Raw genomic sequence first — 288,358 nt, 5'->3', positions numbered from 1 at the left:
CGGGGTGCACCCTTCACAAAGGGGCACAAAGTCCCTTCTCTGCCTATTCCACCCATCCTCAGGGTCCCCTAAAGGGCTGGCATCTGTCTGGGGAATGCTGGGATCCACAGTGATGCTGGATGACCCTCCTTGTGACACAGGTGCTTCCCTGACCCATGTTTGGGTGCCAAGGCCACCATGAGGAAATGCCACTGCTGCCATCCATCCCTGTTATGTCTCTCATTGTTCCCCTGAATCCCTGATGATTCCCATGTCCCTGCAGCCCCCTCAGGAACAGGCCCAGAACCACTCCAAACCCATGTGTCTCTGTCCCCACAATCTTGTCATGCATATGAAAATACCCTTTGGTTAATCTAATAATCACGGTAGGTTTTTATTCTCTTAGGACCTTTCTACTTGCTTTGTTTTCATCAAGGAATGTAGGGAGGAATCAGCTCCTCTTGAATATGAGATGTCAGGGTAGGCTATCCTATGGAAAGCCTTCAAAGCTGAGCAGTGCCTGTTGTTGTGGGAGAGGAAAGGCTGAAAAAGCAAAGCTGAGGCAGCTGATAACGGGCCGAACCTGTCCCTCTTAACTCTTATTTCTTAGCGTAAATTAAATAAGACAGCAATTTGTCTGTGTGCAAAGATGGAAAATTTTAACTTAATAAGGAAAAAACATTTACAAATCCTAGTTCAGGAAGGAAAAGATCTGGAGAAGAAGTGCTGGGAAGCACCTCCCGCTCTCTGGGGCTGATGGTGCCATGCACAAAAATGGCGGCCAGGGCTGAGGGTGCCTCACACAAAATGGTGGCCAGGACTGAGGGCGTGTCACACAAAATGGCAGCCAGAGCTTAGGGTGCCATGCACAAAATGGTGGCCAGGCCTGAGGGTGCCATGCACAAAATGGCAGCCGGGACTGAGGGTGCCTCGCACAAAATGGCAGCGGGGGTTGAGGGTGCCTCACACAAAATGCTGGCCAGGGCTCAGGGTGCCTCACACAAAATGGCAGCTGGGGTTGAGAGTGCCATGCACAAAATGGCAGCTGGGGTTGAGGGTGCCATGCACAAAATGGCGGCCAGGGCTCAGGGTGCCTCACACAAAATGGTGGCCAGTGCTGAGGGCGCCTCACACAAAATGGCAGCAGGGCCGAGGTCACACCTTCCAGCGCGCTCGGCTGCCCCTCTGGCCGCGGACAGACTGAACCCCACTTTCAGCCACCCCTTGTGAGGGACATTAGCAGACACCCAGCTGATTCACCCTGCGTAGCACCTGTGTTCTGTGCATACAGAGACAAACCAGTTTATAATCTTGGCTGGCTGTATTTTAATCTTGTGAGAAAATCACGCTGTGTAAGACCAATGTCCACAAGGTAGATGGAGTCCTGCCAGAACCAAGTTTACTTACAATAACCTGCTGAAGCTCACCAGCCCATAGCGCTGCCATACCCTCTGAAGTTTCTGGAGGATGCAGTCTCCTTTTACCCTAAACTGCTGGCTGCATGTTGCCCTCCTCTTTTTCCCATTGGCTGAGGGAGAAGAAAGGGACAGTCTTCCTGAACTACCTACTACATAATCTTTTTTTAACATGTATTCTCTTCCCCACCATACATTGTACAACCATTAAAGTTAGCTCTAAGTGCACCCTGGTGTCATGGGTTGACCCTGGCACAATGCCAGCACCCCCATGAAAGGTGGATTTCCAAAATGGTTACCGTGAGATGTGACCCAGGAACAGAACAAAACAGGCTCCAACTTGGGAATGGAGGGAAAAAAAAACCAACATTTTATTAATCTACATAGACACAAAAGGGAAAAGGAAAAAAAACTACACACAACAATCCACAATGGAACATCTTCAAAAAAACACTTCTCCTCCCCCCCCACCTCTCCAACAAAGAAATCCCCTCTAACACATCAATTCTCAGTCCAATACCCTCCTTCACACACACTCTCCCCAGTTCATCAGGAGAGAGGAGTCTTCCTCTCACACCATGGGCCTCCCCAGGAAAACACTGCAAAGTCCCCAGTGCTTCCATGTCACACACTGCAGCTGCCCGAAGAAAATCTGTAGTGGTGACCATCTTCCTTCCATGTCCAGCGCTCTCACCACTGTCCATGGATCCAAACTGCTCCTTAGGTCCTTTTAAGAATGCTTTGCCCAGTTCCAAGAGGTGGCCGCCTCTCACCATTTGGGACACCTGTCCCCCCCATATTCTCTCCCCTGGGGCCTGGGGCTCTCAGGAACAGAGATCCTTCGCTGGAGGCAGAGGGCTCCACCACACCCTCCCCCTCAGTCTCTGTTCTCTCCGCTTCTCCTCGCGGCCTTGTCACTCCTGGCTTCTAGCCAACCGCCTCCCCCAAGGAGCAGTCTCTGTATTATCAGAAGAACTTGGTTTCGCCCGTGGCTGTGTAAGAGAAAAGTCCAGCCAAAGCCACTCCAATCATCTCCTCCACCTAGGGCACTCTCATCTGCAAACATTTCTTCACCTAGTCAAACTACTTCTTCTTTCCCATCCTCTTTCCCCTCTCACTCCTCAGCTGGGGAGGATCCGTGTTTTTACAGCTTCCAAAAAATTCAAAAAAGGTTAAAAGCTCGGCCCAGTCTGCTGGCGGCTGGGCACCTTGCCCCCCCCCCACTTTCTCCTCCTGGCTGTGCTCCCAGCACAAGATAACAAATTTCCAGCCTGCACAGTCTCTATCATTCTCTCTCCCAGGGGGGGCTGCCCAAACCATCCCAGGACTCCTCCACCCCTGCACCTTGCCGGGGCTCCGGCCTCCCTTCTCAGGCCGCATGGCCTCCCCTCCCCCACCCAGACGCAGCTGGGCAGGGGAGAGGTCCGAGCAACTCACCGGCCGGACTCCAAAGAGGAAGGCCTTCTCTGAACCCTCTGCTTTTAACCCCTGAGTGTGTTCTTGGAGGCGTACCCAAATCCTCAGTGGCCACACCAAATGCCAATTTCACATCTGGCCACTGATTGGTTTGACCATAACTTTCCAAAAAAAACCTCACTTCCGGGTCAAACCATGACACCTGGGCAGACAAGTTAATATTCATAAATCTATTAAGCCTGCACATTTTCCCCTGAAGTGAAGTTCCAGCTGTACTTGGTCCTGCAACAAAGGGGCTTGATGTTTGTAAAGACCCACACGCCTGTTCTTCCAGAACCTGATTGTTTCTTTCAGATCTAGTGCTTTGTGAAGAAATTAACACCTGTTTCTTCTGTCAATCAGATGCTTCTTAATGAGATTCTTCTGACTTCCTATTCAAGCAACAGGCAAACATGCAGGCAGGGACTTCTTGGGCTGCTGCTCCTGGATCCATGGAAGGATTGCAGGAAAAAGACAAAAATTCCATAAACAATTGTAGAAAAAGTCACTGAGAAGAACTAGTGGATGAAAAGAGGCAGAAAATGAGAGTGGAAAACTGAAGGAAGCACAAGGGGATATTGGGATTGACTCGGCGGAAGATGAAGAAGACGAGCTGGGAATCTGTTGGGATTCCAGCTGGGAATTTCCATGGCTGGGAGGTCATGGGAAAACCCCTCAGAGTCACAGGGAGTCAAGAAGGCCAGTCCCAGAATCCCCCCAGTTGTTCTATGCAGATTTGTGCTAGAAGGTTTTCTCTTCTCCCCCAGTTGATTTGCTCCCAGTTACCTTATTACCCTCGATTGGTCAATGTACCCCTGCATTGTTTTTTACATCCTTTCCTCTTGGACCTCTCTCAGATCCTGCCTTTACTCTGCACTAAAGCCTAACTTATATGTACCCCTGCTTTACTTGGGACCCTAGGCTTCGGCTAGTCTCTTCTGGTTTGCTCCCATGCAGTTTGTTCACCTTCCAGTTTGTTATTTTCCAGTTATTAGTGCTCAGTTCCTGAGCCACTAGTTTGGACATGTATCTCTCTCCCCAGAGCTGCTTTGGACCTGTAGCAACTACGATGTAGTTCAGGTCCAAAGCTGTCCAGGCCCGGACTGGATTGCAACATCTGGCACCCGAACAGGGACCCCTGACATTCAGGAGACCTCAGGAACCTGCCCTGCCTCCAGGAGTGGGTGATACGACCTCGCCCTTCTCATGTGTGCTGGCAAGAGGGCTGGGAGAACTTTGCCAGATAAGGAGCAAGGAGGATGCTGCCTTATCACCTACCTTCGAGGAGAAGATGAGGGTGGACATCTGTGCCATTAATTTCCTGTCAGTTGGCATTCTAGGTTAAGTTTTTAATATGGGTATGAGGATTTCAACCATTAAGTTAAAATTGGTAAACCAGGGCAAAAAATGTGAGAAGAACTTAAAGAATTAATTCAGTGGATCACCACCCCTTTGCTATTGAGAAGGAACTCTGGGGAAAGGGATTAGGGGAGAGAGACCATGGGAGAGGGGAAAGGGAGGTAGGAATTTGTGGGAACATAGAAAAAGGGTAATAGGACAATGGAAAGGAAAAGGGAACAGGGGGAGGGGAGGCAGGGAGACCACAGGAATTGAGGGAGGGTATTAGAAGAAGCGGGACTTATCTGAGGGGAAGGTTCTGTCATTATGGAGGTGGACTTTCAGATGTAGGACAGCTCATGTGTTCTTCTGTGCTCTTTTTGTTTTTAGGCTGTTGCTGGGATTTTTAGGCTGTTTGTTGTGGGTTCTATTTCTTGGTAGGTGTGTGGAGGACTTCTATGAGGTGGATAATGTTTTGCAGGTTTGCAGTTTGGTGCACCTTAACATTGGAACTCTATCTGGTCCTGTTACATTAGCTGCTTGGGGCCCTTTTCTTCCTTGTATTATACTAAATTCCACAATTTCACCATCTCCTAAACAGTGGAGGTACTTCCTGGGGTTATTCATTTTTATAACAGTTTGTTGAAGAAATACACCTTTTTTGTTATCATTCAGGCTTATGAAACCGCATCTGTTTTTCACACTATTTCACTGTCCCCAAAATGTTCATGGCAAGGACTTTTTCACCTTTTACAGTGGGGTTGTGTTTGTGTTGCTGGTGCTGGACTTGGTGGTGCTGCTGCCGTGCAGGGTTCGTCTCGCTCCCGGCGTGTAGCCTGCTGTGTGGCCACGGCAGCTGGACAAATGCTGGCTAGCGGCTCCCAGAGTGTGGCCGGAGGTGGCCACAAGATCTGTCACTTCTCCTCGGGAACCCCTGGGTAGTGGTACCGTCTGTGGCGTGGGTGGCACAGGTGAGAGCGTGGCTACCAAGTCCTGAGGTGAAGGAAGGAGAGAGCGGACACTTGTGTAGATGACAAGGAGCTTTATTTCCCAGGCAGGACCAGGGACGGGTGTCAAAGGAGGAGAGCTTGGGGAGGCACTGATAAAGGGAGTGAGTGTGAAAGGAGGAGACAGGAGGTGACCAACAAACTAGGATCAGGGAGGAGCGCGGGACATAGCTGGACCAATGAGGATCAGAAAGGGGAGGGAAGAGGCTCCGGAGGCAAATCATACATCGAGTAAGGGTGATTGAGAATTCTCAAAAAAAGGGGGGGCTGGTTACAATGATAGGCACGGGAAGTGGACAGCACCAGGAGGGAGGAAATAAACTTATAAGGGCATAAAGGGAAGGATCAAGGGATCAGTCATGTTTGGGGACAGGCCATTGGCGGGAAGACAATGGGTAAACAACTTAGGGAGAAACCATTGTGAGGGGAGTACATGGGGGGAACCGAGGACCAAACCATACTTTTAACTTATAAAAGGGATAACCAACTTTACAACTGAACTAATATAAACATTTTTAAAACACACAATACCACACCAGTGCTGGCGGCTGTGCTGGGGCCGAGCCCCTTCCCGGGGCTCTGTCTCTGTTGGTGCCCACGGGCAGCCGGTGACAACAGCACCCCAGGACCAGCAGCCTCGCCTGCCCTCAGCCCCAGTGCTGCGGGCTGCTGCAGCCTGGGCTCTGCTGCAACCCGATGAGTGAGCTGCATCGGCCAGCTCACTCCGGCCATACGGGGGAATGTTGTAGTCTGGTTTTTATTTGGCATGTTTGTTGTTCGATTTTGTGGTTTTGTAGTCCCTTTGTGTTTTGCTCCCCGTTTTTCGAGTGACACAGACTTGCTTTTATGCATTTGGGCTAGGTGTTGGGTTATCTGTTTGTTACCTAGCTACTTCCCTGCCAAGTTTCAAACCCCTTCCCCCTATCCAGTTGTTAACCCCTCCTATCCCGAGCTCTTCTCCTCTCTTGAAATCTTTCATTGGTTTGCGTGTTGTATTCCCTGCCTTGTGCTTCACCCGCAGCTCTCCTGATCAGCTAGAGATTGTATCCTCCCCTGAGACCTCCCCCAGTTCATAAACTGATGTATGTCCCTCCCCAGTTCGGGTCCTGGGTTACCATCAAATAAAGTTACCCATTTCCAACTTGGGCCCGTGCTGCTGCATTTGTTTCTGCACCAAACCACCACTGGTAGCTGGGAGTTTGCAGAGCTCAGAAAAGGGGTCCCTGTCGTGCTCCCCTTTGTCTGTGTCCCTGTGGGAGCCTCTCAGGAGCCCCTGGCCAGGCCCGAGTCGGCAGACAGTGGGAGACACTCTCTGTGCTGAGGGAGGGCAGCCAGGCCAGTGGCCTTTGCAGCAGGAGAGACACTAGAGACATCAGTGCAAGATAAGGGGCTGACTCTGAGCAGGGGTTAATTCAAGGTTTTATTCAGGAGCTCTAAGGATCTCCTGTACCTCAGGGGACATTTAGGACAGCGTATAGGGCAAGTCTCAGAGGGCTGACCCCTGGCCTCTGGCTAATCACTCAACATCTTGGACCAAAGCTTCTAGATGGAGGGGATGGGATGCTGAGTGATTGACAGAGAGCCAGGGTGGGGATTTGGGGATGATGGAGGGATTACATAGGTAAAGGGAAAGGGGGTACAGTCTGGGATGAACTATTCCGGGCAAAAATACAGGGATACAAAAACCAGACTACTTCAAAGTATTACAAAGTATAAAAACACACTACAGCACCCTTTGTCATCTAGCCAGGACTTACTGCAACAGGGGAGAGCCGCGGCAGAGCGTAGCAGAAGCGGCTCTTGCCATCCACTCCACATCCCTTGGTGCTGTAGCAGCCGAGGCACACACCGCCATTCTTCTGTGTGCCGTCCATTCCCACGCTGCAAGGCGGATTCCGCTGTGCCTTTGGAAAAGGCTTGCATGTGGGGTTTATTTCCCCTTGATTGTTAAGAAACTGTAATTTGCCAGTTAGGGGCTGCGCCTCTGACCCCACCACCCTCACTCCTGGGACCATGGGTACTGTGGGAGGAGGACTGAGGACCAGAGGGCAGAAAGGGGGACCCATTGCCCCAGCCACGCAGTCTCTGCCATCTTGAGCACGTGAAAGCAACCATGCAGCGTGGTGTTTTCTTGTACAAGCTTACAACTGTGCAAATGGTTTGTCTCCGAGTTGTATCCTCCCACTCCCCTTGTCCATCTCCCCAAAGACCTGTCCTTCGTTCCAGGCCCTTCCATGTCCATCTCTGACACCCCACCCACCTCCCTTGTCTGTCATTGTAACCCCGCCTTTACTTTCAAAACCCTCTTGTAGCCCCTGAGACCCCACCGGTTTATTCAAAATGTTCTCCTCCCCTATTGGTTTAAACATTGTATTCCCCGCCCTGTGCTCCTTCCCAGCTTCCTTGCAACTGGTCAAAGTTTGTCACCTCCCCTTGTTCCCTCCCCTGCCTATAAGTTGCTGAACACCTTTGTTCTTTGTCCTTTCGTCCCACTGATGACCCCAGCAGCCTAAAAGTTAGCTGTTTGTTGGAGAAGCCCATCTGGGTTGATCAGTGGCCCTTCCAGAAAACAAATTAGCTGCGATACAGACTCTTATTCAAGAACAGTTAGGCCAAGGACACATTACCCCCACAAACAGCCCCTGTAATACTCCAATATTTGTTACCAAAAGTCCTATAGCGAAAAGCAGAGGCTGTTGCAAGATTCAAGAAAAGTAATGAAGTTATCAAAGAAATGGGATTGTTACAGCAGGGGTTATCATCACCCAACATGATTCCAATGGACGGTTACTGATGATTATTGATCTCAAAGATGGTTTTTTTAGTATCCCACTCTGCCCAGAGGACACACCAGTGTTTGCTTTTTTGGTTCCTTCAATTAACAGTCATCTTTGAAAAGATTCCGTTGGACTGTGCTCCCACAAGGCATGAGGAATTCCCCAACTATGTGCCAATGGTATGTGGCCAAAATCTTATCATCTATTTGCAGGAAGTTCCCTCAATCCAGCATACTTAATTACATGGATGATATTTTCATAGCCACCAAAGACAATACAGCTTTACAAGTTGGTTACTGCTGGAGCAATTGATGGGATATCTGGACTATCTATGGCTGAGGAGAAAATGCAGCAATCCCCTCCTTGGAAATATTTAGGGTACAAACTAATGGAGTGCACCGTTGTCCCACAGACCATCCAACTGCAGAAAGACCTGACGACACAGCATGAGCTTCAAAACTCATTTGATCTGTCAGTTAGATTTGGACTCTCCTTGGAATAGCCAGTCAGGACTTGACTCCCCTGTTTGGTTTGTTGAGAGGCGATGCGGACCCAAACTCCCCCAGGAAATGAAGTCAAAAAGCAAGAGCAGCCCTAAATAGAGTCCACACAGATGTAACCCAGATATACCCTGTTTGTTTGCTTTGGTAGGGGAAAGTCCACACCTTCATGGCTTAATTTTCCTGTGGGACCAAAAGTTATCAGATCCTTTCTTATCAAGTGATTAAAACTATTGCTACAGGCCCTGAAGTTAAGTCACAGTGGATAATGAAAGCCAGATTCCCTTCTGGGAAAAGATTTTTCTGTTATATCTGTTACCTCTGTTTATTTAGAATAGTGAATTCAACAATCTGAAGTTTTTCAATATGGGTTAATAAATTTTTCAGGGCGAATTTCTGTTCATTATCCAGAGTATAAATTATTGCATTCCTCTTTAAAAGTAATTCGAAAGCCTGTAAGAAGCCATACTCCCCTCAATGCTCTCACTGTTTTTACAGATGGGTCCAGGAAATGCTGTAAATCAGTAATAACACGGAAAAATCCTAACAGCAGTGACTGGGAGTCAGACATAGAGATTGTTGAAGGATCACCACAAATGGTGGAGCTTGCTGCAGCTGTTTGTGCCTTTTCTAAGTTTTCATTTTCTTCTAATTTAGTTACAGATTCATTTTATATTGTAGCTATCATTGGAAGAGCAGAAGGTTTTTTAATTATTGCTAATAAAAAGTTGTATAACTTGCTTTAAAAGTTAATCTTTCCTCTCTCTTTAAGAACGCAGCCCTACTTGGTGACATATTCATTCACACATCACCTTACCAGGATTCCTGACTGAAGGGAACACCCGCACAGCAATGCCAGTCCAAACCTACCAAACTTCTTTTACCAAGCTCTTTTAAGTCATTCATTTTTCCATCAAAATGCTCCTTCATTAATGAGATCATTCAATCTAAATAAAGATCAAGCTCACGTGATTGTTAGCTCCTATCCTAATAGGTGCAGTTAGTCCTATCAGTGGGAAGCGAGGTCAATCCCTAAAGAATAGAATAAATAGTTTGCAAATCTGGCAGTCAGACGTAACGCACTATCAGTCCTTTGGAAAGTTTAAATATACACATATCTCAATTGGCACCTTTTTTGCAGTGATATTTGCCACTGCACACAATGGTGAAAAATCTAGAGATAGCATTAAACACTTCCTGCAGGCCTTTTTATCCTTAGGTATCCCCCAGAAAGTAAAAAGAGATAAGGGATGTGGGTATGTATCTCAGAAAGTACAGCAATTCTTAAATCTGTGGGCTGTGAAACACATTATAGGTATCCCCCAATCCCACTCTCCACCAATCAATCCATTATTGAAAGAGTGCATAGATCCCTAAAAGATCTGTTAGAAAAAAACAAAAAAGGGGGATGGAGACTCTGTCAACAGTAGAAAGATAATCTAAAGCTATGTATGTTTTGGATGCTCTTAACAACTCTTTTGTGGAACCCCTCCCACCAGTTTGCAGGCACTTCACTAAAACAACACAGTCGAAATTGAAGGAGAGACTTCCTGTGCTAATTTAGCTTTCTGGGCCCTTCCCACTAATTATATGGGGCAAGCGGTATTCCCACAGGTGCTGGACCCTGGTGGATACCAGTGAGGAACATCAAACCTTATCTCCAGCCCCTGCCAGAGAATACCCCACCAACAGAAGCCCAACAAGGCAGGAAAAGAAAGAAAAAGAAGACAAAGACATTTCCACAAAGAAACCGTCCTAAGACAGGCATGAAGTTGACCCAGATATCCTTGCTCACTTGCTACTGTTTTTTTGGCTTCCTCCTTCCATGTACCACATGGGTAGTCCCCCAGCTGAAAGAAGATGTGTGGATAACTTCAGCTAACATCACCAAGCAAAAGCAATGAGTGTGTTGGTGGCCAGCCCTAACAACCCCTTTTCTACCTGCTTAGTGGGGTTGCCACAGATGTGTGAGGATTTTGGCAGTGAGTGAAGGCGACTGGGGGAAAATATTCAAGCAAACCCAGCAGATCCCTGAGTTCCAGTAAAGCTGGGCAATGAAACCACAGATTTTTGATGGCCCAACCCACTGTGTAAATCCTAAAATCCAGAACATGTTCCCTGTGGGAGAAGTCAAAAGAGGAACCAGCTCCAGGGCATTGCTGACTTATGGATGTCTCTGAGTCACCCAGCTGTGAATGTGCCAGGCATGTGCTGCTTCCAGCAGATGTGTTTGCAGGACATTGGTTGGGCATGCCCTTGGGTCCCCACAAAGCTCTCGGTACTTCTGTAACACCACAGAGATGCAGAGCTGCTGGAAAACCCTGCAGGCTGGAAAACCCTGCGAGGCTGAATTAGCCTGGCAGAACTTCACCCTGTCCCAGCACAGAATGGGCTTCACCTGCTCCTGCAGTTCCCTCTGCCTGTGCTGAGAGAGAGCAGGGAAACAAATTCATTCCTATTAACAATTAGAGTTTGCAAACCATGGCTGTCAGTGTTTCTGTGTTTGTCTTAATGAGAAGGGTAGAGAGCAACTTTGTGGTTTAATGGAGGGTGAAGCAGTGTCAGAATTCACCTGATTTCTGCTTTTCTCTTTGATGGCATTTTTCCTGTCATATCTCTGACAACCATGGACATCTTCTTGGGAATGCTCTGAATCCAGGATCTTGTGACTCAGCAGTAGCCCAGTGTCCCCTGTGAACCTGTTTGCCTCAAAGTAAGCAAAGTACAAGGCAAGGGTATGTTCAGAGCAATGGTGTAAGCTCTTGGCTGCTTTTACAGACAGGAAACATGCCACACTCAAACCTGCTTGCTGAATTCTCTGGAAGATCTGACTTACTCAAGGAAGTAACATTTTGGGATACTTGTGATGTCAGAATGTGCAAGTTTTCTGTGGTCATTCATTCAGACACTCGGTAGGCCAGACCAATAAATAAAATAATTTCAATTTTGTCTTCAATCTGCAACAGTGTTTTGAATATGAGAATATTCATTTGACAGAGGAACAGATTGCGTTTGCACAGTTGTGGTTTTTGTTCAGCACACAGATTCTCTCATTTTCTCTTCTGTAGCTGTAAGCATTAAAGTAAACCATGTGCTTTGGAAATGCAGCTCAAATGTACCTGTTTATATATTGCTTAATGTATTTTTTGCATGAGCTGAAAGTACTCAGTTGTCATTTGCTTTATAGCATTCTTTGTAATTGTGAGACTGGAAAAAGACCACAGGAATTTCTCCTATCAACATAAAGTACACAGGAAAGCGTTACAAAGAGTCTTTGGCAATATTCATGTTTAGATTTACATATAATTTTATTAAATGTATAGTTTGAAGTAAATGTTACCAAGCAGTCTTTCAGTTCACTTACAGCAATATTGCTTTTCAGTCGGCTGACCAAGAGAAGTATTCGCACACACATCTGCAATAAGCTCCTTGTCTGTTACTCCATCTGAGTGAACTCCTTGCAGTTCCAGAGTTGCAGTGTAATGTAAGAAAATAATCAGGTGCTGCATGAGAGTTTAAAAGGTCGGGTGGTCCCTGCTGCGGATGCTGCCCTGGGCACAGGGACCTGTCCCTCGCTGGCTCCTCCGGGGCTGCTCCCGCTCTGCGGGGTTGGGCACAGGCTGGGGACACCTGTGGCCCCTCTGGAGGCCGGTCTGTGATGTTCCAGCTTCCTCCTGCACGCTGGAGCCTGGGGGGACACTGGCAGGAGACCTCTCCCGGGAGCTGGAGCTGCTGGAGCTGCTAGCACTGCTGGAGCTGCTGGAGCTGCTGGAGCTGCTGGAGCTGCTGGAGCTGCTAGCACTGCTGGAGCTGCTGGAGCTGGCACTGTTGTCCTGTCTGGTGTTGTGGGAGCGCAGCTGTCTCTTGGCCTCCTTGCTGCACCAGCCCACAATGACATTGATGAGGCCACGAACCAGGGGGGCTGTGTGTTCCTCCAGGAAGTTCTGCAGCCTCAGGACCAGGATTGCTGCATCCAGACCGTGGAGGCAGAGCTCATGCAGGATGGAGCTCTCTGCAACCTCTGCCTGCCACCACCGGTCCCGGAATATTCTCTGCAGCCTCTGGCGCAGCCAGGGCCGCATGCGCTCCAGGACGCACCGTTGTTGACGGAAAATTCCTGCCCACATCTCGGGCAGGAGGCCACCCACAGTCTCTGGCCCTGAAGGCACCTGCTCAGCTGGGGACAGCATCCCCTGTGGAGAAGGTGCAGGGGACACTGCAGGGCCATGGGGGCTGTTCTCGTCCAGGTGATTGGGAGCTCTCCCTGGCTGGCTGTGGGTCTCTGCTGACTCTGCAGGGGAGGTGATGACAAACTGGACATAGTCCTGTTCGCCCCGCTCGGAAAACCTGACAGTCTCTATCGGTGTCCTGCAGAGCGGGCACGAGGGATTTGTTGTGGCCCACCGCAGGATGCAGCCCAGGCAGAACTGGTGGCAACAGGGCACAGCTGAAGCCGCGTCATCCCAAGTGTCCTGGCAGATGGGGCAGTTGCTGTCTGTCCCTGTGGCCATTCCTGTGCCCTGCAGCACATTGGGGACGGCTCAAGACCAGGAGGTGCTCTCCCTCACTGGCATCACACACTGCAGGAGGGAGAGGCCATGGTCACTGGCTGTGCTAGGGAAAGGAATAAAAGGTAGGAAATGCCTGGCCTCTGGGGAAGGACACCTTCCTGTCTTCCTGAGCCCTGCCACCTGCCCCACAGGCACCGCAGGGACAACAGAGGTGTCACCCTCCGTGCTGCACCTGCTGTGCCTGGCTGCCCCAAACAGGCACCACAGGAGCAATGGCTCTGGGATGGGCACTGGGAGCTGCTGAATTCTCTGACAGCAGCCCCCAGCACACCACCCAGCACTGGGAAAGGCCTGGCTTCACCCTCCAGACCTTGCAGTCTTGGTTGGTAGAAGCCAGGGTTTGGGCCAGACTGTCCCGGGCTCTGCTGGTGCCCAAGTGTCATCAGCAATGGAGGTGATGTCACAATCTGCCAGTTGTGATGTCACCCTCCACCACGCCATGATGTCACAATGGGATGGTCCCCCCTGCAGGTGCATATTGTCAGGAGCAAAATGAAAATACTCTTTCTTATTTTCAATTTTTACATCTCCCTGTTACTCTCCTTTGGTTAGCTGTGTCACTGACCATGACTGTGTGTCTCATCCCTGCTCCTGACACATGGCTGAGCTGTCCCACGAGCAGGACTGTGGTGGTAGCAGTCAGCATGGACTGGATGACATGTAACTGTCTTTCCCTGTGCAGTGCCAGGATTTAGAGGATTTGGGTGGTTGGTGGCCAGCCCTGGGTGAGAGGAGGGATTGCCTCAGGCTGTAGGCATTCAACCCCCTGGTCCCAGTTGTGAAAGGAAGTCCCTGCCAGGCCCTTTGGGCACCCCCAGGGTGGGGGGACTTCTCACCATGGTCTCCATGCTGACACCCTGATATGGTGTCCAGGGCTTTCTGGAGGGCCTTCATGGCACTGGGACCAGGTGAGGCAACTGGAACTGCCAGCAGAAGCCAGGAATGATGTTGAGTTGATTCCCCATTGGAATTGTGAGAAGTTGTCCTTCCCGCCCATTCTACCTGTGGCATGTGCTTCAGGTGTGTGACTGCAGCAGGATTTCCTGTGGGAAGAGGCATGGCTGACATGGCCCTGGGGCTCTGGGGGACACAGCTGAGGCCCCCAGCACAGGGGTGACACCCACAGTGGGAAGGGGAGACGCCCCAGAAAGGGGGGAAGATGATAAACCATGTGAGGAAAGTGACAATGCATTTCCTTGTCTTTCCTGACCAAAGGGCTGCAGGACCCCTGCAGCTGCTGCCATGGGGGGAGTCTCTTGCTGGAAGGAGAAGACTCCTGGTGCCAGGACCACCCAGGCAAGCAGTTCCTGCTCTGTCCAGGAGGCGAGGAACTGTGGATGCTGCCCTGGGCACATCCTGGGCACAGGGAACTGCTGCCAGTGGCTGCTGCAGCTCCTCCTGGGGCTGGTCCCACTCTGCAGGGTTGGACACAGGTCAGGGACAGCTGGTACCCCCAGGGGAGACTGTTCTCCAATGTACCAGCTTCACCCTCCACACAGGAACCTGCAGGGCTGGTTTCTCCCAGAAACTGCTGGTTTCAGAGCTGCTAGAGCTGCCAGAGCTGAGGCTGGCTCTGGCCACAGGGCTGTTGTTCTTGTCCCTGACTTGGCCAGGGCACAGCAGCCTCTCAGCCTTCTACTACTCTGGGCAACCCCAACACTGCTGATGCTGTGAGTCAGGGGTGCTGTGTCCTCATCCATGTGAGGCTGCAGTACCTGGAGGAAGACAACCAGACGACAGAGGCAGAGAGGAACAGGATGCAGCTCCCTGTCCTCTGCCAGCCACCACCAATCACATTCCCTCCAACCACTGGCACAGGTAGGACTGCATGGGGTCCAGGAGAAAAAAGGAACTACCACTTTCTTGTTTCAAACCCCTGCATTATGCAGTACCTGTCTTGCTGTACCTTGGTCACCTTTGTCACATATCCATGGCCCTGTGTCTCATCCCTCCTCCTGAAATATTGCCAAGGTGTCCCGGGAGCAGGAGTATCTGGGAGCAGTGAGCATGGGCTGCCTGCAGCGGGATGACCCTTCTGCCCCTCACTGCCCTTGCCTGGGAAATGCTGGCATTCAGAGGACGTGGGGAATGTGTGGCCAGTCCTCCCTGCCCTCTGCCAGCAACCCCCAGTCCCAGTACAACTGTCCCAAATCCCTTCTTGCCTCGGGCTGTTGTCATCATTTGGAGTCCTCAGCACTTCAGGTGCCTCTTTTTCCCTGGGGAGAGCACTCTCAGCCTGAGGGCTGGCTGCTGGGAGCCCAGGCTGCTCTGTGCATCCCCCACTGGCTCTGCCCAGGAACTTCTCCACAGGTGACAGTCCCTGGTGTCTATTCTGGGGCTTCTGCTCTGCCTCGATGGGAGAGGCCATCACCTCCAGGCATTTCAGGCCAGTCCCTGCACGAGATATTCCCCTTTTCTGTTTTAAACTCAGAGTTTGTTCTCTCTGCAGCCCCACTGCATTCAGGGCACAAGGGCCCTTTGCACCAGTTTTTGGGGCTGTGTGACCATTCTGCCTTGCTTGCCCAGTGAAATGGCTCCCCTTGGTGCTGTCCAGCAGAAGTGGGCTCCAAACCCAGGGAAGAATTCCCTTCCTATTTCTTTTGGCATCCGGGTTTTCACTGGCACAGTGACAAGGCCGGGCACCCACCCTGGAACGACAAGGACACATCTCACACGACAGCATCCTGCTCCCTGCTGGCCATCGCCCAGGCGTGGGAGATGCTGGAGCTGTGGCTGTCCCTGTGGCCCCTGTGACCTCACTGTGGCATCAGCTCTGGGAAGCTCTGGTGTTACACGGCGCTTCCCGGCCAACTGTGACCTCTCTCGTGATTTTGGTCCTTCCAAACTCTGATGTCACAAAGGGCCAATTGCATTGTACCTGGTGACAGCAGCCCGCAAACCTCTGCCATCACAAGGGATCCCATCCCGGCCAATTGTGACCTCACCGGTGACGTTGGCCCTTTGAAGCTGTGGCGTCACAAAGGCCAGCTGTGCTGTCAGTGCTGCTGCCGGCTCTACAAAGCTCTGGCACCCCGAGGGGTTCCACCGATACCCGCTGTGTCCCCGCCGGCGACACCGGCTCTGCACCGATCGGGTGTAACAAGGGCTGCCCCGGGGGCATTGTGACCTCACGGCCGCTGCCGCTGCCTCGCTGCCCCGCTCCGCTATAAAAGCGGCCGCGCCGCGCCCGCCCCCGCGGCAGCATGGCCCGCTACCGCCGGCGCTCCGCCAGGAGCCGCAGCCGCAGCCGGAGCCGCAGCCGCAGCCGGCGCCGCCGCTCCCGCCGCCGCGGCGTGCGCAGGAGCCGGGCCTCCCGCCGCTCCCGGTACCGCCGGAGCCGCCGCTCCAGCCGCAGACGCCGCCGCCGCCGCTGAGCCGGGGCGGGGCTCGGCCGCGCCCGGCCCGAGGAGCGCGCAGAGCGCGGCTGTGGCGCGGGGCTGCGATGCCAATAAAGGCCAGCAATGTTTACGAGGGTGTGCGAGTCCCTGGCTGTGCCTGGCTGCCCCTGCGTGTCACACCCCAGCCGTCCTTTCATGTCCGTGGGTGCCCGTGTGTGCCCCTGCTTGTCCCTGTGTGTCCGTGGGTACGCGTGTGCGTCCCCAAGTGGAAGCTTGTCCCGACTCGCTGTCGGTGCCAAACCCGAACGTTAACCCAAAATTACCAATCCCACCACTTAGTCATGTCTCAGGTGCATGGTGACACCACCGCAGCCCTGGGCAGTCTGTTCCAATGTTCCAATGTTTGACCACACTTCTTGGTGAAGAATCCTTCCCAAACAGCCAACTAAAGCCTTCCCGGTGCATCTCTCAGCACTGCTGCCTCATCAAGTCCAAACGTTAACCCAAATCTGCCAATCCCATCACTTAGCCATGTCCCAGGTGCCAGATTTACACCCTCTGCCACAAACAGCCCCTGGAGAGCTCTGCTCCACAATGAGCCACGCACGTGTCACTGCAAAGTCACTGGGAAATAAAAAGACACTTCAGGGCTTTGTGAGGATTGCAGGGGCATCAGGAGCCCAGGTGCTGATTTCCTCAATTCTTCCCAAAACACCAAATTATGGCAATAGGAGAAAGCACATCCATCAGGCCGACGCCTGGCTCTGAGGTTGGTGCCAATGGAAAAATGTGGGGTTTGTTCACCACAGAATGATCCACTGACACCTGATCCTCTGACACCTGATGGGAGGCCCCTTTGTCCCTGAGGAAAACGAGTTCCAGCACAGGAGCCAGTCGGGGCTCACTGACAGAGCTTTAAACTGCCTTGGAAGGGGGAAAGGGTCAAAACGTGCCTTGCCAACTATAACACATGGCATGGTGTGCCAAAAATGGAACAAACAAGCGGGAACAGATCCCTCAATCTGCTTCAGGGGATGTCGGCTACAATGTACCACACCTGAAATGTTTCTACATCCATGTGCTCAGCCTGAGGCATAAACCAGAGGAGCTCGAGGCTTTGGCCCAGTCCCAGAGATTTGACATCCTCGGCAGGAGTGGCAGCCCGAGTTGCTGGGATGAGTCCTGTGGATGCAGAGCCCCGGTGGACACTGCCAGGCTCCTCGGGAGGGATGGGCAGGGCAGGAGAGGCAGAGGGGAGGGTCTCTATGGAACAGCAGAGTTACAGTGCCTGGAGCTCCCATCTGGCAGTGGAGCAGCTCAGGGCCTCTGGACAAGAGCACAGGAACAAAGAGATGATGTGGATGTCACCGTGGGAGTCCCCTCCCCAAAGGACAGCTCAGCTGGCCAGGTGAGCCCGGTGACCGCCACGAGGGTGACTGAGGGCTTGAGCCGCCTCTCGGACAAACTGGACAATCCCAAGAGGTGCCCGAGCCTCTGCTGACCCTGGGGTTCCGTGGATCTGCACCTCATCTGCATCTCACACGGGACAGGGCAGAGAGATGCTTCTGAGCAAAAGCAGCACAAAGAAAAACACGGAATGTGAGAACGGAACTGGCAAATATCCCTGCACTTGATTATGCCATCATTTAGGTGTGTTTCCTTGGCTTCATTTCTGTTCCGATAATTCTTAGATCAAGATCTTATCCACTGAAAAGGGGAGGAAAAAATTGCAAAATTATCTCTTTAAGCTCCCAAACCCCCTAAACATTAAGGAAATATATACTGCATGCTAATTGTCTGAAGTGGTACAAGATCACTGCAGCTTGAAAGGTGTTTCTCTGAAAGGTCCATTAGGGATCATACTTTCCACAATGAAAAATCTGAATTTCAGAACCAGTTAGGGACACTTTTCATTGTTCTCTTACTCCACCTCAGACCTGTTGTGCACTCGCCAGCTGCTCAGGGATGTTGGCAGGAGCTGGGCAGGGTTTTCTCTTCATTGATTATTATTGCCCTCCCCAGCAACCAGTGCCTGCAGCCTCTGCAGAAACGCTGCAAACTTCCCTCTGCAAACACCAACACCTACACAGAGCAATAACTATGGAGGGACCAGCCGCTGCAGGAAATTCCCATTTTTCCATGTGACTTTTCCATGTAGCTTTCTCCCCACAATCCAACTGTGTCAGGCACTGAGGGACAAGTGTTCCTCCTGTCCCCAAAGCTCCCCAAAGTGTTTAGTCCAGCACAGCTACAACCTGTGCCCCAGAACTCTGGCCTGCCCTGATTTAGAACTTCCCTGAACACGAATTTGTTGCCACAGGGCGTGTCCTTGAAGCTGCATTTGGCTTTGAAGTCGGCCCTGCTTTGTCTGGTGGTGTTGGACAAGAACCTTTAGCAATCAGTGCCAGCAGCGCTTGTCCTTTGTTTCTGTGGTTGCAGAGCTGCATTTGCCAGGGACTCCAGTGGCACCAAGGCCAGCTGAGCCCTTGCAGTTTTAGCCACCAGACCCTTCTTCAGCATCCACTCTCAAAATGCTCAGTAGTGGTCTGGTCTTTCTGTAGCAGAAGCAGAAATAAAAGGTCCTCTGCCAGTTTCTGGTGACTCGACTCCTGTTCTTGCAAAAATGCACAGATGGAATTTGGTCACTTCCTAAAAGATGATGGAAAATATCAAAGGGTCATCCCTGGTGTCCTAAACACCAGTTTAGGAGACACAGTGCAGACAATGGGAAAAAATAATTATGGATCTGGAGGTTGACACTTCTCCAACATAGACATTTTTAAAAGGTAAACTAAAACTTGCATTTTCTCCTTTTAGAGTAGTAAGCAAAGACAATACAATAGAGTTGGCCATTTCTTGCCATGCACAGCGAGGACATGACTGCTAATTGAATACCTGGCACCCAGCAGGGTCAGCTCCCTATTGAGCACCCTGTAGGTGCTGGAACCACACAGGGAATGAAAGCGGCAGCCAAGAGAAGGGATGGGGAGGCTGGAGGTCAGGAACACCTGAGGATCCACAGGATGCCTGGGGCTCTACTTTTATCACAGGAACCTCACCAGCAGGGCCCGTTGCTCCAAAGCAGAAGAGTGAACACTGCACAAACTGTGCTGGTCTCGGTGTCTGAGCAGCCGGCACTGATGGGTGTTCCTGAGTGCCAGTTCCACGTGGGATATGCCATTCCAGCATCCTTCCCAGCTGCAGCACTGCATCTCCAGACACTACTCGTTTGCTTTCCTGTTTCTGGAGTGATCCAACACACCTTTGCTCCTGACAGCTGGAGGCACCTGACAGATAAACTTCAGCAGTACCAGGAGATCCCTGTGTAACAAATGGCTGCATTCCATTTCCACAATCACCATTACAGCATGTATGCTTAACCTGCCCTATGTAAGACAGATGACAAAACTAAATTACTCGGTTTTTCCTTTTCCTTGTCAAGGCTGCTGCTATTAGAGGAGAGTCAGAGAAAACAAGCTCTCAGTAATTCGGGATTTCATTGAGGGACTGGAAGTCTCCCACGGAAGTGAGGGTGCGGCGGAGCCCTTTGTGATGCCAGAGCATCGCAGAGGCGACGTCCCCGCTGAGGTCACGGCGGGGCTGCCCCGCTCCGCTATAAAAGCGGCCGCGCCGCGCCCGCCCCCGCGGCAGCATGGCCCGCTACCGCCGGCGCTCCGCCAGGAGCCGCAGCCGCAGCCGGAGTCGCAGCCGCAGCCGGCGCCGCCGCTCCCGCCGCCGCGGCGTGCGCAGGAGGCGCCGGGCCTCCCGCCGCTCCCGGTACCGCCGGAGCCGCCGCTCCAGCCGCAGACGCCGCCGCCGCCGCTGAGCCGGGGCGGGGCTCGGCCTCGCCCGGCCCGAGGAGCGCGCAGAGCGCGGCTGTGGCGCGGGGCTGCGATGCCAATAAAGGCCAGCAGAACTTAGGCGGGTGTGCGAGTCCCTGGCTGTGCCTGGCTGCCCCTGCTCGTCCGTGCGTGCCCGTGCGCGTCTCCAAGTAAGAGCCTGTCCCGAGTCCCTGACAGTGACAAATCTCTCTTGTGCAGGCACCGGGGACCTGAATCAAGGTCTGCAGAGAGCTCTCGAGTCATCAGATCCAAACGTTAACCAAAAAGTATTATTCCTACCACTTAGCCATGTCCCCAAGTGCCACATTTGCATCCTCTGCCCGCTGTGGTAAAAAATGGGCTGGGGTCGGGGGTGAGAGAGGCATCTTGACCCGAGTCCCTGTCAGTGACAAATCTCTCTTCTGGAAGTGACGGGGCCCTGAATCCCCAAGTGAAGGGAACACAGAGTGAGGTCTGCACAGAGCTCTCAGGTCACCAAATCCAAGCATTAACCCAAAACTACCAATCCCACCACTAAGTCATGTCCCAAGTACCATTTTAACTCCTTTTTTATATCTCTCCAGGAATGGTAACACCACCACGGCCCTGGGCACTCTGTTCCAATGTTTGACAACGCTTTTTGGTGAGAAAGCCATTCAAATTAAGCCTTCCCATGTGCAACTCTAGGCACTTTTCTCTCTTGTGCTTTGTCCCTGGCTGAAGCGCCTGATGCCAGGCTGATCAGCAGGAATCACTGTCTCGTTCAGCACCCTCCTCTCGCAGTGTTCCCTGTGAGATGCGATGGCACCTCCTTAGCGGCACCGGCCCTTCCTCCTCATTTCCTCCCTTTTCCCCCAGCTACAGCCCAGGGATCCCCCCCTGCCGGGTGCCCCGGAGGTGCCGCTGTGGCCGCTCCCAGGCCGGGCCGCGCCGAGCTGCAGCTGCAGCCGCGGCCGGAGCTGCCGCGGGCTCCGAGGCTGAGCGGGACGGCGGGGCCGGAGGCAGCGGGGAGCCCGTGCAGAGCCCCTGAGGCTGAGCAGCCCCTGCGGGCGCTGCGGCGGCCGGGAGGAAGAGGCGGCACTGAGGGCTCCGGCGGGGAGCTGAGGGGCACGGCGGGACTGAGGGGACTGAGCCATGGCGGGGGCTGGCAGGGCCGGGGGGCTGAGGGCAGTGGAGGCGCTGGGGACGCTGAGGGCAGCGGTGGGGCTGAGCGGGACAGAGCGATGAGAGCGCCGAGGGCAGCATGGAGAGGTGTGGGCAATGGCAGCACTGAGGGGCTAAGGGCAGCATGGAGAGGTGAGGGCAATGGCGGCACTGAGGGCAGCATGGAGAGGTGAGGGCGATGGCGGCGCTGAGGGCAGCATCGAGAGGTGAGGGCGATTGCAGCACTGATGGGGTGAGGGCAGCATGGAGAGCTGAGGGCAATGGCAGCACTGAGGGCTGGGCGGGTGAGGGTGATGGTGGCACTGAGGGGCTGTGAGCAGCATGGAGAGCTGAGGGCAATGGCTGCACTGAGGGGCTGAGGGCAGCATGGAGAGGTGAGGGCGATGGCGGCACTGAGGGGCTGAGGGCAGCATGGAGAGGTGAGAGCAATGGCGGCACTGAGGGCAGCATGGAGAGGTGAGAGCTCTGAGGGGCTGAGGGCAGCATGGAGAGGTGAGGGCGATGGCGGAGCTGAGGGCAGCATGGAGAGGTGAGAGCGATGGCAGCACTGAGGGCAGCATGGAGAGGTGAGAGCTCTGAGGGGCTGAGGGCAGCATGGAGAGGTGAGGGCGATGGCGGAGCTGAGGGCAGCATGGAGAGGTGAGAGCGATGGCAGCACTGAGGGCAGCATGGAGAGGTGAGAGCAATGGCGGCACTGAGGGCAGCATGGAGAGGTGAGAGCGATGGCAGCACTGAGGGCAGCATGGAGAGGTGAGGGCAATGGCGGCACTGAGAGCAGCATGGAGAGGTGAGAGCGATGGCGGCACTGAGGGCAGCATCGAGAGGTGAGAGCTCTGAGGGGCTGAGGGCAGCATGGAGAGGTGAGAGCGATGGCGGCACTGAGGGCAGCATGGAGAGGTGCAAGCTCTGAGGGGCTGAGGGCAGCATGGAGAGGTGAGGGCAATGGCAGCACTGAGGCTGATGGCAGCACTGCCGCTCTGAGGGCAATGGCAGTTCTGGGGACATGAAGGGCAGTGGTGCTGCTGCAGATGTGAGGGCCGTGGTGGCACTGAGGCCGATGGCAGCTCGGGAGGGCACTGGGGGCTCTTTGCAGCTGCCGCACCGAGGGAGCCAGCCCAACCCGCAGCCTTCAGCCCCAGGTCAGCAGCTGTTGAAGGGCTGGCAGATTCTTTGAGGAGAAGCTTTCAGTGCTCAAGCCTGAAACAGCCTGCTTTCTGGAGATAAGTCTGCTTGATGGCAGTGCTAGGGTCTAGACTTTCTTGCAGGCTGGAGCCAGATCTGCCCTTGCTCAGCCGTGGAGGGAACAAGAACAGCACCTGGATTTCTGGTGGCTGATTCCTTACAGCTCGTGGGATAGACCAGGGTCAGAGTGCGAAGGCATGAACCCTCATTTGGTGTATTCTGGTTATCTGAGTTCATGCCTTGCCCAGGAGGTCATTTTTTGACAGCTTGGGCTTCTCATTGGCAACTTTAATTTGCAGTTTAAAACACTTGTCATGTGACCCACCAGAGCAGTGCTCCCCTCGTGTTCCACATCCCTTGGAAGTGGAGAAGAACAGCTACTGGGTGCCTGAAGCAACTCCAAGAAAATACTGAGTGATCTTTGGTTAACTTGTTTTTGTTTCTCTTCTAAGGAGGAGGTCAACGCTGTCTGTAGTGTTCAGGAGAGCAGCCTGTGAACAGGGCTGCAGCTGAGGCAGCCGTGCCTGGCAGCACAAGCAGTGGGAACAGCTCCCTGCGGTCTGAGGAGCCTGGTTAGAGGAGAGGCCACATTCCTGGAGAGAGCTCTGAAAGGGCTGCTCTGAGCTGGGCACACAGAAAGGGAGATCAGGAGAGTCCAGTCCCTGTCTGCAGTGTCAGTGCCGCCCTTGCCTTTGGTTCAAGTCCTGCCCTGGCACCACCGACACCGTGTGGCAACAGAGCCGTGAATGAGCCGTACCTGTGGGAGCTGTGTCACCAACCCCAATGTCCCCATTGCCAGCTGAGCTCCATGGATCAGCGGGCTGCAGGGTGACAGTGATACAGGCAGCACTGAGAGGGGTGACTCTTGCAGCAACAGGAAAAACCCTATCAAAATTATGAAGCCAGTGCAAAAGTCCAAACCTGTTGCCTCAAATCGCCACCTAAATTTGGTGTCCGTCTGCTGATCCCTTTCCTGAGACACAGGAGAACAAGCAGCAGAACATCTGGGGCCAAACAATTCTCCAATCCAGTAACTAAAGGAAACGCCCGAAGGTCCCCAGCTTAGCAGGGCTTCAGAGGACAGAGGGAGCCCTTTGCTTCTGCATTCCAGGTCAAAGCTGGTGCTGCCTGCAGCCTCACAGGGAGCTCTTTCCCTCGCGGAGCTGGTGGCAAGGCTGGAGGAGCTGTGGCTCGCTGCAGAGCCTCAGCGCCAGGGAATGGAGCTGGTTCACGACTCAGCTCACAGCACCCTTCAGTTTCAGCCCTTTCAGCGAGGACTGAGGGCTCTGTCAGCACGGGGAAAGAGCAGGGCTGGGGTTCTTTGTATGAGCTGGGACTGATTGAACCTCTCCTGGGTGCTGTGACTTTATGGGCATGCTTCAAAACTTTAGAGTCTGGGAAACTCTCGAAGGATTGCTGCTCTCTACCGAGCAGCCTCAAATTCCCAATGAGACTCTGCCTTTGTGGCCATCTTTCCCAGTTCCCGGTAGATACACAGCTGCTGGTGCAGGGAAACGTGCCCGAGGGCGCTGCTGACTCCGTGCTCCCGGTGCTTTTCCAGAGCCCCACCTGGTGTCCCTCGCCAGGAGGGCTGCCCTGCGCAAGAGGAGCTGCCCGAGCTCCCACTCTCGGCCGGCCCTGCTGGGGGACGATGGCGGCAGCGCTGCGGGCCCGCAGCTCCGAGTGCAGAGCCCCGAGTGCTGCCCCGAGCACCCCGAGGTCCCTGCAGACCCCAAGAGACTGAATAGGGACCACAAAGAGAACCTGCCAGGCGGCCTGGAGGTGTCCAGCCCTGCTCCCAGCCACTGCCGGCAGCACCGGGACTCAGCCCCGATCAGGGACCTGCTGCTGCCACCCTCAAGGCAGCTGAGTCGTGAGACCGGGGGAACATGGGCGGTTTGGGTGGTGCAGGGTTTGAAAATCCTGGGGTCCGTGTAGATGTGGCGTCAGTCGTATGCAGAGACAGCTGCAACTTCTGTCACCTTGTGCACAGAGGGGAAAGCACCTGGCAGTGAGACTTCTGGCAGTGCTTTCCTGCCAAAAATTGCAAGGGAGTCTGGTTTTGAGGAGGGAATGGGGATATGAGAGCTAAATAGACAAGTTATTTTTTAGTAGAAAGCCCCAGAACCTGTTTTCTTTCTAAGCCTGCTTGGGAGGATCTGGGATTTTCTAGTCCTTGAGAGAAGTACAGTTGCTGCCAAGGAAATGTGCACACAGCTCATACTGACTCAAGTCTCCCCTTCTTTTGGCTTTCTCCAGACCCCTCCAGGACAACTGAAGCTGCTTGTGGATTGCTCCCAGGTAAGGAGGCTTCCCCAGCTCCTCCACAGAAAGTGGTCACCAGGAATTTAGAGACTTTTTACTGAGGCCGCAGACCTGTCTGCATGCACAGCCCTGTCTTCTATTTGTTTTTTATCATATTAGTTACAATAACCTGAAAAAATAATTTAAACTGATATTGATATTTACATATATTAGCAGTGTAATTGCAGCAATTTCCAATAAATTAAAGTTTTACTTGAAATGGGTGTTGATGTGTATTACACAAAGCAATTAGCAGATGTAAACATTATGATGCTGAGGATTTTGGCAGTGAGTGAAGGTGACTGGGGGAAAATATCCAGGAGATCCCTGAGTTCCAGTAAAGCTGGGCAATGAAACCACAGATTTTTGATGGCCCAACCCACTGTGTAAATCCTAAAATCCAGAACAAATTCCCTGTGGGAGGAGTCAAAAGAGGAACAGCTCCAGGGCACTGTTGGCTGATGGATGTCTCTGAGTCACCCAGCTGTGGTTGTGCCAGGCATGTGCTGCTTCCAGCAGATGCATTTGCAAGATGTCTTTCCAAAACAAAAGAGCTCAGAAGTTGTGTGTAGCCCTCATGACTAGGACCTGAAAAACCCATATGTTCACTGCTCCAAAATCCAGAGGCTTTCTGGAGTGACACAGATTGTCAGAAAATGGCCTGTAGATAGAATTTCCAAGGATTCTGTCCTCTCCCCTTTCCCTTCCCTCTCCCTTTCTCTCTTATTTTCACATACAGAGTTTTTTACCACCTGACCCTTCAGAAGTCATTTACCACCCCTTCATTACTTTTGTCAGATGCTGTTTGAAGGTGTTCTCTGTTCTCTGAGAGGCATCTCTGCACCATGCCACCCTTGCAAATGCTCTTGCTTGGTGGCAGAGGCTGTCACAGCACTGCCAGCAGCACCTGTGAAGTCACAGGTGCAGAATTTGTGCTGGCCCAAGGCACTTCCCTTGGAGGGGAAATACCAGTAGGAGCTCCTGCTCTGCCTCCCCATGCTCCTGAGTCTCTGGAATCCCTCTGGGCACCACTAGCAGAGGTTACAGAAGCTGTTCTTATACTTGTCTTGTTTCCAGCTGTCCAAATGAAGAAAAAATTAAATTGATTTTCATCATGCTGGGAGTTTTGGAAGAGAATGTCATTCCAGCAGAACTACATTAAAATATATGGCTGATAATCTTATCTATATGTGGCAAACATCTACAAAACATTACATTTTATTTATGGTAAGGCAATGACCTCTGCTCCTTTACTGCGTGAATAATTCAGTAAATATGTTCTGGAAAATTACGTGGTTCTTATAGCTGGGAGGATGCTGTTATGTAGAACACAGCTATCAGGACTGAGCAATCCTCACCCAAGGCTACAGCAGAGCATTTTCTGGTGAACACACCGTTTTCTGACAGTTTAGGAACTTAAATCCTCACCTCATTCTCACTTCTCTTACTTCTCCATTTTCAGAGGTTTCTGGAAAAAACACTACTTGATTTGTCCCTCAAAATTACAGTCTTATTTAAAAATAAAACACAATACAAACTATCCATATCAAACCAAAACAAAATCAAAGAAAAAAAATCAAACAAAAAAACCCAACTAACCCCCAAAGCACAACACCCTCTGATTGAATGGCAGAATTACAAACAAGTTAGACATCAGAGTTATTCCCCCTACTCTGGTCAAGTAACGGATCCCTGCTCTTTAATGCTGCACTGGTGGAAAGGAGTTTATTTTACTGATCTTCAGGAACAACCTGACTCAGACCAGATGAACTAAACCAGCTGATCTTCTTGGGCCAGTTTTGCCATACTGTACTGGTGTAAGCTTCTGCATTTATACAAATTTTCTTGCATGGAAAATTCACTGAGCTTTTCCTTGCTTAACTCCTGCCCCGAGCCCAGCACATACCAACGCAGACACAACTCACACCCTTTAGGGCACTTTTTCTATAAAGAAGTGTTTTCTCATGACAGATCTCTTGTCACAAGGAGTCCAAAAGTGCATTCAAAGGGTTGCATTTCATCTCCAAACCTGCTCCGCCTTCAGCTCCTTCAGCTGTTAGAGTGGCTCACAGCTCAGAGGGTGCGTGGGGCTGCCGTGCCCAGGAGGCAGAGATGTGGCACCCGAACTGGAGACCGAACTGCAGAGAAGCTCTGCCAGCACTGACAGCTCTCACAGAAATGAGGGGACAGGCATGGACAGCTTGGCCTTTCCGTTTCTGTGTAACCACCGCTGTCAGTGTTTCTGTGTTTGTATTAATGAGAAGGGTACAGAGCAGCTTTTTGCTTTAATGGAGGGTGAAGCAGAGTCTGAGTTCAGCTGATTTCCTTTTTTAGTTTGATGACATTTTTTCTGTCCTTCGTCTGACAACCAAGGACATCACTTAGACAGTGCTCAGAACCCAGGATCTGCGACCTCAGCAGTACCCAAGTGTCCCCTGTCAACCTGCTTGAATTGAACAGAGCAGCAAAACTGTGGTTTCTTGTAGAGAGAGAAAAAATACTCAACTCAAACCTTGTTTGTTGAATTATCCAGAAAATCTGGCTTACCCAAAGAAGTAAGATTTTGGGGTATTTGTGATGTCAGAATGCAAATTTTCTGTTGATCATTCATTCAGACACTTGGTAAGCCAGACCAATAATGCTCTTATTAATGTTTTAACACAGCTGATTGAAATAAAATCGCTTCAAATTTTGGCTTCAACTGTCTCAAAAATGCAAATATTCATTTGAGGGAGGAACAGAATGCTTAGATTTACATATAACTTTATAAAACCTATACTTTGAAATAAATTTTACCAAGCAGACTTTCAGTTTAATTACAGCAATATTGCTTTTCAGTCAGCTGGACAAGAGAAGTATTTACATACACCTCTGCAATGCCCCCCTTTGTCTGTTACTCCATGAGTGAACTCTTCCTGTCCAACCTCCTTTGTCAAATCCAAGAGCAGGTGACTGAGGTCTTGAATATTTGTGCTTTGTCTTTGGATATTCTGTATTCACTCAGTCCCAGGAAATTTAACAATGCCACAGTCTGAACCCAGCATTGCTGTTGAGTTTCAGTGCCTCTCTGAATGTTCTCTCCATACTGGAACAAGACTCCAAGAGGTTTCTGATTCTTCTATTCCGCCAGTTCTTTTGACAATTGATTCCAAACATTGTGGGCCTGTTTTTAAATCCTTGCAGTAGAGCTGTCCAAGCCTGTTGTGTTCTTCTTCCCTGTGTTTGGATTTTCCCATTCAAAAGCAAAAAGTACTCAAAGGGATACAGAAAGAGGCATCTTTCAGATACAATACTGTGAAGCATTTTCATTTTTCAGTCAATGTTGTTAGCAGGGTGTAAGGATTTATTACTACCAGGTGTATATCTTATACTATCTCATTTATGGTTTTGAGATCCTGTACCAGCTGGTAAACCTTTCCATTTTCCTTCTTCGTTGGCAAAACAGGGGTATTTAATTTGGATTCACATTCCTTCAATAGACCATATTTTATCAAGTTTTCCACAAGGAGTAATAACCTCTTACCACTTTTTGTTTTCAAAGGGTAAAGTTTTTTACTTTACCAGTCCTGCTCCAGGTATCAATTTAATTCTTACAGGCTCTGCTCTTTGGGTTCTCCTAGGTATCTTTGGGTCTCTACAACCTAGACTATCAGAATCACATCATCCCCAAATAATACTGGCACATGGATCACTTCTCATTTTAGTAACTGCAGTGCAAAAATAGCAACTTCCATATAATTAGAGTCTAGAATAATCACCTGTATTTTGCCATTTTAAAATTTGTAATAAATAAGGAGAAGCTTTGGCAAATTGGGTAGATACAAAAACTGGTGAGACATTAATCCATGGTTTTCCTAATTTAAAATAAATAGGCTCCAAAAATGGCTAAATTACATGATTCCCTGTTGCACCAACAATTATCATAGAACCATTACTCAAATTTCCTTTTACTGGGAAATCTGGTGGTGCACCCACCTTGCATACCCTGCCACATTTCTGCTTAGCTCTAGTTCTAGTTCTCCCTAAAACTCTTTGCTCCTTGAGACATCCCCTCTGTCCTCTCTATCTTCTCCTCTGCCCCCCAGCGTTTCTTATCTCTTTTATCTTCTCCTCTCCTTCTTGATACATCCTCTGTATCTCCTTTTCCTCTTCTGTTCTTTGATGCATCCTCCATATCCTCTCTGCCTTCTCTTCTAGATGTGCGAAATCTGCCTCTTTTTGTGCCAATTCCCTCACAGGATGAGCCTCAGCATCCCAGTTATCTGTTCCCCCATCCAGTCTGCAGTTACTGACCCTAAGATCTGAATCATCCTCCTTTTTAGGGAGGTGTTTACAACAAATTTGTCCTATGCTGCTTGTAGAACAGTGTTTTGTGTCTTCTCCTTGGTTCTCCTCTTCAGGAGGCAGCACCAAAGGGTCTGAGGGTGCTGGATTCAAACCACAATCTTTCTGCCATTCCAGATGATTCCACAAAGTGACAAACATACCAGCATACATCGCCTCATCCCATTTCTGCTCCCGCCTTAAAAACACCAGTAACTGTAACAATGTGTTGTAATTCAAGGTTCCATTTTGTGGCCACTGTTCTCCAGAGTCCAATCTGTACAATGGCCACCACTGATAACAGTAGTTAATCAAATTCTCCCTGGTCACTGTTCCCCCAGAGAAGGCCCCAGTCTTGCTCCAACATCCAAAATGTAACCAGGTGGGGATTTTTTCAGAGTGCCCCCTTTGGACTGTTCACTGCCCATCTCCAAATAAATGACAGAGAATGTTACAATATAGATACAAATACAAATACAAATACAAATACAAATACAAACCAATTATCAGTCAGTCAAATACCAAATTCTGGACTACCAAATAACCCACCCACTGTGCTGGAAGATCCACACGTCTTATGTGGGCAGGATTCCCAAATAAATGATTTATTTATTGAATGGGGTCTTACCTGTGTCCCAGACTGATCCGAGGGTCTGTGGTCTTCTCCAGGAAAGTCCTGGTGCTGGCATGAAGATGCAGAGATCCCTGAGATCCATGGGAGATCAGGCAGAATGTCACATCTGGAGCTGCCAAAAAATGACAGTGAAAATGGCCAAACAGAAACTTTCTAACACAATTTGTGTAGTAGAAAGCAGCCATTCTTCATTGCAGCACTGGGCACTAGGGGGATCCTTCCTCCAATTGAGTGCTGTGAGTGCTGGGTGAACGGAGATTTATCTCACACACTGACTATACATCCATCAGCTATCCCTACTTCTTTAACTTTCTTTGACATGGTCATGGACCTTATTAGAAATCCTTGTATGGTTCTTTGAGGTCTGACTTCAATATCTGGTGTCCTTTTTAGGTGCTGTTCCTTGATGTCTTCCTTGACCCCCGCTTTTGAGTATGCACAATATCATTGATTTGCCTAAACTGTGCCTTGTCAGCCTTGCAGAGCTGAGCTGGTGTCCTGCTTGTGTTTGGCATGGCTTCTGTTTGCCTAAGTTACATCTTTTATCTACATATACAGGCTATGCTGTTTGGTTCAACTGTCCTTATCAAAACTTCCAACTCCCATTGACTGCCCAGAATAGAGACCCAAAGTGCTAGGGACAGCACCCACCAAGGATGAACCTCTCCAGGGCAGCAGACACAGCTGTACCCAGCTGGCACCAGGCTTGTTACTCTTACCTCAGTAAAAAGGGAACAAGAAAAAGGATGAAACTGCTGAGAGTTGCACCTGGGAAGGTTTAGTTGGCTGCTTGGAAAGATTTCTTCTCCAAGAAGTGTTGTCAAACATTGAAACAGACTGCCCAGGGTTGTGGTGGTCTCACCATGCCTGGAGGGGTTTTTAAAGAGGGTAAATTTGGCATCTGGGACATGACTTAGTGGCGAGATTGGTAGGTTTGGGTTAACGTTTGGATTTGATGACCTGAGAGCTTTCTGTTGACCTCACTCCGTGTTCACATCACTTGGGAATTCAGGACCCCACTACATGCACAAGAGATTTGTCACTGGCAGGGACTGGGGCCAGGGTCCCGCTTAGGGACGGACACCCACGGACACGCAGGTACAGCCAGGGTGTGACACACAGTACGGCCATGCACAGCCACCCCAAGCAGGCGCAGCCAGGCACAGCCAGGGACTCGCACACCCGCCTAAGTTCTGCTGGCCTTTATTGGCATCGCAGCCCCGCGCCACAGCCGCGCTCTGCGCGCTCCTCGGGCCGGGCGCGGCCGAGCCCCGCCCCGGCTCAGCGGCGGCGGCGGCGTCTGCGGCTGGAGCGGCGGCTCCGGCGGTACCGGGAGCGGCGGGAGGCCCGGCTCCTTCTGCGCACGCCGCGGCGGCGGGAGCGGCGGCGCCGGCTGCGGCTGCGGCTCCGGCTGCGGCTGCGGCTCCTGGCGGAGCGCCGGCGGTAGCGGGCCATGCTGCCGCGGGGGCGGGCGCGGCGCGGCCGCTTTTATAGCGGAGCGGGGCAGCGAGGCAGCGGCAGCGGCCGTGAGGTCACAATGCCCCCGGGGCAGCCCTTGTTACACCCGATCGGTGCAGAGCCGGTGTCGCCGGCGGGGACACAGCGGGTATCGGTGGAACCCCTCGGGGTGCCAGAGCTTTGTAGAGCCGGCAGCAGCACTGACGGCACAGCTGGCCTTTGTGACGCCACAGCTTCAAAGGGCCAACGTCACCGGTGAGGTCACAATTGGCCGGGATGGGATCCCTTGTGATGGCAGAGGTTTGCGGGCTGCTGTCACCAGGTACAATGCAATTGGCCCTTTGTGACATCAGAGTTTGGAAGGACCAAAATGACGAGAGAGGTCACAGTTGGCCGGGAAGCGCCTTGTAACACCAGAGCTTCCCAGAGCCGATGTCACAGTGAGGTCACAGGGGCCACAGCTCCAGCATCTCCCTGGGCAATGGCCAGCAGGGAGCAGGATGCTGTCGTGTGAGATGTGTCCTTGTCATTCCAGGGTGGGTGCCCGGCCTTGTCACTGTGCCAGTGAAAACCCGGATGCCAAAAGAAATAGGAAGGGAATTCTTTCCTGGGTTTGGAGCCCACTTCTGCTGGACAGCATCAAGGGGAGCCATTTCACTGGGCAAGCAAGGCAGAACGGTCACACAGCCCCAAAAACTGGTGCAAAGGGCCCTTGTGCCCTGAATGCAGTGGGGCTGCAGAGAGAACAAACTCTGAGTTTAAAACAGAAAAGGGGAATATCTCGTGCAGGGACTGGCCTGAAATGCCTGGAGGTGATGGCCTCTCCCAGCGAGGCAGAGCAGAAGCCCCATGAATAGAGACCAGGGACTGTCACCTGTGGAGAAGTTCCTGGGCAGAGCCAGTGGGGGATGCACAGAGCAGCCTGGGCTCCCAGCAGCCAGCCCTCAGGCTGAGAGTGCTCTCCCCAGGGAAAAAGAGGCACCTGAAGTGCTGAGGACTCCAAATGATGACAACAGCCCGAGGCAAGAAGGGATTTGGGACAGTTGTACTGGGACTGGGGGTTGCTGGCAGAGGGCAGGGAGCTGCATCCTGAGCAACCTCTGCTTCTACAGCTTGGATGTCTTTGTGCAGACCCGACCTTTCAAGCTCTGATGCAGCACCTGATTATTTTCTTACATTACACTGCAACTCTGGAACTGCAAGGAGTTCACTCATGGAGTAACAGACAAAGGAGGGCATTGCAGACGTGTGTGTAAATACTTCTCTTGTCCAGCTGACTGAAAAGCAATATTGCTGTAATTAAACTGAAAGTCTGCTTGGTAAAATTTATTTCAAAGTATAGGTTTTATAAAGTTATATGTAAATCTAAGCATTCTGTTCCTCCCTCAAATGAATATTTGCATTTTTGAGACAGTGTTGCAGGTTGCAGCCAAAATTTCAAGCGATTTTATTTCAGCTGTGTTAAAACATTAATAAGAGCATTACTGGTCTGGCTTACCAAGTGTCTGAATGATCAACGGAAAATTTGCATTCTGACATCACAAATACCCCAAAATCTTACTTCTTTGGGTAAGTCAGATTTTCTGGATAATTCAACAAACAAGGTTTGAGTGAGTATTTTTTCTCTCGCTACAAGAAACCAAAAGCACTCACAGTTTTGCTGCTCTGTTCAAGTCAAGCAGGTTGACAGGGGACACAGGGGTACTGCTGAGGTCGCAGATCCTGGGTTCTGAGCACTGTCTAAGTGATGTCCTTGGTTGTCAGACGAAGGACAGAAAAAATGTCATCAAACTAAAAAAGGAAATCAGCTGAACTCAGACTCTGCTTCACCCTCCATTAAAGCACAAAGCTGCTCTGTACCCTTCTCATTAATACAAACACAGAAACACTGACAGCGGTGGTTACACAGAAACGGAAAGGCCAAGCTGTCCATGCCTGTCCCCTCATAGCTGTGAGAGCTGTCAGTGCTGGCAGAGCTTCTCTGCAGTTCAGTCTCCAGTTTGGGTGCCACATCTCTGCCTCCTGGGCAAGGCAGCCCCACGCACCCTCTGAGCTGTGAGCCACTCTAACAGCTGAAGGAGCTGAAGGCGGAGCAGGTTTAGAGACAAAATGCAACCCTTTGAATGCACTTTTGGACTCCTTGCCACAAGAGATCTGTCATGAGAAAACACTTCTTTATAGAAAAAGTGCCCTAAAGGGTGTGAGTTGTGTCTGCGTTGGTATGTGCTGGGCTCGGGGCAGGAGTTAAGCAAGGAAAAGCTCAGTGAATTTTCCATGCAAGAAAATTTGTATAAATGCAGAAGCTTACACCAGTACAGTATGGCAAAACTGGCCCAAGAAGATCAGCTGGTTTAGTTCATCTGGTCTGAGTCAGGTTGTTCCTGAAGATCAGTAAAATAAACTCCTTTCCACCAGTGCAGCATTAAAGAGCAGGGATCCGTTACTTGACCAGAGTATGGGGAATAACTCTGATGTCTAACTTGTTTGTAATTCTGCCATTCAATCAGAGGGTGTTGTGCTTAGGGGGTTAGTTGGGTTTTTTTGTTTGATTTTTTTTCTTTGATTTTGTGTTGGTTTGATATGGATAGTTTGTATTGTGTTGTGATTTATTTTTAAATAAGACTGTAATTTTGAGGGACAAATCAAGTAGTGTTTTTTCCAGAAACCTCTGAAAATGGAGAAGTAATTAAGAGAAGTGAGAATGAGGTGAGGATTTAAGTTCCTAAACTGTCAGAAAACGGTGTGTTCACCAGAAAATGCTCTGCTGTAGCCTTGGGTGAGGATGGCTCGGTCCTGATAGCTGTGTTCTACATAACAGCATCCTCCCAGCCATAAGAACCACGTAATTTTCCAGAACATATTTACTGAATTATTCACGCAGTAAAGGAGCAGAGGTCATTGCCTTACCATAAATAAAATGTAATGTTTTGTAGATGTTTGCCACACATAGATAAGATTATCAGCCATATATTTTAATGTAGTTCTGCTGGAATGACATTCTCTTCCAAAACTGTCCCAGCATGCTTGTGCCAGGCATGTACTGCTTCCAGCAGATGCATTTGCAGGATGTCTTTCCAAAACAAAAGAGCTGAGAAGTTGTGTGTGGCCCTCATGACTAGGACCTGAAAAACCCATATTTTCACTGCTCTAAAATCCAGAGGCTTTCTGGAGTGACACAGATTGTCAGAAAACGGCCTGTAGATAGACTTTCCAAGGATTCTATCCTCTCCCCTTTCCATTTCCTTCTCCCTTTCTCCCTTATTTTCATATACAGAGTTTTTTACCACCTCTCCATGCTGCCCACAGCCCCTCAGCGCCGCCATTGCCCTCACCTCTCCATGCTGCCCTCAGCGCCGCCATTGCCCTCACCTCTTCATGCTGCCCTCAGTTCCACCATTGCCTTCAACTCTCCATGCTGCCCTCAGCCCCTCAGTGCCGCCATCGCCTTCACCCCTCAGTGCTGCCCTCAGCGCCGCCATTGCCCTCACCTCTCCATGCTGCCCTCAGCCCCTCAGTGCCACCATCGCTCTCACCTCTCCATGCTGCCCTCGGCGCTCTCATCGCTCCGTCCCCCACCCCCCTCAGTCCCACCGCTGCCCTCAGCGTCCCCAGCGCCGCCACTGCCCTCGGCCCCACGGCCCTGCCAGCCCCCGCCATGGCTCAAGTCCCCTCAGTCCCGCCGTGCCCCTCAGCTCCCCGCCGGAGCCCTCAGTGCCGCCTCTTCCTCCCGGCCGCCGCAGCGCCCTCAGGGGCTGCTCAGCCTCAGGGGCTCTGCACGGGCTCCCCGCTGCCTCCGGCCCCGCCGTCCCGCTCAGCCTCGGAGCCCGCGGCAGCTCCGGCCGCGGCTGCAGCTGCAGCTCGGCGCGGCCCGGCCTGGGAGCGGCCACAGCGGCACCTCCGGGGCACCCGGCAGGGGGGGATCCCTGGGCTGTAGCTGGGGGAAAAGGGAGGAAATGAGGAGTGGGAAGGGCCGGTGCCGCTAAGGAGGTGCCATCGCATCTCACAGGGAACACTGCGAGAGGAGGGTGCTGAACGAGACAGTGATTCCTGCTGATCAGCCTGGCATCAGGCGCTTCTGCCAGGGACAAAGCACAAGAGAGAAAAGTGCCTAGAATTGCACATGGGAAGGCTTAATTTGAATGGCTTTCTCACCAAAAAGCGTTGTCAAACATTGGAACAGACTGCCCAGGGCCGTGGTGGTGTTACCATTCCTGGAGGGATTTAAAAAAGGAGTTAAAATGGTACTTGGGACATGACTTAGTGGTGGGATTGGTAGTTTTGGGTTAACGTTTGGATTTGGTGACCTGAGAGCTCGGTGCAGACCTCACTCTGTGTTCCCTTCACTTGGGGATTCAGGGCCCCGTCACTTCCAGAAGAGAGATTTGTCACTGACAGGGACTCGGGTCAAGATGCCTCTCTCACCCCCGACCCCAGCCCATTTTTTACTACAGCGGGCAGAGGATGCAAATGTGGCACTTGGGGACATGGCTAAGTGGTAGGAATAGTACTTTTTGGTTAACGTTTGGATCTGATGACTCGAGAGCTCTCTGCAGACCTTGATTCAGGACCCCGCTGCCTGCACAAGAGAGATTTGTCACTGACAGGGACTCGGGACAGGCTCTTACTTGGAGACGCGCACGGGCACGCACGGACGAGCAGGGGCAGCCGGGCACAGCCAGGGACTCGCACACCCGCCTAAGTTCTGCTGGCCTTTATTGGCATCGCAGCCCCGCGCCACAGCCGCGCTCTGCGCGCTCCTCGGGCCGGGCGAGGCCGAGCCCCGCCCCGGCTCAGCGGCGGCGGCGGCGTCTGCGGCTGGAGCGGCGGCTCCGGCGGTACCGGGAGCGGCGGGAGGCCCGGCGCCTCCTGCGCACGCCGCGGCGGCGGGAGCGGCGGCGCCGGCTGCGGCTGCGGCTCCGGCTGCGGCTGCGGCTCCTGGCGGAGCGCCGGCGGTAGCGGGCCATGCTGCCGCGGGGGCGGGCGCGGCGCGGCCGCTTTTATAGCGGAGCGGGGCAGCCCCGCCGTGACCTCAGCGGGGACGTCGCCTCTGCGATGCTCTGGCATCACAAAGGGCTCCGCCGCACCCTCACTTCCGTGGGAGACTTCCAGTCCCTCAATAAAATCCCGAATTACTGAGAGCTTGTTTTCTATGACTCTCCTCTAATAGCAGCAGTCTTTACAAGGAAAAGGAAAAAACGAGTAATTTAGTTTTGTCATCTGTCTTACATAGGGCAGGTTAAGCATACATGCCTAATGGTGATTGTGGAAATGGAATGCAGCCATTTGTTACACAGGGATCTCCTGGTACTGCTGAAGTTCATCTGTCAGGTGCCTCCAGCTGTCAGGAGCAAAGGTGTGTTGGATCACTCCAGAAACAGGAAAGCAAACGAGTATTGTCTGGAGATGCAGTGCTGCAACTGGGAAGGATGCTGGAATGGCTCTATGGAAAATGCATATTTTATGATTGGCTTTTCGCAAATATTAAAATGAATATTATATATGTGGTGTTAGAAAGTAATCCTGCATTAATTCTGTTAAGGAGTGTGTTAAAAATAGTTTTAGGTTCGAACAAAATGTTAAAATAGAAACTATGCTATGTAGGATACTTTTTTAAGAAAGGACTTGCAGCGAGCTAGCAGCCACAGGACACCTAAATCTTTCAGAGAAAAAGAATTTATTGCCCTCTTATCAGAATAAATGAACTTCTTCCCACCTCCACGGCGCTGTTAGGAATAGGAAGAAGTTGAGGATGACCAGACCGAATCCTTTATTTGAATGGAATTTATGCATCATGTATAAAGTGTATGAATATGCAACAGGCTGTTGTTTTTAAGGGTTAATCCTCTGTTAACGTGGGTCCTTTTTCGGGCTTGTGCTGCCCAGAAAAAGGTACCCGGACTGTCCGTAACTCTTTGTTTCTGTTGTCTCATATTGTCCTAATTCAAATTGTCCAAATTATTATTACTCTAACTGTATTACTATTTCTATAACCATTTTATTACTATTAAACCCTTAAAATTTTAAAAACAAGTGATTGGCGTTTTTCACAGCTCATCCCACGTGGAACTGGCACTCAGGAACACCCAGCAGTGCCGGGTGCTCAGACACCGAGACCAGCACAGTTTGTGCAGTTTTCACTCTTCTGCTTTGGAGCAACTGGCCCTGCTGGTGAGGTTCCTGTGATAAACGTAGAGCCCCAGGCATCCAATGGATCCTCAGTTGTTCCTGACCTCCAGCCTCCCCATCCCTTCTCTTGGCTGCCGCTTTCATTCCCTGTGTGGTTCCAGCACCTACAGGGTGCTCAATAGGGAGCTGGCACTGCTGGGTGCCAGGTATTCAATTAGCAGTCATGTTCTTGCTGTGCATGGCAAGAAATGGCCAACTCTATTGTATTGTCTTTGCTCACTACTCTAAAAGGAGAAAATGCAAGTTTTAGTTTACCTTTTAAAAATGTCTATGTTGGAGAAGTGTCAACCTCCAGATCCATAATTATTTTTTCCCATTGTCTGCACTGTGTCTCCTAAACTGGTGTTTAGGACACCAGGGATGACCCTTTGATATTTTCCATCATCTTTTATGAAGTGACCAAATTCCATCTGTGCATTTTTGCAAGAACAGGAGTCAAGTCACCAGAAACTGGCAGAGGACCTTTTATTTCTGCTTCTGCTACAGAAAGACCAGACCACTACTGAGCATTTTGAGAGTGGATGCTGAAGAAGGGTCTGGTGGCTAAACCTGCAAGGGCTCAGCTGGCCTTGGTGCCACTGGAGTCCCTGGCAAATGCAGCTCTGCAACCGCAGAAACAAAGGACAAGCGCTGCTGGCACTGATTGCTAAAGGTTCTTGTCCAACACCACCAGACAAAGCAGGGCTGACTTCAAAGCCAAATGCAGCTTCAAGGACACGCCCTGTGGCAACAAATTCGTGTTCAGGGAAGTTCTAAATCAGGGCAGGGGCCAGAGTTCTGGGGCAGAGGTTGTAGCTGTGCTGGACTAAACACTTTGGGGAGCTTTGGGGACAGGAGGAACACTTGTCCCTCAGTGCCTGACACAGTTGGATTGTGGGGAGAAAGCTACATGGAAAAGTCACATGGAAAAATGGGAATTTCCTGCAGCGGCTGGTCCCTCCATAGTTATTGCTCTGTGTAGGTGTTGGTGTTTGCAGAGGGAAGTTTGCAGCGTTCCTGCAGAGGCTGCAGGCACTGGTTGCTGGGGAGGGCAATAATAATCAATGAAGAGAAAACCCTGCCCAGCTCCTGCCAACATCCCTGAGCAGCTGGCAAGTGCACAACAGGTCTGAGGTGGAGTAAGAGAACAATGAAAAGTGTCCCTAATTAAATGGGGGAAAAACTGGTTCTGAAATTCAGATTTTTCATTGTGGAAAGTGTGATCCCTAATGGACCTTTCAGAGAAACACCTTTCAAGCTGCAGTGATCCTGTACCACTTTTAGCATGCAGTATATATTTTATATTTCCTTAATGTTTAGGGAGTTTTTGGGCTTAAAGAGATAATTTTGCAATTTTTTCCTCCCTTTTTCAGTGGATAAGATCTTGACCTAAGAATTATCGGAACAGAAATGAAGCCAAGGAAACACACCTAAATGATGGCATAATGCAAGTGCAGGGATATTTGCCAGGTCAGTTCTCACATTCCGTGTTTTTCTTTGTGCTGCTTTTGCTCAGAAGCATCTCTCTGCCCTGTCCCGTGTGAGATGCAGATGAGGTGCAGATCCACGGAACCCCAGGGTCAGCAGAGGCTCGGGCACCTCTTGGGATTGTCCAGTTTGTTCGAGAGGCGGCTCAAGCCCTCAGTCACCCTCGTGGCGGTCACCGGGCTCACCTGGCAAGGTGAGCTGTCCTTTGGGGAGGGGACTCCCACGGTGACATCCACATCATCTCTTTGTTCCTGTGCTCTTGTCCAGAGGCCCTGAGCTGCTCCACTGCCAGCTGGGAGCTCCAGGCACTGTAACCCTGCTGTTCCATAGAGGCCCTCCCCTCTGCCTCTCCTGCCCTGCCCATCCTTCCCGAGGAGCCTGGCAGTGTCCACCGGGGCTCTGCATTCACAGGACTCATCCCAGCAGCTTTGGCTGCCACTCCTGCCGAGGATGTCAAATCTCTGGGACTGGGCCAAAGCCTCGAGCTCCTCTGGTTTATGCCTCAGGCTGAGCACATGGATGTAGAAACATTTCAGGTGTGGTACATTGTAGCCAACATCCCCTGAAGCAGATTGAGGGATCTGTTCCCGCTTGTTTGTTCCATTTTTGGCACACCATGCCATGTGTTATAGTTGGCAAGGCAGGTTTTGACCCTTTCCCCCTTCCAAGGCAGTTTAAAGCTCTGTCAGTGAGCCCCGACTGGCTGGAACTCGTTTTCCTCAGGGACAAAGGGGCCTCCCATCAGGTGTCAGAGGATCAGGTGTCAGTGGATAATTCTGTGGTGAACAAACCCCACATTTTTCCATTGGCACCAACCTCAGAGCCAGGCGTTGGCCTGATGGATGTGCCTTCTCCTATTGCCGTAATTTGGTATTTTGGGAAGAATTGAGGAAATCAGCACCTGGGCTCCTGATGCCCCTGCAATCCTCACAAAGCCCTGAAGTGTCTTTTTATTTCCCGGTGACTTTGCAGTGACACGTGCGTGGCTCATTGTGGAGCACAGCTCTCCAGGGGGTGTTTTTGGCAGAGGGTGTAAATCTGGCACCTGGGACATGGCTAAGTGATGGGATTGGCAGCTTTGGGTTAACGTTTGGACTTGATGAGGCAGCAGTGCTGAGAGATGCACCGGGGAGGCTTTAGTTGGTTGTTTGGGAAGGCTTCTTCACCAAGAAGTGTAGTCAAACATTGGAACATTGGAACAGACGGCCCAGGGCTGCGGTGGTGTCACCATGCACCTGAGACATGACTAAGTGGTGGGATTGGTAATTTTGGGTTAACGTTCGGGTTTGGCACTGACAGCGAGTCGGGACAAGCTTCCACTTGGGGACGCACACGCGTACCCACGGACACACAGGGACAAGCAGGGGCACACACGGGCACTTGGGGACATGAAAGGACGGCTGGGGTGTGACACGCAGGGGCAGCCAGGCACAGCCAGGGACTCGCACACCCGCCTAAGTTCTGCTGGCCTTTATTGGCATCGCAGCCCCGCGCCACAGCCGCGCTCTGCGCGCTCCTCGGGCCGGGCGCGGCCGAGCCCCGCCCCGGCTCAGCGGCGGCGGCGGCGTCTGCGGCTGGAGCGGCGGCTCCGGCGGTACCGGGAGCGGCGGGAGGCCCGGCTCCTCCTGCGCACGCCGCGGCGGCGGGAGCGGCGGCGCCGGCTGCGGCTGCGGCTCCGGCTGCGGCTGCGGCTCCTGGCGGAGCGCCGGCGGTAGCGGGCCATGCTGCCGCGGGGGCGGGCGCGGCGCGGCCGCTTTTATAGCGGAGCGGGGCAGCGAGGCAGCGGCAGCGGCCGTGAGGTCACAATGCCCCCGGGGCAGCCCTTGTGGGGACAGAGACTCCGTCAGCGGTGAGGTCACAGTGGCCACCTGATTAGTATGCACGCTTCTATGATTTCGGCATACACAGTCCACAACTTCAGTATGAGAATTCTTTATGTCCTTATGAACGTTGAGGCATGTTGGCCAGCGTTTGGTTAGTTTTTGGTTTGATTGCTATTGTATTTGTAATTCCCTGGCATTGTGCCAGGAGACAAAGAACACTCATGAGGAATTCCCTGATGCTCAGACTCGAGGTGTGCTGACACTGATTTTTGCAAAATGTTAAAAACACCAATCACTTGTTTTTAAAATTTTAAAGGTTTAGTGGTAATAAAATGGTTATAAGAATAATAATACATTTAGAGTAATAATAATTTGGACAATTTGAATTAGGACAATATGAGACAATAGAAACAAAGAGTTACGGACAGTCCGGGTACCTTTTTCTGGGCAGCACAAGCCCGAAAAAGGACACCCGTTAATAAAGGATTAACCCTTAAAAACAACAGCCTGTGTCATATTCATACACTTGATACATGATGCATAAATTCCATTCAAATACAGGATTCTGTCTGGTCATCCTCAACTTCTTCCTCTGGACCCTAATGGCATCATCCTGGCTGAGCAAGCCGGGAAGAAGTTCGTTTCTTCTGATAAGAGGGCAATAAATTCTTTTTCTCTGAAAGATTTAGGTGTCCTGTGGCTGCTAGCTCCCTGCGAGTCCCTTCTGTAGGAAAAAAGTATCCTACATAGCATAGTTTCTATTTTACCATTTTGTTATAACCCAAAACTATATTTAACACACTACTTAAGAGAATTAATACAGCGTTACTTTCTAACACAACACATATAATATTCATTTTAGTATTAGTGAAAAGCCAGTCATAAACCACGCATTTTTCACAAAAACGAAGCCAAAGGATTTGTTCAGCCCTCAGACTCCACCCATTTGAGCTGTCTTTGGTGCTGCTTTAAACGGAAGAACATGAGTTTCCAAACTCCGCAGAAATTTTTACATGCCTTAATCCTCTTTTTATCTTTCATTCTTAGTATAGCCCTGGCTACTGTGAAGTGAAGAATGGATGCCAATCTGCACAACAATGTGTCTTGAATTAAGAGACTAATACAGAAATTTGGCAACAGCGAGCAGAGTCCTGGAACCCGTTGTCAGCTTCAGCCAGGACACGTCTATTAAGTGTACTTTATTTATTTAAACATTTAGGTTAATGCCTGTAAGATTACGTATGTCATTACTTAATCCTGTAGTTTATTTATTGACGATAATGTAAGCTAGCATCAAACTTTTGTATTAAAGTTTGTAACTTTGTAAATCGCTAACTGCTTCTGTTGTTGCTTATTATCATATTTGAAACTGATTTTTTTTCCTGTTATTTTCTTTTCTTCAAGGCTTTTTATAATACATTTGTGAAAAATGCATGTTTTATGGTTGGCTTTTTGCAAATATTAAAATGAATATTTTATGTGTGGTGTTAGAAACTAACACTGTATTAATTATCTTAAGTAGTCTGTTAAATATAGTTTTGGGTTATAAAAAAAATTGCTAAAATAGAAACTATGGTATGTGGGATACTTTTTTTAAGAAAGTACTTGCAGATATAACAGCCACAGGACACCTAAATCTTTCAGAGAAAAAGAATTTATTGCCCTCTTATTAGAAGAAACTAACTTCTCTTCCCACCTCCAAGGCACGGTTAAGATTCAGAAGAAAAAGTTGAGGATGAGCAGACAGAATCCTGTATTTGAATGGAATTTATTCATCATGTATGAAGTGTATGAATATGCAACAGGCTGTTGTTTTTAAGGGTTAATCCTCTGTTAACGTGGGTCCTTTTTCGGGCTTGTGCTGCCCAGAAAAAGGTACCTGGACTGTCTGTAACTCTTTGTTTCTATTATCTCATAATGTCCTAATTCAAATTGTCCAAATTATGATTACTCTAAATGTATTACTATTCTTATAACCATTTTATTACTATTAAACCTTTAAAATTTTAAAAACAAGTGATTGGCGTTTTCCACACATTTATCAGTAGATCCTCGAGATCCAGTACCTTTACTATGCGGCTGTGCAGATTTTAAGAAAAATACTGTAGGGCAATGCTCTCAGGCGCATGGGATAGTGGGGAAGTCATGTGCAAGGCCACTAGTTGGACTTCAGCATGTTACGTGATTTTGTAATTGGTGGAACAATTTCGGAATTGTTCGGTGATTAAGAGAAGAATAAAACTGAACATACGGGAGAATTGGCATACGAGGAACGAGAGAATCTTTTAACGGTAGCAGCGCCGCCCGCCTCAGCCGCCCGCCTCAGCCGCCCGCCTCAGCCGCCCGCCTCAGCCGCCCGCCTCAGCCGCCCGCCTCAGCCGCCCGCCTCAGCCGCCCGCCTCAGCCGCCCGCCTCAGCCGCCCGCCTCAGCCGCCCGCCTCAGCCGCCCGCCCTTTGCCCGCTCCGACCCGCCCCGCCCCGTCCCGTCCCGCCCCTGCTCGGCCCGTACCGTCCCGCCCCTGCTCGACGCGTCCGTTCCCTCCCTTGCCCGCCCGGTTCCGCCCCATCCCTTCCCCGGCCGTTGCCGCCATGGAGGACGCGCTGAAGGAAGCGCTCGGCGCAACGGTGCTGCGGCCGACCGGGCACGTAGGGAGCGGCTGCATCAGCCAGGGTCGGAGCTACGACACGGACCACGGCCGGGTGTTCGTGAAGAGCAACTTTCAGTCGGAGGTGTGGCGGGGTAGGGATCGGGGGCTGCCGGGGGTGGGCAGGCCCGCGATGGGGGCACCGGGCCTGGTGTGGCAGCAGGAGCGGGGCAGGGCCCGTCCCTGGGCCGGCCCTGCTGAGGCCGCACCGCGAGGGCTGAGGCACCTCCGGGCCCTCACAGCGGGAATGGAGGGGCTGCGGCGGGGCCGCGGCAGGGAACGGAGCCGGGAAGGGAACGGAGCCCCAGCAGGGGCTGAGGGAGCTGGGAAGGGGCTCAGCCTGCAGAAAAGGAGGCTCGGGGGGCCCTTGTGGCTCTGCACAGCTCCTGCCAGGAGGGCACAGCCGGGGGTCGGGCTGTGCTCCAGGGAACAGGGACAGGAGCAGAGGGAACGGCCCCAGGCTGGGCCAGGGCAGGCTCAGGGTGGACAGCAGCCTTTGGACACTGCCAGGGATCCAGGGGCAGCCACAGCTTCGCTGGGAAACCTGTGTCAGGGCCTCACCACTCTCACAGTCAGGAATTGCTTCCTAATATCTAACCTAAACCTACTCTCAGCAGGAATTTCTTCCTGGAAGAGGTTGTTAAGCATTGGAAGGGGCTGTCCGGGTAGGTGGTGGAGTCCCCATCCCTGCAGGTGTCCAAGGAACACCTGGACGTGGCACTTAGTGCTGTGGTGGGGTGGGTGACAAGGTGCAGGTGGGTCAGAGGTTGGATGGTCTGGGAGGTCTTTTCCAGCCTGACTGATTCTGAGACAGGATGGTGTTGTGATATTGGTGTTGCTTGTCCAGGACATACAAAATTTTGTTAGAGGTATACCATGACATGCTGTTGTCACCTCCAAGGGTAGCAGTGGTGTAACAGTGTCTCCAAGTGCTGTGACAGGGGCTAAGGCAACCCAGCAGGTACAAAATTGCCTGCTGAGGGTGTGTGTGCCTTCTGTGGTTTGAACTAAAACTTTTAATTCCTTGTGCACAAGAAAGAGTCAGTGATACTTTTCCATAATTGTTCAAGCATTTCTGCTTTGTCCTTTCAATATCTGGAACATAGTGTTGAAGGTAGATACCTGCATTTGGTAGAGATAAGTACAATGCAACTTATTTCTTCAGCATCCTTTGCAGAAGCAGAGATCAGGTGGAATTTACTTTAAAGACGCTCCATACTTGTGTTTATCACATAAATAGCTTCAGTGGCAGAACAGGAGTTTGCCCTTCATAGCAAGCAAATGTGTTTGAAAGTATGCATGCAACTATACCTATTCCAAATTTCTCAACAATTTCTGATCAAGTTGGGGAGCTGAACAGGGGTGGTAACACGGGATAATACAGGAAGGTTATCTTGCCTCACAGAAGAGAGTTTGAATTGGTGCAGCCCTTCCTTAGGCCTTTGCAAATTCTGTATTTAGCTGTACAGTCCAACTAGCTACAAAATGAGGCTTGGGGGGGAGAAAAAGATCTGGATGGATTTTCTGTTCAGCAGTTTCATTTTGTGTGCTTCTGCCTGTGTGTGGATCCTGAGCGCTGATTAAAGCAAACTTTGTGGAAGTGCTGTAAATGCTGTGCTGTCTGAGCAGAGGCTGCTGTGCATCAGCAGTTCATGGCCCAGTGTGGTGCTTTAGACAGAGACACAGTATTGCCTGGTTTCCTGTGGACACTCTTGGGGCAAAAGGACAGCCAGAGATGTCTCCCAGATCTCGGGGTCTCTAGCTGGTCAGAGTGACCCAGAGAAATGTTTAAAAGTCCCTTTTCCCAGCCTGGTGCTCGAAGAAGGAATCAGGGCTCTTCATTTCTCAGTCTCAAGGTTGTTTATTGTATCTTATCTGTAAAATTATTTCTCCTGTCCTGCCGAGGTCCGCTCAGCAAGACAGCCCAGGACACTCTGCCTGCTCCCAGGGCAGAGTTATGTCTTTATATTAAAAACTATGTTTACAATGTTTACAATTACTTTCCAGTACCTATCACCTATGTAGACAGTGAGCTTCTACTCTAAACCAATCTAAAAGTGCCAACATCGCAGCAGAAGATGGAGGCCAAGAAGAAGAAGGAGAAAGGCAGGACACGGCCAAATTCCTCCATCTTGCCTCCTGAACCCCCATTCTAGAAACCCCAAAATCTACTTTTTTCACCCCATGATAAATTCACTGTCATTCTACTGAAACTGTCATGGCTTGTAATCCTTCATATAAACGTTGGTTATTGTTTGTTCTGAGGGCTAAATCAAAGGCACAGGGGCCTTGCAGGGATCTCTGCCAAGGTGTCTGAACCCCCTGGGCAGGGTCTTGAGGTCTCCAGGGTAGCCAGAGGAATTTCCTGGGCTCCCACACCCAGAGATGGTCAGAGGCATGGAGCACCACGAGGAAAGTCTGGGAGAGCTGGGATTATTCAGCCTGCAGAAGAGAGGGCTCTGTGGAGGAGACGCCTTCCAATGCCAGAGGGGAGCCCACAGGAAAGATGGGGAGAGACTTTTTACAAGGACACGGAGTGACAGGGAAAGAGGGAATGGCTTCAAAGTGACAGAGAGTAGGTTTAGGTCAGACATTAGGAAGCAATTCCTGACTATGGGAGTGGTAAGGCCCTGACACAGGGTGCCCAGAGAAGCTGTGGCTGCCCCTGGATCCCTGGCAGTCTCTAAGGCCAGGTTGGACAGGGCTTGGAGATAGTGGAAGGTGTCCCTGCCCATGGCAGGGGATGGGATAAGGTAGTGATTTTGGATGTCTTAAGGTCCTTTCCAGCACAAACCATTCTGTGATTGCCTCTTAATTGATGTCTGCTGCAAATTGTCCTGTGACTGTGTTGCATTGGAACATTACTAAAGGGCTAGCATTCTCTTTCTGTTTCATTCATTCTACTTCCCTGCTTTTGCTTTTGCCAGATATGTTGAATTTCCCACGTGCTCTTTCTATAACCCCTGCCTGACACTTGTAGGGAAACATTTCTTCATCTGAGTGTCACTGATCTCTGGAGAGTAGATTTTCCTTGCTGTGGGTAGCAGGTGCAGAAACTGGTCCCAAATTCAGAATGTCTTCCAAGCAAATGCAGTTGGTGGTGGCTTGGGTTGTGCAAGTGTGATAAGGGGCATTTGGCTGCTACAGCTGATTGCCACCCATGCCCTTCCCCCACGAGGTAAAAGAAAGCACCATGGAAAACCATTCTGGTGAAAGCTTCAGCTCCTTGGCTGAAGGAGCACATACTTTATCTCTAAGCAGTTTGCACTCCTTCAGTTGCAAACAGACTTTCTAAAAGGTAGAGAATTCTAGAACCTAAGTAATTTTCACTCACTTGTTTCATGAACTGAAATCACTGTATTTGTAAAACTACTGTCATGTCTGATGATCTGGTTCTGTCTGTATCTTGTGTGTGAATAAATATTTCCTCCAACCTTTCTATGTAAGTTTTACAAAATTAGTTGATTTTGTGGAAGTGCTTTGTTTACCTGTGACTGATGCTTGTAGACACTAATAGTTTCCCTTAATATCTGGCAGGCCAGAAGAATGTTTGAGGGAGAAATGGCAAGTCTGGAAGCCATCCAGAAAACACAGGCAGTAAAAGTGCCTAAACCCATCAAAATCGTTGACCTGCCTGGGGGCATTACTGCATTTGTGATGGAACATTTGGAAATGAGGAACTTGAACAGGTAACAGGTGTTGTGTTTGCCTCCTTTAACCAGAAATTTTGCCTGTTATGAAAGTTAAATCACTTGTTTTCATAGGGGGAACTTGTTCAATTTTTTTCTAAAGCAAGTCAAGACAGTATGGGAAATCACACAGCAGAGAGTTGTATAAAATACTTAATAATGCCTCACCTAGCAAATGGATCATACATCCCAAACTGAGTCTGGGTTTTGGTTCGTTTTGGGTTTGTTTGCTTAGGTAATTAGTGATTTTTACAGTAAGGTCTCTTTTCACAGAGAGGAAAATGACCAGCCTCATCACCTGTTTTGTGTACTTGCCCTCTGATTGTGCAGAGGCACTTCCCCAAATCAATTAATCTTGATTTCAGTATTTTCAGCTCTTATCTTCATTTTGATAGTTACAAGTTTCTGTGAGGCCCTTCTCTGTGATGAGCACTTAACATGACGAATTCGTCTGTCTGATTCCATTAGGGAGGTGATCATGACCAATTTTTCACCTCTCTCTCAGAACTGCTGCAGCCAGTTTAAAGTCTTGTCCCTCATCCTGCTTGTTGACAGAGTTTCTGATTCATGAAGAGCTCTCAGTGAGTCCCAAGAGAAAGGGCAGAGATGTTGCTGTTTTGGGGTCAAAAATGGTACCTTTGGCATGCAGATTTCCTGTGTTAACAGGAACAAATTGAAGAAATAACTGTGCCTTTAAGGACAGTGACTGGAGAACAGGGGAAGTTGAGGAAGGTCAAAGGCATAAAAGGAACATAATTTTGTTAACATGGGAGGCAACTGGTTGTAATATCTGTTTGTAGTTGCTACAGGACTCTTCTGAACTATGTAGAGGATGAGGTTTTATTAAAAATAGGTAATAAACTAGGCCCCTGTTACTCTCATCATCTAGGCATGTTAGAGAAAAGCCGCTGGAAGCAGCAGCAGAAAGAAAAGGATCAGCCTTTTGGTTCTGTTTCCCAAACACAGTTCACCAGAGTTAGAAAAAAAAATGCACAACGTGTTGTGCATTCTTTCATACACATATCTTACTAAGAGTCCTTACAGAAGTGATGTCACACAGAAATTAGAATTGGTATTTCTCATTGTTAGCAAATTTATGCTTTTCACTTTCAGTAGTGGTGTCAGAAACAGCCAAGTACATTTTGTGTTAATATGCAGTCTTTGTAGGGAGACAAGGTGTTTATAACTTGAATACACTGAAAAAATATTTTGTTAGAGGTGTAGAACTGCTTTTACTAACTTGATCTGTTCAGGTAACTCCTAGAATATCAGGACCTGGTTCTGTTCATGTGTCAGTGGTACTCATGTTACTTTTTGGTTTCTTAGACATTCAGAACTGCTTGGAACTCAGTTGGCTGATCTTCACCTTCATAACCAGAGATTTGGAGAGAAGCTGAAGAAAGAAGCAAACATAATTGGTACAGTACACAGCTGTTTGCAAATTTAACCCAGTTGATAATAATCTACAAAGCAGTTTAAATGACTTTTGCTACTTCAGGGCAAGTCCATCTTTCCCTGAAGATAGCATGAGACTGGGTGTGGATGAAATAGACCCAGGCAGGGATTCTTTTTGCTTTTATTTGCACTCATTGGGTCTGTGTAAGCAAAGCACATACTCAGTTTTGGACATAAAGAACCTCAAAATACAGTTTTGAAGAGCACAATACAGCTGCCTAACATCAAACTTTAAATTTAAAAAACAACCACATTGTAACCTTAAAAAAACATTAAAGTGCAATTTTTTAACGAATTCTCAGTAGAAGCAGCATTTTACTCTTGTGTAGTTTTAAAGGTTCATTTGTGTCATAGATGCTCAGTATTATGTCACTGTTGTTGAATTTTTGTCTTTGGTTTGAAAGGTAAAGGGCAGTCAGAAGTCCAGTTTGTGGATCAGTTTGGCTTTCATACAGTTACCTGCTGTGGTTATCTTCCACAGGTAGGTTGTACTTTCTCAGACTGATAGAATTTTAAATTTATCTTGTTTTCCCTTCAGTGATACAGAAGGTTGAAGTTATCATAGTGGGAATAAATGAATTTTTGTGGAGCCATGAAAATAAAAAAAAAAAAGTGGTTCTGCCTGCTAAGTGCTGTCTTGGACAGCGCTTAAAAATGCTTTGGATACTGATAGCTCTTCAAATTCCTGCGCTTTAATCACTGAGAGAAAATTATTCCCCTAATTTAACATTTAAATATAACATTAGATTAAGTTATGGTAGCATTTACTGTCCTGGATGGTGCCAGCACAAAGACTGTGGGATTCTCAAAAATCTTATTGGAAAAGGAAGATGTGCCTTTTGTCTAGTGTGGAACTGACATCTGCAGGTCTGTTCCTTCAGGTGAACGAGTGGCAGAGTGACTGGGTGACCTTCTTTGCTAGACAGAGGATCCAGCCCCAGATGGACATGATTGAAAAGAAATCAGGTGACAAAGAAGCAAGAGAACTTTGGGCACAGCTTCAGGTAGGAGCAATTCCCTTAGTCCTCATTATTGGGAGAGCTCAGCATACTCAAATTTTATTTTCTTAAACCAAAGTTTCTGTTTTAGGTTTGCATCAGGTTCTGTTGATAAGAGACTCCAGTTTTTAGGGATCAAAATGCCCTTCTTCTAAGGTATAATGGCATTTGCCACATCTCCCTATGCTAACATTCCAAAGTGCCAGATAGCACTTTTCCTGACTGTTTGGGAAATACTGGATGGAGTTCATATTCTCAATCCCTGTAACACGCTCATGATGAGAAATGTACATAAGCAGTTCTGTCCTGCATGCTGTCTGTTCATTTACTGTTTGCACCTGATTAAGTGACTGCACTATTGGCTCTTTGGGTCCTACATTTTGGAAATTTGGTGAGACATCCTTGAGCTTTCTAATGATGAAGTGTTGGTGGCTGTTGTTACTAACCCTGGTCAATAGCTGAGTTTCAAGGTTTTTATTTCCTTGCTAAAAAAAGATTTAGATGACGATTCTGCTGCTGCATTTTTTGAGCAGTAAGAGTCCTTTGGATGTACTCAGCATCTCTGCTGACCAGGTCCTATGTGTTTTAAATGATGGGTTTTTGGACACTTCAAGTATGCAGATAAACCTCTAAATTTTAAAGTGAATGATTGTGTAATTTACACATCTTTCTTTTCTCCCCCTGCAGCTGAAGATACCCAGTTTTTTCAGTGGTATAGAAATTGTTCCTGCTCTCCTGCATGGGGATCTCTGGGGAGGAAATGTAGCTGAGAATGAGTCTGGTCCAATTATCTTCGATCCAGCTTCTTTCTACGGCCATTCAGAGTACGAGCTTGCAATAGCTGGGATGTTTGGTGGCTTCAGCAGTTCTTTTTATTCTGCTTATCACAGTAAAATCCCCAGAGCTGCAGGGTTTGAGAAGCGCCTGAAGCTTTATCAGCTGTTCCACTACATGAACCACTGGAACCATTTTGGTTCAGGGTACAGGGGGTCTTCTCTAAACATTATGAGAAACCTTGTTAAGTAACTTGCTGCTTAAGCCAAATACTTCCTGTGTTGTTTGGAGAGCCCCATACTTGGTGGTGCAGCTGCAGGAGTAGTAATGTTAAAAACAACCTGTGAGACCCTTGACCTTGTTAAAGACCTAGAACCAGTGTCTCCTGCTGAATGAAAAAAGTGTAAAATAGTCATCCCTTTTTAGGATAGTTGGGGATAACTCCACGAGGGAAAAAACTAAGGAAGGAGTGAATTTGCACAGTGAATAAAGGTCTCAGTGTCCAGAAAGCATGTGAGACTGTGCAGGGTAGTGCAATTTTAGATGCCTAAAAGAAGTTGCTCACTGCATTTTGCTGTGTCTTCCTCCCTCTTTCAGCTCCTCATGTCCAGTTGCGTGCATGAGAGCAACATTAACAACAAAGCTTGAAAGTACAGGAGATTTATGTAACAGGAACTGTGAGAAGGGATTTGGACTTGCTATTAATTTTCAGAGTCAGAGTAGGTGAGGGGGGGATCACAGAATGTCATCCAGCCCAACTTCCTGCCTAAGCAGATCACTTAGGATTGGGTCCAGAGGCTTTTGAAGACCTCCAGGGTTTTGCTGATTGATTCCATTGGGTGCAGACTGTGGGTGCCTCCTGGAGTGGTTGTAGGCTGTTCTGTGCTTTCTGGTCAGTGGGCTTTTATCCACAGGACTTCTGCTTCCACCAGAACTAGTTCTCTTCCTTTTTTGGATTATGCTTTTGTTCAGTAGTGGGCATTCTTAGAGAATTTTCCAGGTAAGACACTTTCCATGTACACACCTTGTGGAGGTGTACTCTCTAATGAAATAAAACCTGCACATGCTTCACATGTATGACTAAAGTCAGTCAAAATCCACCTAGTAATGAAACGATGTCAGCTGGCACTTTGTGTTTTCCACACCCACAAAGAAAACTATAAAAAAATAAAGGGGGAAGGAGGTCAGGGGAGACTCCTGGGATGTCTCACAAGCTGTAACCCTCTGCTTCTCCACAGGAATGCCAACCAGCTAATTTTATTCCAAGGGGATACTACTGCTTGTGCTTTTTGATACCAGTGTGTTTATCCACAATAGTTTATCAACCTTATTCTGGCACAAGGATCAGTAAACCACAGCATTTGTGTCACTGGGACCATGAATGTGCCCAGTGTCAAGGCTGCACTGTTTGTACACCTGTGCTCGTGAGAGTTCCAATGCAGGCTTAGAGTGCTGCATTGCTCACTCTGAAATATTCTGTGTAAAGGACTCCCAGGGCCTCAGACACACCAGGAAGGGGAAGGTGTAGACACCTCTGGGCTCAGTACTTGTCTGGATAACCTGGAAAGCAAGGGAATCTTCTTTTCCTAAGCTATGACCTGACAGTCCCCACTAAGTGCATGCTGTGGCTGTTGTGGTGAGAGACATGAAACCAAAGGAAGGTAACATGTAACTCACAGAACAGCACTTCACCCTGTCAGAAGTCCTTGGTGATAGTTCCACAGAGTTTGGCTTTAATTCTGAATTTGTACTCTTTTGATGTAGGCTGGTAGTGGTGATTCTGTGCAAGCCTCCCAGGTAGGTGAGAGATGCATGATTCTAACGTGCACTTTGAGTGTTGGGGAATGGCTTGTGTTAATTCAAACTGCTTTGCACTGGGTATTGGCAGATTACTGAGAGTTTTCTAGTTGATAGTTTGGGAGTTACTTACACAAATTGGAAACATGTTTGGAGAAGACTGGTATTTGTTACTACTTACTTTAATTCTACTACTTTTCTCACTGGCTGTTTGACTTTTGCTGCAAAAAATCTGTTTGGTAGAATAGGTTTTACTTTTACCTTGTTGCCCGATTAAAAGGTTTCCCAGTTGATTATTGTCGTCTCTGTTTTCTGAATTAAAACCTTACATCTTGGTTTATTTTTGGGGAATATCCTGTTAAAGAATCTTAGTTTGTTGGATAAATTATGATCATTGGAGATGTTTTTGGGAATGTGGTCATGAATTGGTATGGAGCACTGTGATGATAAAGAAAATTTACATGCTCATTACAGAGCAAGTCAAGATGTTAATTTTCCTAAAATACATTTAACTCTTTAACTCTTCATTTTAGCAGGGGAAAATGAATATGGGAGTGGATTTTCTATCAGTTGTAGTTCTAAGATAAATTTACTGAGAAACAGCAACCCTTCAGAGATGACCTTTTCCTAACAGAACTGAATCCAAACATTTTTGTGATTGAAGAAAAGTTGTGTTTATGCAAGTTATGCAGGTAGAAACATTAAAACAAATTTAGAGTTTTAATGTAAGAATATTATGCTCAATTTTTCAAGGCTGTTTTTTGCTGTCAGTAAGATCTGAAGAGTGTAGAGAGGCAGAGAAGTGGAATGTGACAGGAATTTCTCCTGTACCATGGATCCCTTGGCTCTGAGCCCTTCTCGGGCTGCAGAAACTGCCTGCAGATGCAAATGTTGCACTCCAGTGCTGGTTTTCCTCCTGCTTCCCATCTTCTGTGCTCTTCCAAAATAGATCTGGTGATTAAAACTGCTGCTGGGCTCTTCAGCAGAAGTCAGAGCAGGTGGGAAGTGTCACATTAGAATGTGACAAAAAGCTTTAGGGGGAAAACATTTTTCTGGTAACTAAGCCACACCACAATCACAACAGCTTGATTATTTTTTATTTGTAAATATTCAGTTACTTTTGTTTTTATTTGAGGTTTTGTTTGTTTGAGAGTTTGTTTTGTTTTTCCTTTAACAACTAAAGAGAAAAATGAATTAGGGTTTCTTTCATTATGCAGATGTAGATTTTGCTCTACTTCTTTTCATTATTTTTTTGCCAAACCACTTCATTCCTTTCCCCTCGTGCTCCACTGCAACCCAGGGTATGATTCTTTCCTTTCAGCAGCTGGAGAGCAATCTAGCCAAGAATCTTATTTTTACAGAGACATTGGAAGAACAAGTATTACAGGATCTGGGTTACAGTAACAGGTTTTAAAGGCTCAAAACTTTATACCTGAGAGTGCCAGTTCACTTTGCAAGTGTATCACATGGGTTGATCCTCTTTTCAAATTCAGCATCATTGCAAAAATGGGTTTAAATTTTTTCCTTCTTTTTCTCTTTAAGAGCAATCCTCTACACAACACAGTAGGACTCCTGTACAGTGAAATACTGTTAAAAGTTACTGTTCTGATCTTCAGTACCACTGATAGAATGTAAATTACAGTTAATGGTTCTGAGTAGAAACACAAAACAATCTCCCAGCCAAAATCACAGGAAGGAGAATGAGGTTTATTGGTTTCCAGAAAAACACCTGGTTTGCATTGAAGAGATTGCTCCTTTATTTAAAAGGCAAATCAGCATAATCCTTTCTATAGATTTCTGTACAGTTCTATACATTAGTCGTGTTCCACAGGAGCTTTAATAAATTGTTCCCAGAAACTGGCTGCATCCAAGCTTGGCTAAATGTTTTGCATGTATTCTGCTCGTTTTTGGTGTAAATATTTGCCTCCCTTTTTTGCAGTCATTGCCTCAGACCTTTGCTGCTGGGTCAGTAGTCACTTTATCTTCTGTTTCACCAGCTCCTACAGACAAATAAATCAGATCAGAACCTTTTGAGGTGATTTAGCTCTTAAGGATACACAGGCAGTGCTTTTTCAGGACCAACATGAACATTCAGGATGTTCACCTTGACTGTAGAAATTATAAAAAGGGTTGTTTCCTTGTAAGAAATAATAAGAAAGGGATATATTCTGCTCTGGATGAGGTCTGCATGGAGTGCTGTGTTTGTCGGTGCTACACCCTCAGGACTCAGAGCACCTGGAGAGGTGTGGGGTTATCTGTGCCACTGTCTTTTGATGCTCCAAGCTCTAATAAACAGCATTTTAAGTCCCACTTTCTAGTTCAAGTGTGTTTCCTGCAGGGATGACAAAGAACCAGCAGTTCTGGGTGCGTGCAAAACACACATCTTCCACAAAAATGTAAAAGCTCGTAATATGGTAGAACATTTCAGGTCCAGCAGTAATTCTTTGGTTTGTGCCGATTTTATTTTTTTTTTCTTTTTGCACCTTGGTTTTTCCACAGTTAAGATTACAAAAATTTGAGTGATTTTAAACAACTACTTAACATGAGTGTAGCTAAGACAGATGGGAAGTCATCTATTTCATCAGGGTGGAGTCATACCTTGTTGGAAGCATGCTAGAAGAAATTTTGCAACTCTGACATGTAATCTAATGCAAATTCATCAAAATCTATTGCTCAGCCAGAATACCTGGTGGAAAGACTCATTGGGCTTTCCACCATTGCACCTTAAATGAGAGCAAATACTGAGAAATGCTTCAGAGTAAGCAGATGTGCATTTTGTTATTTAATTGTTGATCATTCCCTTTGTTTCCTCTGAGTGAGTTACATGAATGTGTGTCAAGATCCGTACAAGTACAAAAAGATGCTTTACTTCATTTGAAATAGCTGATTTTACAAAATTCACGATGCTTTCTTTTCCTGGCATAGTCTGCAAGTTATGACTGCACCTATTTCCAGTACTGCCACTGTTTGTAGCCACAAAGCCTGCAAGCATTTGCTTTTGTGATTAATTTAATAATCTTTTTATGTTTTAACGTGTTTCCTCCACTGACAGAAAGAAAGCTGCAACAAGATAAATGCTTGCAGCAGTATCAGCTCTAAGCAGCCCAGTGCCTCTTACAGCAGTGCCATTATTGTGCTTTTTTAGTTCTGTCATTATTTTCCCATGTTACAAATAGCCTGTTGTACATAGTTTTACTTTAGCTCTAACACTAAAAGGTTCAGAAGGGGGCAGAAAGATAATTTTGCTCAGCCTAAAAGCATGAAAGTGGAAGCATTGTGAAACATAAATTAGTGAAGAACAAAGTTTTATATGTGGGTTAATTACTCGAAAGCTCTTCTGCTAAGTGCTTTTATATTTCTTTTGAACAGAAAATTAGGTACCTACATGTACCTTACATATTGTTGTGTATTTAAAATACCTTAAAAAAAGGAAGGAATCCAGGTCAGAAAGGCCAAATGAATCCTTGACTGAAGCATCCACACTCAATGGATTTTCAGAGGATGTGGTATTTTACAGCTGGAGTCTGGTGTGAAATAATCCATAAGGAGGTTACCACCAAAATAGTCCAACTGGTCAGAGAAGTGGCTCAACATGTACATATTTCCCTATAATCTTATTTTTGAATCTTTTTATGCTTGTAGGTCTGCAAAATGCTTTAACTTAAGTGGACCAGTGTCCCACTCATATTGTGCAATTAGAGAAATAATAAAAATAATTGAAAATGCCAGAAATTAGTCAGTGATATTAACCAGTGAAAAAATATTTAGGAGAAGTCATCAAACACAGGCATGTGATATTTGCAGCACGCTCACAATTTGAGCCGTTTGCAGCTCAGTTGGGTATTTGTATTTGACAGGTCTCCAGTGCACTTGCTTTTCTGGGGCTTGGATTGTTTTTTGGACACTGAAAAAGCTTCATGTGCACAAAACTGGACAAGCAAGAAGTTCTATGCCTAAAGCAAGGGGAAGTGCTTTAATTAGGTGTGCTTTAATTAGTCCATCTGCTGCTTGCATTACACACCACACCACAAAATTACCCCCAAATACACAAGTGCAGTGCAAGCTGCTTTTAGTCAGGCTCCACATATTTCCTACTTTGATGTGGGACATTATTTGCCACACAGAAATTATGGAAGTTCCTTACCACATTCCCTGCAGAGGGGGTTCCTCCACCTGCCAAGACCTCTTTTTAACCCATTTTAGTCTTTTCCTAAAATCTCTTCTTCCATTGCAAGTGCAGCTACTTCTAAGATCAAATTTAATCAGAAGAGGGCAGCATTTCATTTATTTTGACAAAAATTTTTGTGGGGCTGTCAGAACATTCCCTCTTTAGCTTCCAGAACATGAAATAATCAGTTTTACAATATTGAACATATTTTCCCTTTAGCTTACTAAAAAAATAACTTCACCCACATCACCATGAATTGAAGGAAAAGATAATATCCTGGAGGATTTTTACTGGGTAAAATTCTGGGGAATTGTACAAGACTACTTTCTGTGTGCACTTAAAATTGCCTGAGGTGGCATAATTTTATGCAATTGCATAGAAATACATCTCATTTAAAGCCTTGCATCTTTAGGGCTGTAAGATAGGTGGAGATAAGAGTTTAATTTGGAAAAGCTATAGTGCTCTGCTTATTTTTTTCCTCACTTGTTTCATCTTTATGTCCCTTTATATATATATATATATATATATATATATATATATATATATATATATATATGTATGTATGTATATAACTGAAAAGTTGCCTTTAAAGTCTCTCATTACTGATAATTTATCACCTTTTCTGAAGGAATGTGCCCTTGGCAAAGGAAAATAAAGAAGGTAGAAGAGCCTTGCAGTAACTATTTCACACAGCAGGTTTAAATGGAAGGTGTAGGTGAGGTTTACCCCAAACCTTCTTTTATGATGGACAGGTTTCTGAAACTGACATTTCATAGGGGAACATGTTGGGGGAGCTACCAAAAGGAGGGATTTTGACTTGCTGAGATGAAAGTGTTGTTAATTAACTAAATACACAAAGGGGCACTTGGGTTATAAAGAGATGGTAATTTTTTTAATATAGTGAAACTCTTTCAGTTGGGAAAGAGGTATCACAAATGCTGAGAGATTAGTCAGCATCTTACACTAAGATTACCCAGGAAATCTTTCTGTCCCTTAACAAATAATTTAGGGAGCATTCATCTCTACAAGGATTTTCATTAAAGTACTGATTAACGAGATCTAGGGAAATTTCATGTTGAGTATTCTGGCTTCTGATGACATTTTTAAGGGAAATTTGAATACTGAAGTACATAACCCTGCCCTAAGGAGTCAGGGAGGAGGAGATGCAGAGAGGAGGAGAGGCTGTGCTCTGATAAGGTCTGAGGTTTTTCTGGCCTGGTGGCTGGGGTGAGGAGTTGAATTTTGTCATTAGATTTTCCTTTATCAAAAGAGGAGCTCTCCACACTTGTTTGTTTGGGCTTTTTTTTTCCTTCTTTTTCCCTTTGATCTGCAGTTTCTGTGTTAATAAGTGCTCTTTCAGCATCTATTTCAGCCTATTTGTATCTGTGCTCTACAGAAAGGACACTCAGAGAAATCAAAGGAAACTATTTCACCTCAAGCATCATGACAAGCAAATAGACAGTGAGGTAGAGCTAAAAAAGGCACAATGAGGTACAGAGAGAATTAATTACTTCACTGTGCTCTCCAGAGGAGATATTCACCTGATCAGATTGCTGACCCTATATAGCCTGCAGTAGGTGAGTCCAAAAAAAAGTGGGATGCTTAACAACTCCTAAAAGAAGCCCAGTTGTAATTTCTGACAAGATATTTTGTAGCAAAAGAGCTGTAGACAGATCTTTGTAGAGATATATTCTATATCTGTATGTTGAACAAAATGCCCCTTCTGCTTTGTGATCACTTTCAAAACACTGCAGCTGCTGTTGCATGCACAGGCTACTACGTGTCCAAACAAAGGGTGTGCTTAGGGTTTTTGTGTTCAAAGTTATGTAATGGTTCTTTCTGAAAGAAAGAAACCAACATGGAAAAAAACCCAAGAATTAAGCAATGAAAAAATTTATCTCATTTCCAGGGAGTCCAAAGTGAACAACAACAAAGACAACACAAAACCCACAATAAGAGAATTGCAGAAATGTGTGAGCCCTACTGACAGCAGATGTTCCAGATGAGCTTTGTCTGATTTAATCTGAATTCTTTATCAATTTCTTTGCCTCAAATCAAGGCCAGTGTCTCTCACACCTGTATTGTTCACTACTCCAAAGCAAGAAAAATAATCTCCTGGAGTTCACAGCCTTGGGGCCAGTTAGCAGATGGAGTGAATCTCACTGTCTTTGAACCAAGATGCCCAAACTCTGAAGTGCCTTTTATTGATGATTAGAGTGCTCCTAATAAACTGAGACATGGGTTTATGAAATTCTTTCAAGATACAGCATTTTAGAAACTGGAAAAAATAGGTGCTGGAGTCCCTAGGGCAAAGACTGTAAAATATAATCCTGAAATACAGAGCCATTACTGTAACTTCCCAGTGACTTGAAGACACACAAGAACTGGTATGCTCATAAACAAAACCATTTTTACAGCCCCTTCTCTGACTGTAACAATAATAGAAGATCAACTGTATAAAAATGCACTGGGACGTTAATTTTTCACTGATGTGAAGTGTAATAACTGAAATATTCCTCATATAAATACACATGTGTAAAATAAACAGATGGACTAACAGACCCCAGCAGCATATTCCTAATTTTTACACAAGAATGTATACACATGTACATTAAGCACATTAAAATGCTGTGAGGAATATCTTGGGGATGAAAAAAAAAACCCAATTCTGTGGTCTGATGACTGTTTGTACTCACTAAATGAATAAGCCAATTAAACTACTTTCTAATAAAAAAGGACAGATTTTTCACATGGTGTATTTTTTCTTACTAATAAACTTTATTTCAAAGAGGGATTGCAGCATTGGGTTTATTGTTTTGGTTTCAGTAATGATTAGTTTAAAGGGTCTAAGTTTTAACAAAATTCAGTAACTACTTTATACTGTCCCCATTAAAACTGCTTCACCTAATTTTCCAACAAAGTCCAGCCATGAAAGAGAACTATTTGGTTCAGTTAAGCTGTAATGAATGTAGAGATGGAGAAAGGATAAGTACAAACACACTGGTAGCTTAACAATTAGCTAATTTAGAAGGCAGATAAACCTTGGAGTGAGGCTGAAAATCACTCGAGAAAATTTTGGCTTTTCTAAATTACTTTTGTCTGCTTTCTTACTATTGCTTCCTGGTAATAATTTTCAGTCATACTACCTGCTGTGTAAACAGACACCAGGTGTATGGGACTCCAACTGGTAGCTCTTGTAATCACTGAAATATAATTATCCAAACACAAATTTAGTTGCAGCAGTCCTTTTCTGCTTCATGCGGTTTTGAAAACACAGAATATGAAAAGAGAAAAAAACCGCTAGATTTGCTTCCTTCAACAGCAGGAAAAAAAGGAGAAATTTTAAAATGTATTCCTTTTAACATTAAAATTAATTATCAGCTGATGCAGTGAGTCCTGTATGAGCATTACCTGGTTTTGAGTGGTTTTTTGAGCCTCACAGGGAGGTAGCATTTGCTCTGAATCATTACATATTTCACCTGCTCCTGATTCAGCTACTACTGTTTTACTTTATATTTAAGATTACTCCCATAGTCAGAAAATACTGCATTACTCAGGAAAGCACTTTATGTGTGAGAGGTTCTGTTAGAAATCAGAAAATAAAAGCAGGGGGTGTTTTTTTTGAAGGATAACCCCGTGATGCCAACGAATGTAAACACAAATCCAGATGTTTCGGCAGGCCAATATGAAGAAAAAGCTCTTTGGTCTTCATTTACATTTTAAAGCAAATATTTTACTAGGAGAAAGTAAAGAATGTTGACACTCCACCACTTAGACCCTAGTCAAAGCCATGTTCTCCATGCCAAAATGTCAACATTTGTTGCAGTTTGCTTCACATTAACATGCTAGAAACACATCTGGCATATTTCTTTCTCTTTTTTCCCCCCTTTCCCCCTCCTCCCCACTGTCTGTTGTAGATAGGAAAAAGGGAAGGCAAGATAATTGTAATTTCTCTCAGACAGCCATCTGCACTCAGCTGTTTTGAAAAAAGAATAAAACCCAAACAAAACAACCCAAAAAGAGAAGGCAGCCATCTCAGGTGCACATCTTGTGCACAGAGATTAATATTTATTATCTGTAATCTACAATACTTACATCCCTTTTAGAATATATATTTACTTATTATCATTTCCATTCTTTATATTAGGGTTTGTAAATTACCTATAGTAATTGTTACAGATTACAAGCAAAATTAATTTTATCTGTCTGTTTTCATCAGCTGTCAGTTGAGTTTATTTCCTGGCTGAACTGCATCCTCCAAGGCTCTCAGGGAAACACTTTGATTTTGGTCCAATTCCTCTTCAACCATTCCCCTCTTTCAGACACATCCAGGAGCAAATTAAGACTCTTTTCTCCACCCACATCTTTTCTGTTTTGAGGCGCATTTGGCTTTCCTGCCTTGCTCTGATTCTGCACCTATTTTCTGGGCAAAAGATTTTGTCACTGATTCTTCCTCCTGGTCAGAAGGGGAAAAAAGAAATTTCCAGGTCCAGACACAAGGCTTGGTGTCCTTGTCCAGCTTGTCATTATGAATTTATTATGAATTTCATAATTTCATTATCAATTTGTCCATATTGTCCCTTATAATCTGACTGCCTGAAGAACCACTTAATAATACCTGTGTGCCTGATATTTCATCCTTCCATTTGCCAAGAGAAGTAGAAAAAGTCCCAAAGAATCCACAATTGTGTTTATATTAATTATTCATAATAATTGGCTTTTGTCTTTTTCCAACTGCTTGGAATCTCCAGGAAGGAGATCCAGCTGTGACAGTCAGACTTATTTATAGCATTCTAGATATAGAAAATGCTGTGGGAAATACTTAAATTTTTCTCCTTCAAAATTTCATTAGCACTTGTTTTGCTTTGTGTGTCTGTGCTTTTGAAAAAAATTACAACATAAGCTATTCTCTCATGTGCAGGAATTTCTGTGTGAACTAAAAAAAAAACAAAAACAAAAGCCCACAACCAAAAAAAAAACAACCTAAACCAAACAAAAAACCCAAAAAACAAAGCAGAAAACAAAATACAACAACAAAAACCAAAACCAAACACCAAACCATTAAAAAAAAAAAAATCATTAAAAATAGCCACACCATACCAAGGTAGCATTTTGATTTTCATTTTCTGATGTGGCCTAAAAGACAATTGTGTCAATGATGAGTGATAAAAGCAGACAGAGAATCTCCAGTGAAAATAATTAAATAGTTGGTTTTTTTTTTTTCTAAATACAAACTGTCTGGATGCTGAAGGAGGATGTGTCCCATCCACCAAATTCCCAGTTTACTTGGGCCACACTCTACTGGAATTATGCAGTGATTGGGTGTTTTCAAGTGGATGTAAATTTCCATAGAAGTATTTATGAATCTTTGTTACTTGAGGACTCCTAAGCTACAACCACAGCACCTGAGAAGGTCATAGGCTTATTTAAAAAGGCTGAAATGTGAATTATCAGACATGTGAATTATCAGAAAAGGACTCTTGAGAGCTACTAAATCCAGCCACAAGTCCTGGAGAAAGCCCAGAGTGCAGAAAGCACAGCACAAATTTGCACAGTGCAACATGCAAGCCGAGTCACCATCTCCAAAATTATCACTGGATTCATTAAGATTTCACAAACAAATTGAAATTCAACTGCAATTCCTTCTTTTTTTTATTTTCTTTTTCTATCCTCCCCTTTTTCACATTCCCTTTGTTTGCCATAACTAGCAGAAGGAGAGGAAATTTTGACAGCTTTTTTTAAGCTTGTATTTGATATAACTATTGCTGTTTTCTCATTCCATTGGTAATGCTCACAAAGTATTTTTTATTTGCAGGATTTTATTAAGGTCTTAGCAAACTGGACATTTAAAAGCTCAAGGACCTGCTTCAAACCTTGAGCTCTGCTTACTTTGTCTTCTAGAAGAAAGCAAAGTCAGGCTTCCCCCACTTGCCTAAAAATGTTTTTCCAAAATTCAAGTGTGATTCCTTTTATTAAAGGCAAATACAGAACGTGCCTTTAATTCCCATCTTGTGGATAAATAAACCAGTTTCCACATTTTCATAGACTCAGCTAATTAAAGCATCCCACTGCCATGTCTGGTCAGGTGTGCATGCCTTGGCCAGTCATTCCACTGTGGGCTGCACACCAGATTGTCAGGATTGTTATTAATAATGTACTATTAATATGCTATTTCATCATTATCAAGGCTGTTTCCTTGATTTTATGGACTCTGAAATCTTATTCTGTGTAATTCTCATTGCCTGAGATCCCCTAAACTGAAGATACGACATGAAATTCCTACCTCAAAACCAGGATATAATTCATGCCAAATTTTATGTTTCTATTGAACCCTTTATGCCATAACAAATGGAGCTCTAGTCTTGAAAAGAAACTTTCAGAAATGAAAAATAAAAAACAAAACCAGAAGAAAGATCTTCACACATTTCCAAGAAAAATTCTCAACTTGCCCAATTTCCAGAGGCCTTTTTTCTCACAATGGCACTTCAAATGGCTCTGAATTTGTTTCCTGCAAATGCAAGAACAGTGATTTTTAAAAAAAGTGTCCTCCCTGAAGCTGAATTTATAGTCTTTTAACATTGGATGAGTCCTGGAATACGAACTGGATTTCCCACCTGAAAAAAACAATGCATTTTTAATTATGTAGAAGTAGCTGGAGATTTTGAAACCTTTGTTTTAGTCTGCTAAATGTTGAAAAGCTTGATTTTTAGATTTCATTAGTGGAGAGTGCTAGGTAGAGGCTCTCAGATCTATTCTGCTAAAGAAAGTTCACTTTTCTGCTAGCTGACAGGCATGAATTATGCTGCCATTTATATTTCAAGCAAATGCTGATAAACTTTAATCAGAAATAGGTGAGGAGGAGATCTGTAATTTCAATTTTAGTGCACTAAATTTTATACCAGGTTCACTCTGAAGCAGAAATGGCTGCATGTGAAGAATAATGCTAACAGTCCTAAATTTATGACTATTGATGACAACATTGGTGACAATTTCGTGATTTTGTAAGTGATAAAAATTTGGTGGGAGGTGGTGACATGAATCCTGAAAATTGCCCCCCACCTTAGCCTGGCACCACTAACACTGACAGCCTGTAAAATATAAATTTCTCCTGACTAATAAGAGATGCCTTTTAACAAGATAACACTCCTGGGCATGAGTGATCACCCCCCAAATTATTTTGCCTATTTTAATTGAAATATTTTAATAATTTGGCTGCTACATGCAAAAACAAGGGTAAAATATTGTCTGTCCTCAAGAAATCACCTGTTCAGGATCTCCTGTCAAATGAACTGTGAATCAACAATTCTGGCAGATGTCTGGCACCTTTTTCCTGACTTCCCAAAAGTCAGCCTGGGTAGGGAAAGCCTCTGCATATATTTGAGAGCTATAAATTAATTTTACATGTGTCTATAAATGCAAAATGTGTAAACAGAGCAGGTCAGCAAAGCCAGCACAAGACACCAGTGTAAGTTGAGTGTGAGTGACAATTGTGGGGTACAAAATCAGATTCTGACAGCTTTCACAGATGTTTTTATGCCAACAGCTGGATTTGGCAGCCAGGTTGAAGTACTGGCACTTAAAGTTTACAATAATCAAGTTTCTAGAAGTGCCAGTTGTGGTGAAGGTGCTACCCACATAAACTGCCTTTCCAGCCTTATAGTCATTAACAATATACAGGAAAATCCTCATATCTAAAGCTCCCTATAGGATAAGTTGGTATTTAATTGCCTTAACACATCCAGTATTAAAAGACAATAAATTCAGTTTGAGGAAGGACATTAAAAAAAAAAAAATCACTATTCCTACCTTTGCAGGAAACAAGTTCAGAGCCACTTAAAGAATTTAAGGAATTTCCTGAAGTTTATTTCAATTCACATTTCTCTGCTTCAGCCTGCTACATCATTAGTGCACACAACTTCCACATTCAACATCCAATTATGTGCAGAGGGGATAAAGTCATGTACCCAAACACCACCACTGCCCACCTGTTTTGGTCATTTATTTTCTTCAGGTTGGTCATAAACAAGACACTGTTTTCTTCAGATTTCCACAGCAAGATCAGTTCCCATGAAGAAACTGAGATTCAGCCTGTGGTTTATTGGAGAATTACAGTGTAGGCTTCACTTTTTGTTGCTTTCAAGTTTTGAATAATTATTCCAGCCTTTTCTTGGTAGAAAGAAAGAAAATTACAATTAATTATTATTTTTTTAACAGATGAAACCGTATATTTTCAGTAGTATTAATTTACATACATAAATATATATAAAAATAACATGTTTCAATTCTGGGCTTGTTTATTTTATTAATTCCAGGTGTATTTATTCAATCCTGGAATATTTTATCAAAAGGAATATGGATTTACAGAACAGTTAGTGATGGAATTTGTTGCTTGTGAGATAACAGAAGGAATGGGTAGTGCTGTTTTATGCAGTTTAATACATTTGCTATAGCATGTCTCAACTAGGCAGTTTAAATTACATTTTTATCAGGGGCCTGATTTATATCACAGGGGTTTAAACTTTTAAAGACACAGTTTGCATTTCAAATTCTATTTTAACTTCAGGAGAATGCAGGTAAGTAAACAAATAAATAATGAAATAAATTGTAAGCTTATGGTAAACTCCTTTCAGCAGCAAACTGAGAGCTCTACCAGTCCTTATCACTCTGCTGTTTGAGTAATCTGAATGCCAGAATCAACTTGCTCACAAAGACAGACTAAATGCCATGAATAATTTATTTATTTGCTTCTGACAAAACTGTTTTCCTCATTCCACACCCTATATTATATAAAATACAGGTAATGTGACCCTGCTTTGTAAGAATCTTGCAGTCCCCCCTCTTGGGATGTAGAGACTCCCTTTTGCTGGACTGTGGAACCAAACCTCACAGACAAGGACGTGTAAAAACTTTATATATCTCTGCCTTCTTCTTTTTCCTCTTTTGGAAAATACCTGAAAAATATCTTTTTTCCTCCCCTCATCCACATAGCTCTAGAATTTTAAGTAGCTATGCATAAAGTGCATAATGAACCCACCTGCCAAGCTTACCAGCATCTCTTCTGTGCTGTCCCTGATAGACAATTCCTTCCTCTTTTATATTGAGCATAATATTTTGTGATCAGGAAATTCAGTGTTCATCCCATGCTGGCAGAAAACAGCCCCAATGCAGGAACAGCCCCCTAGGTGTCAGTACAATAACACAAAAAAAGAGCAGCAGCCACAAACAGCAGCAGAATTGTTTTAAAGTTAAGATGGTCTTGAATGACACTCAAGGAACTTGATAAACAGACTTCAATCTGTGGTTTAGGGAGAAAAAGAAAATATTTTTTCTTCACATTCACATGTATTTTCTACTAGGTTCTGTGCCAGTGGAAGCCAGTGGAGAACGTGGCTTGGTTTTAGCTACTGCTCTGGAAGGCTCCAGCATGGAAGTTTTATTTTGTGCAAAGAACCTTCTGGGCTATGTAAGAATAGCCACATTTTTTATGTCAGGTTTGGGTTTTTTAGTTCTCCTGGGCCAAGTCCTTCTGAAAAATATTCACATGTTACATATATAGAACCATATTTGTTCACTTGCACACCTACAAAAATACAAATATATGCTCTTTTTCTAAGCAAATGGAGACATCTAAGAGAACAAAAATATTTCTATTTTTTGTGTTTGCATGTTGGGGAAAAAACCCATCTTAGTCCCAAAGGCTAGGGCTTTTTAATTGTGGGGGGAAAAAAATCAATATATATAAGAGATAATTAAAGAAATAGGTATGAAATCTATGAAAATATCTCTGTATGAAATAAATATGATGCTTGAATTAGCAGAGACCTGTTTTTCTCTGCATGCAAGACACATGCAATCTGTGAATCATTCTACCATAGGTTGAAGAGGAAAGGGGTGTAACCAGTATTTCCTTTACAGTCTGAAAATTTACAGGAATGCAGCAGGACATCTGTATGGAATTAGCATGGCTTCTGCCCCTCAAACACTGAGATTCATGTGCCTGCAAACTAAGACTTCATAATCTTGACTCCAGATTTCTTTTGCCTAATAAAAACATCAGGACTGGTGGCACCTTAGGGTGTAATATTTAAAAAGGGTGAAATTAAGTTTTTAAGGAAGTAAAAAGAAAAGCAGGCAGTTTCATGTTGTTTTAAAGTCTTTGAATCTTTAGATATCTTTAGATGTGTGTAAGGGGTTGTGTGCAGCAGCCTGCACACCAAACCTCATCCCTATATTTGCAGGCAATATTTGGGAGCTGAATTTGGAAGCTTCAAAAAAAATCCTTCTTTCTGGAAAGCCACATGCCAAATATTTCTGCCAGTTTTCTTATGGAATTTGCACTGGTGCATGACCTATTATTTTTCCTTCCTACAGTCTACAGGAAGGGCATGCAGGACACAACATTTCATAATTACAACATGCTGGCCTACAGCTGCTGAAATACATTAATGCAAACTTTGAATTGTTCTTAGTGTATGTAGTTCCATCAGAGATGCTTTAAACATTCCATAATGATATTATGACATTTTATACACGAGAATTTTATACAAGATACAGAAGAGATTTTATTTCTCTGCTTGAACAGTGGGATGGGACCAACTGTGGTCCCTTGCCTGGACCGTTCTGGGATTCTGGGATTCCATGAACTCAGCATTTGCACAGCTCTTACAGCATGAAATGAATCAAAGTCTACCTTCACTTACATTCCACAAACCTATTTTAATTTGGCAAAAAAAATGAAGTTTTGCTCTAGGATGCAAAACCAGTCGTGGAATCATAAAGTTGTGAAGGTTGGAAAACGCCCCTAAGATCAATGGGTTCATTGGGCAGGAAAAACACAAAGTAACCACCACAGAAAACTGCTACTACTTCTTTTATATTTATTATTTATATAATACATAATTTATTATATTTATTATTTATATAATACATAAAAAACCACATATATAGATGTATCAGGATAATTATATTGCTTAATTCAGGGGTTATCAGAGAACATGTCATCTCAGTGAGTTTTAGGACAGCTGAATCCTGTCTGTCTAAATATGTTGTTCAAGAGAAGCTGAGTCAGAAAATGATGCTTAGAGGAACGTATGAAATGACTGCTACATCCAGCTATAAAATTATTAATGTGTTTAAACAACTTAAAACATGTTGCCTGAATCTGGAGCCAGATGAAGTTTCTCCTGAGTAATTGAGCCCTTTTATCTGCTTCACCTACAGACTCCCCAGGGTAGAGCTTCCTAATAAGATAATTGAAATTAATTATTAATTATATACATATTCTTAACCTTAACATATTGCAGCTATGTTGAGGTTTTCTTTCCAAAAATGAAACCACAATATCCAATAATTTCTACTGGGGTTTTTATCTTGTTTAAGTGGAATCATTTTAAAATAGACACTGAAGTGTTTGAGGTCTACGTTCAATCTCCTGTTTAATTTTATTTCTTATTTCTATTACTAATTTTGCAAATAAAATTTGGTTAACTTTCTCTAGAAGAAAAGAGAATGTTTTTTTAAATTTTTTAACTCTTTCAACTCCTTAATTTTGAAGACAGATTTCAGACCTTAAAGTAGGATTTGCTTGGCGGTAGTTAAGATTAGGAACATAGAAGTCTAAATTAGGAACATTTCACTTCTGTTTGCTATCACTTAAAAAAAAATGAAAAAAATCAGTAGAGTGGTCCACCCTACTTCTCCTATGCAAAAAAAAAAAATTTCCAAATTATAATGAGGTCTTACAGGCAGAACACTGGAATGTTGTGCTTACAGGCAGAATCACTTCTGGAATGACGTGTTAAATATCTTACCTTGTTTACATTTTTATTTGTGTCACAAAAGTAAAGAATCAGACATTCCAAGCTGGCTAGTCCTTCTGTAGATGAAGCTTTGCATCATTGAGAGATCTTTTGTTTAACTGCATGGAACAGTTCCCTCATGACAACTTTCAACACTTTTTTTCCTTCTTTCAAATTGTCTTGTGTCTTAAGTACCTTTCTCTTCTGCTTTTTAATCCCCACTTTTGTTCCTTTTCAATATGCCTCAGGCAACATATACATTTTTTTTCCTTCTGCAGTGAAAGCATTGCTTTGAAACCACTATTAAAATACTTTTTAATTTCATAAATTATAAAACAAAAACTGTGGAATAATTGATCTTTTTTTTTTGCATATGCAAGGGACTTTATGTTGAATAATATATTCACTTATATAGATATGTAAGTGAATTAATAAAAAATGTGAATCAAAATTGCTTCTTAAAGGGCTGTAATACCCTTCATATGCATTGAAGTTTTGCAAATAAGCACACAGAGAGGGAAGATCATAACTGTTTACTTATTCATTTTTTATTGAGAATAAACTTAGAGTGGGAGCAAATTAGTTTGATCTCTTCTTTCTTACTAGTTTTTTATTTTTTCTTTGCTGAATTATGGGCATATACCAAATCAGTGCCTATATTTAAAAGGTGGGAGTTAGACCAACTAATCTCATTTCCTGGCCTGAAATAATGCTGAAAATTGAAATAAGTCAAGTTTCTATGTGAAAACAAGAACATAAAACCTAATCAAAAGATACTCATCCAAAGCAAGGAAGGCACATGCAGAGAATGAAGCAGACAGGCTGAATAATAAAAAAATAAAAAAATATGTTGATTACCTAATCTCAGCAATGCTTTTGAAACAGTATCAAACAACATCTTCTAAGTAAGAAAAAAAATCACAGTCTAGAGTAAAGTATTGACTTTTATACTATTTATTCTATTTTTAGATTAATGATGATCTGGAGATAGCACAATTACATTGGAGGACAGGATTAGAAATAAAAATGACTGGTCAGATATATGGTCAGAAGTACTATACAAATGGTAGAAAGAAAATAAGGCACTCACTGACCATGCAGAGGGGTGAATTCAGTCCAGTGAGGAAAAGGGAACAGCTGAAAAGGAATTTTTAGTTCTGACATTGTCTTGTCACTTCTACTTTCAATACCTGCACTGGCCTAGACATCCACCACTGGGTGTTCTTGGTGATTCAAGTAATGAAGGGCTGAGAATGCTTTTACTTGTCAAATCAATGTGGCCATTGAGAAATATAATTTTCAGCACTGTAAGAAATTATTTACACCCACTGAGTCTAATTTAATTAGATCCTACATTAGCAAAATGATGGCCTATGTTTTTACTCTCTTTCAAAGTGTCAAAATAATATGACTGGCTTTACTTAAAATTATCTCCCACCCTTGTTTGGGAAGAAATTTAATCACTTAGGAAAAGTTCAGACCAAAAAATAATCTCATAAAGCATTATGAGCTTTTCCCTGGAAAATTTTTATTTATGCAGATGTACACTTGCTTCCCAAATATTCACTATTTATAACATTTTGAACAACTTTTATTGGAATTGGCCAGACTTGAAGTGGAAGTTCAAGTAGAGCAAAAGAGGCATCACTCATCCTTCTGCATTAGATGCCAATATATAATGGCATCCTCTGTGAAAGAAGCTTTTTTATTTTATAACACTCAGGGAATAGAATTTGGATCAGCAGATCCAAATGTGTCCTAGGTTGATAAGAAGTGAGTTTTTTGGGAGGTTGTGGTCAGACTAATCAGTGCTCAGATTTGAATATTAGCACCTGGTGTGGCCACTGAAGACATGGATAGGTGTAAGAGCCAAAATGAGGGCTGTGGGACTCCAGACAGCTCTCCAAAATGCAGTTTATTCCATCCACGAGGTTACAGCAGTCCAGGATCGTGGGGGACACAGCTGTGCCTACAGCTGTCAGCTCCAGCTGCAGGCAGGCCTGGAGACCCTTTGGTTTTGGTTACATTGCATTATTTACTCTTCTTTGCTGAGCGTCTTCATATAGTAGAACCAATCCATCCCTTAACTATTATCTATAGCTTATCATGACTACTATAATTGCCAAAATCATGTTAGTGTTCTCCAATCACTAAAAGTTAGTACCTCACAGTTTAAGCTAGAAGTTGTTTTCCAGTTTTCTTGGCAGTGGAAAATTCTGAGATCTTTTTTCTACTTGCCACATGGGCAGGCTTGTTTGCCTGTGCTCTCTTTCTGCTTGGTAAAGACATCTTCTTCTTTGGGGTGGATTTATCCTTTGCTCTAAGTCATAAAAACCCCTTCTAACTAACACACCTTTTGCCTCCTTAGTTACCCAGTGAGACTGGCTCAGCAATTCTTTTCTTCCGTATCAAAACTTGCTTCCAACTCTATTCCTTCATCAGACTCCACATTTAGCAATCTTTCTGCTAAGCACACATATCTGTGAGACTTTCTTGTCAAACTTCCATCCTTCCCAATAGATAGGCCTCTGGGAACACAGGGGGTTAAAAAGCAGAGGACTCCCAGGGGAATGCTCTCTTCGTTCCAGTCTGTGAAAGAGGCCAAGCCAGCTGCAGGATGGAAGGGTGGAGGAACACTGAGAGGCATCAGGCAGCCCTCCCAGCCCACGTGGCAGAGAGAGAGGGGGAGAGCTGTGCCCGTGCCTGGCTTGTGTTTGTGCTGCCTTGAAATGTGATGCCATGTGCTGGCAGCACTGGGGGTTTGGTGAGAACGTGCCCGGCCGCGTGGCGGGCAGAGCCCGAGATTTTTACCCATTTTCTTGGACAGTGAAAACTTTACAAAACACAAGTCCTCCTTGATTTGAACGACAAGAGAGACAGACATGAAATAGAAGGAAATGGGCAAGTGTGGTGAAAGTCAGAGCAAGTGAAGGATGTCAGAAGAAGATGAGGAAGAATCCTAGGTTGAAGGAGATGATGGAGTGGCTTTTGGCTGGACTTTTCTTGCATAGCCATAGACTGAACCAATTTTCCTGTAACACAGAGACTGCATTTAGGGGGATGCAATGGCTTGAGCTAAAAGAGTGACCCGCTGCAGTGACTGCCAGTGCAGGAGTGAAGAGAGCAGAGAAAGATGAGGGTGTGGTGGTGCTCTCTGGCTTCAGGGAAAAAGAAAATCTCTGTTCTCAAGACCCTCGGCCCTAGGGGAGATGAAAATGGGCGGACTGTTGTCCCAAAAGTGAGAAAAGGTTGTTATTTGGTACTTGGCAAAACATCCTTAAAAGGAACCCTACAAGGAGTCTTGGTCCATGGACGGTGGTGAGAGCACTGTATCATGGAAGGAGGATGTCAGGATGGCAAATGCTCTCCAGGCAGTGCCACGTGTGACTTGGAAACACAAGAGGTTTCAACTGCATTTCCTGGGGAACCCATGGTACGAGAGAGACTGCTCTCTTCCCTTGATGAACTGAGAATTGATTATCTGAGGGGTGGTAAATGGATTGAGAATCTAAGATTCTGTTTCGTGTGGTGGTGGAAATTGGGGGGAGCAGGAGGAATGTTTTTGGAAGGTTTTCATTCTGAGTTCCGTGCGCTCCTTTTTTCATACTGTAGGTTAATAAAGCTCTTTCCTTTATTCCAAAGCGGGAGCCTGCTTTGCTCTATTTTTGGTCACAGCTCACAGCAACCACTGGGGAGAACATATTTTCATGGCATTCTGGAAGCATCAAACCATAATAAAATGCTTTCCAAAAGCTGTGGGAGACAGCCATGATGGAAGCAGGGCTGGGATGCCTTAGGAAAACACCCTTCTTTAATTCAGGGTGAAGAAGTGAATCACTTTCCCAGGGCTCCCTGCACCACCATGAAATTCCGCCTTTTACTCTTGATCACTCTCCAGTTCTGGCAAGTTCTATGTTCCAAGCTTCCCCATTGGCTGTCTCCAGTGGAGGACCACTCCCTCCCTTCTTTCTCATTGGTCCAGCCTGTATCACCCCAGTCCAGCTCCTCCCCCAGACTCTCTCCCCATTGGACTGCTTATACCCTGACTCCTCCTCCTTCCCCTTTATAATACCCTAGCCCCTCACTTGCCTGCTGCTCTTCAGCCTTGGATCCCTTTGCTAGTGGTTGTGGTCCTGCTTTGTGTGGTCCTGTTCTGACCTTCAGAAATCCTAGTGGATTGTGCCACGTGGAGATGTTGAGAGTTTTTTTGCAGATTGAGGAATTTTTGCCATATTCAGCCGACACACAATCCAGCCTGCATGGTGTAATGGACAATGGGCACGTTCACAAACAATGAATAATGGACATATTCAGAAATGAGGTCGGTATATCCTTGAAAAAGACACGAGAAGAAGAAACATTACCACTCAGCAGGTTTGTCAGTGAGCTTGGGAAAGTAAGAAAAAAGAGAAGTCATGGGTGGGCCAGATGACCACAGCAAGATGCGTGAAAAATTAGATGATCGCATCAGCATCCTATTTTAGACACATGAACAGCTAGGATTAACTAGCATGTATTAGCTAGAGATGCGTGGACAGTAGAGAATTATTATAAATATAGTCTTTTTAGGGATGATAAATTTGGTTTCACTGGATTGTATTGGTTATGGTGTGATGTCCCTGAACCTCTGCACACCGCATGGAGAATCCTCTCATCTCTGGTGAGGCAACATCATCCAGGCTGGGGCTGAGGGCACTGTCAGTGCAGCCTGGAGCAGGAGTGCTCTCAGGTCAGCAGGCACCCCAACAGCACCTGCCCGGGGAAAGCACCCTTCAGTGTGGGAAGGGAAGACACCCACAGCAGATGTACAATATTTTTCCTAAAGAAATCTAATTTCGTCCCACAAGTACTATTAGTCTTAGGTTCTACTCTTTCAAATGCAGAGCTGTGTTCCTGTCTTATCCAAGCAAGTCTTAATTGTAGTTCTGATTTAATTTATCAGGTTGCACATTTTATTCTATGAATTTTCTTACATATTTTTAAGAGAGATGCTGCTAGCTAAAGAAACCAAGCCTTCTGGCAGTGATTTTCTCTCCCTTATCGCAGCAATGGCTTTTGTGGGCAGCTATTGGAAATTTAACATGTGTAGTTCTAAGATGAATGATCAAAACATAATCATTTTTTTTAATCATGTCTGGTTTATGTCTTTTACCCGTAGAGTATTTATGATGCCCATTCTAACAAAGACAGCTTTCTTGGGAAGCATTAATTTCTATTCATATTTACAAAGACCAGACTTATCAAAACTGAGACATCTTGCCCAATCTTGCCTACTGAATGTTTTATAGTTTTGTGTGCTAGTGCCTTCTTGAGTGCAAGAAGCTCTCATGAGTCTTACAACCACTTTACAAATTACTGGTAGCTGCTGACTTTGCTTTTGATACTCTACAGAGTATTTCCAGTTTGAAATTATGTCTCTCTTGGCTTTAAATTGTAACTTTCCTATGCTCCAATTTCTACCCCACCCTTGCTGTGTAATTGCCAAACTTTTTTGGGTTTTGGTTGTTTGTTTCATTGTTTGGGTTTTTGCCCCTTCAAGATTTTTTAGGGTTGTCTTTTTCCAGATGTGCTGTGTTTAACTTCTGAATTGCTTCTTTATCGCTGTGTTTCCTGATATCCAAGACCCTGAGCTTATCTCAAATCAGTTCTTTCCTTTTGATTCCTTGTGTCCTATCTATTTATTCCTTGTGTTTTCTGGAGATAGTTATTCACATGAAGCGGTATGGAATCCTTCTCTTTCCCTGAATCTTAGCTGCATTTCATTCATGACAGGTTTAACAGCTTCTGTTTGAAAGAAATTCCAAATCTCACCCACAATCAGGAGGTTGCTGAACTCTCCTACCCAGTTTCTTCATAAATACTTTTAGTTTCTTAAGGTCTTTAAAGAATGAGGTTCTCTCATGCAAAAATTGCTTCTGCTAAATTTAAAAATTTAAACAAAATCGGCTTCTGTTCTGTCAGAACATGGGTCAGTAAATGGAGCTTCTGTCAGAGCCACTGATGGTCTGTCAGGTCCATCACAGCAGGGCAGTAAATGGAACAAGAGAGTGGCTCCGTGACCTCTTGGCTGCTTGGGTTTTATTTCAGAGATAACAAAATGTGGCTCCTGCTTCTCACCCCTAGAAGTGACAGATAATATGCACGTGGAGCTAAATGAAGTTGTGACATGTTACAGTTTTGTTTCAAAAGACAATAAAGTTTCCTGGTTGCCGCTGCATGTCATGGGCTGTAGCATGAGGTAGCGCAGCTCAAAGAGATAAACATCTCAAATGACAAAACCAGATTGTGCTGTGTTATCGCAATGACAAGCACCCAGCAGGGCCAAGTTCTTGTTCTCACTTTTTTTATTTGTTCCTCACCCGTGGCTAACTATTCGGCACATCTAGATAAATGCATCCTCTCAGCCTCAAAAAGCAAGCAGGAAATTTAGTAAGTGTTATGAACAAAGAAAAGGGTTATCCATTTTTTTTTAATTGCAAAGCTCACAACTGAAACCAATCACTGTCAGGTGGGAGTTCTAACTATGGTTTATAGTTTCATGTTGTAATGTTCTGTTAACAGTATACTTTTAACTACCTGTTCTCAGCGGCTGCTGGGCTGCCCGGGAGTGGTGGGGCCCGAGCCCGGGATGACCCGGGAACGGCGGGCAGAACCCCCCACTCAAGCACGGGTCCCAACTGAGCCGGGCAGGGGGCACCCCGGGGATGGCACAGGGGGACGGGGACCAGCCCGAGCCCCTCTCCTGCAGGGGCATAGCCTGCTGGGCATAGCCTGCTGTTTCCCGGGTGATGGCACCCCGACAGATTGGTATGTGGTTATTGACACTGTATTGTATCAGTGTCACCCTGCCTGGGACAGGGAAATGACTGTTTCTCCGACGGTGGAGGGAAGGGGATCAGGAGTTGATATGCAGATTAAGTAGAACCAAGGCGCACCAGGAGCAAAATGCAAGCTAATAAACCCCTAAACCGGCGAGCCAATATGGAATTTAGAAGTCAAAGTAGGGTCTGGACATCGGGGCAAAGTCTGGAACAGGCAGAGATTCTGAAAACCTTAATGGTCCCTCACACAACTTAAGATAACGTTAGTAGGAGCCGGGAGTCAGGACCTGGAAAAATGGATCCAGGGGTGTGCACTCGGTTCTTATCTCGTGAGGATAGAATCCCCAGTTTCCCCCTTGGTAGAAAAGTTGCATTTGCTTTCTTCATTTCTGAGTGAACCCTGGGAGCAATGACAGCCATTTCGCAGACCGTGAAGAGTGTCAACTTGCTTTTCCTCCTAGTGGAATTTAAAGCTGCTTTGCCCAACTTATTTTCTGAGCCAATTTATGCTGCTGTTATAAATGATTGACTCCGCAGCCCAATTAAAAAAAAAAAAAAATTACAAAGATTTATTAATTACAAATTGGAAAAAAATCCGCCACAGCCAAGACAGCGTCAATTCCGGAATTTGATGCTGGGTGAACCTGGATCCGACTGACAGAGCGCCAGCGTTTCCCCGGAGGTTCACCCCGATTGCTTCCTACTGCCCGCTTATATACCCTATATTGTCCCCGAGGGCTGCATAATACAGGATGTCCCTTGTGTTTGTTCTATGTAGTGTTAGAACATAGGGATGCAAAAAAGAAAAGTCGGTCCCAGTGCTTCTACAGTCCTCTCGGTCCTTCCTGGATGTTCTTTTCACATGGATGGCCGAGTCCATACAGATGCAAAAGGCGTGCCTCGATGTCTGTACGGCTGTCTTTCACATGGGTGTTTTGGGAAGCCCGATGTGATCAGCTCCAGGTGTTGTTTTCGTGAATAGTCGAGAGAGAGTCGACGTGCCATAAGCTAAAGACTTGATGTAAGACTTGATGTTATCTTTCGCGTGTTCCGGGACCTGCTTGAATAGGAATGAGATTATGCTTCCTGCCGGAGCGGTCAAAGACACGTGGTGGATCAATGTAATATTTTATACATACATGTATTTACTAACAGCATGAATTAATCTCACGCATATAACACTGTGAATCATGTCTGGAAGGGACGACGGCGGAGTCGCTTTGTCCCCTGGTAAACAAAGCTGTTCACCTTCTCTGAGTCATGTCCTGTGATCTCCTTTTAATAAGACCTTTAAAAGGAGAAAGATCGGCACATTTATTTCACTAAGGCAGAGGCATTTTTTTGGGATGGTTATATAGGGAGAAACAGCAAGCAGAAAACAACCAAAATTGTGCTAGTTCCTGGAGGGAACTGCTCCTGAAGGGAAGCGCCAACTCTTCCAGCACCACACGTCCCTGTTCCTGACGGCAGAAGCACCCACCCTGGATGCTGAGGTGATACGAACGGGGAAGGAGCTCTCGCAGGAGCCCAGCGCTCCTGTGCCAGACCCATCTGGCGGGGCAGGTGTCGGGTTCCGTGTCCCTCCCCTCCGGGCTCATCCTTGCGACCAGAACCTTTAGGAGCCCCGTGCGCTGTCACAGGGAGGGCTCTTGCGTCCATCCCACGGCGCAATTCCCAGAAGTTGTGGAGAACCGAAGGAATGCGCTTTGGGACCAGCTCTACCCGCACGGCTGACTCTCCCGGAGCCCCGTTCCCCAAAGCAGCCGCCTCCCTTCACGCCGTCCTCCCCCCCTCCCCCCTTCCCTCCTCTCTTCCCGGCCCCCTCCCTCCTTTCCTCTCCCCCTCCCCAGCCCCTCACCGGCCCGGCGGCACCGGCTCCTCCTCCGGCTCCCTTCACTGTAAATCCGCCCCTGGCGCTGGGCAGGGGCTTTTCGCTCCCCTCTTGCTCTGTCCCTCTGTCCCAGCACGTTTACTTAGCCGCGGATAATTATCGTCCTTTTTTTTTTTTTTTTTTTTTTTTTTTTTTTTTTTTTTTTTTTTTTTTTTTTTATTTAAACGGGAAATTCAGCGGCGGAGGCGGCACCAATTTGGAGCCCGGGCTTTGATGGCACAGGCTGGGAAGTACACACGGCGCATTTCCTGCGGCTGAAGTTTTTTGCCCCCGGCCGCGAGAGCCGTCCGTGCCCGCTCCCGCTGAGGGCGGTGCTTGATCGCGCTCCCTGCCGCGGTTCCCGGCTCGCTTCCCGCCGGAATAGCCGCAGCATGGGCAGGCGGCGGCGGCTCTGGGCGCAGCGCTGGTGCTTGTTGTCGCTGTGTCTGGGCTGCCTGGTGCTGTGTGCGCAGGGAGCGGCCGGCAGACAGCAGCGACAGCCGCAGCTGCAGCAGCAGCACCGGCCGGCGCTCCGCGCTCCCTCAGGAGCGGGCGGCCCCTTGGCCGCCGCCGCGCACCGGAAAGACGGGGCCGGGGTCGCCGCCGGCTGGGTCCGCAGGCGAGGACAGCACGACGCGCTCCGAGGGTAAGGGACAAGGCTGAAAGCCCCTTCCCCGCCGCCGGCTTGCTCCCCAGGGCATCTCCCCAGCCGGAGCCCCTTGCCGGTGGTCTCCGTGTGGGCCCCCGGTGCCGCTCCCCCTCCCGGCTCTCTGAGGCAGAGGGCTAGCGGTTCGCTAAGCTGGGAGTTTGGTTCTTGCCTGTGGAATCTGGCTTCGGAATTAGCGCTGTTTAATTAAAAGCAGACTTTGTCGGGGATCTACCTTACAGCTAATGAATTGACCCCGTTAGGCTCCTTGGACCAGCGTCTTCCAATACTGAGATACTTCGACGCTCACTTTTTTGGGGGGTTACAAAGATATGATGCAGAGACTTTGGTTTTATTCTTCTGATGTTTCAGGGATTTCTTGGTATTTTGAGTTAGTTTACCCTTATGAGCAGGCATCCCTTCTGTCTAGTATCAGATGACAGCAAGAAGCTCGTTTTTTGACAACGCTTCCCCGACTTTGAATGAAAGCAGAATCGAACTCATCCCTTCCATATCCTCAGTTGTTGCAAGGAGGATTAATGTGGCCTGCCCTTGCCTCATCTACCTCTCCTCTTTCCTACTAATCAGTTGAGCTAACCCAAAATAAAATCTCTCGGAGGAAGACTTGTCTTTCCTTTGGGGAGGATATTTTTGTAGAAAACTTTGCTATGCAGGTTTTGTTCGTTTTATGCAGCTGGATTCTTTCCGTGTGTGTGTGTATGTAAAACATTTAACTTCTCTTTAGAGTGCTTCGTATTTTCCTGTGCTCATTTATTGATTTGTCTGTGTTGCAGGCCAAATGTGTGTGGTTCTAGATTTCGCTCCTACTGCTGCCCTGGATGGAAGACACTTCCTGGAGGGAATCAGTGCATTGTTCGTAAGTGTCTGGCTGCTTCTACTGCTCAAGGGGTAACAGTGAAAGTAAATATTCTTCCACGAGTCACTATTTCTTCAGCATGAGAAAAGCTAGTTCAGTTCTGTGTTTCATGTTCTTTTTAGATAGTAGACAATGCTTCCTTCAGACCTTCAATTTTTAATCTGTTGCCATTTAGTGTAGCCTGTCGCTGTCTGTTTTGTTAATAAGTATGGTCAACCTCAGAATTCATGTTCAGGAACGTACTGCTCTTCATGTAAGCAGTGGAGGTCTTTGTCATTCTCCATCTGAATAACTGCAGGCATGCAGGATGAAACTGGGCAAGGGAAGGGTGATAAGCCAAGGTCTGCCAAAATTTTGACCTTTGTTGGCTTTTTTTTATGATTCGAGGCCTCCCTCACCTGTTCACATCTATTGGTGAAAATTGACTGGCTAATATTGGGGATAACTGTGCCATGCAACACTTATTTTCACCTCAAGCTGACCCAGAATTTCCCAGCAAAGGATTATGGTGCCATCCAGTGGAAGATCTTTTTATTAATGTTGCTATGGAATAAAAGGAGTTCCTCAGAATGTTCTTTTCACATTTATCAACTCTTTCAGTACTGGCTACTTTACTTTGATGTAAAGTAGAGATTTTCAGAAGGATTTGGGCTGCCTGTTATGCTGTTGATAGGCTTTTCACATTCAGCTGTGTGTCTGGCTCAAATGTGTTTAGGGGCTTTCAACAATCCTTACAAGATACCCTATAAATTGTGTCTCTCAGAGCCTCTTAAAGGCCTTGGTCTCAGGTCTGCCCCCATTGTGAATAATCAGATTTATTTTTAATTTATGTGCACAAGGGACATCTTTTAGCTCCTGCCTGCTTACTGCACTCTAAGTGCAGTAAACAATTGAAAAGAAAATTGCACTTTCTAACATGTTTAGAGGGTAAGTGATTTTGGCAGACCAGTATTGTCTGTGACACTTCTGTTCCTGCTTTTAGTGAAGGTTTAAGTGTACAGATTTCTATGCTGACATTTAATGTCTGTGGAGATGACATTCCATTTAATGGCTAAAGTTTTTCACCTAGAAAAAGCCTCCTGGACAGGATGCTGGACAAGCTATCAAACTTCTTATTGCAGATGTGCTGATTATAATGGATGCATGTTTTAACTGGTGGTTTTAAAGTGGTATTTCAATGAGGAGAAATCTATGAGCCAGTGGTAGGTGAAAAAGAAACCATTCTGACCTGACAGGGTTCCAAGCTGATGGTGTGGTGGTGGTTGTTGGTGGTCTGTGGCACATTTATGATTAAAAGTGATCTTTTATCTGAAAACCAAAGGTTTGGTTACTTTTACTCTTTTGTTATACCGAGTAAACTGTTCTGATGAAAGCATATTTAGGCTATGCCTTAAGGTCTAGGGCTTTCAGTTGGTAAGAAAATTACTCCTAAATGGATAATAAATTAACAAATGGACTAAATCTAAACCTTGCTTTATCAAGAGATTGTCCTTATGGTGTATGAAGATGGACTGAACAGGAATAAAAAAAACAACCCCGTTTCTAGTGCTTGTCAAGTGCTCTAAATCCAAGTTCTGGCTCATGGAATAATATTTTAAGTCAGTCCATGGCATGTCTCTAATTCCAGCTAAATAGAAAAATCCCACAAACTCTTTGACTTCTCATGCCTTTACATTTGAGACATTATTGTAGCAGAATTTGATGATAAATATAGACATTTTGCATCTTCTTGATGCCCAAAGAGTGCTGTGGCACGTGATCTCATCAAGGTATTTGTTTTGTTGTAGCCCTTCAGTGAAGATGGACTGCCAGATTATTTGGTTCTCACTAAACTCCAGGCCTATTTACAAAGCAATTGTGATTCTTAGAGTATTTTTGGTGGTGGTGTTTGTTTTTGAGGATTTTTTGCTATACAAGTTGTCTGCTGCACAGTATATGTCTTCTTGACAGTATATGTCTTTTTGAAGTCCTCATTTGTGCTCTAGTGACTCTGCTTCAGGCTGTCTTTTGATTCATTTTGCTACTTGAGCAGATTAATTTCATGTATTAATTTAGATCTGCTTTAGAATAATTTAGACTATTAGCTCCTTTTTTTTTTTTTTTTGATTCTGTCACGGTTTCCTTCATTGGAGCTGCTGGATGGTGAGTGAGAAGGGAGGGCAGGACTTTGGGTCATCATGGGGATGGCACAAGGTCAAGCATGTGACACAGATGTGGGGTGGACAGGCTTTGCTGGGCTTTTAATGGTTAGTTTTTAAATAAAAGTGTGGGAGCTGCCTGAGTACAGGAAACTATATTTAGGGAAACACCACAAAATCTGCAAAGTCCAGCATTTGCACATTGACTTCCTGCAAAACTGCTTTGGGTAAAGGATGGATAATCTTGGGAATAGAAAAAAGAAGACCCAAAAATGCCTTTAAAATGGTGATCATAAGAGTGAAGCCCATAGTGCAAAAACTGTCTTTCTGTGTTCCTCCTCAGCAATTTGCAGAAATAGCTGTGGTGATGGATTTTGTTCCCGTCCCAACATGTGCACTTGTGCTAGTGGGGAGATATCACCCACGTGTGGATCAAGACCTGGTAAGGACTTATTGTGTTTTCATTAGAGATTTTGTTGAAAGTCATTCTCTTCAAGTTTCAGTGACAAAAATGCCAACTTCCTTTAAAACAACTTCTCACTACTGCATACGCAAATGTAAGTTACGCTTAGGTAAGACACCTCAAGTTCTTGATCAAGTTTGTTATTCCACACGTGCCTGTTTATTCTGTGTGACAAATTTAAGTAAAGTATGCTTAAAGAGAGAAGGAAGTTTACAAATGAGTGTGTGTGGTATTCACATTTTCATTGAGTGCATTTTGGTGAGAAATCAAAATCGTTCCGTTTCCAATGCAATTAAAAGTTCTGAGATGCAACATAATCGTGGAAAACTTGAGAAAACCTCTCCACCAGTATACACTTCAAATATGTAGCATAGGTGGTACAAAGCCCATCATTCAGACCCTGTTTTAAAGACTGTGAAAGGCCATTCCTTTGAGGTGTTTTTGGCTCATTTTGGGTCTCCCTCTGCAGCACAGCAGTGCAGCATCAGCTGCAGGAACGGCGGGACGTGCGTGGATGAACGGTGCCAGTGCCAGAAGGGCTTCTCTGGTGCCCACTGTGAGCAGCGTAAGTCACAGCCAGTTTGCTTGAAGTGCAGTGAAACCCCTGAAAGAAATGCTTGTTTTGGGGTATGGTGTTTGGCTGGCAGTCATTTCCTGCATGAAGTGCTTTTGTGTTCTCTAAAATTCAAGTTACAGATCGGATTCACCGAACGGTTTTGGGAAACCCTTGGGCAGCAACGTCCCTGTGCATCCCCCTCCTCATACCAGATGTTCACTAGTTTTTCATTCTCTTTTAACAAAGTTTTCTCTGCCTCAGAACAATAGTCTCACTGCTGGGTTGAAGAATGTTCTTCTGTTTTCTACATAGTCTAAGGAAAAAAGGATTAAATCCAGTTCAAGCTATTGGATACCGATTTGGGTTGGCAGACAAACTAGAAAGTGAATTATTTGCCCAGCTTTACCTATAACAGCACAGTGTTTACAAGCTGCAGCAATTTAGCAAACAATAAAAATCCCTGAAGGCTGCAGGGATGAAGAAAGACTCAAAGTGTATTCTGAGGCCAGCTGACTACTAATTTGGAAAGGCTAGAGACAGAGGACAGCTCTGCAAAAACCAGATGGGCTGAATACTGTGGAAGATAATTTTTTTTTGCACTAGTCATTTTTATAAATGCTGGAAAAACAGTCTTGTTCCTGCTTTAACTGGATAAAAGTCTCTAAAATTTTAGCAAATAGTTGTAATCCTGACCTGTGACCCCAGTGAAATTTTGTATTCAGGGTTGCTGGTCCCTCCCTGCTTTTGTTAAAATATATTCAAATATATTGTTGATATATTCAACGCCTGAATGCTCTCAGGCAAGAGATTTCCAGTGAATAAATGAAAAGATGATTGAATTTTCAAGTGGTGACCCTGAAGCAGTCCAGAAAATCTGAACAAACTCTGGAGATTGGTTTAACTGTACCATGTAGTTAAAATTTCAAGCAGGATTATGAATATGTGTCTTCTAGACAGTCCTAAAAATGTCAATAAGTTTTTATTTCTATTTCGAAAAATTTAATTGTATGTAATCAAGTTAATTGTCTTGCTAGTCGTCTTGAAGTGTCGTCCATTAGTTCAGTAATGTAACACGTGCAACAAAATATCTTCATTTTATGTGTGCATTTTCAGGACGAGGTAATGCCGTTTGGTGGTTGTTGGTAAGAAGTAAGGCTGTATCCCATTTCCACACAGCAGTATATTTTATTCTCTCCACTATGATACAGGAGTAATGTGTATATTTTTCAGTTTAAAATGATTACCTTCCCTAGATTTCTGAGGTTCTTTTGCCCTGGATACTCAAATTTGTTACAAATGTCACATCCAAACTGAGGAGACACATTTATGAAAACAGCCTAATGACTTTGAGACTGAAAATGTGAAGTTTTAAAAAATTTTGTGACTCCTGTCAGCTGAAATGTTTTGATTTGGAGCACGTGCTAATTTTGGACCATTTTGATGAAATGACCTGAAGCAATGAGTCAGAAAGTAGCTAAAGTAAATTAGTTAAGGCACTCTTTTGATGGTGTTTTTCAGCCTCTCTGAAGAACCATCTTTCTTTTGAACTGAGAAAATTCAGTGGTCTGGCAGGAAGCTTTGTTCTTGAATCAGACCATTGGTAAAGAGTATGAGTGGGTGCTCTGAAGTCCCATGACAGTGAAATATCTTTCTCATCTAAATGTACTTTGGATTTATAACCCTTCACCCCACCCTGCTTCCTCCTTCACCACAGAAAAATTATATTTTTCAGGATCTTTTAAGAAACATAGGTTTTTTTCAGATAAAAAATGAGTTAAATAAGGAATTCTTTACCTTTGCTTCTAAACATCACTCCTCCTTCCAGAAGCATCAACTTTGAGAGATGATTATCTCTCTCTTGGACTCCTTTCTCTTCTCAAAAGGTTTGTTGCAGTTGTGACTGAACAACACAATTTAATATTTGAGGTTTGACAGACAGGTAACTTCAGTGAGGGATAGTAATTTCTTATATAATTCTTATGAGTGACTCAAGCTGCACAGCTGATTAAAACACACTGAAGTTGAACGTGTGCTGTTAAATCTGTGCTGTCTGTGCTGAGCAGCTGTTTGCAATTAATATCAGCAGGTGCTGGTGGAATTTGGTTTGCACAGTCACTGCTGATGGAGGTGATGGCAGGGAGATCAGCTCCACCCTCAGACCTAGAAAGGCTTAGAGCAGTGGGAGAAAAATGAGTATTTTTTAAAGTATGACTCATATTAAAAGATGACTCATATGTTAATCGTAATTGTCATTGCCATGACATTATTTCCTTTTTTCCCTGTTTGTTTTGTGAATTGAAGCTGTCTGTGAGGGTGGCTGTCAGAATGGAGGAAGGTGTGTTGGACCCAACCGCTGTGCTTGTGTCTACGGCTTCACTGGCCCTCAGTGCCAAAGAGGTAAAAGAAATTTAAGGAAGGAAACTGTGAGTAGTTGTATACAAAACAATGCTCTGTGTGCATGTTTTATGCTGTGTATTTTCAACCAGTAAAACCACTTATTATTTTTAATTTTAGAAAGTGTCTTCTTTTTTTTTTTTTTTTTTTTAGTTTGGCAGACACATTAAAAATTGACACATACAAAGCCTAATTGGTAGGAAGTTCAGCTCATTTAGGGTGCGTATTTTGTTCACATAATAGTTAAAAGATTAGATGTCTTTTGCTCTCTGCTACATGAAATAACAATCCAGCAGAATTGGTGGTGGTGTTGGGATTGTGTAAGTCAAGATAATTAACGAATTTTTTTTTCTGTATAACACCTCTTTCATAAGAGAAACTTGGGAAGTAATTTGCTCTGGTTAGTTGGGAAGAAGTCAGAGAAGGACTGAAAAAATAAGCAATTACCATAGTACAGGGATCAGTTTCTAAACCCATTCTTATTCTAGAGTGCATCTCAGAGATGCCTTCTTTAGGGAGTCCTGTGGAAATCCCGTTTTCAAATTCAGCTGTGAAATGCTCAGCTGTGTATATATTTGGAGAAATATCTTGCACCTTTTTATGCTTGTAAAATTTTTTTAGCATTTTTTACTCTGACATGGAAATAATTTCCATGGAGGTAAAGGAACTAAAAAGCCACACACTGAAAAAGCAGGAGTTTCCATTTGCTACTCCAGGCTGTTTTATGTACCCACTAGGTATCACAAGAGTAAGAGGAATGCGAAGGATCAGTTTGTTTGTCACTAGCTTGAGTGTTGTTGTTTTCATTCTTAAAATCTGATTTGCAGTTTTGTATTTATCCCATTTCCTGTAGTTGCTTTTTCTGAAGCAAGCACAAGGACTCAAATCTTACGCAGTTTGATTACTGGAGAAATAGGAAACAGTATTTTGTTTAAAAACTGTTAATACTTACAGCTGTTTTGTAGCCATTCTGAGGTATGTCTGTACACAATGTATACCTGTCTAAAATAAGAAGTTACCAAGTCTTTTTGTTTGGAATTGATTTTCAAGGGATTGGGCAAGGTTAGGATAATTTGTAGTTTGAGCCTTGCTTCTAATGGATCTTAAGACTGCAAATTGTGAAGTCTGGGCTATGTCTCTAAGTTGTATTGTACTTCTAGCTGAATATGGCATAATAGAATTGCAATATTCAATTTTCATTTTTTTTAAATTTAGTTGAGTGCATTCAGAAGTGCTTTTTATTTATTGCCAGACAACTTGGTAAGCTTGCTTTTTATCCTAGATAAAAGAAATCATTCCTAGTTAAGATTTGCTTCTGTTCTCTGATTACACACAGGGCTGTGGAATCATATTGATGCGTATGACAGACTCCAGCTGTGAGGATGGCTCAGAGTTTTTAGTAATGATATTTATACTTTACATTGTTTGACCTTCAAAGCTTAAAAGTTTCTACACTTGAGTGTTGCAGCCTAACTTTTGTGATGTTGAAAGGGTTTAGGTTTGCTTTCTTCCCATTCATTGTGAAATCTTTAGCTGCAGAATTCAAGCCCTCTACAGGAATTTGAACATCAGTGTTTTGGCATCTGTATTTCAGAGCTCTCTTTGAAAGTCCTAGGTTTTCAATTTGGTGTGGAGTGCTCTTGTTCTGCAAGAGTTCATCTGCCATTTGTGGGTACTTGAAAATCAAGTTATTTCAATTAGAAGTTTGCATTTTCTTGCTTGAAATTGGAGGTAGTAAGTCAAATTTCCTCTGTCACTGTCAATAAAATATAGCATCTATAATTGCATATATAATAACTATCTAATATATCTCATCTAATATAGCATGCTTTTACAGCTTTGACAGGGCTAAGTAAAATTTCCCTAATCTTGGTGTTGCATAGACCTTCTCATACTCAAATAAAGAAGTTACTGATTTATTTTGCTATTATTCAGTTAAAGAGAGGTGACCCCTATAGTATATCTTGATAATAACTATAAAAAGTATCTAAGTTGTCATTTTGCTTATGCTGTACATGAGGTGGAGTACGTGAAAGTACTGTGAAAGATGCCTTAAATGCCTGTTTAGTTCAACAGTAATTTGTAATTTATGCTTTTAATGTAATTCTTTATGCTTTCCAGTAAATAGCAGTATGCAGTGATTTCTTCATCTGTCTGGGTTGCCAGAGTTGCCTGTAATATTTTACAGCAAAAAGTGTCTCAGTGGTTTAATTTTAAACTGAATTTAGCAGCAGTTCATAACTCTTTGAGTAAAATTTTATAGTTTAAGGATATGTGAACTTCCCTTGCAAATCACCTCAAAGTTATAAGAGACGTTGTTTGTAACTTTTATTTACATCATTGTGTTTTAAATGCGTGCTTTTTATGGTTCTGTAGATTAAGTTCTTTAAAATTAGGTATTTTCTTCCTAATACAGAACATGTGTGTGTTTCCTTCAGCTTGGCCTCCCAGTCTAAGCTGTAGATAAAATGTGGTTGGTTTTTCAGCTATCTGGGCTCTGAGCAGACTGATTTCCGGGCTGGAGACAGGAGGCTGAGCAGTAACTGATGACTGGCATGATCAGAGTACTTAACTTGAGGCTTTCTGCTGGGTTAAATAGAGAGAAAAACCTGTTTGGGAGTTCCTGCTTTTTCTGATATGTACACTGACCTCTTACATTTCCTGTCAAATCTGGTTTTTGGTCAGCTGCTTGTCTTTGGTTTGCAAGCACACAAGATCCAAGTTTTTTGTGTGGTGTTTTAAAGGGAAAAAAAAAAAAAGTTGAAATTTCTACAGTTGAAAAAGAAAAGTGAAAAGAATGGAAAAAAGAAAGAGCAGCAGAAAAAGAGCCTCATTCTCAGTTGTTCATGTAAGGAAAAATTTTTCCTAGCATGACCAATTCCTTTGGTTTCTCAACACTGTAAATGATAGTTGTGTCACTGCTTGTGGTCTGTGCATGTTTTAAAATTGATAATCTTCAGAGATACGAAGCTGTGAAAAAGCAAGGATGTTTTCTTCCTTGTTTATTATGGGATGAGGGGTAGAAGAAGTGAGAAAGGCAAATTTTGTCACTGATGTAACTTTGCCTTCATCCCATACAGAGGGAGGAAGAACAGTTCTTGTTTACTCCATATTAAATGGCTCATAATTGGAAGCAAAAGGGTTTGGAGTGAGTAGAAATGCATAGCTTGGGAAGAGCATCCTTTTGAAGAGGGAGGAGAATTTCAGGTAAAGTTATCAAGCTTTGACAGGTAAGTAATAGGGAACAATAAACAAGTACAGTATTTGAATAGCAGCTTTCCAGTAGCTAAAGGAGGCCTAAAACAGATCTGGAGAGGGATTTTTTACAAGGGCAGGTGGGATTAAGACGAGGTGATGGCTTTAAACTGCCAGAGGGCAGGGTTAGATGGGACATTGGGCAGGAATTGTCCTCTGGCAGGGTGGGCAGGCCCTGGGAAGGGGTGCCCAGAGCAGCTGGGGCTCCCTGTGCCCAAGACCAGGTTGGACACTGGGGCTTGGAACAGCCTGGGATGGTGGAAGGTGTCCCTGCCCATGGCAGGGGGTGGAACAGATTGATCTTTAAGGCCCTTTATGACCCAAGCTGTTCTGGGAGACTAAAATTCTCTGTCTATAACATGAGACAAAAAGCTTTGCTTTAAGCTGGGCATTGGATGGAAAAGCTTGTCAACAGCCCAGAGAAGCAAGTAGGACAAAGCAAAAAGCATCCTCAGTTAAAGTGTTGCTAGTGTATAATAACTGAGGCAAGAGAGTAAAGAATGATACAGAACTGTAGTGGACATCCACCAAGGCAGCTGATGGGCACAGGGGTTATAGAGAAGCTGGGGATAACACGTGTTTAAAATTAAGTTAGCATAGCAACCTGACGGAGATTTGTATAGGAGTCAATACTTCTCAACTTCAATTCTAATTATAAAGAAGAACTACAATATATATTTAGTCTGTAGTGGTGCTGAAGGTGCTTGTGTGTGCTTAAGTGACAGTGTTCAGGTCTAAATGGAACACCAGAAAATGTAATTCCTTAAGAAAAAACTTCTTCTGACAGGTTATTTGAAGACCTCTTAACTTCACACAGCTTTTCCTGGCTGTTGATGCTAGCAGTGCCATGAGGTGGTTAACAACAAAAATGTTTTTTGATCAGCAATCTCTAGCTCTTCTCTTTTTGTGGGAGTCTTGGGAAGATAGCTTTTTAATTTTGCTGTGAGTTTGTTGGGTTTTTTTTCCCCTTTATTAATGGCTGCTATCATCCTGAGCCAGAGTAGAGGTTTTTTATGGTCTTCCTACTTATTTTCTTTCAGTGTAGAGTAAATGAAAGACTGACCTGCTAAACATCAGTTTAATTCATCTTCAGTCCAATTTTAGCCTTTGGGAAGTGCAGCATGTGGTCTTGGGTTATTTTCTACAGGTTCATAAAGAAGTTGTGCGAGGCCTGTTGAGTGAAGAAAAAAGCAATTCGTTTACTGTGGCATGCTCAAAACTACATGGCCCAGGTCACAGGGGATGTTCATGGTCACTGAGGGAAATACAAGTGTTAAATCATCAACTTGAAGCATAATTTAACTAAAATAAATTAAAATCCGTGTAATAAAATTAGCTAAAAATAAGTCAGCCGTAGTTTAAAACTATAGAATGTGAATCTTCCTAAAATTTGCAACTTTCACCATTGTTGTCTACTTTTATCTCTTTAATATTTTTTTTGAATGCATTTCTGTCAGCTTTTTCAACACTTAGCTGAAGGCTGATTGCAAGCAAAATGCTGCAATGGTCATGTTTTTTTTGTAGCAAAAGAAGCTGCAGTTTAGACTTAAAAAAAAGCATGCTTCTATTCCTCTTGGAAATAGTAGAGATAAGAATTGCAAATACCTGCAGCAGTAAGAGGCAAAGCTTCATCTGACAGGTAAGTGCCTGAGTCAAGACATACAATGAAATACATCTGTGCTGGAAGAACCTGTTAGATATTTTGGAGGGGTTTTTTGAGGCTGGAGGTGTCGTCAGGTGTTAATAACAAACACATTTAAGTGCGATCCCTGCTCACCAAGCTCTTGTTTCTGCTGCAGGTTCTGGCCTGTAGAGACTGCCCCACATCATCCCCTGATGGATTCCAGCAGGGCAGATTCAAAAAGCTGCTTTCCTGCTCTCAGATGTCAATACCTAGTGATGTTACAGGGCCCTGGCACTGCATTCCCTACTTTTGTTGTCCATCATTCTCTCCCCAAACAAGGTTTTCAAAGGGAAATATCCAGAAAAAGCTGCACAGATTGTGTGTTTACTTGTTAGCTGGCATTGGAAAATTTCTCCCTTCTAGGTCTGCAGAAGATACAACATTTAGCAGTTTTAAAAATGACACAGATAATGCTGATCATGCTGATTGCAGTAGTGATGAAGGAAGTACTGTGATTCCAGTCAGTGTCTCTCCCTTACTCCCTTCTTTTAGTTTTAATTAAATCTCAGTATTTTAATAACTCTTTGTCTAGCACCAACAAAAGAAAAAGGTAAAAACCCTTAAATGTGGCAGTTTTGCTGCTTTTGAAGCACTTGAAATCTTCAGAACTGCTCAGTTTGTTCAAGCATAGGACAGGCAAGTGGGATAGAAGTGGGCTTGTTGTACTTTGTATTAGAATTAAAAGCAGAGGTTTTATGCCTTTAAAGTAGGTCTACAAAAGTAAAAAGAAAAAATGGATTTCAGTGACCTCTTCTAAGGGCTTGAGAGCTTTCACCAGAATGTAGCAGCTCAGGCACAGGGAATGTTTGGCTGGTTTAAATCATTTAAAATGGAAGCTCTGTAGCTGTGTGAAAAGAAAGAAAGAACTACCAGAACCTTATATTTAGAGCCAATATATATATTTTCTTCATATACCTATTCTTTAAAATCTGCACTTGAAAAGTAGGGGTTTTTTTCCCTCTTACCTACAGGAGGAACAAGTCTAGGAGAGCATAAAATACTGTGGTTTTTATGTGTTAGGTAAGACACAGACTAGCTTATGCTCTGCATCTAAGGATTGTTCACTGAACAATGAAACAAGGGTCTGATAATATAGAGCAGTGAAGCAAAGTCATGAGTGAGAAACATTTTGCAGAGAAGAGGGAAGATGATGCCTTTGAAAAATTCTGTCTGGTCTTATCTTTTCCCTTCCTCAGTGAAAATCTTGCTCTTGGTCAGTAGCACTAAAATGTCACCTTTTTTTTAACTGCTTGGGGACATAGAAAATAGAAGAGGTGAGCAAGGCCATGATGGCTTTTTAGAGTTTCAGAAGAAAAGATTATTTCTTCTGAAAACTAAAAAAATATGAACTTTAAGAAGCTATTTAATTTGTAAGATATTCAGGAAAAAAAAAAGTCTTGATCTATTTTCAGGATAGTTAGGAAAGTTAGAGATCAGAAGAAGTTGAGACATTTGCCCTCAGGGAGTGTCTTTAATAAAGAAAATGCAAAAATATCTGGAATAGTAATGTAAATAGTAAAACTTCCTGTCAAATTCAGCAAGTACTAATGTTATATATTACTTATATAGGTGTTCTAGGCAAAATTAGAAAAAGCAGAAATAATCTGAAGAACCCAGTTTTGAAGTAATGGAAAGAGAAAGAAATAAACAATTTTTTCTCTTTTTTTGATAGTAAAATGTCTTATTAAGTGAACAGGTATTGTGTAGAGGAGGCTTGAGAGATTATTTGGGAAACTCAGGAACCTTGGAAGCGTATTTCTGTGTGGTTGGGAATGCCTGAAATTGTTTTTTCACCTTGGTTATATGTTCTGTGTACACTGAATTTCCATATTAGATCTGAGAGAGAGTGAAAGAAGGGTTTTGAATATTTCTTTGAATATTGCAGTGGGGGAGCAAGAAGTCAAAGAGGGAAAGTACATGTTATTCAACAACATCTGCACAGTTGTTTGTGAAACACTGAGTTTGGAAACTAAGAAGTGGGAAGATTTATTTGCTTGCTTTTCTCTCAGAGGGTATTGTCATTCACCAGAGGTTTATTTTGATTATTAAGAAAGAAGTTTGATGAAACTGTCTCAAATGTCAAGCCAGGAGGATGAGTGTGGAGAACCCAAAACTCTGTGTGGCTTTGGTTGAATAGGTTCAGATAGATAACAGATATTGGGAAAGAATTTTCTTTTCTGTATTTTCTACACTTCATATTTCTGATTATATCTGTTAGGCTTCAAGCTCCCTTTCAGTGAATTAAATGTTAAGGCAAAAAATCCTGTAAATTTGATCTGCTTTGAATTTTCAACCATATCTGTCTTCAGAAGCATTAATTATGCAGTATCTTAAAAGCTGTAGTTGCTATAATAAAATATGTATGGAAAAGAGTAATCCAGGTATTATCAGTAGTAGTTTACTGAAGCCAGTCAAGAGCACGTTGCATCCAGGGTTGCAAAATCCCAAGGAGTGCCAAAAGTAAACTGGTTTATTCCACCTTAGACTAGTAACTTGCTATATGAGAAACAGGATTAAATTATTCCTGTATTGAGACGATATATAAATTACCTTCCTTCCTATATTTTGGTTGTGAAAAGATACTCAGCTTTATGATGTCTCCCTGAAAATCTTGTGTAAGCCCAAGAGGTAAATTTCTAAACCCCTTTGGTTTTGCTGAACACACCCAAAAGATCTGAAGAGCAGAAACTGTGTTTCTGCATCTACACAGACAGAACTCTAGTAAATACTAGCAGGCTGGATTTTTAGCTTATTATGAACTCAAATTATCACAGCAGTCTAGACAGTCATCTGAGAAAATGTTTCTTGCAGTTTAAATAGACATACATATATTTAATTTTTTTTCTGAGGGTAATGTGTGAAACAGTTATTTTTCCTACTGAGGTTAATCATTTTCCTACTTAGGTTAATAATTAAGGAGATTGTTTTCAGCTCCAGTGCCTGTGGTTTTATTAGGGTTTCTGGTCTACTGAGAATGCCTTGTTTTTTCCATGCCTTTATAATTTACACAGAGGCTGGTTATGAAATACTTTCTCTCCTCATTTTGTGAGTATGGATGCACTCTGAAAGCCTTGGCTTTTGCTGTGGGGAACGATACTGAAATCTAGAATGGTAGGGGGAGGGTGGAATGTGCTCTTTTTCAGCAATACTCTTAAAAGGGTGTCCTGTCTTAAATGTTAAGTCTTCCCTGATTCTGGGATTCTGTTCCTTTGGGGTTGAACTGAGTAGCACTGACTTCATGTAGCAGGGAACCAAAAGCCAGCGGACAGTGTAATTCAAGTTTCCATTTTATGGTCAAGGAAAGTAGCATATTTTTGCATGCACAGAGTAAAGTATTTGCTTCTTAATTCCTGGCATGTGAAAGAACTAATTAAGAGTTTAATGTGCATCTACCTGGCTTTCCAGCATCCAAGCTTTGATAAGTAAGGTATTTTTGGAGGAGAAACATGAGAGGAAGAAGCAGCAGGCAGCATGAAGGAGTTCCTTCACTGCTTTAGATATTGTAAAACAAATATGTGCAAACATCATATTAGGGTAGTTGGCATAAACTGCTGAATCTTAGAAAAAAACAAAAAAAATATTATTTTGCTTTTTTGTCTGGTTTTTGCCCAGGGTGATTCAGTCTGTAAGTTTTTGCAATGACTGATGATTAGGATTCCATTGTGTGTCAGACTGTGTGCTAAGTGTTGGGATTGCATTAGTCCCACCTCAGGACATCTTTATATAGTAGCAGGTCCTGTGGAAGCGTAAGGAAATATATACATTTGCAAGGAGCTCCAACCAGACCCAAACTGGATATCTTGCTGGAACCAAAATTCAGGAATGCTTCTCTCCCAGCTTTTATTCTGTGCTTGAAATTTTCTGTCTGTCAGTGTGTGATACTTCAGTTACACATGGAAGTGTTTTGTTCCAAGAAGTTTTTAAGGAAATACTTGAATTCTGGAAGGTGCTGAATTCCATAAATTACAAAAGTGAAGTATTTCCCTGTTACTCTGTTTCTGTGTTTTTGGTTTTTTTTTTTTTTTTGTGTGTGTGGTTACTTTTCAAAATGTTTTGTATCCTGAAGTATTAGGGGCATTTTCATCAATGTTCAGATCAACTAGACAAAAATTGCATTTTATTTCAGAAATATTGTTCTTTATCTGCTACTTTGCCATTCCCCGCCCCCCCCCCGCCCAATATGCAAGAACAAATTGCTTTTTAATTAATAAGAGTAATAAGATATGCAGTTACTACTACACTAGGACTTTACCTACTTTAAACTGTCATAATACCAATTATATAAAACTGTCTGTGTGAACCATGGATTTGTTGCTTTTGGAAAAGAGCTGCTGCTGCTGTTCCAGCCAGAGGAAAATGAGAGTATGCTTAGAAAGGACGTGACAGAAATACTGGTGGAACCTGGAATTTTGCTAAAAGCTGCTAAGCTCACACAGATTCTTGCACTGAACCTGTGGCTCTTCCTTCTTTGATTTACAGCTGCCCTCCAGTTCCTTTTCAGGTCCCAAGTGTGTGTTGTTAAGTTATCCAGTCAGCCACGGGAGTTTGTGTGATGGGAAGTTTTGCATCACAGGAGCTGGTCAGAAAAGGTCATGTGGGACCACTAGAACAGTAATAAAATTTCAACCTGAAAATGAAAGCTGTCAGCTGAATAAAAACGTCCAGACCTTCATGATGTATTTAACATCAGTGTTCAAAACCATTTTCCACTAAGCTGCTCTTCTTCTGTATTACATGTGAGAATAAATTTTATAGACCACTTCAGGTAATGACTAAAGAACCTGCTGGGGATATGTCCCAGCTTTGAGGTAGCAGAAATTTTAAATGTCTGAAAGACTTATTTATGTTAACAATAAACATGATGCTATTAGATATTTAATTGAGGACTTTGCACACAAGTTTCTTAGAAAAAAATCAAGAAAAGAAGGCTTGGATTTTGCTATTCAGGTTTATAAGAACTCCTCAGTCTAAATAGCAGTGCTGCCCACAGATTATTTTTTCCAAGAAAATTAATAGCATTGCCAACTCCCTTTCATATTCCAGGAGACTCATTGTTCATTTCCAGCCAGCAGTCTTTTTTACCATTACTTTTTGGATGTCACCTTTGAAAAAAATTCTTTTGATTTATATCAAGTACAACTCATCTACCTTCTTGTTACCTTTAAAATGACCCTTACTGTGTACTCTGTGCTGGCAGCTAAGCATTTACTGCAAAAAAGCCCCCCATATTTCCATATAAAGTTGATCAAAACATTAAAGGAAGATAAATTTTAGACAATTTTTAATAAACATATGCACTTTAAAATGTTTAAATAGCTTTTTGCATTACTGTGACTTATGATGTGCAGATGTTGGAGTTGAGTAAGAAGAATAATATTTACATATGCATAAATTTCAGATTTGTGCTCTGAACCCAAGGACAGTTATGAGCCTTGCCAGCCCTTTCATACTCACTTTAAAAGTTTGTCAAGAAAAGCCTTGATTTCCCTTTCTTTGGAAGGTTTGGGCAATGCTGTCATTGATCCAGAACCAGTGGGAGAACTGAGCATGCCTTGCTCTTCCAGTCTTGATGGTCCCATGGTAGGAATCCATGGGGTACCATGGAATTTCCCCTTGCAGGAAGATGAAGCTTGACTAGGCTTTCATTTATCAAAACATGAAGGTTTCACGTTGCAAAGAGGAAAATTCAGAGAGTTCCACTGAAAGATCTCTTCAGTAGTCAACTTGTTAGCAGGTTCTGCAACAGGCAGCCAGAAAGAATTTCAGATGTCTGGAGACCTCTGAGTGTGAGCAGAAACTGTGGGGAAATTTGCCACCTATCAGAGTTGTGATAAGGACAGTTGTTTCTCCATCTTGTTTCCTGCTGGTTTTAGCAAGGTGAATTTAACCTCAGGCCTTTGCCAGGACAGACTTCATGTCTCCACTCTGAAGGTTCCCTGACATAGAGTGCAGTCTCTTGGGCTTTCACTCACTGTGCTGATTTTTCTTTTAGGAGAAAGTGAAGTTCTTGGTAATGCTGGCAGCATTTACTTCTTTCCAGCATTCAGGTCCCACGCATTTGATTGTTAATTTAATAATGCTGCTGTATGAAATGGATTTTTGAGATAATAATAATAACAACAACAACAATCTGTTTGCTGTACTTGAGTCTGGAAGTGAGGTGATGGAAGTTGAACTTACTTATTTTCTCATCTATTACTTAATATTTCCTAGTTCTTCCTTAGGGGAGTGAGATTCTGTAAAAAGTCCAATGAAAAAAAATTTTCTTTGTAAGGAAGTCAAACACATTAATAAAGTATTAGGTCTTGTTCTTTAATTGACAGGGGCTGTGGGGGCCTATCTCAGACACCTTCCTTTACTCACTCCTGATGTGGTTCATGATTCATATGCTTAATATTTTCAGTGTTTCTTTTTAGTAATTGAAATACCAATCTTCTAAGTAGCTTCTAATTGTTTCCAGATGCACTGCTTCCTTATTTGGTTATGGTTGTGTCGTTTTGGTTTTTTTTTAATAAGAATGATGGAAGATTTTTGACTGTTCCTGCTAAATCTTCCTAGTGCTCACAAAGATGAAATACAGTATTTGAGATAATGTGCTTTTCCCTTCTACAGACTGGGTGCAGGAGACTGGCACTGCACCCCTGTTGGATTTCTCACAGGAGCTGTATTTTGGCATTGGGAGCTTTCATTTAAAATTTCAGTCTCTGCTTTCCCACAAAAGAAAACTCAATTTTTAATATTCTTCTGGGTAGCTTGCAGTGGACATTCCAACTTGTGTAGTTACCTTTTTACTTTTCTTCATGCCTCGCCTCGCTTTTTCTGTTTCATATTGCCTGGGAAGAGGTGAAATTTTTAAGGGCAGGAGTTGTGACAAAATTGAGTTAGAAATTGGATCCTTGCATGTGCCCCAAAATATTGTAATGTTTTGTCCTGAGTGACAGTAGCTGGTATTTGGGTTGTTAAACACTGTGTTTTAGGTTTTTAGCTAGTGGGTGTTAGACACAGAGGACACGTGGCAGACAGACTATTCCATATCTGTTTGCAGCGGGGTTTTTACACCTGCATCTGAATCATTTACTTGGCCAGGGGAACAGGGAGAAAACTAAAATAGATTGATGGTGAACCAAGACCAGAAATCTCAACATTGCAGCTTCTTGTCTCAGGCTTCTGTGAACAAGATTATTTTAATTACAGGTAGAATTAGAATTTTGAACAGGAATAATGGAAAAAAAAAACCCCAAGAACAATAATAATTGGATAGTCGCATTCGAGAATACAAAATACACGCTTTTAGGACAAAATAGAAATGTTGCAGCATAGTTAAATACTGAAGTCCACGGTGTGATTTTTTTCTTGATGCCAGGAAAAAAATTATTCCTCATTAAATTTAATTATATTAACAATTTGAATTGTTGATAAAGTTTGTCATTCTTCAGGTCACTGTGCATATTGAATATCATTTTTGAAGTTAAAAACCAAAACTGTATAACACATATGTTGAAGATCACCTCCTTTCACCAAAGCAGTTACCCTTTTTGGAGTAACAAATGATTTATAACTTATGTTCAACATATGTTCTTTCTGGCAAAATTATTCCATCAGCAGTGCTGGCAAAGGAACAAATGAAGAACCACCTAAGAATAAGACAAGCAAACCCATATGGAAAAGATGCCTGATTCCTAAGTGTGAGTTTTTAAAGTCTGATAACCATTAAAATAATATAATCTGACTTGCTGTGTGAAACAAATCCACAGCTCTGTTTGAAGCTACAAAGTATCTTCAAATTAGCATCTATTTTTACTGCATTTGCTTCCCACATGTAAAATTTACTGTGTGACTACAGGTCTTTGTGTAAACATCTGAACTTTGCTGTTAACAAACATGCTTGCCTTCACTTTGTGTTTTAAAATCTTGTATTTTCCTTGTAATATAGAAGAGCAGCCACTAATCAGTCTCTTTACCTTTGGGCTTCATGCTGGATAAACTGAACAAGTAAAGATTTTTGAATTGAGTGCACTTTTAAAGAACAATATGTTAAATTACAGTAATATTTTAAAATGCTTATATTATTATAAAGTGTATATTTGAACAGATATGCAGCAGGCTTATGTTGATAAAAATTGCTTGGTTACAGAATCTGAATATTAGATTAATGCATTTTCTGTTCATTAAGGCATGGGTAGGCACCTATGCATAGGTGGTTTCCAGAGCAAGTATTTCTATTTGATAGTAAGCAATGGGTGTATTGGCATTACTCCTTCTTGTACCTGACTCATTCATATTCTCTTGAGCAAACATGCTTTGGTGTCTGGTTATATTCTCTAATGTCTTGACTGAACACACTCTCTAAGCTGAACTTCCATTGCTACTTTTGACAGAGTTTACACAGTCATTTTGTGTCTTATTGGAAGGTAGTGGAACTCAGATACAATTCACAACTCTAGTTTCAGTTTTAAGGTTAATTTCCTCTGATTGAATTCCAAGCTTCTTAATGGAGAATATCTTTGTCCAGGATATTCCTGTGGGTCACCAGCCATTACACAGACAAGTACATGGTTTGAATTTCTACTTCTGCTCTGATTCCTTCATGATATCCGAAGATTGGTCCTACAAAAAATTGTGTCTTGAAGAATTGCTGCTGTAAAAACACAGCACTGCCAGCAGCATACTTATTTCCTGAATAGGAATTGCTGGGTGAGCTGGGATTGCTAAGGAATTCAGACCTGCTGAATGCAAGTTTTGGGAATTTGAAGATGTGTAGTAAGTCACTTGATTTCACTATAGAGGGCATTCAACCATGGAGAGCTGAACTCTCAGTGTGTGGAGCAAGGACAGGATTTTGTTTTTATCATGTATTTATTTTACTAGAAGTGCCATTTTTGTGGGCTTGATGGTTGCAGGGGAAGCTCAGAGTGTAAGTTTGAAGACTGTTTTGTATTGATAATCAAGAAATAGTAAAGTTCACAGGCTTTACTGAGTATGTAAGATCTTTTAATCTTCTTTTACCATCAGGCATTTCTGTACTTGTGTATTTGGTTGATTTTATTTAAGTGAAAAGCCAAGCTGAAGTTGACTACCAGTGTGTATCAATAACTGTAAAAGTCTTTCCTAGACCGGTACCTGAGTAACCCCTTCCAAAGAGAGGGAGCAGAACATTTATTTCTGTTTGAGCTTTCATTTTAAGAGCCCAGGAAGCTTAGTGTAACATCTCACTGTGAACACAATTTTCTTGCTTTCCAAAGCTGTCAAAGCTCTTATTTTTTCGGGGTGAAAGTATCAAGTTATAGAAAGCAAGGGTTATCCCTTTTGCATGTTGGTTGTGGGACCAGCTGCCCCCTAATGAAAGTGTGTGGAAGACAGTGTGTTGCCCACATACTGGTGTTGGAGCATGCTTTTGATAGAAGGAAAAAGAGGATGGAACAGCAGCTGGAGCAGCCATAACCCCACTGCTGTGCCTTCCTTCATGTGACTGAGTCTGAGTAAAAGCTTTGCATTTTCTTCTTTCTTTTTACCCCTCACTCTTTTTAAGAGTTTCCATTAGGATGTGAAATCTGGCTTAGAGTGAGAAGCTGTTACTTATTCCCAGAGAATTTCAGTTAATTGTTGATCCCAATTGGTGTTGACTCATATAATAAAAAAAACTCTTTTTGTATAGGTTCAGTGTTAATGAGCTAACTTTTCACAGGAATTCTACCAGAAGTATATTTTCTTAGAGTTTCTATGCTTTATCCAGTGTACTACATACAGCTTGGATTGGTTGTGTTGTCTCATGGCTTACTTCTGAAAATAAGTGGTGGTTTGCCAGTCAGTCCTCTGTAGGTAGCACAATTTTGCAACAGGCATTCCAGCTGGAATGATGATTCTGTGACTGTCTCTGGCATGCATCTTGATCAATGTGGAGTGAAAAAATGTGTGGCTGCTATGGGCTGTAGCTCCCTCCTATAAATCACCATGAAGTAGCTTAGAAGCAAGAAAACCAGTTTCCAGTGCTCATTTGCTTAATCTCATCTTTTCTTTTGTTTGTTTGCTTGTTTGTCTCTAAAATTCCTTTGCTTACTGTGAATTTTACTGGATACGCTGTCAATGCTCAAGAGCAATTTTGTGTCCAGCTGCCTTTCATTTAGTTACATCTTTTTGAAAGAAATAAATTTAATGATGACCTCATGAAAGTCACTACGTTCAAGGGAAGGTGTCGTGCAACTTCTGTAAACAGTAATATAGCTTAAATTTCCATGGAATATTCTTAATATAGTTATCTACTGGATGAAAAAACAATTCCTTCTACAGCTACAAGTACAGTGCCTCGTATAATACAGCGGGCTTTCCTTTTTTCCCCCCAGATTACAGGACAGGCCCGTGTTTCACCCAGGTGAACAAGCAGATGTGCCAGGGCCAGCTGACAGGGATTGTGTGCACCAAGTCCCTGTGCTGTGCCACCATGGGACGGGCCTGGGGCCACCCCTGTGAGATGTGCCCTGCCCAGCCCCAGCCCTGCCGCCGAGGCTTCATCCCAAATATCCGCACTGGGGCCTGCCAAGGTGAGCTCTGACTGGAATTCTGACAATCACCCTGAAAACCTTGCAGTAAGATCACTGTTTTCCTTGTGTGTGTTCTGTGTTTTGGGATAAAATCCGGGTGGGCTTTGATGCCTCCGGATTTTTGCTGCTGGACCTGGAGAACAAAGCGTAAGTGCCTGGAAATAGTGATTATTAATCAATACTAAGGAAAAATATTTGATGTTGTTTTTCCTTCTGTGTCAGAGCTAGGCCTCTGCCTGCGTGCAGCAGTTTATGTTTTTGCCATTTGTCTTGAAGTGATTAATATGTTTTAGACACTCTTTTCATAACAGTGTCAGGAACAGAAACAGTGCACCACAGAAGGGGTGCATGTTGCAATCTCCAAGTCAAGCTCCATTGTATGACTTGGCCACACACTAAGGGCCCTTGAAACTGCTCTGCCAGGCTGGCCCTGGCGTAGCTTCTGGGTCTTCACTTGAATTATGTGAGAGATCAGTGGTGCTCTTTAGCACCCATGCCCACAATAATTGTGTTTTCTTTTTCTGGCAGTATATTCCCTGTGGCAAATAGTTTTAAGTTACCCGTTTGACCACGTTGCTAAATTCTGCTGGGGAGCATAGAAACAATGTGGTAGTCTACTTTGTGTGATGGGTAAACAAAGGAAACTTCAACAGACATAATTTTTGCTACGTTTTTGGCATATAATTGCTAAATAGGAAGCTTGGATTGTATTTATGTCAGCTGGGCTTAGCACACAATGTTATGTAGATGAGATATGCTTGGCCTTTCCATGGGGAAAAGGAAGAGACAGAATTTCTTTATTTCACAGAATCTTTGCCTTCCAGCTGTTGGGGCATTTCCTTCTGAGCTCTGAGTACTGGTAACTCCTCCTGACCTGAGCTCTGTGCTGTGAGCAGGCTGGTAGCACCATGTCTGCTCTGTTATGAATTACCAGCCCACTTTGATGCAAGAAGGGGCTGGATGTGGCACTTTGTGCCTTTCCAAACTCCACAGTACGCTGCAGAGTCTGTTGAAATAAAATCACAGGATCTCAGAATGGTTGGGGTTGGAAGGGACCTCTGGACATCATCCAGCCCAACCCCCTGCCAGGGCAGAATCATCCAGAGCAGGTGACAGATGAGTGTGTCCATGTGGGGCTGAAATGCCTCCAGACCTCCCTGGGCAGCTTGTTCTGGTGCTCTGCAATCCTCAGTAGAAAGCTCAGAAGAAACCACACGTTTTCTCTGAGGGTTTTAGAAGCAAACAGAAGGATCTATCCTGCTTTTCAATGCTTTCCTTTCTGTTGAGGACATCAGATTTGCAGAGACTTTGATAAAAGGAACACAAACCCCTTTGGTATTCAGTAAAACTACATTTGTCATGTATCAGGGAGACCAGGCTCATGCAGTCCACACTTCAGATGTTTGGTATTTTGGAAGTGAGTGCTTGCATCAGTAGATAGCTGGGTTTGGGAGTTGGTATGAAAAACTCAAAATCAGTGGAACTTGCAGGCCTTGCTGTTGGGAAATGAGTTATGATTTCAGTATGTGTTAGAGATCTGAATTTGACAAGATGTAACTTCCAAGTAGGAAGTTGATCCTACTCTGCAAAGGATTTGCAGGATTCAGTCTTAAATGGGTCTTCAGCACCTTTTGAGGGTTAATTGTGTTTTCTGGGTAATGTTCTTGTATTAGTAGATTAGTACTACTACTGCATTGTAGTGGTACTGTTAGCTTCATTATTACCATGAACAGGTTTAAAAAAGTAAGAGAAGCAAAACCAATCCAAAATTCAAATTGTTTGGTTGTGTTTCTTTTTTCTTTTTTTTTTTTCTTTTTTTTTTTTTTCCTCTGGAAGTTTCTATTCAGTCGTGTCTTAAAAAGGGATTTAACTGTTCAGACATCTCTCATTCCAAGAATTCAGGCAGGAGGAACTTCAGTGTTCTGCTTGAATGAGCTTTATTGCCACTGCTGCATGGCCTTGGGAGAAGCATAATGGCAGAAATCCTGTGTTGGATGTTCTCTCAGTTCCTCCCTGCATTCCTCAAAAGTCCCATTTCCCACCTGCACCCTTTCCCTGCAGACAGTTAATTTTTTGCTCTAAGGAGAGAAGAGTGGTCATGGCTGAGTAGATTTTGAAAATGGGAAGGTTCTTCTTCCTCCCTCTGTTGCTGACATGGTTATGTGCATATATCCATGACAGGAGATAAAATACAAGACAATCTGTTCTGTAGTAGGAAACACAGTGTCTGAATGTTAAAGGCACTGAGGTGAGCTGGACAAGAGAGAAAAGACAGGGTAAGGTTCAGCTTCATAATGAAGAGTGTTGATTTCTTTTTGTAATCTGGTGCTTGGTATTAATATGTCTGAGTTACTGAAAATATTGGCAGTGTTGTCTAGGATCACGTCCTGCTGCTATAAAAATAATTACTAAAACAGGGAAAAAATAGCATAGTATTATTTCTGTTGTGTGCAGTATTTCTGCTTTCTAGGATGCAGAGGAAGAACCAAAAGTTTTCCATTGTATTCATGACCAGTTCAGCTTTTTTTCCCACATTCCAGACCAATTACAACAAAACACCCCATATATATTCCAGGTAGAACTAAAGAGGGGTTTTTTTAATTTAGATAATTTTTGTCACTGCTATAATAGATTAAAAAACTCTCCAAAATTTGTGTCTTAACATCTGAGTGGATTTATTTTTCTGGAGCTTTTTTGGTTTATCAGAGTTTTTTTGAGAAACAGCCCACAGATCAGAAAGGGAAGGTGCATGTTTAAAGTTAGCTGTGCAAATCCCACATGCATTTTGCAGAGAGCAGTCTGCAAAAGCACAAAATCTTTTTTGCCTTACCAAATATTGGACTATGAACACATGGAAACATTCTACTTAATCTGTAACACACTGAACTTTTGTATGTAGAACTGTATCTGCAGAATTATTAATCAAATTTGCTGTTTATGGTAAAAAGTTTATAAAATGTAAGTGGATAATTAATAATGCTGGAAGCTGGAACCGCCTGTGGGCTTAGCCTGGTAAAGATACCAAAAAAAAAAGGCTTCATTTCAATGTGCTTGTATTTTGAGAAAAAAAAAATCTTATCTCCTAAAACAGCATTTAGGAAGCAATTGATAAGACACACCGTTTTAATAAAACACTTGTGTTCTTGACTTTTCTCAGTCCCACAACACCAGTAATATATTAAAACAAACTTAGATTTTCAGCAAAAGGTGATGCTGACAAAAAAACTCCATCAGTCTTCTAGCATTAAATTGGGATTACAGTTGAATCTGCTTGCTTTCTTAACAATTAAATATGATGTAAATACACTTAAATATGATGCACTGCATGATTGGGATTGGCTCTTTAAGCTTCAGCAAAGCTCAGCATCTATTTGCTATGTGAGAAGAACTGAAAGAAATTAATGGATTTGATAGAGATTAAAGTTTAGTTCACCTCAGGCCTCCAGTGATGTTTTCCTGTTTCTGGGAGGTGTTTATTGCCTGCTGCTGCTGCCATTAATTCACTATTCCTTGACACCTTCAGCTTCTGAAACTGTATCACACACACAATGGATTTTAACAACTGGTCTGCTGACACAGGACACTTAATTTAAGTGTTAATAAGTGACAAAAGGCACAGGCAGGCTGTGTGTAATAAATGGGTTTTGAGGCCCCAGGGTCAGAAGACAAACACCACATATTTTACTCAGTAGGGAGCTACGGGGTGGGCTGTGTATCAGTAAATGCTGGAGCCATCTTCTCTCTAAATGTTGCTGAGCCATGTCAAGGTTCACAGAATAATTAGGGTTGGAAGGAGTCTCTGTAGGGCACCCAGTCCAGACCCCCACTCCTTAAAATACTTCTGACATGAAATGTTTGATTTCCAAGTAAACAGGCAGCAAGCACTGGTTATTTAGGGGAAAAAACCTGAACAAATTTTAAAAAAATATTAAAATGAAGAAATTCTATGCCTTTGATAAAGTCCTCAATTCATTTGCAGTCTAACTGTTTCATTTTGGACATGGTAGCATGGACTCAGGAGCTAAATGCAAACTTCTCAGCAGATGTACTTAAACCAAGTCCAGTGGTTACCAAAAAATCCCCCAAACCTGCAAAAAGTGCTTCCCTTCTCCCTGAGCTATGAGAAATTATACTTGTTTAACTGGAAAAGCAGGTGACTGGGCAAGGCACATACCATAGGTTTATCTATAGCACGAGCACCAGGAGGAATAAAAAACTGAAGAAGGACTAAAATCTACAAACTCAGGTGGAATTTCAGTCCCCTGTAAGGGCTTTGATCATCCACCTGAAAAAGAGTTCCCTGTTCTTGCCAGATGTTACCTGGGGGCACCACACAGCTGGAACAAACAGTTCCAGAAGATTCCTGAAACATTTGGATAGTAGCTCCATCTTACAGATACTCAGGAAGCCAACCAGGAAAAATCTTCTATTGGACAGTTTTGTATAAAAAGGTACAGAAACATGCAGTGGTTTAAGTGAAACCAAATTAGAGCTGGGAAGAGAAAAAAAACCCCAAAACACAAAACCAACAACAATAATACAAAAGCAAACAAAAAAACACCAACAAAATTTGAAGTGGAAGTCGAGCTTACTGAAATGTGACAGGAAACTACTAAAAGTAACTTATGTATCTTGTGTCAGGTAATCAGATCTGGGTCTTTTTTTTGTGTTTGCAGATGTTGATGAGTGCCAGGCTATCCCTGGAGTCTGCCAAGGAGGAAACTGCATTAATTCAGTAGGTTCATATGAGTGCAAGTGTCCTGTGGGCCACAAACAGAATGAGGCAACTCAAAAATGTGATGGTAAGTGATGCTGTAGGAGAACATACCTAAAAAGGGGTTTTGCAGAGCATTAGAGCACTTTGGTAATGAACATTATTAAGTGGTTGAATAGTTGTAGTGTTTGATCTGGACAGGCATAGCATCACTGAAGTGTGGTTTTTTTTTTTCTACTTTGCAGCATCCCATTTTTTCTAATTGGCTGTTCCTATTTTGCATTAAATATTTTTTCTGTCTGACTTTTGTGGGTAAAGACAGTGTTAATTTTCTTTGAAAATTTAGCACTTGATAAAAAACCCTTGTGTGTGATTACCCTATAACTGCTGCTGAGTTACTAGGATTTTCTTTGTTTTCTGAAAGATATATTCTAGTTCAGGTAGATATTTTTACCCTAGTGACTACAGAGTGAAGGCAAATGTGGCAGATTTGATGAGTCTGGGTAAGTGAAAAATGCCCTTCTCTCTTAGATGAAAAATTAAGCAGACCATCTTTTATAAGTGTAGTTTAATAAACATAGACCATATTTACACAGTAAACGTGTTGATGTAATAAAGAGCAGCAATTCCATATAATTTAAAACAACGTTAAAGAAAATTCCTGAGTTTTTGTGAGTTTGCTGAAGACTTCGCTGATTTCAGTGACTTTTTCATGCCTTTGAAAGGGATCAGAACTCTCAGACTCCATCTTAAGGAGTTGGTGCTTTCACATTTAAGTTGTGCTGATAAGAGGATTTTGTTCTTAAAGGCTTTGACTTGTTATTTGCTGGCAGTTTTGTTATGGTACCAAAGTACATTATGCTCAGTATTCAGTTACAAACAAATACATTGTTTGTTGCCAATTTTGGACATCCCCTCAGAGTTTTTTTGAGTTCCCTACAGTACAACACTCACAGAAAAATTAATATAGTCAGTTTAAAAATCATGTCTTTTCAATGAAAGTGTTCCTTCTGGTGTTGTTGCAAGTAATACCCAAGTAAAACTTTTTTTAATTTTTAATAACTGTATTTTTTCTGGTCTTGCCCTTCACATTCTTCTGTTTTTCTGTGGTTTGTTTTTTTTTGTGTTGACTAGTTTTAATTTTTACTCAGCACCTGAAAGGGGAGGGAGCAGGCAGGTATGTAGGTGCTCGTGGTTGAAAAGGAACAACAGAAGTCAGAAGGTCCCTGAGAACTTTAAAAATTGTATTAGGAAATGACACATTTGCTGTGGAAATTGGAACGTTTGTACCTGACCTCCTGATATCAGCAGATGGATTTGAAATTAAGTGTAGGGTGAAGAAGAGAGGGAGGGAGGAGGAAAGGGAGGGAGAAAGAGAGAAAGAAGGCAAAAAGGAAAGAAAGAGGGAAAAAAGTTCCTTCCATTGGCTTTTTCCACAGATGAGTACAAGAGGTCCTTTATTGGCCTAGTCCTTGATTTTTACCCACAGACTCTTAACCTATCTTACCTAGCTGTCCATGCCTATAATCCATTCTTTTTTGATAGAAGTGCACTTCTTTTTTTGATTCTCTTGACTGTGGTTCTTTTGATGCCAGAGGGATGAATTCAGGGACATTTCCTTTCTTCTGAAAACACTACTTAGAGCGTTCTTTGCATTCTGTTTTAACAATCTAAAGCTTTAATTGTTGAAAATGTTATTCTCCTTGACAGTATACACAGGAAAGGGTGAATGTATTTTTAACATAGATCTTCCTAAAAAGCTGTGGTGCCTATGGGACTGTGCATAATCATCTGCTGTCTGATTTTTCTGTTTTTTCATGGTTCACTAATCAATAGGTCTTCATTTCCTGTTGGCAGCTTGCTGCAAAGCAGGTCATGTGTCCTGGCTTTTCTGTCTTTTAAGCCCTGCCACTTGTGTCCGTGGCAAAAGTTAAATACTAATCAGTCCCTGGTCACTGGTTCCCTAGTCAGATAATTCCACACAGGGAATTAGGCAAATAACAGCCCTCTCCTCACAGTGTGTATCATCTTTTTGGGGGAAGAAACACATTGTGAAGCTTCACAGCCAAGGAACTACTGCCAAAATTATAGCAGGATAATACCATGCTTACATTACTTTAATGATGGAGCAGGGAATGAAAGATAAGCCATGGTTCTATTCTGGCTTTTTTACTTGTATGCTTAATTAAGTGTTTGTAATCTCTCAGGGTTAAATTTATAGACAAATACTATAGCCAGTCTTTCAAACAATTGCACTTTCAGTTAGTAGGGCTGGTAATTTGAATGAAGTAACATAATTTTTATGTATATATATGAATCTGTGGATGTGGGTTGGACCATTGGGAAGAATGAAAGAAACTGATGTCATGTGAGTTAACAGAACCTGTGTGCAGAGAAATAATTTAGTAGAAACTGCATTATTTTAGTGAGGTGGTTTTTTTTTTGTCACAAGCATTGTGTAGAAATGATGTGGTATGGAGTATTCTGCTCACTCCTTTTCCTCTTTTAGGTATGGAAAGGCAGATCAAAAATAACTTACTGGCTGCAAGGGACAAAATGCAAGTTGGAGTCAGAAACAGTCAAGGCTCCAGTGTTCAGAGGCTAGAGCCTTGCCATAATTATTCAGACCTTCTTTACTATAACAGCAATTCTCCTACTTAAGAAGGAGAGATTTGAGGTCCCTTGTATGCCCTCTCTGCCCCTGAGCATCCAGAGATATTTTGTGGGTTAGGGTTTTTTTCCCCCTGTTGCTCTTCCTGGAAACAGCAGCATTGTTAGAATAAGTAGGAATGTCCATGTTGTGCCCTTTGTACCCATAATAATTGAAAAAAATTGAGAAATACCATTATAAGGATTGTATCAAATTCCAGATATCCAGTCCACCAATGTGGTGTCTTAGCTAAACAAAAGAAAACCCCAAACTCTTTTTTTTTTTTTTGGCTAAAAATTTGGGTCTGCAATATACTGAGTTTTCACTGTCTTTTTAGGAATGAAATGCTGTTCATTTTGAGGATGTTGTTTTCTCCCAGGGTTAATGGAACTGAGATCTTTGGGTTATTCAGAAATTAATTAAATGTAGAGAAACTCTGAGTTATGATTGCTGCTTTACAAAAGGGGTGGAGAGTTACCTATTGTGTTCCAGGGTTCTAATAAGTGTCTTCTACTTATTTTTCTCAAATAGCAGGTACGTATACTCATTAAATAGATGTAGTTAGTTATGACACCCTTTGCAATTTAAGGTGCTCTAAAGAGGTAGGATACCTCTGTTGCTTTTCCAAAAAGATATGTTACTATCTACTGTTGATATCAATAGGTCAAGACTATATGAAACAGATTAAGGCCAAAAAAAAAAAAAAAAAGTTCCACCAAAATGGAAAAAAAAATCTCTTAAAATAAATAGGTCTATTTCAGATTTTTCTGCTTCAATGTATAATTTCATTAGACTGTATGCTATTCAGACTTGGTCCTACCAGGTATTACTACTTTCTAATATTATTTTCTAGGCTAAAACTAATTTTAGTAGCCCTTTTCTAGAGTTTGGCAGTTGAGAGCCCCATTTCTGGTACTTGTAATGCAGTTATTTATGAAACCCTGCTTTCCCTAGCAGTAAAAGTCACAAATTCTGAACTGTAGGTAGCTAGGCTGGGACTTTTAGGCAGAAACTCAGTGGGTAATAAATCTGCAACATTTTTGTCATACATTTAAATTCTTTCTCATGCTGAGACTGGATGTCCCATCCTGTGTGCAGCACTGGAACCATTCATGCCTCCTCTTCCTCTCCCTTAATACAGCATTTCCTATTACTTATATTTGGGGCATTTTCCCTGAGACCATTAATTTATGTATTTTGGAGGGGAGAAGGGAAGAAAAGGAGTAAAATTTTCAGTCAACCTCGCTAAAAATAGCCCTTCCTGAGATGAAGTCTCAGAATTTCCAGTCAGAGGTAATAGCGATGTTTTGAAATAATTACACGTGCAAGAACCAGGGATGGGGAAGGAGAGACAGAGATTTGGCTCAAAAACCAGTGAAACAAAAAACCAATTACTTATTACTGCTCCAGTAAGTTAAATAAATTATTCTTCCACCCGGATTCTCCATGTTAATTGGTTTTTCTGTCCTTGTGGTGAAGACTGTGGAGTTTTCCTGCCACTCTGATCACTGCCTAGGTTTCAGGAAGGTGCTTTTTACCTTTCCACCATCCTGTCATTCTTGGACAAGAGCCCTGGACAGTGCTAAACTCCTTTGCATGTAGCCAGTTGGGAAGGATGGTGTGCATCCTGCAGCTTTGCAGAGGTGGTGAAAAACTTCCTTCATCTGCCTTAAACTCGCCAGGTACAAATGGGCTTTGCCCTGCTGGACCACTGGTTTGGAATTTGGCAGCCCCTGGTTACACACAGCAGCTCATTTATGAGTGTGGTGATGTCTCACTTTATGCATATTTACAGACAAAATTGCCTTGGTGTTCCACTGGGACCTCTGCTTTCAGTCAGCAGAAATATTTGAACGCATCAAAAGGTTCGTTGGCGTTTGAAGGGCTTGGCCAAAATTCTTTCTTACCGTTGGAATGTTAGGGGGCCAGAAAGCAGTCAGATCTCATGAGCAATATTTGTGTGGTCACAGGAAGCCCAGAGATGTCCTGGCTGGCTGCTGTACCATCCTCCTCCCTTCAGCCTGAACGCAGGATGTGTATTTTGGCATTCTGTTCCATGCTGTTCTGTGCTTCTCAGAGGTGGCACTAAGTCATTCAGGAGGAGGAAATCTCAGCCTGCTCTCGTGTACTCTCTGCCTTCTAGTGTTAAACACCTGTGCATGTACAAGGAAAGCCTCCAACAGGTGGCAAACAAAATATTTTCAGTAAGGAAGCAGCAGCAATGTTTTATTCAGAATTTATTAACAACTTCATTTCAAAAAATTTGTTTCCCTCTTTTTAGTGCAGTATGAGTGCTCTGCTAATTATCCCATTATCCTTTCCTTTTTGGGTAGATATTGATGAATGCAGCATCGTCCCAGGGATTTGTGAGGGTGGTGTTTGCTCCAACACCGTGGGGAGTTATTTCTGTGTCTGCCCACGAGGTTTTGTCACATCTGTGGATGGATCCTGCACTCCTGGTAGGTGCTCCAGCCATCTGACACTTCCCCCTGCCCCAGGGCCTCACTCTGTTGTGCATGCAAACACAGGAATTGTTAATTTTATTTGTTTCTCGAATCTGCATCTGATGAACCCAAAAGTTAAGGTCACTTTGGTTTTAAAGGAGCAAACATTTATCCCTACTTGGTGCTTCAAATCCCATCTCACACAGGTTAATTTAACCTTTAGTGGTCAACATAAGGTACAAAAGTAAACTCAAAAGACATTAAGTAGCGTATGCTGATGTGCAAGTAATTTGTCAGAAACAGGTAATGAAGTAAACCAAGTGTTGGATTTCATGTGATTTCATCTTTTACGTGACAGTTTATTTAATAGCTATCCCTACATTATAAAAACCCATTTTGCTTATTTCCACGTGTGTTGATTTCTTATACATAGGTGCATGTGTCAAGTATGTGATTTAAAACATTCTGGCCATTTAGCTATAAATACTGCATACCATGTATAAAAAACCTTAACAATTGCTAACAGTAATGCATTTTCTAGAACTCATGTGGTTCTTCTTGTTTCAGATATCTCAAAGCTCTTTGTTCTCATATTGGGGAAGGGGTAGGAATTCTGAAGGAGTTTCTGACTTGCAGATAAATGATGTAAGCAAGTAGCAGCACATGACCTGCAAGTGATTTAAAATTAATAATTTTTTAAACAGTGTAGCCACCTTCTGTTATTCAGGTTCATCTGAGGAGTGCCAACTTCAAATGCATTGTGGCTAGCCTCAGGAATACTGAAAACCTATGATTTCCAATATGATCAAAATACCTGTGGATTTTGGCGTGTTTTACAATTTGATTTTTACAGTCAGCTCCCAAAGCCTGAGTCCTGCAGAAAAATCACATGCCCTAATCTGACAATAAAAGATCATCTGCCCTTGAAGGAGAGTAGTTTCCACATGGCATTACTAAATATTCTGTTGTGCTTTGAGTCAACTGAGCAGAGCAGGCTGAATAGTATTTTTTCATTTAGATGCATTTAAGCAAAGGAAAGAAATCATTAAAAGAATTTATTGATGTTGCTGTTGTTACATGAAGTATCTCAGGTTTTGCCATAATAGGGTTATATATATATATATATATATATATATATATATATATATATATATATATATAAAAATATATCTAGTTTTTGTTTGTATTGCTTTGTGTTTTTCTTATCATCCATATTTCCTTGTTGGATTGAGCAGACTTTAGGATTGCATGGTGGATTAAGGCAAGGCTAATGCCACTGCACCTGTGTGATCCTGCAGTAAATCCAGTGTGGGATGCGTGGGTCATATAATTCTTGGGTGCAGTTTGGATGTTGTGGGGGTTTTTGGTGGGTTGGTTGGTTTAGCTTTTAATACAATTTGTAAAGCATTTTCATCCTTACCTCAGATGAACAGGGGAAGGTAGCTTTGAGAGCTCATGTTGATGCCTTTTTCTCTGGCCCTGAAAATATGACTTAGACACAATTAGGGTGATAAAAAGGGTACATTTTATATGAGGGTTCTCAAGTACACAAATTCATCAGGTAAAAAAGGCCATCAGGTAAAAAGATGCACCCACTGTATAATGCATGTGCAATTTTTATAGATTCTGAAAATTAGCATATCTGACAAGAGCTCCCCCAGTGAGGAACCTGCCTGGTGAAGTAATTCCCCCAGTTCTAGTACCTTCTGGATTCTCCCCCCTCAGGATGAGATCCAAGCCCTGTTTACAAAAGTCTGTCTTGGAAAGCTGGTTTCAGCCTTGGTTTCTAAGGAGAACCAAGACAGCAAAGGGATCCTGGATTTTTTTTTTTTTTTGTCTTTCTGCCGAGGAAAATGTTGAAACTAAGCTACAATATGGGGCTACAAAGCTACAAGTACGTGTGTAAAGAATACAGAGAATGTGGAAACCCAGGGCACCAGGAATATTTCTGTGTCTGCTCTGTGGTGCCCTGACCCCCAGGGGAGCACTGACTCTGACCCTCACTCATGGAGAAAGTTTCCTATACCTCAAGATAGGCTAGAATACACAAAAGTGCAATAGATTATACAGAGCAGTGCAGGTGTGTCACTTGGTAAGAAATTGAGGGTTTGGGATTTTTAGTATATTGTGGATGGAAGCAAGATGGAGGGCACAGGGTGTTGCCCTGGGTTTCTTCTTCATGCTTCTTTTTCCTTCTTCTCCATGGGTTTGGGTGGCATTTTGTAATTGGGCAGAAAAGTCCTCATTGCAGCTCTGTGGGATCAGTTGTTGGGTTAAAAGGGAAAATAATCCAGGTGTCAGTTCTTAATTGGATGGTTTAGTCTTAAAAGGCCTTGTAACAAGAGATTGTTGGCCATTTTGTGCCTTCTACTATGAAAAGCTACAGCAGTGAGACTGTTTTACTGACAAGAAATAATAAACACCTGAGTCCAGACATGAACTACTGTCTCAAGCGCCTTCAATCCAGACCCTGAAAAACCGACAACTGGCACCCCCACAAGAGGGTGTATAAAAGAAAGAAGGGTCAAACCAAAACAGCATCAATGTCACTGGTTTTGGTTTTTGTCTTTACCTTGACTGCCAGATCAGAGAGCAGGCAGCTGTTTCTCCAGCTCTGCGAGCGGCCGCTGTGCACAGGAGCTGCCCGGGAGGTTCACCAGAAGGCAGTGCTGCTGCGAGTCTGGACACTGCTGGGCCAGTGCCTCTGCCCCAGAGGTGTGTCCTGTCAGGGGATCTGGTGAGTGCTCGCTTGGTTTGGTTGGTTTATTTTCTCCTTCTTGCTGTTCCCTGGGTGGAGGTCACTGGGGTGTTTTAAACTGCTTTAAACAGTTTAAAACTGCTTTAAACAGTTTAAAAAGGCTAAACAGAAAAAAATAAGGTCATGGATTGCATTGTTATTAATTTCTGTGGTTTTAATACTGATAATTGCCATCTGTTAACCATTTTTCTTTTTGGTCCCTGGTTGCTTGGCACTTGGTTTTTTAATGTCCTTTTGTTGGCTTTGGAAATAGTGAAATGGGAAGATTTTTGTGAAATGGGAAAGATTTTGTGGTCAGGCTTGAAGAGGAAATTACTCGTAGGGTCCATAGTTAATTTGGATTTAAAGGAACAGCTGCTCTCTTGTTCCTTGCATTTTGGGTTACCAGTTTTTAAGTTGTTCTTTCAGTTCTGCTCAGAGAGGAATAGTGCACATCCCTGATGAAAGACATTTTCTTTATCAACACCTCTGAGAAACCAGTGAGTTACAGTGCTGCTGTCAACACATCAAGAAGACAGTTTCAACCAACAGTTAGACAAATATTCCTAAATTACAGCATTCCTTTTTATTATTTCCTCAAGCAACACCTGCCACAACCGAGGGAGCTTCGGAGTGGCAGGGGGAAGACGCAACATCACGGAGAGGAGGAGTTGCCCTCCTGGTTTTTGTAGCACACAGGGAGAGCTGTGCCTTCCTTTGGAGCTGCTGTGGGAGGCTGACCTGGTGTGCTCTGCTGTGTCCCCCCTGTCTGACAGATGAGCACCGCAGGCTCTGTGTGGACGGCGCCCCTGCCCGAGGCGGCGCCCGGCGCGGCGGAGCAGCAGGGCACGGCTTCCATCCCGGGGGCAATGGAAATGGATTCGGACCACGAGGAGCTGGGTTCATCCCCATCCCAGGAAGCAACGGATTCTCCCCAGCTGTGGGCGGAGCAGGGGTAGGAGCAGGTGGTCACAGCCCTGCTGGAAGTGGCCCGATCATTACAGGGCTGAGTAAGTGCTCGTGTGCTTGTTTCGCTTTGTTTTTTACGCTATTCCGTTTTTCCTTTATTTTTACTGCTCAGTGTGGATATGGTATGGTGCTCCTAACACTTAAAAATGATTTTGCCATTCAAGCATGTTTTAAACACCTCAGCTGATACATCAGGAAGGTCAGGAGCCCTTCCTGATGTAGGAAGAGGTTTTTTGCATGACTTCAGTTTGAGAGTCCCAGAGCCTGTGTTGTCCCTGTTGAGGTGTCTTTGTCAGCACTAATAAAACTCAAGATTTCTAGGTGTTTTCCAGAAATTACTGAAGTTAAAAATAAATGTCTTCTGTATTTTCTCTTCCAACTGTAAAACCTGCTTACTCTGCAGAAACACTGCCTTGGCTGAAAGCCCAAGGTGAATAATTTTCTGGCAGAAGTCCCATGGATGTAAACATTGCTCATGACATGTGTAAACACATCCCTGGCATCACAACCATAGAGATCATAAAATTTAAGAAGTATTATTAAGACAGGTACACCAAAAATTGCTTTTACACAAATTGTGGTTTATCCCTGAGTTCACTGACAGGCTCATCAGGATATAGACAGAAATGGTAAATCATATTTAAGAATGTTTGTCTAATGTGTTTTTTTTTATTTCCAAGAGCTGTTTGTTGTTGTTAGTTTACTGTCAACAGATAGTGCTTTGAAAAAGGTTTTTTTAATGTGTTTGTGCACCTCACAACATCCTTTCTGAAGCCAAGTATAATATTCATATTTACTGCCATTTAAAAATCTGAATATTTGTCTCTCATTCTGATTTTTTTATATTAGCAATACTCAATCAGACAATAGACAACTGCAAGCACCATCCCAACCTTTGTTTGAATGGACGTTGTATACCAACCCCCTCTAGTTACAGATGTGAATGCAACATGGGATATAAGCAGGATGCAAATGGGGATTGTATTGGTGAGTGCACATTTCAAAATCCATTTTTCTAATGTTCTTGAGCTTAAAACCAGGGCTTTTTTATAAAAAGAAATCATATTAATTTTTAATGATACTGCTCTTCAGAGAGAGTGCAAAGACCATGGTATTAGTTACAAGAATAATTTCAGTTTTCTAGGAGAGCTATCTGTTTTCTTAACAAGAAAATAAAATCTTGAATTGCAAATACTGCTATTGAGTATTCCTACTCCTGTACTTAAAGGCTAATTGAGCATTTTGTCACATTCAGTAAAGTAAGTTCTGCTTCATTTTCTCTTTTGTTAGGCTGACAAAGCTCCACTTTTGGGATGTAGTATTGTTATGATCAAGATGATGAAGGGTAGAATTTATGTTTTGCCTCCTCATAAGGATTAATGGCTATTTGAAAGATATAAAATGATTTTAAAATTGCGTTACTTAACTTCTGGTTAAATTTGAATGAAAATATAGAATGTTAACTTTATATAACAAGAACTGAATTTGGGATCCTATACTTTCATTCAATTCCTGTGGACTTCACTCTTGCAGTGTCCAAAACTCATCAGTTATTTCAGAGAAAGTATAAGATTTAGGGGTTATTGTGGGGTGATTGTGTGAAGAGGAACCCCCTATGCAGGATACACTGATTAACGTATAGGATCCTAAATAAAAAATTGTGGTTATATTTTGGTTTGAACCCTTGCTTACTGAGTCTTTATAAGGAGAATGAGATCTGTGAATGAAAAACACCACACAAGAGCTTGTTAGCAGTAGGTTTGCCTCACAGTAGGTGTGGGTTGAGAAGCAATTTCTCCTGTGTCTGTCGATTCCAGCTCTCCTCTTAGTTCAGCTGTACTCTTGCATCAGAGAGCTTGGTTGTACCTGCACCATTCCTGACCACTGTACCCCCCTCATTTTAAGAAAACTCAGTTAACAGGTGTTCCACCACTTCCCAAGCAGTTGCACTGCTCCCATAGTCAAATATCCAGAAAGTTTCCAGAACATCTAATCTAATTTAAACACTACATTTGCAAAAGATTCAGCTTTTGTTATTTCTCGTCTTATCCTCACTATACAAGGAAAGCAGTTCAGTACCTTCTTCATTTCACTTTTTTGTACTTGAAGGTTGGTACAGTTCTTCTTTCAAGCTGTTCTTTATGAAGTAGGGAGCCCGAATCTTTTTTAGCTTTTTTATTTGGCTGAGAGTTTTCTCTACCTCTGATCTCTGACTGGGAAGTTCAAAGGGCTTAATCTCTTGCTGCATCCTTGGGTCTCAGGAGCCATAATCACATTGTGAGAGGGGAGTAGGAGTTTTGTGATGTTTGTCTTGCTGTTCTTTATAAAAGATGGCTTGATGGCTCTTGATGGCTGTTCTTTGTACAAGGAGTATGGAGAACCCTGGAGCATTTGTTACAGCACTTGATTTTGCAACACTGAAATCAATAACATTTTTAACTCTGGTGGGCCTTGACACTCAAGGACTATCTGGTGTCTTGGACTGTTTGATCTCTTTGAAATCTAGTTTACGTCTTATATTAATATTTTTGTTACTCGGGCATCAAGTTGAAAATAACATCTGAAGGACATAAGTTGTAGCAAGTAGAGCTATATGAGCTTCAGTTTTTTAGTTTTTAGGTGTCATTGGAGCATGGCAGTAATCTGTGGTTTGAGAGGCCCACCAGTTTTACATATCTGGGTGCTGGGACAGAAAAAGACAATGTGTTCTTGATAATGTGGCACTCATTCTGTCCCTGTCTCTTCTGTGGGGTCACCCTGCAGGACACTTGCTTGGCACTTCCCCTTCTACTCCAGGCTTGTGATAATAGTGAAGTTGTATCTGATTTTCAGTTTGGGGTTCCAGTGCCTGAAAACTGTGAGGATAGGTTGATAGGTGCATTGGGGGAAAAAAAACTGACCTGGTTAATTACCTAGTTTACAGGTATTTGGCCAGTAAAAATGTGTCTTCACTTAAAGAACTTAATCTTGATTTTGCAATGCTTACCTTAGCATGAAAGAGTAAACTGAAAGCAGAGACAATTTTGGATGCACTGGGATAAAAAAAAAAATCAATTGGTTTAACATAAGCTGAAGGTGCAGTACCAGCTACAGTGCTGTCCCACATGGAAAGCATGGGAAGAGACCACCCCAAAATGGCTTAAAAATGTTTAAGTGTAATTTTGCCCATATTTTTCTTGAGTGAAATAAATCAGTCATTACTAGTTTCAGCTCTGCAGTGGTTTGCCTTTTCAGTTGCTGCTTGAATTCAGGTGTTTAGTAAGAGAGTAAACTTTGTGAATTACAAATAACTCTGTGAACTCTGTAAATAACACAGCTTTGTTTCAGTTATTTTCTAATTGTATTATAAAGAAGTAGCCAAAGTATCTTAAGTTCTCCCCCTGAATCTGAGATTTGTGAACAGTAGTTGCTGCCAACTACATGGAAATTTTCTTAGAAATATAGACAGGATATATATTCTAATTTATATAGATGTGTGTGTATATATAAATTCATATGTATAAAAATTCATATATATATATATTCATATATATATATATATATGAATTATAGTAGATTTCTGTATTATAATTTGAATATTTATCTTATTTCTGACAGAACAGTCTTGGGGCATTGGTAAATAGGGTTAATGGCACATAAATGAACACTATATCTGTACTTCTCTGTCTGTCTGCCTGCTTCCAAAGCAATAAATTAAATCCAGAAATGGTTACATATTTTTCTATGGAGTTAAAGAAAAGTCCTGTTTCAAGATTAATCCTGCCAAACCAAAAAACTGTGGTGTTACTTGTTTGTCTCTGACCTAAACTTGCATTATGCTGTTCTCACAACAGAACATTCCTGATGGGCCAAGGACCATGAGTGTCCTAAGTGGTCTGACTCTGAATGGTCAATCCTTTTCTCCAAAATAGACAGGTTTAATTTTCCTTTCCTTGTTAATTTCTTTTTCAAAAAACTCTGGATACAACTGTAGAGACTTTTGAAAAAGTGGGAGCAAACCTGTGGGTGTGCTGTGTTGAATTTTAGTTGTCTTGTCAATGCAAACAGGCCTATTTAAAATTTTATAATTTGTCTCCAGACTCATTGCAGTGAGCTTTTTAAGGGGATTTTGGAAGTTTCCTACTGTGCCTGAGAAAATTCTGGCAGTTGTTAGTGATGAAAAACTGAAAAGTGGAGATGTTGTGAGGCAAGTGCTGAAAGACAAACATTTGACCTTCAAGGGGGTATGCTGGGAGATAGAATAAATGGGTTAAATATCTCTGTCCTAAATGTTTCCTGTTTATACTGCTGGAATATGCATGCCTGCAATGCAAAATCAAAGCCAACAACTCCTTTATATTAACATACATTTGCCATTTCCCTCAGTTATCAAGAGCCTATAAAAATAAGATGCATATTTCATGTGGAAGTCATGTGCATGAAGGATGCACATGGCTTTGGAAGGATTTTCGAAGCTTAAGTCAGCTGTTTGATAGAGAACCTCTGCATTCCTGCTGCAGAGTTTATAAACTTACAGACAGATCCTTTGGAGCATGAACATATGGGCTTTTTTTGAAGCGAGTTGGAGCCTGTAATAGAGAGGGTCCTAAATGTCATTCTCTGCAGGAAAACTAAACAAAACAGATGAGTGCTGTGTCAAGTATCTATAAGTTCTCTCTGTGCTCCCTTATAATAAAGTAAGATATAAATACAGTAAATTCATTTGAATCAGGGCACTTGACAAAAAATTATTGTCAAGATGTGATTCAGAGTTTGATGTTCTGTTGGTAGCTGAGGACTTTCTTTGTTCTGAAGGGGTAGTGTTCAGTCCTCCCTGACCCCTTTCTATATCAGCTGGGCACTGAGGAAAAATCATCTCTGGTGAAAAATCACTCCACTCGTGACAAAGAGCATCCCAACATCCAGGCATGGCAGGGAAACATGAGGGCAGGGAACTACTGCAGTGACACAGACTGGCATGTAAAAATTCAGTTACCTCTGTATTTAACACCTTAAATTCCTCTTTTCTTCATCTTGTCTCAATTCCTCTGGTTTTACTGCAGTGGTGGTGGGATCAGCAGGTATGCAGAAGTGAATGAGCTAATTACTTGTGAGGGGAGGTTTGAATCTTCCATTTGCTTTTCCTTTATTCATTTAAATGTTTACACAGATTGTATCTGGGCACCAAGACCAGGCAGTTATATCAGAGACTTCTGTAAACACAGATCTCTTTTTGTACAGTCATGCCCTGGGCTTAAACTTTGTGTTCATTAACTCAGTAATTGTTGCTAAATATGGGGTGTTATTTATTATTAAATTAGAACAAAATTGACCTTTTGCCATATTTTATAGTGACTTTAGAAGTTATGTGTGGAACAACACTTTCTAGAAAGTACACATAAATATTCTTATGATTTCAATTTCTTGACGCATCCCTTGACGCATTCTTAAGATGTAATGAGCTAAGTTCTAGAACCAGATTTGATAAGGAGTGAATGGAAATGATAATGAAAATTGCCCTGGGGTTTTCCTGGTATTTCTGGAAGCACGCACTGCAAAATGCAGGGGACAGTCATCATTGTTAGGAACTGATCAGCTTCAGAGTTTCTTACGGCAGCTTTCAGCCAGATGCCAGAAACTCTTGCAGATCACCACTGGCTTTTTGGTGTTAAAAGACTGCCTAAATGAAGAGATGAGTAATTACAAGTACATTGTAAATAAAGTGAAGGACCTAGCTGGAGGAAAAAGTCAAACTAGCAAAAGTTGCTGATAAAGAAATGGGGGATTTCATCAAGGGATCCATTTGTCACCTGAAAATTGAGCTCTAACAGAGAGTAGCTGCTTAGATCATCCTTTAGGAGCTGCTGTGGGGACTGAGCCAGCAGTCCTGCCCTACCAGATCAGTGGGATACACCCACTCTTCTCCCTGGATTACAGTGGGCAAGGGTCCTGGAGGGTTTACAGAAATGTAATGGGGAGAGCAGTTGATGTTATTTTAGATCTGGGAATAGCTGTCATGGCCAAAGACACCTCTGACTCACTGGTAACTACTAGGTATCAAATTTGGGAAAGGGTTCTTGAAAAGAACTGTCGAAGTTTTCAGAGCCCCATGTCAAATAAGAGTTATTTCTGAGCAGTTAGCTGACATTTAAATTGGTTAAAATGTATTTGGTTGCACCCAAATACCCAAAACTTTTGGAAAGGAGAGTAATTTACATTATAGAAAAGGGTTAGGTTGAATCTGGCATTACTCAGTTCAAAGACTGGGACTGAGGGAGCAGTGGGGTATAAATAAATGAGATGTGGTGCACAGGCTGTGGTCTCATTAAGAATCCCTCCTGCTGGTGTGCAACCCCTCCTCAGTTTTTTACAGCAAACCTGTAATATAATAGGGGTGGGTTTTGGATGCCATGGTTTGCTCTCAATTTTAAGTGCCTGCTTTGATTAGTATTGTTTTTTCTTGTGAAGAAGCATAAATGGCCATTGAGTTAAATTAAACTGGGTTGTATTAAATCAACCATGAAGGCAACCATCAGGTCTAAAAATCCCCCAGAAGATTCTTCTTCTGTTGTCCCTCAAGATGCTTACAAATGATGCAGTGCTACTTCAGTTCTTACAAATGCCTGCCTAGCTGAACCAAGAACAGCCCTGTGTTCCTGGCAAAGCACTGATTTTTCACCAAGAACAGGCTTTAGTAATTAGCATTTGGCTGCTAGTTACCATCTTTCTCACTCAGAAGCTTCCAGACTTGGGGGGAAAAAAAAAAACAACCTTGTAGACTTTGTGACGTCACTAATGCTTCTCTGTGCTGCCAGCAGATGTAGATGAGTGCACATCAAACCCCTGCTCCAATGGGGACTGTGTCAACACACCTGGTTCCTATTACTGCAAGTGCCACGCGGGTTTCCAGAGAACTCCTACCAAGCAAGCCTGCATTGGTAAGAAAAATCCATGTTCTGACCCTTTGCATCAGACTCCATTTGAATTTGAAAGATAGGAGTGCAATTTCAGTAAATCCCAATGTTAAATTAGTTGGCGTTGTAGATCTGGGCTGCCACCTCCTTTGTTTTGTTGTTGTCTTTTAATATTTATCCATTATTCTGGAATATCCATCCGGGGAATTTCCTAGACAGGAGTTCTAAAAAAAAGAAATAAAAACCTGAATGACAGGTGGTTTTTTGTGTATGCATGCAGATGAAAGTATTCATCATATTTTAAAAGTATTCATGAAGAAATTGCAAAGTATCACAAAATGTAGCATTTGCTGTACATGTGTGTAAAAATATTATTTTTCCCTGATGCAAGGAGACTAAATTCTTAACTTCCTTTTGAACTTTTCTCTAAGTAATGTTTTAGTGATGTACCAGTATTTTTCAAAGCAATAATTGTCTCTAAGTGCATTTTTATCTTAACTGTAGTTCTCTGTTGGTGTAGAATTTTGTTTGTTTGGCTTGGTTTGTTTTTTCTTCCCCTTAGATATCGATGAGTGTGTTCAGAATGGTGTTCTTTGTAAAAATGGAAGGTGTGTGAACACTGAGGGAAGCTTCCAGTGCATTTGCAATGCTGGGTTTGAACTGACTGCAAACGGAAGAAACTGTGTGGGTAAGGACCCTTGTAAAGAATGGGGCAGGCATTAGCTTGGTGGTTCTAGAAATTGTGCTTCATACTACAGGTGAGGAACATTGAAATTACCCTTTTTGAAATACTGTGAACTTAGAGGCCCCTTCATTCAAATAGTTGTTGTACAGAACCATATGATCTCAAAGAAAATTTGAGTTAATTTTTGTTTTTGAAGCTGCACCTCTTGTCAGGAGTCCTAAGAATAATGTTTTTCCATAAAGCTTCACAGCAAATGATTCACAAATCAGCATTGCTGAAGAAAGTACCTGTTTTTAAATTTGGCTGCATGGTGGCAAGAAAAACCTAGCAAGGTTTTTCTTGCCACCATGCAGCCAAATTTAAAAACAGGTATTTTCTTCAGCAATTTCTCTCAGGCAATGGAAGCTATTTATCCTCTCATCTATGAAAGAAAGACACACCCTGTCCTTCCATACACAGCCTGCTGAAAAATGCGAAGCAACTGATCACAACATGAAAAAAAATTTGCTGCTTTTTCTATGGAGTGAAAACTCTTGAGATACTTTATCAGAGTTATGATCAGAAATTAATCTTCAAGTGAAGGAATATGCCACACCAGTCCTGACTGATTATTTTCACTGTGTTGTCTTCTGGAGGCTGAGAAACTAAAAGTAATTTTCTTTGCAATGTTTTGTAGACCACGATGAATGTGCCACCACAAACATGTGCCTGAATGGGATGTGCATAAATGAGGATGGGAGTTTTAAATGCATCTGCAAACCAGGATTTGTCCTGGCTCCAGATGGACGTTACTGTACTGGTATGTGAAATTTGGGGAGGGATTGATTGAAAATGGCTTTTCCTGTCTGTTCATCCCTGCAAGAATGGCAGTCTGGTAACGTGGATTGCTTCAAAGCCATATAACACCTTGCCACTCACTAAAGTAGATTTCTTTAGCTGCCTGGAAATAGATCCTTAATTTACTGAAAGAAGTATTTAATAGTATTAGGAAAGCCACAATGATCAGTAAATTAGCTTCTGAAAAGTCTTGGAGCATTGTAAATGCATCAAAATATTCAGGCTCTTTGTGAAAGGGTAAAGTGAGCAGCAGTGTGGTAAATTTAAGATGTTAGAGAGATTCTGCATTGATGAAGTCCACCCCCACACACGTATTTTCCACATCATTTTCCTGATAATTCAGAGTGCATAGCACTTGGGTCATTGTATGGGTCACACAGCTTTGCAAACCTTTTAAAGTGCAATCACTAAAAACTTCTATTAAACATTTTAAGAATACAGTCTGATTTAGCTTCAGTTTCAGCAGACTAATTGAAGATACCTGTTGCTGCACATAGAGGTATGTTTGGGCTGAAGCCACTTCTAGTAAATCATCTAAATTGTTAGTCTTCTGATTTGAATTTTAACCATTTCTACTAGTTGTGCTTTTCTTAATAACATTCAGTTGTGCTTAGAAATTGGTGACCACCTAAAAGTTCTTTGAAATTAAAATTAACGATCATAAGGATATTTTGTGTCTAGTGCTCTTTAGCCATACTTTAAAGCAAAATTGAAATATGGGATGGACAAAGGGGAAAACTTATCCTTGATTTTGCTTGATGGGGAATATGAAGTACCTCTAATCCTAAAGTTCTTCTGCATGTTTTGGAGATTTTTTTTGTTTGTGCAGCTGGAATTTTGGTTATTCCAAGATTAAATTTTTATTAGAAATAAAACAAAGATATTGTTGTCTGCTATCATAAAGTAAATCGGTAGTGTTCTGAAACTGTTAGCTGTAATCTTACTTAAAAAGAGATTGATTGCTGAAGTGTCGTGCCTCCTCTTAGATATTGATGAATGCCAGACATCAGGAATTTGCATGAATGGTCATTGCATAAATACTGAAGGCTCATTTCGGTGTGACTGTCCACCTGGCTTGGTTGTTGGAGTTGATGGTCGTGTGTGTGTAGGTAAGTCAGATTTATTCTTTTCTCTTCATAGAAAAACAAGTGGAATTATTAGGTTAATTAATTATCAAATGCATAAAATTATTTCCTTCTAAATAATGTTGACATCAAACCACAAACAAGATGCAACCCCATAATCCTATTGTTAAAAGACAAGAAACTTAATTTCCTCTGTGGAATGGGAGAAGCAGTACCTCTTGTTACTCATGTAAAAGTAAGCTTGAAGTGCCTGCTCTTCCTGGCATCTCCTTTTGGTTTTGAGACATACCCGTTCTAGTCTGATGAAAAATAATATTTTGCCATGTAATCAGCCTCTTATCCTCTCAAATGGTACTGGTTGGAGTTTAAGATATTCTTTACTAAGCTCTGCTAGGAGCTCTAGCATATTTTCAGGGAGCTCGTGGGGCAAAAAATGGATAATTTTCAAGATGATGAATTACAGAAGTATAAAAGGCAAGAAGTATTCAATCCCTTGTTCTCTGCTGATTGCTGATGAGGAGGGAGGAGAGAAATAAATATTTGACAGGAGAGGAATAAATATTAGGGACTTCTGAGAGTTACAATACTGTGTGTACTTTGCAAAATTCCTTAATTTAATCCCCAGGATTTTCCCTGTGTGTCTCAGAACATCAATTCTACATCTTTGAAATGTCTCCTTCCCTAGCTCCTGCATATGTCTCTCATCAGGCTACAACTGTTCTTGCTGATGGACTCATGGATGTTGTATCTGCCTTTGTCTTATCAGCATATTTCCAGATAAAGGAAAAGCAGACTGCATCACAGTGCTTGGAGGTTCTCACACCAAAGGGATGGGACATACTAAATCCTCATCTTCTTGTTATCAGGTCATTTCAAATAACATTTCAGATGGTGCTAAAGTTCAAAATTCTTCAAAACAAAATCTAAGACAAGTGTTTCTACCAAGTGACAGCACAAGCTGGCCCCTTCTGTTACCAGTTCAGCTTTAAAAATGCATGATAAAAACTGAGACTGTCTTAAAAACATAGGCTCAAAAAAAGCTAAAACACATTCTCAGTCTCTCAGTTGGAACACAGATTTTGTTGTTTTAAGTAAATTAAATGTTCTAGTAAGCAAAACTGTACTGAAGATTGAACCAACAAAAGCAAGTTGTGTTCCCTCCTGTGTGGTAGTGGAATTGTTTTCTTCTGGTTTATTAAAAGTTTGGAGAAAAGCAGTGAGAAGTAAAACAATGAGAAAAGGCCTGTTGTACTGTTTTAAATATTGGAATTTCACTGCTCAGTGGCACACCAACAAACCCAGATTTGAGTACAGGCTGTTCAGTACCTTTTTTGTGTTCCAAGTTGGCCTCATCTTTACCCCTGTCAGTGATACAGCTGCAAAGAATCAATACAGTACTCAATTTTCTGTGCTTTCATTTACCTAATGTGGCCACAGTACTAGCAGCAAAAGGCTTGACAGGTTGGCCATCGTCTGTGAACACCATTTATTTAGAAGTTACGTGCTGCACAGCTTTAAGGTTTACCATAAATGCTTACATTTTCAACAGGAAGTTCCCTTCATAGGACAAAAAATCTTAAAGCAGAATCATGATCTAGTTGGAAAATTCATTAAAAAAAGATGATGTAATTATTCCGGCCATAAAGTAACATAGCAAATTTAAAATACTGCATAACAAAATATCCTCACATGACTTGAGAATAGAATTTCCAAGCCAGTGCACTGTTCAGAATGGTGTATGTGTGTTTATATGTAATCCACATGCTGTGTTAACTACAGGAATTCTGTGTCTGGCTATTCAATTCCATATTTTGCATGACCTAAATAGTACTTCTCAGACATTCTAGCTGCTAGATGATCATTGGTAGTTTGGAAATTAATAACTTAAATTGTACATCTTGTAAGAGCATTCCCACAAGTCTGCTAGGTAACCAGCAAGGAATATAAAACCTGAGAGCCCACAGTCCAGCTGCCCCCTCTTTCTCTGAGCTCTATTTTACTTCTGAATAATGACCTTGATCCTGGTGGGGGTACACATAGAAAGGAAATGCTGGTTTACTTAGTATTTCTAAGTATGGCTGAGTCAATCACAAAATGTTATACAAGCTTGAAGAAGGTGCAGCAAAGGGGAACAAATGCTTGGAAAAGGAGCAGTTACAGAGTCATGGAACAGCTAGATAAATACTTGGAGCCAAACTTCCAATATTTGAATATTTGCAGGCTTTTTAGGTTTGGCTGTACTTTCAGCTGCAGCTCCATGCTTGGACACCTCAGCTGGCTCTGTGTGTGAGCGTGTATCACCTCAGAACTTGTGCTGAGCTGTGGCTCTAGCTTCACACAGTGTTGTTTGTTCTCTGCTGAGACACTTCTAATTACCTCTGCCCAGAGACAGAGTCATCCAGGACAGAGTAACTAAGCTTTATCTTACCCTGGTAATTTTGCAGAGCCAAATGGAGAAGTGTTTGTCATAAGCCTGATTTGTCCTTCTAAGGCTCCTGGATGGATGCAGTGACTTTCCCTGAGTGTGGGTCAAGCACTGGTCCGCCTGATGTTGACTACAAATGTCAATTTCTGTAGGTATTGAAGTGCTACACTGCCAAATTTAAGAGTATTTATTATAGAAGTGCCGTGCCTTGGGACAGAGTGGAGAGTCCCATAAGCAGGTACACAAGTACAGTAGCAGCAATGCTAATCTCTGATCCCAGGGCAAAAAATAAATTCTTGGTGCTCTGGAATGAGTAGCCAAAGGCTAATCAAACAAATAGAGGGAGCAGCACAGGGTCATCAGTAAGTACAGACTCAGAGCTGTTGTGGGTTGGAGAACCTGAGCTTTGTGAGGTGCCTGCAGCAATTGAATCATCCACAGAGAGGTGCCTGTCCTTCTCATTCTTGCTCCTAGCACAACCCAAGGGGGGACATTCTCCCTGTCATACTGTTGCTGTGGGAGAGCCAGTTTGGTTCTTCATCCTTCACAGGCTTGGTGAATCACTGATGGTGTAGATCAGACTGTTTTCCTGTAATTAGGCACAAGATTGTCCCCAGGTTTTCTGTGTCATGTCTCTGAAAGCACTGATGTATGCTGAAGCACTTGCTCTCTAGTGCAGAGCAGTTGCTCAGTACCTTTGTAGCTTCCTTCAGCTGCTTCCCACACTCCACATCTTTGAAGACCTTCCTCCAGAGTGATTCCTTCATACTTTCACAGTCTTCTGTCCCTCTGCAGTTTCCCTTGGTGCCATTTCCTTCCCTTGACTTGCTTCTCCATTCCCTCACAGACACATAGCTAGGGGGAAGCCTCCCCTTCTGTGACAGGGCAGTGATTGAAGTCCCTTTGTTCATGGCAAAACTTGTCAGGGTAGCAGCTGGACTTGTCTGAGATGGAGGGAAAGGATGTGATGCCACCAATTATTTTGCAAAGTAAACGAACAGACATTTCTTGTGCAAAAGTCCTGGACAATTTTCAAGCATCATAATCTTTTACTGATGTCAAGTGCAAGCGAGTTGTACTGGCTTCACCTAGATTCTTGGCAAGGAAAAAACTGTGAAATCTAGGACATATGTAGCTGTGCTCCAGAACTATCTGTTCCATGGGACACCAAAAGCAAGAGAAAACATTTATGTGCAGGCAGTACTGTTATACAGGAGCCAGCTTACAACGCTCAAAGGGCCGACAGAACACATAAGGAATTGCCAGTTCTTATTTGGATTGGCCCTGGATATGCAGCATTCACTGTAAAGCTTCTCATGCAACTTTCCTTTGTTGTTTTGGGGTCATACTTCAAGCAAGGAGCTGTCTGGATTCCTTCAAACTCGTTTCAGTTTCTGAGTCCACTCAGGCTCATGTCCAGGCCACAGTGCATGGTGGTTTTACTGGGGGACTGTCAAGTAGCATAAATTAAAGCTGAGTTCTCTTCTAGCCCATAGAGATACCTGAAACAAAGAGTATTTCTGCAGCTCCTGTAGAATTTTAGGAGTCAAAAGTAAAAGGCTATTTATCTGTACCTTGCAGTTCTCAGCTACACATTTTTAGAAGAACTGTCCAATCACATGCTTGTTAAAAGATCTCTTATACTATCCTGTAAGCAAACATGGGAAAAAGCACTGCAGCTTAGAGAGACCAAAACCAGAAAAGTACAACAAAACCCAAACAGATGCATAAAAAGCAGTCTCAGAGACATTCTCATAGTTCTTGGATAAGTATAGGAGATTAATATTCCTGTAAAGGTAGGTATTGAGGGTGTGTCTTGGAAGACATTTCATGCATCTGGTCGAGGCTGTCAGATTGATTTATGTGATTAATCAGCTGTAAGATTGGCAGCATGTACATGGTGAGTCCTAACACATGTATGGCTGGCCTGTATAATTTCTCTGCTGCCTTTTTTTGACATGATTTTTGGAGTTGAAGAACCTTTCAGGCGTTCTGTGTTCTGTTTGTGTGACAAGTGGTGGTTTATCCAGATCACCATTTCCAGGCCTCTCCCCAAGGATGGCGCTTTAGCTTCCAGAGTGTGTTTTTAATCACAAACCCCACAACGTCTCTCATAGTCTGGGCAGTAGCACTGCTTTTCTTCCTGCCTACTTGTGTGTAAAATTTGCTAGATTGCTGTTCCCAGCTAGATTTTGGAGCCTCTTTGGTGTGCTAAACCAGCACTAGTGCCTGTTTATGTACAAACCTATTAAGATGGTCGTGTCACTTAACTGCTGGTCTGAACACTCTGCTAAAATTGCGCTTCTGTTCATGATCTTGTGAATACAGCTGGAGACCATGCTCCTCCTTCCAGAAGCAGGTATTCTCCCATATTACCAGCCCTGGGCTGCTGGTGAGTTGTCCTGCCTGAGGAACCATTTTGGAGGTCAGAGATGTCTGTGGTACTTCCCAAAGGGAAGAATCAGCCACCACATGCTGATCCGGGCTGTTCTGTGTTTCTTACTGGGGTATTTGTTGATGGATTTACAGAGCTGTGTGGGTTGCCCTTCCTGGGTCCTTTGGAATGCCTTTGAATTTGGTCACAAAATCCTGGTTTAGGTGGTTTGAAAGTGCTCTGGAGAAAGTCCCAGGAGGCAACCGCACTGAGAATTGGCCTTGGTCTCATCAAAATTATTAAGGCAGTGCAGATGTAGCCAGTGTGACCTTTTTGTTGACCAAAACTAATGGGTTTTAGCCTTTGGGATAGTATGCATACATTTATTTTTCAGCCTGAGGAAATAATTACTTCTTCCCTTGTGCTTTGTCTTTAGATACTCACGTGCGTAGCACATGCTACGGGGGCATCAGGAAAGGGCTGTGTGTCCGTCCCTTCCCTGGTGCTGTGACAAAGTCTGAATGCTGCTGTGCCAACCCTGACTATGGCTTTGGAGAGCCATGTCATCCCTGCCCTGCCAAAAACTCAGGTAAAATTTCTGTGTTTCTTTGAGTGGTGCAGTGAACACACAGACTTTAAACAAAACTCTTGTTGAAATCTCATTGTTGATTTTTATTTCATGCTCTAAAGAACAGTGAACAGGGTGAATTTGGGTTCCTGAATTAAATGTTTGCTATAAGTAATAATTCTTGCAAGAGAATAAGCAGAACTCTCCAATAAATCTGTAGATTTCCTGGTCCAGTCAATCCAGCTTAAAAGAGCAGCCCATATTATTTCTAGAAGTATATATTTCATTTTATAAGAATCAATTCCTTAAGTAAAACTGGGAATTGATTTAAAAACAGAATCTCTTGACTACAGAGATAGTCTGCATCTTGGACAGAATTTCCATTTAGTATAAATGTATAGAAGAAAACTATTTACAAAAAAAACCAAGTAAAACTGACAGCATGATTAAAAGCAGTAACTTGAGAGGACAGTCGTGTCAAGACTAAAAAAATCACCTAATTTTTTAACTCTGGTCATCTAAGTTTGGTTTTGTGTGTGTATATATATATATATATATATATGAAAGTTGAGGATGGAGTGCTACCATACAGATTTAACTAAATTATCCATAAATGGTTATTTCATGTGAACATTGGCATTTCATTAGTTACATTGTAGGAAAATTACTTTGGAAAAAAAATTGCGTGGGTTTAGTTTAGAATGAAAGAAGGTGAAATACTGGAAATAACGTTTTCTTTTCTCTGATATCTCCATCTCCACAACTGAGCAGCTGAGTTCCATGGCCTGTGCAGCGGTGGAATAGGTATTACTGTTGATGGAAGAGGTATGTTGCATATTCTATTTAATAAATACGGTTTACGTTATGGTTCAGGTCAAATTTTGGGAGGAAATTTCTGAAGTGTTTTTTTCTAGAAGGCAGATGTAAGTGGCCCCTCCCCCAGGCAGTTCGGGAGGTAAATTTCTTTCAAGAAAAGTGGATTAAATTGTTTCTTTAACAACATTTTGTTGTTAACATTGAAATGTTGTTACATTGAAATTTTAACAGCTAATTAACAATTTAACAATTCAGCATCTTAAGTTCACCCCAGGACAATGATTCAAAATTAAAAAAAAAAAATCCACAGAATTGTTTTCTTGATAACATACTAGAGTTTTTAACTTAAAGATGAATATGTTAATTTTAGTATTTTAATCCTCAGACTACAATATTTGAGTGCTGTCTAGAGAAATTTTTTTTTTTTTTTTTGAGAGTAGCGATTTTTTCAGATCAGCCATAAAACAGGAGTGACTCCTCTCATTTTACAGGAGTCACTTGCATTTGCAGTTGAATTTCAGTCAGTTGGGATAGTAATAGAGCAGTTTTTCACTCCAGATCCAGTGTTCACTCATGGATCGTGTCCATGAACAGATTGTATCTCTGTAGAGTTAAAAACTGGAAGGGAGTTTAACTGAAAAAAAACATATCCTTATGAAAAACAATCCTGAAAGTGACCACTTGCATTTAGTTTTGGGAACTTCAAAGCTCCAGGTCCTTTTTCTAGTACCACAGAGACAGGGATTTTAAAAAATAATGGCTGAGCCAGGTCTGAAGTAGGGGCAAAGCATGCTGCAGCTGCCAGATAAGTAAAATGGGTTGAAGAAGGAATAGGAGGATATAGGAACATAAAATTTATTGCTAGGTATTTGTCTGATGTGTTAATAATTATCCTTGTCAGCATTAAAGCTCCTATTCTATGCAGCAGAAACAGAATAAGAACTCCCATTATTACCTTTAGCAATAGCCTAAATGACTTCTAAAAATAGTACTTAAATAAAAGAAATTCTGGTTTTGTTCAGTACTGTAAGTATCTGCATATTTTTTTTCTTCGTTGCTTAACATGCTGTAAACTTGCATGAGTGCTGTGAAATCCATGGAGTTTATGAATTCTCTCAGTTTACTTTTCAGTGAATTATAAAAGATCCATTGAAGAATCTCTAAATCTCAGAGGAATAATGTCAGCATTCATTAATACTGTTGAACAAGCAGCATCCTACCATAAGAATTTGCATGCAGCCTGGTGGAGGGGTTCATGTGTCCTTTTGGACACATGGAAAATACAATTTCTCCTTAAAACATTGAGACAACTGTGCTGTCTACCAAGTGCCTGACAAAGATCATTCATGTCTCAACTGAAGTCCTCTTTTGTTCAGCTTTCTAGAGCGTACACAGGGTTTTCTGTGCCTCTTGTAGAGCCACATTGCCCCCAATTTCCATGCTTCTGCTCCTGTCACTACTTGTACACTCCTTGTGTGGCTTGTCCCCAAGATACAGACATGTCTAATGAACTGCAGAATGCATTTTGCTCTAAAGAAATTACCAATCTGAAGTGGCATGCCAAATTGTATTTTCTTACAAGGTTTTTCAGATGTCTCAGAGCATTGAGTTTTATCCAGGGGTAGCATGGTTTTTTCCAAATGCATGTATGATTAAGTGTATTAAATCAGTATCTAAACTGCACCATGGTTAAAGACGAAATACTCTTTACAAAAAATTGAGCCTTACAAGTATAAAACAAAGCCTTTCATGAATTGTCATAGCTAGGCCAGCACCCTTTCTTTCCAGGGTTTGGGAAATGAACTATTTAAAGTAATGGGCTTACCATATGAGAAGAAGGAAAATATTGAAACACCCTCTTTTCCTCAGAGGCAAGAAGTATTAAAATTAGTCTGTTCCTCTTCTTACAGTTCATATGAATATTTTGGACTTTTCCAACTACAGCAGAAATTTTATATGGAACTGTAAATTCAGGGTATATAACTCATCCATCATCCTGTTCTGTCTGTCTGAGGAAAAATTTAAATTTCCGGTAACTTCTTACAGGATTGAATATGCTGTAGTTTTGACCTGTGCTTTACTTATGTATTAGGAAAATTTATGTGTCAACTAGTAATGTATAACTTCTTACCTAGATCCCTAAATGAGGCACTGGGTCCGTGGGCTAGGTATTTTGCATCAAGCTTTGTGTTACAAACACGTAGTTCCCTGACAGTTTAGGTTGGAAAGGATATCTGGAGGAGATCCAACCTAACCTTCTGCTCAGAGGAAGGGTATATTCAAAGTTAAACAATTTCTCAAAGCCTTGCCTGGGGGAATTTGGAAAATCTCCAAGGATAGAGTTCCCATAGCCTCGTTGGGCAGCTTCCTCAACTCATGGTGAAGATTTGTTTTCCTGGTGTTTAATTTAAATTTCCACTGTTGTATCTTGCAAGTGTTGTCTCTTGCCATGTTGTTGTGCACCTCCATCTTGTTTGTAATCATCTAAAATCATTAAATCATTAAAATCAGTGCTGTTGGAGGTCCCTCTGATCTTCCCTCTCTTCAGCTGAACAAATCCAGCCCCTTCAGCCTCTTCTAACACCTCAGGCACTGATGCTGCTGAGGGAATTCAGCCACACTGACATGAGCTGTGTGTAGTTCAGGAGACACCTGGAGCACTCTGATGGGAAAATTTCTTAATCCTGGTGATAGTTTAAACAGAGCAGAGGCATTACTGGACCTGTTGATTACCAACACAAATGAACTAATGAGTGATGAACTAATGAAGTAATTAGTGATGTCCATACTGATGGCAGCCTGGAGTGCCTTGGCCATGCCCTATTGGACTCATGCAGAGTTGAGGGTTGTGGGCCAGGTGGAGGGTAAAGACAGCACCCTGAATTTCATGAGCATGAACTTCCAGTTGCTTAAGGCATCAGTGAATGGGATTCCCTGGGAAACTGCCCTCAGGAGGAGGAGCAGAACAGAGCTTTGAGGATGTTTTCCTGAGATCACAAGAGCTCTCTCTTCACATGTGTAAGAAACCAGACAAGGAGGGGAAAGAACAGCATGGCTGAGTAAGGATCAAACTGAAGTGGGAGAAGGAAATGCAGTGTCAGTGGAGCCAGGGAAGGATGCTGTGAGGAACAGAAGAAAGCTGCCCAGGTGTGTAGGCGTGGGACTGAGAAATCTAGGGCACTCTGGGGCTGAGTTTAGCAAGGAGTACCAAGGTTTCTACAGTTGCATAAGAGGCTTGAGGAGTGGGCCCATGTAAAGGGGCCCAAAACTGGATGCAGTATTTCACATTTGGCCTTCTAGTAAATAAAGGAGTAATCACCTGTTTCAGCCTTTGGGCTGCACCTGTGCTGTGCCTCGGCTCTGACTGAGAGCCCCAGCATCCAGTGAGTCAGGTCTTGTCCACACCTCTCACAGGAGCAGGTTTGTCATACCTGGCAGTGCCTGATTGTCTTCTGTCGTTGTGCTGATGCAGATATTAACGAGTGTGCTTTGGATCCTGATATTTGCTCCAATGGGATTTGTGAAAACCTGCGTGGCAGCTATCGCTGTAACTGCAACAGTGGCTACCAGCCTGATCCTGCTGGAACCAACTGTGTGGGTAAGTTTTTGTTGTTTGGTTTTTGTTTTTTTTTTTTTTAATTGTGGCTGAATTATTTATCCTTTCGTTGATGCTGATTTGACCTGACAGAATTTATGTTGCAAGACATCTGCTTCTTCAAGCTACAATCAAAATGCAGAAAACCTGGAGTGATGCTTTTCTCAATCACTGCACAATTGTTATTCTTACTGCATATTTCGCATACTGTTTATTTTTGTATACTGTATATTTTACTGTGTTGCTGTTTGGGATGTGTAAGCGGGAGGTAACATTGCAGGTTTCACTCTCCATCTAATTAATTTTATTATTCATGACCATACATGAAATCCAGTGGGGTTTTCTTTTTTATTTTGGGAATTCTTACACCACAGAAAAAGTGCATTACACCACAAGTGCTTTGTACAATCATGATGCTTGTAGCCTTGTAATTTTAAGTAGAAAGGTGAAGTTTGTTTAAATTAAAAGCTAATAGAAATCTTTCAGGAACCATCAGGATATCCAAAGTATTGTCCTTAAGTACTGTGTTTATTTTGGTAAATTATTGCTCTCTGCACTTAAAGATGTACTGACCTGTCCACTGGCAAAACTCCACCAGTTTTGCTGGGGAAAACCTGGTCTATAGCTGCAGTATAGTTTTCATCTCAAACATTCCTTCCTGGTGATGCAAAGGAAACACAAAGTAAAGAAAGTGTCTCCTTTCATCTGCTTGAATAAAGGAACTTTACATCTAGTTACTTCCTAAAGCCCTAAACATGACCTTCTGGCAAGGAAAGCACTGCTGCAGAAAAGTGTTGGTGGTTTTATTTTTAAAATGCTTCATGTAATATTCGTTCTCAAAGTGGATTGGGTTTTATTTAGCTAGCTACTCTTGGGATTAGGTAAGTGCTAGTATAATCTATGTATTTACTTAAGTAATGATAAAGCTGACTGAATGTGAGGATGTGTTTATTCTTGGATAGAATTTTTCCGTAAAAGAATTTAAGTGTGAACACTCAGATAAAAGGTTGAAAGATTATAATTAATGACACAGTTTATGAGATGCCAGGAAACAGAAATGGTCATCAGTCAGAATACAGACAGTATTTTTGTCAGGTCTGACTGGGTTGGTTCAGTGTTTTTACAGAGTTTATCCCAAGAGATTACAGTCCAAATCTGAAGTTATTCAGTGAGATTCTGATGAAATAATGCATTCATCACACTCCATAGTTCGGGCCAAAGGATTTTATGACAACAAGCTCAAAATTTCTCTTGAAAATGTCAGTTTACAAATTTGGTTGAAATCTGATGAAGTTAGATTAAGACAGTTAGATTAAGATGATAAAGAAGAGCTTTTTTTTTAATTTGTGGCTACCAGACTTAAATGTTGGATTCATCATCTGGGGAAATTTAGGCTTTGTTGTCTGAATCCTACAGGAATACACACAGCTTGGAAAATCTGAAGAAGTTGGGGAAATCAAAATTCACCAGATCATTATTCTATTGCATTCTTACTTCTATATTTTTAAACTTAAAAAAATCTCTCTCTAAAAATTGATTTGATTTAAAATTTCAGTTGCAGTATTAGGTTTTGGAAATCAAGCAGTCAATAAAGAGGAGGCAGCTTGAAGCAGGATGAAATGTCATGTTTATCCTGACTTGTCCTATCAATACTCTTCTATAAACGTAGGTTATTTTGACATTGATGGGCATTAAAGGAAAAGGCTTAAAATTATATTTTTTCTTTTTTTCATAGAATAAATAGTAGGGCAATGAGGAAGACCAATTACTTTTTATTAGAATTATTTTCAATTAGTTTAAGAGGAGTGCAGGGAATTATGTTACTATGTGGGATTTTCCTAGTCAATGTGCTTGATAGCCTGGTCTCAATCATAAACTTTTTTTAAATACAGTGTTCCTCTGGAGGGGAGGTGTATGAGTACTCTTGAGATGGCTGCCATGCATGAACCATACAGGATAGATTTTAATCCTCTTCATGGATAACAAAAACAATTTTAGCCTATAAAAGAGAGAACAGTAATTAACATACTGCTGTTTTGGTGTTTAAAAAAAAATAGTTAAAATACTGTATTCAGAGCGATAGACATCCATTAGTTTATATGGTGTAGTCATACAAATGACAAAGATCATTGTCATTTGACCAAGGTCAAGATCATTGACCAAACTCAAGTGACCAAGGTCATTGCAGGAAAACATAAGACTAACCGTGAACTAATTTTTGAGTTTGCTAGTGAAAAAAAAAACAAAACAAACCAACTTTAAAGGCAGAACAGAAATCTTTGCAGTATAAAAACCTGAAAGTGAGTTAGAGCTTTGCAAGCCAGAGGTGTCATTTTTGGTCACGGTCTGTCTCTCCTGTCCCTGCAGACATTGACGAGTGCTCTGTGAACGGGCTGCTGTGTGACAACGGGCTCTGCCGCAACACCCCGGGCAGCTATAGCTGCTCCTGCCCCAGGGGTTACCTGTTCAGCTCAGAGACAGACACCTGTGAAGGTGAGGAGCCTGCACGTCCTGTCAGGTCTGTTGTTTATTCTGTCACGTCAAAGCCAAACCATCAGGAGTGATGGCAGACACCAGAGGAAAAGGGAGAGCTGTGATGTTGCATACACCTTCACATTTCTCTTTTAATTTCCCTGCTTTTTAGTGTGTTAGGTGTTGCTGTTGAATTTCTTTCAGAGTAATCATTTAATTTGATATGATAATGTTTTCCTTTGCTCAGCTACAAAATTTTTAAACTGCAATATGTGCTTGCCTTTGATCATGTACAGGAACACTATGACTGCCATTTAGGGAAATGGTTCTGTCTTGATCACAGAGTCTCCTTTTTCTTTTCTCCCTTCTTCTCTCCCTTCAGTCTGGGGTGATAGTTAATTCTAGATCAAATCTTATTATCTGTGACGCATTCCAGGACCTGGGTATTACTGCCTAGTAATACTAAAATTGTCCTTTGTTTTTTCAGTACAGTCAAAATTGCTTTCTTTATAAATAGTAAAATTTATAAATAGTAAAATTTATAAATAGTAAAATTTATAAATAGTAATATTTATAAATAATCTTTCTAAATAGTAACATTACTATTTAACACAGATGTTAAAGCAGCAAAAATGTCATATAGCAGAAACTAATGAGCAATTTTAGTTATTTTAAAAAAATACATGGAAAACTGTACCAAGAAAGTAAAATTGGAAGCATTAGCTTATGTGCCAACTCTTAATTAGTATTGGGAGTTGTACAGTTTTACGGTCTTCTCCTTTATTTTTTTGTTCAGTTCCACAGTAAATCTCAGTATTTGTAATTATTAGAAAGTTTTTATAGTAAATGGTTTTGCATTTTTCTGGGTGATGGGGAAGCTGTAGTTCTTGGTTGCAAAACACTTTTTATGTGAACCAGTGTAATCATCCAGATTTTTCTGAAGTCGTGGAAGATAATACTGTCCTCAGCTCCTTATTATTATTGATCATGTAAAAGTTACTGCCATACAGCTAAGAAAACACATAGAAAGGAAAGTGGGAAAGTTTTAAATTCTGGCGGTATAAAATATTCACATGTTCTATACAAAAAGTCTTCACCCCTTCTGTGCAAAAGAAATTGCATTCCTTTATATTTTAATACATGTGGGTTTCAGAGGGTCACTTATTCAGAGTGGGGCTTTTCTTCTGCCAACCCTCATGGATTTACAGAGCTTTCTGTGCCAAGCTGTCTCAGTGCCTATCTGCCCACGGTGCTCAGGAATTTATTCTCCAGGGTCTGTCCCTGTGCTGAGTGTCTGTGCACTGCAAGATTTCTGTCTGTGCAAACACCGTGCTGTGTGCCCTTAGTGTACTTGTTTCTTGAGGAATCTTCTAGACAGAGAGACTGATGTAGTGTGGTAAGGGGAGGTGCTCACTACCAAGAACATCAGAGCATAAAACACTGACCTACAGCTGGGTGTGTGAGAAGCCAGAATGCAGACAACCCAGCCAGTCCTGTTGAAATAAAATGTATCTGCATTTTCAAACTTGGATTTATTTCTTAATGGTAATGATTGTTAGTACATCTTGAGTCTTGTCCTTAGATTGACGTCTAAATTTAGCCAGTGAGGTAAAATAAGCTGGTCAGGAGGGGTTTTGTGTAACATTATCTGTAAAACCTGTTAAATGTGTTGTGTTTTTACTCATGTTGGGTAGGCAGTAGTAGTGCTGGGTTGGCAGCAGAGAAAGAAATTACTCTTTTTCTGCCCAAATCCTGTTTCTCATAATTCGTTTTGGAGTTGTAAATTGACTGGTTGTAAAAACCTGCTGTAGTCAGGAGCTCTGTGTTGAGCACTGAAAATGCTCTGATGCTTATTAGTCACCAAGAAATTTTTAATATGACTCTCATCAGCAACTCTGAAGAAACAACAAAACTCTTGTTTTGTTTGTAGTTCAATTGAAATTTTTTATCATTTTGTTGCGAGGAGCAGGAGACTTGTTGGAGGCACCAGAGTCCGTGAAAGTTGAGATTTTTATGACAAGCTCCATGGTTTAGTTTGTGTTTCCAGTGACATAACTAGTTAAATGTAAACCAGATGTGCTTTGAAGTTCATTTCCAGGAATGTACAGTGGACTGTTTCAATTTTTCTTTCTCTGACATTTACAATGTACACTCACTTAAGAGAAAAAACAATTTAAAACACATCTCAACAAATATCTTCATACATAGCAGGTTTTATTTTACCATACAGAATAGTGTTAAAATCAGTTTGGTTTGTTGCTTACTCTTTTAAAAATTACCATTTAGTATTATTATGAGAAGCTGTAGGGAAACATTTTTTGGAGTTTGTTTACATTGTGCATGTGATACTTTTTAAATTGATTCAGCAGTGCACTAATGCTGAAATGCACTTAATATCATCTTTTAATTTTATTTTTCTTTCCTGGATGGTGATTTTGGGATGTAGTCGATGCACTATTATCAGCCTATTGCTATTCAAATTTATTTGGCTTGTGGTTTTGTTTCTTTTTTTCTTCTTACTTAGCATAGTGCTAAAGCATATCAAATGCAGAAATGCCTGGAGCATGGCCCATGAAGCCAAGAGAGCTGACTCTACTTTTCAAAAGGTGTTGAATTTTTGCCCCTCTATCTCCACTTATTCCCCACTTTGGTTGTAGTTTCAGGGACATTGGCTTCCAGGTCTGGCCCTCAAATTTTTTTGTCAGATTTTCATTCAAACTCTGAAAATTTGAAACAAAAAGATGTCTTTTCTTAGAAGAAAATTGGTTTTAATCGTACCTTGCTAAATGCCAGGGAAAATCAAAGGTAGGCATGATAACGTCATATTACTCCCATAAATGTGAAACAGTTTAACTTTCATGTATCTTCTTGAAGTGATGATTTGGATAGTGACATCTGTCTGCTTTTTACTTTGTCTTGCACACTGGTTGTGTCTGTGCAAACCTCTGTGTGAGGTCAGCTGACAGCTGTTAAAACAGTGTGACCCTTCACAAGAAAATCACCCATTTTCAGCTTTAAGTACCTTCACAGATGATGCCTGGTCCCTCATGGAAATTTCTCTCAAGTTGCAACTTATTTAAAGAAGGTTGGAACACTTGTGATTGTTTGGATAGACAATACATCCCTTCAGTTTTGTTAGTTTGTCCTGTCTTTCCAATTTTTTATCACTTTTTTTAAAGCTAGACAAACTTCTGAAGGCAAGATGGCAGATGGAGAGGAAGCAAAAGTGTGTCTCTGTCCCAGAGCATTTCTATTCAGAGGATTATTTGACATAAAGTAGATACTTAAGATTACTTTTTTGTGTCAGAGTGATTTATGTTTTAAGAACCACTTTGGTTTCTCTGCAAAAGGAGCAGAGAACACTCCCCACCACCAGGTATTGCTGGCTGGGGGAAGCCAGAGACTGAGAAGCAGCAGAGACAGGGAGCATTCCCATTCCCTGGGTAATAAAAATTGAGGTAATAGAGTTTAAAATTCATTCACAGGGAGGAGAAGGCCTTGGTGCAGAGCACATAATTGCTGGTGAGGACTCCAGATTGCCAGCTTGGATTCAGAGGGACTTGGAGCTTTTCCTGTCAGAACTAACAATGAAGCACATTGTCCTGACCTGATAAAGCTTTTTAGATCTTGCATCCCTGTATCTGTCTATGATTAATCTGTAAAATGGGCAACCCACAGTTTAAAATCAGGCTTCAGAAACATAAAGCTCTGGCGTTGTTCAGAATGTTGCTGACAGTCAAGGACAAGTCCTGTTTGCTCTTTGTAGATAAGTCCATTAAGTAAAAGATCTGTGAAAGCTGGCTTTTAAATTAAGTGCTTGCTTTTGGCATGAAGAGAGATATCCAAAGTTTCCAAAGTGTACTGATTCTGGGCATTTTTATCTCTCTCTCTTTCTTTCTTTTTTTTTATTTTTAATTAATACATTTTTATTATTATATATATTTAAATACCTGTTGCTTCCTGTGATGCACATCTCTGGTGAAAGGAAGGCTTGATGCATGATAACAAAATAGCAAATTATATCTCTTAGAAAACTTTAAAAAAATAGGGAAGACATTCCAATTTGTCTTGAAAATGATCTCTTGATGCTGTTCATATCGTTAGTACTTAGCTAGATACTACATTAGGTTATAATTAATTTAAGTTAAGATGGTTTAATTTATAGATATTACAAGATACTCCTGAAGCACTGCTAGCAAATATAAGCAAGCACTAAACATTTTTTACTTCAAGCCTGCCAAAGGGAACTGGTTGGATTATAATGTATGGCTTGATTCAGGATGCATATAAAAAAATTAGATTACTTGAGTTCAGAATGAAATGGTGGATATGCATCAACAGTTCTTCTTGGAGAGAATGTGTATTGTATCAGTCTTAAAACTGATTCCACTTAAAAGAAAAAAATCAGCAAATAATGCTGTCTGCAGGGGTCCTATTCTTGCATGTGAACAAGCTTAAAAACCTCACAGGGATAATAAACAGGATTTTGAGGCTAAAGAGAAGTACCATTTACAGTATTCCAATTACAACTGCTGTTTCTTGTACGTTTCCATAGCTAGAGAATTGCACCCAGCATTGTGACACTTTGCTTCTGACAGGGTTTTCTTAATTCTTCTCATGGAGCCATAAATGGCAGAAACAATGAGGGCTTTGTTTGTTCTCTGCCTGGTGTGGCTGGGAATGCATTTGCCTTCTGTGAACAAAGAGTTTTGTTTTCTCATGGGACAGTTGTAATTGATGCTGGAGAACTTTATGGCCCATGCTGTTGGAAATTAATTGTCCTTGTAGGAAAGGGCCATTTAATTAACACCCCCAAAATATATGCACTTCAAAATACAGCCTACCTGTCTGTCCTTGTATCTTTTGATACAAGCCTTGCTGGGAGGGGCAAATATTTCAGGCAGTCCTGGTCCCTCACAGTCCACAACAGCATTTAGAGAGTATAAATTACCGTGGAATACTTCCCAGCAGCACTCTTTAGTCCTAATAATGCCTTTTGTTTCTGGATTACAGACATAAACGAATGTGAAAGCAGCCCATGTGTCAATGGTGCCTGCAGGAACAACCTTGGGTCGTTCCACTGTGAGTGTTCATCGGGCAGCAAGTTGGACCCCACAGGACTGATTTGTATTGGTGGGTGTTTCCTCCTTTTATTTTCCCTTTTTATAAATATATATATTTATTTTTATGTATATATATATATACACACACATGTTCTACATGTATCTAAAAATGTTAGCATCCTTTGGGCATTCTTTTGGAAAAAAGCAGAATGCTGCAGAGGTTTTATTGCAGTAAGCAGCAACAGTTGCCTGCAGGATGTCATTGGCATTATCTTTAAAAGCCTTTCATTAATGTAGTTTTTTTCCCATGGCTTTCTAAGATAATTCAGAAGGGTTGCAGTCTTCTGTACATTGCAGCTGTTTATAAGCTGCCATTGTTTCATATTATTTGTGTAGCATAATTGAAATTATTGTAGGATATGTGTGGTGCTCTGGCTGTATTTCAGTCTCATTAATAAGTGGGTGTCATAATTAAGTGCGTGATGCTAATCTTAAATGTTATTTTTGTTTTCATATGGATTTGTTTGGTGTTTTTAATTTGAATTTTCTTGTCAGGATTTTCTTAAGGTGGAAAAACGAATGCAAAGACTCAAGCTTCTGTTTAATTATGGAATTCTTCCATGCCTTAATGTCTTTTTTAAGTGAATGTTTCTTTTATCCTTAAGCTTTCCCTTATATTTCCTTGAAGCATTACTGGCTGGTGAAGTTTATTGGTTTTTTTGTAGTTTTCATGTTGTGCTAATTTCTTGACATAACCCTACTAACATAAGCTTTTTGTACCTCTTATTTTTAATCTTGTGTTCTTACATCCAAAGGGGCCACAGGTTCACAAAGAGCCTAATTATAACAGTGTTCTGGATTTACATTGCAAATGGTTTTCGTTGGATTGTTTACAGTATGAGGTCCCATTTGGCCTGAATAGCTGTGACAAATAACAGAAAATATAAACAGAAAAATCAGCTGAGTAGTCAGATAAAAACTGAGGAACGAGATCCAGCTACATACTGTGAGCCTAATCATTAGCTTTTCATGTTAACAAAAACTGTCTCAGGAACCATGTTTTCCCACTAAAAGTGTGAATATGTTAAGACAGAAGGGTCAGAAGTAGAGCTGGTGCAAAACATACAGATTTTTACTGCTAGAGCCCAGTTTTTCCACCTTGGCCAAAATTTCATTGACATTGGAAGCAATGACAGGAGGGCAGGCTGGGTTATTGAAAAATGACTGAGGGGCTGGAGATTGCGTGTGACTTATTGTGTGGAAAAATTTAAAAGTGTTCTTATCAAATGTGTGCTATTTTAAATCTCAAGCTGATTTTCCTTCATAACCCCTGCAGAGAAAAACTTGTATATTGAATATATTTGCCCTATTTTTTTTTTTTTAGCAGATTGCTTCTGTAAAGCACTGCTGTAGCAACAGATACCTTATTCCTAATCACAAATGAAAGGCTAAAATAGTATTGAGGTTTAGGATTTTTTTGTGTTCTGCACAGGAATGATCAAAGTAAGGTAATGTCTGACAAGTTTATTTTTTTTTACTTTCAAATTTGCTCTCATGTCAGAACTAGAATCAGTACCACATTGTTCAGCATAGATGTGAGGCATTTGTCTCTTTCTGTGAGCTTTCCTGGGCAGAGAGAGAAAAATCCCTTGCTCAAATTACAGTCATTTGCACTCAGATTTAAGCTCAAACCTTCACCAGATGAGGGTTTAAAGTTCAGCAGTGGTAATAAAAACTTTCAGCCATGATATTGACATACTTTGCTTGCCCACGGGCAGCTTTTGCAATATTAAGACTGTGCTTGTGCAGGGAAAAAAAGGGGAATTGTTTTTGAAGGGTATTTGAAGTATACAAGTGTTTCATTGCTATTTTGGGAATTGCCCATACCTTAGGGATACTACCATTTGTGCTTTTTGAAATACACACTTTTACATGCTTTTGACGCATATTTTAGTCAAGATTTTTGGAGTTCATACAGTGCACAATAAGTAGGATGCCATCTGCCTGTATTATCCATATATTCTTCTTCAAGTCAGAATCAAAGAGATAAGAGCAACAGAAAGAATGCTTTGATGTTGGATAATAACTCTTTCACCAAAGATTTTTGTCTGGACAAAAGAGATGATGCAAAATAAAGTAATAGCCTGAAAAGGATATGACAAGCAGACTTTGGAAGGATAGTGTGGATGCAGCTGGTGTGAGCAGAAGCACCTGCTAATTTGTAGAATGTGAATAATTTTTGAGATACTGGTTTTGATTTTTCATTCCTATAAAGTTGGAAAGTAAAATGAAATCATGTTGAGTTCTGTATTTATGCACTTGTTCAAGTGTGGAGCTCTGTCCCACATGTTTGAGATCAGTGTAAACTTAAATAATAAAACTGTTTTTACACCTAGCTGTTAATGAAATACCCTGCCCAGTTTCTAGGGCTGATTTCACTCACATTATTGGGTGAGGTTTTTTCCTGTTGCTTTAACCTAAGAAAGAATGTGCTTCTTGTGGTCTGCATAATTTTTAATATGACAGCTTAGTAGAAAATTTGAAGCTGTTTGGAAGAAAATAAGTTGGAATGATTTTGTCTTAAGCACATTGTTCCTGAGCAGGAGGTATTGGTAAAATGTCTGGCTTTTTGCACATACAATGCATGTAAATCTTAAAGCCAAATCCTATTTTCCTTTCATTATTGATCAAACTCAATTTGTCTGGGTCACTTTGAACTCTTGAGTATGTACCTACATTTAAACCTCACCCAGGCTGAGCTCCCATTTTAGGTCTGACCTAACAGGCTGCTTTTGCTGTCTGATCACCAATCCCTAAGACAGGATTGCCTGTCTCAATAAATGTTCCATTTAAGAGTAACCTTGTTAAGGTAGGGAAGTGTAAAGGTGTTGAAGGTAGAACTTAAAAAGTATGTACCTGATTTGAGATCTGGCTGACTTTTCAAAGTGCAGCTAATGCAGCAGCCGAACCAGACCCCTAAAATAATACAGAACACTCCCACCCACCACATTTTTGGTTTTTTTTTAAAACTTCCTTACAACCTTGAAGGCTTCCCTTTGAGAGACACAAGAACACCTGCATTTCGGAAAGGGTTCAGGCAGGAAAGGGAGTCCCAGGAAAGGGAGTCCCACACTGGGATCTCAGCTTTTGTATATTTTAGATGGATCAGCCACTAGCTGAAAGAAATTAATAAATCCACTGCAGTATCTGGAATACCTCTGCCAGCTGTGGGACCTGGATTGTAAAATGCCTCAGGCAGTGTGGTTTTCTGGTCACTTTCAGTGATAGTACTATCCCTTTACACTAAAATAAAATATTTAGTTTAGATAAATAGCACTATTTAGCACTATTTATCTAAACTGTGTACAAAGTAACTTTAATGGAAGATTTTTCTTTTTAAAGAGAGCCTGTGCTCCCTTGGTATTCTGCCTGCTGGTGTCATGGACATGGCATTCCAGCTCTTCTAGCTGTGACAATTCTGTGTTGTTTTTGCTTTCTGTTCTGCTGCAGACAGCCTGAAGGGGACTTGTTGGCTTAATATCCGAGACAGCCACTGTGAAGTCAACATCAATGGTGCCACGCTGAAATCTGAGTGCTGTGCTACTTTAGGAGCAGCTTGGGGCAGCCCATGTGAACGGTGTGAATTGGGTATGCTCCACCATCCTGCTTTTTTTTTGGAGAAGGGCATAAGTATCACTAGTAGATTCTTACCATCTCTGTATATAAAAAAAACCCCAAACAAAAAAGCATCCCCAAAAAACAAAACAAAACAAACCAACCAACTAAACAAAAAAACACCAAAACCAACCCCCTCCCTAAAAACCTATGAAAAGACGTTGTCTTCTTTAGAAGTTATCTATTTTAGACTTGTAATCTGCCCCATCAGGGATCATTCTGAGAACTTTGAAGCATACCAGGAAATAACATGTGATTAAACCTCTTAATGGCTACAGTATGTTTCATCTCCACAAGGACTATGTATTGAGTAGGATAGGGGGAGGTAAAGGACTAAAATATCTGGCAAAATTAATTTTTATGGTGTGGGCTGTTAACTTCTTTCCCAGCTCTTTTCAAACATGTAGCTTGTGTACCATCATTGACTGCAGAAATAGTGCTGCTGTTATGTTGCAGGGCTAGTTATGGAAGCTGGAAGCAGCAATGCTAACTGCACTCCAGTTTGTAGCAAAAATACTGGTCCCCTGAAGGTTTGAAAAGTGACACTGGCAGCTGAAGTGGTGTTAAGATGTTTTAGCCTCTCATTTTAATTGGAACAGTAACTGTGGGCACATGTATCCTCCCTAACAAGCAGCATCCTGCAGAGCTCTTAAGTGTGCAGTGCAGCAAAGGTTCTCCTTTGGACTTCAGGAAGCAGATGGTCAGGTTAGACTGGTAAAACTGATCAAAATCTAATCAATCTAGACAGCTAATCAGCTCAGATTGGGTGAGTGTGGGCTCTGAATTTCCTACTCTGCAAGTAGTTAAATTACAGCAAGCTCTGAAATCATTATATGATGCTGTATTTTACATGCATCTCCTCAAGTAAGTTCATTGCTCAGATCCATTATTAAGCTTTGGTGGGGAAAAAAAAAGCTGAAAACTGACATTACTGCAGTTTTTAAATCTTCAGGCCTCTTGAAGGAATTTTACCTTTTAGCTAGGTGTGAGTGCAGGGACTGATCTGATTAGATGCTGATCATTTCACTAAGGAGAGCACATGAGAAAGAACAGTCTAAGATTAATTTCCTCAACTATTCACTTAGTTTAAATATGAGTCAATACTTTTCTTGATTGAGGCTAGAGCACTCTCCACCTTACAGAGTGAAATTACTTGCAAATTCTGAAGATACATGTATTTTTAAATTTTCTGCGCCTGCTTTCCTGTCACTAAAGCAGTAACCGTATCTCTCTGGCTTGATTCCAGACACAGCTTGCTCAAGAGGATTTGCCAGAGTGAAGGGTGTTACCTGTGAAGGTGAAGTTTTTGCTTCTTACTCAATGTTATATGTAATAATGAGTGTCAGTGGTTTTAGGCTTTTGGATTTTTGTTACATACACAGTTACATTCACAACTTTATTTTATACGTATTTCACATAAGCATGAATTACCTCACATCACGTATTACTCTCAACATGTCACTTTCCCCTCCCATTTGGAAATGTCATAATGGGGGTTTCTCTGTGTTATTTCTTTCCTGTCACTTAAAATTCTCCATACAGCTGTAGCTCTCCCCTTGGAGCCAGCAGGTGACTGAACTCTTTGTGTCCCCGACAGACGTAAACGAGTGCGAGGTTTTCCCGGGGGTTTGTCCCAATGGGCGGTGCATCAACAGCAGAGGCTCCTTCCACTGCGAGTGCCCCGAGGGGCTGACCCTGGACAGCACAGGGCGAGTGTGTTTAGGTAAGAGCACACCCCACTGTCCCACAGCTGTCCAAAATCGTTCTTTGAGGGGCTGGAAAGAAAGCGTGGTTTATTTCTGAATTATCCCAGATAACGTGCCTGCTCGGATGTCGAATGTCTGTGCCAGTTCAGAGAGGAGCTGTTAATTCCTTCAAGGAATGAGTTTGTTTTGAGGCTTGTTTTGCCCTCAGTGCAGTCAGCAGGCTGTGCTAAAGTGCTGTCTCTGCTCTGACTCCTGCTCAGGAGCAGCAGTGTCCTGGGTGATGGATGGTGAGCACAAATATGCTGGTGCAAATTAGTCTTTTTTTTTCAGCGCACAGGCCAGTGTGCCATTCTTTTCCTGACATTTGGGTACACAAGTACAAGATTTTGCCTGCACACTTGGTTGATTTGTCTTCTGGTTGACCTGCTTTGCTGCTAGTGGGATGGACCCTTGAGTATAATTACCATAATTAACTTTTCTGGAGACCTTATTGTATTTTCCTGGTGTTACAGTAAACCTAACAACAGTCAGCTTTTTTGGTTTTAATGTGTATTCACTGCAGTATTAAATTAATTCAGTAACATAGGGAGGGGTTTTTTTAAAATTTTTTTTCCATATAATTTTTTCCCTTTTTTTAACCACAAGAGTAACAAAAGGGTCATTTCATAAGTCAGAATGTCTGGTACAATAAGGAAACAGATGTGGCTGTCCCATCAAATTAAAAGGTTGTTTAATAAGTGAGAATACTTGGTACAGTAAAGAAATACATGTGTCTGTCCTGTCAAATACACACGGAATCCTAAAAAGCACAGTCATATGAGGATAAGGGTTTATCTTTATATGGGGAGACAGCAAAAGAAATTCTTGTACTTTTATGTGGTACAGGAAATATCCAGAAATTTAGCTTTAGTGCAACATCAGCAACTCCAAATGGCTGAACACTGTGCAGAAATGCAGAGTCTTGAGCAGGAGCTGAGTGTTAATGTGTGCTTGTGTTCTGCCAGGTGACGGGGGTGATTTAAAAAACACAGACACCAATGGAAAGAATGGCGTCATTTTATTAAGAATATAAAGGCAACGCAAAAGTAAAATAATTCATTCAATAAAACTACACGATGGGTTTTAGCAACAAGCAGAAGTAAGCAAGGTAGGGCACCTAATCATTACTATGTGAGGGAAAGGATAGTGATTGAGAAAGATTCATCCCCAGCTGCCTAAATACTCCTAAATAATCCAGATCCTCAGTGGCTGGGGAGCCTCATTCACAGCGAGGACCTGGAGAACCTTCCCAGCACCTGGGAAAATCCTACATCGTGTGTCCACCTCTAGCTGGGGTCTCCAAATTCACCCTGAAAGTGGGTCCAGCTTTTATGGGCCCAAATCACCAAGTCAGAGCAACTTGATTATATTTTTAGCACAGAAACTCCTGGATCTGGTGGCACACGTCCCATCCAGCAAGGGCTGGGGCTTGGCCAGGGCCCAGGCCTCAGCTTTGGAGGGTTTCCCCTAAAATACCCCACAAACAGGCCTCTATTCATGAAGAAACTGATGCCTTTTCCAGGGCTACCTAAGAGCAGAGGCCAGACACAATTAAGGGAACAAAAAGTGGTTATATTTACTGAAGGGCCTTCAGGTACACTTCCTGAAGACAGACAAAACCCTTCCAGGGCTTGCACCCAAAAATGGATGACAGGTCACAGGTTTTTATACTTTTATAAGTTTGGTCCAGTTGCATATTGGGGGTTAATCTTCCAGTTACATTTACAATTCCATTACAGCTTCAGGTAACGAAGTAATTTTACCCTAGGTTTTCTCCCCCCAACTCACTTTTGTTTACATTTCTTGGGGCCTGAGGCAGTGAGGAGTCCTTGATTCCCAGGCCTAGAGAGGAATTGTTGTGTCTGCCCAAAATACGAAGACAGTAGCTAGCACTGTATATAGAGTTTAGAGTTATACACTAAAGAACTGCAGGATGACATAAAAATACATAAATATATGAAAAATATACAAGGTAAAATCCTAAGGCATCAACAGCACTTAGGAAAGTTTCTTAAAATTGATACGTTCTTTACAGATAACTATACAAGGTTATACAGAGCTAGCCTAAGCACTTTTCTAATCTCTTTTTAGCTAAATAAAATACTGGTGGTGTTAATCACAACTGGATTCATCTTGTAAGTCAACTCCAGCTGAGCCCTGCTGCTCAAGCCTCGGCACGCATGTGGAAAATGCCAGTAACTTGTTTTTAAAATTTTAAAAATTCAATAGTAATAAAATGGTTATAAAAATAGCAATATAATTAGAGTAATAAGAATTTTGGACAATTTGGATTAGGACAATATGAGACAATAATGACAATATGAGACAATAGAAACAAAGCATTACAGACGTCCGGGTACCTTTTTCTGGGCAGCACAAGCCCGAAAAAGGACCCACGTTAACAGAGGATTAACCCTTAAAAACAACAGCCTGTTGCATATTCATACACCTCATACATGATGCATAAATTCCATTCAAACACAGGATTCTGTCTGGTCAGTGTCAGTTTCTTCCTCTGGATCCTAACCGGCTGAGTGAGGCGAGAGGAGTGAGGTGGGAAGAGGTTTGCTTCTTCTGATAAGAGAGCAATAAATTGTTTTTCTCTGAAATATTTAGGCGTCCTATGCTATCTTGCTGAGAGTTTTCTCTTTAAAAAAAGGGATATTACATAGCATAGTTTCTATTTTAAGATTTTGTTATAACCCAAAACTATATTTAACACACTACTGAAGAAAATCAATACAGCATAACTTTGTAGCACAACACATATAATATTCATTTTACTTTTTGTGGAAATACCATAAAATACACATTTTTCACAATGTAACAGCCGAGAAGAGGTATAAATGCCTGTTTGTTGTTGTTGCGGAGCGCAGATATTCGCACGGAGCAGTGCTACCTGCGGTGGGAGGAGGAGGAATGCGTGCAGCCCGTGCCCGGCCGGCTCCGGATGGATTCCTGCTGCTGCGCCCTGGGCGCCGCCTGGGGCTCCGGCTGCCAGCGCTGCCCCGCGCCCGGCTCCCGGGAACACCGCGCCCTGTGCCCCAGGGGTCCCGGCTTCTCCAGCAGGGGGGATCTCCTCACCGGCAGGCCGTTCTACAAAGGTGAGCCTCCCTCCTCCTGCCTGTGGGTGCATCCCAGAGGGAATTCCGTGGTTTGAGGCTGCTTGCTGCACGCTTGGGAGATGGATAAAGAAAGAGGTGATGGTGCTAATGGCTCGGGGTTTGTTGTGGGAATCTGTAATATTAGAGGGTTTTGAGAAAGCTGCAAAAGGCAGGCAGAAAAGCTACAGAAAAGTTTATCTAGCAAGACATTAGGAAATTTTAAGTTTAGTAATGGAGCTCTGTGCATTGTGTTTTAAGGCTTACAAACAGGTATTGTACTGGAAATAAGCAAGCATTGTTTTAACCAGCAGTACCTGTGCTTCCACCAGTTGGATGGAAGCACCGTCAGTGTGCTTCTGCTTTGTGGGATTGGTCAAAAACCTTATAAAGTGAGTTGTGACATGAAATTCTTGGTCTGCTGCCTGGGATGTGAGCTGCTGCCATCTTCCCATTGTCATAACCATGTAATGAGACTGATGCTGGAAAATAAAACAGCTCAAGGCACGTTCCTCAGCAGTCCCATCCCGTTTGTGATTTGTATATAAACCCCAACCAGCGACAGGTGTTCCTAGAATAGAGGCTAGACAAGATTAAAGTGGGTGTTTATTGAAGGCCTTCAATAGGTACAGTTTTTCAAAACAGTCAGAAACCTCTGAGAGAAGCTACACCCAAGATGGAACACTGTTGCAGTGCTGTGAGGGTCCCCAGGATGAGGTGAGAGATGAGAATCTGACTCCAAATTCTCAGAAGGCTGATTTATTGTTTGATGATATTATATTATATTAAAAGAAATTATACATTAAACTATACTAAAGAAAGAGAAAGGACACATCAGAAGGCTAAACAAGAATGAATAATAAAAACCCGTGACAGACCAGAGTCCTGACACAGCTGGACTGGGATTGGTCATTAGGTTGAAACAATTGACATGCTGGGTAAGCAATTCTCCAAATCACATTCCAGAGAAGAAAAACATGGAGAAGCTGAGGCTTCTCATCTTCCCAGGAGAAGAAATCCTGGTGAAGGGATTTTTCAGAAAGTATCACGGTGACAGAAAATGATCACAAGTTTTTCACCCAGGTAAAGGTTGGTTCATTTATGTGTCAGGGCTTAATCATCCAATTACAGCTTCAGGTTATGAAGTCATTTACTCTAAGTTTGCCCCCCCCAAATTTTGACATTTTTTTGTCTCTCAGGGCCTGAGACAGTTAGGTGTCCTTCAGTTTCATGCCTAGAGAAGAATTGTTTTGCCTGAATAAAATGGGAGAACAGTAGATGACAGGCTATGGAGTTTTAGAGTTATACACTAAAGCAGTACAGGATCTGAAAAATATAAAACCTAAATCCTAAGGCATCAATTCTGGTGTCTGAGGATTAATTGTGGGTGCATCCCTGAGGGTATCCTGAGGAAATGCCTGGGTTTGAGGCTGCTTGTTAAGTGTGCTTGAGAGATAGGATAAAGGTGTTTGCCTTAAAGAGCTGATGGTACAGGGGAGGGGATTCTCTGCTTTCATGGGAGCTTGAGAGCAAAAGGTGCAAGGTCTGAAGTGGGTAAGGAGGAGAAGGAAATTCCTGAAAGGAGAGGAGCTCTGAATTACAGGAATACTGTAGAATGTCCATGTTTTTTAAGATAGTGCTTTGCAGGGAGTGAGCTGAGCATCAAATGGTATGAGAAATGAGTTATTTTAGATGTAAACATAAAATATTACTAAAATTTGACCAGGGCTCTCTGGGAGACTGGAGAAGGATGGATTCTTTCTCTGGTTTGCAAAATCAGTAAGTGATTAAAATGAGAGGGTGTTTGTTGTGTTATGATCATGAGGGCAGTGACAGCAAGGATCTGCAGTGATAAAGGAGTCAAATAAAAGTATTTCGTCCAGTTCTTGCTAGCTTTACCTCCTGTAGAGCAACAACAGTACAGAAGAGGCTGGAAAGTGTTAAGAAACCAGACCCAAGTTACTTCAGATGGCTAAAATCTGAGAAGAAAAACTAGTTTTCTGTGCCCAGAAGCTCAGGTGATCCAGAAATTTGTTAGGGCTTTTTTTTTTTTTTTTTTTTTTTTTTTTTTTAAGGATATATTCTGAAGCATTTGTGTTGGAATATTTTGAGTTGCTTTAGAAAGCTGTAACAGGTGAGGCCTCTGCTTCACCATAAATAAGCTCTGCTTTTCAGGAGTCATTACTCTCAGACAAAGCTCTTGATTTTCACTGATTTACTAAAGAAATAAGGAAAATAACAACAAAATAACCACAATGATCTTATCAACACTTGTTTAATTAAAAAATAGTTATTTAATAAATCCTGTCTAGGCTGAGATTTTCTGAGGTTTGGCTTCCTGTTTGTTTCTTAATTTGGACCACTCCTGTGTTCCATGCACAGAAATGAGTGGGAGATATATGTTTGTTTTGTTGAAGATGATTCTCAGTTAAGGACATTGCCTCAGCAAATTATTTCACAGTGTGTAGGAGAGGTCATTCAGCCTTGTCCTGATCCTTTAACAATTTATGTTACTCAGCATTGAGGAGGGGTGAAACATTTCACTTGATAGTCTACAAAAGAAAAAAAATATAATTTTCAAAGCAGCTCCAGATAAAACTGGCAGTTTTTGGTTTGAAAACCAAACCCAGTCAGCCAGGTAATGGTTGCCCATTTTACAGACTAGCTCAGGAATGCCAGGAATATTGATTGTGGCTCAAAGCAAACTTGAGCACCATACACATACCGGAGTTTCAGCTCAGAGAGTATCCCTGAATTTCTTTGACTGCTGATAAGCATAAACTTTTAAATTATTGCTTTGGATATTGTGAAGCAAAGAAAGCCAAAAAGAGCCAAAAAGATAGGGAAACATCTCACCTCCAGTCAGGTCTCCAAGGATGTCCCCTCCAACCCAAATCCTGCCTTTTATGCTCAATGCTCAAGTTGGTAAGAAGGAATAGGAAATTCCTGTTGATTCCATATATCTTTGTGCTTTAGAATTTCTTAATTCTTAATTACTTCCTTTGTTTTTATTCCTAGATATCAATGAATGTAAAGTGTTCCCTGGCATGTGCATGAACGGTAAATGTAGAAACACAATTGGAAGTTTCAAATGCAGATGTAACAGTGGGTTCACTTTAGATATGGATGAAAGAAACTGTACAGGTGAGTAAGCCTTGCATTTTCCACAATTTTCCTTAGAATAATGGAATAGTCCTGGTTGAAAAAGGCCAGGAAAGACCAACCTGCTCCTTCAACCTGTTGTGGGGAAAGGGAGCCCAGATGAGTTTATCTAGCACCCTGTCCACCTTGGAAAGATCCAGTGATGGGGACTCCACCACATCCCTGGGGCTTTTTTAAGGGACTTGCTCTTCTGGCGTAGCTTGGTGATCTGGAAACCCAGTGCCATTAATTTCCTTCAGTTTCTAAGAGTTTAATCTTTTGACAGAATGGCCAACAGTCTCAGGTTTTCCTTTCAGAAACTGATTCTTTAATAAATACAACACTTTTATATTTTTATAATTGATGTTTAAACTGCTCAGGTCATGCTGTATCAGTACAAAATGAAAAATCAACAAGGATCACCAGCAAAGCCAAGTTTAATGTTCTAACACAGAAATTATCTTAATTTATCTTTCTTACTCTCTGGTCATTGTATCACCAAATGATTTTAGAGACTGCAAGTTAATTTCCATTTAGATTTGATGGCTGAGAATGCACAAGGGCACCTCAGCAAATCTGACACCAGTGCAACGTTAACTCGGGAAGACACAGACACGTGTTTAATTTGCAAGTTTAGGATTTTGTTCTTTACTGTCTGGAAAACCTGAAGATAAGGTTGACAGTTCTGTGGCTGTGGGCACTTGGATGCCAGCGTTGTGGGTGGTTAGCTCTGTGCTGAAAATGAAGGAGGTTTTGTTACGATGTGCAGGCGTCCCTGAGTGTGTCTGAGTAATAACTATGAAGTGTGGGTGGTAAGGCATGTTCACTGAGGTTGGTCTGGATGCTGACATTACCCTAACTGGTGATTTCCTTGTTTTTACAGTGATTGCATTGATGAAGAATGTATTTTACAAACTTTATTTCTAAACTAACCAGAGTAGGTCGGAAAACTCCTTGCAAAAGCTTTTTTTTCCCCCACTTCTGTTCTGTGGTGATGAAATTACTCCACTGGGCAGCTGTAGAGAAACAGGTTTTCTGAAAGAGGTTACTAAATATCTGGGTTCCTACAAACTTTATAAAGCAACTTCTTGCTGATTTAAAACAAGCAAAAAAGTAATGTGACAGATCTGCCATGTGGGTCTGACACCTCCACACATCTGTGAGGACTGGGTGTCATCACCCAGCAGAGACCTGTCCATGGGAAGTGACACAAAGTCCTCTCCTGCAATACTTACCTGTTTCACTGGATCATATCCACATTAAAATTCCCCTTTAGATTTCTGACTCACTACCAGTGTGATACCTCTGTAAGAATGATATCTTGTAATGTCTTATACTTCGTTTTTTCCTTAAGAATCTAACCTTAAATTGCAATTAATAGAGGCAGACTTGTTACATAGTTTACTATGGCCTGAGAGCTCTGAAGACTCAGCCTTACAAATCTTTTATGAACTGTTTCACATAATCAGAAGTTTTTATAAGTAATTTTTTTCTCTGTTGATTTGCATACTGTACATAGTTTCTGTCGACTTAATTTACAGTGGCATTTTTTTTCTGTGAAAAGCAGGATAACCTTAAACCCAGTTTGATTTTTCTAACCTCTCCATTGCTATGAAACAGACATTGATGAGTGCAGGATCTCCCCAGACTTGTGTGGAAGTGGCACTTGTGTCAACACTCCTGGCAGCTTTGAGTGTGAGTGCTTTGATGGCTACGAAAGTGGATTTATGATGATGAAGAACTGCATGGGTAAGTGTTGCCAGGATGCCCTGGAGTCTCCATTTGTTGTGCAGAGCCTGGCTATCATCTGAGCTGAGCACTTCAGATATGTCCTTATTGTGATTTCATGAGCAAATGGGTCAGATAGGCAGTTTATAGAGACAGATAACTGAATTAAGTATATAGCCTTGCTTGTTCTGTATGCTAATTACTTATACCCTTAAGAGACACTTATTCTGTACAGATATTTTAGAATGGCAGCAGCTCTTCACACAACTCATTTAAAAACTGCTAATGGGGTTCCCAAATATTTGGTAAAGCTAGGAATAGAAAGCTGGAGTTTCAAAAGCAGTGTCAGTCCCTTTTCATTGGTTCTTCTAGGCCTCATAAAATTCTCACATCATTTCCTGAAAGAAAATTACGTCTCTTTAATCTGATTAAAGTTGTAAGAATAGGTCTGGAGACACCAAAACGTGTCTAGCCACTCTAAAAAATCTTGACTTAGGCTTCAATGGCCTTTTGTTGTTTTCCTGCAAATTGTGATGCTTTTAGACTTTCCTGGGAGTCCAGAAGTGTGAGTGCACCTTGAACATCTTTTGTTTGTATTTCTCTCTGTCCCAATCTGTAGTGTTAGCTGGTTTTATCAGTTTTGTGAGTCAAATATTCAATTTTCCTTTATAAGCTGTAGGCAGAATATTTCCCGGCTACACCATGGCACACACAGGAATTACCAAACTGAGGAGCCATTTAGGTAAAAATTGATACACAAACATCCATCCACCATGGCTGCATCCACAGACAGGAATTTCAGTGCATACATGAGCAGGTGTCTGATTGCCTTAAGCAGTTTAAAAATGTGTATACATCACATTAATGCATTGTTCTAAAGGGCAATATCCAAAACTTTGCTGCCTTTGCTTGTCATGTTTTCTTGAATATCTTGAATTTCTGGTTTTCTTGAGAGGAAAAATACCCATCTTTAGGGTTAATAATAATGTAGAGTTTTTGGTTTGCTCTGTTGTGCTGCGTGAGTAGAGGTGTCAACACCATGAAACAATCCCTTTATTTTCTCACTTATAGACACTGGGAATTGCTTTTCTCTTTGTTACCCTTACATGTGCCCATTTTATATCTGCACGTGGTGTTTTCTTTGCAGATATAGATGAGTGTGAACGCAACCCTCTGCTGTGCAGAGGTGGCACCTGTGTGAACACTGAGGGGAGCTTTCGCTGTGACTGTCCCCTGGGGCATGAGCTGTCACCATCGCAGGAGGAATGCTTGGGTGAGTTTCAACTCAGGAAAATAATCTTTAGTTCAAGGAATGGTCGGTCCCTGGGGAAGGTGGGGTCTCAGGAATCTCTTAAACAAATTAATGCGCCTCCTTTATATCAAAAATTGTATCTTCAAATAAAAAACTAGAGGCCTCTAAAAATCTTCAGTGCCAGTAATGCTGTTGACTCCAAAGAGGAGTGTTTTATCAGGCCTCTTAGGGGTTATTTAGCAACTGAAAGGACTGTACCACTCACAGGAACGACTTTAATCAGTCACAAAAAGGTGTTGTCCTGTGTTCAAATGCATCTCTCCTTTTAACACATAATCCACCAAAACAATGAAGGAAAAAAAAAAAAGAAAGGAAAAAAAGTCAAAAAAGAATCATGTTATCTCTTTGGCCTATTTTCTTGATGGAAAATAGCAGACTTGGTAATTAATGCCCACAGCAGACTCTGTAATTCATTCTCTCAGACCTGAGTCAGAGAAGATAAATCTTTGGACAACAGCCTAAACATAGTGTGCAGAACTCCATTCCTTGAGCTGGAACATGCCAAGAACAAGAAAGAAATTCAATAAACCTGAAAGCCACCAGTTTGCAATATTACCTCTCATTCTGCCTGAGCTGTTTAAGCTGTTAAATATCCTGAATTGCAACTGATCTGAACGATTCTTCCCCAGATGTAAACGAGTGCTCGTTGAGTGACAGTCTCTGCAGAAATGGCAAGTGTGTGAACATGGTTGGGACCTACCAGTGCTTCTGTGACTCTGGGTACCAGCCCACTCCTGACAGACAGGGATGCACAGGCAAGTGTTGTGCACCTGCACCTGGGATTTTGTGCTTCAGCTGCATTGCTCCATCTGTCCTTGCTTTCATTTAACTTCACACCTTCCTTTTGAAAATCAGCAGGGCTGTTTTCTCATGTGCTGTGAGGCTTATCATGAGCTGTTGTGGGAATACAGAAGTATAAAGGAATATAAAGAAGGTATAAAAATATGTTTGCTGCAGTGAACTCTGCAGAATACTTTGAAATTATACTTCCTGCTCCAGTGAAATCAGAGGTTTGTACTGATTAAAATCAGAGGTTTCAGCTAACAGCCAGAAAATACGCCTAGATTTCTTGATCAAGCAAGAAAAGCTCTATGCATTGATGGTCTGTCTTTCACATTTTTCTCCTTATCATTTGTATCTCTTTAATCCTTCACTATAATAACACTGAATTATGTAGTGCCCAGCACCTCAACTCCTTGCAAAGGAGAACAGCAGTACTGAGAGGGTTTTCTATTTGCTTGGTACGGTTTTCTACAAAATTGTACATTTGTGCCACATTTTAAGGTTTAAGTTTCTCAAGGTTTCTCTTTCTTTCCTTTCCAAACCTTGTTTCTTGAGCTTTTTTTCACACCTGTAGCAATACACAGGAGCAAAACCAAAATTTAACTTAGCAGCTTGTTCCCACAGATGAAAAAGCAGTTGAAAGAGGGAAAAAAGAACCAAATATAAATCAGAGACAGTAGAATGAGAATAAAAATTCAGAATGAAGCCACTGATTAAGTTCTTTATGTAAAATCTGAAGGGAATATGATGTTTTTCTTCAAGAAGTAGACTTACTGCTCCCAATGTTGCTTCCCCAGATATTGATGAGTGTATGATAATGAATGGAGGCTGTGACACCCACTGCACTAACTCAGAGGGCAGCTATGAGTGCAGCTGCAGTGATGGCTATGCTCTGATGGCAGATGTCAGGACATGTGCAGGTAGGTTTTTACAACTCAAAAGCTCTGGCATCATTATCTTTCAGCCAAAATCAAAGTGGTGTTCTAGCCCATCCACGTCAGTGACAGAAATATTACCTGCCTCTTTTTTTTTTTTTTTTTTCCCTTCCTCAGATATTGATGAATGTGAAGACAATCCAGATATCTGTGATGGTGGGCAGTGTACCAATATCCCAGGGGAATATCGCTGTCTCTGTTACGATGGATTTATGGTTTCTATAGACATGAAAGCTTGTGTTGGTAAGTAGCTGTGTGCACCACATTTAGTGTAAGTCTTGAAGATTCTGCAGCTTTTCCAGGATGTTCTTTCTACTGCATCCTTGAAAGTGAATATGGAAATCATGTATTTTTTGAAAAAAATAATCTGTGTGCCTGTTGGTAACCAGATCCTACAGTTAAAAAACATTGGTGTGATTTTGCTATAATGGAACATGTGTACTGAGAGGGGATCAGATGAGGGGCTCAGAAGGGGGCATTTCAAAAATTATTCATTGGAAGAAAATTATTATGATCATGGACATCATGGATATGTTTTAAGAAAATTATTTTAAGTGATTCTTGTAAGAAAAAGTTTGCTTCATATTCTTTTAATTAGCATTCCAAAAAAAGGTGAAAACAAATGGTATTTGTCTTACCACAAAACCGTGGTATTTGTACTACACATTTATCCTTACTTGTTTTGGGGAATTTACAGAGTGGAACAGCTGAAATATATTATGACCTCATATAGTAGGTATTTTCACCTGAAATAAAGTGTTCCAAAATGACAGTAATGTCCAACTACTAATTAATTTATAATCACCTACAGATGTGAATGAATGTGATTTGAATTCCAACATCTGCATGTTTGGGGAGTGTGAAAACACCAAAGGCTCCTTCATTTGTCACTGTCAAGTTGGGTACTCAGTCAAGAAAGGAACCACAGGGTGCACAGGTAAAACAGATTTCCAGTGAATGTGTTATATACATTGGTTGGCTTCCAGGTAAAATAAATGCACAAGTGTTCACACACAAGGGAGAGGTTGGTACCTGTACATGTTTGTATATATATATGAGTGTTTCACATCTGCTAGCATGTGCCAGAGTTTTAAAGAGAGTGTTCCTTCACCAGTATCAATGCTGGAGGCCCATTGCAAAATAATTTTAAAGATTTTGGCAGCCCAGGTTACGTGAACACCCCTGTTACAGAGCTGGGCTTGGGATGGCAAGGCTGCAGTTGTGTTGGAAGTTTTTTATCAGTGCTCATTTGTCACATGTACCTGCAGGATGAACTTATCTCAACTCAAGCTGCAGGAAATGGCCATGTGGTCTAAGGAAAGAACAAGAGGGGGAAAAAAAAGTTTAAAAATCCTTCAACATTTGCCAACAATTTTTAAAGTTCTGTAGTCGCTCATAATCACTATACACGTTCTGGGATGTTTAAGCAGTACCTTTTCTTCTGTATGTTCTCAAGAATCCAGGCTCATCCAAAAGAAGCTGACAGAATTTCTCCTACAATTTTGTGTTTAGGAATCTGCTGTATAATTACTGTGGCCGTGTGTGTATAATTATTTTTATGACTGAAAGGTGGCTGTGCACCCAAAGACCTCATCCCAGTTTTAGACATAAAAAGATCAGCATATTTCATATTTCTGGAAAAGAGTGTTAATTTCATGCTGAAAAGCAGTTGTAGGAAAGTGGACTGATTGTCATGTTTGCAAACAAAGAGCAAAAATAAAATGCAATTGTCACTCCTTTTTACTGATACAGAATATGAAATAGCTTGCTTGAATTTTAATAAGTTCTTAAACATTTGTTTTTTAAATGAGTGAAAACCCTCACAGTGGAAATATGTAAAAGGAGCAGAATTTTTAATATTCTGATGTAAATACTGATAGTTTGTTTTGTGCTTGTAGATGTGAATGAGTGTGAAATTGCAGCTCACAACTGTGACATGCATGCCTTGTGTGTCAATGTGCCAGGAAGTTTTAAATGCAGTTGCAGAGAAGGTTGGGTTGGAAATGGCATTAAGTGTATTGGTAAGTACACAGAAAACAAAGATTTTTTTTCTCTTTCTCCCCACTCTTTTTTTTCTTTTTTCTGAAAGCATGTAATGTGATTGTGTGATTAGTACATTGGAAACAAAGAATTATTATTCTGTGTACTGTAGCCTGTAGACAGATGGGTATGAAAGATTCTTGTGTTTCATAGATTTGGTTTTCTAAGAAAAAGGAAAATTTTACTGTCTCAGAAACTTAAGGCTGTAACATCTTTCCAAATTAACTACACATTTTACAAAGTTTATATACAACTGCTACTAGAATGTGCAAAAAAAAAAAAAAAGACCCAGAAATTAAATAGATTTTGTTTTATTGTTTCCTGTCAGTCAGATATTTCCAGTCCTTCAAACATTTTTTGTAAAAGTCTTGTAATTTATTTGATTTATAGACCCTGATGTAAACCAGATTGGGACTGGAGGGGTGGGAAACCTGTATCTGCATTTGCTGGGCTGCTGTAGTTGTGTATGTCCCCTTGCCTTCATGTTTCAGTTTGGTGACTAAAAGATTGTAATACTTGCTCTTCGTTTTCGGAACATTTTGGGATCTATGGAAGATAAGGCTTTATTGAAGTAACTTGCTAAAAAATATTATGAGAATTCTTGTTTCTTCTTCTTTTTTCCTTATTTCTTTTCTTTTTTCTTTTTTCTTTTCATACATATTAACATCCAAGTGAATAACTTGCCTCAACTCTCATGGGGTTTCATTGTTTTCACTTTCTTCTATGACTTGAGGAGACTTCCTAAATAAGTGGCAGTTTTTTACCTCACTGCATTTCTCTGGTTCAGTTTCTTTTTTTTATAAACTAATTTTGAATATAAGGTCATTAACAGGACTTTAACATCCAAGTAATGAGCCAGCTGAATTCCATCTGTTGTTCCGAAATATTTTCCCAGTCCCACCCGCAGTAATTTAAAGGAAGACGTTTAAAATAGAGTCACTGTAGATTAACCCTGTATCATCTAATACTGAACATGTGCATTTATGGAGACATAAATCAAGTTTGCAGTGGTGCTGGTTATCTTGGCAGTTAATCACCAGCCAGTTTACTAATTGCTGTGCTGCTGCCTGCACTTTTTGGCCCCAGATCTTGATGAATGCTCCAACGGGACCCAGCGGTGCAGCGCCAACGCCCAGTGTGTGAACAGCCCGGGCTCCTACCACTGTGCCTGTGCAGAGGGATTCACTGGAGATGGCTTCACCTGCTCTGGTAAGGGGTTTTGTGACACCTGACCTGTCTGTGGTGGTTCTTCTCTTGTATGGAACCTTTGTGAATTCAACCTGAGTCCACAGTGCAAGACGATAAATGTGAAAATGTAATTTAAGATCAAGATGCTTCTTGTCTGTCCTGTATAAGAAATGGTGTCAGAGGCACCTGATTTTTCTTTTGATTTGTGATTTTGGACTCACTGAGTCCATTTTTTTTGGGAAAGTTCCTGTCTGCTGCTTCTTCCTCCACCTCATCTTCATGCCAGTTATTTTGAACATGCATGTCCTGCTTGCAGCAGTGCCTCTAGTCAAGAACACCAAATGCCAGCTCTATTACAGTTCCTGTGACATCATTTATTTTCCCATCACCCAGTAGAACAGGATGTGATCATTAACATACGATTGTTTAAACAGAAAAACAAACTGTAGTTAAAAAACGTTGCCCATGATCTCTGCATTTAAATTTATAGGTGAAAATGGACATTGTTATTCACACAGCAAGTGACTCAAAATAAACTGACATGTATTATATCAAATGTAAAGATTTTATATTCAATAGTAATCACTGTGTCTTGGGTTACTCTGATCTTTATCACTTACAGGGTAGAGATACAACATTATCTCTGCTCTCAGCTTTTAACACATCCTCTATTTGGTCACCATATCTAAAGGTCTGAAGAAACGCATCCTAATGATAGTAAAATACCTAGAAAACTATGGTGAATGCATTTATTACTGGCTAAGTGGCTAATTACAAACAAAAATTAATTTAAAGCTTAGAAACAAGGTTTTCTGATTAGTAGTGTGAAGTTTTTTATTTGAGAATAAAGACCTTGAAATATGACTTTGTTTTGTATTTCAAGTTTTTGGTTCATGAGGACAATGTTTTATCCCTATATTGAGCTTCTGGGTTTCTCTAAAAAGGAGATGTAATGCTAATTATAGACTAATAAAAGGAAGAAAGCATGTAAAATCCTTTTTGGACAATCATAACCATACCTGACAAAATTATCACTTCTTATGATGACTGCAACGGTGAATGCCCTCCTTTGCCATTCTCTTTCTTTATAGCTCTTTTGGGGCATACTAGGAGAATTTCTGGTGTGCAAGCAGTACTTGTAATGTTCCTCACCCTCAAAGAATATTTTCTAAAATGACTATGATAATAATTTTTTACGTGTTATTTAGGAAAATTTGCCTTTTGAACATTTTTTCTGACAAAGTAGCATAGCAATATATACCAAGAGGCAAAATTTTGACTTTTTAAGCAAGGTGTTTAACTTTTTTGTCACGATTCTTCAAGACTGAATCTTAAAAGCCTAAATTGTTAAAAAAAAAGTTCATCTGTTAATGAAAAACAAGGAGCAAGGAATCATGGAAATGTGAAAGGGATAAATTTACTAACTGTGTTTGCTTTTCTGCATTCTTTCCATTGCTTCAGGATCTAAGTGTTCTGTTTTATACCTTCACCGCTCAACAGCGCTATTATTTCGAACACCGGGATATATTTATGTGTACTTCTGCTGGTGAAACCTGTAATTCCAGAGAGGTTTTCCTGTCTTCCACAGATGTTGATGAGTGTGCAGAGAATGTGGAGCTGTGTGAGAACGGGCAGTGCCTGAACGCCCCCGGCGCCTTCCGCTGTGAGTGTGAGATGGGCTTCACCCCTGCCTCTGACAGCAAGTCCTGCCAAGGTGAGCTGCTGCTGCTGCTGCTGCTGCTGCCTCAGCTCTGCTCTCTGAGTCTGGCTTGGCTGCCCTGAAGCAAAGAGCAACCAACAGGACCTCAGCCTGGGAGCAGGGAAAGCAGCACATGTTTCACATACGAGGAATTTCTTCAGTGTGAATTATGTTGGAAGGTTGCTTTCATCTTTTTTGTGATGCTTTCCTGGCTTTCACCCATAAATCCCAGAGCAGAGGTTTGCCTCAGCAATTCTGAATTTTTTTTTTTAACTCCTTTTTGTCACTATTGGATAGTGTGTGGAAAATCCTGTGTTGTCTTTCTAGTCCAGTTCAGCTTCTATTCCCTATTGTGTTCTTTTACCTTTTGTTGTTGTTATTTAATATGGCTGTGTAGTAAATGAAAACATTTTAGCTGGTGCATCAAAGCTTTTAACTTATTTCATATTTAATGGTGAAAACCACATAACATCTTCGGAAATTAAAACTCTTGGTGAGATGTGATAAACAGGTTTCAAAATTTCCTCTCTAAGATTCATTCCAGAGCGTGGCATGTTCCAGCATTCAGGTGTATATGTAGGAATCAGACTTCAGAATAATTCAGGTGCTTCTGAGGAATTACCTGTGTTACAGTCAGGTTTGTTAATCATTATCAAGTGTTGTCAGTCATCTTTACTGAATTTCTTGGTGCAACTCATTTGTATTAGAGTGGTGCCAATAGTCTAATAAAAATCCTCTAATAGATCCAATCTATTCCAGCCAACCAATGTTTTGAAAAACAATGTAACTATAAATTTTGGGTCAGTGTGTTGAAGGATTTGGGTCCAACAATTGAAGGATTTTGGAGAAATGCTTAATATGTTGCTGTGATTACAGCAGACATCTGAGAGCATTCCATTGATTAAATTGTGCTGTTGGAAAACGAAAATATCTGGGTCCCGAATTCTTAAAAGAAGTTAAGCTTTTATTTCTCTCATTTTGAAGTTGATCTAATAATCTGTACTATGATAAGAAGAGTCCTTTGCTGATTTCTACAATCAAGAGGCAAAATCCAGTCTTGATTTAGTGAAATAATGGTAATAAAAATTATTAATCCACTTTCTTTAGAAGTCTCTTGGGATGGCAGTACATTAGCTTCTCAATGACCTGATTTGGAGGTAATTCCATGGCTGTACTCCAGGGTATTTAGAAATTTTCTTTTCCAGATGAAATTGACTCAGGACTTTTGGATGTTGACCATTCATTTTCCCTAAAAAATGTGTCTCTCAAATTGTCTTCAGAATTTAACCTTTCTCATATATTACTATAAAGAGGCATTTAATCACTTCTCAGCCTCTGGCTGAGGTAATCCAGCCAGGTTAAAAGTAGATATTTTATTACTATAATAATTTTAATACCCCTTTTGCACATCTTGTGCAATATAAGTTCATCAACAGAGCACTGTACTCAGAATTTCAAATTAAGATTTGGCTGTGCTTTGTAAAATGATATTAATGCTTTCCACTTCCCTGACTGTGCTAAAAATAATTCGCTAATGCGTGCCAGAACAGCATTTTCCTTTTCCACAGCTGCTTTATTCTGGCAACTTAAAAAGTCCTGCTGTCTGACAGTACATGGAGGGGTTTTTTTTCCACTCCTATCCTACTTAGTTTGAGCTCAGAAGGCTTTTACAATTTGTGCCTAAAGCCATAGCTTTGCAGTCCATGGTGTCAGTGTTCATCTCCTTTCTACACTGCAGCTGACAAAATCATCCAGTTTTCTGTCAGTGTCTTTCAACTTGATTTCATCTTCAATTTAGATGAGTGTGCAGGCAGTCCTTTAGATGCATTTTAGCTCATCTGTGTGTAGTTACTACATAACTATTTCAATGTGGGCTTGAGAAAATCATGGATAATTTTTATACTTCCTGTACTCCTATTTTCCCTGTGTTCTTCCTCCAAGGAGATACGACTTGTTGATGCCTAAACACTCTCTTTCTTCTTATTACACTCACTTTACAAATATAAATTCACAAATAGAAATTTTGTGTAGTGTTCTACACAAACTCAAAAATGTTAGTTTTTAAAATATTTTGCATGTGACTCCTTTTGTTTTTACAGTGCTGTGACACATAGTAACAACAACAGCAATAATAATAATGACGATATTGTGGTGATGCTATGTAACTTTCTGGTTTTAATACATTCCTTCAGACATGGATGAATGCTCCTTCCAGAATATTTGTGTGTTTGGCACCTGCAATAATCTCCCAGGAATGTTTCGTTGTATCTGTGATGATGGCTATGAACTGGATCGAACAGGGGGAAATTGCACAGGTCAGTCATTGCTTTTCAGAAATACATTAGCAACAAGAGTTGCTTCTTAAATATGAAAATGAACAAGATTTATTTGTAGTCATTTGTTGAATTATTTTTAGGACTCTCCTTCAGTTTCAGCTAAAATTCACTTGGATTTGAAACTTCCTAAGTTGTCTTAGAAAGTAAAATCATTCTTTTCTGTCCAATGAGCAGATTTATGAATGTGAATTTCCTATTTTAGATATCGATGAATGTGCTGATCCCATTAATTGTGTTAATGGTCTTTGTGTGAACACTCCTGGAAGATATGAGTGTAATTGTCCTCCAGACTTCCAGCTGAATCCTACTGGAGTGGGTTGTGTGGGTAAGTAAAAGCTTCCAGAACTATCACTTTAAAAATCACTGCTTTTATGCAAATAAGGTAGAAAAATAATGATTCCACAATCCTGCATATCCTGTTACATAGTTTTTTAGTGTTACCTCTCTTGACATCAATAACTATCAATGTTCTTGAAGTGCCAATGACTTCAAGAACACAATGCTACCTGAATCCCTCCTTCTAGGTATGAAATTGCAGATGAATGCCTGCAGTTCTTTGCCTGGATCATGGTGTGCAGCTGTAACCAGTTGTGTTTTTTTCATAGATAACCGTGTGGGCAGCTGCTACCTGAAGTTTGGACCAAGAGGAGACGGGGGCCTGTCCTGCAACACTGAGATTGGGGTTGGAGTCACTCGTTCCTCGTGCTGCTGCTCGCTGGGAAAGGCTTGGGGGAACCCCTGTGAGACCTGTCCCCCTGTCAACAGCAGTAAGGAAATGTCCTCATGTTCTCCTGCCTTATTTCAGAAGGGATGGAAAAGGAATTTACAGGCTTTTACTGTGTTGCTGTGTGTTGGTCATTGGAGTCAAATTTCCCTGCCACTGTCAGAGGGACCAGGGGTGTGGACCTGAGCATCACGGACCTGACCTTTAGTCTTCTGTGACTGACTTGGTGCCTGTTCTCACACTAATAAATCAGTGCTACCTTTAGAACACACTTCCCACCAGACCAGGTGGTACTTTAGGTAGTTTTGGGCAGTTTATTTTGCTATTACTTTTCTCCCATTAAAAAAAAAGAAAAGTTAAGAACTTTGCAGATAAGAATGAAATAGAGTGCATACATCTGCTGGGCATTTTTGTTCAGCAGCTCCAAGCTGGTAAGAAAATAATTATGCTTAGAACTCCAATCATGGCTTTAATTTGGAGGGCTTAATTATTCTCCAGAGTGTTGATAACTGTTCTTATTTATGTCTAAGTCACTTTTGAGTACTTTCAAAACTATTACTTAATGATAGTTATCAGCTTTGTAGAGCTTTGAAGGTCTTTAATGAATATTGCAACACAAATGTCAAGTGTTTTCTTTACAGCCTCATAGCAATAGGAATTCCAAATTTGACACCTTTATCAGTGGCATACTGACATTTCATATTAAAGAACTAATCAAAACAGAAAATATATGGCCTCTGTAAGGACACAGTATGGAAAAATCAATATTGTGCCTGCCTCAAGAGTATCTGAATTATGGTAATAAAAGAAAGCATAACTCCTCATCTTACATTGGTTTTTGTTAATCTAATGCACATGTTTTATTTACTGTGAATAGGTCAAAAAAGTAGAGACCAAGTGACTGTAGGGAAGAACAGCCATTAAAAACACAAGTGATATTTTATTATTCTGTTGTCATGATTTTATTTTTTATGAGACTGACATGTCTCTTGTTATATTTTACTTTAGCTGAATACAACACTCTCTGTCCAGGGGGAGAAGGATTCAGACCAAATCCCATTACTATTATTTTAGAAGGTGAGTTTCTTATAAATGACTGTGATGATTGATATTGATAATAATAGTAAAAAAGGGGTCATCTTTGAAGAGGAACTGCAGTTTTTCAAAAATCATTATATTTAGTGCAAAGCTAAAACAACTGTTAATGTGAATTGAGAAGCAACATGAAAAGGCACACAGCAAAAGAATATTGAAGAAGTCCAACACTATTTCAGTAGGAAAACAATGTGGTGCATACCTTTTGTGTGCTTCCTTACTTTAACTGGATTTCAAAATTGGGCCCTGAAGGATAAGTCATTTATGAAAATTACAGCTCATCCGCAGAAAGTGCAAATGTCAGGACATATTCATCAGGCAAAGCAGCTCTGGTTCCAATAAATGGGCAGAAGTGAGGGATTAGATGCCAAAATCCTGTAAACAGCAATGGAACATTGGGCTTAACAAGCTGAAACTGCTCCTTAAGGGCTGTTAAATGGAAAAGAATGAGCATCTTATCCATGCATTCCTGGAGAGCAATTTAGAAGGAAAAAAAAAAAAAAAAACAAAAAAGACCACAAACCACCAAAAAACCACACATGACAGTTCAAAGCTACTAGTTGGCAAAATTTCAGGGCAGTACTTAAATTCTCTTCTTTCTTTTCATTGCGGAATGAAATTATAGTAAGTTGTTCTTTTTTTTCCCCTCTGTTTTCAGACATTGATGAATGTCAGGAGCTGCCAGGTCTCTGCCAAGGTGGAAATTGCATCAACACTTTTGGCAGCTTCCAGTGTGAATGCCCAAAAGGTTACTACCTCAGTGAAGAGACAAGAATCTGTGAAGGTTGGGTCCTTTAAAGAAAGCCTCTTTCTCTGTCACAGTGCAGCTCTTATGAAAACCACTTCTTTAAATCCTTAAGTAGGCATGGTACACCCCACCCTCACCTAGAGTCTTCCCTAAAATCATTATCTTTGGCACCAGTGATGCAATGGGTACAAATCTTGAAATGGAACACTTCAATGTATTATTTATTTTAGATATTAGACCTCAGCCATGTGTATTCAGCAAACTAAGGGGTTTTTAATGATTTCTGACTTCTCACCCTGCAAGTTTTATGATGCTCTCTGCATTTTGGGTGTGAGAGTAGCAGTTTAATTTACTCAGTATGAAGTAAAGTTCATACTGTTTTTCCTTCTGTGTTTGAGAATTTTCATAACTGTTACAACCAAATTGTAAATTGATCCTAAATTGACCCTAAAAAGTGACTAACCCTGCTGTGAGAAAAAGGTGTGAATGTCTTTTGTGAAGTTGATTTCAGTGGCAAATTCAAGAATTTAGAGTTTATTCAGCATGCTGTCTTGCACTTAAGAGAACTAAGGCTAAACTTAGAGGTTAAAATCAGAGCTATATTTTCCAAGCTATTCTTTAAATGAAGGATTTTTCTCATCTTACCGTGGTTTATTATGGTTGTATTTCTCAGAAATACTTGCTTAGCCTTGGACCTCTTCTCCCTCATTAACTGGAGTGTTTTTTCTTGTTTCCTAGACATTGATGAGTGTGTTGCACACCCTGGTGTCTGTGGTCCTGGCACCTGCTACAACACCTTGGGGAACTACACCTGCATTTGCCCACCTGAATATATGCAGGTGAACGGAGGACACAGCTGCATGGGTATGCAAAATGTCATCTTTACTGGAACTGCAAGATTATCAGGCTGTTTGAGGCCCAGACCCTGTGCTTTGTGTTTATTTTGACTGTTTTTAGCTCCCAGCTGGTGTCGTGTTTTCAGAAAAGAGATGCCTGTGATTGGGCTGCAGCCTTTAGGGGCTCTTACTCCCTAACAGGGCTCACTGTTCACTGGTTTATTTCAGCTGATCATTTCCAAATGGTGGGGCTTACCATACAAATGGATCTGTTGAGTATCTACACTGTGTTTATGATTTCTTAGGAGTTTGTCTTTTCCCCCCTTGTGTCTTTAAATGAAAACAGAAAATATGCCACACAATTCTAAAAAATCCACAAAGACTGTGGATTACATCAATCATTAAATTATTTTGAAATGCCTGTGTTTATGTTGCATTCAGAAAACAGTGTTAATGACTCTTCTCTGGTAGGGGGTTTTATTTACATAATATCATAATTATCATGATTTTGGTTACTTCATAAGTGCTTCTTTTCTCACATCCAGACATGAGGAAAAGCTTTTGCTACAGAAGCTATAATGGAACCTACTGTGAGAATGAACTGCCCTTCAATGTGACCAAAAGGATGTGCTGCTGCACATACAATATTGGGAAAGCCTGGAGCAAACCTTGTGAGCTGTGTCCAACTCCAGGAACAGGTAGATCCTTCTGTGGTCACCCCATTTTGTTACTTTCTTTGCTTATCTGCTGCTTTGACTTATTAACTAAAGTTAATATTTCATCCCAAAAGAACTTTTACTGAGCAGTAATACTGGTGTTGAAGATACTGGCTGACCAGAGATACCTCCTGTCTAGTCTGTCCTCCAGGATAATTAATTTAGGAGAGTGTAATTTAGTTCTTGATAGTTGGAGACACATTTATCGTGGTAGTCCTAGTCTGTCAGAACATCAAAATTTGGTTTCATACTGGGTGTAGGAAGCCTTTCTAGATTTTTCAGCTGTGCCTCACGTTTGATCCACGATCTGCTTGGTCACATTTACATTTCCTCTGCTGAAGGTGACTGAACTTCCAAAATTGCCCAGTAAGTATGGCATTGCAATGGAAAGTAAAGAATTCTTTTCCATAAATGCAGGTGAAAATAATAAAGGACTGTTGATTTTCAGTCAGTCTTTATGGAATTGTTTTCATGGAATAAGACATCCCTGAAAGCTCAACGCAGAAAAGTCATTGGTGGGAGACTCACCAACTCAGAGGGAAACCTGACATCCACTGAAAAATTCTTTACATTTGAAAAAAAAGAGAAAAGAGGCTTAGATAAAACTAAAAAACTCATGAGCCTGTTTTGTACAAATGCAGTTTGTTGTTTAATGTACTTGCCCCAGGTTTACTGGTTTAGTATCACTTACTCTATGTCTCTGGTGCTGTGATTTTAATATCATTTATGATTTTAGTGTAAAGAATTTATTACTTCCATTCAAAGTGGTGATTTGATGTAAACAACAGATAATTTAAGAAAGATTTTCCCTCACAGTAAAGAGGAGGAAAATAGGACAGAAAAGAAGAGAAAACTGCCTTTTCCTTCTTAAATAGGAGGAGGGAGAATGAAGGAATGCTCCTCCTAGTCAGGAATGGGAAATGGAAATAAGCTTGTGAGAGGAAATACGTTTGCTACCACAGAGAGCTCATGAAATTCTTTCCCATAATCATTTATCTAAATGTCATAAAATTGTCACCATGGTGACAACATGATGAAAAGAGTACAGCAAACTGCTAGCAGGGATTCATGCAAATAATGTTCTTGGTAGAAGAAAGAATTCTCCTTTTAGATTTCTGACACTCAAATTCTCAAAAACTCCTGCAGTTTTTAATGATTTGGTAAAACCAGAATTGCTTGGTATTGTGCAAGCAGTTATGGGGTTTAAATATTTCCTGAAATATTTCAGTGTTTCCTTGTTAGCTTTTCTAAATGAATTTACTGTTTTTGCAGGCATGGTTGAACCTTTTTCACCATGAAAAGGGATTGTGTGGGGGATCAAACACAACTCCCAAGTGGAAATGGTTGAATAGCTACACTTATGTTCTATAATCAGTTGCTTTGCAATCTGGGTGAGGGCTGCACATCACAGGCAGGGGTTGGAGTACACTGACCTTACCCACGTCACCAGATGAGCCCAGTGGCTCATGAAAAGCATTATTCTGCCCTGATGAGGATTGTAAGTGAACTTCATATGCCCATGCATTTGCCTTTTTTTCTTTGGTGAACAGAGCTCTTTCTTCGTTTTTTTCTGTGTTTATTCTTAGCAATCAGTCTCTGTTTGATGACTTTAAGTAGTAAAGACTGTTTCGTTTGGTTTTACACATTACACAGATCATAACTATAAGCATACAGACTTTACCCAGAAATAATAGTCCTTTTTTGTTTGGTCTTTTTTACCCAAAGAAGTGTAGAAAGGTGGTTCACTGTTACATGGTAACAAAGAATGTACAGAACTCTTCCATGGTTTAGTAATTTCAGGAGTTCCTGATCTCACTTTTTTCCTGTTATGTGACAGATCTTTTTGTTCTAAAAAATAGTATAGTTATAATGGGGTTTTGAAATTTAAACTCACTGATGCAAAGCCAAGCTTCCAGAAGGTAAATCTCTGGCATGCTTTTATGTGGATATTTTGGCAATTTGTGTTAAGACATTTTCATACAATTCTTACGTAATTATGTACCCTTTCTCTACACAGACAATAAAGACGGGGGGAAAAAAGTGTAAAAACTGAATTCAGTGAAATTCATGAAACATGGAAGTAGTATAATAGAACTAAAGAGGTCCTGCAATCCTTGGAGCCTCTTCCTCATCCTCCCAGACCTGATGTGTTTTATCCTAGAAGTAGGTGATCACACAGGTGATCTTAGTATCCCACTAGGACAGGGTAGTGAGCACAGGGCTCTGTTTTTGTCTGGTGTGTTTCCTGACAGGCTTACTAACAGCAGTAAATGGCATAAATCTCCTTACAGAAAATGACTAAGTTGCTAAGCCTCAAATCTTACACATAAGTAGTATGTAAAATATATTAGTGTATTAAATTAGTGTAACATGTATTAAAAGTGAATCTATGAAAGAGCAGCAAATTGCTGGATGGTAAAGCACTGTGGTAGGCAGCTCTGTAGCCCTGTACCCTGTACTGCAAGAATAACCTGGGTGAACATTAAGCAGCCATTGAACTGTAGGACAGAAGAAAGTAGAAAATGCTCATGTTCAGATACATTGGATCCTGCTTGGCTTAGAGAAATGACTGAGTAAGTCTGAATGTGGGAGAAAGATTTTGTCAAATATCATTCTGAGCAGTGATTAACTAAATTTGCTAAAAATGGGAATGTTTGGTGTAAAGGAGGCAAGAATTGTTTAGTTCATAATGGTAGTTAAACTTTTCAGAATCATGAGCTGCTGAGGAGCTGCCATTAAAATGTAGATGACAAGAAACTCAAACTACAGCCAGTAAAGACTATAAGTGCTCCAGATTAAAGAGTTGTAGGAATACAGAAGGAGCTCTTTTTCACGTTTTGGTGCTAGAATAATTTGTCAGCATTTCAGGTTTAGAGACTAAGCAAAGGCAGGCTCTATACTCTTCCTTCTGTTGGGTAAAGAGGTTCCTGTAGATCCTCAGCAGCACCAACAGTGGAGCAAGCACTCAGGAGGTCTCCAGATATTAAACTTCCAGAAATCCTTTGAATTTTATGACAATCAGATGTTTTTGTAAATGTTACTCACTTTTTGGAAGGATATTTCACTCTAACCTAATGCCCTGAATGTAGAAGTAACCTGCCACACACCTTGAGATGCTTCCTTTGCAATAGTTTGGAAACTGAATATTGAAACATACTTTTTCTGGATAATTTGAATGCTGATAGGGTCTAAAAAGGTGCTGAATAGTGACTGCATGGTTATTGTTTGCAAACTGTTCATTCAAACTGGTTTTGTCTTCACACTGGAATTGCTTCATTTCCCTCAAACAGATACAAATTCCCCTGGTAGTACTATGCAGTTTTGACATGCTTGTAGAGTAGGCGTCTCATTTTTTATACTTCTACCTAGATAAAAAATTATTGCTGTAAATGTGTAATAACTTTCTGCCCAGAGAGCACTGTTCTGCCACTAAATCCTCATCTGCAGTAATTAACAGAATCCATGCTATTTTTCTCTCTACGTTGCTAACCCACTCAATTTCAAACACCTTTCCTAGAAAACTGTAGGTTAATTTATTTTACGCACCAGGCATTTCCTTCTCTCCAAGTGCAAAAAGAGGATATATAGAAGGAGCATATTAAAAAAATGTGGAGGTTTTGGAGCATCCCTTTTTAAAGCACAGTCTCCATTCTGCTGAACAGTTCAGGGGAACTGATCTGCAGTAATTCCACAGAAAATAAAATAGATAGTATTGTGAAAGAAGCATAGGTACTGGTAAATTACATTTATTTCTCATTCAAATCTACAGCAGCATTTTCAAATTACGTTTGTAAATGCTGCTGTAGATTCTCAGTACAGATGCTTAGAAAAAAGGAATAAACCTTAAGGAGTTCTATTTAAAAAACCAACCAAACAAACAAAACAAAACCAAAGCCTGACTGATTGATTGCATTCTCAAATCAGACATTTACTCATCATATGCTAAAGTCTGCAGAGATTTGAGGAAAGTATGTTGCTGTTTCAATTTGCATTAATGTATAGGCAGTCTGAATTTTCTATACAAGCTATAGAAGAGGCAGTTGCTCTCCTGAGTAGATTTGGCTTAAAACAGCTCTGGAGAACCTGAGAAGACTGCAAATAATTCTTGGGAGATTTATGCATTCCCTGAAAATGCATTGCTCTGTATTTTGCTCTAGTTGAATTCAAGAGCCTATGTGGAAATATTCCTGGCTTCACTTTTGACATCCATACTGGAAAAGCCGTTGGTAAGTTTCACCTCTCTTATTTTATCCTAAAATTGTTTTGCATGTTTTTGCTCCTGCAAAATGCAAACCAAAATAAGCATTGAATATACTGAAGTTGTTAAATTTCATTTTGGAGTTACAGTAGTGACACAGATTGTGACCAATTTTTATGTAAAATGTTTCCTTTTTAACTTCTTCATTTTGTTGTGGTATTTTGCTCACCTGCCACCATTCGAGTTCATGATTTTGAGTTTTAACCAGTACATTAAAAAGCTTTGCCTGCAAAAATACTGTGGGGCTTCTCTGCAGGATTGTGGGTTTTGCATCTTGGCCAATACTTAGTGTAGCTCTGTTTTGATCACTTCCTGAACTTCACATGCCATTTTCTGTCATAATGGGCATATGTGTGGTTTTGTAACCCGTGTGTAATTTCTGTACATTAAAGGGAATGTGTCAACTCAGTTTTAAACACAGTGAAAATGAGAATCCTTGCAGTGTGTAAAGACATGATGAACTGTACTTAAAAGTAGCTCCTCTGCCTTTCAGACATTGATGAATGTAAGGAAATCCCAGGAATCTGTGCCAATGGAGTTTGCATCAATCAGATTGGCAGCTTCCGCTGTGAATGCCCCACTGGATTCAGTTACAATGACCTGCTCCTGGTCTGTGAAGGTGATTTGAAATTTGGTTATTTTCTCCTTAGCTCCCTTAAGCTTATTCTAAAGGGAAAGGGAACATTTAATTCGTGTGGTTTTCAAAATCTAAGAGACAGACTGTGAGCTTTTGTAGGGCTTGAGGTTATAAATCAGTTTAAGTGCTTGTCCTTATTACACGTGCACATGCACCTAATGAAATTTGTAATTGTTTTCTGTAAAGCCCCTAAATAGGTAATCAATGCTTTTGTTTTGTTTTATTTTAGGGAGAAAATTTAATTCTTGTTCTTAGAATTTCTCAAAAAAAAGTATCTTGGATTTTTTTTTTCCAACTTGTGTCATTTCTGCTAAAGTTTAGAGGCAGAGATACTCATAGAAGCTGATAAAGTTTTTTATGCTGTAAAGTCAGTAGGAGTTTTGTCATTTGTTCAAGGTTTTTGTGCTAACATGTGCAACCTAAAAAATGGTAAATTGTGCCACATATTTTTTCAGCTCAAAGGCAAAGAGGAAGTTCTTTTTTAATACAAAAATTTCTTTAGGCAGATGTTGCAGATTTCCAAAGTGACTTTGATGTGTGGTAAGTTGGATTATTGAGATCCTCTTTCATCCAAAAGGTGGCATGGGTGAATGGTGCTGATTTTGCTTTTTGTGTGCATTCCCAGCACTCAGGGCTGGAGGTCATGCCGCTCGAGCTCTGTGTAGGACTGAGGTTCCCTCTAGCACAGACAGGCAGTACAGTGTAAATCTGAGGCAGGAGTAGTTTCTGATGCCTGAACTCCTGGTTTTTCAGATATTGATGAGTGCAGCAATGGGGACAACCTCTGCCAGAGAAATGCTGACTGTATCAACAGCCCTGGGAGCTACCGCTGTGAATGTGCTGCTGGCTTTAAACTGTCACCCAACGGTGCCTGCATCGGTAAGAAACCAGATGACTTCTATTTTCTGTTACCTTGTGCATTCTGCTGTTTTGCTTTATAGCCACATTCCTCAGTGAAAGGAAAGAAAAAGACAGAGTGATATTTTTAAGGGACATTTTCTAGGTATCAGCCAAATCCTGACAGTAGTTTTATCCCCAAGGTGTATAGGCAAGTACTTCCCGTAAAATGAACTTCTCTTACGATTCAGATTTGCTTACAGATAATTTTGAATCTGGTTTTGATCATAACAACGGATTGTAAAAACATTATTTGTGTAAGACGAGGATATAATGGAGGTCAATAGCAGGCACCATCTGTTTTGTGTTTTTGTTACAGATCGCAATGAATGTCTGGAAATTCCTAACGTTTGCAGTCATGGCTTGTGTGTGGACATGCAGGGAAGCTACCAGTGCATATGTCACAATGGCTTCAAGGCATCCCAAGATCAGACTATGTGCATGGGTATGGAGAGAAAATACTTTGCTGTGTGTGGGGCTTTTTTGGCTGTCCCCTCCTTTGCAGCTGGGAAGATGAGTCTAATTTTTTCAGTAGGTTATACTGACATTAAAAAATTAATTCAGACATTTCTGGGGGATTTTTTGGTGAATAAAGTCTGTGAAGCTGACCTTGGAGGGGAAAAATTAATTTGAGGAAAAAACTCAGAATAAAACAATGTGATCTGAGATAGGTCCACATTACTGAAGAAATATTTCCACAGAAATACATCATAGTGGCTTATTCAACAGAGAGTTTTATAGGATGTATCAGAGAGTGATAGAACTTGGAGCTAAAACCACACATTTTCCAATAATTTAAATCTATTGAGTTCATGTGTCATTTATAAAAACAGAATCCCCCTTTTATAATGTAACTTTATACTAATCTCATGTGAAATTGATGACATGATAGAGGTGATATAAGAAATAAATTGAACAGTAAGAATGTTCCTGTTCTTTTAGTTCATAATCTTAGTTCTTAATCTGTTTAGTTCTACAGGGTTTTAAGATGAAAAGGTGATACATTTCAACTTTAAACAGATAGTAAAAACCTATTCACGTTGCAATACATTTTCATATTTGCCTAGAGTCTTCTTGTATTTAAACTAAATCACATTTATCAGACAATCAGAGGAGGATATTTGAGAAAGTCACCTGTTTTGACCATGCAAAATTTTGAAGAACTAGCAGGACAAAATCTCAATAGCTTCCAGATCCCCATGAAGCTCCAGAAATTACTGTAACACACAGGAGACATTGAACTTTAGTGCCTTTTAAAAATGGATGTTTGCAAAAATTTTAAAGCAGTCTTTGTAATTCTAGATGTGATATTGACATTATCCCTTTTCTTACATAAATTGAATTGCACTTTCAACAGCTTTTCATGGGCTCTGAGGTACAATATTTACATAACAATTGATCATTTCAGGGCTGTGATGCCTAATCCTTTGTACTCAATGCTGATCAGTGTATATGTTAAAGAAATTAAGAAATGTTAGTATGGAAAACAAACAGATGGAATACACATTTAGTTTTACATGGAACAGTTCCTTTTATTTTAAAATACACACAAAATTACATCATGTAGTGTTTGTGTTCTGAGAAGCTGTAAAAATCTGTAGCATAAAAACAAAATGTGACAGATGAAACGAGGGACTAGAGTTTAGGGTACTGCAATTGTGCACATCCAACACATCACCCATACCTGGGAAAACCAGTTGCCATGTGCAGTTTGTGTCTCCTTGCAGATGTCGATGAGTGTGAACAGTACCCATGTGGAAATGGAACCTGCAAGAACACAGTTGGATCATACAACTGCTTGTGTTATCCAGGATTTGAGTTAACTCGTAATAATGATTGTGTGGGTAAGAGACCTAATCCAAGCTCTTATTTTCATTGCTGCTGGCTTGGCATGCCAAGGAGGACAGTGTGTAGCTAAAAAGAAGAGATGCCAGGGTGTAAAGACAGTTAACTTGAGTGCAGGTAGCTTCTGCTGTTACCAGCCCTAGAGATTAATCCTTTCTGTCATGTTTTAAACTAATTAAAAATGTTCTTTAATTACAGCCAACTGAGATAATATAATATTATCCTAAATATCTGGACTTCTGGGGCAACTTTTAGTTCACTGATGTTTTAATTAATCTCTCAACTCCTTTGGACTACCTTGGTATTTACAGCACATCTCTGGCCACAGGCACAGTCCACAGGCAGCACTTGTTCTATCCCACCACCAGTGGTACCTCATGAATTTAAAATAATTCCTTTATTTCACCCTTTTGCTTGACTCTGGCACAGGGTGAGAAAGAAGACCAGCAGTAAGAAAGCCAGGACAGCTGATCTGTAACCTTCCAGATCTGCTCTCCTAAAATGAGCAACATCATGCAGAGCTGACACAGGCATTTCTATTTCACATTCCCTAAAGCACAGGGCACAAGAGTATCTCATGAGTTTGGACTGCTTTAATTCCTGGGTTCTTGTGATAAAGCAACTGACACCTTCCAGGGCTGAGAAACAGGTTCATAAACCTGAGATCTCCCTTGTGCAGAATGTAAGCACAGAAAAGAGGGAGGCTTTACACTCCTTCCTGCTACAGAAGGAAGATACAGCAAAGTCTTCAGCTTCAGGAGAGAACAAATACATCACTAAAAAAGCATTTTAAATCCTCTTCTTGTCCAGGAAAGAAATATTTAAAGTAACAAGAATGTGCTGCGAAGTACAAGTTTTTCTTACAGCTTGATGCTTATCCAAAATGCTTTTCATTTTTTCTTCCTCATCCATATCTTTTCCTTATGCAGCGCTCCTTTAAGTCTGCATTACTGAAGTAACCCTGCAAAATAGGAAGCATTTTAAGACAACATTTTCATAACTGCTACGAAGGAGAAAATCATCCTGTGGAAAGCAAATTACATAGTCCAAAAATTGATTGAGGGAGAGGTTTTTAGGAGGAAACTCACGTGCATGTGGATCCAGATAAAATTCAGAACACCCCACGTAACATTTTCTCCTCTGTTGGTAGACTTGGTGTCATGCAGTCCCTTAGCAGTACTTGAGTATCTCCAGATGCAGTAACTGAGATAATGCTAGAAGCCTGGGAATTGTAATACCCTGTTAAAAAAAGTGTGGTTTAATTAGAATGTGCATCTTAATGCTCGGGTGAGAGTTACTTTCCTCTGGCTGTCAGCTGATTTCTTGTTGCTACAAAATGCACCTTTTCCACAGAAATGCTAAGTATTGAAACTTGAGTGTGTTCATAACATACTGTATATAGTATGCTGGGAGTCAACTCTAAATTCTTGGGTTCAACTTTGAAATTTTAAATTTTTTTTTTTATCAGATATTGATGAGTGCAGTTCCTTTGGTCAGATGTGCAGAAATGGGCGGTGTTTCAATGAAATTGGTTCTTTCAAGTGTTTGTGTAATGAAGGATATGAGCTTACTCTGGATGGCAAGAACTGTGTAGGTATGTATGAAATCACATGATCTTCAAGTACTGGTGAGCTGAAATAAACTGAAATAAGCTGAAGTTAGCTGAAATAGCTCCCATGTAGAAGGAAGCAACCCAGTCTAACTATCTAAATATCAAAAGAGAATGATGGTGACTTAACTGAAAACATTTTTTTGGACTAGTTGTTGGCCTTCAAGCATTTAATTGCCTTAGAAGAAGAAAATTAGTAGAGAACCCTTCAGTGGTTTTCATGTTTTGTTACCATAAGACTTACAAGAATCTAAATCTTTCTTGATTTCCTCCATTCCCCAAAGATACCAACGAGTGTGTGGCCCTGCCTGGCTCGTGCTCTCCTGGTACCTGCCAAAATTTGGAAGGCTCATTCAGGTGCATCTGTCCACCAGGATACGAAGTGAAAAGTGAAAGTTGTATTGGTAAGGCAAGTTGTAACTGTTGCTCCTGAAAAATTTAGAAATGTGTATGTGGCTCTAATTGGGTGGAAAGCCATTGTACACCCTAATGGTTGTTAATGTTTCCTGACTTAAGGAGGCTGGGAATAGGTATGAAAAGTCTTCAGGAAGACTTCTGCATTTTTAAAAGGAATGCAGAGGAATATTTTGTACTGTATAGTGCTCTATTTTGAACACTGATGTCTTCATTAATGCAAACAAAAATACTTTTATAAAATGAAGTATTTTATCTTTCAGTGACTTTTGGAGAAATATAATTCATATACCATGTGTTCTCACTCGATTTATATAATTTTTACAGAAGGTAAATTGGCAATCAATGCATGAACTAAGCATTTGGTTTCAGAGGGAAATGAAGTTTAAAAATCTTGATAAAATTATAGGAACAATTAGTTAAGTCAGTTTCTTCTAACAACAGTTTTCTGATTTTAATGTTTTATCTAATATCTCTAAAGTGCTGAGATTCCCAGGAGGAGAAGGAGGCTACAGCAGACCAGTCATCAATTCTTATGTTCTAGTTTGTTCATACAGGTCTCACTTAAAGCCTTGAATGCCATTCAGGAGCTGAATGTCACACACTGAACTAAGATTTGCTGTGGCAGAGAGTGAGAAATAAATCCAAATTACAAATCGCTTTTCCAACAGAGCAAAGCATGGCATACTGTGAATTTATGGGGCATTTAAGATTTGTCTTACTGCCACCTAATCTGTGTGGCTGCAGGAACAGGAACCATTTTGAACTTTATGTCTTGAACAACAGGATTTATTTTTCTAAGCCCCAGAGTTCTCTCAGCCACTTGTATCATGCCACCAATATTCAGTTTTCCTGCCAACTTCATGATTTCTTTTGGCAGCTGCTGGCTCCATAGCAGTTATGTTTGAGGTGAATTCAAATCACCTACAGTTCTAAAGTCATGAATATAAAATAAAAGAAGCTGTTGGTTTCAAGGAATATTACTGTTTATGGCCACTTTAGTACCTTCTCAGAATCTATGTTTTTGAGAGCATCAGTGACTGCCAGACAGATTTTTGCCCAAACTGAATGAAAGGGGCTTGCTTGCATTCTTTTGTCACTCTGCCATGTGTGCAGAAAATCTGAAGCTAGATCTCCTAGGAAATACCCAGATTATCACATGTGATTGCACTAAAACATAGATTAATATTTTGACAGCCCTTGCAGCAGATGTTCCCCATTACTCTCTATTTATGTTGTATGCAAACAGCTTTAAGAGGATCCATTGCTGCTGTCTGTGATGTGAAGGTTGGCAGTGGCTGATTGCTTTGTGAGCTCAGGGTGATTATATGCAGGAGAAAACAGAACTGGGGCCACAGAAAAGTTCTTAGCTTTCACCAACCCATGGGATATGTTCCCCTCCATTGTACAGGAATAAAGGGAAAAGGACTTGTTTACTTCCACAGTCTGGGTAGTCACCTCTCCATCGTGGCCACAGAAAGAGCCTTATCCCAAACCATTAACTGCACTAATAATGAGCACTTCAAAAGAGCAACTTTCCTATGCAGCTGAATTGCTGAGCTTTTTATATTAACAGCTATCACAGCAACTGGGAAATTATTTATCATTTTCTCTGGAATAAGCTGATTTAGAATGCTTCACACAGAATGTAGCCTGGGAAGCTACCTGGGACTCAAGGTAGTATTTCTCAGAAGTTATATCACAGAATCTACTCCCACCTGATTTCTTCCTTCACTCCACTAACATTTTCCAAATAATGAAGATTGTATTTCCATTGTCTTCTTACCTGGGCAATTTTCTATAATTTGATACAGCAGAGAATTCAGTAAATACAGACAAAAATGGCACTACAAATTTGAGTATTCAACATCCATGAAGCTAATTTTCATGGAGAGAGCCTTGTTCCTGCCTATACTTGGGTCAAGCTCTGTGTGACTTTTATTGTAGAATGCTTATATAGCTACAGGCTTTTGTGATGGTTCTTCCAATATTCCTTACTGAAAGACTCAAAAAGCGTTGTACTTTGAAGATTACTAAAAGGCATCTCACAATTTAACAGATTATAATTACCTTTTAAAAATGACCTTAGCAAGGCAGCTTATATATTCTTTTAGTGTTTGTAGAATAGGATAAGTGAAAATATATTTTTGAATAATAGATATGAAAAATTAAGGGTCTCTTAATATATTTTCCTTCTTTGTCTGTTGTCTGTACAGTGAGGGATGTACGCCTGATGCTGTTTGAGCTGCACAACTTTAGGGGCACTTAGAAATTTACACTAAACACTAATACTTTGGGTTGTGCTTTTGATAATTATTTAATATAATATTTAATGATATACTGCTATTAAAAAATAAATCTTAACTCTCTTCTTACAGTAATAGTAATAGCTTATAGATTATTCAGTAGAACAGGAATACATTTTAAATAACACAATGAGAGTGGCAGTAGAAGACTGCCAAATATTAATTTGGGCATGTAAATACAAGTAAAGGTTTTACTCTGCTAATAACTAGCTATAGTTTCAGTCCCCGAATCTGACAGGAAGCATGAAAAAAGTATACCTTTCATTTAAAAAAACTACCAACGTACAGATTTTAAAAAATAATCTTTGGATGTTTTATAGATACATTTTTGTTTACAGAAAAGTATTGTTCCTATGGGAAATACATTCTAAAAGCATTTGTTTATTGTTTATATTTTGAGTATAATGCAGAGCAGGGAATGGTGTTTGGAAAAGAAGGTGCATGCCAGTGAGAAATGCTAATTTGAAGGAGTCAGTGAAACCTACAGCTTTAACTCTTGGTCATTTTATTAGAAACTGATTCAGTTCAATCAGTCAATAAACCATCTTCCTTGACCACGGGGTTCACAGCAGGTGGGGCTATGGTGAAGTTGTCTCTGTTGCTTTACAGATATTAACGAGTGTAACGAGGATCCCAACATCTGCCTCTTCGGGTCCTGTACCAACACCCCCGGAGGCTTCCAGTGCATCTGTCCCACAGGTTTTGTGCTGTCTGATAACAGGAGGAGGTGCTTTGGTGAGTTCATGGGTCAGGGATGCAAAACTCAGTCTAAAAGATAACAGACATTCTGTGGAAACCCCTCCCAGTTTGCATCTTTACGAGGATTGCTAAGTGATTTTTTAAAAGTATGAAAAATACAGGTCTAAGGTTATTTCTCTCAGGGTAGACAGTCATCACTTGTGGTGCTGTGAGGGTCCCCAGGATGAGGGGACTGAGAGATGAGAATCTGACTCCCAAGTTCTCAGAAGGCTGATTTATTATGAAATGATATGATATTATATGATATGATATATGATATGATATTATAAGAAAAATGATACACTAAAACTATACTAAAGAAAAGGAAAAGAGACATCAGAAGGCTAAAACAAGAATGATAATAAAAACCTGTGACAGACTCAGAGAGTCCAGCACAGTTGGCTGTGATTTGCCATTAAATAAAAACAATTCACATGCTGAGTAACCAATTCTCCAAATCACATTCCAGAGGAGCAAAACAGGGAGAAGCTGAAGCTTCCCAGCTTCTCAGGAGAAGAAATCCTGGCAAAGGGATTTTTCATAAAATATCCCAGGGACAGTCATTGTCTGATTTGGGAGAAGGTTATTTCTCTGCATAACTGTGATTTCTTCTCCTAGATACTCGTCAGAGCTTTTGTTTCACCAACTTTGAGAATGGGAAGTGCTCAGTGCCAAAGGCTTTCAACACCACAAAGGCCAAGTGTTGCTGCAGTAAAATGCCAGGAGAAGGATGGGGTGATCCTTGTGAGCTCTGTCCAAAGGAAGAGGAAGGTACACATTTAAATTTTAAAATTTGTTTCTGGGGGAAAAGGAGGAGCACGTTGGTGTTGTCCTTTTTGTTCATTAGAAAGAGAGATGTTCTGACATTTGCTCTCAGTGACTTTTTCTAGAATGATTTTTCAAGTCAGCAAAAGGAGCAAAATTATATGGAAGACACCACAGACAAAGAGAAATACTAATTTCTTGGTTTTGCTCTGTAGAGACCTGAACTAGTATCCTTTTTGGATGACTTTAACCATCTGTCATGATTCTGTCTCTCACTTGCTCTGTGTTCTAAAGAAAATGTATTTCTACAGTTGCTTTTCAGGACCTGTGCCCATATGGTCATGGAACTATTCCTGGAATTGATGATACACGTGAAGGTAGCTATTTTTCTGAATATAAAAAATATTAATGCTTAAAACTATACTTGGATATTATAGCATGTGACAGTTTACTCCTCACAGCTCCTGGTGACAAGAGGCTGACCTGTAAAATATGTTAAAAGAACATTTTGTGAAGTACATGGCTCGAGACAAACATACTAGGGTGCTTAGGTTTTTTTAAATGCTTTTTTTGAGACTTGAAATGCATCAGCTGAGTGGCTGTTAATATCTTCCTGCTTTTTAGATGTCAATGAATGTCTTGAAAGCCCAGGGATTTGCTCCAATGGTCACTGCATCAATACTGATGGATCGTTCCGCTGCGAGTGCCCCATGGGGTACAACTTGGATTTCACAGGAGTGCATTGCATAGGTGGGTGCAGTTATAGGAACTGGAACTCTTGAACTGAAAGCACAACTTGTCTCAGTTTCCTTCACTCTGCATTATTTGTTATGAACAGATACAGATGAATGTTCCATTGGCAACCCCTGTGGAAACGGAACGTGCTCTAACGTGGTTGGCAGCTTTGAGTGCAGCTGTCACGAAGGATTTGAGCCAGGCCCAATGATGAATTGTGAAGGTAACCTGTCCTCTTCATTTTTTTTTCCTTTGGCTTTTGTCCAGTCCACAGCATTCAAATTATTTCATTAGCCATGTTTTTCATGCTGTAGTAGCTGGGAGGAAAACAAAGTTTCTATGCTTTCAAATCTGTCATCGGAAAAGAAATCTGAATTGCTTTAATCAGAACTTTTAGTTTATCACAGGACTTCCCACACTCAATGGGAATGCCCCGTGTGGGGCATACTCAAAAATGTTGTATTTTATGAGTCATAATTAGTTTGCTTTCTGCAGCTGACATTTCTCATCACACAAAAGTACATTAAATATGAGCATATAATAAAAATCTGAAATAGGCCTGCCCTAGCTTGCCATACTGAATTCAAGTAGTTCTATATATATACACCACGCCATTATTCTTAAACAGAGCATTATTTGAATTTTCTGTAGTTGCTCAAAAGCTAATAGTTTAAATTACCTTTCTAATAATTTTAGCTGAAAAGAGAAACATAGGTGTAATGAAACTTTCTTGGTGATTATTTTGAAACGTGATAGAGAATGCCTGTTTGTTTCTCTCTGCTCAGATATCAATGAGTGTGCTCAGAACCCCCTGCTGTGTGCTTTTCGTTGTATCAACACTTACGGCTCCTATGAGTGCACCTGCCCAGTGGGATATGAGCTAAGGGAAGACCAGAAGATGTGCAAAGGTAATGGCTGATGTGTAAACTTCTCCCCACCTTCCATCACCAGCGCATAACCCAAATATTTCTGTGCATCTTGCATTCATCCTCTGAGTGGAATGTAGCAAACAGCCCAGCAGGTGATGATTTGCTCTTTCAGAACTCACAGAAAAGCAGTATTTAGTGTTTTTGTGGTCAAGTGTAACCCTTGGTGGGGACTGCAAAGCTAAGAGTGTCACAATGGTGAATTTCATCTTTACCATGACAAGATGATACAGCTCATGTGGATCAAGATAACTGCATATAATCATAGATTTTGGACTTTCCCTTCAGTGCTTTTACTTAGGGAAGCCTGTACATCTTTTCCCTTGAAGATTTCTTCAGAAATTGAAGCTACTGGAAGAAAGTTCAAACACAAAAAATATATTTTTTTTCCAGATCTAGATGAGTGTGCTGAAGGTCTCCATGACTGTGAATCAAGAGGCATGATTTGCAAAAATCTCATTGGTACCTTTGTGTGCATTTGTCCTCCTGGGATGACCCAGAGACCTGATGGAGAAGGATGCACAGGTAAAGCTTAGAAGGGGAAGAAGGCATCTAATGGAATATACAAAAGCAAAAAAATTTAAAAATTCTTTTATAGGTATATGTATATGTATATATATGTATGTATATGTGTGTGTGTGTGTGTATATGTATGTGTGTGTGTGTATATATATATATAATGAAAAATAATAACTAATGAAGGACATTTAAGATATCTAATGATACTATGCATCTTAAACTTTCCATTTTGTTTTAACATGAGTTCTAACTGACTAATAAGAATAAAAACTTCATTGCTCTAAAGCTAAATCCAGAAGTTTTTTAGACAGTTGTTACATCTAAAAAATTAATTAGCCAAAAAAATGAGACCTCATTTTATGGATAGGAAGCAAGATTTTCATAAATAAAAAATTACATTTCCTTTAGCATTAGTATAAATAATGTGTTACTTCTTTAAATAATTAAGACTCCTAGGATTCTGAAAGCAACTATAGATGCCATAAAGGATGAAAGATATGGAAACTGCCATAGGTCAAAACAATTCCCCATTCTGGAAGTAAAAAACACCTTTTCTCCATCATTTACTCAATTTGTTGAGGGGAAGACAATAGCTATATTTCAGCAAATTGTGCTTTTTTCTGGTATATAGAAAAAAAACCAGGACCATTCCAAAATTCTCCAGGGGGGGAAAAAAAATAAACATCCATCTTAATGAATGTTTTAAATAGAAGTATTTTATAAAAATGTTCCTTCAGCAAGAGAATGACTACTCTCTTTCAGGAATCTTTATGATTTTTTTTTCCAGAAAATAATCTTTATTAGCAAGATTTTTTCCTTTCTTTTGGTATATAATTGTATCTTTAAAGAACCTGAGGTTTATTATAAATGTCTAAAAAAATTGTGTAATTGCTTACAGTATGTGTGCCATTATTGAAAAGAATACATGAGGACTATAAACTTTCAGGACTTACTGTGGGAGAGATGAAGTGTATTCATAGACTCTTGATGATTACAGAGTGAAGATTTATCACTCAAATCATGCATGTATTCCAACTTTATTTAAATTTTACTTACCAGATAAATGTTGTGACTGCAGCTTGCTTTGCTGTGTTTTCTGCTTCTTGTTATAAACTGTGAAGCAATTAAAGCTTTTGTCCTGGGATGAAGTACAGAAGGAATGAAATAGGATCATGCTCCTTTGAAAGCCCTTTCCAGTCTTAATCAGTTGATTTTTCCACATCTTGAAAATATTTTTCAAATGCTACATTGAATATTTAATGTATTCTAGAAATTCTGATTTATTTTCTTGTAATGAATTGCTGTGGTTGTTGTCGATGTAATTATGTTATATTTTTGTTCTTTGTGTTTACTGTTACTGTCATAATTGTTATTGATGTTGTTATATTTTTTTGTAAAGATGAAAACGAGTGCCGCTCCAAGCCAGGTGTCTGTGAAAATGGGCGTTGTGTGAATGTTGTTGGGAGCTACAGATGTGAATGCAATGAAGGATTCCTGTCCAGCCCATCAGGCACTGAGTGTCTTGGTAAATGTCTCTCCTGTACACATTCCATCTCACATTACAGTGTAAATGTAGAGAGAAAATTAGGCTTCTGAAAAGCTATCAGCTCTCATATATACAGAAATTAAACAATTACACTTCTTAGTTAAATAATTATACAAAATTTAATTATATTATTAAATATTATTAGATAATGATGGGAGTTAACAACTTGTAGCAATCAGGCCTCACAAAGAAGTGTTTTAATTCCATAGGACATAAATGTGGATAAAATACAGGGATTTTTAAAGAAGGAGAGTTTAGTTGCCCTGAGATATTTCAAAAACGGATGCAGAGTAAAATTGAGTGTTTGCTTATTCAGAATGGGATCTTAAGCACCATATGGCAGCTAGGTATCTGCATTTTCTGCACCTTTAATTCAGACATAAAATACTATGATTTTACCAGAAAATGGCACGAATTTTTTTTTTTTGAAGCAGGCCTGCAAGATAAATGCTGATGAAGAGTTTATGTTCATCAACCTGTATTTTCTTTTTAATACGTTCATATTTGTCATTTGCACCACAAAATTCATCATTCCCTTTTTTAGAGTCAAAGACACCTGCAAAAATTTACTTTTTCTTGACCAGTGTCCGGTGTACATACAGTACTGAAAGGGTGTATTTATTTATTTATTTATTTATTTATTTATTTATTTATTTATTTATTTATTTATGTATTCTTGCATGAAAAAACCCATCATTATCTTATGCCATTACTGTAAAACCAGCTCCCTCTAAATTGAGGAGTGTGCTGACTTCATGGCAAAGCAATAACATTGAAGTGCAGAGTATTTCCTGAGGATTAGAACCAGATGGGAAGAGAAAACTGCAGTCTGTTAACCCCAGCCAGTCATTAATGCCAAGGAAATACCCTGTTTGGAGGTCATTATTGCTTTTCTATATTTAATATGCAATTTTCCTATTATTTTCTGCCTTTGGGAAGGTTTGCTTTTTGCTGCTTTTTCTTTCAGGTTTCCTGAGTTAGAAATTACAATGAAAAATGGATCTGGCAGAAACACAGAATTTCTTCTGAATTATAGTATGAGCATTAAGTCACAAGATTACATTGTTTTAAATACATTGTGCAAACCCTTTACATTCCACTTACCATAAAATTCATTCCACATCTCAAAGTGGGGACAAAGCATTTATGTGTTTTTCAGGTCATAATGTCCATAAAGACCTGCACAATACCCATTTCTGGGAGAACAGAAATCTGCAGAGTCTTGCAAATTACTACAGCACATATTTTGTTTCACAGAACTGACACTTTCAGTGAGGACAGCTTTATTTGATGTGAAAAGTTAAGTTACCAGGTGGACAAATTAAGTCTTTCCTAAAGCCAAAGTTTGCTTTCTGCCTAATTCTTTTAAGAATTTTACAGGTTCTTCTAATCTGTAAAAGACAAGGTCAGCTGAGTATTGATACATTTACACATTCTGAGGGGTCACTATTGGTTTTGAGAGAAAAAAAGGAAAATCTTCTATTTAAAAACATAAGGATTCTCAGATCAGTAATTGACAGTGTTTCCATTTTGATAAAAAAATAAGACTGGTGACATAGAAGATAGAAGATATTTTATCTTCTATATAGAAGATTAAATCTCTGCAAGATTTGGAGTTTGTAGTAGCATGGGAAACTCGGATTTCTTTTCTCCTCAGCTTCCTGTTTGAAAGTAACCTGTAGGAGCCCCATGACTTTAAAACTTTGCTTCCCCTTTCATTATTGATAGGCATTAACCAAAAAGTTTTAACATTAAAATCGAATTAGACAAGACCATACCAACAATAAACCCATACAATTCTAATTTTTCCCCAACAAAATCTAGGAGTATCAATGAAAAAGTAATGAGTTACATATACACTTTTAAATTGTAAGGATTTTTTATTTAAACCACAGCAGGATAATTAGGTGATCAAATGTGTTATTTTGGCCAGTTAAAAAAACAAACAAAACAAACTTCTAACCCCACTCCAAATAAATCATTGAAATGCAAACACAACATAGGCAGCTGCAGTGGAAGCTCAGTTTTGCCCTCAGCCTGCTTTAGCACGAAGAGCACAGCTTTCCTAGAAGAAAAACTCTTACGTAGCTCATGCAGACACTGAGCATTAGGGGTGTCTTGGATGTATTTGGAATGGCAGCATATTACCAGAACACACAACAATTCTGAAAGGCTAAATCAAGATGGACCTGATGGTAGCTAATAACCTTCTGCTGCTTGCATATATTGACAGCCAGAATAATACACCAGGTGCTTAAAATGTAGCAGAGCTTAATCTCCTTCCCAATTCCAGCCTCTCTCCTTCTCCCTCTCAGATAATCGCCGGGGGTTTTGTTTTGCTGAAGTTCTGCAGACGATGTGCCAGATGGCTTCCAGCAGCCAGAGCCTTGTCACCAGGTCCGAGTGCTGCTGTGACGGCGGCCGGGGCTGGGGCAACCAGTGCAGGCTCTGCCCCCTGGCCGGAACCACCCAGTACAAGAAACTCTGTCCACACGGAGCAGGCTACACCACAGATGGAAGAGGTATTTGCAGGGATGAAAAGAGGCAGAAAAGGGGAAAAGCATATGCTGGCATGCTTAAGAAAATGCAAGAATTCTCTTTGAAGTTCCTTCGGAGAATTTCCTGTTAAACAACAAGAGTTTGATTTTTCAAATAATACTGAGAGAGCAGAAATTAAAAACACATTTGGCAGTAGCTGCAAACAGATCAATTGGGCAGAAATATCAGGATTAGGATCTGGTTGGAAGTACCAACCAGTAACTAAAAGCTAGAAATTATCCCAAAGTTTTTGTATTGCCGAACACTTGGACACGTGGCAAAGGCAGCAACCATCTCATTTAACAATGATCTCAGAATGCTTTGCAGGTACTATTTCCACACAGAAAGAAGCTAATGTGTATTTTTTAATGTTGGTGATAATTTTCGACATGGAAGTAGTTGTAAGAAAATGCTCTTGTATGGGTTTTTATTTGGAGTTAGCAAAACTGGAATCTGAGTACCCAGTGAAACAGCAGGAAGGTGTTGGTGCAAAGAACATAAATTAAATTTGAAAGATGTTTGGCTTTGGAATCAGATCCATTTTTAAAGAGGGAGAAGGGAGAAAGTTCCTGTCAGAAGCATGATGATGAGGAACAGAAAAAATGGAAGAGAAGAAAAAAGTATAATTTAAAATTGAGACATGGCATATTTAATAATTTCTATGCAGATATTGATGAGTGTAAGGTCCTGCCAAACCTGTGCAGGAATGGGCAGTGCATTAACACCATGGGCTCCTTCCGGTGCTTCTGCAAAGCTGGCTATACCACTGACATAACTGGCACATCTTGTAATGGTAAGATTCACTAATTAATCATCAGTTGAATTAGTCATCAGTTATTTTTTTCAGTTGTTACACAGTGATGTAGCAACCTTTGTAAACACTTGTCACAAACCATTTTTTTGTCTCTTTTATCTCATGTCCTTTATTTTTCTTTCTTAATGTGCATTTCTGGTTTTGTGTTTCATTTGGGGATATGAAGGAACAAGCTCTGCTGGCGGTATTCCTGCAGTAGAATGATCACTGAAGTTGGTTAAAGCTGTACAACCACTTTAAGTGGCAAACCAGCTCAGTACTTCACTTCTACAATTTTCCCGCTTTATTTTTGTTTTGATGGTACAAGTATTCTGTAGAATACCAAAAAGTAAATATTTGTTGCTTAGATGAAAATACCAATGCCACTCTCACTCTAGTGTATTACTCCTTCAAGACAGTTTGTTGTGGTAGTAGCAGCCCCACATAATTTCCACAGCAACACATTCCTAGAGAAAGGAATAGGAACCCTGAACAAATGTAAATGGGGGGCTTTCTTCTATGAGCATATTTCTCTAAAACCTTGTGCTGTGTAGCAAACATCTTTCTGTCAGAGAGACGAGGACAAAAGATAACTTAGTATTTTCCTCTGGTTAGATCTTGATGAGTGCTCCCAGTCCCCCAGACCATGCAATTTTATCTGCAAGAACTCAGAAGGGAGCTATCAGTGCTCATGCCCCCGGGGCTATGTCCTTCAGGAAGATGGAAAGACATGTAAAGGTAAGAAGGTTATACACAGGACCTTTTAATTTGGTTACAGCTTAACTTCAAAGGAAGTGGTTTGGAAGTGTGGTATGTTATCAAATTTGATTAAATGTGCCTCTTTGTTGACTTTTTTAAGACAGCAACATCTCTTACTTTCAGATCTTGATGAATGTCAAACCAAACAACACAATTGTCAGTTTCTCTGTGTCAACACCCTTGGAGGCTTCACATGCAAATGTCCACCAGGTTTTACACAACATCGCACAGCTTGTATTGGTAAGAAAAACACTGGTTTTCTTTCATAAGCTTTTCTGTAAGAACAACATTCTCAGCTATCTCTTGTGCTCTTTATGCAGAGCAATAGTGTCAAGAGGGCAGAAAACAGATTTTGAAAAGCAGCAATTATAGCTAAAGAAAAAATGAGTCTATCTAGTCTGTCCACTATTTCTGTTTTCTTGGTTAGTAAAGAGTTGTACATATTTAATACATGTTATTGTGTTCTAACTATAACCACATGGAGACAAAAGGGTGAATTATTAAAATCTCATTTAAAATGTAGTTAACCAAAACCAGACTGCATTTTCTTTTTTTAGTTTATACAGATGTCTTCAGATCTTAAGTATATGTATAAATCTTGCCAACTGAAACTGTTTTAGTTCAGCTAACACAAAAGGGCAGCCTTTTTTCAATATCAGCAGTTACATGCCTGCTCTTCCGCACTTGTATCACAACTGAACTTCCAATTCATTAATTACTTATAGCTATGCATGAGTCTTCAGTTCATGTGGCATTTAAAAATTAAAAGGTACAAAATAAAATGCTGCACCTTTGTGGATTTTGTTTTTACGTTACATGAACATGTCCAACATCATGCTACAAGGTAAACCAATCTTCTCTTTCCTCTGTATTTTGAAGATAACAATGAATGTGGTTCTCATCCATCACTCTGTGGATCAAAAGGAATTTGCCAAAACACTCCTGGAAGTTTTACCTGTGAATGTCAAAGGGGATTTTCTCTGGATTCTACTGGATTAAACTGTGAAGGTAACTAGGAACAGTTAGATTTTTTATGGTGTGAATCCTTACTTCAGTTTCTAGTGAACCATTTGATGTAAAGACAGAGAAAACAGAGCACCAGCCACAGTAAAAGGAATTACAAAAAGAAATTGGAAAGTATTAGACTGATTGATTGATTGTAAGTATAACAAAAGCATATGCAAGAACATATTGTCACAAGTAATTTTTACAGAAAATAAGATAAATAGGTGATTCTTTAGTTGAACTCTTCAACAGTTGTTTTCAGCTTCACATAGGTTTATGCATCTAAAAGTAAAGTAGTTGTAGGACTTTTTTATATTTATGTCTTCATATGTCTAGAGAGAATCTCTCTACAATTTTCATTTTGGCTAATTCTAATTAGATTAGATTCTAAATTCTGTGCTTACTTCTCCTACCACAGAGTTACACAATGAGAAGGCCAATTCACTGCATTCAGTAAGATAATTATAACAGTTAAAATGCAGGTTATACTGATGAGCCATATCTCTCTCTATTGGCCCAAGGGGAAGCCTCAGTTAGGAAATCTCTATTTGACAGCTCCAGACTTCTCAGTGGTATTGAGCAAAGAAGAAAATAAAAGGCAGTACAGGGCCACCTGGCTGCTGAGAAATAAAAATGCAAGAGCCTACATGAAGAAATTTATGGCCTCTCAAAATGCCAGCAACTCTGTTTTAAACACTCTATCAGGAATTGATATTTAGAGCCTATTTCTAGAACAGCAGTGCACAATATATGCAGCTAGAAGTTCTACTAAGATGTATCTCCTGTCAGTTTACTTTGCTCTCATGAAGGGCATATGTCCTGGTGTGCTTATAAAACAAAGAATTATTTTTTAATTTTCTATTCATTTTGCATACTATACCATAAAAATTAGATTGCTTACAATCTACTTATTTCCTATAGCAGATACAATTTAAGATGTCTGGGTTTTTAGAATTTGGAAAGTGGGATGATTGTGGCTATCACCTTTTATTAACATTTATGTCAGAGACTTTTTATGTGGCTTTTTATTGTCAATTGCGAAGACATCCACATTTGACATTCAAACACTAAAATATGTCTCAGGAAACTGAAAGCTTATCTCGAAGTGGTTGGTTTAAAACTGAAATTACAAAACCCCTCAAATTCTAAGCATTATGCTAAAGCAGCAACGTGGGATTGCTGGGAATAGTGTTTATTCTCCAAAATTAAGTACTGAAAAGGCTCAAGAACTAAAATCAGATTATTGATGGAAAGAGCTGGACATTAGTTGACTTCCAGGCTTTCCAAAAGAAAAACCTTCATGGTCCCTCTATTTTACAACAGTGCTCCTCTGTCCTAAGTCATAGAACCACAAAATGACTGGAATTGGAAGGGACCTTAAATCCCATCCAGTGCCAGCCCTGCCATGGCAGGGACACCTCCCACTGCCCCAGTGTCCATCCTGGCCCTGGGCACTGCCAGGGATCCAGGGGCAGCCCCAGCTGCTCTGGGCACCCTGTGCCAGGGCCTGCCTACCCTGCCAGGAACAATTCCTTCTCAATATCCAGGTTAAATTTACCCTTCTTCAGCTTAAAGCCATTCTTCCTTGTCCCATCACTACCTGCCCTTTCCAGCTCTCCTGTACTCCTTCAGGCACTGGAAGGGCGTCTGAGGTCTCCTTGAAACCTTCTTTTCTCCAGACTGAACATCCCCAACTTCCTCAGTCTGTCCTTGTAGGAGAGCTGCTCCATCCCTCCGCCCGTCCCGGAGCCTCCTCCGGCCCGGCTGCGGCAGCTCCGGCTCCTTCCTGGGCCGGCCCGGGGCTGGGGCAGCTCTGCAGGTGGGCTCTGCCTGAGGGGCAGAGGGGCAGAACCCCCTGCCCTGCTGCCCATGCTGGGCTGGGCCCAGCCCAGATTTGGCTTCTTGGGCTGCCAGACCACACGGCTGGGTCATAACAAGCTTCTGATCCAGCAGTGTTTGGCAGTGGGTGTAATCCTGTGTCATGCTCTGCTTCCCTCCTGAACACACAGATGTGGATGAATGTGATGGAAACATCCTGGGTGGATACAGATGTGGGTGCCCACAAGGATTTATCAAGCACAAACAGTGGAATCAGTGTGTTGGTAAGGAAACCAACAGCAAATGTACCAGAGTTTTTATAGGGACAGCACCAGGCAAGGGCAAGAAAGAGCAGAACTAGGAGTGTTCAACAAAAATCTTTTGTATCTGTCTCCCACTCCTTCCATTCACGTACTACTCCCAGTGTCAATCAATGACAGGAGGTAGCAAGAAAACACACTCAGCCTTTTGAAACTCACTGTGACAATTAGCTTTCCTAGAAAGGTCTAAATTCTTTCTTGTGTGAAAAATCCCCATCGTTGAATGTTCACTGAATTCCTGAAAGTATCAGTGTAAATACCTCTGCTGAGGAAAAAAGCATTAAAAAACCATACCTGTCATAAAAAAAAACCACATGAAAAAGCATAAAAATACCTAAGCAATTTAAGAATGCTACAGAATAGCATTTAAATGCTATTGTGAGAAAAAAAGATCAGCGAAAGCATTAAGGATTTCCTTCTTTTAAAATACGGTCTTGAGGCCAGCATTAGTTCTTTGTGCAGGGAATGGGACAAATTGGGAAGCTCAGGAGTTCTGTTTAGATTTGTCTCATTCAATCTATCACTTGAACTAAGCTATATCATATAAAAAATGAAATGTGGGAATTTTTTTATTACTAAAAACCAGTACACACAGAAACAATGTCCCCCAGTGCTGTTCATAAAGACCAATACCAAATACTTACCTTTTCAGGTTTGTTTTCATGGTTTATTTGTCAATAATCAGAGCATGACTCTGAGCACTGCCATACATTTCATTTAGGCTGACTTTGCTGTTCTGATTCTATACATAAAAATTAGTTCATTCTACCCATTTCAACGTTAAGTAGTAACCAACCAGTTTCTCTGAAGTCCCAATCACCATGATCACTCCTGGCTTAATACTGCTCTTCAGCAATGAGAGCAAAGGACTGGGGCAGGCGTGACAGAACCCACAATGAACAGCTCCCACAAAACCCCAAACCAGCTAAAGTTTCTGATAATCATAGTCCTCAAAATAATCTCCCTCCAAGTGACTGCAGGCGAGAATGGCAAAGCATTCACTAGTGGTCCTGGTGAGGAAAACTGAGGTGAGGAAAACTACAGGTTTTAGAGAAATACCTTGGTGAGAGAAATAAACCATCATACCAGCTAACAAAACAACTTTCCATACCACAACCTTTTTTTTTTTTTCCCTGAAACTAAATCCAGTCACACTGACTGGAGGTGTCATCTTTGCTGTATTTTAACACCCACAAGTGAAGCTGATACTCCTTTTCTCTTTCAGAAACCAAGTGTCCATGGGATGATGAGGTCAGGGATGCAGCTGAGCCCTGGGACTTGCAGATGTTCTGATTTGTTAGCTGCATCATGCTGACCTGTTGTCTCTCAGACTAGAAAATACCAATATTTTTGTGTTTGCTTACCAGATGAAAACGAGTGCTCCAGTCCTCACATGTGTGGCTCTGCTTCTTGCTACAACACCCTGGGGAGTTACAGGTGTGTCTGCCCATCGGGGTTCTCCTATGACCAGTTCTCCCATGCCTGCCACGATGTGAACGAGTGTTCTTCTGCCAGGAACCCCTGCAATTACGGCTGCTCCAACACTGAGGGTGGTTATCTCTGTGGCTGCCCACCTGGCTATTACAGACTTGGACAAGGGTGAGTTTCTCCACACAGCTTTTCACCAAAGACACATTCAGAAGGTGCAGAGGTGCAAATTAAGGACAAGCTGCTAAGTACTTTTTATTTTGGGGCTAAATATCCAGAAACTAGAAATAAAAAATAAAATGTCTGTACCTGCAAGACAACATTAATTTTAAATGTACCATATAAATAACATTAAACGAGTTTTGCTTTCTCCCCACAGTATCAGCACATGAACTCCTTCACAGAGCTGCTGAATGGGGATTGATAATGCATAAGGATAGGAGATAATTAAGGGGTTTAAGTATCACTGATCAATCCAGAACATTAAACACAAATTAACATTGTTCTGGTACAGGGCAGGCTGGCTTTCTTTGGTTTCTCTGTAGAACTTGTAAATGAAAATTAGATCAGGCTAAAAGCCTTCAGCCAGCCTTTACATTTCCCTCAGTAAGCCACTCTAGTGTGAGGGAAGTTAATGCACAGCCCTCCTGCGGAGGAAAGGGCAAGGAAGGGGGATGCAGTGTGACACAGGCTACACACACTCCGTTTAGCAAGCACAGTTCATAAAACTGCAAGGAGGGACTAAAACACGTGCTTTCATTCCACAGACACTGTGTCTCAGGGATGGGATTTAACAAAGGCCAGTACCTGCCACTGGATGGGGATGCTGATGGAGAGAATGCTTTGTCCCCTGAAGTGTGTTACGAGTGCAAAATCAATGGCTACTCCAAAAAAGACAGCAGGAGGAAGAGAAGTGCTAACACGGTATGTACCAGGATAAAAAACCACTGTGATGTTTCTCGAGGTATTTTTAGGGATGTGACACCAGTAGTAAATAGAGGAAATTTTTTAAACAGGTCCCATTTAAGGGTGAAAATCTCTTTTCTCCCCCTGCCTCACCTAGGTCCTGCTGGCAGTAATAATTTGACAATAAGAAACACATCAATAGATGCGAAAGGATGAAGTTTCTGAAGCTTGCAGTGATTCCTTTCTAGTGTGAGATGTGGTCTAGTTCCTCAGAGTACATTCAGGGAATAATTCTCCTTTAATTACAGAGACCTGGGGAACTGGACATGTCTACAGCATGTTCTGCTGCCAGGAGAAGGTTGGACAGCATTTATAGTATGGGGCAGATTGTGCAGAAGATCATTTTAGTCTTGGTGTCTGTTTTTCAGTTGCTCATAGAGGTGGGGGATTAGACCTGGCTGATGGAAGTCCAATATTCACAGATCTGATGAAGTTTTTAGAGAATTACAGATTTAATATTTTTGTGGGCTTATAAAAGGAAGTTACAGGAAATCAAAACGAGTTTGTAATTGTTACATCTTGTTATTATACTTTTAAAATACCATTAACCTTGTCAGTTTCTAGAGCTCTCTAGGCAGTAAAAGTGACATCCGTAAATTATGTGAAAAAACAAACATTTTTTAATCACTATCATCATCTATGGGGTTCAAGTATTTAAAGCACTGCATTACTTGCTCCTGTCATAAAATTTTCCTTATTTTCACTATGCTTTTTTAGTTGCTTTTGTAGTGGTACAGTATGGAATTTTCAGTAATGGTGTCAGGGAATTTCCATGCAGTGTTGTGAAACACATTTCTCTGTTGTTTCTGTTGGTCATAAGAGCATTATATTGTGTGTAAACACAGGTTTCTCCTGGTGGTGGTGGTGGTGGTGCACCCTTTCCAGGCTGCAGTGCAATCTGAGAAATCCTCATCTTGCCTCGGCCTTGAAAATTAAATCTGACTTTTGCTGAGACCCTGATGTTTTTTTTAAGTGATCTCACACACCTATTCATAACACTCCCCTACATGGCTTCTTTGCAAGGATGAAGTTAAGCAGGTTCTCAGAGTCATCTGAAATCAGAGCCTTCCGAGGCGCTGCAGGGCCTGCTTGAGGCCTGTAGGCTGTACGGGCCGTGTGGGAGGGAATGGAGGCAGGAGCTCCTGATCACCCTGACCACTCCTCTCCCCTGCTCTCACCACTCTTCCCTCCTGCAGCCGGAGCAGCTGAGCTGGGGAAGCCTGGACACGGAGAGTCCCCTGAAGGTGCGGGTGGCCATGTCCAGGCTGGGCGGCCGGGAGCCCATCCTGGCGCTGCTGCCGGCCCTGAGGCGCCGTGCGCGCTACGCCATCGCCCGCGGCAACGAGCGCGGAACCTTCCGGATGGTGCTGAGGGACGGCGCCAGCCGCCTGCACGCCGTCAGGGGCAGGGCAGCGCCCGGGCTGCACGCCCTGGACATCACCAGCGTGGCCCTGCCCGAGGAGAAGGAGATGGAGCAGCTGGGGAGCGGCCATGAGGACGGCGGCCTCCGAGGGGAGAAGGGAGAGGCCCTCAGGCTGAGGCTGTGGGTGCAGCTCTATTAGCCGTGGTCCTGTTCTTCAGGCACTTGTTTTTGTGTCTACACGCCCAAGAACATCTGGTTTTCAAAGCCAGTCTGCTTTGGAAAAGTGTGTTTTAGGGGAGGAAGGCAGTGGGGAAGAGCCCTTCCTTTCCATCCTGTCAAGACTGCAGAACCGCCCTTTCAGGAGGGGGACTTAAAACTCTGCCGCTGCCAAAACTTCCATTTACAAGGGCAAATCATGGTTACTGTATCTTTTATATAACCTCGATTTAAAGTATATTTAATAAGCTAAAGTTCAAGAAGTCATCATAAGGCACTAAATGGCACAAATATGTGAGCTATTTTTTTTTTTCCCCTGTTAGCAGTCTTTAACGCTTTGGGTATTTTGCTATAATTCCTAATGAAAAAAAAAATATAGAGGTTTATTTATTTTTAATGCAGTAATATATGGAGAAAATAACAAATTATGTAAGCAAAAAGGGAAACTTGCTTGTTTTCCTGTAGTTTTATAAATTTGAGGTATAACATTTTAGAGGTAACTTTTGTAATCAAGGAAAAAAGAAGTAGATTTGAAAGATGTTTTCTTTTCTACTTGGACCGGCATCCAAACAGTTTATAAGTAATTCTAAAATATACTAGAGCAGAAAGATCAGTGTAGTAGGATATCCTGAAGTGGGAGATTGTAAACTGTTCACATAGTAGGATATTCTAGAGTTCTCTTGCAAATGAGAGCTAAGGAAAAAAAAGGGGAAAAAAAGTTGCAGAGGGCAAGTATCACACTGTCAGCCTCTGCAGAGATCCTATTTCACTGCAGCTCTGTAGGTTTGTGTTCTGAATCACCCACAAATGGTGGAGGAGGCGCAAGCTCTGTAGCAAAATACCTGGACTGTTTTTAATCCCCTTAGCACTGCAGAAGCAAACTGTGCTGCCCTTCCTCAGAGACCTCATGAGCCAAGGCAGGCAGCCACTCCTCATGCTCAGAAAGGGTGCTCCACAAACTGGCATTAGTTCCTGCAGGCAGCTGAAGGAAATGTCTCTCAGAAGAGAATGTTTCACTCTGTTTGGTGCTGTCTCGAAACCAGGCTGCATTTCCTGAGCCCTGAGTGCTGTGTCAGGACTGCCACACCTGCAGACTCAGCTATTGCAAAGCAGGTGAGGGAAGTTGTGTATTTGAAGTTCATTTGTTAGAAATCTCATTAATGCTGTAGTTATACATGCCTCATTTTATCATAGCTTGTTCTGTAAGAACGATGATGGTACAATGACTTGAGTTTTAGTTTAGTGATTTTTTGTTTTGTTTTGTTTTTCTTTTTACATTTTGTACTGTAATGTGTTAAGTGTGTGTCTCAGTGGTGCTTTCTGTGGCAGCTGGTGCCTGTCACTGGCCGTGCAGCAGAATCTCACATGTGAAAATAGCCAAAGTACATCCAGGATTGTTCCACTGCATGTAGGTGCTGACCAAAGACTACACCAAGTTAAACTCAGTGATTTTTCTTCTCTTTTGTTGAGTTTGGGGATTTTGAAAAGAGACGTTTTAAGAAAAAAAGCTTTCTCTTGAACATTTGTATCAGTAAGACAACACTTTTTTTGCAATAAAGCTTATTTTGGATTTGTTTTTGTCCTTTTTTCCATTCAGAGTCCAACTGGTGATTGATTTAAAGCAATATATTGCCAATACTAGAGTCTGGAACCACATTTATTTGACATTGCTTTCAGATACGGTTGTGCAAGTTTCAAAGGATTCAGAGCTCCTTCTGGGTGAAATAACTGATATTACAGAAATAGAGACCTCTAGGGGTCTGGTAAATACATACAGGACAGCACTGACTTAAAGGCTTAACAGCTGCAATAGGTGGTTTAGAAAAAGGCTTCTTTTTGCTCCAAAATGGGAGTTTTCCAGGAAACCCTGCAGGAAAACCCATCAGACCTGCACACAGCAGAGAATTTTGTCCTTTGTCAGACTGTCAGGAGACACAGTAGTAGCAACACTCACCCATGACTTCTCTGAGGCTACAAATCCAGGAGGATTTTCTTGTAGCTTTTTTTAAAAAAAAAAAGAAAAAAAAAAGCCATCATCAGATGGTTTCACCTGCATTAACTAATTGCACCATAATTACAAGGTACAAAAAAAGTGTTATCTCTTTTCTAGAAAGGCAGCATTACCACCCACCATGGTAAATTCCACAAGATAGTTACGCACAATCCCAGAAAGAAATCACTCCCAGCTCCAAATCCAGATGAAAAAATAACTAGAACTAAAAGAAAAAAAAATCCCAAGGTAGAAGACAAAAGCTCTTTGCCATCCAGCCTGTCACAGTATATATTTCTATACCCACTTCTCAAAATTTTACCTTTTTACTGCTCCTGGTCTTTTAATGAGAAAGCTGACTGCACATGCACAGGCATGCACAGTGTCCCAGGAAGCCAGAGAACCCTCAGGTCTTGTTGCTAAAAGTGAAATTAAAATCTTGCTATTTAAGAGAGCCTGCAGTATCTCATGACAACTGAAACCAAGATTTTAGGGACTAGTTGTAAAACCTAAGGCAGACCTAAAACCTATTTGTAAGACCTTGGCCTAGGCAGCAGCGACTTTAATTATAATTGTCCATACTGTGTAGTAAAGATACAGGTTTGATTAAAGTCATTAAGTCTAATCACCATCATAAATTAAAAAAAAATTATATTACTTGCATTAATATGTCTGGTTTGGCATCTTTAATCCCTCTGTTGTATAAAAGGCCCATACAATCCTTTATACATGAACTGTTGGCATAGCTAAGGCATTCTAAAATGGGCTGTGGGATTCTTATATGGGATTTTACTGTACTGGCTTGGGATCAGCAGTCACACGTGGGATGGAGTGCTGCAGATGGCCGCTGAAGGGTCTTTGTGCTAAACCTGGAAGAGAACCCAGGAGTGGCAGTGCACTGCAAAACTCAACACAGCAAAAATCTCACTGACTGTGCTTCTTAATTCTTACATGGGTAATAAATTAGGATTACACACCTAAAGTAAACTGAAGCTGCAGAACAGGCATGCCTTAAATTCGAGAAGAGGGCTGGGTTTATGAACTCCACTCTGAGGAGGTGGATATTGTCACTGCATAAAGCAGGAGGCTGTCACTGTGATATCCTGTGAAAAATCCCCTCGCCAGGATTTCTTCTCCTGGGAAGCTGGGAAGCTTCAGCTTCTCCCTGTTTTGCTTCTCTGGAATGTGATTTGGAGAATTGTTTACCCAACATGTGAATTGTTTTTAATTAATGGCCAATCCCAGCCAGCTGTGTTGGACTCTCTGAGTCTGTCACAGCTTTTTCATTCTTGTCTAGCTTTCTGATGTGTCCTTTCTCTCTCTTTAGTATAGTTTGAGTATATAATTTTTTTTAATATAATATAATATAATATAATATAATATAATATAATATAATATAATATAATATAATATAATATAATATAATATAATATAATATAATATAATATAATATAATAAAATATAATATAATATAATATAATATAATATAATATAATATAATATAATATAATATCATAAAATAGTAAATCAGCCTTCTGAGACCTTGGAGGCAAATCCTCACCTCTCACCTCGTCCTGGGGACCCTCACAGCACGACACCAGGAGGGAATGAAAACCTGAGAGGGAAGAACTACACTTCATACCTGAGATAAAATCCTCAGTCCCTATTGCGCCTGTTCATAGGTTTGAACCAAATTGCTGTGGCAGAGACAGGAAATGAGTTCTTTGCTCCCACAGAATTACAGAACTGGTGGAGGAGGTTGTTTCTCACACCTTCTAAGAAGCCAGCCACATCTCAGCATGGGTGGTGGCAGAGAGATCTGATCTGTGTGAGCACGGTTTTAGCACGAGCTAAACCCTCCCCAGGCCTCCTCCCTTGCCTGGGCTTGCCAAAAATGAGGTGGTTACCCAAATCCTATGAAAATGTCAGGGATAGCATGACCCTCTGTTATAAATGAGAAGCTTGACTAGGCCAATAATCAAGCAGCAATCAATTTATTAATTAATATGGTAAAGTATGAGCAAAGCAGCGCTGGGTACAGTGGAGGCAGTTTTCCCTCCAACTGCACACCGATATTTGGGCTTACAGGTATTTATAGGGGTACTCAGAAGCTCTCTCAGCAGTTTCTATTCCCAATTTTTTTACTCATCAGCAGTTTCTATTTCCAGTTTTTACATCATGATTCTGTACACTATTGTGATTTAGTTTTTCTCAGGATGTGTCCCAAAAAGGAGGATCCCCAGATGGTGGTGGCAGCCTCCGAGATGTTGGTCCAGTTTCCACAAGAACAATGACGAATCCCCTCTGGTGAAGTCCAGCTCCCCAGATGTGGGTCCCCCTTTTTTATTACAATGACTATAAATCTCATAACAGTGATGTCCAGCTTCCCTTGGTCGAAATGATAAATCCTTGAGATGATGTCCCTCTTCCCTTCTCAGGCTGTTTTTCTCAGTTTTGTTAAGGAGTGAGATAAGCACATTTCTATATATTCCAAAGCTATAGTTTCAAGGATACAAGCAATACTCTAAAATTATACTTCAAAAGGTTATTATTGCAGCACTCTTTAAGGCCTGACTATAAGAAAAGAGCAACATCCTTAATGCTTTAATTCAAATGCTCCTAAATCAATCCAGGTTAATTGCAAACACAGGCTGGGTTCAGAGGCCTTCTTCCATGCTTTACTTTCCTCAGTTATTATTAGAATTCATCTTTATAACTGTCCCATGGTTGTTTCCACACGTGTTACAATCACAAATACACACATTGCCTGGCTGTACCTGACACCAAACACAGCTCTGTATTTCACACCTCTCTAACACTGTCTTTTTTTGTGTGTTAGCAAGTCAGGCATGGCTTTATTCTTGGCCAGGGTTTGTGAGTGTGGTTGTCAGATGTTCAGCTCCACACTGAGGCTGATGCAAAGCTTTTCTACTCATTTATGCATTTCTTGCAAACACTGAAATTATTGTTGGTTCCAAATGACATAATTCTCTTCATTAATTAGTGCTCTTTCCTCTGTTGGGTTTTGATTTTTGACTCTTCATGCTCAGTTGGCCCACACTTGTAGTCCTTTTGTCATCTTTTCTTCAAACAGGGAGTCCCCAGCTTTCCAGGCCTCCTTCTCCTCTGTATCTTCTGGTTACTCCAAAATCCTTGAAGTGCCATGAATTTAGAATCTCAGATGTCCAATCTTCAACTCCTTTTGGCTTTGTTTCTTGAAGCTCAGCAGGGTCAGTTTCAGCAAAATTAAGTATTCAGTGATTTAATGATCGAAGGAACAATTAAAGAGTCTGTGAAGAAACCTGACTAGTCCTGGCTAAAAGTGATCTCTGCTAACAATTAATAAAAGCAACTAATTAAAAATGAGTTAAAAAGTTACAGCATTTCCATTTCCACTCCAAAACCAGACCTCCAGACAGAGAGAATGCCAGCAGGAGCTGCTCTTGGTGTGCCATCTCTTTGCTGCCTCAAAAAGCACTTGTTACATGAGCAGGATTTTTCTGGTGTGTTTTAAAATCCTGTGACTAACAATGTTTTTACTTAAAGTAAATGTGCAATGCTTGTCTGCAGTTTTGTCAAATTCTGGTATTTCTGTATTGCTCATATACATATAGAAATATTTGGTATTTCTCTGCTCCAACCTCTAGCATTTCCTGAACAATGTAGGCTCAAAAACCCCTGTCAGCTGCCACTAACATTTGCTCCTGGGCAAGATTACTAAGAAGCTGCCAATAAAAAAAAAATTAACTAAAACAACATTCAAAACCAAAACACAAATAAGCACATGGCTAGACAGCCACTCCTTCTGTGCAGTGATGAGAACTGAGGAATTTCTGTCACCACTACACCTGAATTCTGGGAATACTTGGAATTTTAGGCCAGATCATCAAACTCACAGCTGAAAATGAGCTTGTGGTTTTGAATCCAAAGAATAAATATGCATTCAAGACAACAGGATCTGACCCCCAGTTTACTTATTTAACAAAAATAATTCATTATGTACCTAAATGAGGGACATACAATGGCTTCTCTGCCTTCTGTAAAGTAATTTTCATATCTCCAGGCCTTGCTGTTCTGCATGTGGAGACAGCCCCACAGAGGATGGGGAGGGGAATATCAAATACCCATCTGACCACAGCATTCAGATGAACATCCAGGTTTTTGGAAAAACATTAGCTTTAAGGTAAAAGTCAACATACAGAGCAACCATAACACCCAAAGGCACAAATTTCACTGTTGGTCTGTCTGCTCCATTAAAATAATTCAGCAGAAGGCTGAAAGGAACTGACTAAAAACTTACAATTCAATAGAAGCCCTGGCAAGTAGTTCATCCCCAAGGTTAAAAGGTAATGGAACTGTTCTCCCCAAATCCTATCACATTTCTGAAAGCCACAAATTCTTAAAGATCAGAAATAAAAGCAGCTTTGAACATACGAGGTTGACATTTGAGAAGAACTGCTCCCAGACAACGCTGGCAGGCACAAATGGCCTGAGTCAGGTGTAAACATTTGACATCAACAAGGAAAAGTGTGGTACAAATACAACACATCTGGTGTGCTATAACTGGGTAGGAAGCTGAAGTCAAAATTTTGTGCACATATTTTTACCTGGGTGTATGCACTGCCAGAGAGAAGCAGTGTCAAAAGGCAGTCAGATCTGGTAATTCTGAGACAAACTGGCAAAATCCAGCAATTCCTTCCTCTTTTAGACTTGTGTAGGCTTCCTATTTTATGCTTAATTTCTTAAAACTAAGATTAGAATGCCAGCCCCAGACTCCTGCTATTGAATCCTTCACATGCAAGCTGCCCTCCTTCCCAGGCCCTAGTTTTAGGGATAATCACAGTCTTCAAATCCAGAATGAAGTCTGCAATCCCACACCATCTGACAATCACAGAGTTCCTTTTCCCCCCTCATCTAAATTACTCATAAATTATCCAAACACTAGTTTAACAATTTCTGTGTCACAATTTTACATTTTGTACTGTAAAATGACAGCCAGCGTTTGGCTGGATGCCTTTCTTTTCATGGCAGTGTTTCAAACACACAGCTGAGAGACTGAAAAACCCATAGTTAAGAATGGAGATTGAGCCTGAAATGCCAAGTTGTTAAATCTATCAAGTGTCTCACAGAGCTTAGAGAAGATAAATGAAAGCAATAAAAACCCCAACTACAGTATTTTTAAGGCCAAACTCACTGCTGAGATACCTCAGCTCCCTGTCCCTCAATCTTGATCAGTAAAATTGATCACCAGACAGTTCTGCCAGCAGCACCCACACCTCTGGAAAGTGCAGTGTGTTTCTCCACAGACCTCTGAAATTTGTATAAAAACCCTTTTCTGAATCATTCTTTGAATCCTTAGCCACAGCATTTCAGGCTTTTTTTTTATTTCAGCACGCCTAAAACTCAGTGAAATCTGTACATTTTGTGATATTTTTACACAATGAAGCACAGGGTGATGGTCTCAAATAGCTGAGATCCACTGGGGAGGGCTCCTGGTGTAGCTCATCTATTAATATCACTCCATGGAAAATACCAAGTATACCAGACATGCCATTAATTAAACAGATTGAAGGTCCTCCTCTTTCCCATCACATGATGCAAAGAAATGCTATTTCTAAGCACCCCACAGAATGATGAGCTCCATCCAGCCCCAAAACAGCTGGTTTTTTGGCAAGTTCCGAAGCCAAGATGGAAGCAGAAGATTTATTCTAAAATAAATTTCATTGTTATAAGCAACTTGTCAGATGCTGAGAGCACAGATGTAAATTTTATAAAGACACACACACAGTTTAAAATACGAGAGTTTGTAGAATATGGAGCTGATCACAGAGGAATTTTTTCCCTGCTGGATGAACTGAGTTACACCCAGCACTTCCTCAGCCCAAACCTGCTTTCCCATGGAAAGGAGCCACGCTTGGTTGAAGCAGCACTGAGCAGGACGTGATTAAAGGGCCTGAGCTGGCTCCTGGGGCTGTGTCTGGAGCTCTGGCTGCTCCTCTGTGCTCCCCAGCCTCCTCCAGCGAGAGGAAAACTGAGCTGCCCTTCCTCAGGACATGCACAGCCCAGAGGAAGGGCCCAAGGAAAACAAACCACAGCAACCCAACCTTGAATGGAGCACCAGACAAAATTTAAAAAAAAAAAAAAAAAAGGCATGAAAGAATCTTGTTTCCATCAAGCTACATTCAACACCCATGAAAACATTGCTGCTGACAGGAGCAGAAAAAACCCAGCACGTGACAATGAAAAGGGCATAAAATATGGATAAAACTCGGCATGGTCAATTAAAACAAACAAAACCACAAACAACAAACCTGTCCTTTGTGGAAAGCAGTGGTTTTTAAATGTTTGTGAGGTTCCAAGATGAACACAGACAGAAAATGGGGTCATATCTATTTATCCACAGAACATTAAAAATGTTAAATCACAGTGCCAGATCTGCCTTCTCCATTGTCCAGACAACACTTTGCAAAATGAATAAAATAGAAATTTCTTCTATGCATGAGAAGAAATCACTCTTAATTGTCAAGTTCTTTGTATCCAGACTAAAAACTGAAAGTATTTATGTATCATATAAATAGATTTGCTTTTGTTTAGTGTTGCTATTTAATTAAAGACAAAGACCACTTACTTTCTTTATTTTTCACTTTCAGGCATGCAGTAGCATGCAAAGAACTGTGCACTGAGGTGTAGAATACAGTCTGCACCAAACTGGTTATGGGGGCAGCCAAGAACAAATATGATAAACTGACAGAGAAAACCCAAGATTTTTTACAAATAAGAGGAAGCAGAGCTTAGAAAAAGGCCCACACAAGCTGTCAAAACCCCAAATTTTCAGTGACCAAATATCAAGCATTCCATAGCTAAATGGTTTATATTGAAGAAAAGAAAGAGACCAAAAAAAAAAAAGAAAAAAAACCAAACAAAAAACAGTGAGAGAAAAAAAAGGCAAACCACTTTAAGTCCTTCCATAGTACAAAGTGCTTTAAAAAAAAATAAAAATTAGTATGCAGAGAAGGCATTAATGCACCCTCCTTGTCCTGATGTGTTATTTTGATGACTTTTGATGTCCTCTCCAAAGCAGAGCTCAGAACCACAGGATCTCATTCTCAGGGATTCATCTTTGCCAGGTCACTCCACCAGATCATCTCACAGCTGCTCACGTGGCAGACACACAATTCTCACAACTCCCATCTCCTAAGCTGAGACCTGAGGTGCCTCCAGCAGTTCTGCAGGTGACTGTTCCTCTTCTATTCCACTTCTATTCCTGTTCTATTCCTCTTCTATTCCTGTTCTATTCCTTTCTGTTCTTACAGGAGCATTTAAGTGCCCCAGAACACACCTGAAATGTGTGTGCTCCCACAGGTCAGAAGACCAAGGGGGAGAGTGGACAAATTTCTACATCTCTTAGGAAACAGGAATATTTCTGCTTCTTAAACAAGCAAACAAGCAGCCTCCTAGAAAACTGCAGCCTGTCCCCCAAAAACTGCTCAAAGTGGCTCACCCAGAGGACAAACAGCACCAATTTCCAAAAGCTGTCAGACAATGTGACCTGAGCAGCCTCACTTTTACTGAAAACCTCATGAAAATCTGAGATCTTAGGGGGAACATTGTTTTTCCTTCAAGCTGCACGTACCACAGGCCAGTTTAAAAAGACTGTACATATATTGCAGTGAAGCCAGTGAAACTACACATCTTTGCCTGTATTTTTTTAGGTTTGGGAAGTATCCTCCCTTATGCTCAGGGACTGAAGGAACAGTCTGGTTTATGTATTTGAATTTTTCTTTATCAGAAACTATTCATTCTCCCACAGGAATGATTTAAAGTAGATTACAAAGAGTAATTTTTAAGTGTTATTTTAAAGAAATTACAAAAAAAAAAAATTAGGTGTTTCCCATTAAGAGAAAGTATTATTATTATTATTCACAGCAAAACAACACAACAACAGCAACAAAAACAACAACAACAACAAAGGATTTTATCTGATTTCCAAATCTGCCACTAAGTTGTTTCCTGGCATAAAAGCTGCCATAGAATGTGGTTAATTACAATCAGAACAATGACAAAACTACCAGCTCGGAGCTCACTGCCCTTTATTTAGAGACTGACTGCACACAGCCAAAGCTACAGTAGAAGATTGGTTTTATTACTACCCGTGTTTAATCCTGGGAAAGTGAAAACTTCTTGGCTGTGATGCATTTGGAGTGATGGCACACGGATGCATTTGCACAGACAGGCTCCAAACCCACAAATCAATGCTGGAATGTTTTGTGTCCGGGGCAGGATGGGTTTTCTAGAATGACTGATGGGTTTGAGGGTTGGCCAACAGGACGGAAAAAGTGAGATCTGTGCTCTGGCTAGAGAGGAAATGGTAACCTTGCACTTCCAAGTCTCAGCTGAGAATCAAACCTCATTTTTCTAGAACCTTACAAACATGGCAGGAACATGAAAGCTACCCCCAAGCCCTGCAATACAATGAAAATAAAAATATCACGAATAAAGAGTGCTCAGCAAGCTTTGTCATGCATTTGCCAAAGGCTGAACCTTTTCCTCATAAATCCTGCCATGCCTGAGTTACTGCTATTAATGCTGGAAGGGTACAGAAAGATTTTAATGAGAAGAAAGACTCTTAACAACGCTCCATAAAATGAAATCTGCATGAGGTTAGCCAAAATCCCACGTGGAAGACCACACCAGTGTGTGGTTAGCCTTGATTTCACCTGTTAATTCTGCAAATAGCTGTCCTGGGCTGACTCTGCAGAGGGCTCTTTGCCCCCTTGGCAGGCACTGTGCTTTGGCCTGCCGTGGTTTCCAGGTGCTCAAACTACAAGCCTGACTTTTGTGCTGGTATTTTTGCACCTTATCAAGTGGTTTTGATTCATTTTTTTCCTCAGCACTGCTGCCCATGAGAGAGGAGTTGTATTAAATTGCCCCCAGAGTTTGCAAAATTCTTTTTTGCACAGGTGTCCCACCCCTTACTTGATATGCAATTATATTTAATACTACTGTAAATGCTGTTTTATGCAATTGGTAACAGCAGTGCAATGGAATTGTTCAAGAGGCCCCTATAATTTGCAATGCTGTGGTTAAACCATCCAGCCAGAGAGCTTGGTCTGAAAAAATGAGTAACCTCACAGGGAGGATATTTCAAGGCTAATCCCAGCTCTTTAATTTTCAGACAGAGCCTGTGGAAATACTTTGCTCGTGACTGACTCCACGTTACCATCTGTTTTGCATAGACAAATTTAATTGCAGAGATGTTCCAAGATTCAGTAGCTGTAAAATTGTTCAACAGGGTGATAAAGTTATTTTCAAGCTAACTTGAAAATGTGTCTAGCGCTACACGATTCAGTTTCCTTCAGTACTTTAAACAGGCAGTAGTACCCAAATATTTCAGGATGACACAAAGCATTTTCTTTTGTCCAGGTTTTTGGTTTTGGAGTTGGTTTTTTTTTTGGTAGTTGGAAGTGGCAGACAGTTGTCGTTTGTTACTTATGAAGTAAAAAGTCTTATTGGAATGTCATAGATCACTCTGAAACCAGATGGGATGTGCCAGTGTGTTCTAACATGTCTTCTCTCTCTGCCTGCAGCATTTCTCCTTCTGCTCTCTTAACACAGATGGAAAAAGCCACTGAGAAAAGCAAGGTTGGTGAAAAGGCTGTTTGAACTCATCAGGCAGCTTCTGCTTGAAGGTACACACATCTCTCAGGAGCAAAACCACAGTGTTTTTCCCCACAGGGCCTGGTAGAATTAGATATTAAACTCTTCACCAATCAAGTCAAATTTATTAAAAAAAAATGGAAAACAATGTTATTATGCTGATATTTGTTGTTTATTCAAAGTACTAAATTGTTTAAGGAATGAATCCAATGGAACAGGGCAGGGAGAGTGCATTTGACAGAGCAGCTTCAGGCTTTACATGAAATGCTGAAATGCAGTGGTGCCACCTGGTGATACAATTTTAGTTGGAACTCCTAGAAACTGTAGAGGAATAGGATTTCCCTCACTAAAAATGATGTTGCATTAGCAGGAGTTTTATTATCCCTGTGCATGGATCTGCCAGGGGATGCACCTGGACATGGAGCCTCATGCTGGAGTTGGCTGCAGCTCAGCAGGGTCAGTTTCCCCCAGATCCCAGGGAGCAAGATTGTGACAAAAATCTCTCATAGCCAGGGGCTACTGCCTTTAATTGCTGTCAACTGGGGTGAGAGGGCTGTGAGGGCCACAGGACAGGCTGCTTTACTTTTATTTTTACATCACTATCAACAAGGCACAGCAGGCTGACATTTCCCTGCAGGCCTTCACTGCTTTCTCTCTGTAGATTAGCTCGCTACTGAGAGATCTTTAGGGGAAGATGTCTTGACAAGTAAATTTAACACAGCCTGACAGTTAAAATCCTGAGGGATTCCCTTTCCCCTCTCCCTGTTTGTGTTGTGAGGTGCAGGTGTAAAGCTGGCTGTGCAGGCAGGGTCAGAGAGGGTTCCTGGGGATGGAAAGCCAATGTTTTCTGGAAGAGACAGCAGACAGATCACGGGAGAGACAAAGAAATTGCTCTCAGTTCAGTAAGGGCAGGGGTGTAAGAGCCAGCACACTTGGTGAATTCTCTTGGTGCAGCTGGCAGCGAGTCCAGAGGAGCCCCAAGGATGGAGCACAGTCTGTCAGCACCAGATGCACCTCTGGGTGTAAGAAGCCTGCTGCACTTCAAGAAAAACTCCTTCCCTGGGGCTGTTTGGAGAATGAAACACTTCCCTGCTGCTGCTTGACTGTTTTCTCCTTCCACGTTAACCCTCAGAGCTTTGGACCAGCTCTCTCTGTCCCGACCACAGGGAGCAGCCTCCACCAACCCAAGTCAGAGCTAACTCTGGACACCTGCTCTGCAGCACACAGAGGCAGAGCAGCAGGAAGGATTTGAGGTGCTCCACTTGCTGCCTCTGTGGTTGCACTGGCCTGAAGCGTGGCTCCCACCCCAGCTGAACACAAACCAGGTTTTGGGATTTACAGGACCCCACAGGGGCTGTGTGAGAATTGGAAGGAGGTTGGTGAAGAACAAGCACCAGGGTGAGGGGTGTCCTGCTTCCCTGCTCTAAACCAAAATCACGTCACTCATTCTCTGCAGTGTGAGCCTTCACTCTTCTGCACAGTGATGGGGTTGACCTTGATCAAATCCTCGTTTTTTACCTTCAAACGCATGCTTGAGGTCACTAAGGTATGAATTCAGCACAAGGTAATGTCATTATTCAGATCCACCTCTTCACACTGCTCCCAGCAGGAGGATGTAGAAAAAGCTGCTACAAAACTTCTCTGCCTCCTCACAGAATAAACCAGGGTACAGCCAATGCCATGGGAGATGGCAGGAAATTTTCACAAGCTTTCCCTTCCCAGTGGCCTCCAAACCTCACTCCCGAGGTTTACACATGACTAAGAATGGATATGGAGAACAGTTCTCGCTATAGCAGGGATCCAATACCAAAACTGATGAGATGATGAATTTTTTCAGTCTTCTGTAGGATTTTAACAACAGAACTCACCCTTTCTTTATGCTTTTGAACTTCAGATTTTCAGTACTTTTTAGTGGAGTGTAGTGAAGTTAGGGACAAACATGTCTTGCTTACAAAGCAACTTTGCAACAGTCTGAGAAGCTCTTTTCACAACACACTCCATGCCCCAGTGGACTTTTATTTTAATAGGAGAAAGAGGAGTTAAGAGAGTCCTTCTGTGTATTCAGGGGCGAAATGAATTGGAGCAGATTTTCAGATACCACCATTCCATCTGAGACACACCAGGAGCTGAGGATGGGTCTGTGCTGGCTGGCGAGCCATGGCAAATTTTACAAGGTTTTACAATTTTACATACTTAATTTCTCATGCAATGACTGCTGTTTCTAGACCCATGAGAGGCAAACATTCCTCCCCAAAAAACAACATGGTTTTGGTCTCATACCAGACACATGAGCTGCTTTAAGCTCCACTGGTCCTGGGCAAATTCCACTACAGAGGTAATCTTTAGATGGATGCAGTAAGCATATTCATGTCAGGAACCAAATTCAGCATTAACCTGTTGAATTATGAACATTATTCCCATCCCATTAAAAAAAAAAAAAAGAAAAAAAGAAAAAAAAGAAAAAAAAAGCTTTGTTAGACAAGAGAGTTGTATTGAATTCACTTCTTTTATTGCAGTGACATCCCCCTGGTACAAAGTATTAACTGCAATAATTACGTTAAAACATTAGAAAAGCATTTGTGTGGGACAGTTACAGTACAGTGTCAAATCTTACATCCTCAAACCAAGTGGGCCACGACCCACTAACGCTCAAATCTTTTAAATTATTTTTAGTTATTTTTTTTTAAATATGTAATGTCAGAAAAAAAAGCATATAAAAAGAATGTATGTAAAAGGAAACCTAAATACAAGTGAACAAATAAATAATTGATTTTCACCAGCTATTATTGTCTTTCTAAACCCATAAGAAGGAACCTAATCTATAAGAAGGTATGAATTGCCATGTGTAAGTGATTTAATTTTCCACTTAATTAATGATGATTGGAACGTAAGTAAATTTGGCTTCAAAATCAAAGCAGGAGTTGGAGTGACTGCCACTAACTGACATCTGTTGCAGACAATTACCATTAACTGTTCAAATTTAAGTGAGCAAATAATCTTGGAACTTGCCCTCATCCTTAGCATTAGTGGACTCCTGAGAGTGCATGTGAAAAGCATCCTATGGTATTTCACAGACATGACCTTAACTATCCCCATTATGCATATTTAGATATACTTTATATAATTTTATACACATATATGCATGTATACACACACTTCATTTGGTTTCTGTGTTGTGTTTACAGATCACAAGCAATGGTTTCCTGAATGGGCAAATAAACCTTTTTAAATAAGTGTACCTGTGCACGTTTTGATTTTGTATATTTCTTCAAGATAGCAGCACTAAGTCCATGCCATACTGTCCATCTGCTCAAAAGAATGTTACCCACAAAACAAGGAGAAACGTGGCAATGATTCCATATGCACAATGTGACCACCTTATCCCCTACAAAACACTGTAAAACCTGTGGTATTTATGTTGGTAAGTTTGATCCTCATCCCCTCACCTGGAAGGAAGCATCACTCTGACCCCACACTGTCTGTCTTGTCTTACAATGTTTTATCATAACAAGCTGGGTTCATGCTGGCATCAGTTATCTCACACTTAGCAGCAAGACATGCATGTTTGTTTTTCTTTAGAAGTTTTGAAAAAGTGAAATGATTCCATAGTCTCAAATCCAATTGACAGAAACGGCAAAAATTAAAAAAAAAAAAAAAAGGCAAAAAAAAAAAAAGGCTTTTTAGCAGTTTACCAAGAACTTGACAACAGTGTACACTGCACAGTGCATTTTTATCCTTAATCACAAGAAGTTGAAGCTCTACCTTGCCACGCAATGATTATACCTTGTCCTTCAAAAGGAACAGTTGCATTTCAATTTGATGCTCTTTTTAGCAAAAAAAAAAAAAACAAAAACAAACAACAACTCAAACAAACCAAACAAACAAAAAGGCAGAAAAAAACCCAAAAAAGCCCCCAAAAACCAACCAAAAAACCTTTTCTGTGCATCCTTAAATGAAAGTCACTCACCCACTGGTAAACTGATCCAGTAGCATGTCCAATGCTAATATCAAAAGCTTGTGAAATGTTTTTAGGCAATCCTTTCTATCCAAAAAAATATTAGGAATTTAAAAAACAGTTCACATTGCTAACCTTTATAGAAAGGCTCAAGTGAAATTTCTTTTGCAGGTGTTTGCAGTAGACTAAATGATGAAGTTTCCAAAATATACAATGAAAGGGCACACAAGACTGGCAGTTTCTTTATTGAACATAGAAAATGTATAAAGTAGGATGTATGGAATAGATCGAAATTGCTAGACGATAAAACCTGAGTATTATTTAATAAGACTAAATTCATTTTCTGACAACTGAATGAATTGACCTAAAAACATCTCCCCTAAGAACTTAGTGGTCCGTTTAACCATTTGTTGAAAAATGCGAGAGAACTGCAGCTTTTACATTTCATACTGGATAGCACAATTCCACATAGTGTTTACTGTTTTCTGTTAGATAGCATCACATTGCTTATATTATCCCCATTCAAGCCTTAAGTCGAGTTTTATTTCAAAAATAAGTTGAAAGTGACACTAAAACATAAGAGGCCAAGAACTAGGACAGGTCTTTTATTTCATTTTCTTCCAATTTGCATTAAGATAAGAAGCCTCAGTCAGCAAGATGAACTTGATTTCACAGCAGAGGTAAGACTAAGAGGATACTACCCTCTGCCAAGGTAGATAAAATCAGCTGTCTCAGACTACTGCCAAGGTAGTCAATTGTCAAATTTGAGAAATAGGACCCTCTCTACAAGCAGAATTAGTTTCATTTTAACTGTTAAAAAAACTTAGTGGCAGTAACATCAGGGATTCGCTTTAGTTCAATTGACCTGCCCCAATTCTCACCTTTAAATCTAACAGATATAATAATTAAAATAAAAACCAAAAAACCAAAAAAACAAACAAACAAACAAAAAAAAAACCCCACAAAAAACCCCAAAAAACCAAAAAACTTTCTGACGATGGAAAACATACAGTACTAAGAACTAATAGCTCAATGGAAGACTGAAAAGCAGCATTCATTTTTATTGTAATATGGAATAGACTAAAAACTAAAGGAAGTCTGATCGAAACTCTTAGTTGAAGGCAGATTTTGACATTCTATATAAATTTACAAAATAGGATGTATGGGTGAGATTTGGTTAATTTCAGAAGGCACCTCAAGGCTAAAAGGCTTTTATAAATCTATAATCCTTTCATTGATCAAAAATACAACATTTTATTGCTGCTATTCAAATAGCAAACAAAAAGCTCGTCTTGTTCTTCAGTCTAACAAGGAATCCTCCCCCATTAAGCAAGATTAAATTACAGAAAATATAGAATAAAACTAAAGATGTCACAACTTTAGAAATACAGTGACTTTCCTTGTGTGCTTTCAAGTCAGTGAAATAGTGAAAGAAGAGTCACTTTTTGCCTTTGTGATGTTAATGAGCTATAGACCACGGCAGTCACTCTCCCCTGGGCACTGCAGTACCATTTCATCACGGCTGTGCCACGGGCAGCACTCTTAGGAATAGAAGGTGAGCACACTCTGGTGATTCCCACGGACCAGGAGGATTGGTGGCAGATCTTTAGAGAGAACTTCCAGCCAGGCCATGTACAGGGCACTGGAAACTGCCCCTTTCCGTGCCACTGGCAAGCTCCTGCAAGCCACAAGGGAAACAACTTTCACTGAGCAGAAAAACCTGGCCTGCATCAAGTCAGATTGTAATAAATATGACAGATGATTCTAGAAAGATCTAAATGTTAGGTGAAATTTCCTCATCTTTTCCATTTTATTTTTTACCCTCCTTAGAATTAATGAGTTGAAAGTTTGTATCTGAAGCAGGCATTTACATCTATTTCCCCCTCAGTTTTGGCCTGTTAACACCATTTAATATTCAGGCAGCTTCATGCAGAATCCTCCTAAGCTGAGGACATTACTCATCTTCAGCATTTTAAAATATAGCAGTAAGGAATCTACAACCCACAAAAAAATCTGCCTCTTGCTTGTTCACACCTAAAAGCAATCCCCCAAAAATCTGTGAGCAAGATAATGACTTAATTTTACATAGAGAGATCCTCTAGAAAAGGAAATCAAAGGAAGGACTTGAGCAACAGGGGACTAACTGCACACAGGAGTAGAAAGAATGTGAGAATCCTGAGCTGCACCACAAAAGTGGAGGTGATCAACTGAAGAGCATGATCAAAAGCACAACACTAAAAAGGCCTTTTATTTGGAGCAGAATGGTGGCTCCATACTTCTAATAAATAAAAACAATCAGCACTGAAATAGTGAATATTTCTATACTACAATGCCAAGGCAAATTCCTGTTCCTGATCTACATTTATATTTCGAATTACAGCTCCATACCAATTCAGGTAACACCACAAGTTAAAATAATTTACTTACATGACAATTATGTTAGCTGTACTTGAATGTTCTTTCAGCAACTCGTTTAACCTAATCTGTCGGTAAGTCTGTAAATAAAATGAAACTTGTTAGAACAGCTTTTGTTTAAAAAACTACAAAACATTCCTTAGGAAAAAATAAAGAAAGGAAAAACATTATGAAAAACTGGAATGAGTAATTAATAAAAAGGAGGAACTTCCATCTCAATGTGGAAACTCCTCATCATCAAAAAACCTATGGCTGTAAGGCTGGGAAAAAAGCAGCAGGCTCAGAATGTGCAAGTAAGCCAAGTGCTACCCTATTACTGGATGCCATTTATTTTCTCATGCACAGAAACACCTGAGAAGAAATACTTTTGTGTCTCTGTGGTGCACAGTAGCTTGGGAAACATGTCAAACCTTCAACTGCTCCTCTGCACCACAAAGTGTTGCTTGGTTTTGGTGGTGTTTTTTAAAAAATAATTATTAGCTTGATTTAAAAAAAGACAAACACCTGGCTCTAGATGAAATTATTATAAACTAACTGCTGAAATGCTGTAGGAATGCAGTCTGGGCCCTGCCCACACTCAAAAGCAGAACCTTTTTGCTTTTGTGAGCCATCTAAATGGTTTTAGATGCTACTTTTTATCTGCTATTCATAAAAAACTGCTATGTAAGAGAGAGAATAACAGGAATTAACTCATTGTTATCACAACCACAAATGAAGTAGGAGAAGGAAGTTTAACTGATGTAACATTCCAGAGAAAGCCAGAACCTTTGTTTTGTAAAGCTCAAGCTCATTATCTGTTATCCTCCATGGTTCATCCTCCTTCATTTTGTCTGCAACCTCTTGCTCTTTATCATCCTCATGAAGTCGGAAGGGCTCTATCATTTCCTCAAAAGCTGCAATACTGGAAGGATTAAATGAACAAACATTAGAACAGATAGGAGTTTTTATGTCAAAAATTATTTTCATGGCACCAGAAATTAAGTTTTACTGGTTTGTAAAAATGAAGTTTCGTTTTCCCCGGCCTGCTGCAATTAGAACATCAAATCAGCTTTTTGCACACACAGATGTTGTGACTCAGCAAACAATTCACCACACAATTAAAGGTTTACTCAGTTTAGAAATTTACCTCTAATTGTAAAAGCTGAACAGCACCATCCTTAAAAAAGGGACAATATCTGGGAGCATGTTCTTCAGAACTAACTTTGAAGGAGGAGGAATTTACATGTTACAGTAAAAATCAGCTTTCAAGTCTCATGACATTGCTGTTAGGATTCTGGCTTTGATCTTTTTACTTTGTTTCTTTTATCTCTTTCCAGTACAGCCCAAGAACCACATTCAAATAAAAAAACCACAGATATCTAACTTAGTCCTCCTGTTGTACTTGTAAGAATAGGAATACTTTGGATTTATCAGGACTTTAGAGCAAGAATTTCAGAATAAAACCTTCTGAAGATCAAGGAGGAAATAATTTCTGCTGGAAAGAAGAACCCACTTTACCCTACTTTTTTACCTACATTTCCTCCAGGAAATACCCACATCACAAACAAAACATCTTTGTATCTACCCTTGGTGGTCTTTACTGTACAACGACTTCACCTTAATCTAAAGAAAAAAACCAAATGTGATCTGCCATTCTTTGGCTGAGCAAAAAGGAGATCTAATAATAACATTATTATTATATAGCACAGCACCTGTTGAAAATTAATCTTCCTTCACTTGGTTTCCAGCTGTTGTTAATACCTAAATGGCATTTAGGAATATTCTGGATATGTTGTGGGGATGTATCCACAGAGACAGAAAAAAAAATGCTCTCAGAAGTAATCCATGGATCACTTCTAATAAACAAAAATAATTCCACATGATTCTAGGATCTCAGCTGTGAGATTTCCACTCCATCAGGGTTTACACCTTTCACAGCAGCAGGCTCCTGGAAACTGCCTATCCAAAAGCCCCAGAGTGCCAGAAATACTTTGTTTTCCTTTGTTTTAGTTGCTCAGTGTATTCCGTACATTTAAGAAAAAAACTACTAAAAAGGGTACAGAAGAACTCACATTAACTTTAGCATTTAGACAAGTTCTAAAATAACACTTCCCAATTTCCATGGTGTATCAAGACTTTCAGATAAATGTATGCCCAAATAAAAGATATTTTTACAACTTCAGCATACTCAAGAAGGCCTGAAGGGAAAGAAGGATAATGCAGAGGAGGGTATTTTTAGATCATACACATTCTGTTCTAAATTTGTGCTGAAAGCCATCTACAATTAGTGCTTTTTTGAACTTGAAAGTAAGAAATATCACATGTATGATCATTCCTGTGCACACTGAAAGTCCAAGCAAGTTAAAAAAGGAGAAGGAAAAAAAAAGAAAAACCCAAATCAGGCTATTTCAAGACCAGGCTTTGTTACACTAAACTAAGACATTATGAGATTCAGATTATTTAAGTTTTGGTGAACATCTCTCTTAAAGAAGATTGCTCCAGACAATGCAGGTTTGTGTGGTTTTTTTAAAACTTCATTTTGATGAATTTATTATTACAATCTAAGGGCCAAAGATTTTTAAAAATACAGATTTCTAAATTCTTGGACATGGGAGTTACTGTTAATTAATTGCCCACATTTCTGTGAAACACTGAACACCACAGGATCTTCTGTACCATAACATGTGTAGGAAAGAATGAAGTGTTCTAAATTAAAGAAATCACAAATTCAATGAACAAACAAGATGTGTTTTGAGACTTACTTTTCTTTCTTTGGCTTAGTATTAATATCCCCAAGGACCATAATATCTGAGAAGTCTATCCGAAATTTGCTGAGCAAAGTGGCCATCCTGCATCAGAACAGTAAAACCTTTAGACATGATCATACTTTTAATTATTTCACAGGTTAAACAGACAGTTGTTTGGTAATAAAAACCACTGCCTTAAGAAACAAAACAAGGCATCTTAAATGTAACAAGGACAAAAATCAAACTGACTTTATATGATTATAAATCAACAACATGCTTTGGGAAAAAAACCAAAAAGTTTTATGGCTTTAAAATAAGTGAAGAGTTCTCTCTTGAAGATAATCTCAGAAAATATTTGGAAATAGTGTCAGATAATATTGCAGAATAATTAGTTTGAGGTAACTCATCCAAAACCAATCTGGGGGAAACAAAACCTTTTTTTCAGAAAGGCAATAGAATATGATCACACCTCCAGCAAAGAACAACTGAAATAAGGCAAGTAGGAAGAGAAGTAATCCAATGTGCAACATGCTGCATTAGCATTTGAAATGGAATTTTTAAGGCAAACTTACGCTCTTCTGTCATGATCAATTCTATTTATTTTTCCACCAATGAACACCCTGATCTTGCAGTCCTTCCACTTCTTCTTGGTTGTGATAAGGTAAGGAATCAACAGTGTCAAACCTGTGTTTTGAACAGAATTTCATACAAATTTAGAAAACTGTTACATAGTACAGATTTTATACGAACTGACTGACAGATATCTATTAACAATACAGAATAATTCCAGTATTTTTTTTATCAGCACTTAAAGGTTTTAAATTATGAAACACATTACCTCCATCATCAAAGAGCCACCAGACGTCAATATTGCTCTTGCCCTGTTTCTTCTGGAACTGAGAACTGGCATCAAGAAGTCTTTGGTCAGTCACATTTAAAGGAGAGGAGGAGGTCTTTGAATCTGGAAAAAACATAGGGTGAAATTTTGGTTTTGAAGTGTTTTGCTTAATTGCTTTGAAAATCATCAAATACAACTTTTAACGTTCTGTGATGTACCTACTTTTAAGTTAAAATTTTCCTTTACACCCTCCAACCCAACTCCAAATTTTGATGGATTGGATATAAACTGAACTGGCTGTATTTAGGGTGTCTAGGGACTCGTAATTTCAGCAGCTGAAGTCTTTTAGCAGGCATCTGAGAAATAAAGGATGTGTGAGGTCCCTACACAGACTTTTGCCTGGACAATTTAATTAACTTTGCTTCAGAGCTTTAGGCCATGCACTCTACCTCTTGCAAATTACAGAACTTCCCTAAAAATATGTAGGTAACTGATTTTATAAGTAAATGTCGTGTCCTAAGCAATTCTCTCCTTAAATCCAGATTTCTTTAAGCATGTGGTAAAACTAAAAGCTATTCATGCATACTGGGCCCTTTTGCAAATAGTACTATTTTGCATAACAAAGTTTTTGATTTACTGAGAACAAGACAATATTAGCATTTTCAGTTAGAATAATACTGATCCCATTTTTGAACTGCAGGAAAAAAAATCCCTCCTTCTCTTAATTAAAACCTCAGTGTGACCAAGAGCCAGGAGTCTGACATTTGTCTCTGTCCTTATTTTATTAGGAATTTTTAAAATTGAGAGCACATCTGTGACTGATTTACATTAATATACTACTTTATTGCATACTGGGACTTCTTCCAAACTGCCATCTTGTGCTTCAAGATATAATCTCACTTTCCATTATTAAAACACAAAAGCTTCTAGCTGCTGAAATTATGAAGAAATTGTCAAAACAGTTCAGATGAATTGCTGTTAAAGCAAAAATACCTGATTAACTCAGAACAACTTACTGAAAACTGCTCAGGTAATTTCTCAAAATGCTGATTTGAAAGAATACTTTGCATTATTTCAACATGTTCACCTCACTGGGTAGCTGTACTAAGCCTTAATTTTGAGAATATTGAACTATTTGCAAATAACAGAGCAACAACCATGACTTTGGAAGGAACACTGAATAAACTGAGAGCACTTCCACTACACCATCAGATGCTGTTTCCTGAACCAAGCAAGGACCCAGACAGACACCTGAGACACAGAACTGAGAAAGCAGAAAGGTCATGAATATATTTCAAATGTTACTTTACAAAAAGAGCTTTTCAATTCTTTTTTTTTTTTCTTTTAATTCCTACACTTATGCACAATCCTTTCTCAGAAGCAACTTCTTCTGGGAATTTCCACAATGTTGCCTTTTTTCCCCACAGCCTAGTTCCTAAGGATGAAGTACATTCTAAAGCAGATATGAAGAAACAAATAAACATTGCATGGTTGGTATTTTCCTCTCTGGTACTTAGGTGTAGAAAGAATTACAAAAGGAAAACTAAAATCAACAGTGTGAAAGAATGATTTAACACAAAAAGATGGAAAATGCCTGCCTTTATTCAACAGTGGTTGTGTTGGAGTCTTTCCATCCTCATCCTCCTCTGGAAGGTTTTTAAAGATACAAAATAAAAAGGTTAATTTCCTTTGTGATATTAATGAACACAATACAAATGTAAATTAAAAAAAATAGAAAGTAAAGACGTGAAATGAAGCAGGTTTTTTTTGCACAGAAGAAGCACACAAATGCAAGCTACCAAATCCTAAGATTAATTTCTACTTCAAAAAAATTACATATACCTCCACTACCCATCTAACTAGTAAGGCTTTTGCTTTGTAATAAAATAATAAAGTTGTTTATTGTCATGTCAAAGTATCTTGAATCATTTGTATCTGTTAATATACACATCATATTCTAGTCTGAGATTTAAAAACCTCCATAAATTTAGCAGCCTTCTCATCACTTGTAAGATGTGGGGCACAATCCTCAAGAACTTCTGACTGTCTCTCAAACTCAGTTACAAAAAAAAAAAAAATCTATTTTAAGTCATTGCCTATCGCCTGGTTTATTTAGGGGACTTGAAACAAATATTTATTTTACATACTGGTAAAATCTGAAACAAAGTACTTAAGGGATTAGACATCAACATCTATAAAAGCATAACACTTCTATTCCACAGACAAAAAAATCCCCTAAATAATCCCTGGGCAAAGAAAGAGAGGAACTGAGGAGGAATGAAAGAGAGAGAGAGAGTGAGAATTCAAGGTTCATTGCTAACAAGCAGTTACCTTTGCGTGGAGTGGGAGTTCTTTCACTGGAGGATGGAGCAAAAGCTATGGAAGTGTCTGTCTCAGACTTCTTGCTATAATCCACTTTTACTATGACATCCTTGGCACAGGGAGACTTCTCTTGGGATGACAGCAAATCTTTGTGAAAGCAAAAAAACCTATTAGAAACCACTGAATTGTTACAAATAGTATCAACAGAGGTATGTGCCTGTTCTGAGTCGGTATAATATTAATTATGTGCTGCTGTAACTGTTAAGACCACAGCAAAGAGGGAGGAGTGGGGAAAACATATATATAACACATATATTCTGTGGACTTCTTCAGAGCACAGAGAAGCTCCTCCCCTGAGCAGAGCTGACATTTTCTGTCCCTTTCCCAGGTTGTGGATGCTGATTGCAACCACACCACCTAAAACCAGGGCTAGGTAACACTGTGGAACTACAACTAGAAAATGAAAAAGAAAAAAAAAAATCACTCAGTGAAATGTTTTCTGTTTCTGCTTTTAACTCCAAGAGGAAGATGAGCCTCAGGCACAGCACAGACCAAGTGTCTGTCTCACTGTCAAGCCTTTTTTTCCAGGTTTGGCTTCTTTGGAGCAGCTGTCAGAGCTGAAGCAAACTCACAGAGTCCCCAGTGGGCACCAAGATCCTGCTGACACCGTGGTGTTACACTGCTAGTTTTCTCAGCAGTGTTGTTTGCACACTGCAGTTTCACCCCTTGCCATTTCTCACACTCCTCTGTCCTCCTGCACAGGGTGAAAGGCTCCCTGACTCTCTCCAAAGACTAAAACATTCATCTTTTCCAGTGAAGGAACCTCCTCTTTCAGGGGATGCCCCTCCTTTTGACATTTCTCCTCATGGTAGCAGCACTGTATGGAGCAAGCCCCTAACAAATTACACATGATCAAATCAGGGCAGCTGCACCAAAGCTCACAGACTTGGAATTTAACTAAAATTACACCATTCCACTTAAGAACACTACTCAGAAAGCATAACCAAGTCTTCAACATAGAAAACATTTCCAAAATTGAACCAGAGTCCCTAAACTAGTCTGTGTAGGGGTTTGCAACCCACACCAAACTCAGTGGCATCCCTGCATAGTGCAGTATTTGTTGTGATTTTACAATTTCTGGGCTTGAGCCCCAAATATTTGATGCCAACTTGCCAGCATCACTAATTAGTTTCAGGAAAGCAGCAGATCTTCTGGAAGCAGTTGCGTACAATTTGCAAATACAAAAATGTGAAACACAGAAAGTCCAAGTTCTGCTGCTGATCATGGGTTACTACCTTACAGTTCAGACTTATAATTTCAGTGAATTTTATTGTACCACAGCAGTGATGTTTTGTTGTTTTTTTTTTTTTAGTGAGCTTTAATATTTTCAGAATGCAGGTTTAGAAGGGAATTAGAACAGCAAATTCATCAGATGGAACAAAGTCATACCTTGGGCCTGAAGGTGAGAAATATCCAGGCCCTCCTTGAGGCGAATGACGACTACACCATACTGAACATCAAAGGCATCACTAAACAAAAGGGAGAAAATTAAAGTATTTTAAAGCTTTTTCTTTTCCAAATGAGAAATGCACCCTCCCTGAAAAAAAATCCAGTCATTAAGCACTGCCTTTGGAAGTCCCAAATTATAAATTTGCTTTAAGTCCGAAACACCAACTGAACATCATTTTAAGAAAAATAATATTTAGAAAGGATATCTATTCCTTCTACTCCCTCTCTCCACTATGTAGACAGTGATTAAATAAAATCTTTATGAATAGGTCACTCAATGAATAGGTAGTAAGATCCACCAAGACATTTAGATTTTTATCTCCATCCATCAAGAAAGAGATTTGAGTAGATCTTTTTGATCTGAGGACTAAAGATTTCTGACATCTTTCCAAAACGTTTGGGTATTAAAAACCACCTAAGATGATGCAATTTAATATCAAATTATCTGTAAGTTAGCTGTAATGTGCCTAGTCCCATCACATCTGATAAAACGGAAACTCACTCCAATCAAAAATAAAGAGGCAGAACTTCATTACTGCAGAAAAGAGCAAAAACCCTGAATAAATTGCTGACTAAAAGTGGAGCAAAACTGGTAACAACCCCACCAAAAAATATAAGACAAGAAAAAGATAACTTAACCATATCATACAGTTTGCATTAGTCATTAATCAACGTCCTTTACACATAAATACCTTGTTCAGTACAAAAACCATAAATCAGAGAACTCCCTCCCATATCATTTCCACAGACAGAAATTTCTCAGGATTTCACTAATTAAACTTTCCTTTAGAAGTAGTAAGACTTGATTAGAAATGTTTCAAGTATCAATATATTCTATAATAAGTGCAAGAAAAATTGAGGTTGATTTAAGATTTGTTTTGTCTATTAGTGAATGTTTTAATTTCATTATTTAATGTGTTAGATTTGTAGAGATTAGATGTGTTTCCATTTTGTGTGCTTCAGAAACTTTTAGTTTTCCAGAAATACATTTGACCTACAGTTATTACCTCCTGAGGTTTCTTTAGGGATGTGGAGAACCACATGACTTGCTGACCTTGACAGATCTTCCTGCAAAAGCCATCCCAAAATAAAATAGGAAAAAAAGAAAAACTAACCAACATTTTTCCTTATTTTTCCACTGTATTGGTGCCCCTGCTTTTCTCTTAAAGACCTAGACAAGATGATTTTTTTTGGTCCTTTCCTAATATCTGCCTGTAAACTTAAAGCCCCATCCCCTCTCTCTTTTAAAAGCACAGAAAATGAGAAATATCAAGCACAAAGGAAAGAGGTTAACCAGCACTTCAGCTGAACACAAAAACCTCTCTGTATGTAAAATAAGCATAGTTTTTTTCCTTAAGTGTTTGGGTAGCAGCACAAGTTACTCTCATTAAATTTTTCAGCCACAACTGGTCTGCCTTTCAGTACTGTCAAGTTACTCTGGGATTTCCCTTCTCCTTTCTGTATTAGCCTGGGTGTCAGTGCTGTGTATCTTGTGAGCAAAGTGTTCCTCCTCCTTTTCAGACAGTAGCTCTCAAAATTCAGACCTCTGCCACAACTCTTTTTTGATACATAAAGTTATTATGGAGATTTCTAATCTGCTTAAACTATACAGATTTGCTTATTAATTGCCATATCGGAAAAGTCCCAAGGTGTTCAAGACTGCTGAATGGAAAATCTAGGTCCACTTGAAAGAGACTTCATGTAACTAAGAACTTTCTTACTACCTGACATACTGAAATGGAAAATAGCAGCTAGAACTTTGTATTTTCTACTTACTGGAATAAATTGATGTAGGTTTCAACATCTCTCATATCACCTTGTCTCCAGTTTTTCTTAAATCCAACAACAAGGGTGTTAGGTCTCATTCTACCCAAACCAGCAGCCTAAGAAGAACAAGAAGTACTTCATAAAATAACATGCCACTGACACAACAAAATATTCTGTTTTCTGCTTAAGAGAATATAAAGTGCCTTTCATCAAAGCTTTAAGATAATTCTGCAAAAGGAATGCATTTCAAAGTATAAAGCCCGTTCTGATTTTGATGAGCATCTTCAGCACCTCAACTTTTTTTTTTTTAAATACCTGCATTAAGTATTGCCCTCCATCCCTCAAGTCCTCTGCATGCACTGGTGCATAGAAAGCTTTCATCTTGTTTTTAATTAGCCATCGCTGATATTTAGCCAAATCAGTTGACAGTTCCTTCATGGCTTGCCTCCGAGGACCCTTTCAAGAGAAGGAAATAAAAAGAGGGGAGGGAACAAGAATTAGGAATATGAGTAATGCGAGTAAAAAAGCTCCTCCCAATTTTTTAGTCACTGCTAGAAACTAACTCAAATTCAGAGAACCTCAAAACATGCTTGCACACTACCAAAAACACCCCAAACCACCAAATACCAGGCACTGTCAGCAGCAAAAGCTGAAAAACTTTTACCATCTTCAGGAAGAGGGTTGCTCAAACTTTAGCAATCTTGCTCCTGCAGAGCACAACCTTCTCCCCCAGGGAGGGGGCATCAGCTTGTCCTCCAAAGCATTAACATGGTTTTAAAAGAAAAGGGCTTTGTAAAAAAATACACACAGATGCAGGATGACTTAATATTACACTTTATGGGAGTTTTTGTATCCTGCAGTCCAAGTCACCTCCTCTTTAAATATTTCCTTTATGTTATTTCTGTAGGGGTCAATCTTTTGTGTTCCTCCCAGACATCAAAATGCAGAATACAGGACAAGGAACAACCAAGAACACAGCAGCCCAGATTTTGCAGAACGACACAGACTCAACCAAATAGTCAAAGCTACTGAAGAATGAGGCAGTGCCAACCTTCCTTTCAGAAAGTCATTTTAAATAGGGAAAGGATTTGCTCCCAAAGAATCTTCAGAGTTGCCTTTCTACAAGAAGGATAACACCAGCTTAATTCTTTCCTGTACAGTCCTACTTTTAAATAGCAGTGATTACATCTGTGATATTTCCCTAGCATTCCTCAGTTTGTCCTTTCACTTTCACTGAAATATTAAGTTTATATAGACAAAAATTAAAAGCTTTTTAAGACAGAGTATCTGTATGTGGGTTGCATTAACCTGATTTGCTTTAATCTATTAATTAGATCAGAAGCAAGTCACACTTGGTAAGTGTAATAAATTTAAACACATTTAAGAGTAACCCATGTTTTTATTCAACGTCTTCCAGGTGTGTCACCAGCACCCTCAGCTTGGTGCCAGCTGCAAACCTGTTGAGGGTGGCTCTGGTCTCCCTGTCCATGTCACCTACAAAGACTCCCAGTCCCAGGACACAGCCCTGAGGCACAACACTCATCACCAGGCCCCAGCTGGACGTGGAATCACTGACCACTGACCACAACTCCCTGGCTGTGTCCTGGCTGTGCTCACCCTTCAAACCCAGGTCTCTTCAGTTTGGAGATGCCACTGTCCCATGGGACTGTGCTGAAAGCCTTGCAGAAGTCTGGGTAGGTGACATGTGCCAGTCCTGGATTACATCTCAGTCACACACTTGCTTAAATGCTCTTAGTGATGTGACAGAAGTTTGGCCTTAAGATATGAAGCAAAACTACAAAATTCCAGTGTAGTAAAATGCCTTTATCTAAGTTTATCAGAGATGCCACAGCCTCTCTGTAGCTAAATGGAAGTTTTGATACAGACCACTGTATGACAGCAACCCTATATCTCAATCAACACAACTCATGACAAGCTGATTCTGAAGAAAAGTTACTTGAAAACTGCTTCCTGACCCCCATCACAAAGCCACTTCAATTTGCCAGGTAAGACACTAAGTAGTAAGAACTGTTAGAATTACATCCTTGCAGAACCTCTGCAAACACATCCTCACTTGATATTCTGACAAAAACACCTAAGGATACTTAGTGAAATATCAGGGGCTGGTCAGAAAGGGAAGAGGAAACACTTGACAATTAAATTGATCTCCTAACTGAAGGAATAAAAAGCTACTTGGAAGGGTAAAAGCAATTTGTAGCTATTGGTTAAACTGATGCTGAGTTCCTCGAGGTGGTTTCTTTTCTTCCAGACTTTTTAAAGAACTTTAAAAGGGAATCATTCTTCCAATATTCACTTCAATTAGAAGTAAAAGGTCCTTCAGCATTTAAGCATCAAATTATCAAAGGTACTGATTTTTTACAAATTTTCCCTGTAGTACACCTAACTGGCATAGTGATGATCCATACATTAGCAAAACTTACCAGTAAATCTCTTAATGTACTTTTTAATGTCTAACGATGCTTTCATTAAAAAAAAAAAAACAAACAAGCAAATAAACAAACCAAAACTTAAACATGAGCCAGAAACAAAGTCAAACAGCTTAAAAAAACCAAACCAAACCCCAAGGCAGAGAGAAGAAAAACAGCACTCAGGTAACTTTATAAAGACAGAATAAACTTACCATATGTACATGGCCACAGATCATCAAGCCCACATTCTTGGTGAAAGCATGGACAAGGTGAAGCAAAGCTGGACGTGCATTTGGAGCACCCGTCATAATTAAGCACTGAGGTCTAGAATTATGAGGGGAAAAAATAAGATTGGAATTAGAATTAATCTGGAGTTCTGGGGGTTTTTAATAATAGAGAAGGTTCTTCCAAATATCAGCCATAACACCACATTCATCGCTGCAAATGTAATAACCTCATCCACTTTTACAAGACTATGTTAAATTAAGAAAAATTCAGTTGTTGCCCATCTGTCAGCAGATCTATGACTAACTGCCTAAAAATTCAGTAATCCCATTAAATCTGGAAATCTACACATTTAAGAAGTTGAAGAACAGATTTTAGACAAGACTAGGTCAGAGGGATTAAGTTTTTCTTCCCCAGTGATAAGTGACATCCCTTGCATTTTTGTAACTTACATTCTTCTGTGTCCAGCAGAAATACTGGAAACATCTGCTCATTTTTACATTACCTTCCTTCCGAAGACAAAACCAACCTAGTGCAAGTAAGTCAAAGGCAACTTCTAAATCAATTTTAAAAGAGGAAGTGTCCAAACTTCCAAAGTCATTACAGGAGATCACTTTTCATCATCATCATAATTAACAGAAGATACCAAATGAATCCCCTAAAGTAATCTCTCTCAATCTCTTGAGCTGAGATTTTTTTCATGGGTGTTTTCACTTTCATCTTCATGGGTGTTTTGTTGAAACTGTGTTGCTGACAGGTTCTCCATAACCTCAGAAGATGGCACCTGTACTAAGAATCCCACTAAATCTGTAATTCCATTTACTTGGATGAATCACAGGAGATAAGCAAGGCCTTAATGGAAACCCTGACAGCAAACCTTGTGACAGCAGCCTAGTGAACACAGAATTTCCTGTCCTTAAGTGTTACCTGAAGTTTTTCACGTGATCCTCCACTCCTGAGAGCCGAATGGAATGCTGCAGAGCATTCAGGTAAGTCAAGGCTTGAGTTGAGGATCCCCAGTTCACATCTGTTCAAAGATATGAGGTTCCAGTGTGTTATTCACAGTTGTCCTTTGTAAAGCTTCGTGATCACAAAACGAATGATGGACATTGACAAAACCCACAGATTTAAGCTACACCTTGCTACATTTCATACCATGCTAGCCAACAAACCCTACAGCTTAACAGGCAATTATATTTAAAGACAATATTTCTGTAGAAGTTTAAGCAAGAAAATTAAGGAAGGGAGTAACTGGCTTTTATCTCCTCATTTTAAAGACCACAACAACCTCACATTCAAAAGAATACCACTTGAGGAAAAAATGCTGTGCTGAGTTATTTTATACCACGGCAAAGAAAAAACTGAATCTCAAAACATTGCCTAAACAGATTCAGATACATTCAGTGGAAAACTGCTAGATTAAGCAGATCCTTTCAGATTATTATTTTTATGAGGAAAAGGAAGACTCCACTGTCATCTTTTTCCTCCCATACACATCTCTTGATAGCCACAACGAATTTACCATTTTCCATATGCACCTTTTCCTCCAATTATCATTCAGACATTTATGCCTAAGTGGCTTCTTCATAATTTGGCAGCAAGGGGAACAGCAATGACTATGCAGGAAAAATTCCATTTAATTACAACCAAAAAGCCTGAAACAGAAATTTAATCTAGTGGTCCAAACAGAAAGACGTAGCTGGGGTTTTTTTCCGACAAGGCCATCATTTTTTCCCTTCTTTCCCCTTTCCACAACCAAAAGAAGACCCTGCACATACCTGGTTTCTTGTAAGTGACATAGATGTAAAGCCCAAGGACTATTACATAGGTTAGAAGTGCTGCCCACCAGTTAATGACAAACATTACAATGCAGCACAGAATAGCTCCAATGAGAGAAATCCACATATTGTAGTATTTGAAAGCAGGTCGCCAACCTAGTTAAAATAAAAATTTGCAGGGTAGAAAGAAGAGGGGGAAAATTAATTTAAATTTAAAATGTAAGAGAAGGAAGGCACTGCACTTTTTTTCCTTCCCTGGTATTCTGCATCCATTACATGTGAACATCTGACTTTCAGTGATGTACAAAGTGCAGACTGGCACATTTACGCTTTCCAACACCACTCAAATGAATTTGCAGCTTTCTCACACAGATATGTAAATGCTCCTCATTTTTCCCCCTTAAAGCACAGCTCAGAAGGGAAGGTGGAGGATGTTTGTCCCAGTATGTCTACTGAACCAGGCTCAGGGAACTTTTGCCAATAGCTTTGCCTGACAACATTCGATTTTTCCTTTCAAAGGTAGAAAGGCATAAATCATCATCTCATACCTCAGTTTCTTATATACTTATATATGTTTTTAGTTGTGCATTTTTACTGTTTTCACATAGAAGTTCTCACTACGTGAAAAGGACAGATATATCCAAACAGAACTTGGGTACCTCCAAGTACTGAACTGCCAGTTTTACATTATTTGCCACGAGTTTATCCAAAAATCAGGTATGCATACCTCCATGAACACATCCAAGATTAACAAGTGTATTAAATATAGAGTTATTAAAGTTAGAACTGTTGTGCAAACAGTTATACCCACCCTCTGAGAAGAAAAATAATTAATCTACCCATTCAGTAACTTAAGAAGCATTTCGGGGAGTTATTCCAGTACAACTGCATGTGGACTGGGTATAATGTACATCTGTTCTGCAGGTACCAGGTTTTGGCTTATTCCTGTTTTAACCCTCACTAAAGGCTATAAAAATGGGGCAATACCACCAGCAACTCCAGTTTGTTCTTGTCTGGAATATGAAACACATTAACAGAAACTGAGGACAACAAAAGGTGGTTTGCCAGCACCAGCTACTGAATTAGCAAAAATGCTTTCTTCCTGAGTTCTGAATAAACTCTGAATTATCTTGTGTTCCCTCACTGAAGGTGACAAAATTAGTAGCCCCCAAGCCCTACTGGATCACCCAGTTCTCAAAATTTCAGAAGACCCATGAATACAACATATTAAGTTTTTAATGCGATGAGCAGTTCCTACCTGGAGATTTTGCAAGAGAAGCATGGAACACAGAGAAGTTAATCAAGGCATATGAGGCCAAGAAGAAATTAGAAATAATTGGAGCAATGACATTCAGTTCAGCTGTAAAATGAAAAACAAAAAAAAAGAAAGCAATGTGTTATCAAAGGTCTCACACAATGGTTTTGAAGATTACAGTGAGAAAATTCTGCTGAAAAGAATCTTATTTTTTTAACTCTTACGAAATGCAGTTTACCCTTTTTGCTGACAGAATTTTATGTTAATGATCTCCTATTTACTAAGCTATCTTTTTAACAGTTAGGAAAGGGAACTTTCAGCTTCAAAAATATAAGCACTACCAAGTGTTCTAGAAGCACTCTGGACACACTACATACTTTCTCAAGATCATTAATTGAGAAAATTTCATTCCCAGCAGGGCTTGGATCAAATGGTGCACTACAACATTGGGTTCTGAAGAATTCCAGAAGATTTAAATATTACAGAACAACACCATCACAACAGTGATGTTTACATCCCCTTCAGTGAGAGGGAAACACCTGATGCTCTCTCCTTTCCTTGAGACAGCACGGTACAAAACGTTTTTATGTGTATTCTCACCATCATTAAAAAAAAAAAAAAAATAAAAAAAGGCATGGCTCAGCAGGGACACCAATGTATCTCTGCCTCAAGCAGATGTGGAGGAAGGAGGACAGAGCAAATTGGGAAAAGATGTTAAAAGCACTGGCTCAGGACTCATAGATGGACACAGCACAATTAGTTTGCCTCCTACAGAGAACACGTGTAATTAATTATAACCTAAAGAACCTTTAGCAACAGCAGTGTCAGCACTCAGCTCTACCATTTGTAACTTACTAGAAAAGCACATTTTAAATAATACTGCTTATGCAAATAAGCATTTTACTGAAGCTGCCATTAAAAATCTGAAATAAACTTTCATATTTACAGGATGTTAACACTGTCTCAAGAAAAGGATGTATTCCTATTGACTGATAGCACCTAAAGACACATAACTATGACTAAAAAGAGAAGTGCAGTTAAAATTCACTGCAGAAAAGTTGTTGTGTCTAGAAAGACAGGATTTGTATCAAGAAGATAGGAGAAAGTAAGCCTCAAAATAACCAGATTTAGAATGCTGACTTAGAATTAAGCTGTGCATTAGATCTCTAGGACCCTGTCATCAGGTCCACAAAGTGCACTGGAATGCTTTCTCAAGGACAAAATGTGATTGAGATTTACTAAAATTTCAAACTAACCGATTAGTATGAATCCAAGAGCAATTAAAAATGTTAGAATATATCCTCTCAGTGGCTCATTGTTCTTCCCATAGCCTTTAGCAAACATCTGAAATCCTGGATAAATGCTGTCCTTGCACAAAGCCTGAGGGGAAATTAAAGAAAAAAAAAAAAAATCAAGAGTCAACATGCATTTTGCTCATGCCATCTTCCATTGCATACTATCTTTCTGAACACTTTCTCATAGTTTTTAACCACCATGGACTAATTATAGTCTCAACTGTCTTTGCATCTTGGCATTTTGCATTTCCACTATTCTATCCTTCAGTAATGTCCACGTGCAAGAAGCTGATTTGCTTTTCTGTCAGTAACTGTCTATTTTACTTGCCTACTGCCTTAAAATCACAAGAAGTCTATTTTTACAGATTGTATTTTCTCAGGAAATGGAAACTTTGCCCAATATACACACTAGCTATCTGCACCAATACAACTGACTCCCCATTTAACTTTTTTTAACCCAAATTAAGACAAAGGAGATTCAATAGTTTAAAAGAAGATAGAGCAAAATACACTCAGGAACCCCAACAAACAGTTACAAACTGTTCTCCCATTCTAAACAACAGGTAAATATTAGAACCATCCACTGATGCCATCTGATATAGATAATGATGGCAGTATATCAGAGTCTCCTTCCAAAAATCATGATTCAAAATTGATTATTCTTCAAAATGTTACCATTTTCTTCCCTTACTTACCTGGAAGATCTTAGGGGCACTCACAAGAGATGCTAATGCAGATGACAGTGTGGCTGAGAAAATACCTGCAGAAATCAGTGGTGCAAATCCTGATACCATGCTCATGACCTGAAAAACAAAATAATTTTTTAAAAATATGTAAAAAAGTGCACTACACAGACAGACGGCACCATTACCTGTACAAACAGAAAAAAATACTATACACTCTTCACCTAAAAGCTGTCTGAATATCATGTATTCATGTAAATGAATGAACTGGAGACAGATCAGGGAATATAAATGCATCCTGATTTCAGGTCAGGAGGTGGTGGCTTTTCATACAATATAATTTGAAGCTCAAATTATCAAGGCCAAAAGTCTTCATGGGCCCATAAGAAAATTAGAAGGAAGTAATGGAAAAAGAAATACTTCAGAATTTATTACATATTCCAACTAACCTATTGCTGACTAACATGGTCTCAGAAAGCCCAAGTCATCAAACACGTGAAAACCACTTTCTGCAGAATCTCTATAATTTTAAAAGTTAGGCTTTTTTTTCCCAGTCAAAACCTGAAAGTCCAGACAAGCTTGCTTCTTATTTCCCCAAGATCAGATCCCAGCACATCTCTGTAATCTCAGTGACAGAAGTTAAATGTAAGCTAGATGAGTAATGAGCTGGTACCTTCCAGTACCTCAAGGAGCCTTAAAAAAGGAGCTTATAAAAAGTGAGTGCCATCCCTGTCCATGGCATGTGGATTGGAAGATCATCTTTATGGTCCCTTTCAACCTAAACCACTTTATGACCACTTTTCTACAGATTATATCTGTACCATAGCTGCAGGCAGCTTTGCATCTATCATGTGATTTAAGATACACAACTGTGTAATTAAAAAATGTTCTTGGTTTAATAGAATATTTTCCTTTATGGGGAAAAAAGCTACATTTGCTTTAAGACAGCCAGTGCTGAAGAATTTTAGTCAACAGACCAAACCCATCAGGGTGCTTTTCAAGCACAATGTGGTTCTGCATCATTTGTACTGCTTACTTGCCTTTTTCACCCTGGCAATCTCATTTAAATTATCAGGAGAGCAACCAAAGGAAGGCAAGAAAAAACATGCAGAAATCTCCTGTTTTACTTACTGACACCTGAAATTGTAAAATATTGCTGTCTAAGTAAATCTTAGTAGGTGAGATGTTCTCAGACATAAGGTATAGATGACTGATGAAGTTTTCTTCACTGGGGCTAAATTCATGGTAAAATTTAGTGGATTTCTCCAGACCAGACTGACAATAACAGCTGGGCCTCTGAGCCAGCTGAATCTTGTACACAACATCAGGTTTCACAGGTCAGTTAAAGGCATGCCTTGCTTGAAAAGAAAAAGTTAACAAAGGGAGGTTGCAAAAAAATACTAACAACACATCTATTAAGCTCTCTCTCCTATGTCCCAGTTAAATATAATTTTATAAGCAACAGAAAAAGTTACAGTTTTCAATGGTTGTTTCTAATAACCCTACATTATGTTACAGAATAAAATTTAAGGTGTAAATGCTTTACTACTATTGTAGAAAGAAACTTTTGCTATAGCATCATAATTAACAAATGCACAATAATTTTTATAGAAGCAGTATGTAATTTTTTTTTCCCTGCAAGGATAACTTAATCGATCTTCCCTTAGTATAGAGGGAATCTGTGTACAAGTTTCCCTCACTTTTCTTCTCATATGTAAAATATTCTGATGCCTGTACTTTACTACACTTGCCTCAACTTGCTGTTTGCTTCTGACAACTGACTTATATTTTACATTCTCTTTCTAGGTTCTGTCCAATGCCTCCAATTATTAACACTCTCTATTTTTGAGTATTACCCTGTTTTTTGAATGTGAGAGATATCCCAGCCAAGGAGCCCACAAAGGCAGCTACCCACAGCACTGAAATTTTCATCCCTGCAACCACTGGTGTGCTGACACACATATACAGTTCCTGCTGATAAGGGCCTCATTATGTTTGCCTGGCATTCAGAGTTAAGGTAGTTTCCTAAATTTCCAGCATTTGAGATCATGAAAGATTGTATTTTGACTATTCAGTTCCTTGGTCCAGCACTCAGGAGCAGAACAAAAATGCTGTATTAAAACAACTGAGTTTCACTCTACTTTCCACTTTCATCCAAATTGAAAAAAATATCTGCATCTTAATTACCCAAAGCTGTAACTTTTTGTTGGGAAGCTCTAGGCTGAGGCTATAGAGCCCAGAACAGATTTTTGAAAATACTCTTCTACCAGGTGACAGTCTGGGCACAGGATAAGCACTGAACAGAAATATCAGAAGCCTGTGAGGACCTGGAATTCACTGTAACAGAAACTAAAGATGGTCTTCCTAGGCAGGTCTGACTAAGCCTGTTTCACCTCCTGTCCTCATTTAGAGTTCCTAATCTAAGATTTACACAGGTAAATCAAACTACAAGTCATCTATCTGCTGTCTGAACACACCCAAACCCTGAGCTGACCCAGCAGAACCTCAGATCAATTCTTTGCCAAAAGAACTGACTGAAGCACAGAGTGTCCTGAAGTGATGAAGTCATTACACTGTGAACACAAACTGGCACTTTCTGCCCCAAAACCTGCCTGTTTTCAAGCTGGAAGAGAAATACAAGAATCTTCCATCACCTTAGGGAACAATTTTAGTTTGTGCAGTATTTTTTCTCAGTTTTTTACCATACAAAAAAGAACTTGAGAAGTGCACAAGTGTGGACACCCCCCTTCCCACACACACCATGCACTACATATTAAAAAAAAATATCTCTCCTTACACCTAACAATCAGAGGTACAAAGTTGTGAGCAGTTCAGTTATGAAATGGACAAGTGTCTCATTAGATAAACAGCCTCTCACACAAACATTTTCCTTCTGACACCTTCTGAGAAGACAGACTCTTCTCAGAAATCCACAGCAAAAGCTGGGAGGGCGAGAGAAAAAACAGCAAGGGTGAGTCCCACCGGGGGGGGGAAATGAATTTCACAGAGAAGGTTCTCAAAACTACAACAAAAGCAGGGGGGTGCGAGGGGCCCTGCATTCTCTGTGCTGCCTCTGACCTTTAAAGTGACTCTTCCTAATTGACAGAAACTCCTTTTTCCAAAGAGAGAGGCAAGAATAATCTGGGAGGCAGAAACACTCTGAAGTGCAAGTAACATTTATGTTAAGATCCTTACAATAGCCACGATTTAAAGACACAGAGGAAACCAGTTACAGGCTAATCACAGCTGTATATCTGACAATATGTTGGTTCTTTTGAGCTTATAACAAACAATGAAAGTCATCAGATTTTGCAAATCTGTCGATCCCACAACAGCAATTCCGGCTTCCCTGAACAAGAACAAATTTAACAACACATAAGATACTCACATTATTACACTAAAACAATTTCATTAGTGGATTTCAGCTCAATCTCTAGCCAACTTCTTGTACACGTTAGAAAAACTTGGGCAAAGATGGGACTACCATAAACCAAGCTGGAATCAGTGGTCACTAAGTTCATTTTCCTTGCATCCTTTCAAGGCCTTACCAGTTGGCTGCGGGAAATGACTGTGAATTATCCCTTAACTTCTAGAGGATTTTTACATACTGTAAAAACATGTTTAATGAAAATTCATGACCTTATTACCATTAAAAGGGATGCTGTGATAAACATGTAAAACAGTCTTTAAAAAAATCAGCATATTTTCTAAAAAAACCTTAAAAATTTAGCAAGCAAATTACTGACAGAGGCTACCTATGACTAATCAGCATCATTACTGAAAAATTAATACAACTACCCTCACTAATGAATGATTACATTCAGGTACCTAAAGAAAGCTGCAGCACCACCACCTGAGTCTAAGCAATTTGCCCAGAAAAAGAGTAAATATTTAAATATTTACACCGCCTGTGTATAAACACCTAGGAGTTTTCAACATGCATACATTCTTTTGCATACCAGCCAGAGCGTACCACACACCTATTCCAGATAAAACTTGTATTTATGGATGTGAGCATATATAGCCTATGGTTTTTGCTAACAAGAAACTAAAAAGCCACAAGCCAACAAATCCAAGGATAAAACAAACAAGACCTGCCAAAACAACAGGCAACAAAAAACCCCAACCAACCCAAAAAACCAACCAAGAAACCCCAAACCAGCAAAAACCGCAAATCAAACAATCTGCACAGCCCCCCCAAACCCAAAATAAACAAAAACCCAACAAAAATCTCACAAAAAACCCCCAAAAAACCCTACAAAAAACAAAAAAAACCACAACAAAACACCAAACCAACAAAAACACCACTAAAAAACAAAACCAAACACACAAAAAATCCCCAAACAAACAAACAACAACAACAAAAAAACAACCCCCAAAAAAACTCAAACACAAAACCCGATATACAGATTAAGGAGGAAGTTTTATACCTGGAAATTGTTCATCAGCCCATAGTGACAGGCCCCTGCCTGAGACTGACAGGATGAGAAGTCATAGTTTAGTTTGCAGGCTGCACTAGTGCAGTTTGCCAGCTCGTTGACAATGGTGTCATTAACATTTCCTGTGGCATCTCGAACTACACAGGAACCTACAATGGACACAAAATAAAAAAAAGCATGAACAAACTGAACCTGAATTTAATGATATGCGTTAATTCCTTTTTAAGTAAGCATAACCTCACAGAGCAATATTCAAATACTACATTTAATTTTTAAACATGCTACACTACTAAGCCCATTTTCACTATGAAAAACAAATACAAACAGAACAACTGCTCCCTTGGCTGAAACCATATTTAGTTTTTTATTATATGTGACTGTAGGAAGAAACAGAAGGTTTTAGCACAGAGGAAAACCATGTCAATAGACTTACAGAAATTTAAGAGCACAATCTCTGGCAGCGTCCAAGGCCAGGTTGGATAATGGGGCTTGGAGCAGCCTGAGACAGTGGAAGGTGTCCCTGCCATGGCAGGGGTGGGAACTGGATGATCTTCAAGGTCCCTTTCAACCCAAGCCACTGTATAGTTTTATGACTTTATACTTTCTCTTTTGGTCAATTTTCCTAGATGAGCGCAGATTTGTTTTGTGTGTACTTGTTTGTAGATAGGTATAAGTTCTGCTGCAGCTGGGTTTTTTTCCAGTCACTGACTTAGCCATTAAAAAAAAACAAGTTCCATGAAAGCCTGTTGCAAGCAATTTCCCAATGTTTAAGTAAGCCACCTCCTATGTGACCATGGTATTTTTCAGTTGGTTTCTTGAAAAACAGACAGAGTCTGTTTTTTTTTTTACCATTTCTCGCATTTTTTTATAATCATCACCGTAACTACTGTCCTTTGTTCAGCTATGATTACTTTTAATTTTGCTGGTCAAGAAAATGCTGGAGAAACAGCATTTCCACCTGTAAGTATTAAGAAAAACTAAAGAGTACTAAAAGACCATTAAGTCTTCTATTTCAAGGGAGTTCTGTCTTATATATGACAAAAAGTAGATCAGACTAAGCATTATTTAATATTCTGTGGTCTAATAGTAGAGGTAATCAATCTGTTTGAACACCAGGAAATACTCTGGGGACTAGAATTTAATAAGGAGTGGGGGAAACTCAACAGAGTCAATAAAACTCCCTTACTTTAATCTCTTAGTAATCTGAATGACAAGAACTGCCTTACAACAAAACCCCATGACAGCTAAGGACCTAAATTAACTACTTGCAAAAATTAAGTAAGAAGGCAGAGACCTACTGCAAGTTTAAGTTTATTTAGTAATATTCCTAGGCATCTATGTATGTTGCTTCTCTTCCATGGGGAAAATTAATTCCTGATTAGTTATACCATATTTAAATTCTTGTGAGCCATCAGAACTTGATTAACAGCCCACCACAACACCTGGTACCAGTAGGTGGACATTAATTAATCCTTCCATTCCTTGTTTCTTTTTTAGTTACTTATTATGTCTAATTGGTGAAATCACCATAAGTTTCTTACACTAAATACCTGTCTTAATGCTTTTCTTGTGAGTATGTGGAGGAGCTGAGGTTTTTTAAATTGTTTTCTTGTTTAACTGGGAGTAAGAGCTCTATAAGAGGAAAAAATTTCCCTTTCTTCACTACACAAGTATTTGTCCCAGCCACTCAAGCAGTATATAATGGATTTGACAACACAACTCTCAGCTGAACTATTTGTAAACAACATTTTGTTGGTGACAAGATTGCAGGTGGCAGGCCAATTATACTGAACAACAATTAAATATGTACAGCGCACTATCACAGCCCTCCTCTTCCTCATTTTGTCAAAGTTCAAACTTGGTTTTGGCAGGACTTTCAGACATGCAATCAAAATATGGCAGAAAGAGACATGGCAGTAGGAACAAACTTAATGTGGGCCTTACTGAGAGAGAATGTAAAACAGAAGCCAGGCAGGCAGGCTCTGTTCTCAGCAAAAAACACTTAGATAAAAGTAACAATAATAAATGTTACTTTCTAGAAGACTCATTCAGAAAAGTTTCATTTGTTTATATGATGCTGGCAGCATTTTCCTAGAAGTCTTTAGGTCTTCCCTCCTGTGAAAATAAGATTTCACCTTTTCACAGGCATTTATAAGCATGTTCCTGTCAAAGTGAAATAGAGCTTTGCCAGGCTTTAAACATGAGAAAGTTTACAGCCATCTCTATCAAGTTATCTCATTAATATATGAATTCCAGAGGTACTACAGCCCTTCAGAGCGCAGTTCAGAGTGTTTAATTTTACTAGTGCAGCAAACAGCTACAGTTTGGCTCTTGTGAATTAGTTTTACTTTCATAACTACAGGAAGCAGGTCATAATGTTATCAGAACTTCGGCCTTTTTTTTTTTTTTTTTTTGGTTAGAGCTTCCCTTGTTCTTAAAGCGACAAATGTAGTTCTTTGAAATGTATCTTCCAAGATTTTAAAGTAAATTTGCCTGTGAAATCTGCCTCCTCATGGCAGCTGCATGTCTGCCTGAGTCCTTTGCTGAACTATGACACTGCATACCATCTCAGCTGTCTTTTTAAAATGCTGCTGCTAAAGCTAGGCAGCTATCAGTACTTTTCCTTCTTCCTCTTCTACTCTGTTTAGCCTTCTTACTTACTACAGAGCATACAGATAGCGAGTTAAGTTCAGAGTATCTTCCTCCTCTTCAGATATGACTACTCTGCAACATTTACTAGCCCTTTCAAATCTTTAGTGACTTGCTTACCACTACTGTGGGAAAGTAATTAAATTATTTGTATTTGTCCAGTATTCCTAATCCAGTGCCTCAAAAGGAGCTAAATTTCACTCATGATCGCTGACTCCTGCTGCCTTTTTCTAACTGGCAGAATTCAAAGTGTAAGTCAGTACACAGAACATTTCTGATGAATCAATTTCACGTCCAGTTGGTCTTGCAAACTGCTTCTTTTGTCAGTTTTTATATTGCATTTTTAATGTTTGGAAGCTGATCAAAGTATTCCATTAGTAAGCAAGTATTAACAATAATTTTAGTCTTGTGTGGGTTGAGGTTCCAAAGGATTCAAATTTGGTAGCAAGAGGTCTACGCAGTCAATCTAATTAGGAAATGAGTGTAGCTCATTATGCTGCATAAAGCACAATCACTACAGAGCAACTATTTGGCAAAGCTACACTCCCACGTTAGCCAACAGAGGCAGACTAGCAAGATTGATATCTTTGGAAAGGAAGTATCATTAGTGGTAAGATCAATGGTCCTCTTAGGAATGAGAATTTCATTCAAAAGGCACCACAGCTATTATAAAACAAGGTCTTTCATATAAGAAAAATCATTAGTGCTGTCAAAAACTAGTTTATGTGACAAGAGTAAAAAAGGTTTCCAATCACAGGCAAGAAATGTGCATGATTCAATTACAATCCTGTAATCTTAATGTTATTAGAATTATTTTATGCGTGGGAAAAATATAGTATACCACTGGTGCTCTACAGCAAGACTGGTATCAACCCCAGGGCGACTTCTACAGAGGATTTCAAACAACTGTGTGGTGGGAAAGACTGGGAAGACAAGACTCAGATCAGTCTGTGATTATTCCTCCTCTTTACACAAGAACATGACACTTCCAAAAGTGGGCTGATGAGGACTGAAGGCCTTTCTTGGTCTCCTCCCTCAACTGGGAATTACTGCTCAAGCATCCTCACCACAGTGCTGTCTGATCATCCCACAGCTCCCTGCAGGTATGTGGCTGATTGCCATAATCCTCACAACAATACAGGTGTTTTTTTAGTGATTATTTCCTGAAAACATGCTTTTCTAATCCAGGGATTATCCGACTGCTAAACTGTAAATCCCTTAATGTAAATAACTGCAACAATGAGGCAACACCAATAGAAGTCTTCTGCCATCTTAGTCTGAAGCAGTCACTTTTCTTAGAAAAGCATCAGTTACTTCACAAAATTATAAAACCAGCTGAAAACTGAACCTCCAACAGCAAAACCAAGAAACCTTTGGCTATTACTTTCCCATGCAGGAAAGTCAATTACATAAAGACTTTGCATAACAAATTACATAAAACCATATCAAAACACATCCTCGGAACGAACGTGAAAGGATAAAGTTAAAAACATTCTCTATTTACCTACAGATACTGCAATTCCTACGTAAACCAATGTAGTGATTAAGATGGCCAACAGCGTTCCTTTAGGTATGGCTGACTGAGGATCCTGAAAGAAAAATGTCAGTGGACAGTGATGACAGAGGTCAATGCACACTTGAGTGGTCATGAAAAATGTTTTCAATTCACTACTTACCGCAAGGTCCCCCGAGATATTTGCACCAGCAAGTATGCCAGTTGCAGCGGGGAAGAAAATAGCAAACACAGAAAAGAAAGTTTCCTCTTGTCGGAAATCTGGCCCAAAATTCTCCATGAATATGTCGGCTGCAGGAGAAGATTTAAATCTGTCAGTATTCACATGGAAGCTGAAGTATGAACCCATCCCCACCACTACCAGACCAGTAAAAAAGCTGACAGTCACAGAACCTTCTTAAAACTAAATGTAGAACATTTAAGCCCCAATTCATCACTTCAACTCAAAGTCAAAGTCAACACAATAAACTTAAACAGATTTAAATGCAGAAAAAATACTTACAGTATAATCCATCTTTTAAAAATTTAATATATATTCAATATTAAGCAATACTCAAGTTTTAGCTTTAACTGCAGAAGTGACAAGAAATCAGGAAAAAAGTCTCCACAGTTAAACAGGTCTATAAGATATACTAGATATTAAATTTAATTATAGCAGCTGATTTTGCAAAGAAAGGTACTGTTTACTGTACTGTAAACTGTTCCAACATACCATTGTAACCAAAGAAACCTTTGGGCTTCTTGCTCTCCAGAGGAATAAATGTTCCTATGACAAAGTCTCCAATAGCAATTATGAGGATCACCAGCAGGACTATCTGTGCCTGAAACACAATGACTGCTGTCAGACAGGAGAACTTGTTCTTTTCATAGTATCAAGTGCTGTGCTATAAAATGTAAATGTTTACTTGATTCCAAATTCAGCTTCACCTTCTCAGCATGTTCTCTGCAAAAAAATGAGGAAAGCTGGAGAGAACTTGTACAAGGATTTTTAATTACGAAATAGGAATAATTTCCAAGTTTTATGCCTAATCAAAAAGGTTTATTATTACTAAGTGCTTCAAATTATGCTTGTAAAGACAAAATGCTTAAAAGGACTAATTCCTTTATATATAAGCCTTCCAGAAGGAATGCATTTGAGGAGATTCAAGAAATTTACATGAAAATAGCCAAATGCAACACAAATGCTTACTACATTATCAGCCATGATCATCCTTTGTCTTACACTTTACTATGTGGTATTTTCTAAAAAATTTATTACATCCTGAATGAAACAGCTCTTGTTTCCTATTTTATGCAAGGAAATAGTTTATTTTGCTACATTCTCATGTTCTCAATCCTTACTAAGGAAATTAAATTGCAAACTGTAACAATTACTTGTTAATTCCTAGTTTTGGCACTTCTTTTATTAAAACCTAGATTTTTAGTCACTTTTCTTCAGAACTATTATAAGCCCTGCAAGTTGAACAAGAATTACTTTAAACCATCCCACCCCTCAAAAGTGTGTACAAAGATAAATCTAGGTACTGTAGGGATGGTTCAGGTCCTCCATTTAAATAAGCAATCACACTGCTGTTATCTTTTGGGTTATTAGATTCCTTAGAAAGGAATGCCAGTAGCTTGGGGGAAGCTATTCACAGACCTTTCTCAGGCCTAGGATCAGGAGTTAATATACATTATCACTGTGGCATTGTTCATGCCTACAATACAAAGTTTTCAGTTCACACAGCCTCTCAGGAAAACAGGGTGGAACTGTGATAAACAGAGCAAAATGGCCTGGAGCAGATTTAAAAGTCCACCTGAAGAGAAACACTTTGTGCCCTGTATTTAAATCTTTGTAAAGCCTCAAGAATAGGTGGAAGGTGTGAGGATACAGCTGGGTGCTTACAGAAGTCTTCAGTAAGACAGAAACATAAACATGAAGTTATCACAGAGCAATTGCCACAAGTGGATTTTTCCAGTAACTAACTAGGCTTCTCCCTGAAGCGAGGGATGTTTGCTGAATATCTTACTTAAATTCCAAAGTCTGAAAGAATGGGCTTTTAAGACTTAACACAAGGAGCTGAGCAGTAAACACCACAAACTCTAAAAAGCCATTTTTAAAGCAAACTTTCTGGAATCAATCCCAGTCTCTCACTTTTAGATCTGGTTCAAAGGCATTATTATAGATTCCCCTGCTCCATTTTCCAAGGCATTCTCTAAGACATGGCTAAGGCATAGGAGAACACCACAGATCAAGATGGAGACAGTGGTGTTTTGCTATGTTGAGTTCTGTTAGCCCACATGAAATGCTTGTTTGACAGGTTCAGTTGCCTATCATTGCTCCCACTTGCCTCGTTCCATGACAGAGAAACCAAGTCTTGACTTTTACATTGAGGACAGGACTTTTGAAAGCTACCACTAAAATAAGGATGGCACTGCAGTAATACCACATTTCAGGTTTGATGTAGAAACATTAAACAGGGGTATTTTCATGCAAACTATTGTTAGACAACTGCTCATGCTACACAGCAAAACGAGGATACTACTTGTGACTTCAAGTGGCAGCAGACAGAGGATTATTAACAAATAATTCTCTCAAAACAGTTCAGAATAAGGAGGTCAGTGCTGTTTGCAGTTCAGCATATAAAGAAAGCATCACAAATTCAAGTTAAAGACAATGAAGGACTACTTGAGAAAGGTAAACAGTTTCTACAAAAGTTCAATTTAGAAGTTCATGCCAAAGTCAATTTCTGTAAGCTTCTTTTTTCCCCAGTAGATCAAAGCAATGTACTTGATCTTCACTCACTTCTTCTAGGATCCCTATTTCTTGGAAGCAACAATGATAAAAAACCCTCTCATTTTTATTATAAATAGCATCATCTTCTTGATGAAGGAGCACAAGAAACAACACTTCATGAGGAGGTTCCCTCAATTGCCTCTCAGTGAAGAAAATAGGAGCTGTTGTGATATAAATATAAGTTGGGAAGGAAGCCCCAGTAGGAGGCTCTTCTCAATTACTTTTTTTTGGGTGCAGGAAACAGAGAGCAAGCTACAGTGCCTCAAAATGCCAAGGAGAAAACCTGCAAGGCAGAAGAGCTTCTCTGTTAAGATCTCTTCAGTCAGAGCTGACCGAAGACTGCAACCACAAGGTGAGGGAAGGAGGTTTTCCCTCCTACACATTCATCACCACCAATGTTCAAAACCCTTCTCCATGCTGGGTCTAGTGAATGCATCCCACTGTCTGGCTCTTTCCAGGTGAAAATCAAACCAGAAGAGAATGAAAGAGAAGGGAAGCCAGCCCTATGTCTTTCACCCTCAGAATTTGCCTGAAGTTCACAGTAAGTGAAAATTCCCATGCTGAAGTTCTTACCTTCTCTTCTGCTGTAATTGCCCAGAAGAGGGAAATACCATTAATCTATTTGAAAATGTCATTAAGGTGGATTATGCTGGAATTTAGGTTCTCACAGATGCTTAAGCTTCCAGTGAAGTGTTTTAAGATCTGAAATGCTGTTCAGAGCTGCACATGCTAGTGCCAGACCAAGAGCTACTGCATAAAAGTCAACTGACTTCTTAACACACCATCAAGCAATACTGAATACACTGAACACACCAAAAATAAAGCAGACAGCTAAGGTACAAAAATGGAATCAAAATTATGAAGCAGAGAGTTAAAAAAAAGTTGGGAAATCCTTACTTTTGCTTCCCATTCCATTCCTGCAATGGAAATGCCCAGCAGTATAACCACTGTGATAGCCCCTATGATTCTGATATCATTCATTTCATCGATCATCAACGTTCCATTTTCCTAACAAAACAAACAAAAAATACAGTCATATACTTCATGAGGTAAGTATCTTCCCTACTAAAGAACAGCGTTTTAGGCACTGTAATTTATTGGTAGCTAACCTGCACGCCACAAATTTACTGATTATAAATTCCCTTGAAGGATACAAGTAATTTGGGTTTTGCCTTGTTTTTAAATCAATGAATCTTCCAAATGGAAACGATAAGGGCTGTTCAGCCTGGAGAAAAGGGAGCTCCAGGGAGACCTTACTGCCATCAATTAATATTTAAAGGGGGCTTACAAGACAGATGGGAACAGACTTTTGGATAGGACTTGTGGTGACAGAACAAGGAATAATGGTTTTAAACTAAAAGATGGCAGATTTAGTCTAGATGGAAAAATATTTTACAGTGAGGGTAGTGAGGCCCTGCACAGGGTGCCCAGAGAAGCTGGAGCTGCCCCTGGATCCCTAGAAGTGTCCCAGACTAGTCTGGATGGGGCTTGGAGCACCCTGGGACAGTGAAAAGTGCCCCTGCCCATGGCAGGGGGTGGCACTGGGTGGTCTTTAGGGTTCCTTTCAACCCAAACCATTCTGTGATTCTACCTGGAAGGGGGATGGACTAGGTGACCTTGAAACGTCTCTTCCAAACCACAAAGGTTTATGATCAGATAAAGATTATACTTGGTGTTTGATTCAACTTTACATATAAAGTATATACTTTATGTACTCAAACATTCTATATGAGGTGTAAAACTTTACAGATAAAGTATAATCAATATAAGCACTGACATCCATGTACCTTGAGTAACTCGACAACAGTCTCTGCAAAACCAACAACATACATTGCCACTGCCACAGCATTGGCAAATGCAAAAATCAGACCTATGGCACCACCAAACTCTGGCCCCAGACTTCTGGAAATTAAGTAATATGCTCCCCCTAAAAGGAAAAAGAAAAGCAAATTACAAAATTACAAGAAAGTCCTCTACAATATAGAGCTTGAAACAGTCAGTCATCAGCATTTTAACAAGCCAGAATCTACTCACTCTTTATTCCCTGATGTATTAGAAAATAACCCTTAACTCAGTATTTTAGGGACAAACATGCTGAAGTTTCAGGAACATATTTCAAGTTCTTAGGAAAAGAGACCAGTTGGAAATAACCATCACTCATGCACCACCTCATATTACTGTATATCAGGTATGCAACCAGTTCTATGGTTTAAGAACTGTAGAAAACAAGCTGCAGTATAACTGGACTTTTTACTTCAAACTGCTCAGAGCACTTGTGCAGTCAAGATCAAGGAACTGGCAAAACAGACTGCAATAAACCCACTGAAGTTCCAAACTTCCAAGACCTGTTCCTAAAAGCTCTGTTGTTAAATGAATTTTCTGCCCTCCAATGGGACTCTCAAGAACCTGTTCTTTGTACTTTTGAGCTGGACAAAAACAACAAACCCCACATGACAAAAGAAAGTCTGAGTATCTGGAGTATTACAGGAAGGTAAAGTTTAGAAAATGTACTAAAGGCTTATTCTTCAAACTTAAGGTTAAGCTTTCTAGAAGCAACAAAATCCTCCAGCTCTAGTCTGAAATAACTGAGTGCATGTTAAAAATCTGCAACCAAAAATATTTAATTTCACTGCATTAGACTTCTTGTGGAAATCCTATATATGTACCCAGCTTGGCCATACTCTGTATTTCTCATGTAACATTAAAAAAAATCTTACTGCAATATAACATTTTCAAAGGAACAATTTTTCCTGTGAAATTCTACAGTTCTTCCAATATTCAGAGCTCCAAATTTTCTAATGAAGTACTATTTTTTGAGTGCGACTTGAAAAAAAAAAAGAAGCTCCTATGCAAATGGGAAAACCTGATATACATCATATAATTAAAAACCATAAAAACCAGAAGGGGATTCAGAAACTAAGCTTGACATAATGCTAAACTCATAGCTGCTTTTTCCCATTGAGTGAGTCTGTTTACTTTGTGATAGAGAGGCTTTTCATTCTTAATCTTAATGAAGATAGTTTTAAAAGCTCCTACTTTAATTCCACCATATTTTTTCCTAGTAGCAGTCGTAATGTCATGAAGCAGTTTGATTGTGTCAGAGGCACCAACCATTTCCAAAAATAGCTGACAACACCATATAAACCATGGAAGAGAATGAAAACCATCACCCTCAGGAAAGCTGGAGTTAACTGAGAGTTTGGAGAGTTACTGGTGTGAAGGTTGATTTCAGGACATGAACACATAAAAGCACACTCTTAACCAACTAGTGCAGCTCAGGAGAATATTAAGACCCTACTCATTGCTAGATATGTAGCCCTAAAAATATTTTTATTACAAAAATTTACACCAGTAAAGTTCCTTTTACAGCATAAAAGCAAGTTACGAGTTCAAATCTAATTAGTAAGCTACCTACTGACTTTTTGTTAATTATGTGACCGTTTAATCACACACAGAACACAAAGATGGCTTTGCTCCTCAGCAACATTATGTGTGTACTCCAGAGTGAGGAAAGCTTTAAAAACTTCATGAAAATAGCATTACCTCCTCTTACAAACCCATTTGTGGCTATTGCTGAAGTAGACAGTCCTGTAATAGTTGTCACAACAGTAGCCATTCCAATAACCAAGACTGAGAGACCTTTTGGGAAAAAAGATGAAAACACTGTAAGCCCTGCAGTATTAAAGAGTACAAACCTTCAACTTAATTTCATTTAAATACTCAAGTCTTGCAAATAGAACACAAATTTACTTTCAAACAAAAGGCTTCCTCTTTCCCCTATACGGATAAAAATAAAATTGGGCAAAGATTCTCTTTAATCAGCAAGGTAAGAGCTGTATTATAGAGATCAATCCAACACTTAAGCCTTTGAAAAGATTTGCTTATATACTACACAGTCTATATGCAGGGTTTAATAACTGGAGATCAAAAGTTTATCTCTACAGTTCACTGAAGACTTACAAATGTCAATTTTAAAATGCCTGCCTTGTACCTAAATGAAAAAGTCTTAGTAACTGGTTGAAGTTTTTGATAAGATAAATTACCATAAAAATTGGCACTATTAAGGTAATTTCCTATTCCTGTTTGAAGTAAAAGCTCAGGATCAACATCTCTCATGGATCACATTTGAAAGTCACTGAAAAAAAATTGCAGCATTAGTACCCATACCTATCCCAGCTTGTCCTACAATCCATGATAGTCTGATGAAGAGCATCACACCCCAAATATTTAACATACATCGTACCTAGGATAAAGCAGAAATTTAACATAAATTAGTTCTTGCATCTGCAGTAATTTTCATTAATTCTTCCTTTCAGTTTTTAATGTTCTTGAAAATATTTTGCTGTATTTCTTCACCCCTTCTCAAATTATTTTACAAGAAGGCGATGTTATCATAAAAGTTTAAGTTTGGTTAAAAAAAGGGGGACTTAAATATTATTAAAAAGTTATTATCTTAAACATAAAGTTAAGAGTAGTTCAATATCTGACACTTGCAGTATGCTGTAAGCAAACAATAATAACAATTTAGACTCTAACCTTAGGATCCAAAATTCACACTACAGAATACATGACTTAAAATAAGAAAGAAGTCTCTAATATTGTGAGGTCTAAAACCCCAGTCTGCATCTCCCACAAACCTCTCTCAATAAAACGCCATGCACTATAGCAACACCCTACTAACTAACTTACTCTTAAAAGAGCCAAGGACCCTGCTGCAACTTTCCATTTCTGTAACTTTTGTATGTTACAACACATCTGCACAATAACAGGATGAAGAGGTGTGCATTTTTTTTTAAATTCTTGCATTTACAACTCTTACATCTCAATAAAAATAGAGTTTGCTTTGTACACAATTTAGACAGGAGACTAAAACCAGATCTTGGGTCTTTCTCTTCCCTAAAGAGTAATATATCAATCCTACAAAAAAAGGAGATGACCTCTCCAAACCACACAGTATGCATTTTTCTACTACAGTATTTTTTTTCCTTCTTGGAAATCATGCAATGTAAAAACTCTTAAAATCTGTGTTAAGAAACAATAAACTCTTAAGAACTCAAAAGCCCTGAAGTATTTATTGCCTTAAAATTCAGTTGAAATAGGAGCAACTCTTCCTAAAATTATGGCATTCATCACACCTTTCATACATCTTTACACTACACTACCACAATGCCTGTCAACAAAGAAGGTGGTTGGAAAGATTTGTAAGAATAGATCAGCACATGAAAGAAACTGAAGAACCATTGAAGCAAACTTACCAGCACACCTTTTATCCAGCCAAACTTGACCACCCCTTTGCTGTCAGGTGTGTAAGCAGCAGCTGCATCCCCAGCTGGCGTGCCCTCCTCACCATTTGCATAGCCATCCTCAAAGGGCTCCTTTGAAAACACAAAAAAAGTTTGTATTTTGTGTGACTGGCAGAGCAGAGTGGGCATGTGAAACTTATCCTGTAAAAATACCCCCCATCTTACTTGTGTAAACAGAAAAATAAAAATAAAAACACGGCAGAAGTTTTGAGCTGCTCCTTCATGTCCCTTGCACAACACACATCTTGGATTTAAAGGAATGTAAAACAAACTTACAAAAGCAAACCGTTAACAGCCAGTGTGGTAAATATAATTAAGAATTAGCCCCAGATCCCTAAAAAAGTCAAACACCTGGTCTGTAGAAAAAGAGCTGGAAGATTTCAAATGCAGAGGAAATTTTACTTCTCAATCTGAAAGCACAGCCTGTTCTACCAAAAGTTACTAGTCTCTGCTGTAGCATTTCCTGTGGGTCAGACTTAACTGTCATTTGATCAATTTTTCAGGAAATAAATTATTCATATCCCTGTAAACTATTCTACTACTCTTTGTAAGGTGATGCTGCCAAAAAGAAGGATGGGAGATTGGCATTTCAGGGAGAAGAAGGGAAGGGAAGTCTTTTCCCAAACACTGCTCTCCATTTAAATGGGAAGGATCACAGATGGAGAAAACATCAGCCCCATGGACAAAGGCCAACTTATGTCTTTTATTTACAATTCAACTCTTAACTTCAAAAACGCAGAAAATCTCAATGTTAAACATAAATTCAAAATATATGCGTATACACACACATATATGCTTGCTTAAAAGGCAATTTTGTTTTGCCAAGCCAGGCAAGCACCAGAACATTTAAACTCAAACTTGCTGTAAGAAAGCAAGAAGCACTCTAAGCTAAGTATGTTAGTTTATCCAAGGCAACAAGTATTAAGAATGGATACAGTAAAAAGACCCTGAAGAACATTCAACAAACCAGCTCAAGCAGCATACTGTGAAGCAGCCTGCATCCCAGGGCTTAGGAAACATTTAAGTAATTACAGGTTCAATCACTGTGAGGTAAAGGGCAAAACCTACATTTGCTAAGTAAGACACAAAACAGAGCGGACACAAATAAGGCTTTTAGGACTATGCAGGGAAAGACTAATAAAGATTAGGGTGAGGTATTTTACCAAATTCTTTCTACTCTTGATATATTAGTACCAATTATATCCTCAGCACAGGGTTCAGAGGAAATATTTATAAACCTGTCAGTTGTGAAGGGTGTCATCCATATGCTCTTATTATCAGCAGGAAATATACAAACCAGATTTTTAAAAGCAGATTATGCCAACCTTATCCAAAGGTCAGTAGCACAGATTCATGCCAGTGCTTCTCTCACTCATGTGGAATTATGAAATTCTCATAGAAACAGATACACCTGCAATACATCTGGTGATCCTGTAAGGCAGGAGCCTTCCACTGTTAGGCAGAATCATTTTTATCAGTTTCCAGATCATTACCTTTAACAGTTTACTCGCTTAAAGAGTACATTATATTGCCTCCAGAAGGGATTACAATTAAAAAAAAAAAAAAAAAGACACCTTACGTGTTATATATGTAAATATTTTTTCGTCTGTGTGTGTATAAGTGTTATATACACTAAACAGAGGACAAATAGAAACCTGACCAGGAGTTACCCAGTTTGCTGAACTGCAGCTTTCCTGGATAGAACTAATGGCTGTAATTCTTGGAAGATTTGCACAGCCTTTCACCAGATGAATCTATTGATTGCTGATTATTTGTATTCAGGTGTATTCAGGCACTCAAGCCAAATCAAGTAGTGGCACGTAATCATTTAGAGTGGTAAGAACAGTGAGGACCAAAAAGAGAATTACAATGCTTTTACATTTCAGAAACGCTGCCTGAACCAGAACTAAGAAAACATCTCCTACTCAAGCCTGAGGTTCATGCCAGAAGAGGATAAGCTGACCACCTACCCTGCTCCAAGAGCTTAAAAGTGCAGAATAAAACAGAAAAATCCCTCTAAGCATTAATGTATCCCTTTATGACTTCTTTCAGAAGTAGGGAGGAAACAAAGAGAAAAAAGATGCATTAAAACAAGGGGCAGATTATAAACATGTTCATAACTATGCCAAAACCTCCAATCAAGAATGAGACAGTATAACCACTTATTACTTGTTCATATAAAACCCATTCTTACTCCTCACAGAAAACCACCACATTATACTTGCAACAAACTCTATTTTAAGCCATTACATAAAAGGAGTCACATTCAAATTATCTAAACAATTTTTAAGCTTTGGCCAAAAAAATTTGCCAACATTAGATAACATCTTCTGCTATTACAACACACATCATGTCTGTAATAAGAAATAACAAAATTGTTCTCTGAGAAGACTGGTCAGGGAGGATCAAGGAACAGTAGGAGGAATCTTTATCTTCACATCTTAAAATAGTGAAATGTGAATAAAGTGGTTAATGTCTTTTTTTTTTTTTTAACAAGCCTGGAGTTGGTTTGCTCCAAGTTCAGGTTTGGTAAGAAGGTGGAGACATATCTTTGTATTTAGTCTGAGAAAGGATCACATACTTCATCACGTGAGCATGGCAGGCCAAGTATTGGTAAAGCCTACACACATTGCCAACGTGACCCCCTAAGGTCACCCCAAAACCTCCACCACTATGTGGCAGCTACACATTTTCCTGTAGTGCTCAAACAAGCCCATAACTTGGCCTGTTGTGTTCTGTGTCACAACTGATATTCTGAGTTATCAGTTACCAGAGCAGCTCCAAGATACTGCACACTGTGAACACAGGGAAGTTTTGTTCTGTATGTCTTGTCTCTCCACACCGTGCAATATTTCTTAGAAAAATATTTTGAGGCACAAGCAAAATGTAATAACTGAAAGGTTATTCCTGGTTATCAGTGCTGGTGGGTGCCCAATAAAGCACCACTGAGAATAGATATTATGGAGTGTGGGCACAAAGGAATTTCACTCCAGAAGGCTCCAAGTTCAGCTCTCTAAGGCGATATTAAGAAAGAACCACTGTGGTCTCAGCTGTAAATCAAGCAGGCGTAGTATTTTTCATGCTCAGGCTCATGAGGAAACAATGCTTCTACTCAAGTCAGACACTGAATGGAAAAAACTGCCCTAGCACTATTTTAGAACAGCCAATACATGTACGATAAGATCTTCATAAACAGTAAAAAACACTAACACACTGTGGATTTGGAGGGGGTGTAACAAAAGGGGAAAGAAAAGGGGGTTTAGCATTTCAGACCAAAACCAATTTTATTAACACAATTCTTAAAACAGAATAATCAGTCCAAGAATAGTAATGGTATTCATTTGCGCTGTTAAGGGAAAAATAACGTATGTTTACAAGCTGACAATTCTATCACACACTGACAGGACTTCAGACAAGAAACAGTTAATTTCTGCTCCTACACAGATAATCTACTATTTCATCTCCAGTGTTGGATCATAACAATAACTTATTTGTGACAACTGTGAATAGCCTCCACATCTATTAGACATAGATTAGTAATGAGAAAATACTTGATATTTTGGTAGAGGAGATTAAGATTTTTCCCAAATAGCCTGTGATATACTGGTGCGTCAAAAAGTTCTTTAAAAATTGCTTTCATTTAAGAGTTCTTGATAGTAGTGTATGTCATGCAGCATTACTTTTTTTTTTTGCGGTGAATTTATCTAAATCCCATCTTATGGCAACATACTTGGGCTATGTTGCACCGTATGAGGTAATACCAGAATAAACACACATGAAGTCTTGTTTCTTTTCAAGAATCACAACTTGGAAGCCGCAAGTAAAGGGCAGGACCACCAGCAAGTTTGTATGTAAGACTATTTTTTGGATCTCCAGGCCAACTGCTGCCACTGTGAGCCGCCTGATTTGGAATGTTCCAAGTAGTCACTGACTTCTTTAGCTAATCCCTCCCACTGCTATTAGTCCTCTGCAAAAACAGGAGGCCAGAGAAGCACCTCAGACTAGAGCATTTAACTGTGTTTCCCATTCCTCAAGTTTGGCCAGCTACAGATTTAGCACATGCCATGTAATATGAGGTTCTTCTCACACAATCTCCCTAGAAAGGCTTCACAACAGCAGCTTCTTCTTATCCTTGGCAGGATACAGCACTGAAGCTGGTTTCAATAGTTTATATTATCATAATGCTAAAAATCAAGAGTCTAATCTTTTCAAGCTACAGCTTCTGCAAAGAAATATGAAAATAGCCTTCCACTACATCTCATCAAGCTGCTTACACTAAAAGCTGCTTTGTACCTGCATTCTAAATTCCAATACTATATCCTGATACATACTTTATTCTGATTACATACCTATATTCTATTAATGAGCACAGCTCTCTCATGCTTACTGAGAACAGGAAAAAAAAATAATAAGGAAGCTACCTGAGAACCATCTTTGCTCAAAGAGTACTGACAGAACAAATCTATGCTGTCTCACACATCTTCTGTACTGTGGCTCACAGCTCTACTGCCAACCTGCTCACTACCCCTTACAACCACGATTTCTTTTTCACTAGCCCTTACAACCAAGATTTCATCTCCCAAAGGTTAATTTTGTAGGCATTACCATTTTAAGAGGTTCCTTATATTGTGGAAGGGAAGAAGCAGTAACATGTATTGATCCAGATGCAGTAGGCCATCTGTCTCAGAGGAAGAATCATTATTTGGAGAGATTATACTGCCATATATCCCAACTCCAGTCCTGCACACTATTAAGACCATGGCTACAAAACCTGTTCTTTTCAGAATTAACACAGTTCAAAACACAAATGAAAAAAGAGCTTATAAACATATGTTTTGGGGTTTTTTTTTCCTAACTAAAGGATACTTTAGCCAGAGCATAGATATAGTAAAAATGACAGAAAAAAGAAAGCTATCAAGTTATTAAGAATTACTAGACATTTTGCCTCAAATGATGGTAACACTTCAAAGGATTTTTAAACACTACCAAAGATCTTTTCCTTCAAAGAACAAATGAACTTTTGGACTCTAGCTCCCACCACCTGTGACACTTCCAAGGAGTTGAAAAAAAGACTTTAGAAGTGATAAATGTATTTCATGCATAGAATAACTGTGAATAATAATAATCCTCCTGCTATGGTGTTGACCTCTTATATAGCAGAACTTTTGAAAACAGTCTGTAGTGGTAGAAGTGTGATGCTGTCTGATACAGAATAAATAGTAAGCTAGGTATTAAATGCTGTCTGAAGGACACCAAGCCATATCAAATGTATCTGTTCTTTAAACATTACTTTTGCAGCATGTTAATGCTTGCTATCATAAAATTCCCAGCTTTTGTCTACAAGTCAGTTGGATAAGCTGTTTTTATCTTTTACTGCTTTTATCTACACAGTTGTGAAAGAGATCAGGAGGACTGAGCTTCCTTTCCAAAACACCGAAAACTCTACTGAATGGTTTCAATCATATTGTTGCCCAGGGACACCAGACAGCCTTATGACAAGTCCTTTATCAAGAAAAGCCTTAAGTTTGGTTGCCTGAGATTCTAGAGTTTTTCAGTACTTAAATACACAGGAGGAAATAAGCTTTCACCAGTCTTTGACTCAAGCTGGTGACACTTGCTCCTGTTTGCAACCATTTTTTCAGGGAACCACTTCTCAATAGAGGCTGGGATACTATTTCTAACTTGCTCGTAAACTACAAATCAAGGCGAGTTTTTAACACAACTTGGAAAACAGCTCTGCCAAGTCTGACAGTTTTCAAGTGGTTTTTATTCCTGTAAGGAAAACAAACAACTCCAAAGGGAGGAAGTATCACAGGTAATGACTTTTAAAAAAATCTTACTCTATCTAACATTCTCCTAAAGAACAATCTCACTGGTCAGTATTTTGTAAACTAGTCCTGCTCTGCTGGAATAAGGATTGTGACAGGTAAGGAAACTAAGAACAAGCATGCACAACTCTCAACTAGTGCTTTGTAACTGGCCTCATCCTGATGAAAGAGAGATGAAAGTGTAAATTCTAAAAGATGTAACAATCTGAATCTTTGGTACTTAAGACAGGGTTACCCCTCACTTAGAAATCGTTACTCAGAAAACCAGTATCTTCCAGAGAACACCTGGAGCAATTGACAGATTTCTGATTATTAGTTAAAAATAGTTAACCAAGCTAACGAAAAAGATTCAGATGCTCATGTTTTTCAGGAGTTAATGGGAAGCTTGATTAAACATCATTGCTCCCAGTGGGGAAAAAAACCCAGTCAGGTAGCACACAGAAAAGAAAACATGGCACAAAGACACGTTCAAGACACCTAAGTCTGCCTAACACCCTTTTAGCATTTTCTTCAAAGAACTAACTCAAAAAATGAATACTATTAGGGAACAATGACTAGTCATTGCTGTTGACAGCAATTCAGAAATTTCAGCAGTCATATCAGGTAATTTACTACTTGGTTATAAAACAAGAATGAATTATAAATTCTATTAGCAAATTTGCCATAATTCCCACTCTGGTGTCTTTACAGTCATACCTTTAAAAAGCCTACTAAGCCATTAAATGGCATCCAGAAGTTACCTAGAACAGCGCGAGATAAATTGCCCAGATAAAACACAGACAGTTCTTAAAACTTGGGATTCCTTGGATTCAAACATGAACAGCTACAATCATTGGTTACTCACCTCAATCAAAGGAAATCCTTTGTAGGTTTACAGCCAAGAGACCAAAACTTAAGTGCTTTGACTATATTACCTTCTCTACAATAACACATTTAAAATATAGTAGCAAATTCCTTTGGCATACACTTCCAGAGATTTTAAAAGAGATTGCATCAAACACTGAACACTAATGTTATCTTAAGCTGAAATTAAAGAGTGTTGTACTGTGATTGCAGCAGAGCAATTTTAAATAGAAGAAATTTATAGTTGCAATTAACATGTCAACTGAAGGATTAGCTGTGTGTCTCTGCCATCAGCTTGTATTTCTGTCTTGCACACTGCTTTTAATAGAGAAACATTAAACAGTGTGGGTTTTTATGTGTGTGCACATATATATTGTATATATAATGATTTACAAAGCCATTTTTACTTCAATTCTTTTGAAGGGATAATCATCCATTCATGCCCCAGCTCTTCCATGTAGTATGATGTATCAACTAAGCTAGCAAGACTTAATCAGGAAACTTACTCAGGCAATTGATTTCAGCTTAGTTGTAAATCCTTTCTTCCAAGGTGGTATTCTCACAAATAAATAGATTTGTTTATGAAAATTAGCACTACTTTAATGTCTTTCTTGAACACAGTTTTCTTGACAAATCTCTAAGCTTATTACATGAAGGTTACATCCCTCTGAAGCAGTTTTGACATGGGATAAAGCAGCAAAGTTTTGTTGACATCTACAGGTATGCAAGACCAGTATCCTATCAGAAATATAAATAATATTTGCTTTCCCCCCCTAGCATAAACATTAATTAAAGAATGAGAGCACTCTGCAAAATAAAGAAAACTTCCCCATATCTTCACATCTTGATTCATACATCCCTCCTAAGCACAGGAGGGTATGAAAATTCTGGGCAAGCTGATCATAAAAATTAGAAACAAACGAGAAAAGGCCTTTGTTCAGTAGCTTTGCAGAGTGGAAAACCTAAATGCTTATGGTCTGCACTCCCAGAAATTTTGTAGCTAAAATAAGGCCTTCCTGCCAAAAAACCACACTTCCCCCAAAAAAACCCCAAATTTCCTTTTCCAGTCTCTCTAGTTCTGGTTAACAGAAAGCTGCAGGAGGCATGACTTCCTGCCCAAGCGTAGGGGCGACCAATCCCTTCAGTTTAACGGAAAGAAATGCAAGCAGTCTACTTGACACCTCAAGAATGCACCTTCATTTCTCCACTGATGTGTACGACGGTTCCCAGAACCACCACTGCACTCTGTATGATCTAGAGAAGTAATTATTCCTTACTGTGCACTGAATGCAATATTCCTTTGGCTATCCATTGTTGTGGAAGGAGAAACCACACTTCACAGGAAAAGTGAATCCAGGCTCTGAACACAGGTAGTTTTCACATGAGTATCTGAAACACAGACGCCTGATACACACCAGAATGAAACAGATGCAGCACTTGACTGCATAAAGCTCAAGTAAATCCAATTAGGAAGCCTCCTGCAGAGAAGTTCAGCATACTCAAGTGTAGTTCAGGAAATTCAATGTTCTGCTATTAAGTACAAAAGAGAATCCATTTCAGTCTTGTCAAGAAGTTGTTTTGGACACATCAGATTTCCAAGTCATCATAGTTCAACCCCAGCAGCCCAGCCCCAAGCAGCCACTCACTCCTTCTTCCACTAGCAGGACTGGGGAGAGAATTGAAGGGTGAAAACTCACAGGTTGAGGTGAAGACAGTTCAACAGGGAAAGCAAAAGCCACACACACAAGCAATGCAAAACAAGGAATTAATGCCCTGCTTCCCATGGTTGGGGCAGGGCTCCTCAGCCCCCTCCAGGAGAGCAGGGTCCCATCACATCATGGTGACTTGGGAAGTGAAACACCATCACTCCCCATGTCCCCTTCCTCCTTCTCCCCCCACTTTTTATACAGAGAACAATGTCACATGGCCTGGAACATCCCCTGGGGTCAATCTGGGTCACTGTCCTGGTTGTGCCCCCTTCCACCCTCCCATGCACTCCCAGCCTCCTCACCAGCATGGCCACAGGAGGAGCAGGAAAGGCCCTGGCTTTGTGCAGATCATGCCCAAGCAAAAAGAAAAACATTTCTGAATTACCAACCCTGTGTCCAGCACAGATCCAAAACAGAACACCATACCAGCTACTGAGAAGGAAATAAAACTCTACGTCAGCCAAAACCAGCACACAAGTCATCTATTCTCCACCCCAAAATGAAGGTTAATTTGAGGCATTCTTGCTCTTAACAGCTTTTGGTTTTCATCTACTTCTGCAAAACATGGTGCACTTTCTATTCAAGAAGGAAACAGGAACAAATGACCCCGTGCAGCAATAGTAAAACCCTAATAAAACATCTAATTTCCATAGAAAGCCTAGCTCAAATGTAATAAGTTCCTGAAAAATTACATTTTACCCGTTGGCTTACAACAGACTAAAAAGCCCATTGAAGTAATCCTAAAAAAATCATTTAAAGTACCACCTGAATTTTTAATGTCATCTTCTGAAGTGGTGAATGCAGCTACAGCACACCCCTGAGCCAGCACTGAGCAGGGTTGGTATTCACACAAAAAAGCACTCACTTGCACTGGCACAGCACCACATTTCAGCCAAAGTTGCCAGATTGCTTACAGTTCAAAAGCAGTATTACTAAGAATAGTCTTAGGAGTCTCTGCCATGTAGACTGACAGACCAAGTTGACTAGCATCACAGTTCCTTCACAGCTGAAACAGAGCTATTTTCTTTGATTTTAAAAAAAACCCAAACAACTGAATCATTTGAAGTAGGAGCACTGGATTCAAAGAAGGGAAGTTAAATAATAAAATGCAGATGCATGAGATAAACCCTCTTATTCAAATGGAGTTTTAATTTAATTTTTTAGAATTTCTTTACTCTTTTTGTCACCTTATCCTTAAAACAGTCACGTTTACAAGGCACAGACAATACATCCAAGGTTATTTTTAATGCATAAATGAAATGTCAGTAAGTTTGTCAGGTATAATCAATAGGGTGAAGTGCAGAAATAAATCAAACATCATTCTGGATTAAAACTGCAAAAACTGGACAGCTCCCAAAACACTGAAAGGCAAATAATTTGAAGCCAACTAATTTAAAAAATTCTTAATTGAGACCAATGACCGTAGTGTGACTGCTATTACCTATACCAAAAAGTGGGGAAAATGGGTTTGTGGTTGCTCATGAATGAGTATTATATGAGGCTGTAGGAAAAAATCTGAAGAATTCAATAGAAGATGTAGTACACTGGTTTAAAATTACTCCAAGATACTGATCTTGCCAAGCTCGTCCTCTACAAGAATGTTCTTCAAGAATGAAAATCATTTGACATCTAACCAAGTACAGTACCAAAAGAGAAAAAAAGTTAATCTGAAGATGAATTCTGCAGCCTTCCTCTTTAACCAGCTCTGAAACAGTCCATTGGGAGTGGGACACTTTTTTGTAATGTTAATAAAGAGAAAAAAAGGAAGTGTGAATTTCATCCTTACATCACTACTGAAGTTTTACTCTGAGCTGTACACATTATTTGTACAGTAGCACATGTATATAAAATTTTAAAGTAAATGAATACATTTATATTAGGAGCGCATACTCAAATGTTTTTTTATTTATGCCTGTGTGCAGTGAAAAGACTGAGGAGAACCCTTAAGTATTGGATCAGGGAACTGAACCTACAGATGCAGTACAAGATTTTGCAATTGAAGGGGTGTAGGCTTTCTGTAAACCAGATCAGATCTGTATCAGATCCAACTAAGATCTGTGACAGCAAAAAGTTCACTCCTTTCAGCAGCAGTCCACACTTGTGCTGTGAGCTATATAAGCAGCTAAATGTTCAGTTTCCAGCTTCCCTGGGACACGGGAAGAAAAGAAAAAGTACTAAGAACAGTATTAGCAGTTTGTTGAATGCAGGTCATGTTTTTTAGCATTCCATGGGTGTTCTGGACTAAAGACTTATCAAAGATTCAAGAGATACAAACATCAAGCAATATAAAAATACAAATTATACAAGGTCTTTATAAAATACAACCCCTGGAACACTAATATAATTTACTGCTGCAAACCGAGCAGTACACTCATTTTTTCCTTGATAAAAATAGTTGTACTTAAGTGGGGTATCAGGGTAAGTAAAGTGAGGATTCTTGACACAGGCTAAAAAAGCATAAAAACATTCCTCTGCACGATGCAAGTAAAGCCTCACTGAGTACAGGTGCATTAAGGTCACTGCTGTTTAAAACTGATGAAAGAACAGTTACCAATTATAGGCTTCTGGGACATACAACAGCACTGAGACCAAGACTAAGAGAGCTCCTCTTGTTTAATTTTAGTACAGTGAACTTCAGAAAGAAGATTTAAATTCTGCTCACATATATGAAGGACAGAAAGAAGGAAATGTAATTTAAATTGAAAATAACAAGGACTGAAGAAAGAAAGAGACCTCCAGACTGTAGGGCAAGATTCAGTAAGGTGGTGCAATAAAAACCATCTGCAAGTGGGTCTCGATCGTCTGTGAGAGGGAAGGAAGGAGCTCTTAAAGACAGACCTTACATAACAGGGTCGGCAAATTTTATATCCTACAATCATCTTTTAGCCTTTTAGACATCTTTAGCCAAGTTCTGCTTTCATTACAGCCTAAACAAACATAAACCACAAATTGAAAGAAAATACAACTAAACAAATATTAGAGATGCAGCAGTTGTTCAACATTCTCAAGACAAAATACATTTTTGTTAGAAAGCAGTGCCATTTCACTGTGCTTATGTTAAACATTTGAAGTCAGGTCAGAGGAAAAACTGCAGTGTTTGAGAAAATACTTAACAAAGCCCAAAGACAAATGAAAACAATTACAGTCATCCAACTTGAGTACAAACAAACTAACCTCCCCCCAATTTGTATCAGGTATACCAGTAATTGCCTTTTTTCTTACACCTGTCTCCAAATTCAAATGACAGGTGCACAGATTTTTGTGTGGGAGGAAGCAAAGCACACTTGTGTTTTTAAATACCTTGGGATTTCTTTTGTTTTGATTAATAATTTGATCCTGATGGGGATGGGGTGGAGGTGGTGTAAGGATCTTCCTCTGAGATCAGTACCTTTCCCTGCCAGTGCTCCCGGTGAGTATTTCACAAACAGCAGAGCAGAGCTGCCAGCAGAGGGCTTGGTTCACACCACATCCACTCACCACAGCTGCGAGGGACTGCACAAAGATCAAATCAGAACCACTCATAAACAGTAAAATCTAGTCTTAAGGGAAAAAAAACCCATAACCTCCCCAAATCAATGCTATACAGAAAAATCCTAAGTTATTTCAGTGGGTTACAGTGTGCAGGTCTGAATACCCTAAAAATATACACTTGTCAGAACAATAAGGTCCGTGGTATTATGACATGGTACTGATAAACTGAGGGGCACTAATGCATGTGCAGTATTTCTACAGGCTGTATCTTTATGTACAAATGTAGCTGATCCAAGAAAAGCTGTAAGACGGGAAAAAAAATTAAGAGAAGGACACTTTTCATCTTCCCATGGTCTGAAGACAGATCCCCCTCAAGAGGGCAGGGGACACCGCTGTAACAAAAACCTGCATGTCATAGTATGCTGACTTCCCTCCCACTTTTTTGCTAATAAACATCCTCTCACCTCAATATCTCCGGAGACCTGAGCTCCAGAAACACATTCTCTTTACAAGCCTGCAACTGCAACAGCATCACCAAATTCTCTCTCTCATCTCTCTAAAGCAGACAGAAATCAACAGAAATCAATACATACCAACTGGGTAAGGAACAGATTGATCACCTTAATTATCTGCAGTCAATGACATGCTAAGACAAGACCCCTCACCTGGAGCTTCATATGATCAACCAACACCAGTGTTATGCAATTCATCCACCTCAGAGTACTGCAGCATCACCCAGCTGTGTTTCCACAGCCTGTTTCAAGAATAATGCCTTTTCAATGAGAAAAGCCACTGCTGGAATGACCACACAAACACCTATCCCACCAGAACTACAGGACAAACCCTTTTGAAATGGGACCCCTCCAGTACACGTGTGTGTCTTCCTCAAACAGCCACTCTTCTTCCAACACTGCTTTTCTGTGAGAACAGAATCAGTAGAAGTGTTAGACAGATGAAGCTTCTAAACAAAGCTAAAGAAAAAATCTGTTCTATATTGGGCACTGGCATCAACAATGCTCCAACGTTGCCTCACATTTATCTACCTATGAAAAGCAAACGGAATAGCACAAACTCTGACTGCTGGATAAAATAGCTGCATTCAAAGCAGTGAACCATACCGCTGGTAAACAGTTTTGGATCACTCTTTACACAAAGTATCTGCCACTCTTGATGCACTGGGTCAAGAGCAGAGGCACAACAATAGGCTGTGCAAGCTTTATGTAAGGGTGCTAGGATGTACCAGCTCCCTTGCACAGACATGCTGTACCTGATAAATTGGTACAAAATCCACAGCTAAAGAGCAAGGTTAATTCTTCAGGCTACTTTCCCAAATGCACAGCATTATTCAGCAGTAGAGACCTGCTAGTCTGCAGGAACTGAAGTCACTTTGAGAATGGAGACAATAAGCCCCCTGACAACAGTAAAAAAAAACAAAACACACAACAGCTTTGAGAACATCTTCCACATAAAAGTACAGCACCGTCTTGATTTAACACAGGGCTCTGTCTTCACAAACCAAGTAGATAATCAGAGATGGGATGTACTTCATACTCCCATGAGATTGACATGAGATTGCCAGGAATGTAGGTATCCAATGCTATTAGCATGCACATCACAGCCTTATTAAAAGCTTTTGTGTGCACAGCTTTATCTGGAAAGTGTTTTGCTAAGTTGGAAGCAAAAATAATGGCTTCCCTTCTCCTTATAAACCTAAGTAGCTGCTAACTCCCTAACTGCTTTGGGCATTAAACATCCTCAGACAGCAAACTTGAATTACTCCACCAAACTTCAACTTAATATTCTGAAGTTTACACCGTGACTTTTTAAAAAAATTAATACTTAATATCAATTGCAACCAAAATTCCACATTCCACCCCAATATTTATTTGATGGGAGGAGGGGCCCAAGCAGACAGGATATGGCTTTAAAAAAGAAGTATCTTCACATGTACATATACCCACACTGCAGAACGAATTAGTGACACTTAAGAAATTAGTAATTTGACTTAATTAATGCTCACTATGAAACTGTTTTGATAATGATCCTGTAATTTGGTTGTCTAACACTCCTCTATGCCACAGACTACAAAGAAAATTCCTTGCCATTAATTTCTTCTTAATAAAGAAATTAAAATTTTAGAAACTGTAGTTCCAGAATATGTTGTATTCTGCACTGAAATATCTTAATGGTATCAAAGAGCTTTCCACAGTGCTACAACATTAACACACTGAAAAAGCTATCTGCCAACCTTAGAAATTTGAGAAATGTTCTGCTTACAATGCTGAGTATCCAACACCTGGTCATCCCATCATGGACCAGGAGTCAGAAATTTGGGGGAGCTGGAGGACAGGAAACCAATGTGGTTTCACATGTACTACGAGCACAGATATATGTGTTTTATTTATAGTTTACCCAAGTCCAAACACATGGCAGTACTTGTCAATTTCGATTTCATACTAGCTTACTATCAGACCACAGATCATCATTTAGCTCCATCAAAAGGGGACCTGGAAGGCAGGAGTAATTTGCAGTTATGGTTAGTAATTAACATCTGACATCTAATCTCAGATGTCACAAACAAGTATCTTTACAATACACCAACCAGTTATTTCTACTGGAACAATTCCACAGTCAGTGTCAAAAATACACTTAAACGATCACCAACACTCCCTAAAAAAAAGCCCAAACCCCACATACCAGTGCTGATGCACTGAGCAGCCTAATAATGGTGTGAAACAAGGAAATCTGGAAAGAACACACATTTCCTCATGGAACTCCAGCTATAAGGAGTGAAAAGTGGGATGCAAAAAGAAGTCCTGGAAACAAAATATTCACTTCCTTGGAATGTGGCCCATGCGTTTCTTTATTCCCCTAAACCCAGCAGAAAGACCTCACTCAAAACACACGCTCCTGAGCACAGCCATACACCAATTTTTAAACTGTGAGGAAAACAGCACTACAAGAGCTTAATCTTAATATGGAGTTAGTTTAGTGATGATAGTTTAAAAAAAAAGTCTAGGAAATTTATTCTACGTTCAGCTAAAGCTGGTCTTCTAGCCAAGCCAGCCTGCAATGCAAAGAAGGCTCTCGCTGTCAACTCGTCTCAAATAACACACGGACTCGTAATCCAAAATAGAAAAAGCCTTCAGACGCACAGCTCCGAAATTTTTCAAGCCTTGACGGCGGCGCAGGAGCCACCGAGCAGCCCTGGGAAGGCTCGCTCAGGATCTGTGCCTGTGCAGATCCAGCAGCATCCGAGCCGGATCCCATCGGATCCAGCGGGCTCTGCCTCGCCGCCGCAGAAACAAACCTCCGGCCGCTATCAAAGCAAGCGCATGTTTATTTATTTACTTTTTTTTCAGCGTCTCTACTAAATGTTTTCACTTCCCTTCCCAGACCGATTCCCATGGCGAGCCCCCGAATCAATATCCTATCCGAATCAATACCCTATCTGCTGGAGGCGATTTGGAAGTGGAAAACCTGTAAGAGATCCCAGCTCGCTGACGGGGAAAACAGACCTACGGCTCTAAATACCTCCCGCACTGGGGAACCAACTCCCAAAAGCACGTGTGTGTGAGGGGATGGATACCACTGCGTCACGAAAAGACAAAAAAAAAATATATATATATAACAGAACTGAGACGCAAGCTATGCACCCGGGCTATTTGCGCCTGCTCGAAAGCGAGCTTTCGGCTTTTTTTTTTTTTTTTTTTTTTTTAAGCTTTTTCTGCCGACACACTCCGAGAAGCCGCCGCGCCCCCGGCGCCGGGGGATCCCGGGGGCCGCTCTCACCTTGTCCAGCTCATCGTGTAGCTCGGCCAGGCTGGGCCGGAGCAGCTTCTCGCCCAGGTCGGCGGCCGTGTGCCGGTAGTGGTCGATGCGGGGCACGGCGTCCATGGTGTTATGGCCGAAGGTGCGCAGGTAGTAGGTGTTGGTATGGGTATCATAGTAGTAGTGGTGGTGCCCGCCCGAGTGCAGGCTGCCCTCGCTCATCACCGTGTCGCCGCCGTTCTGGACGCCGCTCACGTTGCCGCCCTCTGAGCTGCCTCCCCCGGGCTCGCCGGGGCTCTCGCCGCCGGCCGACGGGTCCACGAAGTTCACCCGAAACCTGCCCTTGGCTTCCTCGCCTCCCTTACCCGCCGCGCCGATGTCCCCGCATGACTTGCGGGGCCCCTCGGCCACCAGGTCCACCTGGAAGCGGCTCTGGCTCGGCGTGGGACCCAGTGGCTTGCCCAGCGCATCCTTGGAGCCCTCATCCCCCGCGGACCCCGCTGCCAGATCCTTGCCCTCCATGCCTTCCCCTCGCTCTGCGGCCGCCACTGCTCCGAACGCCCCTCCCGGCCGGCGGCTCCGCTGCTTTAAGCGGCCGAGCAGCGCCCCGGGGCTGCCGCAGACACAGCGCCGCGCCCCGCCCCCGCCGCAGCGCCAGGTGACGGTGCCTCCGGTCCCTCCGCCCGATCCCGCTCTGCCCAGGCAGGAGCGCGGTCGCTTCCTCGGCTGGCGCGGCGGGAGGGATGCGAGGGGGAAAAAACCGGCGGCGCCGCGCAGGCTCCGCCCGCTCCCGGCTAGCAGCGGAGGGGGCGGCGGGAGCGCGTCCCCGGCCGGGCGGCGGCGGCTCCTCCCGCCCGCACTATGGCGGCCCCGCCGCATCCGCCCGCGGCGGCGCTGGGAGGGGCAGGGGGGGCCGCGATCCCGCCCGGCACAGCCCCGCCGGCCGCCGCCACGTCTCGCGAGAGGAGCGTGGGGGCGCTCGGAACCGCGCGGTGCCTCACAGAGCCCGCTCCCCTCGGGAGCCCCCGAGACCCCTCACGCACCCACTCGGTCCCTCACACACCCCGGAGCGTTGACACACAGCCCCGGACCCCCTGAGACACCCCCGGAGCGTTGACACCCAGCCCCGGACCTCCCATGCACACCCCCAGATCCCCTCAGACACCCCCGGAGGGTTCACACACGGCCCCACCTCCCTTGCACACCCCCGGAGCCCTCACGCACCCCGGACCTCTCATACACACGCCCAGATCCCCTCAGTACCCTCTGCAGTCCCTCGCACACACCGCAGGACTCCTCATACACACCCCCAGATCTCCTCAGAACCTCCATGATCCATTACACACCCACACCCGGACGTCTCACACACCCCTCACAGATACCCCCAGTTCCCCTCACACACACAAACCCAGAGCTCTCACATGCCTTGGTGCCTCACACCGCCCCTCGGACCCCTCATACAGCCCTAGATCCCCTCACATCCCTCCTGTTGCTCACACACACCCACACACCCCCTAACAAACCCCTGGTTCTTCACACACCCGACGAGCCCCCTCACACCCCCCGGTTCCTCAGCCACCCCACGGAACCACAAGACTGGGTCAGGCTGGAAGGGACCACACGGGGTCATCTGCTCTGGTCTCTCTGCTCCGGCAGGGTCATCCCAAAGCACATGGCACCGGATTGTGGCCATAAGGCTCTGGAAAGTCTCCAGAGACAGAGACTCCACACCCTCCCTGGACAATCTGTTCCCGTGCTCGGTCACGGCACAGGGAAGAAGTTCTTCATGCTCAGGTGGAATGTTCCTGTGCATCAGTTCCTCCCCTTTCTCTCGCCCTGGTGACTGACCATCACCAAACCGAGCCCCGCTCCATCTCCCTGGCACCCCCCTCTCGATATTTATAAACAAGGTTGAGGTTTTTTTTCTCAGCTGCCTCTTCTCGAGGCTGAACAGGCCCAGCTCACTCACCTGTCCTCATGAGAGATGCTCCAGTGCCCCCATCATCCTCATTGCCCCCAGACCTGCTCACACATTACCGGGTTCTTCACACACCCCCTGCACCCCTCACACCCCTGGACCCCTTCACACACCCCCTGGTTCCTCAGACACCCCCTGAACCCCTCACCCCTCCCAGACTCCTTCACACCCCTCCCGGATCCCCCCTTTTTTACCTTCCAGCCTCTGGATCTCTGCCAATTGCACTGTAAAAACCACTTGCATAATAAATCTAATGTCAGTAATGCCTTTTTCTGTCTCTTCTGCTGCAGCTTTTTGTCCCTGTTCTCTTCAAGTTTATTCTTTCTCCAGAAGAATACATGGTTCTTTAATTTGAAAAGTGAAGCCGTTCTGCCTCCTTGCTTTCACTGGAACATAAGTGCCTGGATAATCCATTAAAGCATATGAAGTTGGCTCTTTGTGAAAAGAAACCTCAGATGGGAGTAAAATACTTCAGCTTCCATAGTCAGAATTTAAACAGGGGCTCACCAGTGATTTTTCATTGTGTATTTCTGTTGTCTTTATACCTGAAGGTAGCAGCTCACAGAACATCATGAGAGGTGGGCTATGTCTCCAAAACAGTTTCACCTTATTTTGGTTGCTGCAAATCATCAAGCAAACATTCACTTCAGCCAGGCCTCTTGAGCAATGCCACCTCTTTATGTCAGTGACATTTTCGTTGGTACTTCTAGGTTCCAAATCTTTTTTTTTCCCCCGATGTGAAGTTCTGTATATTTTCTCCCTCTGCCTAGCAAACTCTGAGTGCCAACATCCATTTTCTAGCTCACCACATCTCTACTGTTTTATTTCAATTAACAACAAACCTGGTGACGTCATCCAACAGAAAATGACTGGAACTATAAAACAAAGCTCGGTTTTCCATAACAATTAGAGGAAGAAGTATTTCAATTCTAGGGATGTGTACATGCCTAAAAAAGCTAAGGATGCCTCAGTAGATTAAAAAGATGGGTACACTGATCCTTCTTTGTTTAAACACACTCTGGAAAAACAGAAAAAAATCACTTCAAAATGGTTTTGAGACATTATTTGATAGACTCATAAATTTAAAAAGAAAAAAGATAAAATATTTGAAACATTTGGCAAATTTTCAGAGTGTAAAGAAAAAAATATCTCTGTACAAGCTGGAAAATAAAAGGTTAGACCATGGTGAAGTTTTTTTACTTTTGTCAGGGTGAAAAGGCTTGTCAAACAGCGGATGATGAAGATAACGAGTCAAAATAAAAGATTTCTGTTCTGAACCGAAAGTAAACAGCACCTAAACAACAGATGATATGCAAAGAAAATCCACCGTACATTTTTCATAAGCAGACATAAACAGATCTTGATCAACATCTGCATAGAATGTCATGTGATAAGGTGTTTGGAAACAGTTTAGACTTGGAAATGGCAATTTCTGTCAGTTCCCTGTATAAATAAGTGAAAGCAGCGGAGAGAAGCAGCTGGTGAAATCCCATGGATGTTATACGGTTGATGATGGTGGGATGGTACTGCAATATTTAGATATTTTTAAAGGACACTCTTCACGGACAAGTGGATGTGTGTTCCTTAACATTCTGTGATTCCATGGTTTTATGAATGTGAGATAACGCTAAATACTGGCTTTGAAGAAAACAAAAAGTTGAGGATGCTACCACAGCCCCCAAGGAAGACAAGGGAATGGAGGACATGAGGAAAAGACTGATGAAGAAAATGCAAGCCTCTCAGAATTAAAAGGATCAAAAAGATGAGGAATTACTACTGTATGAGAAGCTGGCAACAACAGCAAGAGGAAGGTGAACTGAGATTTCATCAGGGTTCTGGGACTTCATGTAACCCATGAGAAGGGTGAGAGATTCTGTGGCTGTAAGTGAGAATAAAGGGTACACAAATTCCCATTAACTGCTAATTAAAATGTCATCGGTAGTAAGAAATATACTTTGAGGGAAAAAACCAAAATAGTCACTTTAAGCTCATAATTAAATGGTTTCTTACATACCACTGCTTAAAATAGCACTGCAGTAGAGTTTGGGTGTTATTGGTAAAGAAAATAGCATAACACATTAAATAAAAGCAAGTACTAAATTACTCTTATTTTGGCCAAGATTGTTTACCACAGAACATGAGTAATTGTTTTTTTTTTCTTTAGAAAGGGAGGACGGAGGAGCTGTGGAAGTTTTCAGTATCTTTTGACAAACTTTTTCTGCTTTGAGCTTGCCATTTCCAGATACTTCATAGGACTCACATTTGATAAATAATGTGAAACACTGGAAAATGCAAACACTTTATTGCCGTTATGATTGTTCTGGTTGTTTAGACTAGATCTCACTCCTGTGTGCCTCTTTGCCAAGCAGAAGAACTGTAATTTTAAGTCTTTCTCTTCCAAAGTGCAAGCTGATGACAGCAACTCATTTTGCCAACTGGATAGAGCTTTTTCTTCTCTGAGGGCTCTTTATATCATCATCATCATCCACTGGCCTTAGGCTCTTGATGGGCTTGCTGTTTCAGATCTATATGCTAATTTAATTTTTTTTCTGTATATTTTTCTGTATTGGAGCATTCATCTCATGCTCATGATCTGTTTTGACTTGGTTTTAATACATTTCAGCTTTTGCACAGAAAAGGTTTTCTCTAGTAACTTGCCTTATTCCTGCTGTTTGTTTGTGCCAACTTCTCAATCTTTCTCAAGACATTCTTGATTGGTGATACAAATTTGTCATCTCTCTGTAATTATTTTTTTTTTCAGCAATTGGCACCTGTAAGAATTCAACTCCTTTTAGTCTCCTCATGAGCTTTGTCTTAGGTCAGTTTCCTTATTTTTTTTTTTTTCTTTTCTTTTTTTTTTTTTTTTTTTTTTGGTGAGCACAGGTGGATTTTTGAATTTTTTGTGCTTTTTGGTCTTGTAGAGTAAGCTTAAGTCACTGTTTCTGTGCACTTCTTCAGTGCTCAAATTTTAGAGCAGGCTCTGTGCATGTGCTACTTCAACCAAAATGAGGATATTTGCCCTCTTGGATTGTCATCTACCTAATTGTTCCTTAATGCAGTCATCATTAGGATGTAAAAAGGTTGTTTTTTGCATCTTGTCCTCCATTTCCTCAGCTCATACACAACCTGATTCTTTGTTCTGCTTTTTTCTTAATTTCCTTTATATTATTTCTTTCTTTCTATTTTTTTCTTCCTGCTCATTAGAAAATAGAGGCAGAGTTAACATTTGTATTCTCCTACTGCGCTGTTTATTGTGTCCTTTATAATTATTAGAGGTGTTCGTCCAAATCAGGTTCCAGTAATAATTTATTTTCCAAGAAATCTGGATGAAGTCCTAACAAATACGGTATTGTCATGTGGTAACTTACCTGTATTTGTATTACACTAATCCTGGCTTACAAGAAAAAAAAGGTAATTGCAGCAACACTTTTGAAAGGCTGCCAGATAAATCCTATGATTAAGACACTTAGAAATGAAATCCGTTTGCTGGCAGCCGGATGTGGTGCCGGAAAATCTCTTCCAGGGGGCCTTTCTTGTTCTGTTCATGCCTTAGATGTGTCCCTGTGTGTCTTCAGTATTTCACTGTCCTTGTTTTTAGGGACCTGGTGGAAGTGAGACCACCACCATAATTATGCTAGTCCTAAAATTTTAGTGTTTCTAACATTCTCTGAAGACTGACGTGCAAGATACGTTTTGGATAGCTTCTTCAATACTCTGTCACCAATGCATTTTCTTAGGAGAGAGGTACAGGGTACATCTCATGTCCATCCAAAAGTGGAAGTTTCTGCAAGATGCCGTGTGATTTTGGTAGCTGGACAAAGGATATTCAGCACCTGCTCTCTGCCCTGAGTGTGAGCTTCCATGTCTAGTTTTAGGGTACTGGTTTATCTTTAAAGTTCTGGTTGTCTTGGTACCCAAGAAACTGCCTTTCATCCCGTGCCCATAACAGTCTGGTTGAGACCAGCAAAGCCCACAGGCTCTAGAAACCACTGCCAAGGTGTGCATGTGACACAGGGAGATTAAATGCAAAGACAGACCTTATAATTATGAACTTCAATTACCACATATCATTCAGAGCACTTATTGTCTGACTCACTCCTCTTTTTGCCCAGCATTTGAACATTGCAGTGTGTATGTATATGTGTTAGGAAGAAGAAATTATTCAAAGGGAGATGGAATTCATTATTTTCAAGTGCTGCAGCTATAGGCAGATGCATCAGGAATGATTTGAGAATATAAATGAACTTACTGCAACAATTCTGGAAATAAGACAACAAACAGGCCTTTTGTGCAGTATAATGCATTTTCAAAATAAAATTATGTTCTTTTTGATTTTGGTTTTTTTGTTGTGTTTCTTTTGTTGTAAAGTTTTACTATTTTCTATGTCTCAGTTTCTAAGGAATTTTATCACAGATGAAGCTGCAGGCTATCACTGAGGTGCTACTGAAATGTAAAGTGGCCAGCCTGAATACTCAGTAACTTCAGTCCAGACTACAGAACACTAATTTTGATTCCAAACCAAGCAGCTGAGCTGCTCAGGACAGAGCTCATACAGTCTATCTCACCAGAGAGCCTCTTGTTTTGTTTCTCTGTGAGCTAGGAACCTGTTCTGATAGTTTCTTTCTGACACCTCTGTGTGAGCAAAGTCCATTTTGCCTATTTCAGTTCCTTCATCAGTTCATCTCTTTGCTCTATAGAGCTACAAGCAAGAAGTTGTCTCACACATAAAGCTTCTGAAGATTGTAGCCTATAGTCATGAGATAGCCAGAAGACAGGGATAATGAAATGTGTTACCCTTCAGGGATATAGCTAAAAGATTTCTGTTTCTCATTTTTCCTTTTTTAAAGTTTTTAGTTGTTGTTGTTGGGTTGGTTTTTTTTTTGGTTTTTTTTTTGATTGGTTGGGTCTTTTTTTTTTTTTGTTTAATTACTTAATTATGTTTCCAGAAGATAAAATAGTTTCTATGTCTTTGTGTCCCATTCATTATCTGCTGAAATGCATGTCCTGTGGAGCAAATACCCGTTTTGTAAAGAAGCCAAAGGACACAGGTTGGCCAGCAGCCCACCAGTGTCCACAGATATCTATATTTCCAGAAGCTCAAGCCAGCCAACCACATTCTACTCACACAATTAATTTTCAGTCCTTTACTTTTAATTCTTCTTGTACTATCACAGTTGGTCCATTAATATTTTTTATTTTTTCATATTCTATAAACTCTCATTATCAAAATTGAGTGGAAGTTACCAATAATTTATGCTACAGTCATCCTTTTGGTTTTTTTGGGTTTTTTTTTCACTTTGCCTACCTAATTCAGTGTTTAGAAAACTCCTTGTTTTTATCCTGCCTTGTAAAGCTTAAAACTGAGTGGTTCAGGGTGGAGGGAAAAGTCCAATTGTTTGAATGGAAATCTCGATACCCTCCTCTAATATGATGAACAAAATGTGTTCCATATACCATCTGCAGCAGGTGTAGTTAGTCCAGTATTTTATAGATTTTTTTTTTCATGTTAAAACGAGGATTGCACTGCTTCTATCATGTGTCACCAAAGTAATCTCTTACCCCTCAGCTTTAATTCATATTCAGATCTTTAGAGGAGTATGGTATATGATTGGGATGTGTATGGTACATATTTTGCATCAGAGGAGATCCTGGGATCCAGGGATCCTTGGAGACCAGGCAGGGAAGATGAACCTTTACCACATCCCTGACGATGTCTGCACAGGGAGCATGTGTCCAGCCTTTGGAGTGCCGCCACTGGGAGCAAATCAAGGAAGCTTGTTCATAATCAGTTTTAATAACTATTCTCTCCTTTCATCTCCAGAACAGGAAATTAGTGTAGGAGCACAAAGGAACCAAGGTGCAAGAAGATACAGTGGTAAAAGAATGTATTCTGACTTGAACCATTTCACAGATGGGAAAACTGAGGCATAGAGAGATGACAGCCCGAATCGAATCTACTGTGTGAGAGTGGAGGTGGATTATTTTGAACACACAATACCCTCTCAGTTTTCATTTCCACATTTTTGTTCCACCCACAGATTCATTGGGGTAATTGCTAATACTGAAGGCAGTCAAATCCATTCTAATCTTATAAGCACTGGAAGCTGAAAACACAGTTTTGTAGCAATGCATTTTTTTTTCCCTTGCTTTCAGGCTAAGAAATACAGATTGCATTACAGATACTAGTTGTAGGTCCTTTGTGTAACTTTTAAAGATATGTTGGCAGGATAAGTTGCTGTATATTGTATTCCTGAACAATGCCAAGTATTTTGGTCAAGTGTTCTTTTTTCTTGGGGTATTTTTGTATGTGCTATTGAAGTCTTTGAATGCTCAGATAGTGACTCACCTGCATCCTTTCAAAGAGTTTATCACTAATCTCTGAAAATCATTACACCAACATTTTATTTAAAAAAAAAAAAAGAAAAAAAAAAAAGTAGCCCCATGTCTTTTTATAGGGCTAGAATCCAAATGCTTTTCTTATCATTAAAAATGTCTTTGAACTCTTTCTCTTGGATAAGTTCAGGGTGACCTGAATGAATGGTCCCTGGAAGTGCTAAGGAAATTTATTGTTTATGAAAATTAATTGAAAAAGATAGCATGTAGCTAACATGTATATGACACTTCCAAGTAAACATGATTGTTTCAAAGGAAAAAAAAAAAAAATGAAAACCCCGTTGTGGTGCAAAAAGGTGAAAAAGGATGAAACCTGTGAGGGTGGCGAGGCCCTGGAACAGGGTGCCCAGAAAAGCTGTGGCTGCCCTAGCCCTGGAAGACCAGGTTGGACAGAGCTTGGAGCAACCTGGGATAGTGGAAGGTGTCCCTGTCCAGGGCAGGGTGTTGGAATGAGATTATCCTTAAGGTCCCTTTCAACTGAAGTAATTCTATGGTTTTATTACTTTATGATTCTATGAAATTGTTATAACAATATTCAGTCAGCCACTCATCCCCATTTAAATCATACAGTTTGATTAGTCTGCATTAAAAAAAAAAGCACAATAGACAAAACTTTCCAGTTTTCTAGAAAATAGAAATAAAATAGCTTCTATAGCAGAAATAAAAGTGCTTAGAAGTGGAAAAATTAGAGACAAAGGCTGTGGTTCTTATGATGGGTCAAATAGGAGGGAGTGTAATACATGTGTGCAAAATGCTGTAAGGCACTTGAGGAGGGAAAATAGGGAGCTACAGTCAATCTTTCAACTGTAACAGAACTATCAATTAAGTTAAAAAATGATGACATGCAGCCTAATAAGCTTGCAGATGCCATAGACTTAGGTAGGTGGGAAGAAGGGACTAGTCATTTAAATGACCAATAAAACATCAGCAGTTTTCAGGCAGAGGAAAATATTAGAGCTCTTAATCTTTTTCTGTAAAAATATATGTGAACTCTTATCAAGGATTATACAGAATTCCTCCTCAAAATCAGTGTATAAGTTGCTATCTGAATTTTCTCATGCTTGTGTCTGGCACTGGTCCCCTCAGAGATTGGATTTCCAGATGATGTTTGCATTAACTTACTCATGTAGTGCTCCTGCTCCTAGGAAAGCACCCCTATTCAGAGGGATCTGGTGGAGAAAGTGGACGTCAGGTACCTTTATAAATGCTGGGAAACTAAACTGGCAGCACAAAATATGATACAAATCCCGGTAGAAATGTTCAAAAGAGAATCTTCTTTTATCATTTGCTTTTCCCTTGATGAAAGGTACCTAAAGCACCATTGAAACAGACAGTGACTTGCTGCTGCTTTGATCGATTTACTGGTTCATAGTTTCAAAACATCCTCTAGGCAGCTCATTCAGACCAAGAGGGAGAACTTCTGCTGTAACTATAGCTCATTCCCATCCCACATGTCATATTGCAAAATCTGTTTTATCCAGTTTCAAAAATAACTCCTTCAAGAGTGTCAAAAAACATATGGCAAACATCACCCCCACACATCACATTCTATTGTCATCACCCATTTATGTCACAGGGAATTAATATCTTAGGCACTCCTTAATCTTCAGGATGGACTGGAAAAAAATGCAGTAGAAATACTGTCCTGCAGTATTTCTCTCTGCACATCCTCTACTTTTGAAAATCCTCTACTTTTGAAATCTGGTTATCCTTCTCAACTAGAACATCAAAATGCAAAAATAACTTATTTTGTCTTTTGGCAGTGCTTTTTCTTACATCTTTACTCTGTCAGCAAGCAGCAGTTTTTCCTCCTGTCCCTTTATGGTATGATCTCTTCAAAGAGTATTTTTGTTCTGTTTTGTAATGGATATGATAACTGATTCTTCATTCCATTTGTGCTTCTATTTGCCCTGTAAAGACAAACCTTGGTCCTTGTGTGACCAGCTACCTTCCACAGCAGAGACTGACCTTAGACAAGGATTTGCATCCATTCTGCCACTGTCTTGTCTCATTTATGTGAGAAATTCTGAAACCCTATCTGCTTTTTTCTCCTAAAGCTATTGCTACTGTCCTGTTCTATATTCCTTGTCTTGTTCTGTTCTGTCTTTCCTCTTGGCCTTCTTCAGCAATAGATCTTGAGGTTTAGCAGGTTGAAAGGTATCTGATCCCAGATTAAGTTTTCAGTACTCTAGGCCACTGAATTTTAAAAAAATCTTAATGATCTGTACTGTATTGAAACAAATATTCAGTTGAATAGCTAGACACCCAACTTAGCAAATTATGTAAGGATGTGTTTGTCTCCTGTGCCATTCAACAAGGCCCTGAAGAATGAATTCAGCATTAAACCTGCTGAGGCCCACTAAGGTCAAGCAGTTTGTTTGAGAAACATGCCAAACAGAGGTGGATTGCTGAAAGAAATCCTTCATTTTGCAGTTTGGAGCAGGGGGGGAAAAAAAAAGAGGTAAAAAATGTAGACACTATCAAGGAGATTGGAGTTCTAGATTGAACACTTTCCCTCTCATGAGATATATTTAAATATTGTCACTGAAGTTATTAATTTGGTTGCTTTTTTGTTCTTTATTTTTTAAGGAAGTGTATTTAATGAAAAATAGAAATAGAACTGAGTAATGATATTTATATTGAATTTATCTGGATTTAGTTTTCTAGCAACTCAGCCTAGTTGAGAGGCACAGACAGTGATCCTCAGAAAAGATTCTCTAATGGTTCATGTTGTGTTTTTCCATTTGACCTTCAACTCCTGCTCCTTGGGTGAGCACACACAGTCATCCATCCATAGCATTGTAACATGCTCTTGTATTAAATATAAGGAAGAATTCTACATGCTGTTTGGGGGAGACTTTTGCAGGTAGTAACACACAGCATATTTAATGGAAAGCAAAGTATACATTTCAGAAATGTAATTGTAGATAGAAAAATGTGGGCATTTTTTCCAAGTTCCTACTTTTATTACAATATGGATGGCACCCTTACTTTGCTAAGCTGACAGTTATTTCTGTTTAGGTAGAATAGTGACATATATATTGTCCTGTTCCAACAGGAGAGCAGGTGTTCTCTTTTTTAAATGAGCAAAATAGATAAATGTTGAAACTGGCATTTTGGAAGGCTTGTTGCTCCACTCATTCCTTAATTCTCTGTCAACAGGTTGATGAAGTGTTGACATTTCAAACATTTGGCAACTAGATACAAATACATTGTCTTGTTAATTTGCAAAATATTACTATTTTATCTTCATACTAAAGTGTAGACATTATTAAATATAATTTAAGACACCAGAAAGTCTTCCCTAATAAGATTACCTGAAACCTTATACTTAGCAGTGCTCTGTGAAAACTGCAACTTTGACTTCATAATCTAATAATTTTGCTTGTGTTTGCATCTTCTCTTCAGTCAGATTTCTGGTAATATTTCAGCTTTTTTTTTTTTTTAATTGAAAAACTACAATAAATAATTTTGTTCCCAAAGAGAAGGAATTACTTTTCTCAAAGAAACCAGAATGACTTCAAAACATGATGTAATATAATCATTTTACCACCTTGAACAATGAAATGAAAAAACAAAATTACATTAAAACTGCTATGTTAGCTATGAGTACTTCACATAATGTTGTCCTTACAGTTCTGGAAAATACTTACTTGTTTGATAAATAATATTTTAGTGGATTAATGACTTTAAGATAACTGACTCACAAATACAAATATGATTCCCTGAGAGTCCACAGTAAAAATTTTGTTTTCTGTTTATCTAGTATGCACAGGAAGGAAAGGTCAGGGCTAAAGGCAGAAAGTTTAGAAATCCAGGACAAGAAGTTATGATACAGTATGTTTTAAATTTGTGCAGCTGTTGCTATCCCTCTTTCTGTACTATCCAGATGTACCAAAGTTCTTGTTTTTAATATGGCTAATGTCAGATTGAACACTAAACATTTCACACACACAATTAAGTCACTTTTGATTTCTTCACCTTCATTCTGACTTGGACATGGGTCAAATTCAAGACCTGTTTTTTTCCCAGTTGGCTTATTCTGCAGATATCAGGGCCAAACAGCAGTACTAAGAAAAATCTTAGGTTCTTCTGGATAATTTTTCCATTGTTCTGCAGTGACATTGTCTTTAATTTACATTTATGCTGTGCTGCTTTTTTAAAATCTAATTGAAAAAAATTGAGTAAATGAAATTAAATGTTTTGCTAATTTCCTTATTATTGAAAAAAACCAAAGCAACCCACAGATCAAAATACATTATCAATCTGTTTTAGTCCTAATCTGTCTGTGAAATATTGTAATCTTTTTTCAAATTCTTTTCAGGTTTGATAATAGATACCCCTTTATCTTGTTCTGAGTTTTAGTGGGTCTGTAAGTTAGTATCTTTCTGTCAGTTGTATTTTTCTAATATTTATTTTCAAAATGTAAAGTGGCATTTCTTCAAAATAGTGAATTTTCAGAAAAAGCTCTAGAGGTTCATCATCACAATGCACCAGCTGAGATCTACCCCAGTAATCCACAGGAACCATAGGGAAGATAAAACATTACCACTCTTGCATTAAAACTTTGTTGGAAATGAAAACTCAACCCCCTATTTATTTATTTATTTATTTATTTATTTATTTATGATACAGGAAAGCAGGGGTTCTTTAGTTAAATATAAATTAATGATGACAGTCTGATTTAGGTAGTATAATATTCAAAAATTATGAATGTACACATTGACATTTGCCAAAAATGTTATAAGCCATGTGACTAATTTGGTCTCAATATTTTGTTGTCTTCTTAATTTTGCAAAAGAAATCCTGTACTTTGTTTTTTTTCTTGGCTGGTAAATATAGGAGTAGCTACTTTGAATGTCAAATTATTACCAAAGATTCAAGGATGCAAACAACCTTCAGACAACCAAATCAGATGCTTCCTCAGTGGTGTTCCTCCTTGGGAAAGTATGCAGGGAAAATTCTTTCCTCTCCTTCTTGCCATTTTTCTCCTGCCGGGGTAAAGCTGGTCTTTTTCTTCCTCTGCTTTCTCTCTCTTCCTCCCCACGGTCACTTTGAGCCAGGTCTTTCTTTTGCTCCCCATCTTAGAGAGCCACCGCCATAAACATGACTTTTAGCCAGCAGAAATCCATTCTCTGTGAATAAACTTGCTGCTTTTATTCCTCATTTCTCTTTTGCAGGACTGGCCTGGATGGGAATTGCCCGAGGACAGTAATGGAACACCCTCTTCCAGAGCTCCCACAAGAATTGTCTCCCAGTGCCAGCATCCTACAATTGGCCTGTGCCAAAGCACCTTGTCCTCCCCTTCTGATGGGAACACGAGGAACTTGCCTGCCCTCAGTAGACAAAGCACTGTGTTAGCCATTCCAGTTAAAGGTTAACTCTAAGAGCCCTTCGGTTTTGCAATCCTATTCTCTGAGGGAAATAATTTGTTTTACTGCACAGAAGCCTCAGTTCACATGAAATGAATTATTCTGTTCAGCTGAGGTACCTCATCCTCCCAGAGTCAGCCTGGAATTGGTGTGGGGGAGAACATCTAGGAGGCAGTCAGCCTACCTGGCTGTTCCAGCCCTCCCTGCAGAGGGTCCTAACTCCTTCTGCTGGCTGTGCAGAGCAGATTGGCCAGCTCAGTTCTTAAACTTTGCAAAATTAGGCAGCTGGCATGCAACCCAAGAGGTTTAGTCAGTGATTGCATCGAAACTCAGGATTGCTGATGCTGCCAGGTGAGGAGAGGACAGAGCAGGATTTTATCACCTGTTCTGTGAGGAGAGACCTGTTTCACACAGGATTCTACCCCTGGACAGTAGAACCTTTGCTTCTCGATTCAATGTGTGCATGTTTCTTCTTGATTTTTTTTCCTCCCTCTTGAAAAGAAGCAGTAGGGTTATTACAGCCCCAGGTGATGTAGAGAGGCACATTTGACCAAGAAAAATGTGCAGTGGACTGAGATCATGAGAGAACAATAATGGGCAGGGTGGGGAGGAAGGAAAACAGATTTTTCAGAAGGTGTGTAACTGTAGCTTTGGGATAAGACAAATCGACTGCCCCAATGACATTCAGAATATTTGTTTGTCCAATAAAACCCGCAACGGTAGATTTCCCACTGCCTCTCTCTCATCTGGTGTTTAAGCAGCTTTGATTTTCTGCCCTTGGAGAGCTTTTGAGCAGACGTTTGCATCTGCCCTGCCCTCACACCACAACGTTCTCCAGCCTCTGACATGAAGGCGTCATTGTTGGTGTTTGTTCTGCCTTTTCATATCTAGGCAATCTTTCACCTAGCCAGGGCAGGTGTAATGTCAGGCTCATTCCATGCCAAAAGTAGCAGATACATGTTCCTGGATCAGTCTTTGCATTCTTATCCAACTTGTCAATACCTACGTAATATGTTTTCATGGAATTTTTTTTTTTATCTGTACCACGAGCTGCAACATGTAAATGTTTGTGTCTGCAGTCAGTATGTACTTTTCAGGGACATTTTTGGAAAAAACAGGGTAGTACTTATTAAAAGACTATCTCCTTGTTAAACAAAAAGAGCAATTAATTTGTGTTACTGCCACCATGATGATAATATTTTATTAATAAATACTGAAACTTTTAGAAGATCTGGTTTTGTTGCTGCAATATGGCATCTCCTGAGGAGGTCATTCCACAGCATTTTCAGGATTAAATCATGTTGCCCTCTCTACAACTTCTGACTTTTAAAATTAAATCTTGTCTTTTCTGTTGGAAGCAGTCATGTGGAAGCAGGTACTTCACTATGTGTCTTCTGCCTCATGGGTGTAGAAACAGAGGGGGACCTAACAGTGATGGTGGGACAGATTACTTGTGCTCCTGTAATATGGACTAGCAGTTAGATTTCTAGGGTCCCAAAACTGGGGAGAAAACTTACATCCTTCTTTAGATTCAGTCAGTTCAATAAAGCTGAAGAGCTAAAATGCAGACACGAGTTTTTGTCAGAACCTTCTGAAACTGAACAGTTGTTATCAAAACATTGTGTAAACTTCATAACTCCACAGTCCCAGGTTTTGGCTCGGGCTCTGATTGCACTTGAATTGTTTCCGAGTGATCAAAAGAGAAATTAATAGATGCCTAGTAAGAAAGTTCACTTTATTCTATTTACAGTGGAGCCTAATCTCAATACATTTAGATAACTGCGATAAACATCCCTTTGAACTGAACCTCACCTATTCCTGAAGGATTACAGAATGCTGGAGTCTGTGAAAGCATTAAATGCAACTGCTGGCTCAGATTAGTTAAACTTCTGCATTTAAAGGCTCACAAAATGTTTCACAGAACCTACAGAAGTAGGCACGTGGATATTGCCTGTAAATTATGGGAGAGCAGATGATTATTGTATTTTATTGAGAGTAGGTGGTCTAAAAGATGGGGACATGTGTCTTTAGCCCTGGAGAGGTTGGATAGGACAGAGGGAGGCTTGTGTTTTCCAAAGCAGGCATCTATTAATAGAAATCAGAGCCTGGAATATATCCTCTGGTGTAGCCATAAGCAATTCAAAAACACAATTAACAAATATTCAGCGGATGTCATTTGTGTTCTAGGTTGTTAATGCCAGAAAGCTATTATTAGAACTATGAATTACTTTGACAACTTGCACTTTGAGGAATACAACATTTTCCTTTGTTTGCAGTGTTCTGCTTACTAAGTTTTGGTGGAATTTAGATTTAAACACTATCCTCTATATTGTTAAAAGTTAGAAATCTGAGTTAGAAACTACCATTACCTGTGGATTGAAATATGTTGTTGGTTAGGGTTTTTTTAAAGTTAAAATTTAAATCTAACCCTCATGATAACAAAACTTAATTTTAGTAGAATAACCTCAAACTAAGTGCTGCATGAGTAAAGTTAAAATTAAAAGTGAATGATGTCAGCTTCAGTTTAATTTATGGTAATTTACATTCATGTGACATAAATTTTTTTGTCAGAAGAGCAGCCAGTTTGAGCCACACACTTTAACTTACAATTTTTATACAAATCTAAACTCTGTCAAAGTTCACTAGATGCTTTGTTGATCAGGAATATAATTTGTTGGTGCCTAAATGCTGGCATTTGCTGGAGAAGTTTGTTGCACAGGAGGCTAAGTGGTTCTCTGCAGAAACACTGATTTTAATAACAATAAAGCCGAAGATGGTGCCATCTTTTCCACACTGTCATGAAATGATTAGTGCTTTCACATTTCTTTTCACCTTCAAGTGTTGAGTTTACTTGTTTTCTATTGAAAATGTTAAACATGGAACCAGCTATCCCACATCCAAACAAAGAATTGTTGAGATTTTATATGCATTCTGCTGTGTTTGGAACCTTGCTGTATTGCTGTGATGCAGATATGTCAAGTAAATATGAAAAATTTACTTGACATATCTTCATAAAATCTTACATATTGCAGCAGAGCTTAGAGTTACAATGCAGTGTAAGTATTTTCATGCATTGTTATATTCCAAAATGCACGAATATATTTTCTTTAAGTCCAATTTCTATAAAATAGATCTCTGCATTTTAAAAGAGTTCTCTAAAAAGTATTTTTCTTATGCCTATGAATACATTTGCAGTATTATTAAATTAAATTTTAACTACCAAACATTATTAGTTTATCTGTGGATTTTCTGATATCTTTGTGAAAGTACCCAGTATGATGCGTGGTGATTTTTACTTGGTGCATAATGTTAAAAAAAAATCCCATGATATTTTTCACAAATATTGTGTGACTGTAAGGTAATGGAAATGTAGACACCAGGATGTGTGCATGCTTATGTCAACTGGGTATTATGCTTGTAGCTAGTAATTAAATATTTACAGAGGGAGACAAAAGAATGTCCCTTAGGCTAAGAGCTCACAGAGCTCTGTGTGTGTAGCAATACTGAGGGTACTAAACTATTCTGGAGATGCCCAGTAGTCAGGGAGTTGGAAACAACTGTCATATTTTGACAGAAATAATGACAATAAAATGTTCTTAGAGCTTTGTCCCCTTGGTCAGGTGATTCCCTGGGAGACTTTTGCCAGGATCAGTTCTTCTGCACCTCTGCCACTGTTTTTGCTTTGCAAGCACCACATGTTCTTTCTCACCCCATGGGCAGGGCCACCCCAATGCCTCCATCAGCCCTACAAAATGATGGGTGAAAGCAGAGGTAGAAGAAAATATTCTGAAAATTTTCCTCAGCAGCAGCGAGAAGGTTTTTTAATCCTGTTGCAGGATTAAAGTTCAAGTGTTTTAAGTTTAAGGGTTAAAATTCGAATGCAAGATGATCGTTCAAGTGTTGATGTGACCAAGGTGGATCTGAAGCATCACATCACACAAGGTGCTACAGAGCATTTTTAAACTTGAAGTTTACTTTGATTAGGCTGATCTCTGTTAAACAGAATGATTCTGGTCATTTAGAGTTTGTCCTAATCATCCTATCACTTTACTCCCACATTAACAAGTAAGATCTTTCTTATTTGACGATATGCAGGTTTGTACTCTGGTAAATTGCTTTCAGGCTAATGTTGAGGAGGTGCAATGTTCTCAGAATGTCAGTTTTGCATAGCACAGAACGCTTGATCTTCTTACTGGCTGTCTGGCTGCAAGCAGGACATCATGTACCTCAGAGAGGCTCCAAATATACTTTAGATGTAAAGCCCTAAAAAAAGCAACAATATATATTTCTACATATTTAATTATATACAATGATAAGCAAGGACCTGTTCCTGCTGACTTTATAGTCATTGCTGGAGCAAAAATATTAATAAATAGATGAAGAGGGGCTGACATGCAAGTTATGATAGCAATTTCATGGGGTTTTTTGGTATCTTGGCCCAGCATAAAACCTCGGAATTACTTAGATGACTCTCCTCTACCATTCTACTTTCTACCTTTTAATATTTAGAAACCACAGTGTGCCTCCCCAGGGCTAAAACAGTATGGAAACCCCAACTTCAAATGTCCTAAGGACCCCAGAGTGGATTGTATAGTTAGGCTGAAAAGGCAGAATTCATTAAACCAAGCTTCCAGGCATTACAAACCATCTCTCAAAGAATTCACAAAGGCTGGACTCCAGAAAACATATGGGGAAGCTAAAAGAAAAGAGCTCTGTGGGGTCAGAGGCAGATGACACGAGCTTCCAGTGGATTTAGCCTGGATGTTGGCTGGACTGGATGTTGCTGACATCCAGGAGCTGGCTCTCAAGATAACCTCATTACCAGGGTTAGGATTAGGAGTTTTCAGTCTAGCCACATGTGAGGTAGACTGGTGTGGGTGCCACAGCTGAAACAGCCACAACAGGAGCCCCAGGCAGCCTTTCCTTATCATTGGCTCTCTTACATGAGACATGAGTGATAACTATTACTTAACAATCATCAGAGAAGACAGATCCATAATAGTGAGAGACAGCAGGGGACTGGTGCAGAAAACACTTGGAATTTAAGGAATACACAAGAGGAAGCCAGTGCAGTGAATGACAAGTACAGGGGTTTAGTAGGTCCAAACTAAGCTTCTTGAATGATTACTACCACCAGGAAAGGATTGCAGGCTGATTATCTTGAGAAAGAGACATGCCTATCAGCTGGCTGAATCAGATTAGTCATAAGCTCCTCTCCTAAGCTTTTCTTTCAAGCTTGTGCTCACTTTATCTTCTGAAAGGCCATTCCTTTGAGAAATAGCTTTCCCAAGTACTGTACCCAGCTCTGAGAGAAATATCAGAATTCCAGCTCCTGAGATGGTGCTTTGGGCTTGGGTTATTCTGAACTATAATCTGGAACAGAAAGGGATGGATTTAGAAAGTAGTGTCTGAATATCTGTTGCCAGGATCTTGAATAATAAAAGACTAAACCTGTACTTACATGGATTAACTACAAATAAAGACCTACTAAATGCTAGTATTCTAATTTCTGACAACAGGCCATGAGATTGCCACATACATAATTATCCTTTTTACAGGACGTATATATGTGCAAAATATCAACCAAAAACTGTCTAGTGTCCAGTCCCTTACCACTTAATGCTTCTCACTGGGATGTGGTCGTATTTACACAGTTCATACACCTAACTTATTGATTTGGGCCTGTTTCCCAGTTCTGTAAGTCATGGGAAACATAAACAAAAACTATCCAACTTTATACAACTCTACAAGGGTTTGAATGCACACACATCCTCCAATTACCTCTCCTCTCCATAATGTTCCAGACCAAAAAAAAAAAAAAAAAAAAAAAATTACAAAAAATTACTCTGACAAGGATATGGCAATGTGTAAATTGATGTGGAAACAGAATTGGTTGTGAAATCTCATTAAAGCTGAAAAGCAGAAGAGGGGAAGTACAGGATAAGAATAGCTGGGGACTGCTCCTCAGATGAGAGCTTTGCTTTTTCCACAGCATCTGAACCCCTCTGTATGTTGGAATAGATGTTCTGTTTTAAAACACTAAGTAAATATTAAACTTCCACACTCTCTGCCTTACTGTTTGCATTCTTTGACACTTGGCTGTAAGGGGTTGCAAGTTTCTGGGATGAAGTCACTTTGTACCAAGATGGCAGATAGCTCCAAATAACACAAACAAGCAAAATCTGGGGAAGACAGGCATTTCCTGGATGCTGCAGTGCTTCTCTCTCTGCAGGGATCAACCCATGGAAGGTTTCTGTTCCTTGAGTCTACAGCTGTGTAGCCCCAAGATTTCACTTTGCTGCCTAGACAAGGTCATGAGTCAAGGTCCTGATCAAATAAGGTTTGCTTTTTTTTGTTATTGGTAAGAAAATAATGCTTTCAGTTAATGATTCACAGGAAAAAATATGAAAAGGAGGGAGAAAATGTGTAAAGTGTGGGAGTTAACCAAGTATTACAGCGATGTGTGAATGCCTCTGGGAATTTCATCCCTGCAGCCAGGGCTGCCTTGAATACATGCTGCATAAGGTGTTGGCATTCAGTGATTATAATTCTCCAATTTTGTGGTAGAAAACTAATCCTGGAAAACAGGAAAAAAACCTCATATTTTAAACAGCAAGTTGAGAATAAGTAGGCTTTGTTACTAGGTTTGCTGGTGTCTTTGGGGATCACCTCGAATTATCATTCAATGGATCATTCAAGGGATTTCAAAAGCAACCCCTGATCCTGAAAAGCCAAGTAAAGATATCTAGAAACTGTTATTCCTGTGATAGTCAAGGCTCCTGCACATTTCAGCAGAGTATCAGAATTCAGCATAATTCAACACAGCATCCTAGGATAGAAACATAGGTGCATGGGAATGTACTATCAGAACTCAACATAGGAATATTAATCTCATGCATCTGAAATGGAGTACTGCCAATAAACAGGGCTTTGATTTAAAAATTATTACATTCCCCTTTCTAACTCCTGCCAACACAGGCAGAATGGTCCTAATATTGACCAGAAAGAAGAAAATGTCTAGTCAATGTGCTCGGAATATATTCTGGACATTAGTGAGTTAATGATAAATGCTTTTAATATAGATTGTTTGTCTACAATGTGGGGTTTTTTTTTTCTATTCACCAACAGACTGATTTATTTGAATTTTCACCATCTAAATTTGAACATCAATTTTAAATTACCTGCCTATTCTCACAGTGCACTAATGGAGAGAGATAAGCATCTCCAGTGAATGATTCAGCCACCTGAAAATAAAAATGTCAGATAGATGGGAAGTGCCTATCTTTCCATTGGAGAAGCCACCTAAATCTTATGGAGGACATCTAACTTTCACACAGGTAAAAGTAGTTGAGAGAAATCTCACAAAATGACATACTCCAGAACAGGAAAACTTCAGAAGAATTTGTCAGGGATTACAGGGAATTACTGCCACCTGACTATGAGACCACTGCTAAACTTAAGCAAAAAACCAAATCCTGAGGCGTGAGGAAACAAGATACAATAAGATTTTTTTTCCTTGTTTTACACTGATTTTAGTGTCTAACAGTGGAATGCTGGAAGGAAATGTATCCCTGATAATTTGGTTGTCACTTTACTGCATTTATTCTTGCTTTGAATTTTTTACATATTCAGTGAGTGGCTAGAGACAAAATGCAGAGAACTGCTGTCAGCCATCTGCCTGGGACTTCTGGGCCACATGGAGGCAGAACCATGCTGGAAAGGGATTCACACAAGGCCAAAATGTCCTGCATTGCCTGGAAAAGGAACAAGTCAGCTGTTGAAGTGACAAGACTGACACAGGCTCAGCGCTGGAGCTAAAAGGAGAAAGGGGGTGCTGAAGTACTGCTTCAGTTAATTTCCTGACAAAAAAAGGGTCGTAAGATCTATGAGGTTGTTAGCTCTGGCATGGAAAGGACGGGGATAACAATAGAAGCATTATATAATTTGAAGATATATTAACTTGTCTTTCTGTGCCTTCTCAGTTTCTAACTTCAGTCTTTCCAAAGAGACTTTTGGATCTAGACAGGCTCCCCACAGCTTCTTCTGCTTGTTTCCTGCCTCTGACTTTTTCTGAGATCCTGGCTTGTAATCTGCTCTCCTCCTACAGTTCCTTATGGCACTGTCTTAGTGCTATCCAAAAATACACGTGTTCCATAAAGAAACCGCCTTTTTTTGCTTGGAACTGATACTGGTATCCTGGGTCTTGCTAGATTGTACCTTCAGCTCACTAATTTCCTTCCAGAAGAGCTCTTTTCCAATGTAATGATCCAGGTTCAATGAGTCATTCTGGCAGCCAGTTTAACCCAAACTATGCTGAAGTGCACAGTCCAGGTAGAGCTAAGCATCTCTAAGTGATCTGCTGCGTTTTTTGTTGCAGGAATTGTTACACATGGATGGTCATTTGATTAAAACATCCAATGAAATTATAAGAAAATTACTTCAGACTGAGGATACTCTAAGAATGTATATTTTGGAGTCAATCTAATATGCACAGGTATCAAATTCTTGCCCTCCTTACCCAGTTTTGGCAGTACTTGGAGCTCAGAGCCACAGTTGGTTGTTTGTGCACAATTTGCACCCCACTGCATTCCCCATTTGCCAGTGTTTCATGATGTGAAGAAATCCAAAAGATGACCAAAAGATGTACAGAAATTTGGAGGCATAGAGAAGCTTCAAGCCTTTTAATTTTTCCTCCAGTTTCAGCCACAATTCTCCCTTTCCTCTGGCGTTATGCATGCAGACAGGCACGCTAATACCTTTATTACATAACTGTTCAGAAATGCTCCCATTTCACAGGAAAGATGCATCTCATTCACACACCTTATGCAAACAAGATATAAATTGCTACACAAGTGAGGACATGCAACATTATGCCTGAAAAGGCTACTCAGCTGCAGTCGTCATGGCCCTTCCCTGTGCCAGAGAGCGAAACCCTCCCTCTGGATTGTTTTCCTCTCTTTGACAAAACTCTGCTTCTTCATCACTAACGGGGAAAAGCTGTGCAGTGAAAAACAACCTCCCCTCTGCCCCAGCTCCACGTTCAAGGTTGGGTTGACCCCTACTGACCGTGCTCCCGTGCAGCAGATTTGGTGCCAACGGGGCAGTTTTTAGAAACGCCAGCCCAAATTACGCGAATCGCGTGATTAAGCGTGTGGGTGAGCTTAAGCTCTTGTAAACCTTTATCATCACCTTTGCCACAGTCTGATGCAGCTGTGGAAATGTGGACGGCTCGGCGAGGTGAACTGCGGTTGAGGGATGGTTTTGATATTTACAGAGATGCGTGTTCTTCCAGCTGGAGGCTTCACACAGCTGCAGCTCATAAGCTGTTGGCCTCAGCTGCAGATCTGCAGTCAAATCACAGATTTTTTTTTCCTCATCTGGGTTTTCTGTCCTCTCAAAAACCCCTTCACGATGACTTTGAGAAATAAGTGATTGAAAGCCCTCTGCTGACTGGTAGATTTGTGCAAAAAGGTATGGGCAGATGATATGATTATGTTTTGACAAGAGACTGACCTGCGATAATTCCAGAAGGTTTTCTTTTATTAATACCTAAAGGAGGGGAGCTGAAAGCAAATTATTTTTTGGGATTTTCAGATACTAAAGTACTGTAACCTTTCATTACAGTAATAAAAGCAATAATAATTGTCTCATCCATCAGTAGTAAACTATTAATATTGGTTCAAGCAATGAATAAGAAAATTGAGAAAAGAGGCATCTTCATTACTAGTTCACTATTCTTAGCAGTTCATTACTTCTGAGTTCCTTAAGTTCATTATTCTAAGGAAATTTCTGTATGAAGCAGAGGATGTACTAATACCCCGTAACTTGATTTAATTAAACTTTGCATTAAATTTCAGTCAATTTAAATACATTTCTTGAAAGAAAAGAGGAAGTACAGTGAAGTAAGAATGGGGAATACACACAGCAGGTAAGATGCTGACGGCTGCCTTTCCCTATTCCTTAGCTTTTCCCCCTCCCCCTGTCTAACTGGTACTTTTCCTGTACTGTTCCTCACTGCAGGGCAGCTTAGGAGTGTTTTGGCAGGGAGCAGTCTGCTTATTCTCCCTGGAGACTGCACAGGGATCATAAATCCTTTTGGAGTTCTTAACCCTTATATGTAACTGACAGCTTTAATCTTCTCCATTGCTAAATTCGAGCGAGAGGCAGCGCAGACGCGCGGAGAGGAGGACACATGTTCGGATTGCTGGGCAGCCAGTCACACGCTTCCCAATATTGTTATTTAATGGGTTTTTCAGGCAGAAAAACCCACCGTGCACTGGAAGTGTTTTTGAGACACGCCAGTGTCCTAACAAATACTTGTGATAGAAACAGGCCCCTGAACATTCTTTTTCTGTGGAATTCTTTGGTTTAATCACGTTGGCGACTTCTGCCGCCTTTTCCCTGAGTTATAGTTTGTGTTGCACTCCTTCCCCTCATTCTTTCCCTCCTGCCTTCTGCTGTCAGAGGGAACCAGGTGCCAACAGTAATGGTGACAGGCAGGGTGAGCTGCGAATGCTGGTGACCTCCTGCAGGAAGAAAAGAATGATGACCCATTAAGGCAACCAAGTCAACTGTTTAGATGACTCTGTGCAAACAGTTTTTCCAGATGTCTAAATACAGCAGAGAAATCAACCCTGGCATACCTTACTCCTCACTTATCACTATTATGATACTACACCAGTGAGGTTTTCCTGCTGGCACAGCACTGTAACGTGTGTATTTCAGAGCATTTTAGTGCATGCAGAAAACATTTCCTGCACATGAGACAGAAAAGATAAATTACACGTCCCAAGTGGCATATGATTTTATTGTTGCAGATAGGGAGAAGACTGATGTCTTGTGTCTCCTTGTCACCAAGCTGCAAGAATCATTTGTGAAAGATACTGGAATGCTGACGTACAATGCTTGGGGTTTTTCCACTGTTCTAGCATGGTTGGTGTTATTGTTTGACTGACTGTGTGTTTCTGAAGATGACAGAACATTGTCTCCTCTTCAGTTTACAGGGTTTTTTCACCCCTTTTACATAAGGATTGCTTTCACAGCACCGATTGCTTAAGGCAAGTGCTATCTAAATGTGTTTGAATGTATGCAATCATCAGAGGCATGTTTTGCAACTCTTTGTCAGAATCCAATAAATGCACAGCAATTAAAAGGGAGATAATGACAATGTAGTAGGTGAGCAAACAAGTTTCTAAAAAGGACACTTTCCCCCCTTAAATATTTGCCAGCATAATTTTTTGAAGAATGGAGCAGTTCATAAGCTGCTGTGAGGATTAGTTGTGTGTTAGATACTATAAAAGCACATTTTATTTAGACTTTGAAGACCCAGAAACAACATGAGAAAATTGGTACGCTGCTGATAAGGTTGGATGTTAGAGTTTTACCAAGGTCCCATGTTTCATTTGAACACAAAACATCCCTCTGAATGTCAACAAAACAAACACAAACTTTCAGGATGTTTAAACAACCCAAATTCCTTCAGTGGCAAGTTGGGCTGGCAGTGAGTGGTACCTGATGAGGGAGTAGAAAGGGATATAAAGCTCACCCTGTTAGGTCCTGTACATGCCAGATCTCAAATTATTTCAAGTGACAAATTTGTTGTCCATGGTATGCACCAGGGAAACACAAAAA

General features: G+C 40.9%; 3 protein-coding genes across 8 annotated transcripts; 2 read left to right on the top strand and 1 right to left on the bottom strand.

Annotated features, from left to right (window-relative positions):
* Positions 1-43,331: 43,331 nt before the first annotated feature.
* LOC311165621 (ketosamine-3-kinase-like) lies at positions 43,332-58,972 on the top strand (the record flags this gene model as incomplete). 6 transcript variants are annotated; one of them, XM_084225769.1, is made up of 8 exons in its annotated part: positions 43,332-43,472; positions 46,925-47,076; positions 48,403-48,494; positions 48,936-49,012; positions 49,413-49,535; positions 50,217-50,353; positions 52,068-52,100; positions 58,178-58,972. In XM_084225769.1, the coding sequence occupies 8 exons, from the start codon at positions 43,332-43,334 to the stop codon at positions 58,272-58,274; spliced, it is 852 nt and encodes a 283-aa protein (XP_084081895.1). In that variant the 3' UTR covers positions 58,275-58,972. The 6 variants fall into 6 exon arrangements, with proteins under 6 accessions (XP_084081895.1, XP_084081896.1, XP_084081897.1 ...); XM_084225770.1 differs by lacking the exon at positions 58,178-58,972 and adding an exon at positions 57,665-58,171; XM_084225771.1 differs by lacking the exon at positions 52,068-52,100.
* Positions 58,973-77,149: 18,177 nt separating this feature from the next.
* FBN2 (fibrillin 2) lies at positions 77,150-195,821 on the top strand (the record flags this gene model as incomplete). The annotated part of the gene is given in 66 exon segments (XM_084224742.1): positions 77,150-77,403; positions 78,198-78,280; positions 80,762-80,860; positions 81,351-81,446; positions 83,739-83,834; positions 99,111-99,308; positions 103,985-104,110; positions 109,006-109,131; positions 111,701-111,853; positions 112,630-112,863; positions 113,672-113,809; positions 119,620-119,739; positions 120,278-120,403; positions 121,077-121,199; positions 122,224-122,346; positions 127,558-127,710; positions 128,461-128,514; positions 131,978-132,103; positions 134,468-134,593; positions 139,586-139,705; positions 143,146-143,283; positions 144,529-144,532; positions 144,534-144,607; positions 144,908-145,033; positions 147,932-148,159; positions 151,175-151,300; positions 152,918-153,046; positions 154,173-154,298; positions 154,967-155,101; positions 155,918-156,040; positions 156,173-156,298; positions 156,867-156,992; positions 157,954-158,076; positions 159,182-159,304; positions 160,872-160,997; positions 163,175-163,297; positions 163,521-163,643; positions 163,924-164,085; positions 165,051-165,119; positions 165,796-165,921; positions 166,624-166,749; positions 167,267-167,419; positions 171,595-171,663; positions 172,189-172,314; positions 173,086-173,211; positions 173,549-173,674; positions 174,957-175,073; positions 176,543-176,668; positions 176,968-177,087; positions 180,013-180,138; positions 180,760-180,912; positions 181,218-181,283; positions 181,531-181,656; positions 181,745-181,864; positions 182,427-182,549; positions 182,961-183,092; positions 184,486-184,611; positions 186,948-187,154; positions 187,838-187,963; positions 188,579-188,701; positions 188,846-188,962; positions 189,602-189,730; positions 191,737-191,829; positions 193,233-193,464; positions 194,061-194,217; positions 195,456-195,821. Coding segments are annotated over 66 exon segments (8,721 nt in total).
* A 13,829-nt stretch (positions 195,822-209,650) lies between these two features.
* On the bottom strand, positions 209,651-263,850 carry SLC12A2 (solute carrier family 12 member 2). The gene is made up of 27 exons (XM_084225949.1): positions 263,006-263,850; positions 247,315-247,434; positions 246,227-246,302; positions 245,603-245,698; positions 243,847-243,986; positions 242,957-243,067; positions 239,996-240,104; positions 239,447-239,574; positions 239,275-239,359; positions 235,113-235,270; positions 230,695-230,802; positions 229,961-230,084; positions 228,708-228,809; positions 227,450-227,605; positions 226,599-226,698; positions 225,659-225,770; positions 223,333-223,473; positions 223,027-223,133; positions 221,191-221,270; positions 219,751-219,888; positions 219,018-219,065; positions 217,420-217,542; positions 217,154-217,265; positions 216,597-216,683; positions 214,621-214,756; positions 213,868-213,935; positions 209,651-213,118 (listed from the first exon to the last, which is right to left on the bottom strand). Exons 1-27 carry the CDS (start codon positions 263,504-263,506, stop codon positions 212,983-212,985), a joined length of 3,402 nt encoding a protein of 1,133 aa, XP_084082075.1. The 5' UTR covers positions 263,507-263,850; the 3' UTR covers positions 209,651-212,982.
* Between the last annotated feature and the right edge of the window lie 24,508 nt (positions 263,851-288,358).

Source organism: Fringilla coelebs (genome assembly GCF_963513975.1).
Source record: "Fringilla coelebs genome assembly, chromosome: Z".
Lineage (NCBI taxonomy): Eukaryota > Metazoa > Chordata > Aves > Passeriformes > Fringillidae > Fringilla > Fringilla coelebs.
This window is presented reverse-complemented; position numbering and strand designations above follow the sequence as displayed.

Excerpts from the sequence above, each read along its gene's own strand:
- SLC12A2 (XM_084225949.1), bottom strand. The coding sequence starts at position 263,506 with ATGGAGGGCAAGGATCTGGCAGCGGGGTCCGCGGGGGATGAGGGCTCC. Across the intron at positions 228,810-229,960 it reads TCTTGGATTCATACTAATCG|CTGAACTGAATGTCATTGCT; the intron begins GTTAGTTTGAAA and ends TTCATTTTACAG. Across the intron at positions 213,119-213,867 it reads ACAGCTAACATAATTGTCAT|GAGCTTGCCAGTGGCACGGA; the intron begins GTAAGTAAATTA and ends TGTGGCTTGCAG.